The sequence below is a fragment of the Conger conger genome, chromosome 5 (assembly GCF_963514075.1).
Source record: "Conger conger chromosome 5, fConCon1.1, whole genome shotgun sequence".
NCBI classification, from domain to species: Eukaryota; Metazoa; Chordata; class Actinopteri; order Anguilliformes; family Congridae; genus Conger; species Conger conger.
In genome coordinates this window covers 43,371,931-43,660,288 of record NC_083764.1, presented here as the reverse complement: position 1 = coordinate 43,660,288, position 288,358 = coordinate 43,371,931, and the positions used below count along the sequence as shown (strand labels likewise).

At 42.8% G+C, this 288,358-nt stretch overlaps 9 protein-coding genes across 17 annotated transcripts; 3 read left to right on the top strand and 6 right to left on the bottom strand.

Moving 5' to 3' along the window:
• Positions 1-3,020: 3,020 nt before the first annotated feature.
• LOC133128658 (integral membrane protein 2C-like) lies at positions 3,021-10,751 on the bottom strand. The gene is made up of 6 exons (XM_061242365.1): positions 10,558-10,751; positions 7,773-7,910; positions 6,540-6,728; positions 5,994-6,104; positions 5,368-5,518; positions 3,021-4,302 (listed from the first exon to the last, which is right to left on the bottom strand). Exons 1-6 carry the CDS (start codon positions 10,648-10,650, stop codon positions 4,211-4,213), a joined length of 774 nt encoding a protein of 257 aa, XP_061098349.1. The 5' UTR covers positions 10,651-10,751; the 3' UTR covers positions 3,021-4,210.
• Positions 10,752-18,722: 7,971 nt separating this feature from the next.
• fam228a (family with sequence similarity 228 member A) lies at positions 18,723-22,157 on the top strand. 2 transcript variants are annotated; one of them, XM_061243970.1, is made up of 4 exons: positions 18,723-18,857; positions 20,689-20,847; positions 21,211-21,288; positions 21,454-22,157. In XM_061243970.1, exons 1-4 carry the CDS (start codon positions 18,846-18,848, stop codon positions 21,655-21,657), a joined length of 453 nt encoding a protein of 150 aa, XP_061099954.1. In that variant the 5' UTR covers positions 18,723-18,845; the 3' UTR covers positions 21,658-22,157. The 2 variants fall into 2 exon arrangements, with proteins under 2 accessions (XP_061099954.1, XP_061099955.1); XM_061243971.1 differs by having other exon boundaries at positions 21,408-22,157.
• A 5,329-nt stretch (positions 22,158-27,486) lies between these two features.
• Positions 27,487-29,643, top strand: LOC133129461 (transcription cofactor HES-6-like). Its single transcript, XM_061243576.1, has 4 exons — positions 27,487-27,855; positions 27,937-28,023; positions 28,162-28,243; positions 28,354-29,643. The coding sequence occupies exons 1-4, from the start codon at positions 27,775-27,777 to the stop codon at positions 28,818-28,820; spliced, it is 717 nt and encodes a 238-aa protein (XP_061099560.1). The 5' UTR covers positions 27,487-27,774; the 3' UTR covers positions 28,821-29,643.
• A 5,027-nt stretch (positions 29,644-34,670) lies between these two features.
• Positions 34,671-59,470, bottom strand: LOC133129292 (period circadian protein homolog 2-like). 4 transcript variants are annotated; one of them, XM_061243261.1, is made up of 24 exons: positions 59,302-59,470; positions 53,747-54,259; positions 51,264-51,362; positions 50,773-50,930; positions 50,099-50,220; positions 49,441-49,642; positions 48,225-48,276; positions 47,568-47,710; positions 47,125-47,203; positions 46,717-46,823; positions 46,469-46,622; positions 46,212-46,320; positions 45,896-46,030; positions 45,654-45,759; positions 44,962-45,115; positions 44,463-44,590; positions 43,791-43,988; positions 43,118-43,360; positions 42,065-42,921; positions 41,001-41,183; positions 39,646-39,823; positions 39,004-39,196; positions 37,211-37,361; positions 34,671-36,888 (listed from the first exon to the last, which is right to left on the bottom strand). In XM_061243261.1, exons 2-24 carry the CDS (start codon positions 54,154-54,156, stop codon positions 36,769-36,771), a joined length of 4,281 nt encoding a protein of 1,426 aa, XP_061099245.1. In that variant the 5' UTR covers positions 54,157-54,259; positions 59,302-59,470; the 3' UTR covers positions 34,671-36,768. The 4 variants fall into 4 exon arrangements, with proteins under 4 accessions (XP_061099245.1, XP_061099247.1, XP_061099246.1 ...); XM_061243263.1 differs by having other exon boundaries at positions 44,962-45,112; XM_061243262.1 differs by lacking the exon at positions 59,302-59,470 and adding an exon at positions 56,773-57,232.
• Positions 59,471-81,789: 22,319 nt separating this feature from the next.
• copb2 (COPI coat complex subunit beta 2) lies at positions 81,790-92,860 on the bottom strand. The gene is made up of 22 exons (XM_061243595.1): positions 92,705-92,860; positions 91,567-91,704; positions 91,270-91,356; positions 90,817-90,943; positions 90,442-90,590; positions 89,940-90,086; positions 89,443-89,542; positions 88,990-89,132; positions 88,523-88,722; positions 88,287-88,397; positions 88,092-88,180; positions 87,854-87,960; positions 87,595-87,738; positions 86,806-86,936; positions 86,206-86,413; positions 85,812-85,922; positions 85,056-85,270; positions 84,604-84,696; positions 84,039-84,222; positions 83,717-83,788; positions 83,159-83,356; positions 81,790-82,217 (listed from the first exon to the last, which is right to left on the bottom strand). The coding sequence occupies exons 1-22, from the start codon at positions 92,705-92,707 to the stop codon at positions 82,122-82,124; spliced, it is 2,853 nt and encodes a 950-aa protein (XP_061099579.1). The 5' UTR covers positions 92,708-92,860; the 3' UTR covers positions 81,790-82,121.
• Positions 92,861-94,612: 1,752 nt separating this feature from the next.
• LOC133128304 (retinol-binding protein 2-like) lies at positions 94,613-97,194 on the bottom strand. Of its 2 annotated transcripts, none has more exons than XM_061241692.1 (4): positions 97,064-97,194; positions 96,045-96,217; positions 95,514-95,615; positions 94,613-94,803 (listed from the first exon to the last, which is right to left on the bottom strand). In XM_061241692.1, the coding sequence occupies exons 1-4, from the start codon at positions 97,134-97,136 to the stop codon at positions 94,750-94,752; spliced, it is 402 nt and encodes a 133-aa protein (XP_061097676.1). In that variant the 5' UTR covers positions 97,137-97,194; the 3' UTR covers positions 94,613-94,749. The 2 variants fall into 2 exon arrangements, with proteins under 2 accessions (XP_061097676.1, XP_061097677.1); XM_061241693.1 differs by lacking the exon at positions 94,613-94,803 and adding an exon at positions 94,835-94,999.
• Positions 97,195-101,629: 4,435 nt separating this feature from the next.
• LOC133128303 (retinol-binding protein 1-like) lies at positions 101,630-105,247 on the bottom strand. Its single transcript, XM_061241690.1, has 4 exons — positions 104,947-105,247; positions 104,475-104,653; positions 103,154-103,255; positions 101,630-102,426 (listed from the first exon to the last, which is right to left on the bottom strand). The coding sequence occupies exons 1-4, from the start codon at positions 105,017-105,019 to the stop codon at positions 102,373-102,375; spliced, it is 408 nt and encodes a 135-aa protein (XP_061097674.1). The 5' UTR covers positions 105,020-105,247; the 3' UTR covers positions 101,630-102,372.
• On the bottom strand, positions 104,524-124,375 carry nmnat3 (nicotinamide nucleotide adenylyltransferase 3). 4 transcript variants are annotated; one of them, XR_009708743.1, is made up of 6 exons: positions 124,309-124,375; positions 118,284-118,434; positions 115,066-115,249; positions 112,354-112,397; positions 108,913-109,382; positions 104,524-104,653 (listed from the first exon to the last, which is right to left on the bottom strand). XR_009708743.1 is itself a non-coding variant. In XM_061241687.1 (5 exons), the coding sequence occupies exons 2-5, from the start codon at positions 118,390-118,392 to the stop codon at positions 108,973-108,975; spliced, it is 747 nt and encodes a 248-aa protein (XP_061097671.1). In that variant the 5' UTR covers positions 118,393-118,434; positions 124,309-124,375; the 3' UTR covers positions 105,388-108,972. The 4 variants fall into 4 exon arrangements, 3 of the variants coding, with proteins under 3 accessions (XP_061097671.1, XP_061097672.1, XP_061097673.1); XM_061241687.1 differs by lacking the exon at positions 104,524-104,653 and having other exon boundaries at positions 105,388-109,382; XM_061241688.1 differs by lacking the exon at positions 104,524-104,653 and having other exon boundaries at positions 105,388-109,382; positions 118,284-118,414.
• Positions 124,376-129,680: 5,305 nt separating this feature from the next.
• clstn2a (calsyntenin 2a) lies at positions 129,681-283,387 on the top strand. Its single transcript, XM_061242190.1, has 17 exons — positions 129,681-130,007; positions 196,789-196,914; positions 230,712-230,907; positions 233,165-233,373; positions 236,378-236,527; positions 240,863-241,048; positions 244,293-244,550; positions 246,215-246,336; positions 265,357-265,519; positions 268,119-268,285; positions 270,223-270,371; positions 274,078-274,289; positions 275,717-275,884; positions 276,365-276,510; positions 278,823-278,946; positions 279,814-280,001; positions 280,768-283,387. The coding sequence occupies exons 1-17, from the start codon at positions 129,941-129,943 to the stop codon at positions 280,975-280,977; spliced, it is 2,841 nt and encodes a 946-aa protein (XP_061098174.1). The 5' UTR covers positions 129,681-129,940; the 3' UTR covers positions 280,978-283,387.
• Positions 283,388-288,358: the final 4,971 nt, after the last annotated feature.

The window sequence follows — 288,358 nt, the reverse complement described above, 5'->3', positions numbered from 1 at the left end:
CTCGTTCCCTTGGCCCTGTTATCACTGCACATGGTCTATCCTACCACTACTATGCGGACGATACGCAACTCTTCATCTCATTCCCACCATCTGATATGGTTTCAGCTTGTATCTCTGCTTGCCTGAGTGACATCCAGAGGTGGATGGACAACCACTATCTAAAGCTCAACCCAGATAAGACTGAAATGATATTCATCCCTGCCATTACCTCTACCCATCTGGATCTTTCCATTTCCCTAGGGGATACCACACTTACGCCATCACCCAGTGCAGGGAACCTCGGCGTGGTGATGGACAGCAGACTGTTCCTCTCCGAGAACATTGCGGCGGTGACCCAGTCATGCAGGTTCTTCCTATACAACATACGGAGAATCCGCCCCTTTCTCACCCCCTACTCGACCCAGCTCCTGGCCCAAGCGATGGTTCTGCCTCGTCTTGACTACTGCAGTAGTTCAAAACATTGGTGCTAGCCTTCCAAGCAGTTAAGGGGTCTTCCCCAGCTTACCTACAAATAATCATCAGACCCTACACCCCTGCCAGACCTCTTCGTTCAGTCTCCACAGGCCACTTGGCACCTCCCCCTCCCCAAACTTCCACCTCACGCTCACGACTACTGTCTGTTCTGGCTCCACGGTGATGGAACAAACTCCCCGTTGAGGTCAGAACTGTAGAATCTCTTCCCACCTTCAAGCGCAAACTGAAGACGCACCTCTCTCCATCCCTCTCTACCTCCCTGTCTTTCTGTGATTTACTTTTTGTGTATCAGTATTTTTAGTTTGGCTAGGTAAGCAGTGTTTGGCTAGTTAAGGGGTTTGGTCATACTTTTGTGTTGTTTGTTTATTTGTTTAAAAAATAATTTAAAAAATAAATAAATAAAAAAATGAAATAAATAGGCCCTGGTCCTTATCTTTGTTGTGCAGGTAGCAGTTGAAATTGCACTTCCCTCTAGGGTTTTTCAGCGCACTTATCCCTGGTTATGGGTATGCACTTTGTTGTATGTTGCTCGGGATAAGAGAGTCTGCCAAATGCCATTAATGTAATGTAATGTAATGTAAAAAAACAAGATGAGGGTCATGTCAAAAGAGTGATCAACAAAACGTGGACCATCAGGAGGAATATTGAGTTCAGCTGGATTCTGTATGTATCTAAAACAGGGGTGGGCTGTTTCTTGATTTCAGACCAACTTCTGCTCTTAATTGTTTAATTAGCCCAATCACATACATGATCAGTCATTTATAGCCACATTCCGTGATATATATAAACTACACCTGAAAATTTTCTTATCTTACAGCATTTTATTATGTTCTAATTTATGAGTGAATTGGTTATGATGCATATGGCTAAGTAGCTGATTGAGCCAGGGTTTAGTTGCCCATCCCTGATCTAAAATAATCCTTGATCACACAAAAAACTGTCTGGGCCAATGGACGACTTACACTAGAACTATCATATTCCCTTAAAGTGAACTTTCCCTTCAAACAGCCCTACATATTAAAATTGAATCATTGTTCTAACTGCAAATCAGTAGCACATAATCTGTGTGTCATCAGTCAACTCCTGGCTTCAGCCAAGAGACATGGTCTAGGCCCCATGTTATAAACCTGGAGGTCAGACCTGGAGGTCATGAGTTCAAATGGCGGCCTTGTCACCTTGTTCTACTGGGTCCTCAAGTAAAATAAAAGAATGTGATTATACATAACTATACTGTGAACTGATTTTTGTGAACTGGGACAAAACAGGCTATAGTATCGAGAAAGAAATGATTCAGTACTGTGCAAAAGTCTTAGGCACCTGTATAACATTCTGTACAGATAAGATTCTTTCAAAAATAATTAAATGAAAGGTCCTAAATAAACATACAATACATTTTACGCTACATTTTAGTAATTTGTCAGAATAGTTCATAACTGAATCAAATCAATATTTTTTGTGACCACCCTTCAGCGTTAAAACTGCATCACTTCTCTGAGATACCCAACGCTGTCCTGCAGTTCTATAAGACAATCAGCAAGGAGGTTGTTCCGAGCATGTTGGAGACCTTGCCACAGTTCTTCTGCAGACTTTGGTTGGCTCCTTCCTTCTGATCTCAGACAGCCTTGATCCAGTTTTTATGTAAAAACAGTAATATGTTACTTTTTTAAATTAAATACACAAATGTCTCTGTAAAATCTTTTGGAAAATTCATTAATTCATTATCCTAACCCACTTATCCTGAACAGGGTCGCAGGGGGGCTGGAGCCTATCCCAGCATACATTGGGTGAAAGGCAGGAATACACCTTGGACAGGTCGGCAGTCCATCGCAGGGCACACACACCAATCACTCATACCTATGGGCATTTTAGACTCTCCAATCAGCCTAACCTGCATGTCTTTGGACTGTGGGAGGAAACCGGAGGAAACCCACGCAGACATGGGGAGAACATGCAAACTCCACACAGAGAAGCCAACGGGGTATATTTGGTCTCCAAATGTAAAGTGCACTATAAATAAAATGCATTATTATTATTATTATTATATATATATATATATATATATATATATATATATATATATATATATATAATAAAGTCTAGGGTGCCTAAGACTTCTGCACAGTACTGTATATCAAGAAAATCAAATAGATGAATCTATTAAACATGTTCATAGATATTCTCCTACGTTTTGATGGAACCAAAAACCTGGTTTTAATTTTTTTTTCACAAAATACATGTTTTTTTTGAGAGTTTGCTGCCATGAATCCTTGGTGGGATTGCCACCATACCATTGAATGGAGTCTTTAACCAATAATTATCTGACTGTATAAGTAAATTGTAATGAAAACCATGTGGGTCTCTCTGGATGAGACAGTCTCCTAAATTGATTTTAATGCAAGACTATTAGTTCAGACTAGAGATTTCATACTGAGGATATTACCCTCCAACATATGCAAATTCCTTCACAAATACATTTTTAAATAGCACCACACAAACAAGTATTCAGGAGGCAAGTGATGAAATGATTCCAACGAATAGAGGTTCCATATTTTGGATTATCTAGTTTATTCACAGGTAGGTAGGCTTTACAATGAGACAGAATATACAGTAGTGTCAGTCAAATCAGATATTATAGACTGAACATTAAATATTCTAAAATTCTCTTGCAACAACGATATCTTCAGTTCAGTTTCTGAACCAAGGCATTGTCTGTATTTGTGGTTTTATAAAATATTCTAACAGTACAGGTGTTTCAAAGAAACATGCAGAGAAAAAAAAGAAGGTGGGAACAAATTGGCCATGGCAGAATGGGGGTGGAACTTTGGCATGTCGGTGAGCTCAAAGGGGGGAAAGGGGAGTTTTGGGGAAACAATTCAAGCAGCACCTGGGGGACACCCCTCTAGCTCCACCTCAAGGAAGAGAATTGTTCTGGAAAAGCATGATCACTGACATCATTCTTTTGCTAACCAAATATGAATAGGTCTTTCACAAAAGAAGCATAATGTACTTTCAGAACCAAAACTGGATCACCGAGTTGGACCAGAACAACCCTCTTAATTTGAAATGGAATAATCCAGTTTCCAACTTGAAAGTCCCAGGGCCTGCCTGTTTCCACCCAGACAAAACATGAGGTGATTTCATCATACCACAGGAAAGAAAGAGGTATGAGCAGTAGAAGGGGAGAAAGGAGAGGGGGAGGGTAGAAAAATGGCTGGATCATGTCACAAACAGCAAATAGAGAAGTGTACGTAGCGAAAGCACTGTTTGTACGTGAGATATCCTGTCAGTGGATTAACAGTGCACTGTGGTTACCCAGACGGCGTCGAAAAAAGAGCAAACAAGTGAAAACAAAACAAGAATCTACCTTCTTTTCTCTCAGCTGACACAATAAACATTCTTCATTTCACTTTGGAAAACCATTAAGAACAGTATGATAAAAAAACAAAGAACAAAACTTTCTTACTTTCAAAGAACTAAAAAAATTATCTAATATATTCAAATATACAGATTATTGGAATAAAAAACAAAACATTTCATAACTGAATGACAGAAAAGTCAGGACAAACAAATCAGGACAAAAAGCCCCAAGACAAATAAATTAAAATGAACTTCTTAAATAAAATATAATACATCATGCTTATAAAGTGCAGTCAAACTAAATATGCTTAAGAGAGCTACAGTATTGGAGGTGGACTCGCATAAAGGTTGAACGTGGCGAGAAAGCAGCATCCGTGGGTTAGGCCTCTTCACAGATGACCGTTTCCACCACAAACGTGTTCTCAAAGTGGCGGATCTTATGACAGTTGCGTGCTTCGCGCTTGTCAATACCTGCCAAGAAAGGGGGGGGGGGGGGAATACCAACAAATTCAGGTTTCAGAGTCAATGGCCAGGTAAGGCACTACCAGAATGTACCTAGCTGTATGAATATTAATATCTTTTTTTAAATTGTGAGTTATGCAAGTTTGGCATATTTCAATGGGGTTTTTTTCAATTACAATGTAATGATTGTCAATTTTTTTGCATTGTGTGGTAAAAATCAGCCATTGCCATATACAACCTATCATACTGCAACTTCATAAACAACCCAGAAAACGATATCTAGGAGTTCTCTAAATGCTGATATCAGTATCTTGGCTCTGTTTTCTCAGTTGCCCATGGTGACACAATCTTTTGAACTTTCTGTAAGATTCTCTTCAGAAAATACACCATCATTTCCTCTCTGAGGGGCTAGTAACAGATGCATAGAAATATGATTCATCCAAGAAAAGGCAACACCAGCGTATTAGTAACAGGGAAGCCGGCGGTGGGATGACTCCTCTGGGGCCTTACTGTCTGGAAAACCCCTGCCTTTCATTGGATCATGCCACTCAAAAACTTAAATGTAATCCTGTTTTTCTACCCGTAAAATAGTCTGGAGACATCACCAATGTAGTGTATTCAGATGTCTAGAATTGTAGAGTGCTGTCTGATATTTTTACTGAAAACTAAAATTATTACCATGGGAATGCTTTGTGCTTTCCTTTCTCCTATATCACAGACTAAACACTTATGAACACAGAGGCAATACATAACAAGCTATTTGGGATTTTGAAATGATGCTGAATATCTCAAAGGTATGCTAATGTATACTAATTCCAAGCTTTCATATTCCCAAAAGAAAGTCTGAGGCTCACACTCACATATTGTCCTCATGTAATTGACATTGACACGTACACTATCATAAGACCTCTGTGAAGGCACACTCTGTGTAGGTACTCTGACTGATACACAACATGTGAAAGTGAAGAGTTTTGACGAGGCTCGCCTTAACTTTAAGTGTTAAGCTCATTCGGTCTGTGGGGCTGACAAGGAGTAAGAGCTATGTGATGTGCCCCGGGCAGAAGAAACACTCACGTCTGCGAGATCCCCGCCTCTTCAGCCGATAGGTGTCCTTTCCTCTGCAGAGCCTGTAGATGAAGGCGCCCAGCTGCCGGAGGTTTCGCACCCGGCCTGTCACCACCATCTCCTCATGGACGAGGTAGGTCTGGGGCAGGTAGGTCCCCCTCTGTCGAGACAGACAGGCACATCCCCGTAAATCATTCATCCAGCCAACTGCCGGCTTAACAGTATGCAACAGTAAAGCATTTCAAATGGCCCCATTTTGTTATTTCTTTCTGTTAACCCTTTCAGTCCCAAGACAAATATGAAGTGGCTCTAACCAAAGGGCTTTGTTTGAGAAAATTGAGAAAGTTGAGAAACTTTAGTCAGGTTTTAATAGGGCCTCAAAACAATAGTATAGCAATCATTTTGATTGGTTGATAAGGTCTGAGGTATAAAATGGGATTTTACGGTGGTTACACCATATGACACTCTTGGGACTGAAAGATAACCAGATCTTATTTGTTTCGTCTCCCCTGGCGTTACCCATTACTACACTCTCTCACCATCACTACAGCAGCACCCAGCTAACACTGAAAAGTTTCTTCCATTTTGTGCAATTCGATGGAGCTTTGCCACAATGTTGCGAAATGTTGCTGTACCTTGACGTTAATCAGCAGCTCCCAGAGGTTTCTTGGAGGCATGACGATGGAGGTGTTCAGCTCAATGACGTAGCACTTGTCAAGTGCAATATCGTAGTAGGCTGTCAGGCCCTGGCAGGAGATAATAAATAGTGTTAACAATTGAGATGAGAGCAGCCATTTTGTAAGAGTAAAATAGTGGAGCAAAGGACTCTCAAGGACACACAGTCAAGCTGTATTTAACATTGAATCTGACAACTGTCATTCTTCATGAATAAAATCAGCCACTCCACTAAATAGTGTGAATTCAACAATTCAAGGAGGCCATTCCCAACCATTTGGCTATTCCATGGCTGCAAAACGACGTGACCATTACCACCAACTATATAGTATATGAACATATTAGTCATAATAATAATAATAATGAAAATAATAATCATGTCTTTGCTGAGCAGGCATTTATTTGTAAATGGAGACGTAAACTAATATGCTCAGAAACTGCTTATATAGCCAGGTCTATTTTTTATTTTGACAACGAAGGTCGTAACGCAGCGAGCGTTTCCTCACCCTGTGGAAGTCATGGATGATGTCGGCGGGATCGCTCCCGCCAAAGTGGGGCACGGGCACGCTGATCTGCTCGTAGTTGTCCTCCAGGTAGATGCCCACGTTCTCCTCCAGCTCCTGCCGCCCCCGCAGCGGGGCGTAGATGGGGTCCTCGTACAAAACGCGGCAGTGAAACATGTTATCCTCAGGCTCCTGCGAAACAGCACCAGGAAAACAGGGAGTCACATCGTCAGCGTCATTGGAATGGCCATTACTACATCCATTATCCATGCGTCCATCACCATTACAATAATGACCATTCTCTTCACCACCACTATCTTGCTCATTACAACCATTACCATTGCAATCGTCATCAACATCGGCGTTATTGCAAGCATTACCACCGTTATCACCGTATACATCCATTACTTCCATTACCATCACCGTCATGTGAAGCGTTGCTGTTACCGTTACTGTGAGCGCCACTTTCGTCCTCATTACAACTATTATCATTATACACATGACCGTCATCCTCATTATAGACATGACCTTCATCCTCGTCATCATCATACACTTTCCTGGGAGATGTGACATGAGATAGCCAACCTCAAACCCACCACAACGATAGAAAATGTGTCAGGACATGAACAGACAAATGGCAGCTGAAACATCTGAAGGTCAATCAGCCGGCAGCAGTATACACTGGAAATAATGGTGAGATGACATTTCGACTACTGATCCTATCAGTGTCTGATAACACTGTGCAGAATTTCTCAAAGATTTTCTTCTCACACTGAGTATTGTTCCCACTTTAAAATGGAAACTTTCAATCAGATAAAATGACCAGCAGAACAGGAAGAGGAGTCATACTGAAACCAGGTAAACCTAATCACAACTTAACAAGCACAACTTGAACAAAACAGGTTATAAAACAGATAATCCAATGATTCATTGTCATAAGTACTGCAATATATTGATTGGTTAAAAAAAAAGACTGAACATGCCACATACAGAGACTTGCGCACTGGCACCATCAAGCTTTTCAGTTTGTCCTAAACTGAATATGTTTTCTGCTTTTTGCCGATTACAGCAATTGGGTGCCTATAGTGACACCTAAAGGATAAGGACTGAAATGCAGTTTCCAGGTTATATGTGCAGCAAAAATGCTGAAGGCACGACCTATAAGATGAAAGCATTCAACAGTACATACATATATATATATATATATGATACATATATATAATGAAGCAGTCTTACCTGTGGTATTGAGTAGTATCTATAGACACATATCGATGCCAGCACAAGCACACATGTGAAGACCACCAGGCCAAAGACCAGGCAACATAGGCCACTGAGAGGAGACTTTTTGGGCCGAAGAGGAAGAACCAGCTCCTCCTGTTGAGAGAACAAGAAAAACATAGGGTCGCATGTTGCTTATAGCATTGACAGACACACAGACAATGGTGTGCCGATGTTGACATTTACATTTTTACATTTTAGTCATTTGGCAGACGCTTTTAATCCAAAGCGACTTACAAGTGCATAGGTTCTACCATAAGTCAAAGCATCACATCCAGAAACTAGCAAAAGACACTTTTTTTTTTTGGGGGGGGGGGGGGGTTAGACAAGGATAGGGATATCAGAAAGGAGGGGTAGGGGAAATCAGGAGGGAGGACTAAGGTAGAGTTTGAAAAGGTGGGTTTTGAGTCTGCGTCGAAATAGGGGGAGGGATTCTGCTGTTCTGACAGTGGTAGGCAAGTCATTCCACCACTGAGGAACCAGAACGGAAAACAGGCGTGAACGTGCAGCTCGACCGCCAGGTGCACGTAGAGAGGGAGGTGCACATACATTTCACTCTTTTTGCAGGGGAGACATTTGTCCAAGGGCATGTCTCTCCATAGTTTCTAACTAAAACCCCTGTGGTTTATATTCTGTGGCTGGAACTACTCCACAGCTGTGCACAAATTCTGGTGAAAAGGCTCTCCAAATACACACAGTAGACCATTTCCCAGATGTAAAAGAGACACTGTCCTGCAGGTATAAGTGTAATCTTTGCAGCCACAGTTTGTTAAACAATAGTAGTGATATCCCAGGAAATATCTGAACAGGAGTCCCTGTGAGTGGGCTCAGACAGAGTAAGGATCTGGGACAAAGGAATCCCGTAAACTCGTAATCACACAGGAAATTCCATATTTGTTTGTGTAAAAATAACGTGTGCTGCTAGAATTGCATGACGAGGGGTTTCACAAAGATCCTGGAGTAAAAGCGTGGGGGTACTTCGTAAAGGAGGTGCCAAGTTATTCATAACGCAGGATATGTGAGCAAGTAGGCTTCAGGCGATGAGCAATACCGATCCACCCCCAGTCTCTCAGTACATCTGCTACCAACACGCGTTCGTCCTACACGGAATCGCGCAAGGAATATTGGAAACACTCCAAAACGAAGCTGAGAGTAGGCTACAGCTGACATGGCGACAGATATGCCTATAAATAGACTATCCACACTAACACATTCCTCCAGTCCTTATTTGTACCGCGTACGTAACCGAGGATGAAACGTAACACGAAAAGTGTGGGAGATCTAAAGCCAAAGAAAGGAGGCACTATATGCGCTCCCCAAGAGACGTTATTAATAGCCTCAATTGCGTATGATTGTTCTGACGCTATAGAGGCAAGCGTCATTTTGCGCAGTAGTCTATTTGTCTATGTGATTACAAGTAAAAACATAACCAACGGTCGTAGAATGAAGCGTTTTAGGATGCTGTATGGTTTTCGTTTGAAGATGCTAGTCTATATCCTGTCGTTTTAAGCATATATTACGATACATGTGCTCATTTATTTAATCTACACTTTAAATAATTCAAGTGATTAAATGTAAAATCTTTTAAACACTGACTTAAACAAATTAGTTAGTAAATTAATATCTCGTTATAAAGTAAACGAAATGAAACGACGAGAGTGCCCTGTTCTCAGTCTGAAGACTGTCACCTGTGTAGCCAGGGGGAGAGGCGCGCAGAGCCCCATGAAAGTCCTGGTGTTGTGGCAACCGTGTATCAAAAATAACCGCACTTGAAGCTCTGTGGCTGGATGCTGTAGTTACAAAGACAATATGACGCAAGGTAGGCTACAAGGACACAGTGACATAGGCGATGAGCCTACACGATCTAAGACGTATTGTAAGTCTTTGGAAAAAGATCCTGTAGCACAACGACATTTTCTAGTACATTTTAAATTCGCCGATTGTAATTGAATTGCTCTCGCTGTAAAAAAACATTTTAGCAGCAGTCCAGTACGCGAACAGAGAACGGTATGTTTCATTCTCTTTGGGTCAAAGGCCCTTTAATTCCTGGTGGTTGTTGGACTCGTATTACACCGGTTTCTGTGCACCTAAAACGTTTATCATGGTTATAGCCTAATCTCTCAATTATTTGGACAGCGCCCTTATACATGCTAGCATAATCAACCGCTTCAGTCTCTCATCCTGCTGGCTCACACACCGGCGCTTGCTGTTTGAATATAATTCACAGCTAACAAGAGCATACCAACCAAATGCACCATCAGCGTCGAAGGTAACCGGATGCATGTAAATGCTGGCACAAAAACCGTTATTTTATTTCATTCTTATTTTATAGGCTACATCCTTAAAAATGCTAGCTACACGGCCAACTACCTCCAGCTTTATAGCTTACTAATTACATTTACTAAAATTGTATGTAGTTTATGGCACCAAGTCATAATACCGATGTGAGATTATTAAATGCAATCCTATACGCCTATGAAGTTGGTCCTTCCCTTTGTACTTTCTATGACTGAGCACATCTCCCAGATTCATGGTCATCAGCTGTCCTGCAAAATTGTTTTCTAAGTAGGGTAATGGGCTAAATGGCAATATACTATTATTGGTGGACATAGGGCTCGGACTCGAAGTTAGTAGCCATTCCACCGTTGACAGCGCAACGACCATCAATAACAGGACACCTTTAATGTCAGCGACAAAGAACAAAGCTACATTGCACCAACACAGATTAATGCAATGAACTTACGTGTGGACAAGGTATGAGAATCTCCGCTTTGTCTCCTTCGTTCTCCTTCTCGGGTTTCGGTCCTGCGACCTGCTGAAACGTGATCTTCACCATTTCTGTCTGGAGGGATTGACGCTCGTGGAATTCCTTCTGGAGTGAGCGTGGATTCTGATCTTTATTTCAATGCTCTGCCTTCCCTGGTGCTGATGACATGGGCTTTTTTTTTTCATTTGGCTTGGATCTACCGGAAGTTTCGTGTTTCATTCATATATTTATTTATTTAAGTCATCTTAAAGCGACAGGTTCTGGTTCAGAGCATTGGTGAGCACGAACTGTGTAATAGAGTCGTTCGAGCAGCATAAATGTTAACGGGCTGTGTCCAAATAGATTTTTATAAACCGGACACAAATTTTGGGATCCACAGGGTTATTATACAGTATATTATACAGTTATCAATCATGCATGGCACAGTCTTCTTTTGAACAATTTGTTTTTATTCCAAGGCAAGTCACTGACCCAGATACCACACACTCAGTTGCAAGTGCAGCAGCAAGAGCACCCCAAAACTCCAGAATGAAGGACAAAAGGACAGCAGACACCACTGTCCATTAGTAGCCTAATGTAAAAAGGAAAATGTAGCTGATTTCTGAAAAGCTGTGATACATACCATCAGCACAGTTACAGTTATTTAGTTGACACTCCAAAGCGATTCACAGTTGATGCCTGCCATAAAACAATTTTAAAAAAATGTATTTTGTCAAGCCCAGTTCGGGGCATTTAACCCTGGCTATCACAAGGAACAATTTACCATTCAGCTCTTAAAATATGAGCTATGGGTTTAGAGAAAGAGATAGGTAACCAGGTAACTGACAACCCATAAGAGTATCTGCGACTCAGATACTGATCCATGATTCTCATTCATTCTATCACACATAAGTTGGACTTGTTTCACAAATGTAGATATCTGTCCTGAAATACTTGTCTTGGACAATTTCTGTTCTTTTGGCTCTGTATTCTGGCCACACTGGATTTGCAATGAAACAATGGATGGAATGAGGCTAATGTATGGATTTAATTACCCTCTGATTAAAAGAAATGGTCTGCACTTTAACATCATATGCATTGTTTCATTACATTACATTAATGGCATTTGGTAGACACTCTTATCCCGAGTGACAGTATAAAACAACATTAGACTAAGCAGGAGACAATCCTCCCCTGGAGCAATGCAGGGTTAAGGGCCTTGCGGATTTTATTGGATCGAACCACTGACCTTGCTGGTCCCAGTCACGTACCTTAACCACTATGCTACAGGCCACCCCGTTTCATTTCACATCCAATGTCCTGGAGTACAGATCCAAAAGAACTAAAATTGTACCACTGTCCAAATACTTACTGACTGCACTGTATATCAGAAAACTGTTAGGATGCTGATTACACAGAAATAGTTTTCTGACTGCTCTTACTGAGCAAACCTGCCCTGTGTTATGCAGAATCATGAGAATATGCCGTAGGTGTGTAACCAACTGGAGACAGGAAGGGAATGGTATTTTGTCACAGTGCGATTATATTCAATTTGAAAGTGGCAAATTCATTGAAGATAATGTTAAAAATGGACAGATTGCGAGATGCAACAGATACCGGTCCAATGTGACCCGTACCTACATCAACAACAAAGTGAAAAAACCTGGTACCAAGCGATACAGACTACAGCAAACAAGATGAAACATCAACAATGTGTAATGTAAACTGGGAAAAGGTAGCAATCACTGCTCACACATATATTCTATTATATTGTCTTTGGCACAGATACACCTATGGTATGGTTGGGGTCTTCTTGACACCAATTTGCCAACAGAGAATGGTGTTAAAACTCAGAGACACATTATCTTTACACTTTCTAGAGGAAGGGGAAATTAGTTTTGTGATGTGCCATGATTTATATTTCTCTGTTAAGTCACTCTTGATAAGGACATCTGCTATAATAAATAGTAAATAAGAACTAATAACTAAGTAACTAAATCATAAAATAATGTTTGCTTGCAGCATGTGGTTCTTAGTACGTCCTAATAAGAGGAACTTGTCATTACATTACATTACATTAATGGCATTTGGCAGACGCTCTTATCCAGAGCGACATACAGTTGATTAGACTAAGCAGGAGACAATCCTCCCCTGTATTAATGCAGGGTTAAGGGCCTTGCTCAAGGGCCCAATGGCTGTGCGGATCTTATTGTGGCTACACCGGGGATCGAACCACCAACCTTGCATGTCCCAGTCATGTACCTTAACCACTAGGCTACAGGCCACCCCCTTGTCAGGATTGACTAGTCAAAACAGGGAAAAAAATAATCACGTCGACTTAACTATGTTGTCCTCTCATGACACAATAGTTTTTAAACACTGGCATTGTTGGCTGAGTGAATGATATGAAAACCTGCTATTTCTGCAAACATGATATTATAAAGATTGCAATATCAAACTGCGCTTGCCTACACACACACCGCCCCCCCCCCCCCCCCCAGAATAAACACACACCTCCATATGCCTACGCACAACATCGCACTCTCGCAAGTGACTCCAATTACAAACAGCCTCTTACATCTACGATAACCCACGCGAACGCAGACGTACAAAATCGCATGCAAACGAGCTCATGAACTCGCTTCCATAAATGCACTTAGAGCGCCCACATCCGTAAAAGGCATCCTCTTCCTTACCTTCCTCACAAATGATGCACATGCAAGCACATTTCACATTCTGAGGACACGCTCTCACAGTCAAGCTCACATGCACACGCATGCTCACACACACACACATATACAGAAATGCGTGGACACAGACTGAGCGTGAAAGAACAGGAAGCCCGCTGATCTCAGGCCTCCCCCTCACTCTCCTTCACTCCCTCTCCCACCTGGACATCAACCAACAGCAGATCTGAGATCAGTGTGCTGGGGAGGCTGCTGCTGTGAAACTCCTGTGCTAACTGGGATGCCGCCTCCATCATCTCTTCTCTCCTGCTGCCATACAGGATCTCCTTAATGGGAAGTAGGTTTTTGGACAGCTCTTCCATGGCTTGTACATACACAAGGGATTATAGTGGGTTGACTACAACCTCATTTGTTCAGGCTGACAGGCTGTGATTCTTCAACACGTACACAGATGGTGTTCCAGAGGCAGGGAGGTAGTATGTCCGAAAATTCCTGAGCACCACAGAAGCACAGTCTGGTTTTAGGGATGCAGAGAAGACTGCTAGCAAAAGAGTGTTTGGTGTGTAGACTATGGCATCAAAATTGGAGAAATGTATCCAAAACATGAAGCCTCTTTTGTGAAACCTTACGGTCCACAATTTAATACGGAATCCATTTATGCAACCGGATATTTATGAAATATCTTGGAATAGGTTAAGGTGCAGTGGCAGCACACAGGATGCTACACATAATGCTATTTTCAACTGCACCCCCTCCCCCCTCCCTCCTCCAGTGACGAAGAGCATGTTCTGTCTCAGAGTACTCCACATGCATCATCCATGGCCAGTTCCCCTCCCACAGCTGATGTCACATCCTCCGCTCCATAATCTACACCCACCTGGCATTCCCCCCTCCCAGACTCCGCAGCTCAGCAGAAGGCATGTGCTAAGTATTCCACTATTAATACAGACGTAGAAAATGTTCAGAAATACTGGAGCCTCAGGAACATATTGGCTCAACTCTGTACTTTATTTAGCCTATCTATTGTGATGTAATGCATGTAGACTTCATACGTAACGCAGGTCTATATTGGAGGAAATGGTATGTGAAGGAGAAATAAATAAAAATGTAAAAAAAAAGGTATACTATTCTAAACATGGGATTTACATTGGATCACATGGATTAATGGTACTGGTGATTCACATAATATGTGAAGGGAGAGAAATCTCGGCAGGGACTGGAAAAAAGGCACAACAGGTGTTTCAATCTTCTGCACACCTTTGGAAAAATAAAAAAATAGCATTCACACATAAGTGATGCTTTTGTAGGCTGTTAGTGTTCTAATATGAAATTGCAGTTGTCACATAGGCCTATGGCTTGAGCGAACTCACATGGGTGAATTCAGATGTATAGGCATACATTTTATTTCAACTTTGACAAAGACAGACTGGTAGTTAAATATGAAATCTCAGGAGCATACAAGTCCTGTGGAGTGATTCATATGAAAGTATTGGGGGTGACATGTCTCCTTGTTGATCCATGTATTTCACTAATTAAAACACAACAGTTCCTTTGATAGTCTTCTCAGGTGCCCTTCTTCCTCTATTCGCCTCACAGTATCAAAATCCAAACCTGGCCTGAGTCCCTTCTCACAACAAGAAGTCTCCCCAGAGATGTGTTCAGCCCTCTTTTCTTGGACAACACCCATCACGTTTAAAGACTATTCAAAAGTGACAATAAGACCGATGCGGCCGCAAGCTCAGCCTGGTCTGGTGATTACGGTACGTCCATTTAGCTGAGTAGCCCTGAGCTCTATGCCACACAGTCGCATGGAAGGCAGACTGAAAGGGGTTCCTGTGACTTCGTCATTCCCACGCTGATTTTGATTCAGAGACGCATGGCCAGATGGCGGTAGTATGGGCTTACGTCCTAAATCCATCACGCGTCGTCATCGTGATCCCCTTCCTCCCCAAAGGGAAAACACAAATACAAATACAACGTTTGGGTAGAAAACCACATATCTCTCAGCTGTTCCGGTTTCGTGTCGAAGTTGTTTCTCATTATTTTTCAGCACTTTCAAATGGTTTTTCTACGAACATTTGAAAAAATATGGAAAAAGAAGCAATGGATTTGCCTACCAACCAGGAGTGTGGTGTCAAATAGATATAAACTTGCATTTATACTCAGTGAGCAATTTATTAGGTAGACCTGTACGTCAGCTTGATGATGCAAACATTTAATCAGCCAATCACGTGGCAGCAACTGAATGCATAAAAGCATGTGAATGGACATGGTCAAGAGGTTCAGCTGTTGTTCAGACCAAGTCCATGGAGTTTGCAGAGATGGTGCATAAAACAACAAACATCCAGTGACCGGCAGTTCTGTGGCAAAAACATGTTGTAAATGAGAGAGGTCAGAGGAGAAGCTGACAGGAAGGTGACAGTAACATGCATTACAACAGTGGTATGCAGAAGAGCATCTCTCAACACACAAGGCGTCAAGGGTGGCCTGTAGTGTAGTGGTTAAGGTAAATGACTGGGACATGTAAGGTCGGAGGTTCTAATCCCTGTGTAGCCACAATAAGACCCGCACAGCTGTTGGGCCCTTGGGCAAGGCCCTTTTTAGGCGCCAAAGGTTTTTTCCTAAAATGCTTGATTTTGACATCTAAATTTAAAAAGGCTTGAGCTTAAAAGTTATAAAAGATAGAGACTTACTGTAAATGAGAGAAATATTAAGGATGACCCAAAGTTTATGTTATTTACATCTAATTTGCATATGATGATGTCATATGATGGCGGCCATTTTGGATTATAGAATTTTCATGAAATTTCATGTTTTAATGATTAAATGCAGTACTTTTGACCTTTTTTTTCTAAATAAAATTGCCCCTCATCATCTATGTGGTATATTGTACAATAATAAATGGTCAGGGAAACAGTAAATAGTAAAACAACAGTGTCAATCATTACTAATAAATGGCAGAAAAACGAATGCATGTAAGTAGTAGGCTGGTCTTTCATGGTGTGGTACCTCTCATTACAAGGTACAGCGCAAAGACCCACCCCACACTGCCTACACCTGTAATTTGTCTGACGGCGGCCTTTAGGGCGGGTCCGATCAGAACAAACTACACAATCTGGGAAATTATCAACCTTGTAGAGAAAGTGACGTTCAGTGAGTCTCTGTGGCATTTCTCCCAATGAGCGCTTTCTCCCTTTATTTCTCTCTTTCCTGGAGTACCCTTCCAGTAAAGCAGTGATGACATCCTGCACAAAGACCTTCAAGGGCTTGCGAGGAGCAGCAGTGCAGCTGCAGTAAATTATATGAGCATTCACCATGCTTATACTTAGAACGGCATTGAAAATTCTATTATACCATTTCCTTGACCGGTGGGGAAAGAGGAAGGTCTTCATTCTCTGATTTGCTGTGTCAACACCCCCCATGAATTAATTGTAGTCATCAACACACACAGGCCTATTTATCTCTCTATACCCACCATCAGTGTGTTTGGTCCAGATACGTTTCTGGACACATGTGTTTCCATGGAGTGTAGAGAGCATTGTGACACGCTTTGTATCATGCCACGCACAAGCCAACTTTTTTCAATTCCTCATGAACACTGGATCATCTCCCTTGCTCAAAGGTAACTCATCTCGGGTAAGGCCCTTTGGCATCCCTTTCCTTTTACTGCTGACAGTCCCACACAAACCAGTATCATTGTTTGCCAGCTCATCTGCTATGGCTGGTGAGGTGTAATAACTGTCCATGTACACCTCGTGCCCTTTCCCTGCGTACTGGGCCATCAGCTCACGGACAATACGGTGTGTGGCACCAAATTCAGTATTCTCACTACTTTGTCCGGTGTACATGGACCACTGTAGCACATATCCTGACTTGGCTTCACTCAGAACAAATACTTTGTAGCCATATTTGTCTGGTTTGTTGGGATTGTACTGTTTTAGGGTTGACCTTCCTTTGAATGCAATGGTCATTTCATCCAGTGACAGCTGCTTACATGGACCATACACTGCTGAAAACTGTGGGACGATCAAATCAATAATTGGGCGTATTTTGAACAGCCTATCATAGCCTGGCTGGCCCCTCCCAACATACGTCTCATTATTGGCGAAATTAAGGAAAGACAATATCATTTCAAATCTATTCCTGGACATCACCCTGCCAAATCCAGGTGTTGCTGTTGGCCAATATTCTGCCCAATAGTCTTCCAACTCTGATTTTTCAACCAAACCCATGCTCAAATGCAGAGATAGGAAGGCTTTCATTTCACTAACTGTTACATCATACCACTGGTGAAATCTGGAGTGTGGCGTGAGTTGATTGGAGGCTAAAAACTGATGGGCATAACGATTTGTTTCAGTTGCTAACAAATTCCAGAAATCATCAGAGAGAAAGAGTGACAGAAACTCTAGGGGCGAATTGGCATTGGAGAGTTCTCTGTCCCCTCGATATCCCATTGGGTCATCAAAGTGCTTTATCCAATTTTGATAGTCCTCCTCATTGGTCAAGAACGTAAAGCCTGCATTTGCATCGCTATTTAGAAAACGCATGTTAGCTCTGCCACGTCCCACACCCCGTCTGCCGCCCCTACGTCCAAAACCACGTTTACCGGTACCACCCACTCGTTTCGAGGAGTGAGAATTAGCATGGCTCTGGCACGTCTCCCCCTCGCCTCCCCCCAGCTCTCCTATGAACACTTCGACCTCGTCTGACATGCCCAGCGGTGTTAGACAAAGGGTCCAAGTTACTGGCTGCGCGTTCGCGGACACTTTGGGAAGGCCCACGGTCAGAATGCAGACACTACCTGGCTAGCGCGGTAAAAAGACCGGACCCCCACACTATTCTCAGCTTCGTTTCTCACACCAATACCACGTCTGCTAACTCCCCGATGAGCAGTACGACCCCGTGAATCATTGTCCCCACCACCTACGTTGTGCTTGGTGTACACTTTCGCTTTGTCCAGCTGCGTCATTGCAAGGCAGGGACGCAGAAAAACTAAACGACCGACCGTCATTTTCTAAAGGCAGATCTTCCCCTTCAGAATCAGGATCAGCGAATAAAAGACCCAACACATCGTAAACTTTTTCGATGTCATTATGCAACTATCTAATGAAAATACTCGCTAACGCTGCTTGATCGCTCTGCTAAAATAGCTCACTAGCACGAATTACAGTTATATGTTGTATACTTTATACAGTTGAATTACACAAGTACCTAACTCTGTTGTACGACACTGCAACAAAAAACGTATTGTTATTCATTTTCCTGATAGCATCGAAAAAGCAAAAAGAAAAACCCGCCAAAACGTAGCCTAGGCTATAGTGTATTTCAGGTAAATGTCCCTTCTTTCGAATTTCCGAGACCATGCTGTTCAAATGCATTAATTCTGTGAGCACCTGTTGTCTATAAACTACGAATACGACCTCTCGCTCCGCCTCTTCCTCGCTGTCCAAAACTATACTGCGCAGCGACTGTTATGTATCATAACCATAGCAACAAAATCCACCCTTTACAAAATAATGAAGTCCTGGCAGGTTTCTGTAACAAACAAAATAGCGAGCTGGAGCTGGAGGTTAACGTTCTGTTTCCAAATCGGTGCTCATGGGAACGAAAGTGAGTAAAACGCAGTGGTCTGAAACCGTGTTTAAACCTTTTTTTTTAGGTAATGTTACCGTTGTTCAGGGTAGCTAACGTTAACTTGCTCTTTCATCTTGCTCTAATAACATGCCAGGGACCTATTTTGTGTCACAATGCTGTCACTGAGCGCAGGCTGTTTGCCTAGTTGTGTCAAACTTAGAAAACATATATATTTATATTACCATCAATATTGTTTGACTTTGTTCTAGCTAACAGTGCGTTTTAAACTGAAATGTGGATATAGATATAATCTATAGCCTACTATTCAGAGCCAACATGCACTCTCTATAGTTAAATGTCAACATTGTAAGTCAAATACTAATAGTAAGTAAGCCTGATTGCCAAATTAAATATTTACATTTACATTGTGCAGTGTAACCTCACAGTTACAGAAATCTGTAGTTAAAAATCCCTGTAGTTTCCGTCCAGGCTGGTCGATTTTTTTTTTAATGCATCGGTTAAAATTAATTATTAATTATAATTCTTCATGTTTTCATCCCTCGACCTTGGCTTCTGCCTGATAGACTTGATTGGCATGTAATCTGCAAATATGCTGCTGGTAACAACTTTGTTACAGACGGGGTATTGCACTCGGAATTCCGTGGTTACGCAATATTTGGCTGGTATAATATAACACCGGGTCTATTTTACCATAGGCGACTGGTCTAATGATTTTACTTTCCTGCCACTACAGGTCTCTGTATATATATTTATGTAACGCTAAACTTGCATTTTATATGCCAATGCATTGTATATGGTACGGGACAGTCGTGGCGGTGAGATTAACATGTTCATTTTTCGCTGAAAGCAGGGGCTTTTCGCTTTCAATATCCGATGGATAAATAGCCTAATGATAATGTATTAATTTTTTTTTTTATGTAGATACTGCATAGTGGAAAGCGAAGTTCAGTCTGCCGGTAGTTTGAATTTGCGTGTCAAAGAATAAACACGGATGAAGAAACGCCATAGAATAAGCCATAAGTGAAGTAACAGCTACGGATTTAAAACACAGAAATTATTTGACAACTATAGTTGGCTACTGCAGCATTCAATTCCATGTGGTGATTGCATTCTTAACCCGCTGAAATGGCCGCCGATTGCTTGCTTGTATGACTGTAGCTTGTGTATTGAATGTAAACAGCGTATTGAAATATTTCGTGCAACGTTTGTCCAATGATGTATTGCTTTATTTTTATGTAGATACATCATAGTGGAACGCTACGTTCAGTTTGCAGTTGGTTGAATTTGTGTCAACGAATAAACACGGATCTTCTGTGAACCTGTGTTTGCATTTTAAACCCCCTGAAATGGCCAGATTGCTTGCTCGAACTACTGAAGCTTGTCGATTGCTAGTTTAGAATATTTTAGAACCGCAATAATACGCCTGGTGATGGACATGAACTGTTCTTCACCTTCAGAAAAAACGGTTATCAATTTTTTGTAACCGTTTACAATTCAGTTTTGGTTAACCGGTTAAACGTTTAACCGTTCACACCCCTAGTTGTCACGGTACACCAGTAGCTTGCAAGCAGTAATACCGTTGTTTTCTTTGCAGTCGGCAAGGATCATGTCAAGGTATGCTGTGTTGAAAGCTAATGGGATTAGGATCCAATGGCATGGTTACATGGCAATTACAAAAATTCTTACAAGTAGCAAATGTTGTTGGCATAATTTAGCATTACCTCCTTTTATGATTTTCACAACTTGGAATGAGCATAGGTACATGAGATCAAGAACTCACCGCCTGGGATCTACAGTGTTGTCTTGTAGCACATGTTACCAAGTCATTGTGATGTGTGTTTTGCAGGCAGGGACAGAGAAAGGTGGCTGTGAAGACACACCAATATCTGTGTCAGACAGCAAGAGATCCTGCCTTGGAAACAGGATACCCTATCCCACTAAATGTGTGGGGAAATTGAGCGCACCAGTGGGTTGGCTGTCACATAGCTCCATGAGACGACTGCAGGCATGGACCTCACATGGGCACATACATGTGTCCTCATGTGTACAAACACACACACATGCACAAACCTGGCTAGTGTTAATTTAACTTTGGAAAAATTTATTGTCCACCAGGGATAAACTCTATGCTGTATTTTTGCTGTGCAGGGTCACTCCCTGAACTGTCATTTCCTGTATATGGCAAGCAACATGGCATGCTCCATTCTCATATTTCTTGGGCTAATTCCTCAGAGCTCCCTTGGGTGTCTCACAATGATATTAACATTCAGAACTCAAATTCATTTTTCCTCTGTGAAATATTAGAGGAAAATATAATGCTAGACACAAGGTGTTGTTCCTTTACATGTTTTTTTTCATACTGTTCCAGGCAATTTTAGAAAATGAAAACCAAGAGGCCAGATTGATTACCCAGCGAATGCTGGACACAGAGAAGGGTTTTGTCAAGGTAAGGATGTCCTAAAATAACAAAAGATTCAGTATCGATATGCTCCCTGAAGAAAAGAGATAAGTGGTGATTGGGATTCTAGCATGACGTTGCAGCAAGTGATGTTCCTGCTCCTGCAGAAATGTTACCCACTGCTACAAAACATGCCATGGGATCTTGTCACAGGATCTGGACAGCTATCTGAGCCACAGGGGGACTTTGGAGCTGAGGAAGAAAGAACTCCTGCATGTGCGTTGGACAGAACATGTCTGGATGCCCATCCAGAAGAACATCAGGGACCATCTATTACTCCGTCAGGGCAATAAAGCAGAGAAGATGAGGAGCACAATACTGCACTACCTTGAGCACTGCAACACTAAGGTGTGCTGAGGGCTGATGGTAATGCCACACCCTTGACAATAACACTATATCTCAAACTGTCACAGTGTTGTACTTTGTGTTGCTAGCCACTAGGTGTCACTAAATTGATTTTGTCTCACTGCTTAATTGTCTTGTTGTACGCACCTGTTGTTAGTCTTGTGATTAGTGTTGCCCATTGTCTCCTGTATATAGCCGGGTCCTTTTCAGTTGGTCTTTGTTGAAGACTTTGTCTTCACTTTAACCCTCCGTGAGTAACCCTGGCTGATTCCCTGTCTACCTGTACCTTGTTTGGATATTCTGTTTTTGACCCTGGATTGTTTATACGCTATGAGACTGGATTGCCCTTTGTGTTTTGGCTACCTTTTGGAGTATTTTTAGTTTACCCTTTTTGGAAGTTCTTCGTTGTTTTTTGGCTTTATGGACTTTTGGAAAATCCTCTGTTTTTGTTTCGTAAATCTTCTGTGCTTTTGGAACTTTGCATTTTTGTTCAAATAAATAATTGGACTACACCTGCAGTAATCCGCAATTGAGTCACCCTCAGTGCTAGGTGGTCTAGGGGATTGGCATCTGACTAGCACGCCAGAGACCGGGGTTCTAGACCCGACCGTGACACAAACAACTACTGTATGTGCTTGTGAAGTTTAAGTTTAAATATGGTCAATTTCTGATTCCCTTGTTTAACATTCAGCACTCTAAACACTGAACACAAGCGCATCAACTGTTAAAACCCTTATCCAACATGTGAAATACATGTATTCAATTTAATTTGTTAATTATTACCAAAATATATCAATTATCAAATAATGACAGAATTTGTTGATAGGCAGAGCAACTGTTGGATCAATGTGTATCAAAATGCACAACTCGCAAGGAAATTAGGATTAAGATTATTATTAAATTACAACAGTAAAATCTACTTCTAATTCTAAAGATGAGGGTCAACTACCCTAAACAGTAACAGACATAAACAAGTACCAGTCACAAAAGAAATGAATGAAAGAAAGTGCCAAACCTTCCAAAACAGTCCCACAAAACTGAAATGAAAGTCCAAAAGACCAGAAGGCAGCTATATCTTCCTGAAATCACTGATGGAAAAATGTGAATGTTGCCAGAGCAGCTATGAGACAAAATCCTCTGTGCACACCAACAGCAGCAGTTCAACCCCCAAATGTCCACTATCTTCACTTCCTGGAAGTATTAAATATTCCGTTCTTTAGTTTTGGAGAAGTAAGCATTTTTAATTTATCATCCTATTTTCAACCTGTTGAAAATGTTCTCCCTGTAGTGTGTCACATGAGGATAACCACTTCCCTTATCCCTCCCCTATAACTCATGACCCACAAGTTGTTCCTGGGGGGGGGGGGGGTTAGGGTTAGGGTTAGGGTTGGGGGGGCTGGAGAGGGTGGGAGGGACAGACAGTGTGCCCTCAGAGGGGCACAGCTGGACTCATGATTTTAGACTCTCTAAGGAGACCAAACATGAATATTCCAAGAGGTACTCAAGCTCAGTTATTGTATACCTCAAAAGAAAGAGTTTCATTCTCCTTGGTTATGGGTTTGCACTTTGTTGTACATCGTTCTGGATAAGAGTGTCTGCCAAATGCCATTAATGTAATGTAATACTTCTTGACAAACGTCACCTCTATTGTTAGAAGTAATTGTTAAATACAGTCAGTTGCAACCTGCACCTTCAAGAAACATTTATTCCATATAACAAAGCCAAATTGCACTGCGTTGGTTTCCGCTCAAAGCTGGAATTGCTTCTAAAAATGCTGATTTCAATGGATACACAACCATTATCTGTGTATCAACTTTGAGATATTCAATGATTTTAGTTAGATGTCTGGATGAATTGAAAGGTCCGTTCAGCATGTGGAATGTTTGGTGGCGGGGTTGGGGGAAGGGGGAGATGATGGTGTGTTTTTCTTCCCAAGCCATGAAGTAATAAACTCAACATATCTTTTGGGGAGGGGGGTAGTGATAGAGGCAGAACAGACAGCATTCCACATGATTAACGGCTACTTCAGTCATGAGGTCAATGCAAAGTTTGCTAAAATAATTTTTAACGGTTTTGCCTGGGTCTCAATGCCAATAATCACAACTAGTTACCCGACATGCTATATTTAAACAAGAGCTAGGAAACTTAGATGTACAAGGAAATTGTCTCCGTAAAATGCACTGGTTGTTTTCAAACAGGGTTGTGTGTCTTTGGAAAGCTATTATCCAAATGAATATGGCCCCTTGTTCACCAAACAAATGCGAACTGTGCTTATGGACATTTCCATTAATTATTTTTTTGCCATTTCTTTTTTATCTGAATCTATGTGTTTGGGAACATGCATCAAGGCATACGCAGAACAAGTTTCTATTAAGAATGCTTTATTATTCATGCGAAGTCATTTTAAGTGATTACAGACTAGAGGGCTGCTTTTTTTAATGCCGTTATGCCACAGCAGAAACATTTCTCTGACCATTCCCGCCCGCTCCCGCAGAGATTGTGACTTGCCTGCCTGCTCCACTGTTTTCTTTTTTTATTTTGCCTGTTCAAAAGTATTTCAAGCCTTTGTGGCTGACACAACCTTTAAATTATGATGCAGTGATCAAGGAGATGTAACATTTTGAATATTTTTGATGAATTGGAAGATTTAAACATTGATGAAATGTTCATATAAATACTCTTTCAAATCCATTGGTAGCTGTACCACTGCTTCTAATTCCCTGTCCTCGACTATGTTAATTAACTGCCTGATTAATGCACATATTACATGTTGAATGTTCCCTAATTAAATAGGCTTAACTTCCCACCTAGCAACTAACTGAATTAGATATCTAGCCGGGATATCTAACTACATTGGTAGCAAAAATAAAATAAAGAGCTACCAGCTTGCAGATGAGTTCCTACCTCCTTTTCATTGGCTCTGGCTGTACAGAGAGCCTTGGCAAGATTTTAGAGACTTTGGACACACCCTTAAATGTGTGATTGATGTTTTGCCCAAACAGAGCTATTTAAAATGCTAATTCAGAGGACATAACCAGAACCTGAGGTGCTGAATTTCTCCCACAAAGCAAACTGGGCTAAAATATACCAAATGTGCAGTTTTTCCAGTCAAACCCTCTGGATTAATACAGTGCTCACATACAGTGTCTCAATAAAAACTACATTTCTTGCATTATCTGAATATGGTGGCCAGAATTAAGAGGGTAGTACCTGTGATATGTGTTTTAGAGGAAAACATGATTGATTGGTCAGACCATGCTTTAAATAGGCTCCCTGCCCTTTTGTGCTCAAACACCCACATGTCTTTACAAATAGTTATTTTTAAATTAACCAAACTCACTCCGTTTTGAGTGATCCATAAAAAGAACCAGCTGCAAATGAACTCAAATGGAAGGAAAGGAAAACAAATGACAAGTGCTGAGACCATCTCCTGAGATTATCTCAGTTTGGCTTCTTTCAGAGGGGTCTGATTTTGTTTCTGCCTGTTCACATATGCACAGAAAATGCTGATTCATCCATCTCAGTCCACTTGAATTTCCGAAACATACCGAGTGTGAAAACTCCTGTGAAGCCCACAGTTTGTCCAGATCAATGGACAATGCGTAGAGCAACTCCATCTCAAAATGCCTTCTTCACTGCCTCGACTTGTGAAATGTGCCAAACCTCAGACCACCAATGCACATTCCTTCTCTCCTTGAGCATCTCTACATACAACAGAGCACCCTGGAGCTGTTTTATAATGGATAAGCCGTGGACTCGGTTGAAAACTCGATTTTAATCTGCAGGCAGTACCGAGTGGCTTACTGCCAGGTGAATCATTTGTTAGCAACATAGCAGGTCACTATTCATAACCTCCACATTTTTAACTCATAACCTCCACCATTTTCACAGATGTCCCTGTTACTGTTTTGAAATGTGTTGACTTATTTCATGTGTGATTTCAAGTGGACAAACTGACATGACCAACTTTTTAAGATACATACTTGATTGCACTATACAAAGAAATGGACCTCAAAAATGCTGAATGTGAATACATACATTTGTTTCCATTCTTTAATGCCATGGGACCCAAAGGGTTTTTTTGTATATCAAAAATCTCTTTTTAAAGTTGTGTGTAAAAAAATATTAAATAAATAAATAAATTGTTGTTAAACTGAACTTTCTGAAAACCGGGGTGTGCGAAAATGGGATAGACCTACCACTTGTTTATCAAATGGGTATAACGCACAGCTCGAGAGAAGCTATTTGCACAACAGCATTATTATGCCTAACATACCATTTGCTTTGCAAATCTTGCCATCTAGAGTCCATCCATAAAATATCACTTCTTGGACCAACGCCATTTAACTAATTTGAATCCAGTTAGTCACTTACCTATTTAAACACACACAGGGGGTTATCTAAATGAATGCTCAAAAACAGCCATTGAAATTATTTTGAACATCCTTTCAAAATACACGGAAACCGGTAACGACACTCTGCCATTAATTCCACACGTGTTTTATTTACCATTGACAACAGAAAAAAGCCTACGGATGCCGCCAACAGGAAAATAGGACTGAGGCGTCAAACCTCAAGACTTCAAAGTCAGGGAACACCGTCACGTCCACAGTTTATTACCTCCTTATTACCATCCTGTTGCTCTAAGATTTTCGTGTATTGGACCATACAATTGGGAGTCTTTGCCGTTTATTTCCTAAGAAAAATAACACCTCTTTTCCTTTTTAAGTTGAAAATCTCAATTCAGTGTTTTGAGAGACAAATGCGAGTCATATGCACAATCTAATACACATATGACACAATTATAGTATTTAGTAGACCTATTGATGCACGAAAACTGTTGATAATTTAAAGTTTAGCATCTTATTGTACGGTATTTAAGGGGCTTATACACCATCTTCCATTCATATCATGTGGATTACTATTCGACAAGGCTAGTTATCAGCTAATTGACAATTAGGCGACAAACAACTATCAGCAGCAGTTAGTCCAGCTAATGGCTGAACACTAGCATGACCAGAATACTCTATTTTTGAAATTGTACGCAATTTTTTTCAAGTTCACAAAGGTTGGAACTATTCATTTCGTACTATATTCTGGAACCCGTATTGCCAAGGATATTATCTTACTTAAAAATATACCACGAATAGAATAACTGAATATAGCCTGCAGCCAGACAATAAATTGCGGAGAACACCAAACAACGGGGAACAAATCAAGCGCAAGTCAACACCTGTCGTTTTCTATGGCCTTCAGTACTCGGACTTGATTCATTTTGTCCGAGGGGTTTCAGCCAGCAGCTGCCAACTGGCGGCATCGTTACATTCGGAAGGTCTCACAGAAATAATTTTGTGGTTATCTGGCCCGTTAGTAATTTCGGATAAGGGAAGTGGAAGGGAGGGAAATTAAATGAATGAATTAATGCATGAATGAAAGACTGACTGAATGGACGAATGATTAGGCCCAAATAAATAAATAATAGGAATGGCTACAGGATTATAATCTATCTAACAATTTGATTTTTTGTTTATTACATTACATTGATGAATAAGAAACATTTTAACCACACGGAACAAAACAAAACAAGGGTTTAATATGTTTAATATTAGGCCTAGTTGGGATGGTTTCGACGAGCCTTAGTATTCGTAGCATCTTGCCTTTCAATTTTACCTTCCAAATTCAATTCTAACTTCATAATTTCACGTCGTATTAACTGGAAAGGATGTAGTGGGTTGTGGAGAAAATCCGTTTAATCGGGAACAGAAACCATAAAAATGTTTCCTTACAGCTCCCGTGCGGCGCAAACCCTGGAAAGTGGGGAGGGAGGTAAGGGGAGAGAAACAAAGGCTTACAAACTGATTGGCTGGTGCTTGGTGGTCTCCGGTGTCGCCTGGCTCTTACAGCCAAGCCTCTATTCATATGTAAATTAGCCCCTATAAATACGTACTACAATCGTCTAACTCAATCGTGCACGACTCGTAAAGAGTACACAATAAACGCCTGGCCTGTTTGCCTTAAGTGTGTGGATTTTTTGAAACTGGCACCGCCTGCCATCTGCCCTCTTCAAGAATCGTGACGTGACAGTGCAACAAAGCCACAGCTTTCCGAACTGTGTGGGTTGAAACCAATATGGCACCCTCATCCCGACTCAGCAAAAACGAATGTAGCAGGGATGAAGATGAACACTACGGTATTAAAGGAGACAGAAAGGTAAGGGACCAGAACTATTCGTTTTGAAAGCAAGTCCCAAATATAATAGTTATGTCATTAATGTAAACATCTTCCTTGCAGACGAGAAAACCCTTGGTGGAGAAAAAGAGGCGAGCTCGTATCAATGAAAGTTTGCAGGAGCTCAGGGCTTTGCTGACGGACACAGACGTAAGTTTTATCAGCTTGACTGCGCCGCCCGCAACTGATGTGCGATCGTATGTTATTTGCAATATACGTGGTCCACATTATTGCATCCGACTGTTTATTATATGTATCCCACATCTAATCTCAACCTTTCCCTGGCAGGTCCAGTCAAAGATGGAGAATGCAGAAGTTCTTGAAATGACTGTGAAACGAGTTGAACAAATTCTACAGAATCGATCTCAAGGTATTTCATTATTTATTTCCCAGCTATTCACATCGAGAAACCTGATCTGAATGTCCTACTTGCATCGTATGCTTCTTAATGCATGTCTCTCATTGTACCTCTATCTGTAGAAGTGGACACTATGAATCGGGAAGCGAGCGAGAGGTTTGCGGCTGGCTACATTCAATGTATGCACGAGGTACACACATTCGTGTCCAGCTGTCCTGGGATTGATGCGACAGTGGCTGCCGAACTCCTCAACCACCTCCTGGAATGTATGCCATTGAACGAGGACCACTACCAGGACATGCTTGTGGATTTAATGTCTGAGACTTCCAGTAATGGCAGCACTTGGTCAGCGAGTGAAGGGAGTTACACAGCGCTGTTATCACCAGGGGGTCGGAGTGTGTCCAGCTCCACCTCATCGGCCCTTTCACCGGCACCCTCCACCACGACCAGCGAGGATCTCTGTTCTGATCTGAACGATACTGACAGTGATCACAGCCACATTTCTCCCGAGGCTGCCGAGAACCCAGAGGTCCACAACATGGCCACAACGACCTATTCCGTAGGCCTATCTATGTGGAGACCGTGGTAAATCGAGAATCGGGGTCTTGTCCTCGAGAATGATTTCGGAATAGTTATGCATTTCAGTTGGATTGCAGTTAAAAAAAAAAGTGTGATGGCAAGACTATGAGAAGCGAACAGCACTGTTATCCTCTGCGTATCCCATTTAGGCCAGTCCCATAGACGGGACTCGCCCGTCTGTCTGTTTTGTGAATAACTTGTCTATTCACAAGGGACACCGCAAAAAAAGCTCTTTTTTAAAAAACAGAACCGAGGTTTTCTGCCACGCAATTCACTGAAGACTTTAAACATTACAGAGATTATAAAAAGGCTTATAACTCCGCATGTACATTTAGGTGTATATATTTCCATATTATAGTGAGATTTTCACAAGTTAATTGGGCGTTGCTACCTTCAATGAAGGGAGGGTAAATTAAATTAGAAATGTAATAGGATAGTTGTTGCCCACATGTTTAAATTGCTCTTGATAATGCAGTGCCTATGTTGTATATTTTGTGACTTAACCGACCGATGTGTTAGCTTTTTTAATAAACAATATATTAATAAAAGAACATTTGCAGTTTAATGCATAAATAATGTGAATTTAATGTCAATGTTTGTGTGTGTGTCCTAGACTAGCCCTATACTAGAATGTTTCTACAAGTGAACTTGTCTCCATTGTCGCCTGTATCGTCTGTTAACCGATGCGATGTGACCTCAGATTGTATCAAGTTCTTGTTTTCAACCCATTAAATGCATAACGATTTCGCCCAACACTGGGTTCTGCCTAATCAGAATTTGTTTTGCACATGAACTAACTGAAGACGTTTGAATAAAAAGTACTTTAAGCGCTATCAATCCTTTGTTTGCTGGGTATTCGTGTTAATTACAAGATGCTTAGGTAATTGTATCAAAATAAACGCCCATTGTTTGTTGGATAATAAAAATCACCAATTAAAATGGGAGAAAAGTATTTGCAGTAGTATTTCTGATTATAAAGATAACACACCTCCATTGCTGAGGGTAGTTAAGATTATAACTGGGCTACTAAAATAGGTGACTGAAATTCGTTCACACCTTAATGCTCAAGTGTGACAAACGTCAACGTATTAAAATCACATGAATGAGCATGAATAAAAGTATATGCAGTGGCCAAATCTCTCATGAACTATTCTGTGTTTATCAGGTGTGAATGTCCACCCTGAAACTTCCTTCTCTGCAAGGACGTGTCAAAAGTCACACAATATCCTCATTCATATGCTGATCCCCCCTTGAAATGTCTCGACTGGGCATCAGTGCTGATATTTGCAGACTCCCAATTAGAACTTACTGGCTGAATGTTATGGAAAACTCATATCAAACCCTAGCTGAGGAACTTTCTAGAATGCACTACGCATGTGGAATTAAACTTTCCTTTCCTGAAGTATATCAAGAACAAGTAATCCATATTTCTGTTCACTTTTTAATTGTATTTATTTGCCCTGCCTGCAGAGTGAAGAAAAGGAAGATGGCAATTGGGAACAAGGAAGAAAATAAGAAAAGGAGGGGAGAGTTACAGCAAAAAACAGGGAGAGAGTAAAGAGTAATATATGACAGTATATAAAAAGGAAGAACATACAGAGAAAAGATAAAATAATATATGTACCTATATTATTTGAACTGATAAAGCAACAGCTTTGCATGGTTGCATGATTGATTTGGCAAGAGATGTGCGTATTCTAACATATATTTGAAAGTATGTATGGGTAATGGGAGGGAGTTCCTTGATGATTGTGACTTCTTATCAGACGCGTAAGTTGACAGAAGCGCAGATTGAATTGGATCACAGCCTCATGAACTGCAGAATACCATATAGGCTTGTTACTGTACTGAACTTTTGTTTTATTTTTTCATTTTAACCTGGACCTTGTTTTTAGATTTTTAAATAAAGTATCCATTGGCTAATTGAAGTTGAACAGAGGCTTGATGCAGAAAACCACAGGCCAACCAGCTAAAGCTGAAATATCACAATACTACAATATGTCTATAAATACCCTGCATCACATCCTCCAAAGAGCTGGGAGCCACAGCAGCTGGGGAACATTGGAAGAGAGCCCCCCCCCCCCTGCAGTTCCCAGGGCTCACATGAAAGAACCCCATCTGAGGTGGAAACCGTTGTTCAGGCCATGTACTAACACCTAGGCTGGGCCTCGCACAACAAAGTGTCGCTAACGACTCTCAAAGTATGCAGACACAATGGCTTCAGCCAGCAGGAAAATGTTAGATCCTGTCTCTGAGCAAATGTAAGGCAGATGTAACAACCAAACTGTTGGGTCAAAAATGAACACAAACACACACATTATGGATGCACGGGTTTGCATGTACACATCTGAAAAAGGGGTATACGGTAGGTGTCCATTTCTGTTCTCTATGGTATAATGTTCCCTCACTGGGTCATATTTGTACCTTAGAATACTTATTTAAAAGGGTAAAGGGTACAATGGGGGTACCTTGGAGGGGACTGCACCAGTGACAAGCCACTGTACCCGTTTAAGTATAATCTTTACACATTTTGTTCTGACAGTGTAAGCCTGTGCCCATACTTTATTATATTTCTTCATAATCAACCTGCCCCCCACAATACATAGATAAAACACACACACACAATACATAAATAAGTACAAAATATAAAAAAACATAAATGGGTGTTAAGTGCTTAAAGTTAGTTGGGCAATCTGTCAGGTAAAACAAATATCAGAGTACGCTATAGATTAATTCTTGCAAATCCACATATCAAGATTCGCAGACTGTTTTCGGCTAGTGATCGAACATTGGCTAACAAGACCGGATTAGAAGCGCCCAGGCGTGACGCCCCCTGTTGACCTGGCTTTGTGGCGGTTCACACCTCCGCCTAAAATTGGGAGAAGTGCGAACGACAGGACATGTAAATGGGGAGCGAATCAGTGATCAAAGCTGGTGTTATTAGTCAGGACTCCTTCGACAGTCTGTGTGCCTGTCTACCAGCGTGTTAAAATGCTGATACCATCTAAACCAAGCCATTGGGTGTTTGTCTATAGGATAGTGAGATATGGGCTACAGGGAAAAGGAATGTGTAGCCTACGTGTATGATTTGAATCAATAAAGGAACAGATAACAGATACTAGTTGCTTGGGAAAGTGATGTGAATATTCTAACAGATATTTGAAACAATGGATGTGGATGTTCCGAGCGGTAATGGGAAGGACTTCCAGATCGGCGTGTTTGTAGGGAAAAATTCACAGAGCAGGAGATCCCCCCCCCCCCCCTAAAAGTACAAATCCAAATCAGACTCTGCACTAATGAACAAGCTGGTCACTAAATTGAATGAATCTAGAACCTTTTTATAACTGAGCTTATGAAAACGCAAGAAACCACAGTGTACACTGTCGAAAAGAGAGCAAAGACTGCAAGTTAAAGAATTACATTTATTCACTTAGAAGAAAGTAGTGATCAGATGTGTAGTATTATATATTCAATGATTTCTCTGATGATTATTATATATTTTCTATGATTTCACTGCTGTTCATATGTTTATACTTTCTATGACTTATTTTTATATTTCACTGATGTCTATCATATAATTTCTATGATTTTGATTTCACTGCTGTTTAGTACATCTGTATACTCTTTATAACTTATTACTGATAAATATTGTTGTTAGAAATGCATAAGTGACCTGTAATGTAAAATGATTAATATGAGGTGGAAAGCACCAAAAATGATCTATAGGTCATAGAAAGTTCTGGAAAACACGATATAGTGAATAGCACTGTGTTTCATATGTTTTTCATGTTAATAAATTAAGTTTATTAGAAGACACAGCCTATAGCGCAAGGTATATGTAAAAAGATCCTTCTTTGTTTTGGAAATCAATGGGGAAATTCGCCACAATGGTTTCAGGACTGAAAAGTAAATACCTGCAACATAGCCAAGTCATATGATGGTTTTCAAGAAAGCTATTGGTTGTGCTGAGATAAGGACTGTGCATAAAATGAGAGCTTAGTCTGATATTCAAGGTTGGAAATCTGAGAATTTGAACTGGCTGTCGTGCACGTGTGCCACAATAAAGTCAAATTTTCTGCAGACTTAGCTGTCGTGGGATCTTTCACTTCTTGGACTTGTTTTACAACTCATTGGAGATTGGACCTTGAGAGTTCCTTGAGAGTTACTGTTTCCTAGCAACGACATGTTCTGATTGAATAATTATTTTTTTCCATAATTGTTTTTAAAACTTGGGACTTGGTTATTTTGTTGCGTTATGGATCTGGTAAATTGTGATTCCTATCAAAATGCGTGACTGGGTATAAGAGTGCAAACTGAACTGGAGCACAGCCTCATGAACTGCAGAATACCATATGGCTTGCCGCTGCATGGGCTAGGCTATTGTAGCCTACTGACTTTCATTGTAATTTTATTTGTTGCGGTTCACACCTCAGCCTAAAATTGGGATGGGTGCGAAAGACATGACATGTAAATGGGGAGCGAATCAATGATCAAAGATGGTGTTATTTAGGCAGGATTCCTTCGACAGTCGGTGGACCTGTCTACCAGCGTGTTAAAATACGGATACAATCTAAACCAAGCCTTTGGGTGTAGGCCTATAGGATGGTAATATATGGGCAACATGAAACTAGCTACTTAGAGACCAGGAGATTAAATATAGTCTTATAATATTTCAGAGCGTAAATATAGTCTAGCTGTGTCGAATGAACCCACTTTTTACGGCACTAATGAAATAGCAACGTTTTAGAGGCACTGCCTATAGTTTAACTTCTGTGGTACTTTAAGTATCACAATGCAATTTTCAATGTACATTGTTTTGGGTCTGCTGTCGGCAGATGGTCCACAAAGTGTATACTCAGGGGATTCGTTCTCAAGCGGCAGCTTGACAAGGGAGAGCCTCCGGGCTGTCGCTTATAATGCAGGGAAAATCTAGTTTGCAATCCATTATTTAACATAGGCCATACTATAAAATACAAAATAACCTCTTGCGGCCTATTATATAAGATAAGTGATATTATAATATTATTGTCAACGTTCTTAAAAGTGAATGCGTGTAGAAGTCTCAAGCATAATCACTTCAAACTAGCCTGCAGCCTATTTTGATTACAACCACAGATAATAAAGACTTTGATTATTTCTCCGCAGATTGTCTATTTTAAAGTCTCCTGCTTCATTTGATTGTATACATTAATTGAACCTATCAGCCAACCACAAACAATGTAGCCTACGGTCACGCATTGACATTCTACAACCTACGTGGACCTCCCAAAGCATTTTTATCAATGCAACGTACTAATCGTTTCATCACTTGCACAAATATTATTATTAAGGTTGGAGGACATGGCGAACAGTGTAGACAGCTTTAGGTAAAATCGTACTGAGCAATAAAGGTATGACGCTTCCATTACCTTTAAACAGCTCAAAATGTAGCTAGCAACGTCGTCGTATGTCAACTCGTATTGCGTATAGTAAGTAAACAAAAACATCTGTGAAACCTATAAAAGGACAGTAAAACGTATCTACAAATACTATCACCTGTTCCCTTTACAACAGCCTAGTGGAAGTGACGTTACACCGCAAGGAACTGAATGACTGTTCATGTGAACAACTGACTTCCCGTAATATAACTTCCTTCCGTATGACATCCGGATGACATTATAGCAATTCCCATGATTTAACTATTTTAAAGAGTGAAAACAGTCGCCTCAAAATCGCACATTTCTGTTTCCAAACGACGAATAGCTATTCGTTAAGTAACCTCAAACCCACATTCAGTATTCAGTGAACAATCCCAAAAGCTCACTTGGATTTATGCAGCCAGGGAACAGCGTATTATTAAATGAGTAAAGACACAGATTAATTAAAATGTCATTACAATATAATTTATGAATACATTCACAGCACAGGAAGGCATTCATTTCCCCAAAAATGGAAAATAATTTTTCACCCACTCCCATGTCTGACCATACAATAACACAAAGACAAAAACATATATGCAACAGTTTGGAACTTTACATTCAGTCACTAGTATGTTTTCCTTTTAGGAGATAAAGTTTTGCAATTTGCTTCAATCAAGACCTTTATACAAATAACATTGTCACACCCGCCTTACAGCGTGCACACAGAAAGGGACTCATAGCTGTAAAAATTTGTCAACAGGAAACACAATTACGCTACTCCTCTGAGGAAAAATATGTTCCATCGCGGAATGTGAGAACAGTACTCTAAACTGTGAGTATACAGCACACAGGTATGGTTCACAAACACAGCCTTATTGTTCAGTGTACTGTATTACAAATACATATATTCTTTAATTGACTCAGTGCCAGTTATTGCCCCACTGTCACAAGAGCTGATTGTCAGTTGACAGGTTAACAGGTCCCACAAAACACTGGCTATATTTGCAGTGTAGTCCATAAGTATTTAGAAAGTGATACCATTTTTGTTTTGGAAGTGAAATGAAGCAATGAATACAGACTCTTAGCTATAAGTCGTAGGTATTTACATCCAAATCAGGTGAACCATGTAGGACTTGCAACCATTTTCATACATAGTCCCCACATTTTCTGGGAGCAAAGGTAATTGGAGAACTGGAGCCTCAGCTGTTCCATGTGTTTTTGCAGCATTAGTTCATGCACAAGAAAATGAACAAAAGTTGATTCTAGGTGTGTGATTTGCATTTGGAGAATGTTGCTGCTGCATTTAAGTACTAGACATGGCAACTATATTTAAGATTATGTTAATGTGGGGGGGGGGGTCTGTATAATAAAGGGCTGTGATTCATGTATGGATCAATGCACATGGATGCAAGTAGCCTTATTAAAGCTGACAGCTTGCACTTTAACCTCATATTCATCGTTTCATTTCAAATCCAATGTGCTGGAGTAGAACCAAAACAACAAATATTGTGTTGTCACTGTCCAAAAACCTTAAAATATATTACACACAGTATCAGACAATTCAGCAGTGTAAATTATCTTGGTCTATTTAGTTTACAACACATCTTTCCCTGCACCCCTCAGTTTGAGCACAATGCTTTTATACAGTTATGTAGTTACGTATACAAAAATATGTTTTTGAAGCCATTGAGAATTAAACCTTACTCTCAAATAATTGGCGACAAAGTGCTTTCAGTTCATAAATAAGTAAAATCTACACAATATATATATATATATATGTATATATCCCAAGGTTAATGAAGTTAGAGGAAACTGATCATCTCCCCCACTAATTCACGTGAGTTTTACGGTCATTTCTTTTCCTTCTCGTTTTTCTTTAATTATAAAAAATATTTTGTAGTATTTTTCCACAAAACATATAAAATACATAAAAAAGAGAATAATCCGAGGGGGGACAAACGACACAGTAACGTACGTTTAAAGACCTGCTTTGACCAAATTCAAACCTGACAGGATATTGAAAAAAAAAACTAAAAAACCTGACATCCAACAAACGGATGCGAGTGTGCGTAAAAGGATGCGAGTGGAGACAAAAATCGATTGTCACGTCACACGCCTCCACGATAGTCTGGGCGCAGTAACGACGGCTGCTTCTGGCTGCAGCGAAAGCAGGGGTCAGCACCATCGTCCTTCCATGACGGACAATTCAAACTTTGCTCTGTGACAGACAAACCGTTTTCATATTTTTTGAAGTGACCATTTTAGTTTTTTTATAAAAAATAAATAATCATCAACATCAAAAGTTTGACCACGGACACTGGTGTTGTCCCAAGCGACAGTCTTCCGCACAGGTAGCTGTAGTTGGGGGCCACGGCGTAGCAGTTCTCGCGCTGTGTCCATAGCGCCCACGGGCAGACCCGGTTGCCTGTGTGCTGGCGCTGAGAGTCCGTGAGTACACCCCTCTCTTGGTGTGCACAGGGAGCTGAAGCGCTCTGGCCTGTGCTTGAGTCTCTCGTCCTGCAGGGGGCAGTGTTAATCAGCGGCTGGGTCGTGGCAGGGTTAGGTCTGCTGGGTTTCCTCGCTGGCTTTTTCGGCCTCTTCAGCAGTCTCCCCCATTTCCAAATCCAGCGGCTCCTCCTCTATCAGAGCTGAGGAGACGTCCTCACAGCACGCACATGCCTGGAGACACACACACACACACACACACACACACACGGGTCATTAAGGGCCACATAACACTTCTCATTTTCACCTGTGCCAAAAAATCATTCCCAAGTCTGAACACCGCCACTGGCTTTGAGTTCTGTTAGCCTCAAAACGATTTTAACAACACAATGGGAAAAACCAGGTGCCAGCAGGCTACAGGCAGGACTATGTGCAAAACCATACCGCAAGCTATCATAAGAGCAATGTACACTTTGGCCGTACTTCCATGATAGCAAAGTTGGCCCAGGGCCAGAAAACCCAGGGATATTTTGTGGCCCTCGGAGAGAGAACTCACCTTGACATTGATGGCTTGAGGCAGACCTCCTTTCTTCATCCAGGGGTGCACCTCGGCCAGCTCCTTCTTCTGCTGCTCGTTGAAGCAGGGCTGGCTCTTCTGCATCCTGTGCAGCCTCTCCCGGTCCTCCTTCAGCACCTTCTGCACCTCCCTGCGGGGCCAATCGCAAACACAGATTTACACGAAGAACCTCTCAAATAGCTCTTCTCTCTAAACCACTCTCTGGCACAACACTTGGAGCATGAGAGCCCCCTGCTGGATGTAGACTGCCACTGCAGAAACCAACTAATGCGTCTCTTAAATCCAATATCCACTGAGATCATTGTGCTTTCATGATTCTATCTGTATAACCCACTTTTTTGCCTGCATAAGGAAATACACCCACTGAGACTTTTTACGCTTCAGCAAAAATTGTTCTTGACATTTTTTGGCCAAAAAGGTTGAAGTTTTACAACAAATTTGCGATGCCTACATCTAAATAGAGGACTTCCAAGGAAACTCTTGTCTCTCTAGCCTCTTGAGTATTCTCGAGTAAATATTTCTGAGGAAGACAGTGAAAACACCGTTGGCTCCACAATAGAGGGCATGATCATCTAAATACATTCTCAACATATTGTATTATTATTCAGTATACTTAAAAATAAGGAGAAAGCCTGCTTTTGAATAATAAATAGCATGTGAAATTGCGGAATGTGTTTGATTTGTTGATGGGGGGTGGGCATTTGACAAAGACGTCAATCAATGGACCTCAATGAATATATTAGTATACAAGATGTTATTATTGTGATTATTGTACTTATTTATACAATCCTGTTGCTATCTGAAGAGACCACAAAGAGAGTGAGAGGTAGGGGGAGGGTGACAGGCGGGGAAGTGGAAACACCTTTTTTCCAGGATAGAAAGTGTTATATACTTTAGTAAGCTAAATACAGTATGTTACACATCACACGTCCATTTTGGAAAACTGCCTAGACATAGCTCATGTGATGTGATCAAATTTGAAAGGGAATTGGTCCAGTGTTTAGGCTGTGGCTCCATTGTGTTTCTAAGTGCGCCAGGCACCGCTACAATAATCTGCATACACTCAAAAACTAAATCTTTTCAGTGAGAAAAGAATCTTCCACTTCCATTGTGTTTGAGCTTCTCTAACTTTGATTCAGTAATACTTTTTTTTTTTTAGGCCTTTTTCAGCTTTATTGGACAGTATATAGTATAGAGAGACAGGAAGAATGGGAGCGAGAGAGAGGGGAAGACATGCGACAAATGTCGGACAGTTGGATTCGAACCGCCAACTTCGCGGCTCGCAATGAGCATGCAGTCAGTGCTCTACAGGCTGCGCCACCGAGACACCCCGATTCAGTAATACTTAAGAGTAATTAAGACCCTTGGAAAACAAAACCCAAAGGGTTACATTTCAGAAGACTAGGATTATGCCTATTGAGAATGTTTCAAGAATAGCAGCCATTTTATTTTGGGTATGTCATTTTCAAGCTTTTGTAAAGAAAAGGGGTGATCAGAATTGCTTCATTCTAGGGAACTAATTCTAAGATGGACTCTTACTTCGTCGTCCTAAACCCATCTCTGCCTTGTGTCAATATAATTAGTTTAATACCAAGAAAGCAAAAGGTTAAGTAAAAACAAAGAAGACAAGTTTTTGGTTGTTGTCTAGACTTCTTAAAAAAAGAAAGGAAAAAGTGCATATATTAGAGTCATGTTCAGGCGGCTAGATGGGGGGTCGATGGGTATACATCTCAGGCAGACACGAGGGGCACCGCTGGTCTCCTGCCACTCACCGTGAGGGCAGCTGGTAGGTCATCATGACGGACTCGTCCGCGTCGGCCATGAGGAGCCAGAGCGGGTCCTGCAGGACGCACTTGACGAAAGGCTGCTGCCCCTCCTGCTCTGGGACCTGGGCCTTGTGGCTGTTCTGGGACGAGTCGATGCTGCCAAAGTACTTGCTGCTGTTGTTGCTGACATGGCTACTCCCTGAGGACATAGGTCAGAAAAGGGGCATGTTTTTTAAACAAGAATCCTCGGTTTACATTGGGAACAAATAAACAAGCCACCGGTAACTATGTTTTTGTTAGAAAATTCATTAAGTTTGCTCAGTGTTGGATTTTGGGGGACCTCCTCCTTTATAGTGGAAAGTTCTCTTTGGATTCTTATGTAAACCACTTGATGTTATTCTTTTGCTTCCCTTTCTCTGCATATACTCTTTAGTATTAGTTAGCAAGAATTAGCAAGAGTTAGAAAGAATTTACGAGCAATTGGACACGGTCATTAGACAAGTCAATTTTGGAAAGGGTGGATATAGGAGCCCATTTTGGGCAGTGTGGATATGGGACAATGGGAGACCGTTTTGGACAGTGCGGATATGGGACAACGTGAGCCCATTTTGGACAGTATTTGTATCTCATAGTGCCCTTCAAACACACCTGTGCCACTGCCTGAGGTGCCGCTGGCGAAGGTGCCACAGCCGTTGGACCCGGAGCCTAGAGATCCGGAGGTGGCCGACCCCGTTCCGGATCGAGAGTCCTCCTGGAGCAGGATGTCCATCAGATCGCTCAGGGTGGAGTTTGCGTCGCTGTGATGGCCGTCGCTGTGGGAACCCGCCTGAAAAATAGAGGTCACCGAGAGGTCACACCACTGACAACTTCACTTGCACTTTCTACTTTTCACCTTATTGCTTCCTTTTTTTGAGCTGCCAATCACTTCTTTCAAATCTCCTCACCCTCCCCGGATGTACTCTTCGTCTCCTTTCCCTTCCTCCACGTCTCTTTGATTGAGACGAGGCTCAAATTAACATGGTATGTAGTTACACTAAGCACAGCACCATGCTGCCATTTTATTCTCAAAATGGCCGCTCATCAGCCCGGCGTATAGCATTAGAGCCCCTGTGTATCAGCCTACTACCTGTATATCAGGTGCAGCACAAATGGGTCTGAATAGACGCCATTAGTGCCGCCATGTGCACAGGTGTGAGCTTTCTATTAAAAGAAGAAGAGTACGTTGCTCCCATTTGTATGTTGCTCTCATTACATACAAACATTTCTTTCACACTTGAAAGACGGACAGATTCACAAATTGCTTAGACGTGCAGTTTGAAAAGGAGCCAGTAAGATTTCATTCAAAAAAAAAGGCTGTATACTGCCAAAACTCATCCCGAGTCAATGACGGCCGTGACATTGGCTAATGATAGCCACCAACAGTTTGAATCTGCCTTGTATTAAAAAGCACTTGAAACCCATATATGCTATAGCATTGCCATAAATAACACAGAAGGACAGACATAAAAGTGTGCAGGGATGAAAGGCTGATGTATTCTCGATCAATCATCAGAGAAACTCCCCGTACAAAGATAATCATATCAACACCATCCTTCCATGATATGAACGCAACTCTTAGCTCGACCATATTACACAGTTTGAAGTTTTATTTGTAAGCAGGATAAACCAAACTAATGAAGCTGGCAACAGGGGAGGATCCTTAACAGCTGGAGGAGGCTCAAAGCAAAAGGTCAGCCAAATCCTGTGCAGGAATTCACACTCATACACAGGCAGACACACACACACACACACACACACGCACACACACGCACACATACAGTAACAGAATGTGTGTCTCATTGGTCAACATGCAGATACACTACAAAAACAGCAAAATAAAAACAGAAATTCAGTGCAAAGAAATATTTGCAATACTAATTTCAAACTGAAGAAAAAAAAAGGAATGCAATCTTATGCCTCTATTTACTTTGGGAGAGGTGGGTTTTGTCGCAGTGTTGGCCTACCTCGTTACTGCCACAAACGTGTCTACAGCACACTTTATTCCAAGCAAGACCCTCTTGTGACTGTAACCATGGTAAAAGCACATCGAAACTGCAAGTGGGCTTTGGAAAAGCGGGTCCTGTTGGACCAGGGACATAGCCAGTCCCTCCAGACGTCTGTGCTAGCCCAGACAGATGGAGTGAACGCTAAAAGGTGTAAGATACACATTGATTAAAATCAGCCTTTTTTTTTTTTTTTTTTTTTCTTTCTACCGCACAATCTTTGGCAACATAAATCAACCAGGTCTTCCTCTTTGCCTGGTTTTGCTCGCATCGTTCATGTGAGCATAAAGTCTTCTCTGGCCGGAGTTATGGGGATTCTCCTCTGGCTAAGAAAAACACAATAGCTGCCAGCTAGTGAAACCATTGGACATATTTGTCCAGGCTTACATGTTAAACCTGGTTAAAGCTTGATAATTGAGGGATGATGAACACTAACAGTCAACAATGTACACAATGTATGCCCTGTTTTAGGGTCCACTGATCTCCTGTTTCCTGCCAGGTGGGAGTGACACAACTCCAGCTGACACATCGGGACGGGAGAATTACAGGGTTCCAGGTTACATTTTTGTCGAAGCCGTTTCTTGTCATTTTATGCACATAAAAGCTCATTCTCGGCGAAATGTCTTGTTCTTTACACGTGTGTGCGCTGTCACAGGAGTGTGGTCTCAATAAAAGTAGAATCTGGGTGTAATTCCATTTTTTACGAAGCTCGAAGCGATAAAACCAGTAAGCTGATGTTAAAACTCGATATCTCAAAACTGTAGAAATGCCAGATATACTTGTAGCGAACCGCGTGGGTTATTTTGTCCTCTGCATTCGACCTGATCGTAGGAGCAGATAGAACCCTGTAATTCTTTCAAACACTGCTGCCACCTTGTAGCAGCGCTAACACTTTACTGCTGTGTCACGGCACCATGGGAAAGGTGCATATTAGCTGGACAGGCTGTTGGCTGGTGCACGGAGACAGGCTCACAGGGTAAAGATCAAGCATAGGGGGAGATGTGAGGGTCTGAGCTAGCTCTCACCTGCTGCATCTCCTTGCTGGATTTCCGAGGGCAGGCTGCCACGCTCGTCTCCATCATGACGTTCCCCTGGGGGCCTCCGGGGGGCGACGAGCCGTCCTGCTTCTCGGCGGAGCGGGGCGTCTCTTCCAGCTGGAGCAGGTTGAGGGGCGAGCTGCAGCGGGACTGGAAGAGGGGGGGCGAGGCCTGGTCGCGGGCGCCTAGCGACTGGGGCGTGGACGAGCGGGAGGCCCCCTCCCGGGGCTCCGGGGCGAAGCTCTTGGGCGTTTGGGCGGGCATGCCGTAGGGGAAGGGCTGGGCGGGAAAGGGATTCTGAGAGGCGAACTGTGGCTGGACGGGGAACACGGGCGTGGCTGAGAAGGAGGCGGGCCCGTTGAAGGCGGTTTGGGGCGGGAAGGAGTTCTGCTCCGGGTAGAAGGGCTGGTGTGGGCCGCTCCCCATCTGGGGGAACATATAATTGGGCAGCACCAAAGCCACCATGGGCGTGACCAGCGGTGCCGAATAAGGCGTCGGCTGCATGGGCAGGCAGGGACCTTGGGCGTTCCCGTAGCCCGGCACGGAGGGGTGGACTCGGGAGGTCTCCGGACCCGCCCCGGGGTACATCTGCATGGGGTAGGCCGCGGGGTAGGCCATGGGGAGTGTCTGGGGCTGGGAGGTTTCCGAGAGCGACCAGGAGGTCTGGTTGAGGCCCTGCCGGGGAGGGCGCCGGGGCTGCTGCCCGTGGGAGGCGGTGCTGTCTGAAGACTCGTGCTTCCTGACGCGCTTGGACTTGGTCTTCTTGCCGCGCCCGCCCCTCCTGTGGGCAGACTCTGGCCGGCCAGCCCCCTTGCCTTGTTTCTGCCCTTCAGCGGGGGCTTGTGCTGTGGGGGGGAGGAAACAAGAGTGTCACACTCAGAGAAAGAGAGCGGCTAACCTGTCCCTGGCTACTTGTGCTCATGCTTCTGCTTGCAAGTGTGCTTTGTGTGTGTGCTAGATTCAGGGACCACCCCCACACATTATATCTTGTAATATCTTCCCAAACCTATCTACAGTTTGAAGTTGGAGGGCGGTACATACCGTCTGCGGGAGGCTGAGCTCTGTGCCGGTCGGCCTGAAGGGAGAGTATGCCCCGCAGCTCCCGGAAGCGGGAGAGGAAGACCTGCTCCTCCTTCTGCGTGTGCGTGGCCAGCACGTGCTTGGTCAGGCCCAGCTTCTTATAGGCCTCCCTCTCCTGGGTGGGCAGAGACATGGTGCTGCTGGGCGGGGCCAGCGCCGGCCCCTCCCCCACCTCTCCTGCTCCACTCACATCTTCGATTATCTCTGCAGGTAAACAAGGACCACGCGGTGTTAACAAAACATGCACTCATAAACACGCGTGCACACGGTCACGCACACTGAAATACATGCACATGTATAGACGCACACAGACACACTGAAATACATGCACATGTACAGACGCACACAGACACACTGAAATACATGCACATGTACAGACGCACACAGACACACTGAAATACATGCACATGTACAGACGCACACAGACACACTGAAATACATGCACATGTACATACGCACACATGCACACACTCATATGCATACGCACACTCAGTCAGATTCACATGCACTGAACTGCACTGACACACACATGCACATGCACATGCACACACACACTCTCTCACACACACAGAAATCCTCTCAAAAGACCCCAGAAAGAAGCAAGGACAAAGAAAATGGTGGCTTGTGTGTATACCAGATTCGGGCTGAGGTTTCTTGTCTCCCACGTGGACAATGGTACTGCTGTAGCTGCACTGACTAGTGATGGACATCACACTCTCTGCTTTGCTGGGCAGGGCCAGGGGCGCGAGGGAGGAGCCCACTGCTGCCCCCGCAGGCTCTTTGTGAACCTTCATGGGAGGGAGCCCAGGCTGAGCCTCTAAAAGTGCCGGTTCTAAAGGATGCAGAGAGGCAGACGACGTGCCGTCAGTTCGAGAGTCCCAAGTGTAACTGTGCTAGGCGGAACCTTTCTTTCTTTCTTTCTTTCTTGTTTTAAATCTTCTGGAAAAGTCACTTCATAGAAATGTACTCATTTCAAAATAATAATAAAAAAACAATTTAGCATAAAGAACTACCGTATCTGGCATATAAAATAAAATAAATAATAATAATAATAATAATCATAATAATAATAATAAAGAAAAAAACATTGCAAAATATGTGGTTGAATTTGTTATTGATAAATCTGTGTTAGAGAATGCTGGTCATAAAGGTCAAATGTGGTTTTGCAGGACGTGTGCTAGGAGTGCACAGGAATCTGGGATTAAGTTGATTTAGAGGTCATAAATAGTAGGGGACCATTAGGATTTTAGGACCAGCTAGAGTTAGGGGATACCAGCATGGGGACGAGCGGGGGGGGAAGGCGTACCTTCGGACACCTGCATGGCGTTATCGGCGGCGCTCTGCTTGTCTTCGTCGGAGTTGGTGGACGCCGTGTTGGAGGAAGACTGACACTTCCTCTTCACGGTGATGGGGACACTGCAGCTCTCCAGGTACCTAGAGAAGGCAGAGTCAAAGACACTTGAGCTGGGCCCTTGAGCAAGGCCCTTAACCCTGCATTGCTCCAGGGGAGGATTGTCTCCTGCTTAGTCTGATCAACTGTACATCGCTCTGGATAAAAGCATCTGGCAAATGCCATTAATGTAATGTTTGAGCCACATTGGGATTGTGCATATGCCGACTTTGCGTTCGCCCACCAGGGGGCGCTGACGTGCGATCACATTCAACTACCATCTAATCTGCTCTCCCAAAGGCAAACATCAATGTAACTGACTGAGGAACACAGTGCGGCAGTGTTTGAGGGCTGGCCTTGTATTATTAGGCATGCCCATGTGTTAGCGGCCCTGGTTTCCATGGCAGCCACTGACCTGATGACACTGTCCAGGCAGCTGATCTGCTGGTAGGAGTAAACAGTCTGGTCTTTGTAGGTCAGCTCCTCCATGCTGGCCACGTTCTCCTTCCCGCTCAGATGCACGGCCGAGTCCTTGGGCCTCACGGCAGGGCTCTTCTGCTGAGACTCTGCTGGAGGAAGGACATGGTCAGACCTAAAACCACACTACGCAGTACAAATATATCAGCCTCAATACATCACACACACATACACTATGCAGTACAAATATATCAGCCTCAACACATCACACACATACACTATGCAATACAAATATATCAGCCTCAATACACATCACACACATACACTATGCAATACAAATATATCAGCCTCAATACACATCACACACATACACTATGCAATACAAATATATCAGCCTCAATACATCACACACATACACAATATGGAAGACAAACATATAACATCATCAGCCCTTGTTTTAATCTTTAACTTTAACTGTCCCTCATGATATTGACTCCCAAATTCATAACCTGTTCTGCTAGCTCAGATCCTACACACCAGAGAAGACCATCCTTGATGGCTCTGTATCTAGTCTTTGTTGCTGAAACAAAACAAATGTCCACCCATAACCTACCCTAACCCCAAAAACTCAAGCAGCAGTAAATCCAAGCTTGCTTTGTGAACGAGACAGAGGAGAGGTATTGCACTTACTGCCAGACACCCTCTTGGGTTCGGTTTTGGGGGCGAAGGCTGCTGCCCCCTGCTGGTCCTGGTTCTTCTGCATGTGGACACCTTTGCAGATCTCCTGAAACGTGCGCTGGATGGACAGACAGACAGACAGATAATGAGACCTGGATGAGCTTCACAACACCACTAAAAGAATCCCGCAGGTATACGCTCCAATAGAAGACAGGTATGTTGTGTTTAAGGACATAGAGGGGCCTGTCACTCACTGGCTTGGCTTTGCGAGACTCCTCCTCCTCCAGCCGGGGCCGGCCTCCGTTGCTGTCGCTGGACGAGGCCACACTCATCAGGTGCTCGTTACTGCCCATGCTGCCGTAGCAACTGGACCCGTTGTTGTGCACGGGCTTTAGTGTGAGGATGAGAGGGCGCGGTTAGTCAGAGGTCAGAGGTGGAATGTGTGGGTTTGTCTGTACAGGTGTGTGTGTGTGTGTGTGTGTGTGTGTGTGTGTGTGCGTGTGTGTTTGTGTGTGTGGGAGTGTGTGTGTGTGTGTGTGTTTATTTGTGTGTGTGTGTGAGTGTACTGACCTGCAGCAGCAGTCGGTGTATCTGCTCGGTTATCTCCTGGATGTCCGAGTCCATGGCCTTTCCTTCTATTGAGGGAGGAGCCGCGAACACGTCTTCATTAACAGGGCCCCTGTGGAGACACGACCACAGGAAGAACACGCGATGAGAGGAGAGAGAGGGAGCGAGAGGAGATGAGAGAGGGGGAGAGAGGAGGAGAGAGAGGAGGAGAGAGGAGGAGAGAGGAGGCCCAAGGACAGGGAGCAGGAGGCTTGGCTCACATGCGGACTTTGTGTCTCCCGATGATGAAGGACACCTTGCGGCTCCAGGGGTTGACGAAGCTGGACCAGCTGGTGTCGATGGTGACGTACTCCCCGTTGCGGGCGCAGAAGCGGATGGATGAGTGGTCGAAAGGCTGGCCGGCGTACTGCAGGACTGTCATTGGAGGAGAAAACACAGCGGGGTCAATGATTGGGCGAGCTGAAACTGAAACACCATGCGGAATTATGCGACGTGAGGGTGAACTCACTCTTCCGGTGGATGGCCAACATGATTGGTCGATCGCTGGGGTGCAGATGCAGCAAGACTGCGGTGCCGATTAGGTCCTGTGGCAGGAAACCCAGCAAAGGGATAGCCCTGAGAGAGAGAGACAGGGAGATAAGAGAGGGAGAGAGAGAGGGGTAGAGAGAGAGGGAGAGCGAGAGAGTATGACAAAGAGAGACAGACAGAGAGATTAATATTACTTTATCGAGTGACGCAAAACAGCTTATGACGAAATTAAAATGAACCATTACATTTGGGTAAGAGAGTTAGGATCAAGTCAGAGCATGATTAATTTAATCCTTTTCAACATTTGGACATACTGAGACAACCTTAAAAACGCTACGGAAACATGAAAATGGAGCAGTGAGTAAGCAGGGATTAGCAGGAGGCTCACCTCTCATCTACATCCTGGAAGATGCAGCCGGGGGTGTGCGTGGTGGTGAATATCCGCTTGTCCGTGGGGATTCTGGGAGCTGCACAGGAAGCAGACAAAAAAACTGTAATTGCATTTGTGTAATTGTACAAAACATGTACACTGCGTTCATTGCTAATTTCCTGTGCACCCTTGTCTAAAAGAACCTTGCAAGCACATTACGTCATTTGGCTGACACTTTTATCCAAAGCGACTTACAGTTGATTAGACTAAGCAGGACACAATCCTCCCCTAGAGCAATGCAGGGTTAATCCTTGCTCAAGGGCCCAACGGCTGCGCGGATCTTATTGTGGCCACACCTGGGATTGAAGCACCGACCTTGCATGTCCCAGTCATGTGCCTTAACCACTACGCTACAGGCCGCCCAAGTAAGTAAGTACTAAGTAAACGTGCCACATATTTACCTTCGTAGCCAGAGTGCACTCTTTCTGCCAGCAGCAGGCAGCAGAACTGGTCCTCAGCGTGCTCCGTGTCCTGCACCTTCATGCGGTACGGCGTCATGCGGAAGGGGTAGTACTGCAGGTTTCCCCCCCTCTCCTTGCCCCCGCTGCAGAGAGACAGCAGCATGGTTACCCTACTGTTCCTGACAAGGCTCGGTCCGAGGCAGGGTGATAGAGTCTGTCTGTTCGTCTTTACTTTGTGCGAGTGGCTAGGTGTGCTTTTTGGTGGTCACATGACTGCCCCACCGGCACACAGTACGCAAGTTTAAACACCTGGACACTTTCAAAAACAAGATGCTGCAACACTGAGAGCTAAATAGCTATGCTAATTGCGCTAAACATCTTGACGAGAGCCTTTTATTCAGTATTTTTTACAAATTTTTCTGGTTCAGGTAACTTCTTTCTCTTCCACATACTAGAACTGCAGTGACAGGACTGTACACTAGATGGCGAGCCTGCCCAGCAGTCCTGTCTCCAAGGCAACAGCAGTGTCTCCGAGGAAAACGCAACTAAACGAATCTTTCCACAGTGATGCAAAACGGAAACCGGAAAATAAATGAAAACATCTGGAGCAGATGGCACCCCGGACGGGGGGGGGACGGATTTAGACTGCGTACGCACCTGATGCGACAGAAGAAGGACTTCTCTTGCATGCAGTCAGACGGAGAGGACTCTGTAAAAGGAACGGGCAGGTCAGGACGTACATATTCAGTGACAGCCGTATGGCAACATTCAATAAATAGACAACGCCACGGCTGGGTCAGCGGAAAGGTTGATTAAATTTCCCGACACACGTCACAATCGTGCAAAGTTTCCCAAAATTATGCAAAAAGCCCAGCGTCATTTATAAGCTTTTGCCCTTTCTCCTGATTTTCCTGTTCCAATGGGATGCTGTTGCTGAAAATCGCTCTCTGATAATGTATTACATTACATTACAATAATTTGGCAGACACTCTTATCTGGAGAGACAAACAACACTGTGCGTCAGAGTCATTCTCAGTAATAGAAAAATGGCACGGTGGTCCAATTAATGTCATTACGCGTAATATAAACCCAACAAACAACAATTTGTATTGTTAAAAGAAGGTACAATGAGACAGATAACCTATCTTGCCGTTTCATCCACATCAGAGTTGTTATCCCTTGTTCAGTTTGGCTCCAATTTTCTCTTTTACAACTCCAATTAAAACACTTTTGAGATATGTACTCGAAAAACAGGGACTAAACCAGTGTAATATTTGTTTCTAGTTTTCAGTTTCTATTTGTTGTTCATCATCATGATTTGCTTTATGTATTTTGCCTGTATGGCTTCTTTGCATATAATAAGATAAAGATAATTGAGAAAGTCAGTTCAAAACAATAAATATCCACATTACGCATAAACAGAATTTGTATGCCATTACATAAAGCAATGCCCTCAGTATATTTGACCCAAGCTAACAATTTCACAGGTGCTAATAAGCAAACAGAACACAAGGGTTCTGTTTCTAGCATGGCAAGTGGGTGTGTGCATGTGGATGGCTTTGGTTTCAAAGAGGTGCCCCTGTTCGACTGGTCCAGTCAGTAGTTGGGAACTGGCATGGGGCACGTGTGCAATGTTAAACTGCAATGAATTATTTAACCAAGAAATGGTAAACAGAGTAAACAAAAGGCCTAATGAAAATTTAAGCACAAAGACTGGACCAAAAAAAAAGTAGTGGACAAATGGGCCTTGGGGAGCTGGGTTGCTTGACTGGCTACACTGACTGACCCGCGCGTAGCTGGCGGCCGTTAGTGGACGTTAGCGCGCGGGCGTTAGCGGACGTTAGCACGTGGGCGTTAGCGGACGTTAGCGTACCCGCTCCAGTGCACATGCTCCAGGAGGGAAGGCGGTACGGCGTGGTGAAGCTGTAGAACACGCTGACGTCCTGCGGGGTCAGGAACTCCACAAACTTGGCGTTCTTGAAGACGCTCTGCTTGCAGTTGAGGATGTAAGAGGCCTGGTCCGAGATGTACACGATCTTACCCGTGATCAGGGAGACCGCCACCGCGAAGATATCCTAGGGATCACGCACGGAAAAAGGAAGAGTACACACACACGCAAACACGCACACATACACACACAATTCAGTAATGATTCAATATTCCTTCCCATGACTGTAACAGTACACCACAGGAAAAAAAATAATTCAAGTAGTACGGCAAAAACAGTATTGCTGCATTGCATTGTGTTTTGAGCCGTTATGTAGCATAGTGATCTCTTTCAATGTGGGTGTCAATCTCTCTTCCTTTTTCACTTCAATTTTTTCAGGTACAATTATTGTTTCTGGGGGTGTAAATTTCCACCGCTGACTCACCCACACTTACACTTCAGGAGCATCACTTAGGGGGTGCATGTACAAGCTTCTGAATGGAACAAGCCATTTCAAGTGCAATCACTTATTGATCTCTAGTGTTTGCCCTACGGACGAGCAAACTCTCGTAATGTTTTTGAGAGCGTGGTGTCTCTCACTCACCGTGTTTTTAAGGGTGTACTCAGAAGTGATGCTATCGATCTCCTCGATGGTATAAGAGGACACGTCAAGGCCTGATGGCTGACTGTCATTTATCATAAGCAGCTGGTAGTACTCCTCATTGGCTGCAACAAAGAGGCAAAACACACTGTAATAACATCACACAATTACATTACTACTCTACATTTTAAACAGTTTATACAGCCATTACTGATAATATAGGGTCGGGTGCATTACCTTATGACAATTTAAATCATTCATTAACAATTACTGTAATCCTTAATGAATGATGTGAATTGTCATAACCAAATTACAGTGAAATTACAATGTTCCTTTATAGCACCTGATGTTATTACAGGGCTCACAGTCATCACCACTTAATGGAAGTAAACAGAATAAAGTGTATTCTTATTGCTTCCATCCAGAAAGAAATGGTTTCACCAAACCCCCTTAACAACTTCATCCTGACAAGCAGTCACCCACATAGCACAGATCGATTTGAGATCTAATGAGCGCCTGCTCTTTGCCCCTGGTCTAATTTAAACCAGGAGCCCCCGTTAGCGCTCAGTTAAGATTAATGTTGTTTCATTAGGTCCGGAATTGGTTGTTCGGGGACACTGTGTTCCCTGAGTTTGTTTGCGACCTCGCTTTACCCAGAATCCCAGGCGGAGGCTCACCTTCCACCTGCTTGACGCAGCGCAGGGCGTACTTCAGGGCATTGAGTGTACCCGACTTGTTCCCCTTGGCCCTCTTCTCCGACGGGAGGTGGAGCTTCAGCTCCTTCAGCGTCTTCAGCAGCTCCTTCTGAGTCTTCGCCTTGGCAGACTCCTCACTGCTGCAGATCGGCACGGGAACACACGGGGCGTGTTACGGGCGTGCAACCTCACACACACACTAACACACACACACGGGACCGAAGGACACGCGCATACGCACGTGCTAGTGATGGCAGACTGGGATTTCAAAATAGGCGGGGCTGCTACTTGGTACCAGACACTCGCTGACTTTAGCCAGCTATTCATTTTCTCTAGGAAGCAATGCCTTTTCAATTCAGCAATGGACATTGCGGGTCTGAGCGACACAATTTGTGAAACCCAACTCTCCTATCACTAACACACTCTCACTAACACACCCAAACACACAGACGGAACAGTAAACTCTTATTTACCTGCAGCCGCTGGTGGAGGGGTTGTCCAGTTCAGAGCTGGCACTCAGGAGACTGAACGCATTGGAACTGCTGGGTGGGGAGGGGCTGTTGGAATTTGAGCTGAGGTAACGGACAGACATAGAGACAGAGGGAGACAGACGGACACACAGGTCACAGGATGCGCATTACTGTCAGCACAAGCCCTGCACCCCTCTCAGGCCATTGAGGCCATTCTTTGATTCATAAGTGCATGAATGACAGCCAAAGTTATTGTATCCCTAAACAAAACGTTTTACTGTGATCCAATCAATAAGTGAACAGCTAATTTGCCAATACAGCTAATGGGTAAGCCTGGGAACGAAAACCTGTGCATTCAATTGGCCATCCAGTTTCCCAACCCTAATTAAACAGCCACCTGGACAGCAGGACTATAACAGGTGAGCTCATGGGACTTTCTCTAAGCCCTGCAAAGCTCAATGTAGAGCAGCATGTCTGGGAAGGAGCTTTAGCCTCCCAGATTAGGTCCTTAATACACAAGGAGGCTAAAAACAACTGCAGCTGATACCTTGTTTGGTACATTCAAGGACATAGATAGCACTAAGATGGGTTTATTATAGAAAGCACTTTCACAATAGCTCTGCAAGCAGAAATAGCAGTCTAATTATATAAAGCTAAGTTCGTTATAACCTAAATCTCGGGCACTGGTATTAGGCTGCCACAAGTGGGTTAATTTCACTTACTGAAACCGATATTACATATACACATCTCTTTTGTACTGACGCCCTCCCCGATCAGATGACATTTGCTTATTTCGTAGTATGTTCGTCAGAGTGCGGTGTTTAGAGATGGCAGCACGCTCGCTTCTCCCTTCCAAGAGCATCTGCTAAACAAATGTAATGCAGTATAACACGATCTAAAACCACCCGTGACCCAAACTAAAACCAGCCAGAGCGGTTCTAGCACTACCGAGAAAAGGCTACTGTCCTTGGAGCTGAGAATCAGGAACAAGCTAACGAGAGGCCGAGACGTCGCAGACGGAGACACAAAATAGCTAGCAGTGGATTCGTTTGAAGCACGTTGTTTTTCCGCATTACCCGACAGCCGTCATTATTTCATTTGGAGGGGAAAATTACCGACAATCTTTTCCATTCTCTCAATTTAGAAATCCCTGCACTTTGAAGGTCCACCAGCTGAGCTGTGCAGTCTCTGTGCTAGAAGAGGGCATTTTGTGTGGAAGTGGTGGGGGGCAAACTGCAGCTGTCTGATCGACCGCCCCTCGATGCGAAGAGAGTAGCTAGACAACCGCAAATCTTCTCTCCATGGGTGACACCACAGGCAATTATGCACCAAAAATCGAGATTCAACGCAGGGAGGACGCTCGTGTATTCGGTATGTAGCGTGGTGATAAATGACTGGGACCCGCAAGGTCGGTGGTTCGATCCACGGTGTAGCCACAATAAGGTCCGCACAGCCGTTGGCCCCTTAAGCCAGGGCAGGATTGTCTCCTGTACGCTCTTATCCAGAGCGTCTGCAAAATGTCATGAATGTAATGTGGGACCCTGAGATTTTTTTATGACTGGCGTGCGCTTGGCCTCTCCAGCACCTGCTTTTTCCCCAAAAGCTGAACAAACGCAGTGTTTATTTATGCAGGCACACCGGAGCATTACAGAACCGCTGTGTATCAGACTCGCATACAGGCTTCAGGTTAACTGAGGACAGCGCTCGATGAAAATAAAAGAAAAGGCGGGAGTGACTTCACAACACTGTGATTCCTGCTGCCAGGCTCCGCCCATAAAACTAGGGAACATTCTGCGGTTTGGCAGGCAGCCAAAAGCAAAACTTAGACGCACACATAGTCTCAAAGCTATGTTGTTAGAGAAACCGTCCCCGCCCTCTACCATTGAAAATGAACGGGGTAGCTACGCAAACATCTGTCTTCGCACACTCCCCCTGCCAAGCCCGCAGGGGAAGTTACTTGGCAGAACATTTTGTCCTCAGCTTGAAGCCAAAAGTACAAGTGAAAAAAAACAAGTCGGGTCAGCAACTTGCACCGTACACTGATATCTGCATTTAACTGGGTCAAAGCAGTATTGTGAGCAGTTATTTTCAGATTGTATTAGACCTTTATCAGATTGTTCTCCTAGAATGTTTTTCTCCATTATATTCATCAAAAGACGAATGGTTAAAGCACAATTTACAATGTGCTCGGTCGTCTTCTTTTTTTCCCTCAGCGAGTGTGGAACAAACTCACAGAGGATGAGTTCTATAACATACAGTATATATACATTTTTGTGGCTCTCGATAATAGTAAAGCTATGTTACATGCGCCCAGCTTCCCACTGACGTAATCAGAGTGGGGACTTAAGGGGAGAGAGGGAGTGTGATTCCAGGACTGTGTTGTTATGGGTTATTATGGCATAGCCATCGCATATCCTCATAAAACTAGTATTTTCAAAACAACTGATGACACGACGAGCCGCGCCCCATGATGCAATCAAACTGACCTCTTGTTGCTCCCGGATGACTCCAGGAGGGCAGAATCCTTGCTGGTGCTGTTGGAGCTGCCCAGCGAAGAGTTGCCGTGGGACTGGTTGCCGCGGGACTGGTTGCCGTGGGACTCGTTGCCGTGGGACTCGGTCCCGCTGCCGCTGGACCCGCTGCTCTTCATCTCCACGTCTTCCTCGTGCAGCGAGCGGGCGCGCTTGCGGTCTGCGTGGGTGGAGGGGCCGGGGTCCTGGCTGCTGCTGTCGCTGCCCTCCGAGGCCAGGCCCAGCTCTGCCCCGCCCCGCCCGCGGCCCTCCCCGTACCCGCTCAACCTGTGCAGCTGGGCCATGGGGCCGCAGGCCACCGCCCCTTCCTCCCGACCCTCCAGGGCCGAGAACAGGTAGGGCTTGGAGTCGGAGTCGTCAGACATGGATGCCGTGGAACGATAAGTTGGTTTGTGTGGAATCGGGAGAGGATCACCCCATCTTCCTACGGGGAGCGTGCCGTTGGGTAATCGCCCTTCCGGAACGTTCCTGCAGAAAGGAAGTGTAGAGAGAGCCATGAGCGTGGTGCGGTGCTGCTGACTCACATTCCTCCCTTGCAAATGGAGGCGGGAGTTCTAGCATCACCCCCTTAATCATCACGTAGCAATTGTAGTCATTTTGGGTAGAGAAAAGGGGGCCAAACTGAGCTTCAGTGATTTGGCATTTCAAAAACCATCCGCTGCCAACAACGTTCGCCGTTTTTTCCGACACACAAAGGTCATTTTAGACAGACGGCTGAAATCGAGCCCCTGGTGTAAAGGGGGAATCAGAGGAGATGGGGGGGATCGTGAGTCCTGCTGACCCTCTGAAGTCCACGGTCAATACTAGCAGTGACAGGGGAGCAGACAGCCTTCAACGGGGGGCCTCAGACGAGCCCCCGTCTGCTGTCTGGTCTCTTGTCTCGTCCGTGGTTCTCCCCCCTCCTCTACACCTGCCCCGGACACATGGGACGATCTGATTCCCACTCTTTTCGCCCTCCTTTCTCATGGTCGACACACAAACCGCATAAGTGGCAAATCTCACAATCACCGGGGAAACCATCTCAAGTGAAACTCAGCATCAAAGACAACATACAGGCCTAAATTGCCATCATTTCCAAAATGTCCAGTATACACTGCATATTCAGTAATATTGATGTAAGTTGATGCCAACTTCTGGCCTTAATGATGTAATTAGCCGCAACATTTACGTCCACTGACATTTAAGCTACATTTCATGACTAACACAGAAGAGGCTGTTCTTGTGTCCCTATATGAACCGTTTGCATACACACTGGCCGTCCAGGAGCGCAATTGCCCAGCCCCGCTCTACATGAAAGCGAGGGCTTTTCTGTTGCGATTTAACGTCATCAAAACGCCATGTGTCCGTCCACGCGGGAAGCAGGCTATACGATGTCCATGCGACGCGCCACGCGGCCTCAACGAGTGCTTAACGAGCACTGACAGGCTCAAATGACTCGGTGATGCGCCGCCCTCTTAACGAGGTTTTAACGAGCGTGTAAAAAGGCTGAAAAGACCAGGTGATGTGCCACTCTGTCCGAACGATGGCTTTAACGAGCACAGAGAGACAGAAAGGAGAGGAGCCCCTGCAGTGGGCAAAGCAGCTAATTGGCTCTGGCAGCGGGAGGATGTCGCACGAGGGGAGAGAGGCTGCTGAGCACGTATTTAACAGTAATGGACCTAGGACATCAAATATCCAGCTCCTAATGTAGTCCACATTTGATTCATTCTCGTCTATCCCATGTCTTCAGCATTATGTACCTGGGTAATCTTGTAATCTATAGAACATTGGGATAGATTTTTTTGTAAAAGGATTATGATGCTTAACTTGCCTTTTGCGGTTTGAATGTCGTCTGGATGAGTTTGTTCCAGACCCACACCAGTTACTACAACAGCATGGTACTGGGTACGCTTAACCTTCATCCATGTGATCGGACCATGAAGAACAATTCAAGTCAATGTCTAGCGTATACAATTTTAAATCAGAATTGTTCTGCTTTTTGTGTTAGAATAGTCCTATCCAGGCTTACCTGGATGCTGCTAACGACACTTAAGCCAAAACTCTGAACTTTATGGATATTCCTTGTATTATCTTCATAGTTCACCGATTAGGCTACATCAGCTTGTCAGCTCGCTGGCTGATGACGTCATTGGCATTGCAAAGTCAATAAATGGAATGAAAGTGCTTACTGATCCCATCAAATCCTGTGCAATAATGTTACATTAAAATACCTGCAACTCACAAAACCATTTTTCTCCAGTCTTTAGTACTGCACTTGACCAATAGTAGCCTATTTATTTAGTGCTTTTAGTGCTATGTTTTGCCATAAATGCATTTATCGATGGTCAACTGTCATTGACAGATTCAGTAAACATAATAAGGCTGAAATGAAGCATGCCAACTTCACCCTCAGCTGGTTTGTAAATAGGCTTGAGCTGGTATAAGCCTCAATTACAAGAAAGATGTCGGAAAGTCAGCGGGAACCTGAACGTGAGCCAGCCAAGTCCCCGCTCTTTTCTGAGTGGATAAGCGGCATCCGTTTAACCTCGACACTGAATGACTGAGTCAGCCCATGAATCCATGCTCCCGGCCATGCTACCACAAAACAACACATGGGCTGCAAAGTAGGAAAACAAGACACAAGTACTTTCTTTGCATTGTATAGCCTAATGATTGAAGTAACAGAGCTTGATTAGGACATGACAAACGACAACAAATACAACAAAGTTCTTGCATAACTTTGACTGGCTGCCAGGGGTCTCTCATGGAAACCTATTCAAACAAATGTCATGTTTCCAGTCTTGGGAAAACAAGACAATGACCATTAATGACTGTGCCAATATGACAGAAGCCCCTGGCATGTTCAACTCAATTCAACCTCCATCAACGGTATTGGACAGTTAGGAATTGAGAACTACAGTCTTAGCACTTCTCCAAGAATAACCTGCCGGCACCTCTACTGAGATGTTGCACATCAATCTATCAACCAACACAGAACTTACTCAGTGATATGTTTGTCTGCCTTTCCACAAACAGGCAGGCTGGCAGATGGGAGGCAGACAGGACTGGTGTAACCGGGGTCAGAGTTGGGTTGTGGTGCTCAGTGCAGTCAACAAAACAGGACAAAGAGGTAAACAAATTGAAAGACCTAGATAAATGGTGCTCCCCCGGAAAGCCCAGTCGCAATCGACACTCCATTTGCTAACCTCTAAAGCAAAACCAGGGCATGGAAACGGCAAGCTGCAAGGACTTAAAAACGCTCTTCCGTTCCCCTTCTGTGAAGCAGTGGGCGATGTGCCTGGCATCTCTATTTCCTACTGTCTCTCTCTCTCTCACTGCACCAGAATACAAAATTAATCCCGCGTCTGTGGCAGCAGGCCATTTGCGTCATACTTCACCACTCTCCAATGAGGTATGCTGAATTCTCATACCAGAGAAAGCAGCCCCAGGCAGCCAGCAGACAGAACAGCTTTTTCCAGTCACACAAAACATTCTACCCATTAGGGAGAGGACCAAAAAAATATATATCATATTGCATTTTATTGCATGCGGACAGATTGTCTGATAGGTCAGCTTAATTTTTGTTGTTGTTGTTATTATATTTTTATTCAAATGTTCATATTTCCATATGAGTCATCTACTTGAGGGATAGGAAAGCTTCATGAAAATACGATATTTCACATTAAGGTTCTTCTTCAACCTTCTGTTGCAAATCTTCTATCTAATGCACTTTCAATCATTCAGCCATATATACATTCATATGCAAATAATTTTTTATGTTGCATGTGCAATTTCTTCAAAAAACATTTAAGAAACCTACGGCAAGTTACCCCTAACCTCGCAGACCTGAAACGTGGTTTAAACTTCAACTCCATTTAAACTCCAGCTAAGGCTGTTGCAACTGTCTCAAGAACACTTGGGTTAAGCACTAATCCAAAACACAAGTTGGTAGAAATGGGTAGGCGATGCTATGACTCACACAACTGTTAGTCTTCAGTCAGACTCTAGATCACCATCATAGTGACGTCAAGGTCAGATTCCTTACCTACCAAAACAGCCACAACATAAACGGATATGCATAGTTTTCTGTGAGAAATGGCTTAATTGCCATCACCCGATCATTTACTGCACTGTACTGTATTGACAATTACTAAGATGACATCGGTCTCTTGCCAGTTCCAAGTCGGCTGATGTCGTGCCCAGGGTGGCACTGTCATGCCATAGTTTCACTAACGACGTCCAAAACATAAACATTGGGACCTTATATAACGCTTCCAAACTTCCAAAGGCATTAGCGGGAAAAAGAAACTGCTGATGGTCAGGTTTCTTCTGTCTAGGACTAGGACTTCTGAAGCCACACAATGCATACATTAATGATTTACAGTATAGCATCCCCCAAAATATATGGCAAACTGTTGCCTATAATTTGATAACCATTATAATTGAGATTTTTCTGCAGAGCAACTGACCAAATTAAGGTTTTTAAATTCAAATTCTCAATATATTTGCCGTGTCCAGGCGAATAACTTTCCAAGCCTAAAAAGGAAAACGTCATAGGTTATTCGATTTTCTTTGACAAGAATAAAACATGAACTGCCAGTCAAGCAATCAGTCTGTTCGCCTTGCACGACTGAGAGCACAAAAAGGCAAGCTGGTTTGAACCAGTGGCTCTCGACCTACTTCAAACAGGCTAAAGCTGGTTACGTACGCAAACTGCTTACATGAGCGCAAGCAACGCAAGCGCATATGGAAATGAGACCGCCGGAGTTTCGGCGCACAGCTACATACAGCGTACAGAAACAAAGTACATAATAAGTACAGAAACAATAGATCAATTAACTCTATAATAATACAGTAATAATGCAAACACAAATTGGTCGATGTACCTAGCTGCTAGTAAAATGTGGTGCTTCATAGCTAGAGTATCAAAATACTTACTGGTAATCTTAAACATTTAACAAGATGTGGCTTTGGTCAATGTTTCGTGCAACATGTTTAGCAAAATAGTCGGGTACATTTTCTGAACTTTTCCGAGAGCCCCAAATTAGCTCTATTGCAGCTTTTAGTGCTATCGCCATGAATCGCCTGCTCATTAATAATGACTTGCTAGCAATCTATCGACTGAATATATGTTGCATGCTTTCATTATATAAAACACGGGGGGTCACTAATTGCCTTTTCCGTCCACAGTCCAGTAATCGCAAACTCGCACCGCAAAAATGTCATAATGTGAATATGGATAGGGCTACTGTACTCCACTGACCGACCGGCAGTGTGACCCGAACACATAGTTATGCAACCCATTCTTTAAAACTCTTTCTTATGTGTGTACGCGTCGTGTTCATTCAAAAACAGAAAATGGTAGTTATATCATTTAAGAAGCACAACAACTTTGAAAATACAGGTACTCGTTATTTTATCGGAAGACCAACAGGCATAACAAACTATTTTTTTTTCAATTAGTGAACCCATCACTGCTTTACAAATCCATCATGTTATCAAGCAAATAATAATAAAGAAATAAACCAAACCTGAACAATTAGATCCCTTCTTGGTTGTTCTCTGTGTGTCAGAAAGAGTCCGTAATTTTCCCGGTCCGGAATGTCAGCTAAATGTATTCCTCTATTCGTTACAGAAAACTATTCGGTGTAGGGATTGACACACTGCACCACACTCAAGAAGACAACCTCTCTCACTGCTGCTGCCCTCGATCCAAGCGCCGAGCATGACCTCAATACTGACTCCTCCCCTACTCCCTCCCCTGTTCTAATGTCATTGGCCATGCGCGTTGAGTTTCCATGGGAAAAATACGAAAACAACATCAGGCAGCTCCCATTGGCCTACAAGGCCGCCAGTCTCTTTATATAAGGATGTCATACATCTCACGTGGAAACCCATGAAGCTGAAGCTACACAAGAGGTGTGGACAAATCAGTAGTAGGGAAAACCGTGTATAATGAAAACGAAGGCAAGGGAGGAAAGCGGTTGGTTCTGCGAGTTTGAATGATACCCAAGTGTTATCTAAACAGTTATACAATGGTGTGGAACGTCAGTGTGGACAGATTATCCTGTTCATAGCTACAGTGCAATTTGACACACACGAATGATATAATATATAAGACTGTGAGAAAGTCACTCGGAACCTAGGCTACACTTCAGTCAGTCAGAAGTGTGGATTCACGCATAGGTAGGCTACAATAAGGATGTTGAATAGACTGCCATATCTACGGTGTATGTACATGTTGTGTTGGTATCTGATTTGTATGTATATAGCATGCAGCAACCTATTGACGATTATGGGCTATAGCTGTTATGCATCTTGTTTTGCTTTGATTCGTAAACTGTATAGCCTACTTCAGCTACATTACCAAGTTAATTTAACTTGACTTAACTAACGCAAAAGTATTTTAATTCAAACCCTCCTGATTGGCTAATAGTAGCTTTACATTAAATAGCTTGTGTCCCGTTACATTCTGATGCAAGGTGACATGTTGGCTATGTAACAATCACAAGACCAATGTGTAGCACCAGTCTAGCAGAAGTGCACACCCGACTGTTGTGTAACAGCAGACTGTCTGAATAGCCCACAGTCCAATGAATGCAACGTCAGTTTTCTGTATGAATGGCAGGTGCTCGTGTCACCGGTCACCGTACAAATATGCGATTATCCAAGGGTACAAAGGTATGAGTCAATTCCAGTTTTTTTGGTTGTTCGGAGGGTTATCTAAAGTGCAACATCTTATGAAAAAAATAGGTATCAAAAACTGCCCAGAGAAATTTTTTATTGAAATTGTGGCGCTGGCAGGCGGGCTAACATGCAGTGCAGCAATCCAAAACCAGGAAGACAGCGCAGCGCATGCAGTATCGCTGTATCCAGAAACGAGTGTAGCACTCAGTTATGAAACAGCCATTGTCGTCACATACTCAGCGACGTGGTCCACCTGAAGCAGTTTGATGCGGATACCGTCTAAACTGACTGTGCTGTTACACAATGTTATCACTCTCATATTTTCATTGCATAACGCAATACTGCAACACGCCTCCTATAAGTAAAGTATCGGGGTGCATTATGGGGATAGCCATTAAAAAGTTTAAGTAATCCCATTCGCGACTACGTAGGCTACTACACAGGCCAATAAATGGTATGCGATGACTGGGGTCTGGATTAAAACGCGATTTTTTAAAACGAATTTATGTTCAAAACATTTCCTGAGATATTACAGATACATTATGGCTGTGTGCATTTTACATGTGTGTGTCTGTTGGTAAAACAGTGGGAGTGGTTACTACATCAGGCATTCAGATGAGGTAATCGGGTGGAAAACAGTCCCTATGAATAACCATATAAAGAGTTATAGGAAAGAAGGTTATCTAGCGTATGCCTCATTTGTCTGCATTCAAGGTCTTATCAAGAGTATCAATATCATAAGGCCACTTTTGTAAAGACGGGCTTGCTTTATCTTGCCACATATGAGTTCATGTTTTATGTATTAAATCTGTTCGGTACAGCTAGCACTTAGTTCGATATCATTTTGAACACTGCGTTTCGTCCAAGCGATCAAGGCTTACCATAAACAGTTACAGCTTCAAAACCAGTCAAAACCCAATTTTTCAAAAACGTGGTAATTTGGTAAATGTATGCCCTCCCACTATGCCCCAGACCCCCTCCCAGCCAGTCTACAGACAGACAAACTATGGAATGTTATACTGACATCCATCTTTGGCATCAATTAATCTCTGTTATCACACGGACAATTTAGCGCTTTGCAGAAGCAATGGATCAATTCGACAGGCTAAAAATATAAATGAAAAACGTTTTGGCCCACAGTTAGACTAGGGGCAGGATTGGAGACCGGAAGTGGTTTGAGTTGGTCATTCAGAAAGACTGGCAAAGTTGGATCACTGGCGACTGACATCAACTCAGGCACGAGATGTGCACTGCAGGGCATGTGTGACGCACAAGCTCTGACCCAGGGTAAGCGTGCCCACACATTGATGATGATGGAGTTCCAGTTATAAGTTTTATGTCGTGTGACATGCATTTGGTGTTTTGTTCAATATGAAAAGCCATTGGAGACAAATAACCTGAAGCCATACATTTCAGCTTTAGAACCAGCACAATTTATTTATTTATCTATGCCCCCCATTTGAAGATGTTGTAAGGGTGATAGATGGCACGGCACTTATCAAATTAAAATGTTATATCTCTCCCAGCTGTAGTCATTCGACACTCAAAAAATGTATACATAATTAACCATAAAACACCATATATTATATTTTAAATAGTATATGTAAACATATACATCATGTAGTTAGAAATAGCCTACATCACTTTATGTACTATTATGAAAACAGTGTAAAGTACTGTACATTTGTGTAACAATATACACGTCAAATTTAATGTATTTATTTTCATAGACGAGTGTTAATATGTGAAACAAGGTGACATGTTTCAGTGCTCTTTCAGTACTTTCAAGGTCTCTGCATGGACAGATGGTTTAGTAAAGCCAGAGGTAAAATTTCAATTTGCATTTTTATTTTAAAAGTATTGCAGAAGCACTCGCTTGTAACGTCATTTTTCTCCCACTCTCCTCCTGTTCTACCAGCCAGAAATAAAGCCTTTCTTATCAGCCCACTCATGACGCCTTAGGTTTGGAGCCGGCACCAGACTGGGGTTGCATGGTGGCAGAGTTGCTCACTCGTGACGATTAGGCATCTCGTTTCCTCCTGGCTGCTTCGAAACAGACGAAAATGGGCAGCTTCTTCCTGACAGACAGTGACAGAGAATAGCAATACAGGAATTTTAATTGTGGACTCCATTCCTCAGCAAGGCAAAAGATGCTTGTTGAATTCCAAACATATTAATTTGTCATGTGTTATGTAGGGTTTCTGATTTTGTGAAGCTAGTCCCGGATAAGGCTGCATGTAGAACAATATTATCAGGTAATAATAATAAAAAATATATAATCATTGCTGACTATGAATGGGGAAATATTGCTTTTTGGTGGCCATCTTGAGAAAACATTTCAGATGGTTTTCTCAATGTAAAAACTGATATTCAGAACCATTTTAGATAACATTTGATTGGGAAGTAGATTGTCAAACAATGTGCATTTCAGACTTGTCACATACATAACACAATGGCATCATTTTAATAATGCTGGCATCTCCTCATAGAAATCAAGATGAAGATATAAATATTTAAAAAATGTCTGACAAGCCTCCTACATTACATAGATATCAAACATTCTGTATTGGACTTTAAAAAAAGTATATATTATCTCCAAAATACCTGTCTTTTTGCGTCACATCCATTTTTTTATTTTATTATTTGTCACATTTTTCCTGACTTAACAATATAAAAACATTTAAAACATTGGCCCTTCCCCTAAGCCAAGTGGATGCTATAATAATATGCAATAACATTTTTTTAGAGTTTTTTTTTCTGAGGGATTTTGTTTGAAATTGTTGAAGTTTGATCAAAATGCTTTTATTAAAACTGTGTGTCTGTTCAAACATATTGAGCTGTACAAGAGCTCTTTGTGCACAGGAGTACACAAAGTACAAGAAGCTCATTCAATCAGGCATTTAAAAGGCCATGACGCTGGTTTCAGATTGCAGGCTTTGTAGCGTTTCTTGTTTGTGCAAAAACATTTCCCAGGTGGCCTGCAATCGCAAGAGTTAAAGCTTTTTGAGGTTTATTTGTATGTTCCCATTGTGAAAAGCTGTCCAACATTAGTGGGAGAATATTGCCTAGGTCTACTCATTTTATTATTTGGGTCCACAAGTTTGCACGTTTCGGTCACCCTCAAGCTCTCACACTTCTGCATACTTACGGACACAAATCTCTCTTGCAAATCAAGCCCGCATCAGCTAGTTTCTGAATCACAAGAGTATGTTGCTCTGCATCCCTGCTTGCTTGAAAATTCTGGGCAACATTGTTGCAAGATGATTGACGCGCATCGACTAGTGAAAAAAATCCAAAGCAATCACACATACAATCACATCTTAACAGAAATTAGTTTATGAAAAAAGTCACAGCTTTTCCTCATTTTTACATTTAGGGATTTAACATCTTGAGCGAGTTACATAAGCCCTAGAAATTCTTAGAGAGTGGAATCCATATAGAGAGCAGATGGGACCGAGTCTGGCATGTCACATATATGAAGACATGAACACACCACTTGTCAATCACACTAGACCTACTGTTATCTGTCAGCTGGACCAACCTGACCTCATAACCCCACTGGGCCTACCAGCCTGTAGGCCAAGCTGCAATGACCATGGTCCTAAGCGAGAAAAAATAAAAACGCCGGCCCTCTCTCCCCAGACAGAACACACAGTCAAGCACACCGAGCAGGCACCATGCTGGTAAATTGGCAACCACAAACGCTGCAGGAGACCTGAGTCTGGGAACCCTGCACCTGTCCATCAGTTAGTGTCATAAATATGTTGTTCATTGAGCGAAATACAATACACAAAAAAAATGCAACATTTTAAAGATGTATCTGCTTGGAGCCCATTCACTTTGGAACCTTTGGAAGCTCAATGGAGTTTTCATGTACCCCCCGTGTTTGTGTGCTCAGTGTTCCAGGTGCTCTGGTTTCCTCCCACAGCCCGAGAAAATGAGTCGACCTCTGGGGTATTTGCAATGCTAACATGCATTTACCCTGTCAAATAAACAACCGATTGGTGCCCTGCGGTGCCACTTGTAGCCACCACTCGGAACACAAAGAGATGAGTTTGAATGCGTTCGTCGGTTGGAAACCGACGAGCTCTGGTTGCCCACATGGGCGCGCAGGCTCACGCTGTGAGTGCAGGGACAGCAGGGGGGTCTCGTGTTCGTCGTGCCCTCCCCCCTGCTGGCTCGCTTCGCCTGTCCAGACCGGCCTTCCTTGCCCACCCACACAATTCTGTCCCATTCAAGGCAGTTGGCGCTCATGCCCGGAGCGCAGACAGTAGGCAGGTCTTCCCTGCAGCGCCCGGTGGAAGCGTGAGTCACCATGCTGTGACAGGAGCAGGTGGGCGGGCGAGGGGCGGCCGGGGAAGAGGGGACGGCAGAAACAATTCCATCAGGACCTAATTCAGTTGTGCAGAAATCCGTGTGAGTCACCGCTTCATCTCCCGTGGATACAGCTGGCGGACCGCAAACAGCATCCTCTCAATATTTAGGGCAGAGTACGGGTTCCAGCTTGCACTCGTGTGTGTACATGTGCGTGTGTGTGGAAGTAGGTCTGGGCGATATTCCCACCACCTTTTCTTTTCTGACAACCATGCAGTACTCCTTGATTGGGCTTTTGATGAAATTGAAGGCCAAGGCAAATGGACAGCTGCCCCCGGAATCTATCTTTTTGGAACAGAGGTTATAACCTGTCTCACTACTCCAGATTTGTGATTCTGTTTAGCGTAGTGGTTAAGGTACGGGACTGGGACACACAAGGTTGGTGGTTTGATCCCCGCTGTAGCCGCAATAACATCCGCACAGCCATTGGGCCCTTGAGCAAGGCCCTTAACCCTGCATTGGTCTAGCAGAGGATTGTCTCCTGCTTAGTCTAATCAACTGTAAGTCGCTCTGGATAAGAGCATCTGCGAAATTCCATTAATGTAATGTAATGTTTTCCCTCTTCATCCCTTAAGGCTGAAAATAAAACCATTCAACTTTTTACTTTAAGATATTTTATTCTTTTATTATTGTCACCTTTACTCATTGAGAGGCACTACATCTTTCGTAGTTATCCTGGCTTAGAAAGGGAAGGGAGGTATCACTTCTAAAATAGTCTGTGAAAAGGTAATAACACAAGGCGGAGTAGGAAATTAGGGAGCGGGGTCAAGTCTGATGACATCATAATGGTCTCATCAATGAGTGACAGAAAGGGCCAGTTTGGAGGGGGAGTTGAAAGGTCAATCCTCAGCTGGTCCTCAGGCACTTCCTCTTTACTGTGGCAGCACACAGTGGTCTGTTGAGTTCTGCTGAGCGTAGAGGGCAGAGTCAGACATTATGTACCATAGTATACAGAATTCCTCCTCACTCAGCAAGGGTGTAACTTTAGTCTGAATAATGAAAGGGCAGTTGAAATGCATAGACCCTGAGATAGACCCCCTCATTAGCATGAACACATTTAAGATTCGGTCTCCCAGAAACCCTTGGCATCCTTCAACAGTGCATCTTGATTCCTGCCCCCCCCCCCAACTGAGAAAACATCAAATGCCCCCATTCCCCATGTTGCCATGTTTTATTGAGTGGTACTGTTAGTGTCCCACCAAAAGAAATTGTAAAGCAAATGCTCCGTTTGTTGTCCCCTCCCTGAGTTGAAATGAAATTGACGTCCTTGTTCCTGGTGCGTTGTTCATCACCAGCATGAGTGCTCTCAGCTGGAATGAAAGGCCTGTTCATGTGCGTAGTGAATGGCATACAGAGAAACAGAATGGGTGTACAGTGGGCTCCGATATTGTCATCCATAATTAAAATAGAGAAAAAAGGCTGCATGTAATTAACAACGTGTAATGGTCCGTATTTTATGTTCAAACATACGGGAAAACTATATTATTTTATTTTAGCTTACTCTCGTGTTTCAGTGTTTTTTAATTTAGTAATCTCATTTTTTGGCAAACCACAGGTGCCAAAATTATTGGCACCCCTAACAATCATTGTAGATAAAATCAAACAAAGTGAAATTGGCAATACAATTTTATTGATTTGATCTAAGTTTAAAGGCATTATATTGTGTCATTACATCACTTTCTGTTTCACTGGAGTTTAAAAATGAGGTAACAAGCATGCTGAATCCCTTTGTCAACCATCAGCATGGGAAAAGCCAAAGAGCTGTCAGTTCAGAAGACACAGATGGTAATTGACTATCACAAGTTGGGGAATGGGTACAAAACTTACAGCCCTTAATGAGCACAATAAAGCTTATGTCACATGTTCCGTTTTAGTTTAGTTTAGTTATCATGTTTGGTGCATATTTATCAAGGGTCCCAATAATTCTGGAGCCCACTGTACGTGTTAGTGAGCTGGGGTGGACTTGGAAACACTGAAAGCTCCATTCCACCATGACCATGGAACAGGCAGGGCCGTTTTCTCCTACTAGACACATCTGCAGACCATGGGAGAAGCCAACTCGCTCTAGGAAGGAATGTGCTGTTTTTAGAAACTCCTTTCATAGAATCTTTATTAGAGCTGCCCCCCCCCCCCCTCCATTGAGATTTTCCATGGTAGGATCACTCACGGATTCCCTGGCTTACCCTGGGAGTGATCCTGATCTTTAACATAACCGTAACCACATAATGAGCTCGGAGGCAATACAATTAGCAGACTATTGCTCATTACAACCCTTCCGGTGAAACTTTAAAAAGCCTGCAAAAAAGGCTAGTGTTCCAAGGACACCAGCCTTTTAAAGATTTTAAAGATTGGAGCTTGGAGGCTGGTGGCCTTGGAAAACTCATAATGCTGTACATCTAGAAATATTTTGGTTTTATATTTCAGTATATACATTTTATATAAACTCATCTAGCCTCCTTAAAGGCCACCAGGCTTCATGGTAATTTAAGTTGTTTGTGCATATGTGTGATGCATTATATTTGTTTAGAAGCTATAGTGTTGTGCAGGAAGATAAATGTATTTATATTTTTATAGACAATACACTTTAGGCATCAAAGGCATCAATTCAGTAAGCACGCAGCATACAAAATACAAAGATGTTTTAAAATTACATCACCTTCAAGTTGTATTATGTTGTTCACTGTTTAGTGTGAAAGTACAAAAACATCTCAGACATTCAGCATTATCAAAAGAAGCAAGGCTGATAATAAATATTATCAATCTAATAGTAAATATGACAATTTTTTTGTTTTTTGTTTTTACAAAACAAACATTCATAAAGCATTTTATTACATTATATATGATTATTTTATTTTTGTCATGATGTATGGGTAATCTGTACAAAGGGTGGATTGATGTATGTAAGGCTCATTAGACTTGTAAACTGTGTGGGCAGTTGTTCATGTATGTACAAACTAAACCCCAAATGCCATGCTTCTTTTTAAATAACTACACTAACTGTACTGCTCCCGGAGATCTACAGTCCCATAGGCTCACTCCAAACTCTTAACAAAGCACAACTCATTCAGCTGCAAGCAATCTAATTTGTAGAATCAGGCATGCAAAATTAGGGTTGAAATGACACAAAGACACAAATCTCTTGGAACGTGTTTGGACAGCCATGAATGAAATCAAAATTAAATGAGGTAGACAACCTGAAGGTTGTGTCACCACCTATTGGATTTATAGGAAATTGCAAGCGAAGAAGAGTCAGGGCCTGTCTAAACAGTTACTGAAGTTGATAGAGAAAATTGGGCAGGTGTAAACAGACATGACAAACACAGAGACAAGATAGGGAGGAAATTACAGCCACAAAGAGGGACCTGGCACACTCACAGTGACCTGAAAGCAGTCCTCACCCTGATGCAAAATCCAGCTACGACCAGCTTGAAATGGCTATAGCTACCAGCTGTTTCAAAACCTAGCTTGAGCTGGTCAAACCATGTTGAGTATGGAGCTGCTCTGTATGAGTCAACCAGCTGCCAGCTGTTTCAAAACCTAGCTTGAGTAGTTTTTTTCAGCAGGGCAGTAATTCTGTGTTGACCGTGGTTAGCGAAGAAATGGCTTGTGGAATGAGTTCGATTCAATCAAGGAAGGAACCTGGGAAGGAAACAGAGTTTTGCCCGCTGGGTTATGTATCCTCCTCTGGCCAGCTCCAGCTGTGGGTTCACAAATACAAGATGAGTGCATTAGGACAGGCTGTGTGAAGCTTCTGAAGGTGCTGGTCTAGGGGTGGGGGGGCAGGCTGGAGTTGTGGACATACGAGAGACAGACCACAGGCTTCGAGGTGGCATTGCTTTGAGGGGACACTATAGACATACTCTATAGGTGGCATTGCCTCCAGGTGACATTATAGACATACTCTATAGGTGACATTGCTTCGAGGTGACACTATAGACATACTCTATAGGTGGCATTGCCTCCAGGTGACACTATAGACATACTCTATGGGTAACCTTAGTTAGGATGTTCACTGATCTGGCAATGTCAATTCAAACCAAACATGTTCTCATTTCCATTCGCTGCAGGTACAGTCGATGACGAGCTGGAATTGCTGTTGACATGTGTCTCAGTTTCTGGGATTTGTTGCCATTTTATTTCACATATAACATCCAGGCATGAAAAGTCATACCGTTATGTATTTTAAATGCTTATGTATTCAAATCTCAACTTATGCACACAGGGGTTATCAGCAGATGCCTGCAAATCAAACAGATCAAGTGTCTCCATTGTGTAACTCAGTTACCTACAGTAACCAAGGCTTTGGCAGTATCCAAGGGTTAGGTTATCTAACTTGTTGTTTTACATGATAGCAAAATACATAATAGGAATATGCGAAAATACAAGCCGCAGAGAAAGTGAAATGAATACAACTAGAAAATATCTGGTGATGCAACGGTTAACCTGTAAAAAAAAGCGCTTATCAAAATCTCAGTTTGATTCATAAACAAGACGGCCTCAGTTTCAGACAGTGAGAAAGTGAGAAAACAACTGGAACAAAAGGAATCTAAATGGTTTGCAGTCAATTAGTCACAAAAAAAAGTGAAGAATGCAGGTAGGCGAGGGGACTGACTGGGGCTGAAGTCACCTTGCCATGGCAACCAGGGACACATTATTCAAGCTGTTTTTCTCAACAGTGAAAAATAAAAACTTGTAGAAGGTTACTAGTGTCAGAGAAAGCTCTCCTCTGTTGCATGGCAACAGGGCAGCAGGACTGGTTCATACCTGTTAGTGTTTTTCCCTCATACGCCTCTGAATCCTTCATTCAGCAAGCACGAAGCTTTCAAACCTGCCTTGCTGACGTGCTTCGGCCATGGCAAGCCTTGCTTGTCATTTGCTCCTATATGTCCTGCCAAAGAAGCATATACTCTCTTGATGATATTGAAGGTGATGGTACTGACGATGATAATGATGATAATAATGGTTAGGATACCTGATTAAAATTATATCATTGTAAAGTTTAATGATATAAAGGGTAAAAGGGAAATGAAGCACTCTGCACACAATATACAAAAACAAAACACAATAGTTGTAGGAAATAACATCCCATAACAAACATGATATGTCTGAGTGGGTAAATAAGAATAAATTAGCACTGAATATTGCTTGTGCAAGTCTGGACCCAGATACAGTGGGCTCCATAATTATTGCCACCCTTAATTAAAATGGAGAAAAAAGGCTGCATTTAATAAACGTGGATAATGATCTATATTTTATATTCAAACCTATGGGAAAACTATATACTTTTATTTAAATTATTATTGTATTTACTCTCATGTTTCAATGTTTTTTATTTAATAATTTAAAAAAAATAATAATTTAATTTTTCTGAAAACCCCCTAAAAACTATTGAAAATAAAGTCAAAGAAAGTGAAATTGGCAATACAATTTAATTTAATTTAGTTAACCTCAGTCTAAAGGAACTATATTGTTATATTGTTTCACTAGAGTATAGAAATGAACAAGTATGCAAAATCCCTTTGTCAACCATCTGCATGGGGAAAGCAAAAGAACTGTCAATTCAGAAGACACAGATGGTAACTGACCATCACAAGTCGGGTAATGGGTATAAAAAAAAACATAAATGGTGAAACATACTACTTAATAATACAAAGGCATAACAAATATGGAATGGTTGTAAACTTGCCAGGAAGAGGACACAAGTGCATATTATCCCCACAGATGGTAAGGAAGAAGGTGAGGGAGGCCATAAGTACTGGAAGAGGGTTCTATAGTTATTTGGCCATACATACACACCATTCACATGTTTGGCGACACAATGGCATGCATACAAGGAGAAGCACCTCATACCTACTGTCAGATATGGCAGTGGTTCATTGATGTTTTGGAGATGTTTTGCTGCCAGTAGTCCAGGGGCACTATTTAAAATAAATGGAACGCACAATGGCACTCTGCAAGGAAGCAGAGTCTTGGTTGTAGGTTGATTATCCAGTTGATTATTGATGACGGCGTACATATTTCAACATCCACACTGAAATGGTATTGTAAAAACAACAACCATGTTCTGCAATGGCATCTTGGTTCCAGACTTAAATTTCCTTTTTGCAGAAATGTTTAGCCAAAGCATCAAAATCTTTGTAAAACACAAATGTTTAGCTCAGTCTTTTGATTTTCTTCAGGAGTGTCTAAATATCCAAGAAACCACAGTATTTTTCTGACTAATTAGTGTACACCAATAGCAAACATAACTATCAGACTTGACAGGCCAGCTCAGGATATATTTTACTACCCAGAGCTAGAACACATCTCACAAAATCTACTGTCACCTACAGAGGCATCACAGAATGGATGTCTTTACCCAATTATATTCGGAAATATTGAAGCCACTGTTTCAAGACAACAACAAAAGAGCATCTAATTAAATTAAATGTAACTGGACAGAAGAGGTTTCATCCTATCCATCAAGTATCTTTTCAGTGTCTACTGGTTCTGTAGGGTGGCCTGTAGCGTAGTGGTTAAGGTAATTGACTGGGACACGCAAGGTCGGTGCTTCTAATCCCGGTGTAGCCACAATAAAAAAGAATCCGCACAGCCGTTGGGCCCTTGAGCAAGGCCCTTAACCCTGCATTGCTCCAGGGGAGGATTGTCTCCTGCTTAATCTAATCAACTGTACGTCGCTCTGGATAAGAGTGTCTGCCAAATGCCAATAATGTAATGTAATGGTTAATTGTTGGTCATGTTTTAATGCAGTTTAAATGTGATGATCTGTTATGTCTGTTGGTAAGTAACGCAATGTGTCAATGTAGAGCACTTTATTAGGTATTTATTAGACTTTTTTTTTTACTTCTACAGCTGTAGCCTATCCACTTAGAGTTCTGATGCGTTTGTGTTCAGAGATGCTCTTCTGCATACCACTGTTGTAATGCGTGGTTATTTGCATTACTTTCACCTTCCTGTCAGCTTTCACCAGTCTGGCCTTTTCCTCTGACCTCTCTCATTAACAAGTTTCTGTCTGCAGAACTGCTGCTCGTTTTTTGCCCCAGTCTTTCCAAACTCTAGGGACTAGTGTGCGTGGAAATCCCAGGAGTTCAGCAGCTTCTGAGATGTCTACTACTAACAATGATTCCACTGTAAAAGTCATTTAGATCACATTTTTTCCCCATTCGGTTGGTTGATGTGAACATTACCTGACCTGTATGTGCATGATTGTATGCATTGCACTGCTGCAACACAATTGCCTGATTAGATAATCGCATGAATAAGTAGGTGTATTAAAGTAAAACATTTTCCTAATAAAGTGCTCGGTGAGTGTATATTTTGTCAATCGCAAAGTATTGCAATCATAATTCCAGCTGCAGTGATTCATAAATCTGTGACAGTCTTTTTTTCCAGTGAGCAACACAGGTTCCCGTCGAGCCGAGGAGTCACGTGAATGAGTTTATCCGCAAACCCAATTTCTTGTCCCAATTTCAATGGAAACGCAAGTCAGTACCATTCAAAAGTTCAAGTGGCTTGAAAAGAAATTGCAATTCCACCCCGCCCCCACTCCTATTTGCCCGTCGTTCTCACCTCCTTCAACGCTGCCTCACAATGCCTAGCAACCCACACACCGCCTTCCCACAAAGTACTGTGGCGTGTGCGTCACAGACACTGCTGTTGGATGGGGCTCGGCATGATTCAAATAATAGTTTGTTGTATTGTTATAGCCTCCTGCCGCTCAGTTACACGGCTAGCATTGTGTCCCTGTAGGTGCAAAGTAGTATTACATGGACTTGTGTCAGTGCACGTGCTCAGGATTTCTCTGCAGAACAATAACCCAAAAAACCATTGCCTTTGAAGCAATAGTCCCATGGCTCAGTTACCTGAGCATTACCTCAAAAACGCAAAGGTCCTGGGTCTATTCCTCAGGCACTGCATATGCCGAAAGATTGCATACATTCATATCTTGTATGTCGATTTGGATGAAAGTGTCTTACCATTAGTCTTTCTATAATGTGACCATTCCAGATTTTACCATAAGGTTTGGTGGGAATATGAGAAATGGTTCTTACAAAATTGTGTTTGCAACTGACCTTGAGACAAACCTTTAACACAACAAAAGTATATATTTTTTTACATATAAGGAGATCCAATATATTGGCATTCTTGATTTGGCATTTCTTATGATAATGGAATCAGATTTACAGCTTAGGGCTATACATACCAGTGAGAGTAAGACAGCAGTGGCTTACAAGTGAAATAACCGATTATTGTGTGAAATGTACAACATATTTTAAAAATAAATGTTAATTATATTTTCATTGAGTAAGGGAAGAATGAGTTTCTGGATGTAACTTGTATCTGGAATCAAATATGGCAACATCCGGGTGTAATCGAAAAGTAAATTTAGTCTTCCTACACATTTAGTGTCGGCGGTATTACATGTGCGAGAATGAGGGCTCCTTTCAGTCCATGGAGAGCTGAACTACTTCATCTCTTTCACTTTCCACTTAATATGAAAGTTAAAGTAAAGATTGGCTGTACTGACCTTGACGTCCTGTTTTAGATATTGCAGAGAAAAAAAAAGTTTTTCCGCTCATGAGTGCCTCCCTGATTGGCGATTAAAATAAAGCCTTCCTGTATTGACAGCAATATCCCTTCAGGCAAAGACAGTTGCATTGCGTGGGCTACATAGCACTTGGGTGTCAAAATTTCTCTCCTTTGTGATGAATGTGCGAAATGACGCAGCTAATGGCAAAACAAGGACTTCCATCCGCCCACGGCTGGCAAAACAAGGACAACCACCCACCCACCACAAGCGAATTTGCACTCTCAAGCACTCAAACACTCATTCTGCTATATAGGCCTACAGCACAATGGCTTTAAATACAAAACAACTTGAGAGAGCAGGTGCTACACAGCTCAGATTTCTGCTTCCATTTCTACTTATGAACAGCCTGCACAGACAGCCCAACTTTCCGCGACTGATTTCAGTGAGATTCAATATTTAGTTACAGTGTTTATTTGGCAAAAGTGTGGTTTAATTTCTGGCTTAAACTAATGGAAAGACGGGGATTTGTGTATGGTTATTCATATTCATTTAAAATGAAAATATGGTCCATGAAATGTGGGTTATCAATTGTTTTCACAGAACCCATGTATGAAACAATGTTTTCTCTTCAGAGGAGTTGCTCGAGCCAGAGGAAGTTCTATGGCTCATAGTTTGAGAGCTGTGGTCAGGGGCCTGTCTAAACTTTCTGCAGGCTGATAACAAATATATTAGAATATACACTTGGTGATCACATTCTTAATTAGGCTTATTGGTCTTCTGCTGCTGTGGCCCACTCACTTGAAGGTTTCGACGTGTTGTGTGTTCGGCGGTGGTGTAGGAGCAGCCTGTAGCATAGTGGTTAAGGTAAATGACTGGGACACAGAAGGTCGGTGGTTCTAATCCCGGTGTAGCCACAATAAGATCCGCACAGCCGTTGGGCCCTTGAGCAAGGCCCTTAACCCTGAATAGCTCCAGGGGAGGATTGTCTCCTGCTTAGTCTAATCAACTGTACGTTGCTCTGGATATGAGCATCTGCCGAATGCCAATAATGTAATGTAATGTGTTCAGAGATGCTTCCCACTGTTGTAACATGTGGTTATTTGAGTTACTATTGTTTTGAGCCCCTATTAAAACCCTACCCAATTTTCCCAACTTTCTCAATTTACTCAAGCAAAGCGTTGGGATTTGAGTGGTGCCTCTTGATATTGGGCTTGAGACTGAAAGGGTCAACATGGTTATATGCCAAACCCCATATAGTTATATACACTGATTAAAAAAATTAGGGGAACACTTAATCATCACAGAGCAACACCAAGTCAGTTAAACTTCAGGAATAGCAATCTGTCCATTTAGGAAGCACAGGTGATTGTGAATCAATTTCACCTGCTTTTATACAATTCGCTTACCGACCCAACGGATCTACAGGCGACGCCATCGCCCTGGCAGTGCACACAACCCTCTCCCACCTGGATAAGGGTAACACATATGTGAGGATGCTATTTATAGATTATAGCTCAGCATTCAACACAATTGTGCCTACTAATCTCGTTCCCAAGCCCAGGATCCTGGGTCTTAACACCTCCCTTTGCAACTGGATCCTGGACTTCCTGAAGGGCAGACCCCAGGTGGTGAACCCCCTCCTCCTCTGCACTGACCCTGAGGAAGGGAGCCCCTCAGGGCTGCGTACTCACTCCCCTCTTGTACGCCCTGTTCACACATGACTGTGTGTCCCCTCCTGTACGCCCTGTTCACGCATGACTGTGTGGCCATGCATGGTTCCAACACCATCCGTTTGCAGACGACACCACCATCCTGGGTATCATCAACAACGATGTGACCGCCTACAGAGAGGAGGTCAGCGCCTTGGCCAGGACAATAACCTCTCTCTCAACGTCTGCAAGACTAAGGAGATGCCTCCATTCACATCAACTGAGCTGAAGTGGAGAGAGTCCCCTGCTTCAAGTTCCTTGGTGTGTTCATCAATGATGACCTCTCCTGGTCCAGGCAATCGGATGCGGCAGTAAAAACTGCCCAAAAGCGCCTATACTTGAGGAGACTCAAGAAGTTTGGCATGTCTGTCAAAACTCTCACTAATTTCTACAGGTGCACCATTGAGAGCACTCTCACTGGTTGCATTACTGCCTGGTATGGCAGCTGCTCGGCTGCTGATCGCAAGGCCCTCTAAAGCAGGGGTCGGCAACCCTGGTCCTGGAGAGCCGCAGGGCGTACTGGCTTTCGTCTCCACCTTAAAATAAGCAACCAATTCAGACCCAAGAAACCAGGTGAGGTGAGTTAACTGTGTAATCAACGGCTTTCATTGATCAATTAATGCCAAGTAACAACGAAAGCCAGCACACCCTGCGGCTCTCCAGGACCAGGGTTGCCGACCCCTGCTCTAAAGGGAGGCGAAGACAGCAGAGCACATCATTGGCTGCCACCTCCCCTCCATGCAAGGCATCTACCGCACACAATGCCTTAGGAGAGCACGGGAAATCATAAAAGACTGCAGCCACTGTTCTCACTGCTGCCGTCTGGTAGACATTACCGGAGCATCCGGGCACGGACTACCAGACTCACTAACAGTTTTTTCCCCCAGGCCATAAGGCTTCTCAACCAGCACATGTAGGCGTCCTATGGAGATTTAAATGTACATCACTACAATTCAATGTACATATCCATCGGCACTCCTCCACTTTATATTTATAATATTTAATACTCTTATTCTTACTGTCCATATTCCCAAACTGTTATGTATAGTTTGCCTATTATTGCCCTTGTTATGTAAATTTTTGGCAATTTTTAGCTATTCTTGCCTTTATTTGTGATCTTTTTTAACAACCTTTTTTATTTTTATTTTTTTAAATAATTTTTTTATGTCTACTACGTAGCTGTTGCCTGCCAAGTCCCAAGAATTTTGTTGTTCAGAACGACCTTGTGTTATGCTATGCACTTGATAAATAAAACACTTTTGACTTTGGGAGGGCAACTCTGAGAGGTGACGTTTCTACCTGCCAGGAACTTCATGGACACTTCCAGTGAATTGGAGAGAAGCAGAGCGGGACAAAACAAGTCCTGACTTTGTGGCTCCAAACCTGGCAACATTTTAGAACTCATTAGTCAGGACTAGGGTATGTGTGTGGGTGTTTGTGTCTTTCTGTGTATGTTTGTCCGTGTATGTGTGTATGTGTGTGTGTGCATGTGCATGTGTATGTATGGGTGTGTGTGTGTGCATGTGCATGATATACACACAAGCTTATATAAGGCTGTGGCAGTACAAAGTGGCTATGACGATGCATATTCAAGCTAAATCTGTATCATCCTGTACAATCAATGTCATTGGATCAGGCACAGAGCACCAGATGATGTATTATGATGCAAAAGCACACTTACTGAGCACAGAGAGAAAAAGAACACTCATCTGCAAAAGCACACTTTCTCACAGAGTGAGCATACACTTCTGCAAAAGCACACTTTCTAACAAAATGGAGGTCCTCTAGTTTGTTATCGATATGTTCCTTACACACATTTTTAAGATGTACCCATGTGTTCAGAGAAAGAGTTTGTGTTGGAAAAAATGATACCAAATCTTTACATCAATGCCGCCATCTGGTGGTAAAATCTGACTACTGTACATTACTGTACTGGCAACCATCTGACGATTTTGTCCCTTTGGAGGAGGTTCTCAAATAACTGCCAGCAAGTCCAGTAAAAATGTTTTTGTGTTGTGTTTGTTCCTGTCACGATCAGATATGGAGTAGGTGGCAAGTACAGTTCATTCTGGAAATATAAAAAATACGCCTCTTTGCAAAAGAATAAAATAGAAGCAGGGCCATAAGACTTTTCAAGAATTGGGGTGGTGATTCTATTTCTCAACTGCCGTGATACCTCCTGAGCAGCAAAAAGTTTTCAGACCTTTTTATATTACTATATAAAATTTGCATAATTGCACCCACACTTGCACAAGCAGAAACCTTTGTAGCCGCATGAAGTGTACGTAGGCTACTAATGATGTAAAAATCAGGTTCAGAAAGTAAAATAATGAGTTCTATAGTTTTTTATTTTTAGGGAAGTTGGCTTGTATTCTCACAGTTTCCAGTTTTACTGCCATCACTGCTGTTGGCAAGGAATTGTTCTAAACATGCTTAGCGTTATAGCCAGCCATGCCACATACATGAATGGCATTTGGCAGATGCTCTTATCCAGAGCAACGTACAGTTGATTAGACTAAGCAGACAACCCTCCCCTGGAGCAATGCAGGGTTAAGGGCCATGCTCAAGGGCCCAACGGCTGTGCAGATGTTATTGTGGCTACACCGGGGTTCGAACAACCGACCTTGCGGGTTCTAGTCATGTACCTTAACCATTACACTACAGGCCGCCCTACAAATAATGCCAGATAATAATGTGTAGACTGTGGTGCATGGGTGAACCCCACAGAGTCAGCACCAGGTGACATCTGCTCTGGAAGTGTCCATGGAGGTCCTGGCAGGTAGAAATTTCACCTTTTAGAGTTTTCCTCTCACATCTGGTTGAACCATAGGGGAGGGTTTTCTCAGCCAGGTTCTCCTGTAATGGGAGGGCTGTTCAGGTGAATTATTATTTGCAAAAACAGCATCCAACATTGCGCAGAATATATATTTGGCAAGTGGCAGTAAATCTACATTCAGGTGCAAATAGAAAAATGCACTAAAATGATTTTGACAGTTTGTTTAAAAGATGTGTTGGGGAATTCAGAATAATATGTAATATTTGGGACTCTTAGGCGGCACAGATGGTGTAGTGGGTAGCACTGCCGCCTCACAGCAAGGAGGTCCTGGGTTCAAATCCCGTTCGGCCAGGGCCTCTCTGTGTGGAGTTTGCATGTTCTCCCCGTGTCTGTGTGGGTTTCCTCCAGGTACTCTAGTTTCCTCCCACAGTCCAAAGACATGCAGGTTAGGCTGATTGGAGAGTCTAAATTGCCCTTGGGTATGAGTGTGTGAGTGAATGGTGTGTGTGCCCGGCGACCTGTCCAGGGTGTATTCCTGCCTTTCGCCCAATGTATGCTGGGATAGGCTCCAGTCCCCCTGCAACCCTGTTCAGGATAAGCGGGTTCAGATAATGGATGGCTGGATGGATGGGACTCTTATGAATCAAACATAAAAATAAAAGTGTAAAAATGTTGTGAGGCCACTGTACACAGATAAATAAATAAAAACCCATTAAGTATAAGAGCAAATCCAAAGTTAATTATCTGCAAGCATATGACTCAGCTTTTGCTCATTCATGCACCCAGTTTCTAAATGGCGACATTATATTAATTCTCAAGATTGGTTATTAATAACTTGCTTAGAAGTGGGCCTGCATTTTAGGCAATTCCACAGGTCTCCACATGACACCGTTTATTTCTGTTCCCTGGAAACAAAAAAAAGCCCAGAGCAGAATCCGTGACAACCACCGACATTGCTTTAATGTTAGTATGTAAAAGCAGGCAAGCTGCTGTTCTTCTGAACCCAGTGCACACAGCGCATACGCTCGGCTGGCTGGTGGGTGCAGGCTAATTGCCTGCTTATTGCAACTGGGTGCCGCTAGTTTAAATTGAACCACAAGATAACAAGATAACTTACTTCCCTGGCACATTGTTGTATGTCACTCTCGATAACAGCGTCTGCCTGATGCCGATAATGTAATGTAATGTAACTTACTGCCTAATTGTCATCCTATAGTCACAGAAAATGTATTATTTTCCGAACATCTCATTATTCTGGGGCCAGGGACCCTGTCTAGGGACCATCCTGTTGGCCAGAGTAATGAGTAATGAATGATTATGTGTTGCGTGGGCGTGTGGTTTTGTTGTATAAGAGGATAATTCACCTGAATATACTGTATTGTTAGCATTAAGAGGACGTTATGGGCTCGAACGACTGTGTCCCTGTCCTCATAATTCAGGCAATGTGGATGTCATTCCACAACAAACAATGGCTCTCACTTTAGTATACATTCTAGTGGAATAAAAGCCCCCTGTGTGTGTGCGTGTATGTGTGTGTGTGTGTGTGTGTGTGTGCGTGGAGAAATGAGACAGGCCTGTGGCAGAAGGCTTCAGATTTATTTTATCTGAGACAGGGGCGCACCATGCAGTCGGACAACAGGCCCAAATCCAGCCCCCCGCCCCACCTCTCCTCATCCCTCCAGACAGACAATATTTTTTATCAGCGCATACAGCCCTTTGTTTGCTTCTCTATACAGATTGTTTCTCACTGGAAAAGAAGGTCCCTTGGCCTCCTTCAGTAGCCCTGCAGGCAGAGATGGCATGAGTCTTCTATGTCATCTTCACTGTCATTGCTTGAAAAATGTCAGGTTGCTTCGACAGCGTGGAATTTCTCAGGCTTTCTTATGTCTGGTGTCTACAATGATGCTGTTGTGTGTGGCTGTGAATTTCCATCAGATAATCCATTAGGTAGTTTGATGGCAGATATGCTGACCTGAGGTTCTTTAAACCACCATATAACAGTGTACTTCTTAATGCTTTGCTTCACGTCATAAAATGTGCAAACACAAAGACCACAATCGTGTGATACTACAGTAAGAACCAACAAGCAGCTCTGCTAACCTGCCCTCAAGGATTCACATCCCTCCCTTCCTCTTTTAGTCCAAACACGCCCAGGATGTTAATGATCACTGTCATTAATACCAATGACCACATCCAACTTTGGAACAACTGGGATCTGAGCGTGAGAATAAAATAAAACAATTTAAAAAACTTAAATCCAAGCAGCCGGAACATTCCATCAGTGGACCAGTTTGGAAGGTGACAGAGAGGAGTGGACCGGTGCGGAGGCATCGCTATCTTTTTTTTGGTAGGTTTCCTGGCAGAATTATGGCTTTAGAAGTATCACCTCAGGTCCTTGCAACCATTCCTCTTTTTCTTCACTTCTTACTCGAGAATAATGGAATAATTCTGAAGTATTTATTGTTCATTCTGGTTACAGACTACACATTTGTCTTTTGTTTAAAGACTCCACTTAGACAAAGTAAAATATTACACAATAAGCAATAAGAAACAGACATTAAAAGCTTATTAAAATCCTAGTGGCAGTGAGGTGATTTATTTCAACGGTAGTGTTTCTCCCTGGTTGGGAGTAAGATCAATCTAGTGGCACTCTCCATAAAAATGTCATTTGCCTCCTTGAGCAGTTATTTGTAGGAGAGCTGAAGAAGACCAAAGCTTGCATAGCATTACTTTATTGAAAAATAACCGCCAATTCGGTCTTGTGGCCTTCATTAGTTTAAGTGTCAACATAAAACAATGGGGGAAACAGAGAGGTTGGGCTGAAAGCATTCTACAAGAAGTGGTGAAGAACATTTTGGCTCATTAAAGTGCATTCAAAATGGCCCAGATTCCAAATGTCAACTAGTTCCTGGTCCTCACTGCTTTGTGAAGAACACAAAGCAGAGATGAAAAGTGGTCTATGTGATTGCTTTCACAGTTCTGCCCTAGCATCATCATTAGCCTCCTTAAGAGGTACAGAAGAACAGGCGAATAGAGGAAAATACAATCTCTTTACATTGCAAGTACATTGACATTTTGAATGTGGACACAAGAAATATTTTTTGTACTAGGATTCTTATTTATTTTTTAGGAACATAGGCAAATTATCTAACGTTGACTGTGCCGTTTACATGTGAGGGCCTTGCTCAAGAGCCCAACGGCTGTGTGGATCTTATTGTGGCTATACCAGGGACTGAACCACTGACCTTGCGGGTCCCAGTCATGTACCTTAACCACTACGCTACAGGTCGAGCAATTCCATGACCGTGTCTTCGAACCATATTCACACCCCCCTATGTTCTGGCACTTTCCTAAATTGTCCACTTCACGCCACCCGACTATATGCCTTGACCACTGCAATGCATACTACCTCAAAATTCAACCATCCAGTACTGAATACTGTGTTCCCTACAGAATGGCAATTTCTGTGGTAACCTCTGCACACATTCAAAGCTTGAAATCTAAACAATACAACAGCACAGAACTAGGAGAAAAGTAGACATCAACTACAGCTAAACTGCTTGCAAAAAACACAGAGCCATCTTGCATTGTTTTTATTTCATATTTTTACTATACTGGAAGCTAATAAAGCCATCTAGTGGATAGTGGCGTACAACATTTTTCTACAACATTCAGATACACCAATATATTGATATATTGTCTTTTAAGACTATTAATCTAAAGTTATGTTATTAGATGCTATAATCCAGTTTTGTGCTTTTCATTTAATGCATGGAAATAAACCTGGTAAACAGCTCCCAGGTTATGAATAGGACCATTAAGGATAGGACAGCTGGGCCTGTTAAAAATATGTCCCATTAGATAAAATCAGTTTTACCCATCTGGTTTTATAAAATGACAGGAAAAAAGAGGCACACAATCACTAATTCCAGGAAACAGGCACTCACAATTAATATTGGCATTTATTGGGAGTTAGCGATGTATGAATTGCTATATTCAGCGTGCATTTTTTGGACGTAAATACACTTGGAGGAACAGTAGCTTGAGAATGCTAGGGATCCTGTATAAAGTACAAAATTCAGAAACAACAAACACAATGTTTATTCTTCTCCTGTGATACAGGCAGTGCAATCATCGACTACTTAACTCATCCTTTCCACAGGTTTCAAAACCCGACCCCCCCCCACCCCGCTAACCCATACCCTCCGTGGAAGTAACATAAATACAAATGGAAAGCGTTTGGTCTCTTAAATAATGGAGATGTCACGATGCGCGTTAGTCGTCCAGGAAGTCATCATCCAGGTTCACGTCTGTTGTGTCGATGTCCTCCAGGTCCATGTTATCCAGGTCATCTTCCAGGTCATCCAGGACCTGGGAACAGACAACCGTGAAAAACCTTCTCCTGAAAAACAACCCCAGCCAGACAGAGCTACACACTGGGGAAGCCATGAGCATATGTTTCATCTGATAATAACCCTGAAGGATTGTCATCGTTTTCCTGGACTAACAATTCTGATGACATAAAACAAGGACCACCAATTAGCAGCAGGTTTCATTAGCATCCATGAGTTATGTTTCTTCACCTCTGTTAATATAAAAAATGTTTCATGGTCTTAAAAAAAAAAAAACTTGGAGACTTGGTTTTTACTTTAAGTGCATGAAAGTACTGTAATAACAAAACACGCGGCTCATTAGATAAAGGTGCTACTGATGAGGGATTTTCACAAGCTAGTCAATTATTTGACTTACAGAGGTGGCAAATCATTAAAATAGATTCAGGCCAATTACTGAAGAACACAGGGTGTTACTGATACTGCGAGGCAGAGGAGTTTCAAATATTCACTAAACTGAGACCCTGAAATTAATTTAGACTTGCTTGCATGTGAGCAAGGGTCGACTATCTTTAGCCCCTTGTTGTATTTTGCACTTTAATCTAGGACTTTTGAATTTGAATTTGTCTCAGTACTGCAGTTCTTGAAGTTGCAGTTGTCTCGGTACGGTAGTTACAGACTTGGCCTATCTACCTTGTATACAGGGCCAATGTTTATGGCTTTACAACCGAGCATGTCAATTTTACCTTGTCCGACCTGTCCTGTTGTTTGTTCAATGACCTTGATATGCACTATTTTTGTAAAAGTGTCTTCTCGATAAAATGTCATGTAATGAGAGAATATGACATCACATTACGCAGCCTGAGAGGTCAGAACTCATGAAAGTGGTTCTGTATTGGATGCTGTATCCCTGCTGAGCTTTGAGCCCTGGTGTGTGTTTACTGCTCATGTGTTGAAGCAGTGCTGTAAAGGACACGGTACCTTCTGATCCTCCAGCGCGGACGCGGACTCTGCAGCCGCAGCTGCGGGCGAAGGGCCAGGGAGCTCCTCCTCCTCCTCCTCCTCCTCCTCTGCGGACAGAGGCGAGACCGCAGCGACTGCCGCGGCCACCGGGGCGGCGACTGCTGCCAATACGGCCGCCAACACGCCCGAATCTTCGGCTTCTTCACCCGCCTCGGTCTGCGCCACGGACGGACAGACAAACATTGGTTTCCTGGTTTTGTTTTCACTACCCTGAATTCTGCACATTTCTTTATAATATGAGATCATTATTTGGAGCAGAAATGTTTTGATGTTAATAGTTAGGTAGCATCTCTGAGTGTGAGCACAGTCTTAGTGATGTCATTACATGACAGTTCAAATGTAAAACTTGTTGTAGCCGTTTAAATACAGAAAACATAATAAAAGAACCAGAAATAATCTCACCTATCTGAATACACACTTGACTGTGTGACTGGGAGAGTATACACAATACGACATATGCAATATGACAGGTAGCAACCTATAAACATGTATGTATCTATGGAAAAGCAGGCCTACCTGTGCGGGAGCGATCACTGTTTTAGGCTCATAGCCTCTGGCCTCCTCCAGCACATTCCTCTCTTCATTGGGCTGTAGAGCAAATGAACACCATTAGAATGCAGCAGTGTGTGTATGAGTGTGTGTGTGTGTGTGTGTGTGTGTGTGAGTGTGAGAGAGAGAGAGAGAGATGAAGAGAAGACTGGAAACTCCCAAAAAAAAACAATAATGACAAAAATAAAATAGTCATGACTGCAACAACCTAACACAAACTAAAGGAAAGGTGGACATGCAGTGAGGTCACACGACTCAAATCCCAAACCCCACCCTTCCACCATCTCACCGTGACTAATGGGTAGTCAGTGGCTGGCCTGGCCTTCCCAACGCAAGTCTCCTTCAGGAACTGTTCGGCCACGAAGGCCTCCCGGAGCCCTGGGAACAGGTTCTCGTACTCTGTGGGGTCGGCCAGAGACTCGGCCGCCTTCTGGTTCACCTTGGCTAGGCTCTCTCGCCACAGCTTCACCACTCTGTGAACGTTGGAGGGAGTTGGAGGGAGTTGGAGGGAGTTGGAGGGAGTTGGAGGGAGTTGGAGGGAGTTGGAGCACAGCAGTAGTGCTGTGAGAATGCTAAGTGTATGCACCATGGTACCCTTATGGGTCCCATTCAACTTGGGACTTTCAGGTAGAGAAATTTTAGCAGGCATTAATTTGAATAAGTAAGAAGCAAAAAGCTCAAACTATTTCCACACTTTTAGCACACCACATCAATGACAAGGTCGAGACTGATTCTAAACAGCCTGTAACTCACAGGACTATATCTCTGGGTAAAACGTGAAGAACTTATCTACTATGTGGCGTGAAGAACTTATCTACTCCATAAACACTTCTTATTGGGCCACAGGCAGATACCTGGACACCTGGCTGGGCAGGTATGTGCGGGCCAGGAAGGCAGCCTCTGGCAGGCGGTTGGTTCGGATCAGGAGCTCCAAACAGTGGTCCAGCCTGTGAACAGGAGGTAGATCAGCAACAGCTGAGAACAGACACCCAGGGCTGTCCCCTGGACAGACAGAATTACATTTGGCCATCTATCTGGTCACTGGCTATGTCAAAAGGAAAGCCTTTAGTTGTATCTGGACATTCCCAGTGACTATACATGATTAGAGCAGCCAAATTTAGCTTTTTCCCTTAGTTGTCTCACCGTGTTATATCCTGTGCCGTTACCCATAAAGATATACTAAAACTCAAAGACCTTGTGAAGGTACCTCAGAAGCTTATACAGCTACAGTGATTAGGGTTTGCGGTTCTTTTTCTCACCAGAACCTACCCACAATGCCCTTCACCCGCATCCTCCCAGCACTCACTTTCCCTGCAGGAAGTAGGTCATGAAGGCCACGTTGTTCTTCCCGTCGCGCTCGGCGCCCTCGGCCAGCCGGGCCACCATGTTGGCGTTGCCGGAGGCGGTGGCCAGCAGCAGCAGCCCGCCGTAGTCCTGGGCGTGGTGGAGACACTCCTGTGCCAGCCCGAACTGGCACTTACTGATGGCCAGCTCCGCCAGCTGCTTCCACTTCTGTTCCGACTGGGGACGAGGAGAGGAGCGCAATCCAGGTTCAGTTCAAATTCCGTTCATTACATTACATTATTGGCATTTGGCAGACGTACAGTTGATTAGACTAAGCAGGAGACAGTCCTCCCCTGGAGCAATGCAGGGTTAAGGGCCTTGCTCAAGGGCCCAACGGCTGTGCAGATCTTATAGTGGCTACACCAGGATTAGAACCAACAACCTTGCGTGTCCCAGTCATTTACCTTAACTACTACGCTACAGCCCGCCCTACATTCACATTCACACTCACACTCAATACAGTCCAATGATAATTTATTACATTCAGATTTGTTTTCAATGTCTGACAAGATCCTTCAAGTCATGCCAATGACATTCAATATTCTCCCTTTCACTGGTTCGTGCAGGATAAAGTCAGTACAAATCCAGACTGATTACAGTCGCTGAATAACACAGCAAAACGGTAGTGCAGAATCATTTTAGGACTTTTGGGAAATAAATGAATGACGTCTTTGTCCTTCTTTCTGTTTGTAAGGCCCCTGTAAGCCTAAAATCTCACCTCCGCTTCGACAGCCAGCTGGTAGGCAATCTTCAGCTCTCCCAGCTGCAGGGCCAGCTCAAATCTGTGCTCAGGGTCAGACGACACAGCCAGGGCCTGCTGCTTGAAACCCTGCAGGACACACACACACACACACACACACACATAGAGTAAGAGCACAGTTCCAGGCCCTTCCCCATTACTGCTCACTAGTAACAAGTCAGAGAAAACTCATGGGCCCACTATGGGTGGAGCATTCAACCACTAAAGGACCAATCAAAATAGCAAAAGTGCTACCATTGCTTGGTTATGACCAATGAGTCATTCTGCTGAAGCTCCTCCCTGAAACACTGGCCACCGCACACAATCAGTCCCAATCATGTTAGCCGAGCAAGAAGCCACCAGGAAGTTGTACCTGCTTCTCCAGGAAGTGTGCCACGCGTGTGCGCTGCTCCTTGGGGATGGTGGGCAGCACCTTGTCGGCCATGCCAAAGTCCCTGCGCATGACGGCCGTCTGGTACTCCAGCACAGACACCAGCAGTGAGTAGCTGACGATGTTCAGCTCCTTGTCCCCCAGGTACAGACGGTCGTCTTTGGGGATGTAGCCCAACAGGTACATGGTCCTGTAGACACAGGGATTAGTTCATTATGCCAAGTTCATTACACATACTATTGTTAATCCACTACCTGACAGTACTGTATGTCTTATCAGAGAATTGCAATTAAATGACAAAATTCAATTAAATTTCCATTCTGTGGAGCCCTTTTCAGTTACCAATGAACGTGCACAAATGAAATGTGCACACTCCAGGGACCTCATCGGAGTGGCAATCACACTTATAAATGGATCCAGTGCAAATCAGGGATGGAATTGAGCTCTTTGAATCAAGAGACAGACAACTTTTTCAAGTGGGGAAAAATTATTATAGTTTTTCAAGTCTGTCTCAAAGAAACTGGATGAAAAATATGGGAAATATGGGGTATCAAATTAACATCAGAGCAGGTTGTACGGTACCTGTCCAAGTGGGCAATGGTGACTATTTCCCCTCCCACAAAGTAGTTCAGTCTGTTGACAGAACTGGTGTAGATGAAGCAGTCTCCAACCCACAGACCTGTCTTTACGATCTCCTGAATTTCACCCAGGACCTGGAAATAGAACAAACAGGATGCTGGTCAGATAGGGGAGGGGAGGAGAAGAACTTGGGCCAGCGCTTGTTCACAGAGTAACAATTTTGCCTGCACCTGTTTTACTTGTGTAAATGTGTTTTACCTGTTCCCTTGGCCAGGGCTCCCTTGTAAAAGAGATAACCATCTCACTGGTTACGTAAAGGAGCAATAAAATAAAAATAAATAAAAATATTATCTTTATAAAACAACTTCCAGGCTGGGTGGAGGCTGTGTTGGATGCTGGTGCCAATATTCCACTAAAGAGACAGAGGGTGCTTTTCTGCCATGACCAGTATGTGACCAGTGGTTATTTACTACCACTGTCTGTCTGTCAAGAGCTTTCTGGAAGACTTATGAGGATTCACAGGCCTCAACTGTGACCCGCCAGATTGTGGACACCAAACCACAGAGTTATGTGAGCGCAATGTACAGAAAAGCACATTTTCTGAATCAGGCTCACTAGGGGAGAGCAGTCAATCATTTTTAGCATTTACAGTGACTTGTTTATGGCATATCCATGGTAGCATGACATCACTAAAGTTCATGAGCAGAAGGAATCATGACTAGAATATGACTAATACCAATGCCAAGACCGCCCCCCACTCAGACCGGCTTAGCATACCAGAGAACCTCTCACCTCGAAAGCGTCCTCGATTCCGTCCTCTGTCACACCCTCGTTGGACTCCTGCGAGGCTGCCACCTTCTCAGACAGGTACTTGAGGATGAAGAACGACTCTTCTGTGGCGATGCACACCAGCTCCCCCGAGTCTGACCAGAAGATCTGTAAGGAGGACATACGCATCAGGGGTTGAAGATCCCAAACCCACAAGGTTGAAATAAACTACAGAAGGTTCAAGTGGGGCTCGGAGGGGAAGGCTTGAGGCCGACTCACTCACGTGTTTTGGCTGGATCTCAATACGCCGGATCAGCTCTGTGTTTTCCCAGTCATAAAAGGCCAAGCCGTTCACAGACCGGACTCCCAGCAGGAAGCCACCATAGATACCTGCGGCAAAACACACACATTACATGCAAATAGATCTGTATGCTGAGACACATACAGCCACAGGGCAGTCAGGACAAAACGGGGGGTTGAACTGGGCCGAATAGCTGCAGGCAATCACAGTCTCTACCTACCTTCAGCCCCAAAATCTGGCTTGAATGACTTCTTCTCCTTGAAGTTCTTGAAGATCTTGACCACACTGTTACTTTCCCGGATTGCATACCTTTAGTGAGACAATGGCAGGGCGTTGGGGGCTATATCCTAAGTAAGCAATGCACCTTAACGCAACATGTTCAGGAATGTTTTGCCGTTTGGAATTAAGTTCTTACTCAGAGGAGTCGTGGGCCCAGACAAACTCCTGTGCTGAACCAAAGCTCTTGTTCCTCAGGGCCATGGCTGTGTAGATGATGTACTCTCCATCCCCACACACCACAACAAACCTGCAGGAGGGGAACCAGAGAAAACCAACCTTACATTCACCCCTCTGAACACTAAAAAGGGGATAATGAAACCAGTTCATGATAAAGGGAGACTAAAATGTGCGTTTTTAAACAGCCTGCCTCACCTGCCATTAGGGTTGTGCTGGATGGTCTGGGGGTAGATCTCACAGCTTCCCATGTCCTTGACCGCCAGAGGCAGCCGCTCTCCGTCCTTGATCTCAGCATCGCCCATGGCCTTCAGGTTGGCCTGCTGCACCTCGGAGTGCTTGGCCCAGATGATCTTGCCGTTGGTATCCATGGACATGGCCGGCTCCTCACGTCCAAGCTGGAGAGGGCAGAGGGAGAAAGGGGACAACTCTGTGATGTCTCACTAACAGTCACATTTGTAGATCTCACAAACACTAAATAAGAATTGCAGGTAAATACCACTTATAATTAAAAGTTTAAACTAAAACTCATCTTGACTACTCTTGAAGGCGCTCAGAATGGAGGCCAGCAACACTGACAATAGTGCAGAAAGCAATAAAATGAGTGGAGTGAGAAATAAACTGTTTGACAAAGAGATGGGAGATGTGGTCCTGGAGAGTGGTACCTTGATGATGATGCTGCCCTCGTCATAGCCCAACGCCACATTGTTGGAACCCCGCAGCCCACACACACACCACACCCGCTCCATGCCGTAGTTGAGCGTGCTCTCTAGCCGGTAAGTGCTGGAGTGCCAGATCCGCACTGTGCCTAAAGACCAAGAGAGATGAGTGGTCAGAGTGGGCAAAACTATCCAAATGCGGGTGGCATTAATCTGAGAAAGCAGTTAAAACCTGTCATATAGGAGGAGAAATAGTGAAGAAAGCGGACAAAACCAGGCCAACATAATTCAAAGGAGTTAAAAAGTTGTGCTCATGTACTGTACTACGGTAGTACAATTAACAATAATGTGTCTTAAACTCTACACCTGCTAAAATGATTGATTTGTGCACATAAGCGCCAGTAAAGACATATGAACAAGACTGAAATGTTTCAGATCCAGAGCGGTCCTCCTGCTCACCGTCCTCGGAGCCTGTGATGATGATGGGCAGCTCGGGGTGGAAGCTGACACACGACACGTTCTGGGCGTGTCCCTCTAGGGTCTGCACACATGTCTTATTCTGCAGGAAGGGAAGAGGAGGGGTCCTTCAGTCACATGACTTATGATAAGCCTATGAACATTCTCCTACCTCTGAACAACAGACTCACTCAAGCTAGCGTCCCAAACCCACATCCCTCCTGACTGCAGTCCAGTATAGACACTGGGAGAGTACGCAAGCCAATTCCATCAAGGTCGAATTAATGCAAAGCACAGGGGATTGTAGAAAAGTTAAAGGAGCGGGATAACGTATTTCTTCCTGGTGCCAGATGGAAACGAAAATAATTCCAGACAAAACAGAAGCAATTCTAACCATGAAGTCCATTCCCCTCTATCATTATTACCAACTCAACATTTAGAGGATCCATAATTAGAGGAGTTATTAAATACTGTACTAAAGTCTGAGCCCTCCCCTGTACCTGGTAGTCCCAGATCTTGACCAGCCGATCATCGGCTCCGGAGATGAGGTAGGGTTTGTCACCTCCGCTGTAGTAGTCAATGCAGTTCACTCCTTTTTCGTGACCCTCCAAGGTGAAGTTGGGTGAGGAGGAGCCCAGCTGCCATACCTGACATGAAAACAAAGCCACAATCAGCAACACAAGCACACACAGACACACAGACACACACACACACACGTGTGCACACACAGGCGCGTGCACACACAAGCGCGTGCACACACAGGCGCGTGCGTGTGCGCGCGCGCACACACACACACACACACACACACACACACACACACACACACACACACACACACACACGCATCCTTGGTACCGTATATCAATTAGATGTACGATATTAAAAGCAAAGAGCAGGAACACAATACAACATCAATCAATACAACAAGGTCTGTCATTGATGAACATTAAATGTACCATAGGTTCAGTAAAGGACCTCAGTAAAGGAAGCCTTTGGCTATACCTTGATAGTTCTGTCCAGAGAAGCGCTGGCAAACTGGTTGTTGTCTTTGGGGTTGATGACGATCTGCATGACGTAGTGGGTGTGGCCTTCAAACACCTGACTGCAAGACCACTTCTTCTCCCAGTCCCACAGCTTGATCAACATGTCATCTGAACACACAGGAAGAGACAAGACCCTGTCAGTGTGTGAGTGTGTGTGTGTGTGTGTGTGTGTGTTTCTCCTGGACTTTTCATTAGGCAGAATACTCAGCCTGTGCTACTGTGACTGATGGACGACAATAGAGATGACAGCGTATGATGCACGGTGTCCTTGCTGCAGATAACCATAACAGCGGTTGCAGAGAACGTGCTGGAAGTCATGGTAATGGTAACCCACCGCTGCTCGTGAGGATGTAGGGCTGGGTTGGATGGACGGCAATGCAGCGGATGTAATCAGAATGTGCCTCAAACATGTGCACACGCTCCAGGGTGTTGTAGTTGAAGACGCGGATCTGCATGTCATCCTGCAAAGCAGCAGAGGGGAACACTTTAAATGCACTGACAGTTGAGGTCATTGAACACTCCATTTCCCAGGAGGATGTGGGGCACCAGAGCTTTTCTTAAACAACCATTAAGGTCTGTTACGATTTAGGGTTCCCAATTTAACATTTATAATCAACGTCAAATCACCAGGATTCAAGTTCACAATTCAAAGACAAGCTTCACAAGAAAAAGCATAAACATTAAGAGGTACAAGTAAAGCTGTGTTGTGTAACATAAATGAATCAACTTTGAACTGTGGGGAACTGACTACAGTATGAATGTGAGTGAGGAGCCTGAAAATACTCACCGCTCCAGTAATGACCCAGTTTTTCCGGGCAACAAATTTGGATGCTCTCACTGGGAGATCACACACCTCAAAAGTCTTCACCAGGGTCTGTAAAGCAAAGCACAGTCAGAACCACACATACAATACAACAAATGTGAAATAAATGCATCTACTGAAACATTTAGGTGCATTATGGTGCTCAAAGCCAAGTAGCAATGCACAGAAAATGTCAACCATAATATAAAAGTGCGATGTACAGAAATGACGTGAAGCGCAGAGAATCCATATCCTTCACGACAGATGCGGCGCTGTTCTCACCTGGGTCTCGTGGTTCCAGACGCAGACGCTTCCATTGTACAGGCTGGCTAACATCCATGGTTCGGTCGGGTGCAGGTCTACGCTCTTAACGCGGTCAGACCGTGCAGTCAACTTCCGCTTGATGTCCAGTCTCAGGGGCTGAGGGAGCGGAGCGCATTCAGACACACAACAGCGCAGGCCTTGCAAATTTACTTCACCCAAAAAGTTAGCAAACCTAGTAACATTTTTACAGTTTTAACTTTGCAATTTAATCTGAAGGTCTAGTAATGCTATTAGGTTAGCTAGATATTTAATAATTCGTAATATGACAATTGCACAACTTCATCTTTTGCTTTTCTCTGTTTTTAAATCAAGCATTTACTTTGCTAGGCCACATGAATGGGTTAATTTTTGCAGTAACCATAGTATAGTTTTAAATGAATAACCTCCCAATTCGCAAATGTAGATTTTTAGACGGTTACATAATGGGAAACACTGCTCACAAATGTCAACTGAGGTAAGTTAGCTACTACGCCGTAGGTTGCCAGCTGTGCGATTCCGGTTCCACGTTGTACTTCTGAACACTAGCTAATCCACAAACGTGATTAGAACGAATGACAGTAACTCGAAACTTATGTTAGAAAAATTGCTACTATTGGAGAGTACATCAACACTGATAAAAAGTACTGTTTGCACACCACTTTAAAACTAAAAGTTGGAGAATTCTGGCATGTTGGCAGTAGAGGGTCAAGTGAGGACTCGGTTGTTGCTCCCTTCCGAACACTGAACACCCGGGCCATATTGCCTGGACACTATAGCGCACTGTACGCTAACGTTATTTTACCTATATCAGACAAACAATTTTCACAGTGGGACTGTAATCTAGACTACAGTTAGCCAAGCACATTAGTTAGCCAAGCACATTATCTAGATGCTGTCGCGTTGATCATATCTATAAATTAGCTAGCCGATTTCGAACAGTACCAGTGCCAAATGGCCTACAATCATAGTCGCAACAGAATAACACGATTTCCTCCATCGACAGACTTGACACACCACATCTGAGACGTCCAATAACTGGCACACTGGACATAGCGAATCAATCATAAAGTCTCAAAACCATAAATACTGTTAAATATCAGTGTATAGACTGCCTTACCATGTTTTCACTGTGCCTGGAGCTATCAAACTTAAAGAACCGGGTACTCTGCTCCCGTTCGGGTAACCAGAGTATCTTGTTTCGGTAGATCTACTGACGTGGAGCTTCCTGCTATGTTGGTCCTCACGCGAGAGCTGGGGACTGGTGACGACTCACGAGAAGAACGCACCGTAATGTTGGGATTAGATGTGACTATACGTGTGCTCATACTATTTGTGCCTTTCTAATACATACAAATAACCATTTTCATACAACTTTGCAATAAACAAATATTGAAATGAGATACTCATTATTGGCACCCTTGCTAAATATGCACATAAAATGCTGTAAGCAAAAAAATAAATAATTCATTGACTAACTAATTGACATAAGCTTTATTTTCCAACATGTGTTAAGTAGTGTGCTTTATTAATGATTCAATGAACAAATAACAAATTACAAAAAATGATTTGTGCAAACACCCCTGGCAAAGATGACAGCCATAATTTGTGATAAGGTTAGAGAACACATTTTTGACCATTCCTCCATGCAGAACTTTTCAGCATCATTGATATCCTTGGGATACCCCCCTCTTCAGTTCAGACCACAGGTTTTTCATGGGATTTAAGTCTGGAGACTGAGCTGGCCATTGCTGAACATGGTTGTTGTTTTTACTTAACCAATTCTGTGTGGATTTTAACCATTTGTATGTTTTCTTGTACCCATTACCCGACTTGTGATGGTCAGTTACCATCTATGTCTTCGGAATGGACAGTTCTTTGGCTTTTTCCATACTGATGGTTGACATTTAGCAGGGTTTTTGCATTTTTATACTCAAGTGAAACAGGAAGTAATGGAGTGACACAATAAAGTTTCTTTATACTGAGATAAAGAGAATGAAAGTAAAATTGTATTGCCAAGTTCACTTAGTTTGATTTTATTTACAATAATTGTTAGGGGTGACAATCATTTTGGCACCTGTGGTTTTCAGAAAAAAAATTAGATTACTAAATGTAAAAAAAACATTGAAACAGGAGAGTAGATGCATTGAAATAATAGTATATAGTTTTCTTTTTGGGTGGCACGGATGGTGCAGTGGGTAGCACTGCCGCTTCACAGCAAGGAGGTCCTGGGTTCGAATCCTGGTCGGCCAGGGCCTCTCTGTGTGGAGTTTGCAGGTTCTCCCTGTGTTCATGTGGGTTTCCTCCGGGTATTCCGGTTTCCTCCCACAGTCCTAAGACATGCAGGTTAGGCTGATTGGAGAGTCTAAATTGCCCGTAGGTATGGGTGTGTGTGTGAGTGAGTGAATGGTGTGTGTGCCCTGTGATGGACTGGCAACCTCCGGGTGTATTCCTGCTTTTCGGTGTTTTCCTGCCTTTTGCCCTATGTATGCTGGGATAGGCTCCAGCTCTGTTCAGGATCTGTATCTATGTTTTTCATACTAATAAAAGCAAACTAAAATTAAAACAGAATTTTATGTTTTGAGTGTGAGTGTGAGTGTGTGTGAGAGAGAGAGAGAGAGAGAGAGAGAGAGAGAGAGAGAGAGAGACTACATGTATGCATGACTGAATATATGCATAAAAAGATAGCATGCTATTAAGACTGGCAATAAACTGAAGGTCAGTTTAGCTGTCTTATACATTTGATAATCTGTTTGACCTATGCCACTTCAAACTGTATTCTTTTAATAGCATCAAATGTGCATATATAATTTTAAAGCTGAATATCATTCCATTTAACATATTTACATACATATGCACATGCACACATGACACTGGATGGCAGTTGCTTGTAATTCAAAGGCTGTGGGTTTGGTTCCAAGCTGGGAATTGTACCCTTTAGCAGGGTGCTATCCTGAATTGCTTCAGTAAAATGTCCACCTGTATAAATTAATATTATGTTTAAAAATTGCTCTGGAAATGCTAAAGGTACACACACAAAACTGTTTATCAGTTTATTAAAGTAGCATGATTACATTATTTTTATATTATGTAAAACACTGAGTTTTGAAACAATGAAATAAAAATAACAAGCAGAAACAGAAGAAAAAAACACTGTGTCATCCTTCATTTATTTTTCCTGAAGACCTGGTGGCACGTCTGGCCCTCACAGGTCATTTCCTAAAAAATAAAAGAAGAGCAATGAATTCTCAATAACCCCCCAATAACAGTCAACAGAGCTGCTGCTGTGGAGATGTGCATGGTGTAATGCACTCTTCCTCCACAAGGTGGGGCTGACATCCCTGACATACATCCGTTTTTTCCTTGTGCCCTAAGCAGCACATTCACGCAAACGCAGATGTGACCTTTTCAGTTTCTGGGCAAACAAACAGATAGACAACTTGTATAGTAAGAAAACAAGCGAAAAAATAGGATGATGATCACACAACCTCCGCTCCACCCCACCTAGCTACAGTTGAGGCATACATCAAAGATGAGATTTAATGATAGCCTTTCATTCAAGGCTGCACTTCCATTGTTCTCCAAAAGATGGCACTACACTCTGAGTATAATTTTCTCCCGTCGAACATGCATTTTTACGTGTTACATTTTACAGGCACGAGAAAGGTTTCCAAATGGTTACACAGGATCTTTAATAGTCAGCTGAAGCTCTAATGATGACAGTTCAAGGTATACATTTAGAATTAACATGCAGACAAAAATTGATTTATTTTTGAAATAGAAATAGAAGGAAAAGAGGAGGTCACTAGTAGGTGACTATATTCACCAGACCAGTAAAACCCGACCAGAATCAAATGGCGATTGACTATTTCAACTTGGTATTCTACGCAATATAAATATGTTGACTGAAAAGAAATATAACACCTCACCAGATGTAGTTTATTGTCCTCGACCCAGTATTTCCACCCTCGGTTGGCTTTTTCTCCCTTTTGGACACACGCCAATTTATCCCCTTCCCAGGTCACCAGAGCCTAATGACCAAATGGAGACACAGAGATTCTGTACGGCACAATCCAGGCCTCACCTTGGCTGGTATTTTGAAGAGTTTGTTTTCTTCATAGTGAGTTTTAATTACACACATTGTTGTGCAGATACAGTGATGTCTTGTACTTTTAGAAACATGCAAATGCTTGTCTCTGGGGCGGCAAAATGTCCATAGCCAGCAATACATAATTAATTTATACATTTCATTGCAGGTAAAAGTGTTGTAACCTCCACTATACCTTTATTTTTGCGCCCATTTGTTATGTTTAAATAACAGTAGCGTAACTTTAAATTATAGATCTAGAGGAGAAAGGATATTAAATAAGGCTCTACAGAGAGAAGGGTGTGTAAGGAAGGAATCTGCCCTTGGGTGGGCATGTTCTAGCGGTTACTTCAGTGACAGTGACGGGCAGTACCTGGACAACCCTGTTATCCACTCCCTTGTACTCAAAGTCCTTCCCCACCGTAAATTTCACCTCATGAGTCCGGAGGTGGCTCAGTGTCTTGATCTCAATCACATCATGGTTCTGAATAAAAACTTTGGATGGAGACAGGTGGACAGCAATTTTGCGTGTGGCAAAATCAATATCTGAGGGAAGCAACAGCAAGCACCAAGTAAGCGAAAAATATCACCTCCATTTTGTTTGAATGCATAGAATAGATATTCTGATATCATTTTCTCTGACTATCCATTACCGTATTGTCATCACATCTTAATGGCCATTGACAATTCTTTATTGCATATTTGACAGATACATTATTTCATTTTTCAAGAAGTAGAAATTCAATTTAAACCCTGCATTTACATGTATATCACCTAAAGATGTGTTTCCTTGCCACATTGGTGTAATTTACCATGACTTAATGAAAACTAATGGGCTGACATGACAACTTTAAATGTCACAGGGGAATAGGACAGAATAAATCTCATATAAACTGCTGAGTAATGAAAGATGGGGTTATAATCAATGCCGAGCGGAGCAGCAAATTAGTTTGGCTGAACCTGAGCATGACATGTGAAACAGATCTAATTTATCTCCAAGGCAGGGAAATATCGAGGGGAGTAAATCAATATCTTTTCCCACGTTAATGAACAGAAGCCAGTCAAATACACAAGGCTGACAGCTTCTCAATACTTACTTGAAGAAAATCTGAGCAAGCTTTACTTTTTTATTCACACAAGACTGACTTCGGCAGTCATGAAAAAATGAAAACAAAATAGGACTTAAATCTGCAGCTCAGAATTATGTACACAGCATATTGTCGATAATTTGAATCGAGATATTTGTTTCACTGTTAGCCTCCGTTTAGTTTGAAAGTATTTGTAAAATATGCTGCGGATTGAACTGGGGCCTTGATCTTGAGTATATACACTCCATCATTTACCTGTTGATCACAGTTATTTGCATGCAGTAGAAGTATTTGACTTGCTTACTCAGTGCTTTCAGGTAATCCTCTAAGTTGTCATTGCTCTCCATCTCCCAGGTCCCATTGAAGTCTGCAGGCATGATGGAGAAGTGAGAGTGGATTTTGGGGACGCACTCAGCCAAAGAGTCATTCCGGTACGTGTCCTTGTCTTTTTATACTGGTCAGACTTGTAGGGAGTGGGGGCAGAGTACGGCTGATTAAACTTTACAGGATGTGGGGTGTGTGTGTCTGTGTATGTGTGTGTGTGTGTGTGTGTGTGTGTAGCTTTGCTTTCAGCCTTTTATAACTGCTGTGGTAAGGCTGAGAATTGAGACTGGGCCAATTTCTAAAAATCTAAGAAGCTGTCCACTCACACAAATATCCCCTAGCCCATCCAGGGAAAAAGTCAATTTATCTGTATATCCGAATACATGGAAGGAGATATTTGTCGAAATTGTAATATAAACATACTTTAAACAAATAGACACTGTGCATTATTTTATCTCTCTTTAGAGGTCCCTCTATTTATTCTGTGCAAAGGTCACATTGAAATGTACAAACAGCAATGTCAATATTCAAAACTAAAAAGGTTTTATATAATTCAGCAGAACATTTCGTGATGGCCAGAACATTGACTGTCAGTTAAACCAATGCACCAATGTACTTTTCTTTTTCACTTATTTTGCTCTTATTAAAGACAGAAATGTATTTTGACAGTCATGGCATATACGGCCACCTGCATACACATACACACAGGCACACTCTGATGAAAACACTCACACAGACACACTTGCGCACACAGATGTGTTAAAGTCCATCTATCTTTTCATTAGGAAAGAGAGAATTAATCTTTCTGGACAGGAATGAAGGTTAAAACAACACAGGGTCCAATCCGTATGTAAAAAAGGCTGGACATCAAACTACTTGATTTCCCCCTTCTATTTCACACTTTCCCCTATTACTAAACTGGGAAACTGATAAATGATTTATGTATCCGCAGTTCTGTAGATTAAGAAGAGCACACAGAGGGAAAACTTGTGGCTTTAGCTATTTGGCGCTGATTTCGTAATGACTTTTTGTGTGCGAAAGTGCTGTCTATTTGATCAACACAACCCATGTGATCAGTGGGAGACTCTATTGACCCAAATTGTACAGACAGAGATAAGACCACAAGGTCACAATCAGACAAAGAAGGTGGAGGAGAAACAGGATGTGGGCTGACCTTAATACCCAGGCGCAGATACGCAGAGCTGTCCAGTCACCGCGGACAGCCGCAAAGCACGCATTTTATCTCCTTTAATATTTCTCACCTATGCTGCAGAATATATTTTGCAATGCACGTAATTCGATGTAAAATTATACAGCTTACGTTAAAAATGAGTCCATTTTCAGTATTTGTCATTGTCAACTTGTAACGGTTTAAATTTTGTTTCAGGGAGGAAAACAAGTTTATCTGACTCCATTCATTTTGAAAAGTCGTGACCTGAATGTTTATGTGCTGGCATGTACGTGCATTGACTGTGGTGTGCTCGAGTGAAATAACGAGCAGCAAGACCCTGTAGCCTGGAGAGTGAGACTATCAACTGCTGCCAAGCAGTCATCCAAGTGTTCTTTCTCTCCTCAGAGGTAAACATCCTGCTCATCCCAGAATTCACATATAGTACCATAAAGAAGCAACTTAACCAGAAAAATCTGCAGATCTGGTTATCAAAACTAACAGCTAACTACCAGACTAACAGAGAGCAACATAAAGCTTACCAAATATGATTAAATGTCTCATAGGTTGACCTTTTCATTTATGAAATAACACTGTGATACATCTGGACATGTGCTGCAATGGCTATTCCCAGAACAGCAGCACAAGAACTCAGTGAGAACCCAGTTAAGGGTGTTGCCATCCCAAAGCTGTATTTTTGACTGGTTCTTTCATGGATATATACCCAGGTCAGTGTATAAATTGAGCCATATATTTTGGATTAACTGTATGAGAAAGAACATTATCGCATGACATAGTAAGACAGCAATAGGCAATATAAATATCTTAATTGGTATTAATTTTATTTACAAGATATGGTAGACATAGGACACCATGGCATACGAAGAGAAAGGAAATACTAACACAGCCTAAGAAAAACAACATCCCACAAATGCCCAAATGAGATCACTGTGGTGCCAGTAGACTGTTAAGCAGATTCTTCTCAAATGTCCCTTTTGGCTCCCCTTAATTACCATCCCAGCCATTATTCCCACATTCCACCCTTGACCTGACCAGATTCTAGTACTCACCAGTCACCACCACCAGACCCCAGGGACATGATCATTTTCACCTCACCAGGGTTACCAGACTGTCAGGCAGAGGAAGCACTCAGGCGTGCTGAGAGAGCAGGTCGACAGTTGCCTTGTTCTTTCATCCTCTATTGTTGTGTTATTGATTGAACTACCAGCCATGTTTCATAGGCTCTGGTGATCCTGTCTCCTGTGGTCCGAGGAGCAGTGGAATTCAGACGCAGAGTCTCCATTTTGTGGTCTGGTGTAGAAAAGGAAAGACCCCTACACATGCAGCTACAGCAGATAATTATGCTCGCTTAGAACATTTAGGGCGTTACCTTCAAAGTAATGTGTATATAATGGACACTCATATTCTGTCGAATTAAAATGAGACCAGTAGCACACAAACCAATAAGCTACACGTCTTTCACATTTGCTATAATGGGCATGTATCTTTGTGTCATAATATTTCCTGTGTATTCATGGTTTTATATTATATACATTTTCTTTCATTTTTTCCATAAAATAGGAATTGCCCTGCAGGAGGATTATTTGTAAATGAAACAATATTTCCTTTTGGCTGTGGCAAAAGCCCTGCGGCATGAAGGATACTGCAATCGACATGATTCCACTAAGGCTGAAACTCAATGCTGACACTCTCAGCAATATTATCAGGAACACTGTTGTTTTACAGACATAATGAAATAGACGGGGGTTGCTGAGTTGTTGAGTCTAGCGTTTTCGTTTATTGGTCCAGCTGGGCTCTGCATTCTCCCTACAGCATCTTGAGATTAAGAGTTCACAAAGCAAGAATTCACTCGGGGCAAGTAGAGGGGAGGCGGAGGCGAAACTGATAAATGATGATTACCCCGGTGTAAAATCCAGGTATGACCAGCTTGAAATACCAGCTACTAGCTGTTTCAAAACATAGCGTGAGCTGGTCAAACCATGTTGAGTGTGGAGTTGGTTGAACTGGTCAACCAGCTACCAGCCGTTTCAAAACCTAGCTTCAGTTGTTTTTTTCCAGCAGGGTAAGCATGGAGTCTGAGCTTTTAATGTGCAGATACATGCTAGCATTGCACATACATATCCGTTTCCACAATTGACTCAATATACCTGAGAATGATGAGAACTGTGAAGGAAAGGACTCAGGGGTAGGTTCTGATGACTGAAAGTCATGAGGAGGGGGGGTCATATGCATTGAATAGCGTGGTGGTTAAGATACATGCCTGGAACCCGCAAGGTCGGTGGTTCGATCCCCGGTGTAGCCACAATAAGATCCACACAGCCGTTGGGCCCTTGAGCAAGGTCCTTAACCCTGCATTGCTCCAGGGGAGGATTGTCTCCTGCTTAGTCTAAATCAACTGTAAGTCGCTCTGGATAAGAGTGTCTGCCAAATGACATGTAATGGATTAGTGAAAGGATGAAGCAGAACAAGGTGGTGATACAGATGTGGGGGGAAAAGGCTAAATGCTCTTTTTTGCTGTGCAGAAGTCCTGAACATGCAGGATAATGGTCTAAAAATAGATGGGAGTTGAGAGAAAAATGGCTGGATTGGAAGTAATTTGTGCTGGTGGAGTGTATGCACTCAGCGAGCACTTTATTAGACATTTTTTAAGCAGCTGCTGTAGCCTAACTACATTGATGTGCTGTGTGTTCAGAGCTGCTCTTCTACATACCACTGTTGTAATGTGTAGTTATTTGCCTTCCTGTCAGCTTTGACCAATCTGGCCCTTCTCCTCTGAACTCTGTCATTATCAACAGGTTTCTGCCTGTAGAACTGCTGCTCACTGGATTTGTTTTGTTTTTCGCACCATTCTCTGCAAACTCTAGAGAATGTTGTGCGTGAAAATACCAGGAGATCAGCAGTTTCTGAGATACTCAAACCACCCTATCTGGCACCAACAATGATTCCACGGTCAGCCACTTAGATCACACTTCTTCCTCAGAAAAACAGCTGAAACTCTTGACCACATCTGCATGCTTTCATGCATTTAGTTACTGCCACAAGATTGGCTGATTAAATATTTGCATTAAAAAGCTGGTGTACATGCCTGCCTAATAAAGCGCTCACTGAGTGTATAAGTTTCAATCCCAGGAATATGGTAAAACTATGTAGGGTGAATTCTCCGTGTTCCCTCATCGACCCTTTGCGGTGGCAGTACATCTGAATGTAAGCAGAAAGATAATCTATATACACATAAATATCAGCTCACATGTTTAATTACAAAGGGCTTACAAGAGATGAAGCATAAACTTGCGATTCGGACACAGATAAGAATTGCGTGTAATGAAGTGATAAAACAAACTGTGATCCAAACAACAGTTTCGATTTCCTCTTTATTTCAGATTTATTTGCTCAGTTGAGGGCGGAGACAAAGCAATAATGAAGGACGTTTTGCCCAGGAGATGTTACTTCCTGTCAGACTCTACCCAGAGAGTTACAACCGCCCAGCCACGCTCACACACATCTCCCATCTTGTGCTGTTTGTCACTGCCACGCCGCACAGGACAAATACACAAATACAGATCCTTCTCCTTTGCTCTCAGACACAAATCCCGCATTCACACCGGCAACAACTTGACCCAGACATCAGTCTGGCTCTAGCATCTCTCTATCAGAGACTGAGGTGCTAATGACAAAATCCTATGTCTACGCATCGTTAATTCATCCACACCTAGGCGCAAATTAATCAAAGTGACCCTCTCTTTGAGAGTGTGAATATTTTTTTCTAATAGGAAAAAAGACAAATCAGAATGCTTGGCATGCACTCGTGGTTAGTTGGTCTCTGGGAGACCCAGGCATCATGGTATTCATGGGGGGTGGGGGGTAAGGGGGAGGGGGGTGTTGCTTGGTGAACACTATAGTCATGATACAACAGTGGGCCATCCATGGTGGTCATTGGGACATGCGCAGGGGGTGGAGAGTGGGGAGGGGTTAGGAGGATTAATTGAAGAGATGGAGGGAGGGATGGAGGGGTCACCAGAGAGGAGGGGAGGTTCTGCCACAGGGTTGGCTCTCGTCCGTGCCCCTGTGCTTCTGTGCTGCTCTCAGTCTCTGGGGCAAATTTAGGACTGTTTCTTGAAGACTTGTTTGGAAACCACTCCACATGCTCTCAGTTCCTGTAGGGAAAAAAAAAAAGGAAAAGAACATCAGCAAGGATCCATCACATGTGGCTGGGAAGCAGTAGATTCTTGAGAATAAAGTGTAGCAGGCCAAATATGCACAGAGGGTGCACTGTGATGTTTGACTTAAAGGGGGCGCCATTGTCCACTATGTTTGCATCTGCAACTGCAATCACATTCTTTTAAAATAAATGTTGCACCAACCAGCCCATCTCTCATGTCATATACTCCATTACAATATACATAAAATATCAAATTGAATACACAAAATATACTTTATTTAGCTTTTATTAGCTGGTTACAGCATTAAAGTTTTTTATTTTTGTTTTCCGGGGTCCAATTCCTGAGAACGCACTGCCATACTACCAGCATGTGATATCAAATGTAAAAACGTGGCAACATTATGCAACTCATCCTTATGCAAATCACATAAATGCTACAGATGTTTCAAAAGCGATGCATCAAAGCCTGTCTTTGATCCCTAATATTATCGCACTCGTCAGCAAAGAAGACATTTCCTGATTACAGTGGGGGGGAGAGAAGAAACTCAGCCTACGTCTGCATACGATAAGCAGGATACTGAAGACCTTTACACAGCATGAGTGACAGTGTGAGGGACGGTAAGACCAGAAGTTCGGATATCTGCCCGTAGCGCTCCGCTAACCGCAGGACAACACACAAGCAAGCGTCTAATGAAAAGACGACGGGGTCCAAGCAGACTTACCAAATGTAGCTCATCGCCCTCTACCCAATGTGTCCATCCCCTGCCCGCTTTCTCTCCCTTCTGCACGCACACCAGCCTGTCCCCCTCCCAGGTAATCGTCGTCTGCAGGACAGGGAGCGGAGCAAAGCCATTACACGCAGGACGCAGGCCATTACGGCTCGACATTACCATCACACTGCCATCGCACCATTACGCACAGCGAGGATAGATCATTACGTTATCGGCACACCATTACACTCGCTGAACAAACGCACAATTACCCACACAATGAATGCGCCATTACGCATAAAGCACGGGTATAATATGAATGACGTCCGTATAGCTCATTACAACACACCACAGACACAGCACTGCATTAAGACATTCTTCTTCCATAGACTGCACCTATTTTATTTCCCCAAGTGAACCTTGTAGAACACATTTGTGGAATGTGTTCAAAAATGTAGAATTATTTTGATGGTGGTAATATTTTGCACCTCAACTCCAAAGGAACATCTGTGCAGGCAAAAACTTCTTAAGTATTCTTCAGTTGCACTTACTATCCTTGAAGTATGAATGTTCTTCACTATGAGGAAGGTTAGTTTTAAGCTGTTTGTTACATTGGCTCTAGCAGTGTCTATGTAACTCTCGAAGCTGTAAACTAGAGGAAGCTTAAACACAAATGGATTGTTCCGGAAGACAAGACCTTCAAAATGGTCCCCGTCTCCAGAATCCCAATTGATAATTTCTGGTTTGAAGAGGGTAGTCCACAAACAGGGGGATCTGAAGGGATTTTAAAGATTTTGTGTGGAGGAAAGCCCAACACTATGGAAGACCATTTATGCTCATCTTATCCTTGAGAAGGGTGTACAAAATACTGAAAACTGGAGTTGGCAATCATTTTGACACCAACCTTTTGTATTAAAAAATAAAAAGGAAAAAACAAACAGCCAGCTAATGCAACAGCACTTGCAGGCTATGAGACTTGCTAAGGAGGTAAAACTGAAAACCTTTGGATATACCTCACTTTTTGCGCTGCTGGGAAATAGAAACACCAGATGCCTTCACGAAAACTTCACTGAATAGTTTGTTCACATATGCCAGTGTCCATCACGTCAAACAGCTCATCGGTGCAAGTCTAGTGAATTTTTAATTCCATTCCTGAAAACCCGGAGTCGCTGAGTTCACCAACAAAATTCAGTTCAGTAAATGCCAGCTCGAGTACAGATGTGAATGGACTTGTCTCCTTATACTGAAGAGTTCACTAGCTCTAGCTAATCCAGGCAAAAAAAACACTCATCACTACTTATCACCAGCAGCCGACTCACTAAGGCGTACTTACCATGCACTTTCGGTCATCCACACCAGACAAATCCTCTTCAAATTCTTTCCCCACCTCGAAATCCATGTTGTAATTCTTGAACGTGCTCAGCGTCTTAATGATAATGTGATTGCCGTTATGAGTGATGTCTTTGTCGGGCTTCAGCAAAGTGGCGATTTTCCTGATTGCGACATTCACGTCTTCAAGGCCAGTGAAGAAGAGAATAACAATAAGTGAATAGCTAACTACAAATAATTATAAGAGCCAAAAATAAATATCGAGAATATAAGGACACTTTTAGCTGTGTTCTGGGAACTTGAATACATACTTGCGCCCCGTCACTGAAAATATCCAACTTGAATTATACATTTAGTTCTATAGTTATAGAATTGGACAGGCAAACAATAAGAACTGGGCAAACACTATTATAAGGCTACATTAAAACAAATAAATGAACATTAAAATGCCCGCGTAAACCGCAGAAGCTGCTCACCTAGAGCTTTCAAGTACTCCTCGAAGTTTTCATTGGAGATCATTTTCCAGTAGCCGTTCAAATCAACTGGCATGATTGCTTGTTTTATACCTTTTCACGTAACCTAGATACGGTAAAGGAGATTCGATATCGCAGCTTGCTTGCGACCGAATGCCGGACCTTTGTTAATGACCTCAAATTTAACTGAAAATATTATAATCCGATTATTCCAACACTTAAACGACTTATCCCACGACACGAAATAAAGAAAAACACGCACTCTGCCCCACCCACCTGATCAACGCTAGTTTGAAAACCTGAACACATTTGTGTGTGTGTGTGTGTGTGTGTGTGTGTGTGTGTGTGTGTGATGGTTGCGGGTTTGCAGTTGAACCCTGTTCCCCACAGGCAGTTGAGCCTAATTCTCCACTACAATACCATAGGCCTAGGTCTTCCCAAAAGTTTAAGTAATTAACATTTTATTTGCTTGGCTAAACAAAGTGAAGACCCTTTGCCACGGAGGATGCAAGAAACAGTTATTTAGAAAACACAAATGACACATTTAACTTTATATACATTATCTGCAAACATACAAGTAATTTTACCAATTGTATCATCAAGATCTGAGGCTGAAATAAAACTAAAGTTATTTCATGCTTTCCTTACAATTTCCTCATGACATATCCACTTTATATCAGGTGACAAAAACAGTAATATGTTAATAAATTTTTTTACCGTTGAACGTTGTCATGACATATTATATATATTGGTGTAATGACACATAGACGTATACCTATATTGAGATACAATGCAGTCTGTAAGTATTAGGCATTTGATTGCCTTTGAAGTCTGTTAACAGCCTTGGTCAACATGAGGACCAGGGATGTGCCAATGACGGTCAAGGAAGCCATTATGAGGCTGAGAAATAAGAAATAAAAACAGCCAGACACAGGGAAAACATTAGGCTTACTGAAACAAACTGTTCATTACATCATTACAAGAAAGAGAGCAATGGTGTATATTTGGGATCATTGCCTTGCTGTGGGATGAAGCACCGCCAAATGAGTTGGGAGGCATTTGATTGAACTTGAGCAGATAAGATGCTTCAGTTCACTTCAGAATTCATTCTGCTGCTGCCATCAGCAGTTACATTATCAATGAGGGCAAGTGAGCTGACACCTGCGGCAGCCATACATGCCCAAAATAGGGGGGGTGCTTAGGTTCTTGGGCAGGTTCTTTTAGCCGCCACACTTTGCTCACCATCACTCTGACACAAGACAATCTGGGTCTCATCTGTCCAAGAGCTTTTTCCAGAACGCTGCAGGCTCTTTTAGGTAGCCTAATTTAGGTAGTAACTATAAGCTGGCCAACTTGTTTTTGCAGCTAACTAGCCGTTTGCATCTTGCTGTGTAGCCTCTGTAGTTGTGTGTGTGAAGTCTTCTGCAGAGTAGTCACTGACACATCCACCGCTGTCCCCTGAAGAGTGTTTCTGATCTGTCGTTGTGTTTGGGGGTTTCACTTCATTATGGCGAAAAGTCTTCTGTCAACAACTGTAGAGGTTTTCCTTGGCCTACCAGCCCCTTTGAAAGTACTGAGCACATGAGGGCTCTCTTTCGGCTTAATGATGTTCCAAACTATTTTGGTAAGCCTCTTGTTTGGCCTATGTATCTGACTGCTTTTCCCCCTTATTTTTCAGCCTGAAAATGGCTTCCTTGGCTGTCATTTGCACAGCTCATGTTGACACCAACGGCAATCAAGAGTACATATGGAAAGTTGTCTTATACCTGCACTGCGGGAGCAAATTAATACACCCGACTAATCAGACACAGCTGAAAAAGCAAACTGTCCAATAATTTTTGGTCCCCTAAAACATGGAGGGACTATGTACAAAAAGGGATGCAATTCCTACACAGATCACCCAAAATGAATGTAAATTCCCTCAAATTCAAGACGACAGTATGCATCGTTTAATTTCAAGTCCAATGTGCTGGAGTATAGAGACTAAAGGAACAGAAATTGTACCACTGTTCAAATATTTACAGACTGCACTGTATCCTGTGACAAATATCACAAACCCCCATATGATGCCTGAGATTCACATTTTAGCGTTTATCTCAAAACACCCATTACGATCAGACGCAATCATTTTGTTAGATATACCGCCTGCTGCCCAACGCTTAACATACTGTTACCGTTATTTTTACAGTTCTGGCAACCCGGCGGTCAGTGGGCCTACTTTACCGCAAAATGTACCGTTTTTACAGTGTATTCCTTATGACCATTTACGACTGCTTTTGACAGCTTGTGACATGTCATTAAGCATTATGACTTGCAGCTGACAGGGCGCTGAAGGTATTATATGAGAGGAGATAAAGAGAAAGAGAAATCTGACCTTGAGCCAGGCACAGTGAGCGTTCAGCTTAAAGGCGGGTGATAATGAATGTCCCTGCACAACGCCGGAGCAGAGTGGGGTCCTATATCCGTAGGTTAACGCATAATGTTCCCTGTGCCCGCAGACACACCTGCTGGTACTGCGCGCATTGAAATGCATTGCCGGCAAGTTTCAGCGCAGAGCCTTTTGAACTCGTCACTAGGAAGCTTCTTTTTTTGTTTTCAGTGCGAACAAAAAATAGATTTTTTCCACTAGTCAGTTTTCCAGCTGTCACAGCGGCAGAAATATCCACATTGCCACGCTGGATACACCAACACATGCAACAAACCCACAAAGCGTAATTTGCAGTCACTTGGGAACAGTCTTGAATACAGGGAAATTTCAGACGGGGTGCAGGGCCCAGGGCAGTGGTCCTCACTCCTGGTCCTGGAGAGTGTGCCGGTTTTTGTTTACACCTTAATATCAGCAACCAATTCAGACACAATAAACCAGGTGAGGGGCGTTAACTGTGTAATTAACTGCTTTAATTGATCAATTAAGTGCCGAGTAACAACGAAAGCCAGCACACCCTGCGGCTCTCCAGCACAAGGTCCGCTGTCCACTTAATGGAATACATTACCGGGTCACGGCCATCATGAGGTCAGACCAGTTCATTCACTGTTCCGCATACCTCCACTGCTGATAGCTGCAGATCTTTAAGCAAAGTCTGTCACCTTGCCATTTAGTATTCAAATCACCCAGTTCAGTCTACAGCAGAACCACATAATTTCTGGACAGATTCCTTTGCTTGGGCACCTATTAGTGCTGGGAGAGGTTGAGAACCACAGTAATGTCTATGAGAATATGGCACTGAGAGAGAAATCCTCACTCGCATCAAAAAATGTTATCTAATGTACCTGACAAATGGAAAATATACACTTTACCATGTTGTAAATGCGACAGTAAAGTATGTCCACCTTGACTTTGTGCACCGAGGCTGAAAATGGAAGCTGGTGCTCTGTACTGCGTGCGCATGGCGTAAGCAGAGTGGCGAGATGCCATACGTCACCCGCTGGCAGAATGTCACAGCCGATTGGACCCAGTCCCGTAAAACTGCACCCGTACGCAGAAGGTGCAGCTGGAGACCAGGCGCTGTGCTTACATTGGCCTCACGCCAGTCCCTGCTTTATAAATCTCTTCTGGCCTGCACCTCCAATGCAAACCAGAGACAGCCACCAGCCCCCAAGCCACCAGCCCCCACTCCATCTCTGCTGAGGCTTATTTACCGTGTGAGACCACTCACAGGAGTTCATGACATTTCACAATGCTGCTGTGTTAGGACAGAGAACCCCCCGCAGTCCAAAAGGGATTGCTTTGATTCCCACTGGAAAAGAGGTCACAGTCTTCATCCCATAGCACTGCTGTAAAGGTGCAGAAATAAAGGAGAAAAGCATGTGGGCCGAACACAACTGTTATGGGGAACAAATCAACTGAGCTGCCCACTTCACTGATGACACCACTCCCATCTTGCACAGGGGTAACTAGGAACTAGGAAGTAGGAAGTAATTAACTTAATTAATTTATATTGCTGACAGTGATCCAGACCGTCTTCACACCTGACGCCCAGGTAAAGGGAGGGCCAGCGGTTTTCGGCCGTGATTTGACGGCCCCCGCCCTCAGTCGGCCAGCGTCTCCGGTGGCGCCCCCTGCTGGGCGAGCGGCCGCAGCACGACGCCCTTGTTCCTCTGCTCGCTCTCCCAGGTGTAGAGGCCGTGCTGGCGGATGTAGTCGATGACGGCGTCAGGCAGCAGGTACTTGACGCTGAGGCCCCTCCGTAAGGCCCGGCGCACCTCGGTGGCGCTGATCTCGTTCCTGACCCACTCACGCACCAGGAAGACGTTGCTCCTGTGCCGGGACAGCGTGTCGCACTCGTGCACGGCCCGGTCCGGCTGCTGGCTCCCCCGGCTCACGCACACCAGGCCGAACTGGCCCGCCACCTCCTCCACGTGGTCCGCCCGCCACAGGCCCGGCACCTTAAACGTGTCCAGGAAGTCAGCCCCGCAGAGCAGCTTCAGCTGGGGAGCCCCTGAGGGGGGTCAGAGGTCAGAGATCAAAGGTCAGGGGCCAGAGCGTCTAGATTAGATTAACTTTATTGTCCACCTCAGTGAAAATTTGTCTTTGACTTCTCCACAAGGTATAACAAAAGTAAAACAATACAGTATGCATAGCACAGCATTTTAACGTACAGAATATACTATATACAGTAGTGCAAACGGGCAGGTAGCAGCAAAGAAGTTACATAAATAATGAGAGCAATACAGCGGGGAGCAATACAGAAGAATGGATCTAAAAAGAATCCTCCCCCAGGAAACTATGAAGGTTTTTTGGAATATTCTTTTTCAAGAATCTGTCAAGGGTTCGAGAACTCCATTGCTTTAAATTATGCGTAGTGATCCTTACATCAGCATAACAATGTTCATTTAAGAACATCCCACTCACGTACAGTGGGGTCCAAAAGCCTGAGTGAAAGTGCTTCCATTTTGCATTCTTTTCTAATTTAATTTAAAGAAATTCCATTACTAATTATATTATCAGTATAACAATTTGAGTGAACAGTTGAATCTTTGAAAAAATTACATTAATTTCAGAAGTTCTTATTATTTGGTATGTCCACCTTTTGATTTAATGGCAACGTGCACTCAAGCTGGCATGGACTGGCATGTTTCAAAGAGCATTTTGTGATGTTACTGAATGCTTGGCTTTTGTTAGTCTTGAAATGTCCCCATAAATGTTCAATGGGGTTAAGGTCAGGTGGTTGTGAATTGTGCAGCACTTTTTGGTTTTCGAGAAGTCCTTGCAAAGCTTTGAAGTGACTTTCATTTGCTAGATTTTTTTCAAACTCCTAAAGCTTTCAGTTTATTTCCAGGATTACATCGGAAAAAAAAACATCGCAGGTTTTCAATGCGGCCTCAGACTTTTGGACCCCACTGCATTTTGTTCGTATCCATGTTCATTTGGGTTAGCCTTTTTGGAAGTTACCTGGATAAGCAAGGATTCTTTTTATATTCAATTGCCCAGGCTGTTAGGCGCCGATCTATTCCTCATTACAATATCTGGGCCGAAGGGCATCTAGCACTGTGTTTCAGCACTTCCAAAAGAACAGATCGATTGGAGATTGCTGTGTCACCTTGGAGAGTCTGAAATGGCACACGCGCACACACACACACTCAGCCTGTCTGGTGGGGTATGTCAACAGAGATGGTCAAACAAGAGTCGCGAATGTCAGAATCACAATGTCTGCAAGACGGCGGTGCATTAAATGAGCTTAACTTACATCCAAATGAAGACGACAGCGACGGCGTTCGCTATTAATCAACGTGAATTAATTGGATCATTAGCATTAATAGCAGTTATAAATGGCAGCAATAAAAGGGCTTACTATAATGGTGTAAAAATAGCTTTTACGTTTTTCGTGGTACTCAATGAGACATTTTCAGCATACTTTGAAACAGTTACTGCGTCATGCTGCAGATGTGAGTGACCGCATGGCTCCCTTACGCGGACTGTAGGAATTACATGACATGAATCATGAATTATGTAAAACCAGTAATAACTGAGCAGAATTACCAAATTCGCTGTTTTGTTGGTCTAGTGAAACCAACAAAGCGTGTGTTGATAATATATCGACAATCCCCAAATTTATTTAAGCAAATGTCAGCATCGGGATTTGCGTAAATAACTGTAGTTATTCATGTGCCCATGGGGCTGCAGCTACCGAGCGTTATGTAAACCCAGTAGCCGCCAGCCCACAGGTGCCCAGTTCTGAACACAAATTCATGCAAAGTATAAAAGGCCTCCTTGTGTTGGAGGCTGAGTGTTTTCTGGGAATTAGCGATAGCCTTAAGAAAGCCCTTGACCTACACTCCAATTCCTCTTGCTTTAGCATTGTGCTGGAGTCATTAAATAATACACTCGTTAAGCACTGGCACACTATATAGGATTGCAGAAAGGTGTAATCCTATATAACATACTGCAGTATGTTAAAAAGGTGGAGAAAGTACCAGAAAAACAAGTTACTTCCGCTTCTCTTGTTACGAACAAATAAAATCTGAATGCGACTTAATCTGTTGCCTTTGCACGTAATGGTAACAGTAACCAGATAATTACAAGCACACATACATAAGTTTCAGATGGAACTGTAAAGAACTGTTTAAATAAATACGTTTTTTTAAAAGACCACTATCATCATCAAAACCCATTCTGAACAGTTAAAATGAACAGAGGCTGATATTATGCAAAGTGCAATTTGGTTGGTCCTTAGCTTGGAAAAAAAAACAAGCTAATCAGATTGTGCAGCATGATTAGCTTGATTTTCAAGATGGGTCCTTAGCTCAGAAAAAAAGGTCCTCAGATCTGAAAATGAATTTCAAGAGATTGCAAAAAGATCAAAGGACCGCATGCCTAACTCCTGCTCATAATTACTAGGAAGGTTTGCAAAATTAAACCCGCAACAAAGCGTCAGGTGCCTTTAGGCTCTCACTGCGGTAGGAAGGTAAACTAATTAGCACTCACCTGAGCTAACGGCCTGCCCATTTATCCAACAGACAGCCCCGACTGCAATTACCGCGGATGTCAGATACGAATCACCAGAAATAGACCCGCTCTCGCTGCGATTGTAAATTCTCATAAGGAGGTATTTTACAGATATTTGACTCATCTGAGATTTAAACCAAGGAAATTTCAGCTTGGACAAATGGTGGGGCTCTCTGCACCGACCTTGGGATTTATTATAGCGGGTCGTGGGTCTTGATTGGGGAGTTGATTTATTTTTACATAACAGCTGCTCTAATGCAGAGAGACATACAGACCCGGTTAATGGATGGGTATCATTTAAGCTGTGACAAATAAGGGCATTTGTACCATAGAGGAAGTACTACAATGGGCAACAATAAGCTAATTCGATACATCGGCAACAGGGACACGGTTACATGAGTGTACACTTGTGACTGAAGCGGTCTTATTTTAACGGGTCATGAGGGCGTCCATGTTGCTCTTACCGGCTGCGTTCTGGGGCTGTTTCAGAATCTGGTCGTAATGGTGCCTGCTCCGATGGCGGCGAGGGGGAAGACAGAAACAAACAATGAAAAAAGGTACAAAATAAAAGCGGCCACTGTGCGAATAATCCTCTTACGGGATGTTCAAGACGATTTGAGCTGGCCGCGCAATTATGTGACTCCAAAGCCCCCAGCCCTCCCATCCGCCCAGCGCACGCATGCTCCTGCTGCCCCAACCCCCCCCCCCCCCCCCCCCCCCCCCCCCCCCCCCCCCCCACGCCATGCCATGCCAGGGACAAGAGGCCACTTCATGCTCTAATCAGTCGGGTTCTTGCGCAAATACAGCTTAAACAGCGAAGCCCTCACAAGGGGATTAGACCTGAGAGGGCCGGAGGTGAGATTGTGAAACCCGTCATAAGTGTGCTCGCCATCAGCCGTCTGATGCAGCATGTCACTTCTGTGATTGAGTGTATGTGTATGAGTGTGAGCGCGTGTGTGTGTGTGTGTGTGTGTGTGTGTGCGTGTATGAGTGATAGAGAGAGAGAGTGTGTGTGTGTGTGTGTATGTATGGGTGATAGTGTGTGTGAGTGAAAGAGAGAGAGAGTGTGTGAGAGTGTGAGTGAGAGTGTATATGTGTGTATGAGTGATAGTGTGAGTGTGAGAGAGTGATGGAGAGTGTGTGGGTATGTGTGTGTATATGAGTGATAGTGTATGTGTGTGTGTGTGTGTGTGTGTGTGTGTGTGTGTATGAGTGATAGTGTGTGTGTGTGTTTGTGTGAGAGAGTGTTTGTGTGTGATGTATATGTATGTGTGTGTGTGTGTGTGTGTGTGTGTGTGTGCGCGCGTATGTGCACAATGCTCACGGCAGTCAGGCAAGACGTGGAAGGTACTCAGCCATCATACCCTTAAGCCAACTGCTTTTGTACTCCCTCCAAATCGAGTGCAGCTGCTGGAAGTCCGATTTGAGGTTTTGAAATTCTGCCTGCTTAAGTGAAATTTCTGCGAGGCTACATAATAGGAAATGTGATGCAACGGCACGCAATTGGATGTAATGTGTCATGCAGGTTGCTAGTAGTCAGGAGTTCTGCTGACATAAGCCTAAGCCTCAACTCACCCCCTGACGGGCACTCGGCCAATCGGGAAGGGGGGGGGGGTCAAGTCCTGACCAATCACGTGTTTGCGCAGGGTAGCAGCACGGCCCTCTCTGTGAACCACCGTGCTGAGCGTGAATGGGGACAAGGCGCAGGGTAACCCAGGGGCTCAGTAATCCAGCCTGGGTTAGCGCCAGCCCTGGATCTTACAGCAGTGGGCAGAGAGTGGGTGCTGCAGAGCTGACACATCACAGCAGAGCCCCGCAGGTTAGGGGTAATGGCCTGTGTTGTTTGCTGCTGTGTGAGTTTAAGTGAAGGGATTGGGGAAGGGCACCGGGCAGCCATCCCCCCGGTGCCGGAGAAAGCCTTGGGCTGCGTTCAGAAATGCTGGCGTGTTCGGATTTCTCTCGTGCGCGCACGCACGCGCCCACACACCCGTGCGGTTACACTGCGCACATATGTCTATACATAGGCAGGTTTACATTTCACACGCACATGCACAAAAAAATGTTTAAGCATACCTGTGCTCAAACAAGCACACAGAGAAGTGGCTTAAAAGCACACGTGCACACACACACACACACACACACACACACACACACACACACACACAGACTGACGCGCACACACACACACACATACATACATACATATACACACACACACACACATAGACCAACGCACACACACATGGACCAACGCGCGCGCGCGCACACATAAACACACACAGACACAGACCGATGCACGCACGCACGCACGCACGCACGCACGCACGCACGCACGCACGCACGCACAGACACACAAATTATTAAGGTGCACAGAGACTGCCTTGACGAGAAACCTGACAATACAGACAGACGGACAGACAGACACAAATGATAAGATGTAGCAGAACTGTATCCTCTTCATGTATTATGGGGAAAAAAACAGTCACGGAACAGCTCTTCCACCTCTGGCTTCAAACCGACCGCATGTTTTCGAGTCTCTCAACCCTGCCCTCATCCCCACTCTCTGGCTTTCACTCTCCGCTCTCTCCCTGTGCGCCCATCCCCCCGATTACACCCTTAACTTCACTCCCTTATTCAGGTCAGCGGACCCGAGAGCCACCGGCTGGTTTCACAGGTAGTTTTCCAGGCAGCATGACTCGCTGTGGTAAACCCCCTGCTGGATATGTGCGAAACAGGGCAGCTGTAAGCCAGCCTGGAGCAGGAGGCCTGCTAAATAAGTCATGCTAAGTGGGCCTTCGCTCTGTGAAAGCCGCGATGCGCACGATGCCGGCTGGAGCTCGCAGGAACTAAGCCAGGTGCACTGAACACCATAAAGGCCTCTGTAAAATATTTGGACTCTTAAGAACACGTTGGAGACAATGAAATTCCTGTCTTCCTGACTCCATCTTGTGTGTTAAAAGGGCTATTAAGTTGTTCCAGCTCAACACTTAATGTGTTAATGCGTTTCTTTGCTCTTCAGGTTAACCTAGCTAACCTAGGTACAGATGCCGCTTGCCTCACACGTTAGTCTTATCCTCAGGAAAACATAGGTTATAAAAGCTGAGAATCTCAACTTTTCTCCCTACTTTCTGTAGTCGCTCCGTGCTTTTTGTCCGTGGCGGGCAGCCGTAGCGTACCTCATGGTGACGACGGTCTCGGTCCAGTCCGCCTGCTTGCTCTCCCAGTCGTCCACGCGGACCCAGTCCGAGCTCTTCAGAGCCAGCCTCGCCATGGCAACGCGGTGCCGTGCAGGGGCCAGGCCCTGCTTCCCGTACACGTCACTCACAGGGGACAAGATCCCGCCCACCACCTGGAACTGACCTGAGAGAAGACGCGCTAACTGGCCCCCGGCGCTTAGCACCTGGAGGAGGTGGGTTCTAATCCCACGAGGGATGCAGCTGTTGTTTTCTCAGAGACGTTCGCTCGACTTCCTTCGGTACATTTTCTGGAGTATAAAGAGGTCATTTGCCTTGTTAATTAAGTTCCAGAGGTTGGCTCTTGGGCAAACCAATAATTTATAGAAACAATGCTGGGCCCACAAGGCTGATACTGATGTTAATTAAAGCAAGCATGTAAGAGCGCCTGAATTATGTTCATTTCAGAGCTGGCTACATATACAAGAAGCACAAATTGGAAAGCTTGAAATAACGTGTTCGCAAATATCAATCATTCAAGGTCAAGGTCTGATGTTTATATTCTCAAATAAAATGGCACTCTTCCCCTCCTACTGTAGGGCTTATAGATATAATCTTCATGTATTCAGAATTTATATTCTGAGAAAAATCTATAAAAACTCCATGGAAGGGGAGATCTACAGTACTGTGCAGAAGTCTTAGGCACCCTTGACTTTATTATATATATGTATGTTTGTGTGTGTGTGTGTGTGTGTGTGTGTGTGTGTGTGTGTTAGTATAAAAGAATACATTTGAGATTTCCAAATATTCATTTTCCAAAAGATAGACATTTTTGTATTTAATTTTAAAAAGTAACATATTACTGTAAGCAATTGACTACTTTTTACATAAAAACTTGATCAAGGCTGTCTGAGATCAGAAGCAAGGATCCAACCAAAGTCTGCAGAAGAACTGTGGCAAGTTCTCCAACATGCTTGGAACAACCTCCCTGCTGATTGTCTCATAGAACTGCAGGACAGCGTTGGCTAGCTCAGAGAAGTAATGCAGTTTTAACGCCGAAGGGTGGTCACAAAAACTATTGATTTGATTCAGTTCTTAACTGTTCTGCCAAATTACTAATATGTAATGTAAAATGTATAGTACGTTCATTTTAGGACCTTCCATTGAATTATTTTTGAAAGAATCTTATCAGTACAGAATGTTATACAGGTGCCTAAGACTTTTGCACAGTGCTGTACCTCACAAAACCGCCGTTGTGTAGTCATGTAGTATTCACCGGGTCCAGTAGGCTATGCCATACGGATAGCAGATCACCACTTCACACCACCACGGCCGTTCCCCCTCCACTACTTTCCTGGGGGAAATACTGGCTCACATTCATCAGGTAAATACGCTTGTATGTTCTCCTAAACTATGCTGTAAATCATCCTGCATTACAGCAAAGGTATTGTAGTAAATGTACGCAATGCAACTGTGTAAATAATGTCATGTAACATGTAGCCCACAACACTGACAAATTACATTAAAAGGAACATGAGAACCACACAGAAGCACCTCCATGTAAATTCCTCCCTGTGTTTGCACCTCATAGCAGGATTGAGAGCCCTAATCTGCACCCCAAACTAGGCCAAACTGGAGATACTCTGCCTGGACCTGTGTTAACAATAAGAGCTTATGAAAGCAGGCTGCAGAGAGAAAAAAAAACAGAAATCTGACTCGCAGGACCTCCAGGAACCTGTCCAGTTGGCCCAACATGTAGCTAACTGGTACACCTTTCAGGAAGCAGACTGGTAGGCCCAATATGTATCTCGCTGATAGACCACTCAGGAAACAGACTGGTAGGCCCAGCATGTAGCTAACTGGTCGACCTTTCAGAAAACAGACTGGTAGGCCCAACATGTTGCTAACCTTTCATGGAACTTAGCAGTAGGCTCAACTGGCTGCTGTTGTAGATCTGTCCTTTTAAAAATGAAATTTTATAAAATATGTTTTTGAATGTCAATACTGGCAACAGTAATAAACGCCACAGTAAAAATCACATGTAGCCTACAATACACATAACCGCAGGACGCGCACAAGCAGGTATATAAACACAAAACATTGATGGCTGTCTACAAAGATAATGGCAATGATTTATCACCTTAAACTGTTCAAGAGGAAATAGCCATTTATTTATTCACATGCAGCCTATCTGCGACATGTCTTTACTGAGCTGTAAAGGTTACCACTGTAAGACAGCGAATGGAAGCCTTACAAACTCCTACAGCAGTTTGGTACGCCTACAGAAACCTCACGAGTCTTATGTGGAGTTGCCAGTTGATCCCATTTTATTCTACCTGAATCTCCTCTGTCATTCACAGATCTCGGCTAACTTTTAGCCTCTGATCTTCTCCGTCATCTTTACAAGACATCGCCAGGACCACCAACGGGCTTCTCCTTCAAGAGCAGCAGTTCGCTCTACCAGGACAGGCCGTGCATCTGTGATTTGCCGGAACACTCCATTTACGAGTTTACTGACATCACTCAAGACAGTTAAGGGGAGTTAATGTTGACATACGTGCAAAGGAAATTTACGGTGGCAGGGGTAACTGCCACGGTCTCCAAACTCTCTGCCGCACGCAGTGTAGGAAAACACACAAAGACAGCCGAGTGCCTGGCTTTGTCACGAGCCGTGGGCTTTAGGTCAGCCCCATCAAGAGAAGAAGCCATCACACTTTCATAACCCGCTGAGCTGAGCCCACACGCTGTGCCAATGAAAAGACTACACAGCAGCAGACAAACACACAGGCTTCAGCCAACTCAACAGGCTGTGAATTGTGAGGCTCTTGAAAATGGATATTTTGCTCTCTGTCCCTCTGCTCTCTCTCTACTCTACGGCCCCTTTGAGCTCTGAGACTGTCTACGGCCAGGGATGGGCAAGGAGGGTTGCATCTGTTACTGGATTTCAGACCAACTCCTGCTCTTAATGCATTTAATTAGCCCAATCATTTACATATTCTGTCATTTTTAGGCACATTCTGTGATGTAAACAGCAGCTGATATTCTTGTCTTGCAGCATTTTTTTGAGATCTTCACAAGTGAATCGGTCATGGTGCATATGGCTAATTCACTGATTGAGCCAGGGTAGCTGGTGGCAGCAAAATCCTGCATAGACACCGGCCCTCCAGGACTGGGTTCACCCATCCCTGCTCTAGGCCTTTGCTTTGACAGTGGAGGCCAACCTGTCTGGTGCATGTGGTCCCGGGCCAGCTCAAACAGCCTCATGTGCTGGAGGGTGATGGGGTTGAAAGAGCCGCAGGCCAGCAGGACCAGGGGGATACGGCAGGCCATTCTGTCCCTTACAGCATGGTCCCTGCAAATACAAATAAAAGCCTGGAAGACAGACACAATCATCATAGTTACTGCAATGCCCAAATGATAAAGTAGAAAACCACAACACTAAACTCTGACAGCTCTTATAAAGAAAGGAACCCCGACTAGCCAGAAGCTAGCATAAGAGTAGCGAAATTACCCTTGCATTTTTTTTTAAGCGTTGCCATTTTACGCACCCATGCACAAACCCCTTATGTTCTTGTGCGATAACTGCAGCAGGGCCAGTGACCTCTGAGAGCTTAAACGAGTGAGCGGTGAGCTAAAACACAGCTACACTCTGTGGTCACGAGCACGGAAGACTGCGCCAGTGTATCGCCGTACCCAAGCACTTCGGTTATCTAACCTATTAAACCGTGTCTAATTCTTCCCCCACAAACTCTTATTAGCCCAGATTTAGGACTAATTCTCGGAGCTCCCCTGGACAATTCCCTGCTTCGGCATGCGCAACGGAATAAATAAAGAAACAAACAGACCAAACTTAGGCATATCTCGAGCAACACAATCAAGCTTTGCCGGCAGAACTCAAGAGAAATAGAACTGGCGCTGATTATGTTGCTTGCATTTCCAATTTGCAGCTGGCACAGCGGGTCAAAGATGCTGAGCATTCTCCACGGCCAGAACCGCTTCCTGCGCAAATTACTCACAACACTTCATAAAGCTGTCAAAACCAATAAGGTGCTTTAATAATGAACAAAGCACACCATTATAAAGCCAGACAAGCATAAAACCATAAGCAACGGTGTGGCGAAATGAATTAAAACATAAACCCAACCTGTTTGTTTTAATTTCCTTCCCAGGGTGGTCATTCAGGAGCGCGTCAGTTAAAACATAAGGATATTTGTCACCCTCATTAAGTTCAAGGCAAATGTGGCTTCACGTATTGTGCCCCCGCACTTTAATAAATGCTTGGCTCAAACGCAAACTGCTACTGTAATTAATGTGATACTTAATTACATCCGTGTGTTTAAATAGCCGGTGGAACAGGCGCACCTAATGGGGTTGACTAAAACTCACACCGCCATTTTCTATGTAAACAGCTGGCGTTCGGGTAAGCCACACAGTAAATTGCTATGCGCTGGGGTCACTGGAACTTTCCGGAGGAAGCAAGAAAAAGGTTAAAATACCATGTGCAGTGTACACACAGGATCCATCTTTCTATTTAATGTGCATTAGCCCTTGAAATGTCAAATGGCGCTCATTTTTAATGCCTCTGCTGGTAAAAACGAAATAAGTTAGGCCAAGGTCCTTAGGACATCACACCATCATGCTCACGAGTTTGTGATCACTCGGCGACCAATTCAATCAAATGTCACTTACAAAAATATATACTAGACTACTTGATTTAAATATTGTGTACATATTAATATAATTTCACTTTTGATATAGGATAGGCCTAATTCTGGTCAAATCTGGCCTATATCAAAACTTTTCCAAGTGGGTAATTGAACCATTAAATGGTAAACTTGTAAAATGATTAAATGGTAAACTAAAAATGATAATCATTTCTGTATCATTTCTCTAAAGAAGAATGTATCCCCTCCCTTTACCAGGCTTTCATGGCTCATGTAAAAATCCTACACCAATGTGATGCAATCTGAAGCCAAATAAGCCCAAACTAAGACGCTACATGCTGAAAACGAGAACTAGCGTCATCAACTCAACACCCAGTCTAGAGGCAGAGGTCTGTGACCTCTGGATTTGCTAGCAATCCCATTCCCAACGCTGCATGACCTGGATTCTTGTAATTCGCTCATCTCTTGCCCCTCCTCATCTTGGTCCCCCAGCTCCTAACTACGGCTCATTAAATTCAAGACCTTGATTCTTACCTATCAGCCCCTCTACTTATCTACAATTCATTACCAGAGGCTGATTATTATTATGTCTTGACCTGAGTGGAAAGTGTGAAAAAAGACATTGAGATTGTTACTATAACAATTCAATTTTTAACTCCATTTTAAAGGTACAATAGGTAATTTCAGACTTCTAACGGTCAAGAGAGGAAATGCAGCAACAAACACGCTCAAACCACAACACTGTTTATCCCTCCCATTCACTGTGAACGCGCTGCCACTGAAACGCATTGGCTGTGGCAATTAGAAGAAATTTTCAACCAATGAGCTTGAATTATTGTACAGCTATACTATGCTTTGGTACGGATTGATGGCCTGTCAAGTGAGTCAACATGTCAGCGAGCCTTTTTCAATGATAGGAAGGGATTTACAATGATCTTGTATCAATGTTTTAACACAACAATCTTATCTATTGTACCTTTAACTTGAGTATATAGCTAATACTTCGCTTCTTCACCACCATAATGTATCAAATTAACCAGAATCAAATTTGGCTATTACCCAATGTTCTGTGGAACAAACAAAGGCAAGAGTAAACAAATATAGGCAGGCAGCATCAGACATATCAACCCTTGCCTTACTTGTGGATTATAGCAAAAGCTAAACAGGGGTGTGAGTGTGACACCTATTGAGAAACTAATTGGCAGCCAAAAGTGGTGTCAATGGGCCTCTAGGGGGCAGTCTTCACTCTGGATTCAGCAGGAAAATCAAAGACATGGGCCATGTCAAAAACAGTTCACTGGCCTACAAGTTGCAGAAACAGTACACTTAACAGTAGGCAAGTGGTTTTTGACATGGCACCAGTTAATGGCAGGGATAACATATGAAACTGAGGTCCTCCTGACTCACTGGGGGGCGACATGGCTCAGGCAGTAAGGGCAGTCGTCTGGCAGTCAAAGAGGGTTACCGGAGCAAGACACCTAACCCCCAAATGCTCCTGACGAGCTGGTCGGTGCCTTGCATGGCAGCCAATCGCCGTCGGTGTGTGAGTGTGTGTATGAATGGGTGAATGAGAAGCATCAATTGTACAGCGCTTTGGATAAAGGCGCTATATAAATGCCAACAATTTGCCATTAAAGATCCCATTCCATAAATCACAAAGAGAAGGGCAGGGGTGCCCAGTTGGAGGTTTACTAGTGCTCTGATCTTCCAAAACCTGGCTCGCTTATTCTGGACATCTAATCACCTCTTCACTTAACCGTTTTATAGCCTCCCTATGCACCCAAGTTTGGTATATATGTATATATATACAGTGGTGTGAAAAAGTGTTTGCCCCCTTCCTGATTTCTTATTTTTTTCTTATGTTTGTCACACTTAAATGTTTCAGATCAAACAAATTTAAATATTAGTCAAAGACAACACAAGTAAACACAAAATGCAGTTTTTAAATCCAAGCCCTGTGTGAAAAAGTGATTGCCCCCTAAACCTAATAACTGGTTGGGCCACCCTTAGCAGCAACAACTGCAATCAAGCGTTTGCGATAACTTGCAATGAGTCTCTTACAGCGCTGTGGAGGAATTTTGGCCCACTCATCTTTTCAGAATTGTTGTAATTCAGCCACATTGGAGGGTTTTCGAGCATGAACCGCCTTTTTAAGGTCATGCCACAGCATCTCAATAGGATTCAGGTCAGGACTTTGACTAGGCCACTCCTAGTCTTCATTTTGTTTTTCTTCAGCCATTCAGAGGTGGATTTGCTGGTGTGTTTTGGATCATTGTCCTGCTGCAGAACCCAAGTTCGTTTCAGCTTGAGGTCACGAACAGATGGCCGGACATTCTCCTTCAGGATTTTTTGGTAGACAGCAGAATTCATGGTTCCATTTATCACAGCAAGTCTTCCAGGTCCTGAAGCAGCAAAACAGCCCCAGACCATCACACTACCACCACCATATTTGACTGTTGGTATGATGTTCTTTTTCTGATATGCGGTGTTACTTTTACGCCAGATGTAATGGGACACACACCTTCCAAAAAGTTCAACTTTTGTCTCGTCGGACCACAGAGTATTTTCCCAAAAGTCTTCGGGAACATCAAGACGTTTTCAGGCAAAATTGAGACGAGCCTTAATGTTTTTTGCTCAGCAGTGGTTTTTGTCTTGGAACTCTGCCATGCAGGCCATTTTTGCCCAGTCTCTTTCTTATGGTGGAGTCATGAACACTGACCTTAACTGAGGCAAGTGAGGCCTGCAGTTCTTTGGATGTTGTTGTGGGGTCTTTTGTGACCTCTTGAATGAGTCGTCGCTGCGCTCTTGGGGTAATTTTGGTCGGCCGGCCACTCCTGGGAAGGTTCACCACTGTTCCATGTTTTCGCCATTTGTGGATAATGGCTCTCACTGTGGTTCGCTGGAGTCCCAAAGCTTTAGAAATGGCTTTATAACCTTTTCCAGACTGATAGAAAGTAATTGAGATCTTTCTCATTTGTTCCTGAATTTCTTTAGATCTCGGCATGATGTCTAGCTTTTGAGGATCATTTGGTCTACTTCACTTTGTCAGGCAGGTCCTATTTATGTGATTTCTTGATTGAGAACAGGCGTGGCAATAATCAGGTCTGGGTGTGGCTAGAGAAATTGAACTCAGGTTTGATAAACCACAGTTATGTTTTAACAGGGGGGGGCAATCACTTTTTCACACAGGGCCATGTAGGTTTGGATTTTTTTTCTCCCTTAATAATAAAAACCTTCATTTAAAAACTGCATTTTGTGTTTACTTGTGTTGTCTTTGACTAATATTTAAATTTGTTTGATGATCGGAAACATTTAAGTGTGACAAACATGCAAAAAAATAAGAAATCAGGGCAAACACTTTTTCACACCACTGTATATATATAAACACAATATATGCATATCTGTAGCTAGCAAGCTAATTACCAAGCTACATGCCCCCAACATTTGCCAGATAAGTGAAAAGTCAGTTCATGAATCACCTTTCGGATTCCAGGAAATGCTTTCTTTGTCTAGGAAACCAAGACATTTGTGAAAAGCCCATTTGAGAAAATGTTTGTGAACCAAGTAATTAGTCTCATGATCCACCTGTTCATTCAAATTCTGTGGCTATGGATAAAGCCTGGTGGGTAGTTGAAAAGAAACCTTACTCGATGAAAGGCCTTACACAATATATACATACAACTTCTGACTGAAAAAGACCTGCTGAACTTTCATGTTTATTTCCAGACCCAGGTTGTATCCTATGCCTGGATGCTGCCACCCCATAACATTAGACTGTGATTTAGTGTCATGATAAAAGAAAAGAATAGCATTGAAACTGTTATTTAAATTGTAGCTTATATTTATTTGGAATGTATTAGCCTTTGTATACTGTAACTGGTTGCATTTTTAAAAGCCACTTAGCTAGATGCTTTATTACACGCGTTACCATTCCATTCTGGAATTATGCCCTGCTCTCGCAACTCTTATAAAATTAACAATAACTATGCTAGCTACTTTATTACCCTTTAAGTCTCTCTGAATAAGTGTCTTCCACTTTAGATAATAATGATGCATCATGCAAACGTGCAGTTAGTCTTTTTCTCTGAAGGTATTCGGTAATGCAGTGCCAGGCAGTACTGTATGCAATACCATGGAATACAAAAATTACAAATAAAAGCAAGCGGTTAGATAACGTGAACCCCACGCCAAGTCTCTATTCTTTGAGAGGGGATTATATAATACCAAGCAGGTTAGCTAAAATAACCTGAACTATGATATTATGTGAACTAGAACTAGCGTTACTGACAGCTGGATAAATAAAATAAAAGTGTTTGTTAGCCAAGTTGCTTAACATTACGTTATAGTACACAGTCTAAAAGTCAACGTGGTCATATGCTGGCTGGCCAGTCAACTCGCGTTCGGACATGTCGTCCTTGTCTGGCTATCTGACTAGCAAGTAATCTATCGATAGTTGCAGATTATCAATTAATTGAACTAGCTAAACCAACTAGCTAGACACAAAACTTTGTATAATAAGACATTTTTCAACGTATGGTCCATGGCCACAAGCTGTTGCAATGTTTTCTGAATATTTGTTTACCTCTTTCCTTCGCTGTTTGGGTTGTGTTACAGCGTTTCTTGTCCCCCGGACACTGACGCTCCCGAATTCAATGACTTTGAAGAAGACAGTGCACCCTGGCGTCAGCTGCGTTTATTGCGTTATGGCATTTAACATTTATTCAAGAATTTTAAAAAGGTGGAACACGTTTTCTTTCTCTTCAGTGAAACTATTTTTGAAAAGGTTTTTGAGATAAATTACATTCTAACTAGAATGCTAAAAGTTAAAAATCTTTGTAAGTTGCCCTGCATGTGGACATATGTTTATCAAATAAAATATGTAACAGCATAAAGCAAATAAAAAAACGTAATATTACACACAGGGCCTGTTCAGACCATACATCTTTCTAACTTGAATGGCCAAATGATGAGTCACGGGGTTACTTCTGAAGTAGTGATAATGGGACAAAAGTGGGACAGTAAATAAAGATGCCTGGATGCTTTCCAATGGTGCTTGAACAAATGGTTGATCTTGACCTTGTCTACTTCTTCACACAGTATCAAATGATTCTGACAAAATGCTGTTCTGCTGTACAGCATCACATTCTTTTCCAGATATATGAGGTGGTTTCATCGTGGCTCTCAAGGTGAGTGCTTTATTTAACTTATTGACGGGTCAGAGGCAGAGGCATTGAAACCAATTAATAGCCTGCCTGCCAAAGGCAAGGTTATGACTGCCCATACATAAGGTTCATCTCAGACCGCAAAGACACCCAGACATTAACATATTCTGTCCTTACTGAACCGCTGAACCGTGACTAGCTTCACCGCAGGGTAGACTTCTCACTCGTATTGATCCATATTTTCTCTCCCAGAGCAATCTTGCTCGGGTCGAAATTACAAGGCATACTGTAGCCTATGCATCTGACTTATTTTGGAGTTTGTAAGAGGCCCCATTAAACTTTTCTCTCAATTTGGAATGGCAAATGTATTTGCAAGGCTGTCTCATTGCTGCAACATCCTCTGTGAATTTAGGTGAGAACAGACAAGCACACTTCCAAGATGCAAGCTGTTCACTGGATACTCCATCTGCTGAACTGCGCAGTTGTTCTGTCAGAGCACTTGATTGGCCAGTGGAATTGGGTAAACACAATCCGATGGGATGAAACCTCATTTTGGAAATACTACAGCCAAATAAATAAGCATCTTGGGGTGCATCATTACACAGAGCTTAAGCATAGGCGACACTGGTGATATTGGAGCCTAGGCCCCTTCTGCCTGGACCCAGCCCCCCCAACCCTGCTCCAGCCCACAACCTTGTTTGCTGCCTATACAAATTATTTTGATGCACTAATTTCAACAGTAAATACCTTTAAATGGTTCAGCAGTTACCATATGTTTGCTGTTGCTCTTGACTTATTCTGTCCTCTCTCCAATTCCTTCTCACACACACACACACACACAGTACATCTTTCTTTTCAACTGCCATGCTTCTTTTTACTTGTGTGAATGCCAGTGAAAATATAAAGTAGTATTATTTTTTCATGGTTCTCATGACCCCATCCAGCCCGCATGACTGACAGTTAGGGAATCGCTGCTGTAAGAATAGTGTCTGAGCATGTACACAAAAATACAAAGCAGAGAATAATCTCTGCGAGAGTCTGACTCCTGCTAGAACAGCAGTCTGCAACCGTGGTACAGGAGAGCCGCTGGCCTGCCTGGTTTTTGTTGTTACCCTACACTTGATTAATCAATTACACCCATTGACTGCGCAGTTAAAGGTACAATAGGTAAGATTTTAATACATTGTCACAAGACCATCCCTTCCTATCATTGAAAAAGGCTCAATGACATGTTGACTCACCCTCTACCTGTGTTTATAATCCTTAAATTCAGGTTTCAAAATACACAGTTGACGCCCTGACACTCTGTACCAAAACATTATATAATTGTACAATAACTGTTCAAGCTCATTGGTTGAAATGATCTATTGTACCTTTACCTCACTTTACCTGGGCTCTGTCTCATGAAGCAGGATTACTGAGTTAGCTGGATGACTGTGCTGAGTAAAACCAGGAACAGCTCTTTTTACTTCAGTCCATGTTCCAGATTTGGGTGGGCTCCGGGCTTTACTCAGTGCAGTTATGCAGCTAACTCTAATCCTGCTTTGTGAAATACCCCCCTGGTTACATGGGTGTTGATCTTAAGGTGAAAGCGTAATCCAGCAGAGCTTCCAGCTGATTAAGACCTGGGAAAGCAGTGTCGCGTTTTAGGTGATGTGATAGGTCAGTGTAACTGCAGTAGAGCGCTCTCCAAGGTTCTGAAGCTGTGGAACAGAAAAGAAACTGCACGGATCATTAGTTCAGTTCTGTGTTTGACTCTGACTCATGAACAGGGCAGAGAGAAAGCAGAAAATGAAAAGTCAACTGTGAAGAAAATCATTGGCTGTGTAAAAAGAGGGCGTAGGGGAGATGTAACGAGTCAACATCCGTGAATCGAAAAGATCAACGAGAGGCGAAACCTTGCCATTTGCGAGATCTTAAATAGAATCTGGATCAATTATTTCTAGAGCTCATAATGGGCATTACAGATTAGTGTAGGCGCATTACTGCCCAGTGTGACAGGGATTTATTGGATTTAACTGCTGCAGGTGCTGCAGAGATAAAAGAAAAGGAAGCTCTTTTTACAATAATTAAAACAGAAAATATTTAAAAAATAGTAATGGATTTTATTACTGCTTTCCATTTGATCTTATTGCATTTTACTCAAGTTTCCTTCATGCATTACCAACACTGCAACATAACTTTCAATGAACAGCAAGTCTAGTAATGCACAATGTACCATGTGGGATTAAAACTTGAAACCTGCTGATCAAAGAGTTTGTTTCCTGACAGATGCCCTGGAGCAAAGCGAGCAGTCTTAGTTTCTAGTCATTTTCTATTTGATATTCCCCCTCAATCCAACAGAGATTAAACTGGATAGACGAAACAAGTAGGCTGAAAAGGTTTAATACAGAATGACAGCCAGATTGACATATTAAAATGAATTGGAAAAGTGCACTCAACTTTTCCAATCCATTGGTGCTACAGGTATTTTACCATTCAGGATTTAGGATTAGGACCAGAAAATAATATACAATTTTAAACCACACATCCACTTCCTGGCTGTCATCACTGTGTATTCTTCTGTAGTAAATACCAGAATAATTCAATGGCTCCAAGTGAAATGAGTGGTGGTGAAAAAATATCTGAACCCAAAAACATAATAGGTCTATTGCAGTGTGTTTCCCTGAAGTTTAAACCTCTAGACCACAGAACTGCATTACACCTGGAACAGCTACAGTAATTGTGATTTAACCTATTCAGATACAGTAGCTGTTCAAGTGAAAATACTATTCTATGGCTGAGAGATTTAAACCTGAGGTTTAAACTATGGCTAAGCGCACTGCAACTGACCTGATAGCAATGAGTTTTTTGGCCACAATTCCCATATTTATAATTGGTCACAAGTAAGGGATAGATGAAGACCTGACCTCTAATTGTAACTCGGCGCTATAGCCGGACAACAGCTGCTTATCACGACAGTCAATATGTTGAGAATGAACAGATGTATAGAGAGAATAAAAATGGAGAAATGCTTTTTAGCACATTGCTGTTACTTCTCACCTCCATCTCATCCCACCAATGTAAAGTACATGACACGTGTCATCAAAAATTTGAAATGATTATTTATTCATGTCGATTGAGACATCACTCAGAAAGAAAGCAAAAGAAATGAAAAGGAATAAACATTGCGCTGCAGGTTGTATTTTAACAGTTTCGTTTTATGGGAGAGGCGTCCATTTGCTATTCCAAACATGTGGAGATAACCATGTAGGCCATAAAATATTCAGTGGCAATCCCTCTCCTTTCCTTTTTACCTTAAACGATCTGGGGAGTGAAGCACAAAGGATTCCCGACTGCTGCTACTGTGCTGTTCACTGGTCAAACACACCGCTCCCCACTAGACACCGCACTCTCACAACCTTCTGCCGATGTTCCAGCAATGCTAACATATTTTTACACATATTTTTACTAGCAGTATGTCAATGTGTTAGCATTAGCAGTATGTGCTGGCTGGAGATAGACATATGATCAGAACCATGCTAGACGTATGCTAATAATGCATGCATGTATAGTAAGTACCATGCATAGATACAGGGTATTATACAATATAACAAATTACATACACAAATGGCTCTAAGATGGATTGTTTTTGTTTTGTTTTGAATGCAAAAGTTAATATTCTAGTGAGGTGCTTCCCTTACGGAAATTAAATACAAAGAAATTTTGAAATTGAACCTGTGTGAGCCAAGCAATGGTAGTTTGTCGCTGTGGGTCTAAGAGCCCAGTGCATGCTGGTAGAGCCAGATAAAGGAATCAGGTATGTAGAACAAATTAATGTCAAGAAAAACTGGTGAGTTTGAAATCATCAATGGCAATTAATGCGAATGCAAATTAAACAGGACCCTTGGTCTTTCACCCCTACCGGCGTAAACATGCAGAAAGGTCGACCCTGTGTCATAAGCAAGCACTTCATTATCATTACAATTAGTACACTCAGTGCAATTAGTGTCGCACGCTGCCCCAAGGTCTCAGGGGGAAGGCCTTTCCTTATTTACTTACCTGCATGATGCAAAAGCCCCAGAGGTAAAGGAGGGGAACATTATCTGGGTGCAATTTTCCACAATAAGAAATGTGCCTGCAGCAATAACAGAGGCAGTTATTCCACAAACTGCAGAAAATGGGCAACATCAAACAGGAAGGAACCCTCCCCAGTGGAGGATATCTTTAAGGGAGTGTAATTAGAAATGGCAAACTGAATAAGATTTACCATGTTATTTTCCATAAAGCAGTTTTGCATTAGGATCAGAGGCTCTGGGGTTCATTTGGACTAGCTGTAATGTGTGAGAGTATGTCAGAAAAGGGGTGGTAAAAGGAACAATTATTTTTGCCCTTACATGCGAGTTTAGTATTGCCACAAGAGATACATGTGAACTGTGGTTGGATGTTTGCATGCTACAGATATACAGATTCACTGGATATAAGAAATGATTGTTGTTATTATTATTATTAATAATAATAATAATACAAAAATAAGAATAATAATTTAAAAGCTGCAAAACATTTTCAGAAAGCAGGGAACCAAGGCAAACCACTTACCAGACTAGAGAAAAGTGTCCCGTCTCTCTACACGTGTTAAAACAGTTCATATCAGAACAATAATGTCGTGTAACCTGAGAAACAGACAGAAAGAGGGTGCATAAAACAAAAAAAGAGGAAACGCGCTTCAGATTAATATTAATGACTCCACTTCCAGTGACGTAACAGCCTGGTCCCGGGGTGCGCTATTCTGCGCTCTCGTCCTACCAGATCCCGAGTACCTAGCAGTTGCGATCTTCGCCGCTTACCACTGCCCTGCCCCGCATTCGTGCGTCCCCGTACTTCCACATTTCACGTCAGATTTCCTCTCTCCGTGTTCAACTTTAAGACATTGCAAAGCTTCGACGGAGAGACAGACAGACAGACTGGTTGAGAGAGAGAGAGAGAGAGAGAGAGAGAGAGAGAGAGAGAGAGAGAGAGAGAGAGAGAGAGGTCATCGTGCACTGATTGAATTGTCTCTTACAATTCGAGAAGATGCTAAGAATATCATTGGCGCTTATTTTCGTGGCGTTGGGACGGTGCGGCAACATCGTTGGAAAAGGTGAGTAAAGGAGAACTAACTACCCGTAGCAACAGTAATATCGAGGGGACATAGACGTCAAATCAGTGGCTTACCTGGAAAAGGTGGTAAAGGCGAGAGCGCTCATCGTAGACTGTCTCCACTGAGCTGAGAATTGACCTCAATTGCACATGTCGACAAAGATTAAGTCGGATCTTGTCCGATTTTTAGAGTGACTATGTAAGTGTTGTTGTAGCTACTATTGAGATGTACAGAGGCGACTAACTGTCGGGTTTCTCTGGCACTGTTCTCTCACCGGCAACATTCATGGAAGTTTTGGGCGTTTGTGTAGTGTGTATTGGACCGATGGCTCTTTGAGGTCGTTTGCTATTCTTAGCCTTAGTCAACGATAGCCTATAGCCCTTCTTTATGTTCACGTAGGGAACCAATACACTGGACTGGTGGAGAAACTGGTTTAGCTCAGATACCTTGATCTCACGGAATAGGCTAAATTACTATCTGGAGGAAAATGAATGTCGTGCGCCGCAGCTGTGGGGTTTTTACGTTAATTTGTCCAGTGTTCCAAGGATGAGACTTTTTGCTGCTTTCATTTTCTGTTAAGGTTTGATGCGAACTGTCTGTATCAATCTATTAACATCACCTGCTCCTGCAAACTTCAACGATAGCGACGGCAGGTTTTGTCATTCTGCGCACTTTCACTTTGTTAGGAAGAAATCGATATAGGCTCATCGGTAAATCTCAAACAGCCTCTCAAACTGTGAGTGTAAATGATCCACGAAAGCAATTACCTGCACGCTGTGGGAGATGCAAAAATGTTTTCTGAGGGAGAAAAGAGCACATTATACAACCGTTACCTGACTGTTAACCTTGTAGATCATGCCAAGATACGTCCAAGTTGAAACTGGAGTAGGCTACACAGAAACTGAATCGTTTTTGTTTTTTTTGTCAAGCTCTAGTCTCACTTCAAAGAAAACAAAATCACCCAGAAGGCGATGATGCTGGGGAACCACAGCTCAAAGTTCTAATTAAGTCCCACAAGACTCGGGAGAGCATTAAGCACACTGTTGTCAATATCTGTCTATTCTGATTTAAATTCCTATTTAAGTTAATTTAGGTTTGTTCTGGGGGAATTGAAGTAAATTCCCTCATAAAATAGGTCATATTTAGCTGCTTCGAATATGAACAACACAGACATTATCGCCGCTCCTTTAAGGTTTCCTTCAACTCCGAATTTCTCTCTGGTAACATCAATTCTCTAAGCATGTTTATATAGATGAAGGTGAAGGCAACGTTTGAAGTAGCCTACGCGTCTGTGGGTGAAGTGCTCATGAGAGCAATTTGTCACCATGAGCAGATATGGTCTGGGACCCTATATCGCACTGTATATTATTAAATCATGAACCATTTTATGAACCATAAAACTATGATAGTTCAATATGATTAACTACGAAATGGAAATATGCTGCCATACATTTAGGCATACATTCAAAATATAAGCATCTTTGAGTGAATGCCAAAATATTGCTCATGCGCAAGAAGAGATATAGTTCTGCTGCTTAGCATATTTTGTCGAATTAGATATAGGCTGTGTTATAAAATATAGATACTATGAATGCATGTTTTCATTAATACATTGCATTAGCTATTTACAAGATGATTTCCATATACTGTGCAGGGGTGACATTCATTTACACATATAATTTATATCCTACATTTTATATATATTAAGCATTATGTTATATACATACATGTCACACAAATTCAAAAATATTCCTTGATGTTAGAATGGAATATTTTAACATGTTTTCATACATTAATAAGGGGTTGCTACTTCCCCAAAGTGTTTAATGTGTTTAATTCATATGAAGCAGTATCAACATAGAAGCACATAAATAAATTTGAATAAATGAATAAGTCAACAAAATTTGTATATTTAATGCAATGGCTGACTGAACGCAACAAATTGCTTCCCGAAAATGACTTCTATTTCTTTTTGTATTTGGTGCATGGGTTACAGATGCTATCAGTGAAAACTGGTGATTACATGCTTTTGTATTTAAAAAAAGGGGATGTGGTGCCAATGTCCCTGGCATCTGGCATGGGTGTAGCGTAGCGTAGTGGCTGAATGTGGGCAGTGTGTGACAGCCGTGCTTATCAGCTCCACTGCCATAGCTGGAACCTTGTAGCAATGAGATAACATTGCCACTGTATCATAGCAACTTTGTTTGGTTGCTATTGTGCGTTAGCCGGGGCAGTAGCTGCTAGATAATGAACACAGAAGAAGGGGGCCGTGTTCCCCTACAGCGCTGGAGACTCCCTGGAGACCCCTTCCTCGCTTTTGATACCGTACTGTATGTCCTGCTGTTGTTCAAACCCTCAAACAGTTTTAAGGAAGGGGAGAGAGGGAGGGGCGAGAGAGGGGAAGAAAGAAAAAGACAGTTTCTGCAAATAAAAGAGGAGGGAAAAGGCTGTGACAGATTTATGTCAGCGGTTTCAGAAAAAGAGTTGGAGTATCAAAGTGGAGCATAAATCTTCAGTGTGGGAACAGACCAGCTACATAACTCAGGACCTTCGTGCCACGACTGGGTAAAACCAGTGCCTGGGAAATGTGGGTCTTTCATTTTGCTGATGTCGTGTTGGGAGCAGATGGCGGAGGGAGGAAAAATCCAGCCATTGAAGACCAATGTAACCCCCTCCTTCTGGCATCTTCCGGCTTTGTCTCCAGCGTTTTTTCCTGGAGTCTTGCCATTCGACGTTAATTAACCAGCGTGCATCTCGAACACCAGTGTGAGCTGTGGCGAAGGGTAGAGTAGCTTATACACGACAGGGAAATTACAGTGTTGCCCACAACTGTGACCCCTTCCGTCGCCGAAGGTGGCCAGGCAAAGGTAGCTCCTGTCCCCTTCTATAACACCTGCGTGTTTCAACTGCAGCTCTCTCCAAGCCCCAAGTGGCCTCTCACTGTTGCTATGCCTCATAGGGAAGTTAACACACCCCGGCAAGTCCCATATGCTTTCAACTTTCTTTTCTCCCTCACTGAAATGGATAATGCTGCAATATATCATAAATATGTGAACTTTTGGAACATGTAATGATAAATTCATTTCCCAGCAGTGCCTTTAAAAGAAAATATGTACAGTGCCATATTTTTCAGTCTAAATTATTTGTGTATATCCCATTATATTACGAAGCGCTGTAATATATTTTCTGACCTTGATCTATTTTATGTCAGTAATATTGCTGTTTATTCGATTTCCACATCCAGCTATGGTGGGGGGTAGCACTCCACAGATTTGTGCAATGTTTGCTGCCCCAGTAGGCTCCAATCCCTGGATAGGACTAGGAGGCTTGTGCAAATGTCACCCTGCCACCAGCTGTGCAGCACATTCAAGTCTGTGGGCCCGGAATCCAAGCTAGCCTGCACCAGTACCTGTTTTAATGGTGTACCCGGCAGGCTTATGTCACACTTAGCAGAAGCTTCTGCCCCTAGAGAAGAGGTGTTAGGAAGGTTCCATGCAGTGTTGCAACACCTGGTGACAGCTTCCATGGCTAGGAACACAGGAAGCCCTGGGTCTCGGTAGAGTAGCCGTCTCATTGGAGCCGGATGTCTTTTTCTGCAGAGGACACTCCGGAGTTCGTGGTGGTCTGTGGGTGGAAAGGTGTTTCGGCCCCCAGCCGGCTCCTGCCGGCTGTTCACTGGCACCTTCTTCTAATTACCGTCTCCTGGTAGAGAGAGAGAGTGGGCAGAGTAGGCCCACTCATTCTTCTTCTCCTTTTTAACCCCCTCCGCAGTGGAATAGCTAATTGCGCTGCGCGCTAGCGTCACTGCTGTGCCGCCCGCATCTGGTTTCGCGAGCCCAGCAGCTGAAGCGTGTGAACTCCTTAATACTCCCGCCCACCAGCCTGGGACTGTTTCCTACCCCACAGGAATCAGAGTGCTTTGAGGGAGCTCGGGCCAAAGTCGAGTGCTAGTTCGTAGGCAGCCGATGAGTGGCTCGGGGCAGTGGTGCGGTGGTAATCTAAGGGAGGCTGGCTGAGGTAAGTCCACCTCAGAATAGAGACACTTCCCACTGTAGCAGAGGCTCAGTCATTCACATTTGGCTAAAATCATAGCGCAGGCTCAAACTAGTTGATATCTGGCCTGCATGATACAACCTGTTCTCATGCTCATGGTAACCGTCTTTTCTAACCGTGCCACTCCGGAGCTCTTGGATAGATCTACCTTTCTTAGATTTTCACTGCAACCCTAACAAAGCACACCTCATGCAACAGCTAGAGATCTCATTAAGCTGATAATTAGGAGAATGCAGCTTGCCAAATTGGGCTTTAAATGAAAACCTAGAGGACAGGCCTTGATCTCCAGGATCAGGGTTGGGCAGTCCTGGTCTAGGCTAATCTGTTTTTCACCTGTTCTGTTTGCTGGGGTTAATGCTAACTCAAATCGGCTCTTTGAGAGATGGTCTACTTTACATGAGTGGATGGGCGGAGCTTTTACGATTGGTGGAGCACGGTTTATGTGAACGAATGCATAATCGTAAATGATGGACAGATGTAGTGGCAATCCAGTAATGATTTTACTGTCTCGAGACTAGCCAAAAAATGTGAGAGAAACTGATTACCAATCAAGCAAATAATTGGCTCCATAATGCATTCCAATTGGCAGCAAATTCCCTTTCCCTCAATGGTGTCTAGTCATCAAATTATTTTCCTAATAACATGAAATTGTGTTACAGTTGACAACATATACAGACTAGATGAACATATTTGTACATTTAGCACTCTTTAACTATGACCGTGATGATTTCATTTGTAGTTCCAAATGCAAACAATTTGCTGGCCATTATTGAACTTTGCATTCAGAGCATGTGCAACATGGATTATTTACCTCCTTAGCTTACTCTAAGTGTTGCCTGTATAATGATTATTGAAAAATAAAATGAAACTCATATCATTTTTGTTTTGTAACACCACGTGCACATAAAAAAACTACCACACAAGACATAGCAATTAATAAAGAGGGAATTACTTAGTAATGGATATGGACTGATCAGATAACAGGTCACGCTAGTTAATCAAGCAGAACAAGCAGAGAGCAGTGATTGGTTTATAGGTCTCGGTTATAGGATCTCATTTTTGAAAGCTTTTAATCCTGTGCTGGTGTACGGTAATGATCATGCCCATCATATGCAGCTGCATTTGCAGTGGAGCTGTCCTGGCACAAATAAACCTGGGGCAATTGTCTGCTCCACTCTGTCATAATGGTCAATGTGTGGTAAGTACAGCCCATGCAGTCATAATGACCTTGCTAGTAAGTACAGCCCGCAGTCTAACAATGGCCAGTGTAGGGTAAGCACAGCTCATAATGGCCAATCTGGGCCAAGTATAGCGCACAGTGCCATTTTGGCCACTCTGTGGTAAGTACAGCGCACAGTGGCAAAATGGCCATTTCAGGGTGATTATAGCCCATCTGCGGTATGTGCTGCTTCCAGTGCCATAATGGCCTGTCTACGGTAAGTACACCCCACAGAGGTGTTATGGCTAATCCGGGGGTATGTACTGCCCACACTGTCATATTATCCGGTCTGTTGTAGGTCCAGCCCGCAGGTTCATAGTAGCCAGCCTTTGTTAAGTACAGCCAATGGCTTCATAATAGGCGGTTGGTGGTGAGCACCGCCCGCAGTGTCATAATGACCAACCTGGGGTTAAGTGTACAGCCCACAATGGCTAATGCGGCTAAAGGCTGAGTTTGATCCACAGCCTGTGCTCTATCCTGCCTGCCGAGCTGGCTTTGTAGTAACTCTCTGCCTCGGACTCAATTAAAGCACCCCGGCTGCCCGTGAGGCCAGGAAAAGGGTCTCTGGCATGCTGTCCTTGAATGTTTTGTGCTAATTAGCAGCGCAAGGCCTTTTTTTTTTGCTGACATCTGGTTCGCCAGTGGTTAAAGGCAGATAGAGGTTCAGATTTGCATGTGTGTTTGTGTGTGTGTGCGCGTGCCTGCGTGCTGTGGATATATGTATGTGTTCCAATGGGCATGCATGCATTAATGTGTTCCGCGTGTGTCTGTAGACGTGTGTGCCTAATCTGTGTATGTAGGAGGATAAGTCGACGTGTGTCCTGCAGTAGAAAGACGCAGTGCTTCATGCTTATTTCATTTGTTGTTTTCTCAAGCTTAACTTAAAGGCTCTCATTTTGGAATCAGTTCAAACAGTTATACCAGTTTTGGATAAAAATGGAACAAAAGGAAAAACTTCTCATATTTTGTGTTTTTGTTAAATATTAGAAACACAGTCTTTCACTAGACACAATGATATAAATTCCACAGCAATACAGGCCTATGCTGTGGAAAACAGTCACTGTTCTCCCCGTAGCATATGAACCACAGAAAATACCCTATAATACAGCCACATTAACTGCATTATGTAGGAGGAGAGATCTGAGAGAAGCTCTGCAGTCCTTTATTTCTCTGTGAACCCTTCCCACACCGCAGAAGCCGTGGCTTCTGGTCACCGTGCCCCGCCACCCAAACACTGACAGAGGTCAGCTCTATCATGTCAGCTCATCAGCTTGTGTATTCAGAATCTAATTGCATCGGAAACAAACAATTAACATCGCGGGCGATTATGCAGAAACTGTAAACAATGCTGTGCAGGCTGGCGTAAAATTAGATTTAGAGGTCTCGCGTCCTGGCGGCGTCCGAGAGAAGCCCGGCGGATGCCTGGCGGGTGTGTCCGAGGGCCCGCTCGGCGTGAGCGCTTCTGTCCAAGCTGCTCCGGCTGAAGCCAACGTGTCCTGATCCTCTGTTACCGACCGTGAATATTCATAAGGGGGAGAAGGGGCGGGCAAATACACAACATCCGTTCGGTAGCATGCTAACGTGGACAGCGCTAGACGCTGTCGGGGGAAAGCAGTCCGGTCAGAAGTAGGACAGTGTAAATGTAAAATGTAAATAGGAGTAGGAAAGAGCACAGAGCTGCCGGTCCTCTGCTTACCCAGGCTCTGCCGAAGGCAGCTGAGGGCACGGGGCAGGGGGCAGATGGTGGAGGGCAGGGGGCAGGGGGCAGGTGGTGGAGGGCAGGGGGTGGGGTACCGTATGGCCTGCATTATGGCAAAGCCAGAATTATGAATCAGGAGGAGAGAGGTTAGTGAGAATAGCAGCAAAGGCTAAGTGATGAGTGTTAACTATTCAATTTCTGCGTTCCTATTGGCTGGAGACGTTTGTAGGTTCTCAATTTTTGGTGTGCTTTTTTTTTTCCACCCGTGGACCAGAAACACTCAAAGTTTGGGCTGCTGAGTTCTCCTGCCTTGTGCACTTCGCCGCAGTTGTTCCAAAAAAAGTCTGTGTAAATGGGTTACAGAATTTGCAAATCTGCAAGTCTCTATAGACAAAGGGCCCTGAACAATGGCCAGGTGATTTTCTGCCCCCTCTGCTGAAAAGCAAAAACAACACATTTCAGCATTTCACTATGGAAATTGGCTCTAGCTGTTTCTGAGATGCCAACCGCAGCCTCCCAGACTCATTAAGTCTGCACAGTCTTTCTACGTCTAAAAGCTCGCCTCTAACAGGCGGAATGAGGTTCGCTTCAGGATAATACGGACCCAGTCGCCAGTGTAGAAACGCTGAAAGACCACAATCGCAATTTTGCACCCAGGACTTCCTGCTCACTGCTGCCATTATTGTGTTGGATGCATTCAGAGTGGATGTTTGTGCTTTTTATGAGTCGATGTTTGCGCTTTTCGTGAATGTAAATGTCATGTGAATTCCTTTCACACCTGCGTATTGGACTATGAAGGTAGCACGGGCTGCAGGTGCACTTTGGAGACCCAACACAGCTGCACCGTTCTGCTCCCGCTCTTTCTCTCAGGAGAAAACCTCCTGAGGGGACTCCTCTGATTCTCTCTCCTCTCTTTCTCTCTGTTTCTCTCTCTCTCTGATTCTCTCTCCTCTGTTTCTCTCTCTGTTTCTCTCTCTCTCTCTCTCTCTCTCTCTGATTCTCTCTCCTCTCTTTCTCTCTTTGTTTCTCGCTCTCTGATTCTCTCTTTCTCTCTGTCTCTCTATTTCTCTCTTTCTCCCTCTCTCTGTTTCTCTCCCTCTCTCTTTTATCATGCTTACTTTCAGAAAGTTGATATAAGTTTTACCTATAACCTCTAATCATATCTCAAACCAACACCCATGTTTGCTAAAGCTTGTGTCCGAGCATATGTATGAAGTAAAATGGTGCGTGTGTGCAAATGTATTTTCGCCTCTGAAAAATACACGCCAAACGCAAAAAAATTCCATTTTCGTCCCTCGGTCCTCTCGATTGCACACGCAGAAGAATGTAAAATGGCGCCTTCTACCCTGTGAATATAAACTGCTCAACATTACCTGATGCAAAATTAATAGCCTGTGATACTGCCAACAGTTGCCACAGGGACAGTGAGAACCTGAGTTACAGCAGAAATGCGGCAGGATGAAAGACACGCACACACACACACACACACACACACACGCACGCACACAGAGAGAGAGGGCCAGAGGAGCTGGCATTGCGGGGGCGTTGACTTTCTTGCGCGCTCGATATGTGAAAGACTGCACGCCGTGAGCGATATTGCCTGACTCGCCGGAGCGGGCTCCCCGCTCGGGGTGAGACGCCAGGGGAGAGCAGAATAAAAGCGTGTCCCTCTGAATGGACTATTCATTTTCTCCACCATGTCCTCACCCGCCATCATTTTCCCTCGTGCCCCCCGCAGTGACACGCTGCCGGCTTTTAAAAACGCCCACCCCCCCCCCCCCCTCCCCTTTTATCAGACCGTTTCCGTATTTGTGGCACGACTTCCGCGGCGGAATCGCCGCCAGCCGTTTGGGTGGCCGTCGGAGTTAAAAACATCATTTTTATGATCATTGTAATTTTTGCTATTTTTTTCAGTCGTGCTTTGGAATGACAATGAAAATATGTGGCTCTCTGGACGGGCGGCTGGGTGGCTCCTATTGATCCCAGTTTACTGGGAGCCTGAGGGGGGAGAGCCCCATCCAGAACCCAGCGAGGAAGTTTTAGGTGCGGCTCAGGGAGCGTTATGTGTTGAGCGATGAAACCCATGGTTTGGGCTGACGGTATTTTCTCTTCTGAAAGGTGGCAGTAAACTCTCACGGATCCTGCAGTCCCCCGCTGGGTCTGAGTTATGTTTGGCGGGGACCCTTACTCATGTGTATGTGTGATATACTGGAGGCCCCCGCGGTCATGTGATCCTTTGTCTCGCAGCGTACCGCGTGTCACAGCTTTCCTGTGAACATCCTGCTCAGAGCTTTCTGCCTGTTCCGGTTTGTGTCACCATAATTGGCATAATAACGCTATGTTGGTGACATTCTGTGAATGTCTTTGTTGCAGTGCTGTTGGGCGTGTCTTTATTTTAGTGTAGCTGTGTAGGTGTGTGTTCTTATTTTAGTGTAGATGTGTGGGTGTGTTCTTATTTTAGTGTAGATGTGTGGGTGTGTTCTTATTTTAGTGTAGCTGTGTGGGTGTGTCTTTATTTTAGTGTAACTGTGTGGGTGTGTTCTTATTTTAGTGTAGCTGTGTGGGTGTGTTCTTATTTTAGTGTAACTGTGTGGGTGTGTTCTTATTTTAGTGTAGCTGTGTGGGTGTGTTCTTATTTTAGTGTAACTGTGTGGGTTTGTTCTTATTTTAGTGTAGATGTGTGGGTGTGTTCTTATTTTAGTGTAACTGTGTGGGTGTGTTCTTATTTTAGTGTAGATGTGTGGGTGTGTTCTTATTTTAGTGTAGCTGTGTGGGTGTGTGTTCTTATTTTAGTGTAACTGTGTGGGTGTGTTCTTATTTTAGTGTAGCTGTGTGGGTGTGTTCTTATTTTAGTGTAGCTGTGTGGGTGTGTGTTCTTATTTTAGTGTACCTGTGGGTGTGTGTTCTTATTTTAGTGTACCTGTGGGTGTGTGTCCTTATTTTAGTGTTGCTGTGGATCCTGGAAGGTTGGTGGTTCAAGCCCCAGTGTAGTCATGTTAAGATCTGCACAGCTGCTTGACTGCAAGTCGCTTTAGATAAAAGCGTCTGTAATGTAATGTAATGTAGTGTGGGTGTGTCCTTATTTCAATGTTGACGTGTGGGTGTGAAAAAAATCATACCATATGCAATTAGAAGAATAGAATAGTAATAGAATCAAATCGACATAGATACTGAACAGGCTTTTTTTCAAACTGTGAGTCAGCTTGTTTTACTTACAATGAGATCCACTCTAGTCCAGACCCCACTCAGGTCAACAATGTACAGTCATGGTTTTAATGCTACAAGTGTTTAGTGAAACCCACTCAAGCCCAGGAACATTGCTACAGAGTGATTAATTGGTTCTTCTATTCTCTCATTATTTGCACAGGAATAGCTTGCTCAGGGATAAACCTATTTAATTGCATTCGGGACCTGTCTGCCTACCTGCCTGTCTGTCTTTCTGTCTGTCTGACCGTCTGTGTGTACATATATAGAGCATGTATCTATGCCTGCCTGCCTGCCTGCCTGCATGTCTGTCTGTCTGACTGTCTGTATGTACATGTATACAGTATGTATCTATGCCTGTCTGTGTCTCTATCTGTCTTGCTTCAGCACTGTCTGTCTTATTTTCGGACAGCTTGACAGCTTGTGTGCCAGAGAAACTGGTCTCGCCGTGTGTCTGTGTGCTTATGTGTGTGTAATTTCCTATCACAGGAAATGCAACACCTCTGGGCTAGTGCATACCTCAGTGATTCTGTCACTCCTGCTTTAGAGCCCTTCTAAACAAGAGTCACTGCACTGCCCTTTCCCACTGTACAGGAATCAATGCAGGTGTGTGTGGGAGAGAGAGACAGTGAGTGAGAAAGAGGGAGAGAGGGAGAGAAAGAGAGTGTGTGTGTAAATGGTAAATGGTAAATGGTTGGCATTTATATAGCGCCTTCATCCAAAGCGCTGTACAATTGATACTTCTCATTCACCCATTCATACACACACTCACACACCAACGGCGATTGGCTGCCATGCAAGGCACCGACCAGCTTGTCAGGAGCAAATGGGGGTTAGGTGTCTTGCTCAGGGACACTTCGACACAGCCCAGGCGGGGGATCGAACCGGCAACCCTCCGACTGCCAGACGACTGCTCTTACTGCCTGAGCCATGTCGCCCTGTGTGTGGGACAGAGAGAAAGAGCCCCCGTATCTGTCTCCGTGTGTTCTGGGTGACCTGCCAAAGGCAGGGGGCCAGCCCTAAGCCCACACCTGCCCCTAAACACGGTAAACAGGTGCAAGGCGCTCTGGAGCCTGTCTGATACTGCTTGGTTATTTGTCTTTGGAGAACCGTGTCACTGCTAGAATAGGTGGAGATTTGGGCAGAGGTGGCATTTGAAATTACCGTCACTGCCCCCTAGCTGTTTGTGCGGGAATTACACATGTACCAGTTTCATCCCTTTTAAATGCCATGGGAACAATGTGGCCTATTTACAGAGCATTTGTTTATGCGTTCTCCCTAGTGTACAAGAATATAATTTGTTTGTGTTTGTTTGTGTGTGTGTTTTAGAGACAGAAAGAGACTGAGAGAGTGTGTGTGTGTCCATGTGTTTTATAGAGAGAGTGTGTGTGAATGCATGTGTGTGCGTGCCTGTGTTTTATAGAGAGTGTGTGTATGCATGTGTATGTGTGTGTGCTTGTGTTTTAGAGAGTTTTTATGTGTATGCATGTGCATGTGTTTTAGGGAGAGTGTGTGCGTATGCATGAGTATGTGTATGTGTGTGCCTGTGTGTTTCAGAGAGCGGGTGTGTGTGTATGCATGTCTGTGTGTGTATGTGCGTGTGTTTTAGAGAGAGTGTGTATGTATGCGTATGTGTGTGTGTGTGTGTGTGTGTGCATTGTATCCATCTGCATTTGAAGGCCTCACACTCGGACTCCGTCCCTCCTGCTGTGAGACCCATTAGAGCAGCACCGGCAGCAGTCCGCGCTGGAGCAGAACCCGGTCACCGAGCCCCGTCTGCGGGAGAGGCCGCTTCCTGTGGATAGCGGTCCCGAGCCGTCAGTGGCCACGTTTCGTTCAGCTCCCCATCCCTCCTGTCTGCATTAAGGGGCTCGTGCAGCTCCAGTCAGAGTTTACTGTGCAAATGAGCTCCTTCCTTCAGCTGTGAGAACTGCCTTCCTGTCTTGGTGTGATTTCCTCTAATAGAAGATCTCCAGGGGTATGTTTTACATTCAAGTAATAATTATGTGTCTGCCTCAGCTCGCTGTTCCTTGATACAAATAGATGCATTAGTGAAACCAGGGGGAGGTTTTTGATTGCTCTAATGGTATGTGCCTATTTGTGTGTTTTTTTTGGCTGTATTTCCTCGTGAATGTTGTTGTCTGTCCTTTGGCAAAAGAAACCGTAGAGAGCTAAGCTGTGCTTCATAGTTTGTGTAGGTCTTGGGGCCTCTCAGTGCAGTAACATGTTGTTCATGTTTCCTGCCGACTAACCAGGACCAGGCCGAGGACCGGGGTTGTGTGGTCATAGGACTGAACAGAGGATCAGCGCCCTGGTGTACAATCCAGCTACAACCACATTGAAATACCATCTGCCTGCTGTTTCAAAACATAGCTTGAACTGGTCAAACCATGTTGAGTATGGAGCTGGTCTAGCTTGTCAACCAGCTACCCGCTGTTTCAAAACCTAGCTTCAGCTGTTTTTTTTTTCCAGCAGGGCAGTCTGTGATTTTAGGGCTCACAAGGGCAGAATCAGTTCTGGTTTACGGAGGCCTGGAGCTATGTTAAAAAAGCGGCCCTTCCCTCCCCAAGGCAGAACGAGGTTTGAGTGTCAGTCGGCGAGGCAGAAAGTTCCGGCACGGCCCATCTGGGGATATTACTCACAGCGGCTCAGGCTGTGGAAGAGTAGTGAGCATGCGGTGGGTGACCTGCGACGGCTCATAGCTTATCCTGATCTCCCTCTGGTGTGAAGGAGTCGGTGCCAGGGCACTTACCCCCAATCCATCTTTAATACAAAGTGTCCAGTCGAAAAAGCAGTGGGCATCCAGGGTCGGGGTGGCCATTTTAGATCTAAGCCCTTCGGAAGCAGCAGGATTGTGGAGAGCAGAAGTGTAATGCCACTGGTCGGTTACACTGTACAGACTGATGCATGGTAATGGTAAAGGATTAACGTAAACATCATTTTCCAGAGAAATGTGGAGTATAAGTAGTAATATTAAATAGTCTAAATTGTTTCCATTGTATTATGCCCTGCTGAAAAAAACAGTTCTAGCAAGCTTTTGAAACAGCCAGTAGCTGGTTGACCAGCTACCAACTCACATAAGCTACCAGCACTAGCTGGGTGACTAGCTCATATCCAGCAAGACCTGCTTTGGGAGTGTTGTTGTGGTATGGCAACAAACCAAAAAGTGCCTTCTAAAAAACAGAATAATGAATGAAGCACTTTTTCTGATAGGTCTTTCAAAATGCGTGTGGTAGAGGTTTAACATGCTATCACACTATTCAAGCAAGGGCGTGCTGTACGGTAATGATTTCATATGTGAGAATTATGTGTTTTTTGATGCAGCCGAGGTGGCGAGGACGTTATGTGAAAATGGCTCCTGTTACAATTTGTTTTAACAGTCTGGCGAGAGTCTTATTCTGCACATGCTTTTCTGGAAACCTTCTACTGAGCAGAAGTGCGATGGCTACAGTAACTGTTTACAGTAACTAACTTTCATTTCTTTGCTCATAACTCTTGTTTCCATAAAGCACATCACATAACATTTGGAATGGGTGTTCTGAAGTCGTATAGGTTCACGTTAATGTAACTATTGTGATTGATAACTTCTGACATGTCGCTGTGTGAATCTCTCTTGTGAATTCAGGCTTTACTGCTGAGAAATTGAGTTACTGCAGGGCACTATGGGTCATGAAAAGTAATATTTTTCTTTCAGTATGTCATGAACAATGTTGTGTCAACTCTGACATCTCTCCAAATGCTACGCTGAAGAGGGACTCAGAAATCTGGCATTGAGGGAAAAAAGGCATTGACCTCTCACATTTAACATTGCTACTTCCTTTTCCTCCTGTCAGTTGGCAGGTCGTGATGGCTTGAAGAATTAATTTTCCTTTAAATATCACTTCACTTTCAATTGTAACATTTTAGTAGCCAAGATTATGGCACTGTCCTTCTGGATTTCAGTAATAAAGTTATCCATTTAAAAATGGTTCTAGTGCTAAAATAATAAACCATTAGTCGTCCCGTAGTATTCCGCTGATTCAGCAATAATACAGTAATCTTATTTCCTCTCACATTTTTAAATACTACAGATTTCAAGAGGTCGCAGATACTTAGAACAAGGCTGAGAATTGGATGAGTAACAACCCAATTTGCAGTGACTGCGAGCAGTGCCACCCTGCTGACAGGGGAAAGGTACTGCAATCTAAACTAGAATACCGACAGCCTGTAACGTATTCCCCTGGTCTCTCACCCACGCTGAGAAGAAAAGGATTCTTTAATTTTGGCTTCTTCTCAACTCTTTGAAATGTTGGAAGCCTTTCTCTTGTAGAGAACAAGAGAGAAGATTGCTCTGTTTTAATTGAGGCTTCGGTGAGGCACATTTAGCGTGTTGTTATTGTTGCCAAATGACTCCTATTACAGCTATCATCTGTTTGCTCTGTACATCTTTGCATTGTAAGCTTTCCCTCCAGCATGCTTTTTTAAACCTTGCTGTCATTTAAAGTAATGGGCCTTATAATGGTCCTCTATAGTTGTGTCTCTCTTGGAATCTATTACAGGCTAATTTGGCCTCGTGAGCAGGAGAGGACTGCTTTAATAGCTGCGAGGGCATGTTTAGCTCAGGGTGTTAAGGAGACACAGGGTACAGCAGCTCTTACATCTCCCTCTCAGCGTCTCTGCCAGGCTCGGTTCCGTCGACGCGGGTCGTAAATCGAACTAACAAGGCCGCCGTCCTGCCTGACAATGTTCCGCAGCTGCGCCGCAGAAGAAGGTTGTCATCTTGACACTGACTTTGTGCGGAGTGAGTAAATAAATGAATACACAACAATGTGCTAGTTCTTCTGCTCCTCTCTTTTACTCAGGGGTACGTTTTTTGTATGTAGGGGGGTTTTCCGTGATTAATGTCAGCATTTGTGGACTGTAGGAATCATTCTGAAGCCTGGGGCAAGCCTCTCCTATGGAGTGAAGTATTTCATACATGGTCCATCCGTGGTCTGAACATTGTCCATGCTTGATCCGTACAATGTCCCGTTAGGGCCCAACCTCTCCCATGGAGCATGGGGGGCTCAGTTGGACCGCAACCTAAAACTAATTCCTACAAAATCAGTAATAAAAAAAAACACTTCACAAACTAATCAAAAACAGAGAAAGTGCAAACAAAACAAGGCCCAAAACCACTCGCTGAAACTATAAAAACACACCAGTCTAAAAGAAACCACAGGACTTAAAAAGGCACCTTCAAAACCAAGTATCTTCCAAAAAGTCTCTCTTAACTGCAGCAACTTCCACCTTTTATCCTTTGTGTGCAGCTGAACATAATTGAGTAACTGATTGGCAATTAACTAGCTGCACCTGAAGGAGCCAGCCACATGCATGCTGACGGCTGTACAGTCCTTAAGTTTTCAATACTTTGAATTCATTGTCATAAGCAAAAGGGTGATATAGAAACTCAGGCCCAATCCAGACTTGATAAACTGTCCAGGATGACAGGCCAATGGCCTCAATTTCCTCATTGCTGGAGGACCACGGCCTCTTTCTGCTGGACCCTTGGGAACCGATAGGCCTGTCAAACTGCAATGTGAGTCCATGTCAGCCAAAATGTTTCTCAGCCTTTTTCTCGTCCTGTCAGAAGGCCCTTTGTAATAGAACAAATAAATGAAGAGGAAGTGGGCTGGTTTGACATGAATCCAGTCTGATGCCTTGTCTGAAGTCATTGGGCCCTGCTTGCTTTGCTGATAAAACCTGTATATTGAATGTAGTTTTCCAGTTTCTGTCCGCAGGTGGAGCATATTGATATGTGTAGGTGTGTGTGTGTGTGTGTGTGTGTGTGTTTGTGTGCATGACCATATGTGTATGTATGTATATACTATGTGTTTATAGGGTTCATACCTGTATGTGTGTGTACATTTGAGAGTATGTTTGTGCGTGCTAAGGTCTGTGTTTGCACGAGTGTAAGTTTGTGTGCACACGTGTGCATGCAAGCGTGTTCCTGCGACTGTGTGTGTTCTCCCGATGCCCATCTTCATTCATCACACAGTCACCTAAACCCAGTCACCCAGATTTAGAAAAGGAGCGGATTATCGTGCCTGTCCTCAAAACCACACTGCTTAGTGTCAGTGACACAGGCCGGGTCCATCGCAGCTTAGCAGTTCTCCACTGAATTGGAGAAGCGTTCATTGTTAAGGCCTGACAGCGGCAGCTGACAGCTGGCCTTGTGATGTTTGTACTTAAAGGCGAGCCGTGCCGGAGCTCACCCTTTGTCCCCCGCGGTGAAAAGATGAGCGCGGGGCCCAGCCCGACAGCTGAAGCCCGGGCCGGAGCGTCAGCCTGACGGGTGCGCCGCTTCTTCACCTTCCTGAGACTTTTATTTGTTTTCTTTCACCAAAGACACGGAGGTTAAAACAAACGCCGGCTGCGGCGCTTCCTGCTTTCCGACTGGGGAGGACATGTAGTTTCCTGTAAAAACCGGATCTGAACGCGTCTTTAAAACAAGCGAGGGGGAACAGCGAGGTGTTAAGGGAAAGGTAGAAAAAAAAATAGAATGAAAGATGTTTGCGAAACAAAAGCGTCGCTTTATCGGGTTTTCCCAGGAGACTTTGCGGGAGCCTCCCCGCTCCTCGGAAGGTATGCTAATGCGAGCGCTTCTCATTGTCTTTAATCCGGCTCGTTAAAAGCCATTTTACCCGATAGCGCTCTCACTTCACCGTGACCTTGTGTCCATCCCACAGTAAATCACGCTGCCTTACAGCGAGGCGGCCCAGCTAAATCTGAGCTCACACGAAGGGTGTTGCGTGTGGCGCTCCTCTGGAAAATAACAAGCACACAATCTGAACAATTGATTGAGGAACGTAGATGGAGCGATGTTCACATTTGAAGGGCGTAGCATGTGTCGCTCGTGGCACAAGGAGCGTGAGACATGAAACATGAGACACGAGACACGTGAGGGAATTGAACAGCTCAATCAAAACTTCAGTCAATGAGAGGTCTTCCCTTCCTCCTGAGACACTTGTTGTTTAGCCTTGCCTTTTAGTAGCTGCCCTGCTGAAAAGAAACTGCTCAAACTAGATTTTGAAACAGCTGGTAAATGGTTGAGCAGCTACCAGCTCAGACAAGCTACCAGCACTTGATGGTTGACCAGCTCATACCCAGCAAGACCAGCTCCATGACCAGCTTGGCTGTGCTGGTTGACCAGCTCATACCCAGCAAGACCAGCTTTATGACCAGCTTGGCCATGCTGGTTGACCAGCTCATACCCAGCAAGACCAGCTTTATGACCAGTTTGGCCATGCTGGTTGACCAGCTCATAACCAGCAAGACCAGCTTTATGACCAGTTTGGCCATACTGGTTGACCAGCTCATACCCAGCAAGACCAGCTTCATGACCAGTTTGGCCATACTGGTTGATCAGCTCATATCCAGCAAGACCAGCTTGGCCGTGCTGGTTGACCAGCTCATACCCAGCAAGACCAGCTTTATGACCAGCTTGGCCGTGCTGGTTGACCAGCTCATACCCAGCAAGACCAGCTTTATGACCAGTTTGGCCATGCTGGTTGACCAGCTCATACCCAGCAAGACCAGCTTCATGACCAGTTTGGCCATACTGGTTGATCAGCTCATATCCAGTTGGTCCACCTTATGACCAGCTTCATCAGCAATATTTATTTTTAAATATTTTACAGCAGGGTCCACATCTACATCAACTAGGTATAGCAGGAACAGAATTCATCAGTGTAAGAACAGGTAGCTGTGGCACCAAGACTGTAGAGACTGGCCAGGGGAACAGAGAGTGAATCAAGGTCAAGCTAAAAAGCCCACTGGCTCTGTTCGGTTTGGTTCTGGTGCTCTTCCTCTCCTCTACTTCTTTCTCTTGTCCCTATCCCTCTTCCCCCCAGTTCCAAATTTTAGACTGTAAAATAAGCCTGGCATTGGTAATCAAGCCATCAAATTTAGTCATCACAAACAAAACTTTGCATTTGGGAAGTCCAAGTGAGACTATGCATATTCTTATATATGCAGTAAGTATGCCCATCGCCTATCTCCCCACCAACCCGAGTCACCTGTCAGAGCTAATCAGTCAATTTGTCAGAAAAGACCCAGCCACAGCCTGCCTTGTTTGAAGACCCTCTGAAAGCTAGTGAAATGGTTCAATTTCAGTGTGATTACTGTCATTGTTCCCATCATTGGTACCACCAGCACACTTCCACTGCAATCATACAGAGGAGCTGTTAATGGCATCCTGTTTATTTTAAGTGGAGAGAGGGAGACAGATTTTGGATAAATAGCTTGTTATTTCTCACTCCTGCACCGCATTACACACGTTTGTGTGGACACGACTCTTTCAGCAGAAGATGCAGTCTGGGCGGGTTGTCTCAGCAGGCGTCTGAGGAGAATTCATTTGAAACGGGGTGCCATTTGTGAAGGCTCCCTGTGTGATCTGCACTTCTGCCTCTTTTTTTCTCTGGCAAGAAAAACACATTTAGCCCCACAGTCCCTAAATCTCAATCCATCTCTGTCAGGCAATTGATTGTATTATTTTGAAGTGTACAGTGGGAGCCAGCTGAGGGTTTAGGCCTCTGAATGAATTGGCAGGGCAGAGACTTATGGCAGTGCTACAGTCCAGAACAGTCCGGAAGCATCTAATGCTAGGTCCAGACTTTCAGACTGCCGGTTGGAGGAATGATATAATGGCGAAACTCACTTTAGAGGAAGTTTCCGGAAAGGAAATATCTGTTTCCTGATGTCCCGAGTGGTGTGGGTGACTTCAAAGCTCTTACCTACAAGCACTGGTAAACTGCGTCTGTAGCTTCCGTGGCTGGGGCATGTTCCGGTCCACATTAACTCCGCACCCATGCCCAGGGGTACTGTGCGGAATCTCACTCTCTTTTTAGTTTTTTAAAGGAGGGAAATGAGCAAACAGTCCTGGGGCAAGACTCGATGTTTGAGGTGGAATTACAGGAAAGGCTTGAGTAAATTCACCTTAGTATCAGAAGAGGACAGATTCTGGTTGTGTTAATGTCATGTCAAATATATCGTACATGGCTCCTTCTTGGGGACCCACTGTGCATGTACTTATGTTTCAGCCATTTTATGTCCTTATATTTCTCTATTAAGTTTGTTGAAAGTTTTACCATTATTTTTTCCCACAGTACAGGTTTGGCTTATGGTCTTTTGCTCTTTCAATGCACCATTTTTCAGGTTTTGATTCAGTTTCCTTTCACATTTTCTTCAATTAGGACCCCTGCTGATTTCACCTGCAAGCCTACTGTATATTGAATTCATTATAAAATATAACTGCTTCATGAAGAAGTAATTTGCCAAATAGCCAAAATGAAAGCATTAATTGATATAACTGAGATGTGAACATGAATTATGTCATGGCACGCACAACCATAGCCTATTTCCAACATAATGTGGCCTTCAGGGAGCAATTTATCCTCAATATACATTAAAATGGTCTAATTAAGAACAATTAACAGCTTGTTACAACTCAGGGGTTTCAATTATATTGGAAAGAAAACCTGCATGTTCACAGGGGTCCAGAACTTGGGAACCACTGATGGATATGCAGTAGTTTAACTGTTAACTAGTTTTGTGTAGCCAGTCTGCCCTGTGATTAGTGTCACTTAATCTAACAGCATCTTTGAACAATGTGTGTGCCTACATGTGTGTGTGTGTGTGTGTGTGTGTGTATGTCAGTGGCTAGAGCAGAGGTGGCCAAATTGACTATAGTTAATTGATAATAGTTAATAGTTAATTGACTATTAATTAATCAAAGCCGTTGAGTTCATAACTGACCTGGATTCGTAGGTCTAAAATGGCTGTTGTTTTAAGGTGAACACAAAAAAACATTGACCCTGCTGCTCCCCATGACTGGGATTAGCCTCCATTGGGCTAGAGGGAATGCACACAGTTGGTCTGTCTTTTCACTGGACTCACTTTCATCAGTCACCAGATCTAGGGCCAGTTTCATAGACACAGATTAAGCTTAGTCCTAGATTAAATTGATCTTTGTATGGAGAATCTTCATTCAAAATGGAATTTAGTCTGCAGTTTGTGTCTTTAGGCTTCATTTGTGTCTGTGCAGCTGGCCCGTGGATTCCTGTCTGCCTAATTTCTTGATTCATTCAGAACACTGGGATCCATTAGAGGGCAGGGAAATGCAAGTGATAAAACCTCTTTTTACAATCACAATAGGAAAACTAAGCAGATTTGTTTGACTCAATCATTGTTGTTTTGCTGTAAATGCAACACCCTGCTGAAAATATATTTTTCTAGCTAGGTTTTGAAACAGCTGATAGCTGGTTGACAAGCTACCAGCACTCGCTAGTTGACCAGCTCATATCCAGCTAGGCCAGCTTTATGACCAGATTGTCCATGCTGGTTGACCAGCTCATGACCAGCTTGACCTGCTCAATTTTCAAGCTGATCATGCTGGCATAGCTGGATTTTACAGCTGGGCATCTAACTACCTAGCAATTGATGGCTCATTGTACCCCCATTCTTTACAGGGTTGATGAAACCCCTATTTGCCATTCCGACTTTCCTCCGTCTGTTCTTCTCAGCATTAAAGGAAGTGAATATGTTTACTCTATCTTTTTCAATTTTAATTCCTACCAGCCTAATTGCTTTCAAGCATTTAGCAGGTTTTCATCTTTTCATGTCAGTCAGTGAATTAGTCTTAAGCGTAATGCATTTTCTTTTTATTAAGGAGAGCAGACAGGCCTACCCTCCTTTATATTTTTCCCTTCGCTCAGGGAGAAAGCGGAGAGGGTAACAGCTGCAGCAGAGATCGAACCCCCCCCTCACCACCCCCGCGGGGAGATTCACATATGGCTGGAGTGCCAGTGTCACGAGTCACATCACCATTTTTCACAGTCGATACTGGAGGGATTGCAGAAGTCATTTGCTTATGTGTCTCACATTAGCGGGAAAACCGTACCCCAGCCGGTACCTGCGAAGCGACTGTGCGAGCTCAGGATCCATTTCAATGTTGTTCCCCAGCGCTGTGCGACATTTTATGCATCGCCCTCCATCGCGCAGTCCGCGGGACTTCCGCTCGCAGCTGCCTGCCCCCTGCTGGCCGCCCTGAGTCTCAAACGACCCAAAACCTGACGCCCGCCACCTCCGCCGGGGAGGTCCACCTCGGCGAGGCGACGTGCCTTCTGGGTTTCCATAGAGATGACAGGCGCTGCGAGAGCTTCTGGAACTTTCTCTCCTTACATAATTATATTTTATCTCTGTCAACTGAAAAACAAATAGCTATTAATCCATGTTTTGAAGGCTGAGCGAGCTAATCTTTTTCTCGCTCAGAAAGCAGGTGATGTAGCCACGGAGCCGTAGCGTAGCGCTGTCGGGGTGACATGACATTTCCCCGTATCTCTTATCTTGTTTTTAATAGCGTGATGTGCTCCCATGCGCTCGGAGGAAACTCAGTTGCTATTTTACCTGTTGGGGAGATCAGGTTTGATTTCCTCCTGTTAAATATAAAACATGCATCCATGTTTCTTTGGTCCTGCCATTTTGTCTGTCAGCACAGTCTGATGCACGTGGACCAGCCAAGAACGTGGTCTCCTGGCTCCACGTTCTCCATCACAAGATATGGTAAACCGTTCTGTCTGTAACCAAACTTCTCAGACTGAATCTTTAGTGTCAGTCCCAAACAAGCAAAGGCTGGAGAACGTTGTGGGGAATCATAGAGGGCTTCCTTTATCTGTGAAAGAATTCCCAGCATCTACCAGAGCACTAACCTCTGTGAGAGAGAGAACAAAATAGTGAGAGAATGAGAGAGATTGGATTGGATGGAAATGGCAGAGAGTGCAATAAGTACTTTGCTCTATGTGTGTCCATATGTCACAGTTATCTTATTGTACCTATAGTATTTTTTACAAATGTTGTAATACTATTTTTGTCACGTTTCATGTTTGTCACGTCATGTTTCATGTTTAGTCATTGTCTTAGTTATGTTATTGTTATGTCACGTATGTTGTTAGTCTAGTCTCGCCACGTTTTTATGTTTTATTTCTTGTTACATTTAATTTTCACGTTATATAATTTATTCATGTCACAGTTCGCAAACTTATGTCACGATTTATGTTATTTCATGTTATTTTGTTCTGTTCATTAATTTTTTGTGTCTTTCTGCAAACCTTGCATTCATGCTTTTTCTCTCTCTCCCTTTCTGTCACTCACGCTTCCCTAATTGTTTCAATTTCCCTTGTCTACTTACTAATCTACTAATGCTAGATCAGGATTGGGTAATACTAACATTCTAACCATGTGTTCATGTTACCTTACATTTCTTGTGCATGTCATTTACTAATTTACTAACGCTAGGGCAGGATAGGTTTATTACTAACGATTACTAATTATCTTGTTAACTTGTCAATCCTCCACACCTGATTTCCATTCTCATGCTGCTCTCAAGCTAATTGTCTACACCTGTCTACACCTGCATATAAAGCTCAGTTTCATGTCATGTCTTTGCAAAATTGTTGGCTCCTGTTCGTCAGTGCACTGCTTTAGCAGTTTTGTCAAGCCAGTGGCTACCCATTACGAGCCAAGCCTGTTTATTGACCAACGATTATTGACTTCTGTTTTGTTGCCCATTGCCTGCCTGTACCATGACTTTGCCTGCTGTCTTTGTGCTTTTGCCCCGCGGAGCAGACTTCGGTCTTGACTCTTGCGCCGTCATCGACCCTGGGCCTGCCTACCGTCCGCCTGTACTTCTGGCCTGCTGACAGCTTTCCTGGCTACTGGACCTTTTGCATGGTGTACCGATTACGAGACTGCCTTCTCCCTTGGTACTGCACTTTGGTTTTGGCTGGATTTTACGTGTATGAACATTGCTTGTTTTTTGACTACGCTCACTGGACATTCCCTGAATAAAGCCCTGAAGGGGCTTTATTACACCCCTGTTTCTGAGTCGTGGATTTTGGGTCCAACCCCCCACGCACCCGTCTCAATTTTATTTTTGTCATACTAATAAAACGTATTGAATTTGAATATGGAAGTGAAACAAGGAAAAAGAAATGGAGAAAGACCAGGAGCTGGAGGCAAAGAGTTGGACCGAAAATCAACAAGGGAAGAAAGACGGAGAGAGCGAGAGTAAGAAAAAAAGAGATAAAGAGAAGGTATGAGGAGACCGCAGGAAGCTGTTCACTCAGAAGACCACTTTCAGCTTGATATCACACTTTGGTCAAGATATGAGGAAATTGAATTCATATGCCTGTCTCTTGGCCAGCCCAATCCTAGAGAAGATCTTTCCATGTCAGCTCCTCCAGTCGAAACACTGAATCTGCAGTGCGGTAAAATTCTCACTTTCCCGTTTGGAATGTACTGCTCATAAGAGGACGCTGCTGTGAATTTTCCGACATTAAAATATGACATTGTTTCCTGGAACGCTCAACACTCAAACCAAACTTAACGGGCTTGATGGTCAGAAAACTGACTTTTATGACAAAACCCATTTAATAATGACCGAACCAGACCAGGATGATGATACAGTAGTCGTGATTAAATGTCAAAACCCCCAGTCTGGCGAGGATGAGTAGCACATCTGATTTGTGGCAGCCACCTTCTGCATTTGACGCCTCTGGAGATGATATATACTGCACGCGAGAAAGACAGGGTCCAGCTCTCGCTGTTTAGGTTATCAAAAACACCTGTGTCATGAATTCCATAGGGCTTAGCTTTGATTTCCTGCACTGCTGAGAAAAACGTCTAACATGAAACACCAATGGTATAAATTATATATATTATCAAATATAGATGTACAGCTAAAAATAAATTCAACAGCATTTATTCAATTGAGATGTATTTCTTGGGAAAGGATAGCAGACTTGTGCACAACATTTCTGGCTATTTAACTATCCCAGATTCTCTAGCTCATTGTGTGATCTTTCAATGATTTCATCAGTCAGTTGAAGAGTCTTGTTAACATATTGAGATCCTCCTATATTTTATTTTTATCCCAATATGAAATGCCAAGGCCACGTAATTATGATATCCTCCAAAGACACTGCAATTAATTTTTGTGTTATGCAGTGGAGTGTCTGGTCTGAATCTGAAGAACCATATTCTCATTTGCTGAAGCCTACACTACAAATATTCAATGAAAATAAAATAAATCACATTTAAAAATAAAATAGTATCTCTGCAACATGTTTTTGCCATCCAATATACTCATATTATGTCAAGAAAATATGAAATACTTATTTTTGCTGGGTCTCAGAAGGTTATAATGATTATTATTATTATGAAGAATAAACAACAGAAAACATGCCCAGACTGTTCTTCGAATACTTTCTGTGAATATTTAAAACTAATGTCCTTGTAAATGAATAAATGAAGCCCCCTGTCAAATGAAAAATGCATCATTTTCAAAGATAATGTAATTTCTGGTGATGGTTTGTGCCTCTCTGGGGAATTAGCGAGAGCAAGTCAGGCCAGTCACATCCTGTTTGACAGAAAAAATTATATTTCTTTGTCAAGAAGCCCAATGCAATGAAATTGACCTGTGATGATTTTTGTAAACCAGACAGTTTCTAACTCCCCTGAGGTACACATTGCACATCAAGGTCCAGATCACATACAGTGTAATGTATCAAAATACATGGTTTTTGATTGCAAAAAGATTGTACAAAATGACCTTAGCATCATTTGCATATGGCAAAGTAGTGCAAAGCGAAACAGTCAAGTGTCCCAAACGGTCATCCTGTTGGGCTGAAGTTTCTTTTTCATGTACACTTTGCTTTCTGAATATCTCAAAGAGCACTTAAGTGTTGAAGTAGTAACGCATAGATTTCAGAGAGCATCTCTCGCCACTCTTGAAGAAAATGTTCTGAAATGCAGAATCCACAATCCTTTTGAGAGGATCAGGTGTGATTTACAGCTCATTTCCGCTTTACATGGCAGCTGTAAAACATTTACACAGTGGATTCTACTGGAACTTTGATGGCTTTCGCCTCACCAGTCGTACAGCTGTACAACCTCACAAACCCAGCTTACCTAACCACACAACTTCAGCGTTGTGAGACCCAACAAATCGAGAACTGTGCTTCACAATAAAAAAGATAATAATTCAGCACATGAATATATGAATCATTGCCATTGTTAGAGGCACAATACTTGGCCTTTTTCTGACACGCTGTGAGTATGTGCCATGCAAGCACGTAAGCTCACTTCAGAGCAGCTCGGAGCTCTTTCAAGTCTTTCATTCTTATTAATTTAATCATTTTAGTTTATTCATCGAGTGCTTTCTTTCGGGTTTCAGATTTTCATATTTTAAAACATCTGCATGCTGTCCCACACACCAGCGTCTCCTCGCTATTCTGACATCCATTGTGATTCCACTGCGGCTGTGACCTTTGGGCACTGTCTGGTGGCCTTGCCTAGTCACTCACTGAGTTGGACAGCCGTGTCAGAGTAGCGGGAGATGCTTTCACTCTGGCTACTGCAGTCAGGTCTATCTGGGTTTGGTGCTGGGCTCTGCGAGCTTGAATGGAATGCTTGTAGAGCCAATGGTGTAGATTCGTTGAAATGTACGTAGCCAGGTTAAGGGAATACACATTTCAATCAAATCAGATTTGCCTGCCGTAGTCAGAATCAAGCACCATGTCCCCATGAATTTGCAGTTTTCCATTACGTTGGAAGAAGAAATCGGGTCCAGCCAATGATTTGTTTTCACCGACTGATTGACTGAGTGGGTTCCGTCTGATTGGTAATTTCTTTGCAAATGTGCCTTCATTTTTAATGCTTCATGTTGTTTGCTCGGCTTGCAGATTTCTAGCGGGCTAAGTTGTTTCAAATTCATTCATTCGAATTTTGGGTGTCTTATGGAAGTTTTTTTAATGAACATTGTACAATCCCACAGCAACACCTACCTCTAAAGTATACAGGGGTTTTAAAGCAGGAACCTTTAACTAGCAGAACGTAGCAAAGTTCTGTACAGGGCTTGGCTGCGTACTGCTGTTGGGTGGAAAGTACTTGTCGATAAAAGCACCCAGTCCATTTACACTGGAGTGGATATAAAGGGCCCAATATGCTCCGGTGTATTCTCAAGCCTTTTCTCAGCAGAGTGAGAGATTATTCATCGCTTAGCAACAGCCAGAGTGCCACTCCAAAGTTTGGCAAGTGTACCAAGTTTGCGGTCGACAGCAATAAACAGGATAGACCTTTTTTTACTCTCTCTTTTTTTTGAGTTGTGTTCCTTGAATAAATGTTGTCCATTTAATGACTGCATTCTACAAATGTAAGGAATCTGCTTATGCACAGTCTGTCTTTAATATAGAACATTAAAAACAGACATGGAGTCAATTAACAGATCTGGAGGCAATTAGTATTTGTCTTTTTATGTAAAACGTGAAAATTATGTGTTAAAAGTTCTGTATGCTTTTACTTACAGTAGTCCTGAAGGAAAAACCAGAGTAAAAAAAACAATAATCCATGGGTTTGAAATCCGTGTTTGCTGCATCTTTAGCCCAGAGTTTAATATGTCTTGCTCAAGGCGTGACCTCACAAAGCACCCAACCCCTTTGAGCCAATGATTCCATCCTTGATGAGCTGATGTGGACCAATCAGTTGGAAGAAAGCATCTCATTATCACAGCAGGTGTATATTGTATAAGACTACCACGGGTGAAAAGGACCGTACCAAAGATATGTGCAAGAAAAGATGCATGTCTAAAGCCCACCCATTCTCACATGGTCCTTGTGATGCAGAAACACAGACCAAGGCGCACTGTGAACAGTCGGCTCAGATGTACCATAGAAGGCAGGTCATTCACAGGTTCACTAACTGTCCTTGCAGACTGGTTTTAATCAAAGGGAGGCACTGTCACGTGATGGTGCGTCTTAGCGTCATACATCCTGATGCGCATACTTATCTATGACCTCATCGTCTGTTAAATATTGTCCTGCCGAAAGGCTTGGATAGCCTTGACAGCCCTGCATGCGCCAAGGAACTATTTATCCTACAGATAAAGAACACTGTTTCACAGGGCTGCCAGTTGTCCTTATCTCTTGAATTGCTCTCATATTGCACTTGTGTGGAATAGCTGAACAGGCTACATCGAGGCTTCCTGAGTGGTCTTGTCGTTAAATGTGTTGACATGTAGCGTGAATTGATTGCCTAATTGATCTTTGGCTACGGCATCACCTGACTAGAACTATGATTCCTCAGCAATGAGGCAGTGTTTTCCTCATGCAACCAGGAGCTGACTGGGCTCATGGTGGCCACCATTCCATGGATTTCTGCTACCTTGTTTCAATCTAAGGTGGCCACGGGCAACACGTTGACCTAAGGGAAGAGTAGAAACTCTGGTCAACACTAGCTCTCTCCTGTAGTACATTGTAGTCTGTTGATGAGACTACAGTAAGAATCATTGTTTCAGTGGTTAGGACTTGGCATTGTTGCGGTAATTTATGCATTTTTGTGTTTCTAGAATATCCTGCTGGTCACTTAGAAGACAACGTGCTGTTTATAACATGATTCCAAAAAAAGGCAGCAGCCAATTTAGCGTAGGGTGTTAAATCATAATTGGCTTTCAAGTGAATGCATCAGTGGAATGCGTAAGCTTCAGCCTCAGTGCTCCCTATGTCAGTGTGGGTGGTACAGTGGAAACATGAGAGCCTCCAATGCTGCTTCGAAATTGGATATGAGTCAGTGCTGTTGAAAATCTACAGGCATCTGTGTACACATTCAACACATTTTTAGATGGCTGAACGATAAATGGATGTGCGTTTGCTGAGCTTTAAAAGTGTATGTGTGTGTGTGTGTGTGTGTGTGGTGTGTCCGTGCTTGCGCACGCGTGTGTCTGCATGCAGGAATATGTGTGTGCGTGCATTCATTTTTGTGCATAGATACTTATATTATTACTTTTTTAAAGTATTTTTTGTCCATTGCCAGTCAGGGGTGCCGGTAATTCTGGAGCCTACTGTACATGGTTAAAAAAAACAACTCCTGCATCTGAACAGCTGTGGGAGCTGATACATTTGACCATGAAACAAACTTTAAGGCTGAAGCTTAAAGAGCTGACGCTTCCTTCTAGAATTTTCCGGCATTTTTAACAGAAGTATTCTGACTCTCCTGGCAGGGAATCTTTGTAGCTATTGACTGTCTCTGCAAGGAAAAAATAGATTGACAGCCTATAAAAATCTTAAAAACTCAGACAGGAAAAATTTTACTGGCTGAGAGGCTGACTTAATTGACAATGTTTTATCATCACAAGAGAACCGTTTAGCTGTAGTAATTGACAGTGCTGTGATTAACACAATAACAATAGCATGGAACAGAACAACTGGTTACCATGGGAATACAACAAATCAAGTATGAAGGCAACGCCACTGTCCTTTCAATCGAGTATAATTCTACCCACGCATTCAAATGAATGGGAACATCTCTGACATCACCGTGTGGGTGGAGTCAGAAACTAATCAGGGAGACTGCATTCTCTTGATTTAGCAAAGGAGTCCCTGTTGCAATTTGAGTTGATAAAGTGATATTGAGGCGATAAGAAATTATGATGAATTACGATGTTAAGTGGCTGGGACAGCGTGTTTAGCGTCCTGTCACTACAACAAATATCTGTGTCAATTACATGTACCTGACGATAGAAAAATCTAACACGCATGATGCATTGCAATATAGCAGAACAATTCAAACACACTGAATGTATTGCAGTGCAATACAAGCATCTGAATCACATGTTTTTGTGTACACCCCCAACCAATTTTCCTAAAGTTGGCGGAGCATAATTTATATGTTCAGCACTTGCAAATAATAAGATCAATCAAACTGACTGGAGAGAGGGTGTGCAGTGTTCAGGCTTAATCTCATTAGCCATGAACAGTGAAGTGTGCAGATTGAGGTTTCAGCTTTTCAAACAGCTGGCAAAGTGCTTAGAGCATGGCGTCGCCCTCAGTAAAATCATGAATAACTTACACCGAAGGTTTTTTTTTTCTACACAGTAATTCCTTGTGTTCATTGTGCCTTGAGGGGGAAACTCGTATCAACCGCCACCAATGTCTAACACCCACCTGAGTGATGCACAGCAGCCATTTTGTGCCAGAACACTCACCACACGTCAATTGAGGTAGCGAGAACAATGTTTTAGCCAATTAAATCAGAGGATAATTAGGTGGCAGGTTGAAAGAGTCAAGTTGGGAATTTTGCCAGGAATACCCGGGGAACCCCTTCTGCTTTGTAATGAGTGTCATGGGATCGTTCATGACCACAGTGAGTCAGGAACTGGATTTAATGTCTCATCAGAAAGACAGCATCTCCTACAGCACCCTGGTGAGACCCCAACACCGCACTGGGGCATTGGAGTTTATTCAACCAGTGGGAAGATTGCCCCCTACAGGTGCTACCAACTCCATCATTTAACTGTACTTACTGTAGTTGCATATCTTAAAGTACCAGAATTGTACCGCTCATAATGACATTTGAATTGCTATATTTGAATATCCACAGCTTGCTAAATAGCCCCAGTGCTGGTGACAGCTGGGAAAAAGGAAAATGAGAGCTTATCTGTACATTTAAGGTAATGTGTTTTTCTGAGGGTTAGGAATAGATGTGTGTTTGCGCATGTGTGTGTGTGTTTGTATGTGTGCATGTTTGTGTGTGTGCATGCATGCGTGTGTGCTTGTGTGTGTGTGTGTGTCTCTGCGTGTGTGTTTATGTGTTTCTTTACGAGGAGTGGACTGTTTGAACTGGCAGAAAGCCACAACCTTTTCCCAGTACATAACGGATGGTTTGCGCTCTGTGGCCACTGAAATAATCAACTATTGCGCAATTAACAAAGGGTTTGAGAGCGCTGCACAGTGCTGCTTTGAATTCCAGTGAACACTACGGGGTTTCTTCGTGAACAAAGTGTCTCTTTCTTTAGTGCGTGGAGAAAGCTCTCAGGCTGGCTTGTCCTTTGCCATTGTGTGTGTGGCATAGCTGTCGGCCGTGTGTGAGGGAGTACAGTCCTTAAAGAAAAGCACATTGGTAAGACTGTATCCATGGTTCTGCTTTTTCCTCTGAAGAATCTCGCCTTTGCCGCTTTGCAGCACTAACTGAGGGACAATGAAATCGAAGGCAGTGCCCCGTCTCTCGAGCGGGAAAAAACACACCTCTGGAAAAACATACCTTCACATTCGCATTCAGAACCGGAGCCGGAGCCATTCCAGAGGTCACGAGGAAGAAAACCCAACAATAACTGCCTTTCGTGTGCTTCGTTTTTCCAGCCGGTGTGGCTGGCACACACTGAAGTATTTCAAACTGTCAATATACAGGAGCTTTACGGTGTAAACGAACATCTGGGAAGGGAGTTACGGTCCTGATGCAATTACCTCAAACCGGTTTAGCGTTATTTCCTCGGCCAAAAGGGTAAAATACCAACTAGCCGTGCACCTTTATGGCAGCTGTTTCCGTTTCCCCGTCTGCTCCTTAGCTGACTGTACTGTACTGCTGTGATGTCGGTGGTGATGCGCATTAACATCTATCTCTTGGCAGCTCGCTTGTAAGCATTCTGGTGCCTGTAGCAGTTTTATTGTCGTAGACAGTTGGAATACAGAAACAAAAAAATTATTGCTTTGGAATTGTGGCCATCTGGTTACACGTCTTTGTTTTATCACAAAAAATGTCCAAATGTTTTGAAAAATGATTTTGTTATAGTTTGGAAACAGATTTATAGTCCCTGCTTGTGGAGTGTTTGCTAAATGTGTAAAACCTTAGGCTGTGTTCATGAAGCTTTTGCACAATAACTGTGATTTGCAGTTGGTTTTTATTTAATTTCGCCTTCTCTGGGATGACTTCAGACTCCTCACACCCCCCCCCCCCCCCCTCCAAAAAAAACAAAAAAAACATGAAATAAGAAAAGTATAGCGAGTTAATTTTCTTAGAAGATCTACTTAATCTCAAAGGCCCTGTGCTCTGGATCCCTCACTGCCGAACTGCTGAGAAATAGCCTGTCCTTCACCATCTGCGCAGCTAAAAAATGAAGCGCACCTTTTTTTCAAACTTCTAATGAAATCTCCCAGCTAAAACCGTCCTCCTCTTCATTACATTACTGACTCCTGAAATCCTTCATGCCTTTGTTCCCAGGCTGAGCTAGCATTTTGATAAGCTTTAATATGCGCAATTATTTCTGCATTAGGGAAACATTACTTTGCGTCGGTTCCCCGAGCCATCTCCTACTCTTAGCCTAGCTTTCAGTATGTCCCTCCAAACTCCTTTAGTGGGGTCTGCGACGCTGCCCTCCCAGAATTTAAAGCAGAGTGTCGGGTTGGAGATGGCGGTCGCCTTGGTAATTTCAGATATCCACAAATCCTGGGGGAATCAAATGTGCTGGAAAGAGTCTTTCTGCTATGGAGCAGATACTGTGTGTCACTACTCCTGTCTACTGAAGCTGAATCAGATATTTCTTTCTTCTTTATTTCTTGGCACCAGAGAACTGGAGTTCGAATGACCCTGCAAATGGCTGATCCTACATGAGTGGGAGGGGCTCTCTACACCAAGAGGGCCTCCTGCTGTGAGTTTCTCATTGGTCTGTGTGTTTCCCGGGGAACACCAAGGAACTCCCTTTGGCAACTCTGAGGGGGAACGCCAACCCACGAACCACTGTGAGGGGTGGGGTTCAGAACCAAAAAAGTTACATTTGGCTGTAAGAAATTTGTTTTTATAATTTGTAATACAGTGGCACTTCTGAGGACAAAACGGGCTACATTTGTGTTACATTTGCTTATCTTTGCTGCTTGCCTGACTATATTCCATTTCCTTTGTTTTCCCTGATTGGCTTCATTTGGAGGATTTCATTTGCAAGAGATTACACGTCGCAAAAAACTGCTGTCTGCATTGCTCCTGGCATTAAAGTGGTGAGTTGTGGGTAACGCCCCCATACGAGGCTGCGGCCCTGCCCAGGGGCTGTTCTTATACCTCAGGTCTCTTCATTTTACAGTCATCCAGGTACGCTCTGACCCCACAAAGACGTCATTCCTAACGGAGGACGGATAATGACTTATTCCGGGGCGCTCTCTGCCCCTGCCCTTTTTAGGGTCGCCCCTCCGCTAATGCCCGTGTAATGAAATCTCAGACAATGCGACACAACAGGTTTTGTTGCGTCTCCCGAGAGCGGAGGGGGTGAGGGCACAGCTGTCACCCGGGCCCGAGAGCTTCTCCAGCCGCTGACAGCCGTACATCAGTCTGGGAAAGAGCACATTTCAGAGGCAGCCAAATCAGGACGCACGGCAGTGTTGAGAGTGTAATCTCGGGGCTTGTCAGACTGCCGTGCTTTGATGGTAATGGAGAGCAGAATTCATAAGAAGCTCTTGTCAGGTGAAAACTCCCTTGAGTGCTCCGTCTAATCTCACCGTGTGTTGGCGTGGAGTATGAGCTTCTGCCCGGAGTGATGTGAATGCAGGTTTCCAACGTGTCAATATATTTTGACGCAAAATGTTTCCATTTCAATTTGGGGTACAATTTCATCGGCGTAAGTGATTTTCATATTTTCAGGTTTATCTTCATGTTCCTGTCCAGCCCATGGATACGCACACACACTCGCACACACACATACATAGACACAACACACAGGCATGCTCTGCACACAAACATACACACATGCACATGCACACACACACTCACGCACAGCATACATACACACACAACACAAACATACCCACACATAGACACAACCCACTGGCATGCTCTGCCCACAAACAAATCAGTTCTTAGTTAAAGCTGTTTCAGAACCAGATACTCCACACACTCACATAATCTGGCCTCATTGTTCTCATTGTCCACGGGTGCTGCCACAAACAGATTTTTCTGGAATGCAAAGATCCACTTAGCCCTGTGAGTATACTTAGCGGTTGTGTTCAAACAGCAATTTTGAACAATTAACACAGCTTCGGCCTTATAGTTTTTTTACAATTGATTATACCCATGTTTCAATACTGAGTACACTTTTTCTAAACTCTTAACACAGTTCTCTGTACCAAAACGCAGCTTGGCTCAACAGTTCTTGCACACAGGACTACCAAAACACAATTCATTCTACCATAACACTGGCTAAAAGTGTCACCCGACAAAATCACTTTGTCACTCATGACAGAATGACCTAAAGACACTAACAAGGGCTGACATTATAAGATGCATAATTCTTTTTTGAAGCATATATTGTACGCATTGATAAATATTGTGTATACATCACTGCCAGTCATCCTGGTCCTCTGAATTGAGCCAGAAGTTCTCATCTATATTACACCTTACTATGGGAAAAAAACCTATTTGAATGCCCGAGCCATCCCTGGCAATCTTCTTCACATACGTCCTGGCATTCAGAATTCATTGCATTCAGGAGGGACATCTGATCATGTGGACGGTGGTCATATATGCACCTTCCACCTCCATGAGCAAAATAATTCATATATGGGGCTAAAGAATGGTGGAAGGTAGGAGGAAAAGTGACATCATCCTTGGATGGGCTTCAAACCACCGGGCACGGGCGTGGTGAAAGGCCACATTGTCCCTGATGATTATGAATGTTTGCACATTTCGCCTCATGTGCCCCTTTCCTGGGACAAGCCTTCGATAGAGGTCACCCAGAAATGAAATGAGGTGCTCCATATTGTATGGGCCAATTACTGTCCACGCGGGATATTGCTGCACACACTGTTACAGTATGCCGGCTCCCCTCTGACCAGGAACATCCACTGTTGCTCTTTGTCCAATGATAAGGTCAGATGTATAGACATCTTACCTGGACATATTGGTACCTCAGTTCCTTTACATGCTCCGAGTTCATCGTGACTTTATGTTTTCTCAGGTATGGCTATCGAACATTTTGAAAGATTGTCATTGAATGCATTTTCTGTGAAAGCAATGAAAAATGATCCACAGTTTAGCCCACATAGACTGCTGTTGTGCTACCTGTGCAAAGAGTTTTAGTCTCGTGTTAGTTTTTCACATTGACCACATGCATTTTTATGACTTCCTCCTATATTATTAACACGGCAGATTCAATCCTGCATACAAATAGCCATTAAGTGCACTACAGCCCACAGGATACCGCTGTCATAAAGGCATCTCGGAGCAATCGTGTCCAATTAAAACTAAGAACAAGACCAATATTAGCTCAGAAGAATAACCAATAATGAGCACTGCTTCTGTTTTTAGCATACCGTGATCTGGAATCTGGAAGGTTGTGTTTATTTACCATCCGCAGAAAAAATATAAGGAAGCCGTTAGTAAATCTGCACCTTTATTTCCCTGCTGTAAAATCCAGCTATACCAGCTTCACCAGCTTGTGAATTGAGCAGGTCAAGCTGGTCATAAGATGGTCTAGCTGGCTACGAGCTGATCAACCAGCTAATGCTGGTACCTTTTCTGTGCATTGTCTGAGCTGGTCAGCCAGCTCCCAGCTTTTTCAGTACATAGCTTGAGCTGGTCAAACCTTCTCAAGCTAGTAGCTGGTCTGAACTGGTCAACCAGCTACCAGCTGTTTCAAAACCTACCTTCATTACTGTTTTTTCCAGCATGGTTGGAACCTGCACTTTATATACTTAAATATGTGTCAGTTGCTCATCTAAAAGTCAATAAATTTACATCCAGTCAATCGGGCCAGCAGACCCATTGACCCCTGGATTTGCACACAGATCCATGATCCTAACCTTCACACTGGCAATGCATCCTTGAGCAACGAACACTGCTGAAATCTTTGCAGAGCCCAAGGTTTTTGTTTTATAACCTCCACAGGAAACAATACGATATGCTCATTTCCCTTTTCCTCTCTGAAATTGGCCCCACGGTTTTTTAAAATGAAGTGGAAATGCCCCTGACGGCGGAGCAAAGCGCTTAAGGAGGCTACGCGGGTGCAGAACGAGTAACAGCAGGAAGCTGATGAGAAGCGAACAAAACGTGCTCCTCGCTCCTATCTCTTTAGATTGTATTTTATTCAGCTTTTAGCGCCCGTGACTCCGGTCCGGGTGAAGGAAGAAAGGTACACTTTGAGAAATACATATGAGAAATGCAAGCGCTCTCATATCACAATCTGTTACAATGAAGCGCAGTGAAGCTCCAGAGTCGGGCCTGGTTTCATCTCAATCCCATATAAAGTGCAATAATGTATACTAAGCACACTAAGCACACAAAACCACGAGTATGAATAATTTTCACCCTTAGTAGTGAAGGAATTAAAAAGTTCCTTATATATTTTTTGCACTTTACTGCTGAACTCACTTCTGGGCTTGCCAGCCCGCCTTAATTAACATTTCAGAAGTTTTCCCATTGTAACATTTGAAAACCTGGCTTGTTTATGCCGTTGCTCAGACTGAAATGTAGTGGGGATCATAATACTTGATTAGGTTTGTTCATATTTATGCAATTAAGTGAAGGCAACTCTCCCCAAAGAATAAAATTCTAATTAGGACAGACCTCTCTGAAACTGAGTCTGCTGCTTCATTAACTAAGCAATTAATGCAGAGTAAGGCATAAAATGGAGCTCAACCTTTCTTTTACAGAGAAAAATATGTTGGGAAGAATTCTCTAGAAGACGTGGACACACCCAGTCTCTCTCTCTCTCTCTCTCTCTCTCTCTCTCTCTCTCTCTCTTTCTCTCTCTCACGCAGACACACACACTCTGTTGCTCATTAGAAAACAGGGAACATTCATAAAGACCAGCATTTCTGCAGCTCCTCCTGTTGTGTTTGAAAACGGGGAAGATAAAACATATCTGAGAAACGGAGCCCGCTCCCTGCAAAGCCAGGGGGAAGCCGATAACAGGCAGAATGGGAGCTGCAGCTCTGTAGATTGTAGGCATTACTCATGGTGATGACCTCCCTATTGATCCGTTATCAAAAGCCTCGGCTAGATCTGTGTCTCATCTTTTGTCTCCTTGTGTCACAAGTTTACGGAGGCCGCTTAAATGTCCGCAGACTCGAACAGAAGTGAACCAGAAAAGAGTTAGCGGCTGTGTTCTGCCCGGATGGTCGTACACCGTGAACCATCTTAGCTTGTGCTAACAGACTTCTGCCTTCTTATTTTCCATGTTCTTGAAAGGATGAGTCCCACTTATTTCTCTGGGTCTTTGCCGTAATGAACCTCATACAGTGCACAGCCTGCGGGGCCTGTTTCTAATCATGCTTTAATTCCAATCTTTATATCTGATTTGCTTTGATGAACTGCTGAGTTCATTAAGGTTCCTCAAGATATGCAGGGCAGAGATAGAGAGATAATCTCTCGGAGAACAATCAAAGGATGGCACAACACAAGGTTGTTAATGAGGTGGTTTATGTTTTATTATACGCAATATGCTTTGCAAATGATAGCTTTAGATGTAAAGTGGCCATGTAAACAAATAAGGGACTACTTAGTTCTAGTCTGCCACAAAAGGTGAACCTGTCTGTCTGTCTGAGATGTTTTTAAACCCTGTTTGCCTCACCAGTTAAGACCCTTTACATTTATTGCACTTCAGAGATATCAACTACAACCTGAAAATGGGAACTTCTTGGTAAAAAAGGTTAAACAGGGGTATTCTGTTAAAGGTAGGGACAGGTTGGTTGAAATTTGAGAAAAAATAAAATAACATATGAAAATATGTATTAAACATTTGTATTAACGGGTGTTTCATTTACATGTTGGTTTAGCGCTGGGTTTTCATTAGCCTAGGTAAACGAGGGCACAGGTTCAAAGTCAAGCGAAGTGAATGAATTTCCACTTTGTTAAGAACTCTTCCCCCTCCCTTTGGAACGTCTGCCCCGCTCTAGGGTTCAGCTACTCTCCCTCTCTCTCTCAAAAAAACATTTACATTTCATTTAAATGTAAATTTTTCATAGTCCGTTCAAGTGTACATAATTCAGAGCAGTAAGACTAAGGACTGCCTCACATCGCCCAGGAGTGATTGAGCTTTCTTTCCGTAGTCGAGCCTCTTTCTGAACATAAAACCTTATATTGGAGTCACGGTGATCCCTGATAAACTGATTGCCTTATGTTGATCACGTGATCTGCGGCATATTGCTTTATAAGTCCAGAAATATTTGTTGGCCCCAAAGCGTTTTGGAGCTATAATAATAAATGCACCTTGATGTTGTGCTCTGGCTAGCTTCAGTCCCTTTATTTTTTGCTTTGGATGATTTAGCAGTAACAGATAATTCAGATTCATACCATGAATGAACAGCACAGAATGTGTTTGAACTCAGAAGCTAATATTCCTGCTCTGTTACTGCAGGCAATCGCCAGCAATTTATGTGGAACATCCTTTCACCTGCATCTGCAGTACTCTGTGTAATGATATTCTTTTTATTTGAAAGTGTTCTTCTTTTCATATCGCTACTCAATAAGAATTGTGATATGAAGCATCTGTTTATGTACATGTGTATGTTCGTCTACTGAATGGGTAAAAATGGTAACACCAGTATGTTCGTCTATTGAATGGGTAAAAATGGTAACACCAGTATGTTCATCTCCTGAATTGGTGAAAATGGTAACACTAGTATGTTCATCTACTGAATTGGTGAAAATGGTAACACTGGTATATTCATCTATAGGATAATATCTTCAGAGCTGAATAGGTGAACTGTGTTTATCGTCATATAGGCGTGGCTGAAGCATTTTACATCAAGGCAATGCTAAGACTTTTTTTAAAGGTATCCAAGGTACAGTATATGTCAGATTTGTGCTGCTTTTACAATCCGGGACACTTGGAGATTATTAACTTTGGACATGAAGCTATGGGTACTTGGTTTTAGCATTGGCAAAATCCCTTCTCCAATTCCCTAGCTGTTAATTGCACAGCTCCATTCCGATGAACCAGGATTTACATAGAATCACAGCGCTCATCTGCACAAATGGAGTGACTGCTTAGGTTGGCCAACAGACAAAACAAGATGGATGGGAATGAGAGACTCAGGCAGGATATAACTGATCTGTACGGAATCTGGCACAGGCGGCATAGACTGATGAACTGAGTCAGGTTAACAAACAAATAACAAACAGTGAAAGATAGATTCAAGCAGAGAAAACCATAATCCTCTCCTTGCCTTTCCAGGGGCCTTGTTTGATTTCGAAATCCCTGCGAGTGGAATTAAACTCGCCTGCTGTGTAGGGGAACTTATTTTTTGGATGATGGTGTAAGAACTGCGGGGAGGGAATGTGTCTGTTTGAACAGTACATTTCCTTAAAAACGAAGACACAGGGTTCAGATCAATGGCAATCAACTCTTGTTTGTTATAAGGTCAGAGAGCTGCTTTGGATCAGCAGTGAAACTCAAAATACAATAGAACTGCTCGATGTCCTACTGGGTCTTCTAGCACACTGGACCAATCTTAGGGTGCCTGAACAATTTGACATATTTTACCCAACGTTATGCCAATATCCTTCAGGATTCTGTTCTTTTATATCTATATATTATAAAAGTAATCAGGGTTAGCTGTCTTTGTGGGATTATTGCTGAACATGTGGAAAATCCAGTGTTATTAATACTGAAATATTCCAGGAGATCAGCAGTTTCTGAGATATTCAAACCACCCTGTCTGGCACCAACAATCATTCTACAGTCAAGGTCACTTAGATCATATTTCTTCCACATTCTGACATTTGGTCTGAAAAACAGCTGAACCTCTTGACCAAGTCTGCATGCTTTTATGCATTTAGTTGCTGCCATATGACTGGCTGATTAAATATTTGCATTAACAAGCTGGTGTACAGGTCTATCTATCTAAAGTGGTTGCTGCATGTATATCAAACTGAAGTGTATTAAATAGCAGGCTAATTTATTGTATGTGGGAGTAATATTTCATATTTATATATATATTTATAATAAGACAGAATATTTACAATAAGGCAAATATTTCTATCACATTTTATTAATTTATTAATATACCCAATGTGCATTTGTACATGCTGGTCATTTGTTATATTGTGAAAATATAATTATAGAATATAGTTATTATAGTTTCTGGCATTATACAATCTGAAGAAACTGCATTACAGCACATGAAGGAATTGCAATACACAAAACAGGTGTCTCCATTGTTTCTCCAATTTGACTCATTGCCCTCAGTCAGTGAGTGTGTTCTCTGGTGCTGCCTCTCAGCCTATCATGTCGGACCACGTGACATGGCGATACCTCACATGTGACCCATCCACACATGGCCGTTTCTTATCGCACTGTAAAGGTGCAATTACTTTGCTATTGTTACTGAAACCTACAGGCTATTTGTTTCCGTTCAGCATGAGGCTTTGTCAGCTGTTATTAACAGTGCCTCTTCTGTAAGTCTGTGTACAATACATGTGAACACTCTGTGTGAGGACAATGCATTAATAATCACCGTGAGTGGTCTGTTGAAGGCCAGGTGCTGTGTTGAACTTGCATTGGGCTGCTGTTATTGAATGTGCCATATGCCCACAATTAACCTCACAACAAAAGAACGCAAAATAACTCGGATTAAGGGGCTTAGGTTCCATACTTCCAATATTTCCAACGTACTGTATTATTTACTGATTATTTACTGATTAACTTCCTTAACGTCTCTGTTTCACTATGCAATTAGTGAGCACTTTATTAGGTGTTCATTAGACTTATTTTTTAGCCTCATTGGTCTTCTGCTGCTGGAACCTATCCACTTAAAGGTTTGATGCGTTGTGTGTCCAGAGATGCTCTTCTGCATACCATTGCTGTAATGTGTGGTAATTTGCATTACTGTCACCATCCTATCAGCATTGACCAGTCTGGCCCTTCTCCACTTCTTGTTTTTGCCACTATTCTCTGCGAACTCCAGAGACTGTTGTGCGTGAAAATCCCAGGAGATCAGCAGTTTCTGTTCTTTAAACCATAATCATTCCGTGTCAAAGTCACTTAGATCACATTTCCTCCTCATTGTGACATTTGGTCTGAAAAACAGCTGAACCTCTTGACCACGTCTGCATGCTTTTATGCATGTGTTGCTGCTACATCATTGGCTGATTAAGTATTTGCATTAACAAGCTGATGTACAGGTCTACCTAATAAAGTCCTCATTGAGTGCATATGATGTCCAGTTCAGGCCATATTCGGCTGCCAAATAAAGGCCAGGAAGTATTTGCAAGAGTAAATTCAAATCAGGCTGGTAGCACACTTTCAAATTGACAGGATTATTGGATATTGCAGCGCTGAGACAGGCGTCTGAATACAACCAAACATTCCAGACCTCTCGAAAATTGAAAGAAAAATGGCAGTTATTGAATTACTATCTTATCAAAGTAGAAGGACCCTCGCTAGGCCAATCTATGGTATTTGATTTTAAATGGTTAGTTACAGAACAGCCTTTTAGTAGGTGCTCTTGAACAGATAATAGGTTGCTATGTGATCCTGTTTGGGGCTGGAGAGACTCTGTCGCAGCGGGGGCGGCCTCTTAATTACCCTGGCAATCCTTTGCCAGCATCATCAATGGGCTTCAGGAGCAGTCATGTAGCGCAAACGTTTTAATGGCCTAATTTACACTGGGAAAACATTAGGGACCCGGGTGATAGCGCAGAAGCGATTCAAAATGGAGGGCCCTACCCGCTAGATAACAGCGTGGGACCTGTTGCAAATGAACGGGGAGAGCCTGGCGTAAATGTCGCCGTGGGATGGCACGCTGCGTGCAGAAAGAGGGTGACAGGATAAAGGAGGAATAAGAAATAAATTATAGGGGTAGAATAAGGGGACCTTTGGATGTATGCGTAGGGAATACGGGCACTGGATGTTATGTAGCTCTTCGAATGAGACCTGAAAACCCTCGACTGCCATAGTTGGTGTCATATACATATTCGACTTTCCACTGGCAGACGGCATCAATCTCCTGGAGATGATTGCACTTCAGTTCAAGAAATTGGCGCGAGACGGCAGATCAAACCGAGGGTTCGCGGTGTTTGTCACGGCGTGGAAAGCGGGATAGCAATCTGAGACTTAGAGACCGCAGATCCTATTTGATGGCAATGTACAGACACCATGCAAGCAAGTCAAGTTTGATTCAGTTTGAGGGTGACAGACACCCCCCCCGGTAAACAGCACAAATGTGTGTTGAGTATTGAACAGACTCGCGTTAGCGACCCGGTGCCTGTTGTTGATGGCCCGTTCTGTGGGTGAATGCTGACAACTTTCCCGTGCTAGGTTTAGGGCATGTGAGGGGTCCTCCCTGCTGTAAGCTGTGTACTGTATGCGAATCACTGATTGACCATTACATCACATTACATTACATTACATTACATTTTATTTAGCTGATGCATTTATCCAAAGCGACATCCAAAAGAGTGTATATCAAGGTCATAGAACAAACAACCGAACATCAGATAAGGCCAGACCAGTGATAAGGACTGGACGACTACACAAGGACTAGCCCGTGCTCCAGCTTTCCTTATTTAGTTGTGAAGTTACCGTGAAGTTGTTCGGTATTACTAATTATTTAGAACAAAACAAAACATTTGTTCTGCTTCTTCTTGACTAATGTGTTGACTGATGTAATCCTTAATTATTCCCCGAATTGTTTTGGGACAGTTTTACCGAACCAAAATTTTTGATATGCGGTAGCGAGAGCAGCCAATGGAGACATAGCAGCCAGTGGCATACATTAAAGCGGAGAGGTTTTATTGCAGCCTTGCTGGTACATTAGCTTCCATCTGTACACTGTGGCGTGCGATGTGGGCAGGGCGCTACCGCACCCTCTCTCTCCTCCATTTTCCCCGAGACGAGAGAAGCGAAGCAGCAAAGTGTGGCCGAGATGTTTCATTGTGTGATGGATTATTATTATTATTTTAAATGATCGCCCCTGCTTTCCTATTTCTTATTTCCTGTCCAGTGGGCCGGCATGCTCGGATTCCCACAATCCCCCAGCGCTGCGCTGTACTTGGGCTTGTCATTACAATCGGCCCGGGGGTAGTTTCCGGCTTTTGGGCTCAGGGTTTGGACAGATCAACTGTCTGAAATGTGTCTCTTTACATTTAGCATGCTGATAAAGTGACAGTGAAGTCAGACATCCACGGTGTAAAATCCAGCTATGACCAGCGTGAAATACCGGCTACCGGCTGTTTCGAAACGTAGCTCGAGCCGGTCGACCAGGTCTAACTGGTCGACCGGCTACCAGCTGTTTCAAAACCTAACTTGAGCTGTTTTTTTCAGCAGGGATGGCACCCATACAGACGAGCACTAATGAACGCTCATCTCCAAGCACAGGCACGCACCCACAGACAGAGACAAATTACACTGTTTGAAATGTTTTGCATTAAATTGTGTACCTCAGTTTTTTATTCAGGTTTATTTTTTATTTTGAAGTGTGATTACCTGCTGCTTTTCATTACCACAAATAAACCCAAAATGCCCAGGGAAGAGTATATGCCTCCCCCCCAGTATGTGGTTTTGCACCTATGCTTTTTTTAATCAAAAGTTCCTCCTTATTGAACATCACAATTAAAATATTTGTTGGAGCTAATTGCGCTGAGCTCTCTCATTAACCGTCATTCACTATAATGGGCTGGGCTGCGACTGCTGAGAGCACAACCACAACCACAACAAGAACTCAAACGGTGATAACTCATTCTGTCAGACAACATCAGTTACGATAACGGGACCCTGACCGTAAATAACAGGGAAGCTTTCTGTTTGAGGCTGGAAGCTTGCCAGAATTTCTTAGTTGATAATAATAATACTAATGAAAAATAAATGCCCGTTCCTGCAGTCTAATTAAGTCGTGCTTGTTGTTGTCAATAAAAAATTGCACATCCGCTGTTTAATTAGGTTTCTGATACCCAGTGGAGTACCTTATCCGACTTAAGATGCTGGGAAGTAAGAATCTCGATGACCGCAGGCACAGGCACTTGCAGTATTGTTTCAAATGGCTGCAATTATACAGGGAAAAGCTGTTATGAGATTCAGAAAGACATCTTTTTCTGACAACACAGCGCACAACAAAACAGCCTCTTCCAATACAGCAACAAGATGCACAATCTTCCCTGGGTACTTTGTGTTTATTCAGGGTAATGAAAAGCAGCAGGTACTTGCACTCCCGAAATAAGAGTTAACTTCAAAAAGTGTGTGTGTGTGTTGTGTGTGGGAATCAACCGTGCCCTTGAACACCTGTTCATAATGAGCATCTCTTTTCAACATTGCTTTTTATTTATTTATTTTGGTAAAAAAAACAAAAAACGTTGATATGCCACCAGGGCAGCTGGGGCCTTTGAACGCTCCACCAGAGAGGGAAGCATGGAGCTTATCCACGGACTGAAGACGGCAGGGAGAGGGGGGGGGGGGAATGGAGATTCTCAGGCTGGTACATCCTCCCTGAAATGAAGCAGAGACGCTCCTGGAGAAGGTGAGGGGTGCTGAGTGCTTTGCCTCTCCCTTGAACCTGTGGCCAAACTGCCTTACGTATGTACTCTACTCTCCGCAGTGTGCTCCAGCACATTATACCTGACTTCTTATAACATGTTATTTCTCTGATGCTTCATCCAAAGTAACATACATTTGATTAGACCAAGCAGGGGACAATCCCCCCTGGAGCAATGCAGGGTTAAGTGCCATGCTCAAGGGCCCAACAGCTGTGCGGGTTATATTGTGGTTACAACGGGCCTTGTTGAGTCCCAGAAAAGTACCCTAACCGCTAGGCTAAAGGCCGCCCCTGTACAAAAGTGCAAAATCATACAGAGCTTCCTCGCCGCACAAGTTATTTTCTTTTTTAGAGCACTAACTCGTTTTTATGCCTTAATTCCCATAAACCACTTAATAAGCTATACGAACCACTTAACTTGTACAAATGAGATATTAATTCATACAAACCACTTACGAAAGCCTGCAAATGAGTTAGTGCTCCAATTTCTTTTTCATACGTGCTCTTAGGAAGCTCAGTAAAATTATCTACACACAGCTCTGCGAAAAATGAAATAAAAAGGCACGGTGCTCCAATCGGCATGCTGACGTGGACCAGGCCTTTATTTAACTCCATAGAGATTAGCGCGCGGGAATGTTAGAGCCTGAGTGTGATTAAGCCTAGGGGGAAAATAATGAGTTTTAAATCAGACTGCAAGTCTGCGAAGTGGAGATTTAGAAAATAAATAGCCTCTGAACGCACTGTATCAGTGGGAATTGGGAAAAGCCAGAAGAAAAGTGGACCGCTTTTCTCTGGTCAGGATAATATGCAATCTTGGCAGCTGTGGCTGTATCAGTTAGGTGGCTGATTTGCTTTGAAGGAGCTTGGATGTAAAGATGTTATTTTCAGCATGCAGACCTGCCACAATGCTCATAGCATCAATTATGGAGGATGACAATCACCCGAACGCCCACTCACTGGCTATTATCCGGAAAGTCGATACCTGCTCTGACAAATTTAATGTGCCATGCTGTAGGAAACATAATATCTATACTTTAAAGCCATTTACAGTACAACGTTTATAATTAGCAAAAAGTGGCATTTATTTATACATTTTTATTTTTAATTTATTATTTTTAAAAGTAATTTGGTGCCATTCTAATAATTTAGTTATTACGTTTCTATAAATCTCTGAAGGAATGTTGGTCAGTTCCTCAGTTTGGTTTAACGTTTCCATGATAATTTAATATTTGTCCTTGTCTTTTTGCTATTGCAGGGCCTTTGTGCATGTTTTTTTGTTTTTATTGGAGAGCTTTCACAGGGTGGTTTTCTCATTTCTGGTGCTCCATTAATTTATTTATTGTGCAGTTGCAGTGTTACAGTGTTACATTTCCAGTATTTCCAGTAAGTAATTACAATGTTTCCAGTAAGTAACTATATGTTTCCAGTAAGTAATTATATGTTTCCAGTAATTACAATGTTTCCAGCTGGTAATTACAATGTTTCCAGCTGGTAATTACAATGTTTCCAGTAAGTAATTACACTGTTTCCAGTAATTACACTGTTTCCAGTTAGCAATTACAATGTTTCCAGTAAGTAATTCCGATATATAGTGGCAGAATGTATTCCTTTCCAAGAAGTTGTTTTTTTTGTTGCTGTATGTGTGCTGTTTTGTGTTAAATGTAGACTGTATACAAATCAGCCTCAAGGGGATTCGTTTTTCTGTAGGGGTCATGGTGCATGCTTCTTAGTCTATGGAACAGTTTGCGAGGGCTCACTTATGGGATTTTCTGCTTGACAATAAATGCATTTATATTTTCAGGTCAATGTCAAGTATGGCATATCTTTCAGCCATGTTGCCTCTCTTGAGAGTTCCCCGGGTCCTTCCATTGATTATATACCGACCCAGGCGTAATGTCACGTCCGTGCTCTTCTTCTGTTGTTTTCGACTTTTTCTATATGTTCTCTGTACTGCGGTCCTTATTTTCCCTCTCCCCTCATTACGTGTCTCCACCCTCACACCCTATATGGATCTCCTTCCTGTCATTCATTCATGCCTCTCACCTCTTCCTTGTTATCTGTTCCCCAGCTCCCACACCTGTTGATCGTTTAGTTTCATTTGTTAGTGTAGTTAAGCCTCTCTGTGCCAGTTCACTGGGCTAGTTCGTCTTATTCTGTACCTGATGGTTCTCTGTCCCCAGTTCTAGCCTCAGCTTCCCTGGGCCTTAACGGTTTCTGGTCTGTTTGTTGGATTTTTGTCGACAACCTCGGACTAGATTATTTGTATTCTGATTATGGATTGTTGTTTTTGTACCGTCACTCTGTTTCTGGACTGCCTACCCGTTATTAGCCTGTCTATACGATTACGCACCGGATGTTCCTTGTCATATCTGTTGCTGGTATTCCTCCTCTGTCTGCCTTCATCTGCATGTCTCATTAAAAGCCTGCTGTTTTTTCACTTTATCCATTGGTCCTGGTTCTTCTGTCCGACCACCCGACACCTTCATAGAGATGCAATAGTTATTTCCTGCTTTTACCCATGACATTCAGAGGCTATGTTTCTCTGGTCATTCCCTGACTGAGCTGACTGTCTTTCTGTCACTTCTGAATTACATCAAGCAAATCCCTGCACTACACTTGACTCCTCCCTTCAATTCTTATCACCCCTCTCTCTCCACTGCTTATATGGTAAAGGCATAATAATATCTTCCTTTAACCAGATAACACAGGATGGACATGTTGTAATATTTATGGGCAGGGAGCCTCGTAAAATGATTGCAGTAGTTTATTCCACAATTTAGTAATTTCAGTCAATGTTGGCATGAAGAGAAAGAACTTAAACAAAAACAGTTTAAGAATCAGTCTTTGGCTTCATTTTTCTAAATTTATTTTGTGAACACCTGAAGTAAGGCTTTATGTACCAACCTAGTATTGTAGTCCATGCAACAGGCTTGGCTCACCCGCATAATTACCTTTGTAGGGCGCTCTGCAGGATTTAAGTTTTCGGCAGATTAGTGTGTTTGTTTACACACTCCATATTGAAATGCACTCAACTTGAAACCAGCTCATCCTGCAAAGCAGCAAGCCTTCATCCTTCAAAAAAAAGCCAAAGGCCCAATAAAGCGTTTATATTGTGTAATAAATCTGTAAATTCTCAAAAAACCTGTGCATATTTGTCATATTCTGAGGGTGTAACTACACGGGGAACAGATGGATAGATGTGCACTTGAGTTAACAACATAAATAATCAAAATAACGTCTATGTACCATCTGTAGCAACAGTGGTAATGTTCTTGATTGATTAACTGATTTGATGTTTGCTAGGGATTGCATAATTTTGTGGGGGAACACAATGTGATGTGCCACCTGCTTCAGGGTGTAGTGACGTTTGCATTGTGTTGTAAGACAATGACAAGCTTGCTTTGTTAGAAATATGTACTGTATATACGAGTAGACGAGTAGCACAGAGATAAAAAAATACAAAAAAGATAGCTTGGTCTCCAGTTCTTTAGCCAAGCTTTAACTTTCCTTGTGTTGAAACTGTAGTTTACTTAAGTTGCTAATGTAGGTTTTTAGATGATAGGTCAGACAATGCTCCATTTTGGAGCAGTGAAGTCACTTGCATTGTATTTTGCTGGGATATGCTAGTTCACTCCTAAAATAACGGATTGATCTGACTTCCAAGTCAGCTTGGCAGCAGAACCTGCTCTTGTCTGAGATCAGTTCAATTACATGAGCTTTATTGGCACTACAATATGTGCACTCATGTTGCCAGAGAATTCAACAATTACTGTACAAAGCAGAACATCTCTCTGTATCTTTGCCTCTCATTGACCAGTGCCAATTCATTGTTGTGGGCCTCTGTTGGAATACATGCTTTGGATGGAAACAACATCTATAATCCCAGTCAATTTGATTGTTATTATATAAACAGCAATTACACCTCCTCCCAGTTAAACGTATCTATTGGTTATCGAACCAGCCAATGTGACCAAGAGGTAGGTTTAGGTGTAGTTGGTGCAAGCACTCTTCAAACATACTACCTCTTTTACAACTAAACTCTTTCATGATGTTAATGATACAGACAGGATAAGAAATAATAAAATATTAATTGTTTTATTAATTGCAAAACAACAGCTGTGATTTACCATCTGGAGTATCCTTGTGGTGGCTTCTCCATTGGGAAAAAGGCAGGCTAAACGATAGTGTGTCAGAACGAAAATATGCAATTAAAACAGGACATGAGGATTATGTAATAGGCAGTCTCTGGGAATAACCCTGCTTCTCTCAAAGTGATCGAGAGGCAATCAGCAAATCAGAGGGGTGATGACTGATTGAGGACAATGCTGCAACAAGAACCATTTAGGATTTTTTCTTAACATTTTTTTATTTTTATTTTTTTCTCATCGTACACCTTGGTGAAGGCCTACAATGCATAGATGTGATTTTAAAACCTTTATGGTAGCTGTGGCCTAACAAATAACCTTTTCTTAACTTATTTCTGACATTTTTAAGCACAGTGGTTCCAAATAACATTCTTTTTCTTCCACCTGAAGCAGAGTAGCACTTCAATTCTTTGTTGTCCAGCATTTGGTATCATTTGAGTTTTTGAGTGTGGAAAGAGAAGCATAAGTTTTGTGGGTTCAAAACATGAAACGTGCCAATAAAACTGATTAGTGCCCACCACTTTTTACACTGTTGTGGTTGTTCCATGGAGCTGTAATGGGAAGAGCAGTGAAGCCTCTCTAAATATAGAGTTGTTTTCTACTGTGTTTATATTGATAATCTCTCGGAGAGTTCTGGAACCGGGATCCCCAGAAACCAGCACCGAACCATTGAAAATGAGGGATTTATACCTGTAAGTTGTAGAAACAGTGCCTGATCCTGAAGGTGGTTTATATATAGACATTGATACAGAAGATATGTAGGATGTGTATGTGGGATGTGTATTTCTTCGACCCAGAGCAGTGTTATTGAGCACCTTGGTGAAGGCCTTGACATGCTGCTTGTTGAGATGAATGAGGTTTTACCGTATGTGTGGTGGAGTTGGGTGTCGTGACAGGTCAGGAGCACATTGTCCATAAAATACAGCCTTGTGGCAGATTTGTGGTGACTCCCAGGATTATGAGGAAGAGGATATCTACTTCCCACAGCAGTGTAGACATGGCAATCCTTGCAGGGTGGATAATACACTCGGTGATCAATTTATTAGGTAGTCCTGTGCACCAGCTTGTTTTTACCAATATTTAATCAGCCAATTGTGTGGCAGCAACTAAATGCATAAAAGCATGCAGACGTGGTCAAGTGGTTCAGCTGTTTTTCAGACCAAATGTCAGAATGAGGAAGAAATGTATCTAAGAGACTTTGACTGACTTGTTGTTGGTGCCAGACAGGTTTGAGTTTCTCAGAAACTGCTGACCTCCTGGGATTTTTACGCACAACAGTCACTAGAGTTTTCAGAGAATGGTGTGAAAAACAAAAAACATCCAGTGAGCAGTTCTGGTCAGACTGGTTGAAGCTGACAGGAAGGTGACAGTAACGCAAATAACCATGCATTACAACAGTGGTATGCAGAAGAGCATCTCTGAACACACAACATGTCAAACCTATAAATGGATAGGCTACAGAAGCAGAAGAATTAATAAGTAAAGAAATTAAGTCTAAAATACCTAATAAAGTGCTCACTGAGTGTATGACAACCACTTTGAGCCTTTAAGCAGACTTTGATCATTTTAACATCAGATTGTTGGTACAACTGTTGATTGTGTGTGCCTAGAAAATGCTAAACTGAAAGCATGTTTGTTAGAGCAAATTCTCTGTGTACTTTTAGATTTGTACATTTGCTTCAAGGTCAGAGGCTAGATAAGAACCTACAAATGTAATTCCACAGCAAAGATTCCTTTGGATGTAACGGCTTTAGTTAAACTTTAATCATTAGTGTGAGTACAGCCATTTCTCAAAGTGTGTCACTCATTGTTATCTGACTCCGCACAGTATCTTTATTCATTTTTTTCATTCAAGTTATCAGTACTTCTTGGATTGACACACACATGTTACCAGGAAGACTTAAATACAGGGCAAAAAAAGCAAACACAAAAGAGGAAACAGCCTTAACTACAAGATTATTCCACAGTTGATGAAGATATCGCATAGTAAACACACCATTACCAATACCAGCAGCATCATCATTACTGGTAATAATGCTACTGCTACTACTGTATGACTTCTCCCCCTCTTTCTTATGCTACTGTATCTAATTCCCTTCCTCAGTCTCGTTCTAACTGGGTTTCTTTGCCTCTGTCTCTCTGTCTTTGTCTATTTCTTTCTCCACGAATGGGTGCTAACTGAAACTGCTTTTGATAATGAGAGGACTTTGAACTGGACGCCCAATCATTTTGAAGCTGCTGCGCTGTGAACACATTAAATATTCATAATCTTTTGTGCCTCTCAGAGAATCCCAATGAGGGTTTTAGCCACAATAAGATGCCTCTGCTCTGCAGGTTATGGTCCGACTCAGCAGGCTGGAGCTCTTTTAAAACACCAGAGAAAATGCAGATTTACTATTTATCTGATTTATGTTAAAACCACTTTTTCCTAACTCCTTTTTAAAAAGGAAAGCAGGGCCTGGGATTCTTATTAATTACCGGCCTTCTGCAGAGTTATGGATTAAAAGTTGGACCAGCTAATCTTGCAACATTTCAATAATTGCAGCACCTCCATTGAATTTGCCAAATAATGTTCTGTTATTGGACAAATGGTAAGGACAGTGCTTAACAGAACAAATAGCTATCATGGGAACTAATAAAGACAACACTCTTATTTAACTGAGTTTTAACTGATTTGTGGCCTTTCAATATATGGTTCTCAGATTAATTGAGAGGTTGAACTTTAATTCCCATCATGCCTCTTGTTGTTTTGGGACAGCTTTGAACAACAAGCGGCCAAGGAAAAAGAAAAATCTCTTCATTGGTAATACGCATAACTGCGTCCAATAAAAGAACCCGCCCAATGGAGTACAGTCATTCATCTTCGACTACGTCTATGGCATTATGAATAATGACGCTTTCATGGTTTTCAACCTTTATGATTACTGTTCTCTCCTTCCTTTTCTGATTTGGATGCCTTGTGACTTCTAATGTGATACACCCTTGAAGCAAAATCAACTGGCTTTGAACAGAAACAAAGACATTTTAAAAACAGTACAAGCATCAAGCATATCAACAATATACACAGTACAGATGCTGACAGGACGCTGATAGGACAGTAACAAGTCACATGGCATTCTTACTAGGTGATGTCTCTCTCTCTCTCTCTCTCTCTCTCTCTCTCTCTGATACACACACACACAAATATTTCATATATTGTATTCTATGATATTATATATATTTCCATGAAATATTTCTTTCCACTGTGAATAAAGCTTTTTTTACTTTCCTTTCTTATTTCACAGAGTAATTAATCTTCAGCTGTAAATGACCATAAAGCTGTGACTAAACCCACAGAGGAAGTGTAATATATCACAATTTGCCAGCCCCAAGCTCTCACAAAAGGCACATATGAAACCATAACAGTCTTACTGCAAGACAATTAAAACAATGCAAACTGCAGAATACATAACAATTATCGAATATGTCACACCACTGTCTGCTTCTGCAGATTCACAGCATGTCTTATGACCGCAGTAAGCCATACTGTATATATTTGGAAAACCATTAAAAGAAATTATACGCTCCTGTTTGACACGGTTTAAATTTGCATTGAACAAAATGGATATCACACTGAGCAAAAGTGACTGGAATAATGATTGACGACAGCTCTCTGGGCACATAAAACCATGCCTGCCTGCACACACACGTGTGTGTGTGTGTGTGTCCGTGTAGCGTTTGAGGAGCACGCTAAAGGGCGTTCTGGAACAGGGCCGTGTGGTTGACTTGGCCGGCGAACCTGGCACTGATCCGATGAGTAATGAGAGGCTCCCGGCTGAGATTAGAGCGCAAGACAGCCCATGCATCAGACTGGTCCAGAACATTCTCCACCCACTGCAGAGCACCTCTCATAGAGGGAGCGGGGGGTGGTTCTGCACCATTTACTGTCCTTTAAGGTCCCTCGTAGGCGGTGGGCAGCTGTCTTTTAACCTCTGTGATATAGCTTTTGTAGGAGAACTCCTGCTAACAGGCTACCAGTGCTTTCCCACTGACCATAGCCACTCAGGCACTCTACACCCAAACCTGCTCTAAAATCATCTATCCACCAACCGGCTGAGTGGAGTGAAGTGTGCTTCTTTTGCTTTTTGCAAGATTTGGAGTGTGGGAGCCCAGTGGTCCTGAAAACTGGTCAGCACAGGTGTAAAAAGGCACTTACTCAGTGTCCACTTCTGTTGACCACATTGCAAGAGGCTTTTCATTATGTTATTCAGGCAGACGAGCGATAAGATGCTAAGCTCTTTTCAGGAGTCAGTTGCATCAGATACCTGTAAAACTTATATTGTAGGTATGTATTTTGTATCTGCTTCTAAAGAGACTGCTCTATAAGGCGGGTCATCTGACTGTGAAAAATAGGCTTCAAACTATTCCTTAGCATAGCTAGCCGATAACACACTTTTTCTTAGATTTCACTCTAGGGTAACACTTCAACTCGTAGAGGGGAGTTGGGGGTCATGGGGTGCTCCCCTCCAAAATCAGTGACAGTAATTGTCCTCACCACTGAATCTGGCCATTCATGGATAACAACAGCAGTCATGAAAAGAGCATTTCAAAAACGCTGCAATCTTCTGCTGTTTATAGTTCAGGAGAACTAGAACAGTAGAAACAGCTTCACACACAGAATTTATAGCAAGAACCTGTTTTCTATTTTCTATCTCTGTCTTATCTCTCCTTCAAACTCTTCGACAAAGACTGGAATCAAGAGCACTTCAGAAAAGCAAACCTACAGTATGTTGTGAGAAGCTTTTGGAAAATGAATGAAATTACAAAGAAGTAGGCCTAATGAAGGTGATTGATTAGCACGGTAATTTAATGTGCGTTTCTCTATGATGTTGATGATAATGATTATTATTTTTGTAGTGGTAGTACTGGTAGAATTGCAATAGTAATGGTGGAATATGAATGTGTCTGATGACGTTTATTATTCTTGCAAAATATCTTTTGCAAGACTGTTGAGCCCTAGATTATTTTTACATTGAGTGCAATCATCTGTGGTTGTGTTTGTATTTTGACGCCCCAAAAGAAAAAGAGTGAATTCCCATCTCGTTCCGTTTCGCACATTTACCAAACAGAGATTTGATCAGAGTGCTGCCTGTTTGACCTTCATGTGGAAGGAAACACAAACAAATACAATTGTTATTGTTCAGTAATCTTATCAGTGAATCTTTTATTTACTGTATGTGCCATGATGAAGATTGCTTATTTCTTCCTATAAAATAACTTGTATTACATTATGGTAGATTGATTTGCATGGCACATGCTTAAGGTTTACATGGGTACTGACTGTGAAGTGTAGAACATAAGGCAGTGGTGTGCAGTATGATTATTTTGTCAATAATGGATCTTAAGGGCACATCCTTAAATAAGAAGCTAAATTCGAAAACTATCTTTATTAAATTATATGCTGTACACATGCTGCAGCACTGAAAGAGTTTGCTTCTGCCAGTAACCACACATACGGATTCTTTCAATTGGTACAGTACGCACAGCAATAGTAATGTCACTAGCTGCACCAGTGGTGCCATAATGCCTGGTGTGGTTATTTACATAACCATTTATGAATGTTTATGGTGTGTTTATGGAAAAGTTGTGTAACTCTTATGCATTTGCTACTTTTGCTAGTTTGGATGCAGTACATCAAAGTATAGTAAATAAATTGTCTTGCAAACTAGTGTTAGCAACATAGTGTTAGCTACCTGCCAATTGGATTTCTGATTACAAATTAAGAACCAAAATGAAACACACATCCAGGCCAAAACAGTAATAGATTATGTCATTGGAAGATATTTAGCTGATGAAATCCTTGGCAGCATGGCTCACTAGCTTTGTAGCATTGTAAGTCCAGTAGATTCTCCTGCCAATTATCCATAAATTTGCAGACTTCATAAAATCTACAAAAAAGATGAGCCTACTGGCATTTTAACCTTGGGTTATTGAGTAACTTAATGCTTAAAGGATATTTTACCTTCTGGAATGAGCGGAGGCCTTGCAAGGTAGATCTCCCCCCACTTAAGGGTGTGAAAAAATGAAATGTAAAAATAACGTTTCTGCCAACAGAGTGCACTCAATGTCACCAGCAACATTAGTCAATCAATGAGAGACTCAGATATTAAAATTGCGAGTCTAGAGAATTCCCTAGCAACACTGGCAATAAATGGCATATTGAAGCGCTCAGTAAGCACTATCCGTGGGGACTGAAAACACACAGAGCAGTGACAAGGGCTCGGATCCTTAATGTATCACAAATGAGCACCACTTGTAAATACAATAGAAGAAGAATGGTCAGAAGAAAATGGCTGGTCCTTGTTTACACAGTCCTGCTGCTTAGACTGAGAATGCTTCAGGGATAAAATGGTAAATTGTAAATGTCTGCATTTATATAGCGCCTTTATCCAAAGTGCTGTACATTTAATGCTTCTCATTCACTCATTCACACACATACTCACACATCAATGGCTATTGGCTGCCATGCAAGGCACCAACCAGTTTGTCAGGAGCAATTGGGGGTTAGGTGTCTTGCTCAGGGACACTTCGACACACCCAGGGCAGGATTGATCCAGCAACCCACCGACTGCCAGACGACTGCTCTTACCTCCTGAGCCATTGTTGCCTCGAAAAGCAAGTTTCAACCTCAATTTTTAAAAAATTGCAGTGGCTCTCATCCAGGGTCAAACAGATGCAGTCACTGAGTAAGGTTATTAATGGCTTTGAAGCATGAGCAAATGTAGCACAGTATATACTTACTGAGTAGTGTACTGGAACACTGGGCCTCTATGCACTTTATCATTGTGATAAGAAAAGCAATGTCTGGTTCCTTAATCTATATGAAAATGGAGGCAAACAAGTTAATTTGATATTAAAATGTGTTTTTTAAAATGTTTTTTTTCTGACTCCCTCCTTGTAGCTACCTCTCCATGAGTGCACTGGGGTCTGGGGCGGGTTAGCTCGCTGCACGTTTTTTAAAAGCGGAGCCGAATGATCTCCGTTAGCCTTCGTGTAGCTTGGAGAGCGAAACCTCTGCTTACGCGCCGCGTGCCGTAAGCGTTCCGACAGAATTTCCTAATCCCATCAAACAGCGGGGATAAAGTGCGAATGTCATCGGAAAGCTGGAGTCGGACATGCCTAAGCATCCCGGGAAGGGGATAACTGCGGACAGCTGTGCGCTGGATTAATACGCTGCAGTCGAGCTGCCTCATTCTTTCAGAGAATTAACAGCAGCTGCCGATCAGCGCCAGCGCGTTTATTAATCTGACCACTGCTGGGAAATTCGCCCCGCTCTTGCATAAGCGTGCAGTTTTCACGCTGTTTATTATTTTTTGCATTTATTTATTTATTTTATCTTCTTTTTAGCTCCACGATTGTTCTATTCTAATGCCGGACCATCCGCTCGAGCGAATGCAAATTTCCTGCTTTCTGGCTTGGGGAAGTCAGCGAAATACACTTCAGAGCATGCTTAAATGATTTTCTTTTTTAATCTCTGGGGTGACTGGGAAAGTTCAAAATGCTAATGTCGCAGCAGATGAGAGCAAGGAGAAAGATAACCTTGAGCTTCTCTTTCTGCTCACACACTGCTGGATAGACACCAGGCCCTGTAGAATATACACACTCACCAGTACCTCAGCTATGCAGTATGGCATCAGAACCAAAACACCGGCAACCATGCCAGCCATGGTTTAGGACGGCAGAACACAGTGAGATTTGGTGAGCTTTCGACCAATGCTGTGCTATACCTCAGTCTTTTTTTGCAATATGCAATTTGCAATACACTGATTGGCTGATGTGAGACCCAGAGAGTGAGTCATGTGACTCACTGATTAATCTGTTGACCACCAAATTTAACTCGCCTAGCTGCACAAAAGATGATCACTTGCAATTAATTTTGAGGCAAAGTGAAGGAAAAATGCTGATTGAATTGCAGCCAGTGTCTGCGTGACCTGCAGACAACTGGACAGATTAAAGACGTCTAAACATTTAAGGCATAGCAAATTGGGCTTTTCATACAGTTTTTCCCCATGCTGTGAATCGCAGGAGGAATGAGACTGAATATGTATCATCTGATATTCCATGACAAGGTCCCAAAGCAATTACCTGGATCGGTATTTCTTCAAATGCAGCTTAATTAACCTGCAGCTAAGAAAAATATTATCTGTTATTTAATGCTGAATTCATAGGCTCTTAATATTCATTAAATGCCTATGAATCCAGCATTAAATAACAGATAATTTGTTGATGGCATTACTATTCCTGGCTGAAAGGGTAATGTCTGTTATGAATGAATATGCACTCTGCAGTGCATTGTGCTATCCATAATCGGGCAGGTCTTGGGGATAGGAAATGGGGTTTAATTTCATTGGAATATTTTATTTTAAAAACATTTCGAACAGTCAAATATGAAAGGAATCAGAACAGGCGTCATTACATTTGCGTCAACAAGAATTCCTTTTAAAATCCTGAACCTAAACAGGAGCAGCGTATCAAAGAGGGGAGACAAAATGGTGTCTGAGTTGGCCCACATCTGAATAAACAGAACATAAGATGGCAAGACACATTCCTGGTTGCCAGGCTTTAAGTGTGAGCAAACTGTGGAAAGCTTAAGGCAGTGACCTGTTTTGCATGTGCAGTTAGGCAATTAGCACTATTGCTTTTTCAGAAGGCGAACCAACACCCTGCACAAGGTGATTGCAGCTTCTGGAAGTACTCAATGCTCAGACTTTGTTTACGTTAACTATGAATGAAGCTTTCCTTCGCTGAATGGCTTTCAGGCATGACTCACAGATTGGCTTGTGGTTGAGCGCAGAAGTAATGGCGAAGGAATATTGATGCTTGTGCATGCTTAGGGAACAATAATTCAATCAGGCGACAGAGAAGAGTGCGTCACGCCTATTATGCTTCCATCTACTCTCGCGTCAAAGCACATTTGTTCTCCAAAATGGCTTTTTGCTGGTGTAGACAACACACGGAGTCAGCAGGGAGGAAATAAGGCAGCCAGTGACCACAGGATAACTACTGAATACAGACTGTATACGGACAATCCATAAATCATCGCACGACTGGCGCTTAGCCAGAGAGACTATTCCACGCCAGCCCCGTGTTTGTTTCCGTTAGGTAATTTACCTTGGGGTGTCAACTGAACACAGAGAATGCAGGCTACAGCCCCAGGCTGCAACCTCACACAACCCCAGGGATACGACCAGGGGTGGTGTTAATGAGGTAGAAAAGAGCGCTTTCCATCAACTGACAGGTTTTTAAACATGTTACGGAGCATGTGCAGCACCCCTGACATTTTTACATGGGACATTACTCCTGATTCTAAGCAGAATTTATGGTTCCTCAGTGCACAGGGCACATTAACACCTCTTTGAATTTCAACTGTGAACTTGTGTGAGGAAAAAAAAAAATGTCACACATTTTCTCACTACCGGCAGAGAAATATTTCTGTGTCAAGTCAATCACACTAAATCCTGTATCCAATACAAATTCTAAGCTTAAAATAAACACTTTTTTCTTTATAAGCACATTTCAATTCCTTGATATATATAGCAATTATACCATAAAACAAACATAAATATAAATGAAGACAGCCACCTATCCCTACAACAAAATTATTTTAAAGTCCTGGAAATGATGTGCATACACAATGCACAAAGACCAATTCAATTCACACTCTATAATCATTGTTTTTATCACAACTGTAGCGATCACATCCTAACTACAAGCTAACTAACGATGAACGCTTTTACATAGAAGCTGTTTGCTTCGAATGAGCTAATTAAATTTACTCCGTTACAGTAAATGGAGCAGCTCTTGTGTTGGTGTGCATTGCCTGTTCCTCCCGTTTTAAGACTAGGCAATGCCTTATCTGAAAATGATGCTATTAGATTGAACCAATCTGATCCTATGAAATTTATCCTGAAAGCCCTACCGCTGGCAGAAAGTACACCACCAGGCATGTGTCGACTGAGTGACAGTTTGGCCCCAGGCAAGCTTGTCTCTGTCTCACCTGATGAATCATAACTGTTTCTGAAAGCCTTTGGATTGTCAGTGAAATGATCACAGCTTTTTTTCGGTTTTCATATTTTATTCTTCCACAGTATTTCATCAAGCTATTTATTGAAGATTTATCTGACATAGAAATGGGGAGAAAACTGACATTATCCAGCACCCAGAATTTAACAGTGATTGGGGGATTTCATGGATATCACGTGCAAAATGAAATAAAACAAGCAGGAGAAAAGAAGTATAACATGTAAATCACAAACAATTACAACTGATTGAGGTCACCCCCCTCAATTTATGATTATTACTGGTATTATTATTACACATATAAATCTATTTTTCACTGTTCTCCAATAAAGGAAAAATAAGTCTGGCATACAAAACCACAGACAGCTATTTGACCGCTCAATTAAGGCTACAGCTGACTAATAGAATAAGCTAAGAGAATGCCAATGAAGACAATTATACTTTGCTCAATTACTTTTGGGACTTAATATGTGAAAAGAGATGTGTCAAGAATCTGTTAGTAGTCTTTCATAAGTGAAAAAGATGGGGTATTATCAGATCCTAATTTTGTACCATGGGAGTATTTACATTTTTAGCCAAAGGGGAGAGCACAGTGTTGAAGTCACGGACATAGTTTATTACCTTGTTAAGATCTTTAAAGACCTCATTCCTTACCTCATGCAATAAAATGGTATGTTGTTTTACAAGTGCAATAAATCACAGATTTAATAAAAACATTCCTGTGCAAAAGTGTTATTGAACTAATGGAGTCACCCTCGAGTCGTGGGGTGGGGCTTTGGGTGGGAGGGGGGCGTTGACAGGAGCCAATCATAGTGCAGCTGCTGTACATGATTATGGAAGAATGTGAGTCCTCTCTAACAGTGTCTGTTGGTGCTCAGTCACTTGTGTTGAATGGCAGGTATAATTTATGGGTAAGTGTTGGTGTCCAGGGGATGGACAGAGAGTGAGAGAAAGAGAGACAGAGTGAGAGAGAGACAGAGAGAGAGAAAAAGAGACAGAGAGTGAGAGAAGGAGAGAGAGAGATTAGAAAGAAGCAATGAAGGAGTTAGCTACACATCCAGATAATGAAAATTACATTCACAGCTAGCTAATACCCAAATATAGTCAGTGAAGGATGAAAGCGTAGGTATAAGCATATCATGACAGTGGGGGCCAGCACCCATGTTCCCTCAAAGTGCAGATATAAATGAGAAATTAGCTTTGATAGCGAAGTGCATTTTTTGATCATTTTAATATCTGCTGGTGGCAAAATTAGATTTTGCCAGTGTGCTATCAAAGTAATTGGCCTTGATGCTCTCGCATATCTGAACAATCAACACTATGCTTATCAAATCCAGTTCATTAAGGCTAAAGGCCAGATTTTGACTCCTAAGGCAATATATAATTAATTGTGCACACATGACATTTGCAAATCCACAGGGTTGTCGCTTCTGCACTGAAATGGGTAAATGTCAAATAAGGGGAGAATCTTTGGCAGGGAGCCTCTCATGTACATTGCACTCCAATCGTTGACGGTTCAATACTGACGTTTTGAATATTTGACATCCGTGCTGGCCACTGTTAGGCAGTTGGGTGTCTAAGTTTGTGACTTTTCTCGAACTGTATAGGAGACCACTTTACTTTTGCGTTGTTGTGAAGCCCCATGTAGGGAGTGCTAATGGCTAACCAAAGCCACTATGTTGTTCTTTGATGCTTTTTAATGCTCGACGTAGGACGAGTACGACAGCAAACAGTGAGGAACGGAGCCAGGAATGTCTGTGTAAGAGATTTGCCTGTCTGGTAGTATCGGAAAAAACAGCTCTCAAATCAATTAAAAGTTCACTTTCCAGATAGTTTTCCCCCTAGTGGACGTGACTCCTTTTAAAATGTATACAATAGACGTGACATTTATAAAATGTACTCTAAAACCTTCCCAATAACGTCAACTGAATGAGAATGAATGAACAGGCTGTTAGACACTATAGACGGTTCAGAGACGGAAGCGAACACGTATAAATGTTAATGGAATTTAAGTGCTCACCTATCAGCAGGTATCAGTCTAAATTGTGCTTTTAGTATAAATATTGGCCCGCTCCATCTTCACATATTTTCTTAGCTGCAAAGTGCTTTAGGAAGAGATTATGAAAGTCAATCTGATGGTGTCTTTGTTTTTCTAACCCAGCGTGTGGATGCATTGCAGTGCCGTGCGCTGAATGAGGCGGCCTGATTTATTTGAAGTGAGGTGGAGCGGGGGATAGAAATTCGGAGCAAGAGAAATGTCACAGACATTTGTCCTCAACTCATAATGCAAATGCAACGTTTATCTCCACCAAACACAGTTTTGAATAACGGCAGCGGTTAAGAAGAAAAAAGCACCAATTACTTTTAATTACAGCCTAAAGAGAAGGACGGATTTTGATTCAATCCAAGCCGATCCGGAATCCAGTGATTTTCGTTCAATCTAGGCCAATCTGGCAGACTTGATTTAAAATGTGCAAGTGTAGTGAAAGCCAAAGTAGCAGCAGAGATAAGTGAATAAATAAAAATAGGAAAGAATATCTGGGTGGCAGGTCACCCTGAGTTCCTCTGAGCTCTTTGCAGGTATTGCTCACTAGGCTGGCTGAAAGAGGGACAGATTTGTTTCACTAATAATATTTGTTGAAACTTTAATGTCACCTTCCATGGCAAAATAGAAAAAAATGTATTTTCCTTCATTCACATTCATAACTAATTCAGAAGGCTTTAGCTCTTCCAGGCTACGGTTGCTCCCTTATTAATATTTAATGTCGCTCAGTGGCTGCCTGTCATTGGTTATGAAGGAACTTAAAGCACCATTAGAAGCTTTTATCTGCCCTGTGATTCTACATATTTCAGCCGTGAGAGTGGATGCATTGTAAGAGAGGGGAAGGGGGTATGTCTGAGAGGAATTCTGGACAGCCTTTTCTGTTTTTAAGCTGCTTCTTTGGGGGTTAGGAAATGGTATGATGCAGGGGGGGGGGGGGTGAATGAGTGAATATCGCAGGTCACCTTGCTGGGAGATACAATATACAGACACAGTGTTGTGGTGTGATCCTTTTTCTATTTACAGAAGTGTCTGATGTCTTGCCAGCTTTGTATTGGCTGGTATTGGGACATTTGTTGTTTCATGGCTTGAAGCTAAAAGCATGTTTAATAACTCTGAAGCTGCTTGTACTGCTAGTTATGTTTCATACATATGAATAGATTTGTTGTACAGCTTTTATTCACATTATAAACTTCGATGTCTGTTTTCATATCATGCCAGTACTTCTTTGTTTGAGTGCAGCAGGCTCAGGTTGCATATGCCGTAGGAAATAGTTCCAACTGAAAATTATGTTAAATCTACTTTCCTGAAAACATATCAGGTAATATACATACACTGAACCTCTGGTGGAATAGCATTGCTGTAAAAGCTGCTATGGAGTTATAGGAAGTATTTTTATTTAATTCCACAATGCCCCATTGTAAAGGTCGGCAGAAAGGTTCTGCAACCATCAACAGGAAGTGGACTATTCCTTTAGAGTAGAGAAAAGCACCAACGACAGTTCAATCCCACTCCCCGAGGTAAAGATAACATCCAGTAATATAAACGGATTGTGTCAAAAGAAGAAACAAAGACAGAAACCCTTGCAAGTCATTCTGGATAAGGTAGCCTTCTGAACAAATGTAGAACATGATACAATTGAAATGTCATGATCTGATTGTACAGTAGCTCCTCATTAGAACTGCTCATTTTTAACAGTAGCTCCTGCAGTCGTAATGGCAAGGCCAATGGTTTTAGCTTTAATGCTAATGCGTAGACTCATTTCATGTCTCTGCTGCTAATTTTGTAGGTTCAGTGAGCCTAATAAGGCCTTTCATCAGATATGACAAACCACAGCTGCTGAGATTTTTATCCTTGGATAGCTCTTGAAATTTTTACGGTGTTTTTTAAGGTATTCCTGAAAAGTAGCATTTTCAGATCCCACATTTTGCTGTAATCCCAACATCTCCACGGATTGGTATTTTACACAATTGCATAATTAGGCACATTTCCTTAGCTCACTTATGTCTCCTTAACATTACTACTGCTACTATGACTACCTCTCTCTGTTTCTCTTTCTTTCTCTCTCTGCCTCTTTTCTCCCCCTCGTATCTCTGTCTCCTCTCTCTCTCTATGTGAACGTGTTCCAACCATCTATGAGTCTATGAGTTATAACCCAAAGATACCCAGAGCAGGGTCATCTGGTAAGGGATTAATTGCTTGTTGCATCACCTCTGCGACACTCTGAAATCCCCACTAAGTCAAATGTGTGGCTTCCAGGTTTAATTACCACGTCATTAGAGGAGGGCAGAGAGAGGTCAGGGGCACATTTGCAACTGCTTAGCCGACTCCTAATTCTCAGTACAGCTTTGAAAAAAAGCCCCCTGTGATGTTGGAATAACCATACCACTTTCGGAACATGTAATTATCTCCTTATTTCCCTCCAAGACTATTCTATCAGTCATGTCACACATCTCTCATTCTTTCCTCTTTCTCTCACTTTCTTTCTGTCGCTTAGGTGTGTAATGTGAGAAATTGGTTTTTTATTCGAGATTTAATTATGTGGTGAAAAAACTGAACTGAGAAATGTTCTGCTGGGTGATGCAAAAAATATTATTTTATAACAGTCAGGAAAATAAGATCAATAGTTAGAGGATTGTCCATGGCTGGAGGTGGCGGTTAGATTATGACATTTGAATGATGCTGAAAGCAAAGATTTGTATAGAATCTACTGCAGATTAAATTGCTGCAAAGGTTGGCCATTTGAATTTGTGGAAGTGAAATACTAGGGTCACGTTCAGCCCTGACAAAACATAGCAAGACGTTTATTTAAACGGAAACAGTGGCGTGTTGACCATCCTGTGAACCTTAGGTGGACCCTCTAACGTAGGCATGGTTTGCTACTACAGCATCTGAGAAGGCCATTATGTACGTTATCTGGGCTTTAAGGCATAGGCCAACACCATTATTGATTCTGGCTACACCCCCGAAGCACACACCAAACAGGCTCAAACATATAGTACATCGAAGAATGTTGCAAAATGTTGTACACCGTTGGGAGGGAACACATCGTTCAACCCAACACGATTTGGATTTTAATATTAGATCAAACCAAATTACTTACTCAATCATACTTTATGAAATGTGCTTCATTTCACACATAAATCGTTGTTTTATACTCAGATAAAGTTTACGTAAAGCTCAGCAGCCTTGCTCTCTGAGTCAAGAACACAGCTTCACTCTAAAGCACCTGAACATATCTGCTGTTGTTGCTGAGCTGAAATCTTTACTTGATCCTCTAATTGGGGTCATCAGATGCCTTCAGTGTGTGGTTGCTATTTTCTGTTACGATCATGAAGTGCTGAATGGAGTTCCTTCTCCCCTGGAGTTCCTCTAAGTTTTTTAGTTCACTATTACAGTGCTGGCAGGAACCTATCTGGGAGGGTCTTCCCTCCTGGCCATAGCAACCATAGCCCTGCATGCTCATGAGTGTGTGTGTGTGTGTGTGTGTGTGGGCCAGCAGAGAACTGATAAAATCCCTGTTGGAACTGAATACAAACAATTAGCTGTGCCTCTTGAAATTTTTTACCATTATACCAACCCACTATCAAACAAGCTATGAATAATGCACCTTCATTTACTTAATTTTTATTTATTTGACAAGAAGAAGGCTTTGTAATTTGTTTAGATACCCACAGTGAACACCTGTGTTTTTTTTCATGGAAGTTATGATGCTGGCCCACATTGCACATAAGAAACTACACTATGGAAGTCATAAATAGTTGTTTTTTTTTGGGTTATTGTTGTATTTATATGCCTATGATTAATGTAATTATATATAATCTGTTGGTCCCATTTCTATAATATTTAATTGACTATAAAGAATTTTATTTTTCTGTTTTTAAGTTAGCATCTGATTATACTCTAGCTTTGACACAGTGGGCTTGACTTGCTAAAAGGACTAAACAAGGCCAAAATGAACTGCCAGACAAGTAGACCCAAGTTAATAAATGTTCATAAGGAGTAGGAGCGCTCAATAGAACCAGGTTCTCCTGACCATATCTTAGCTTTATCTATTATAATACAGGGCGAAACTGATCTTAGATCACACACACTGAGACTTTTCTGACACTTTTATGAATTCAGAGTCTGGAATGATAGCACCATTAAGTGAGGAATGAGCTGCTTTCCAAAGTGTGCTGTAATGCATCCTTTTACAGTCATAATGCAGTTAATCTCTCAATTTCTGTCCCTCCCCTCTAATGTAGAGTAATGGTACAGAATGTTCCCAGTGGTTACTGTCAGACCGAACATACTGCATTTATGTTGTGAATACCAGTCTGTAAAAAGCACAGTGTGTGTGTGTGTGTGTTTGTGAGAGAGAGAGGGAGTGTGCTAGTGTGGTAGAGAAAGAAAGAGAGTGTGTGTGCGTTAGTGTGTGTTAGTGTGTGTGTGTATGAGAGAGAGAGTGTGTGTGTTAGTGTGTGTGAGTGTGTGTTAGTGAGTGAGAGAGGGAGTGTTTGTGTGTGAGAAAGTGTGTGTGTGTGTTAGTGTGTGTGTGAGAGAGAAAGTGTGTGTGTTAGTGTGTGTGTTAAATTGTGTGTGTGAGAGAGTGTTTGTGTGTGAGAAAGAGAGTGTGTGTTATTGCGTGTGTGTGTGTGTTTGAGAGTGTGTTAGTGTGTGTGTGTAAGAGAGAGAAAGTGTGTGTGTGTTAGTGTGTGAGTGTGTGAGAGAGAGAGAGAGAAAGTGTGTGTGTTAGTGTGTGTGTGTGTGTTAGGTTGTGTGTGTGTGTGTGAGAGAGAGAGAGTGTTTGTGTGTGTGAGAGAGAGTGTGTGTTATGCATGTGAGTGTGTGTGTGTGTGTGTGTGTGTGTGAGCGAGAGAGTGCGTGTGTTTGTGTGGGTGAGAGAGAGAGTGCGTGTGTTAGTGTGTGTGTAAGAGAGAGAAAATGTGTGTGTGTTAGTGTGTGAGTGTGTGAGAGAGAGAGAGAGAAAGTGTGTGTGTTAGTGTGTGTGTGTTAGGTTGTGTGTGTGTGTGAGAGAGAGAGAGAGTGTTTTGTGTGTGAGAGAGAGAGTGTGTTATTGCATGTGAGTGTGTGTGTGTGTGTGTGTGTGTGTGTGAGAGAGAGAGAGAGTGCGTGTGTTTGTGTGGGTGAGAGAGAGAGTGCGTGTGTTAGTGTGTGTGTAAGAGAGAGAAAATGTGTGTGTGTTAGTGTGTGAGTGTGTGAGAGAGAGAGAGAGAAAGTGTGTGAGTTAGTGTGTGTGTGTGTGTGTTAGGTTGTGTGTGTGTGTGTGTGTGTGTGAGAGAGAGAGAGTGTTTGTGTGTGTGTGAGAGAGAGAGTGTGTGTTATTGCATGTGAGTGTGTGTGTGTGTGTGAGAGAGAGAGAGAGTGCATGTGTTTGTGTGGGTGAGAGAGAGAGTGTGTGTGTTAGTGTGTGTGAGTGTGTGTGTGTGTATGTGAGAGAGAGAGAGAGAGTGTGTGTATGTGTGTTAGTGTGTGTGTGTGTTAAGTTGTGTGTGTGGAGGGGGGGAGGTAGAATCAGCATTTCATCAGCCCCCTTCACAGCAATCAAAACCAAACAGGCTGGCTATTTGCCGCCTCATAAATGGTGGCTTTACCCTTCGGGCCTCTAATGACTGTCACTGCCCAAACGGCACCATGCTAGCATTGCAATTCAGATTGCATCAGCCAAAGTCTCCGTTTACCCTTTTCCATTTGTTCTTAAAGTGTGCCTGTCGGTGCTTTAGACAGATTGCTTAGGAACGAATAGCCATAGCAGTAGCTAGATAAATTAGCTCTACCACACAAGGTAAAATGAAATTCTATTTCTGTCCATCTTTTTGACCCAGAAGGGGTAAAATGCTAGGATATGCCGTATATTTAGCATACTTATTTTCAGTTGTGATATTTTTTGATAAAGTGTGCAATGAAGGCTAACCCAAACTGACGTTCCACATGCGATATGCTATCAGCGACTGATTACATTGCGTCAAGAACATTATGAGCGTAGGAAATGCTGAGATTTCTTGTTGTTCGCACTAAAAGGTGGCATGATGACAAAGCTCGTAAGCATAGGGGTTGAGTCAAATAATGTGTGGTGCGCACAAATGGCAAGAATTCGAAGCTTCAAAAAGGGACTACTTTTTCCCCCAGCCAACTGTGTCTGGCACATACAAGACATCAACATTCCATTCTCACAATAAATCAAAGGTGTTTTGAAAAGGCATCAACACTAGGGAAGGACACCTTTACCAATGAGGTGAAGGTAGTTCCCGTGCTGCCAGCGTGGTGTAACAAAAGCATCTTTTCATGCTGTGCGAAAGGGTTTTGTATACGGCTCTCCAATTTGCGCATAAAGGAAAGCGCCTGGAGTTGTGGTTCTTGTTATTAAGATCCTTTTGTAAAGGCAATGCTGCCCTAGATGTAGTGTGGCAGGGGTCATCAGGAATCACTAAGCTTTTCTGAACCAAAAATAACAACCGGAAGGGTAGATGTCATGTTCTGTCGGAATCTACTGGAATACAAAGCTCCTGATTTGTTATCCCACACGTGACTGGCCAGTGCTTTTTGCAACTGTGTTGCATTCACCTGAAAGAGACCAGCTGATAGGTCAAGGGTGGTACAGGGAGAAGTGCAGGGTTAGCGCAAGCAGATCCATGGACCACTTGCTGTTTTATTCCTTTCATGCACTGCAAAAATAAAAGGATAATTCTTTTGTAATGTAAGTATTTTAGTCCTATACTTAAACTGAAATCTTATTTCTATTACTTTTTTGCTAAATAATGCAAAAATGTTGCCAAAGAGATAAGGTATTTGAGGTAGACTCATTTCAAGATGGTAAAACAGCTTTACTTGTCAAGCACACAGTAACTTATAACAAGTAATCTTTTCTGCTTGAGAAAAAATAAATGAGACTCATTACAACTGAAACACTTTTGAAGACGGTTTTTTTTGCAGTGTGAAGAGCCGAATCTGAGAAAAATGTTTGCAAGAAATAATCAACTGACTCTCTCTCTCTCTCTCTCTCTCTCTCCCTTTCTCTCTCTCTCTCTCTCTCTCTCTCTCTGTCTCTCTCTCCTTCCACAGCAGTGAACAAACACAAGCCATGGATAGAAACATCCTATCATGGAGTAATAACTGAGAACACGGACACTGTCCTTTTGGATCCTCCATTGGTGGCACTTGATAAAGATGCACCAGTCCCCTTTGCAGGTAAGAGTCCTCATCAGTTGTTATTAGGAAGTTCCTTATTGCCTTGTGGCCGATTGGCTGGCAGTGACAGGCTCCGCCCCAGCATTAGATCTTCTCCTATGTGTAATTGGCAAGCCGTCTGCCACAGGATTCTGATTAAAGATAATTCAGAAGAGACGTACAGGTGGGTGACAGGCTCTGTGTAATTAGAGCAAGTGGATTTTTTAACCCTCTGAGGTTTTGTGGCAGTTACACCTCATTAACTGAAGGCAGCTGAAATTAATTGCTTCTCTGACAGCCAAGTAATACTGATTTCTGCTTTGGCATTGGGCTGTTCAGGCTTGCAAACATAATGTGTGGGTTACAACACACTATTTAAAATGACACCAAAGGCATAAACAAGCCTTTGCACAAATGAAGGGCAGAGGTAGTCTCGTGAAACCAAGTGCCCCAAACACAGTCAATACTGGAAGAACAGTTGAAGGTTAAAAAATAAAAATAAATACACTATGTACATGATGCTTATGGCATTGACCTACTATAAAGATGAATTTAAAAAAGATCTGCTGAAAAGGTGCATTTTCTCTCTCTCGCTCTGTCCCTCCCTTTTTCCTCTTTTACCCTCTTTCCCTCCCTCCCTCTCTCCCTCTTTCCCTCTCACTCTTTCTCTCTCACAAAGTCCCTGTATTATGCACAGTGCTTTGTCATCAATCCTGTTTTTGTCTCTGTGGAGAAAGGAATAGGCCGTCCCCTTGGCACTGCATTAATTGCTGCTGGAACATTGCCCAGGATTGTTAAATGCTTGCCTTTTTTCGTGGTGAAGTAACAATGATGAAACTCAAAAGGGGTGACATATGCAGAAGCCTGGAATCCGGAGGATGAATTGTTCTTCCTCCGAAAAGAAACACCCCTGTAAGGTATGGAGTGTGAGCCTTGTACCCTGTGTTGAGCATTCTCAATCACATCGCCGCAAATGACAACTCTGGCATAGAAAACAAACTACAACAAAAAAAAGCAGCCCCTTTGCTAATTTGTTATCTAGGCCAGAGTTACACTTGCGCTCCAGCCATTAATCTCCCTGCAGGAGCGGGGGGAGGGGGGAGAGAGAAGAGCTACATTGTGTCTGCTAAGCCTCAGCTCAAGGCTCAAGGCTGTAGTTACATAAAGGGGGCCAACTCCATTGTAGCAATCCAAGGCTCCGTTCGGAACGGATCTATCCGTACGCACAAATGAGCGAGAGAGAACGAGAATTTGACTTGACAGCAAGACGGAGAGATAAGGATCCGAAAAAAGACATGAAGGAAAGTAAAGAAATGAGAAGGAAGAAAGGCAGGATGAAGGCTGTCCTATTTTTATGCTCACCAGGAATGTGACCTCCTTCATAAGAGCGGCCTCCCGTGGTGCACTGCTGCGTTTATCCGTATAACACGCCATACTGTAACTATCGAGGTGGGCTGCAATCTGTTTTTAAATGGTGACCCTGCCTGGCAGCCTCATATGCTGGTACCTAACCTCCCATCCCATGGCTGTCTCTGGTTCTGGTGCAAGAGCGGCGAGTGGGCAAGGGGTGCTTGCAGTCTTGCATTTGATGTTACACTATTAATAGCTACACTGTGATTATCAATAATTTTTAGCTGTTATTAACCAATAGCCAGGAAATAAATATGTAAAATCAAGAGGTAATTACAAACTAAATATAGCTTCAATGGTTAGCTATGTCTATAGTCCATGCATTAGATGAGAGCGAAATCTAACTAGCTAGCCTGGAAACAACATAGTTTTCTATGACTTACATCACTTTATTTTGCAAGCATATTTTTGATTGCTTGCATTGTTGGCTGTCTTCATGGTTGTGAGAGCTTGGCTTCAGTGGCATTTTTTGAGGAGATGTTCCAGCCATGGAGTGTTGGCAACCTTTACTCATTTTGCTATTTTCTAACATTATCAATCAATGCTGGAGCTCGCTATAGTAAAATGTGACCTAACATTACCCATGGCATGCAGTGTGAAAAACTTAGAGGCACAAACTTTATTTAATATTACTGTCATATTTGTAAGAGTGAGGGGAGAAGTGAAATGCACAGGCATTCAAAATTTCCCGCTGGTGAAGACAGTTAACACTTGCAGTACTGCAGCTGGGGTCAGGGGTCAAACCTGGGTTGCATAAATGGGACAGGTCTGTGGTTGTGACTGGGAACTCCAAATTAGGACGACAAATTGTTAATGTCGACATAATATTTGTCGTCCACATAATAATAATAATAAGCCTACTTAAAAAAAAATAAAACAAATACACATTCACACACACACAGAGGATTTCTTAAAAGAGACACAATAAACAGACTCTTCACCCCTTGAGCATTTGAAAACATACGGAGGCTGACAGAACAGTAGACAAAACAAGCCGATTATCTACAAGCCCATCTCTGTGGGAGATTCTTCTCCCTCAGTACCTCAGCGTGAGGGTTGCCTGTTGTGTCCCTGCGTCACACTGATTAACCAGCACCCCCTTCCCCAATGGCATCTGATTTCCTCCGAGAGCAAGCAACACACCAGCGCACACGCCTCGTGATTTCTGATGGGCTTCGTTCGGGAAATTAAGGAGGCATTTTGTAAACTTGATTTTGCAGACATAAAATGCCTGATTGCCAATTGCAATAGTTAGATGGGTATTTATCCTCAATTTGAGCACAGCTTGAGTCCAAAGAAATCATCCAAAAACAGGAACTCCAAGAAGCTAAAAAAGTACTTGTGCTATCTAATATATCAGTACCATGCACTATATCACCTTGATTGCCGTTCTGCATCTCTGTCTGCCACTCTCTCATGTTTTATTTATCTAACCCAGATTGGCAGTGCTATTCTGAGCAGGTTGAGTAGCGGTATACACTCAGTGATCACTTTATTAGGTAGACCTGTACACCAGCCTGTTAATGCAAATATTTAATCAGCCAATCATGTGGCAGTGACTAAATGCATAAAAGCATGCAGACGTGGTCTATAGGTTCAGCTGTTTTTCAGACCAAATGTCAGAATGGGGAAGAAATGTGATCTAAGTGACTTTGACCGTGGAATGATTGTTGGTGCTAGACAGGGTGGTTTGAATATCTCAGAAACTGCTGGTCTCCTGGGATTTTCACACACAACAGTCTCTAGAGTTCGCAGAGAATAATGTGAAAAGCAAAAAGCATCAAATGAGCTGCAGTTCTGTGCGTTGTTAATGACGGAGGTCAGAGCTCCATAACCATATAACCATGGATTACAGCAGTGGTAAACAGAAGAGCATCTCTGGACACACAATGCATCAAACCTCTGGGTGGATAGGCTGCAGCAGCAGAAGACTTAATAAGTCTAAAAAGTCTAATAAATACCTAATAAAGTGCTCCCTGAGTGTATGTCAGCTATAGTGATATGGTATTTACAGTATGCCTTACTTTGGCTGGCTTTCAGTAACAGCACTAGTCAATGGATGATTGCCAACGAAGCCAACAGATAGCAATCTCTGTCTGCATGTCCCAATATGCTCTCCCTGTCTTCCTTCACAGTCCAATTACTCCTCCAAAGGCCACAGGAAATTTCTAGAAAAGTTGTGTTTCTGATTCTAGTCCGATAGTAAGCAGATTAGGTGAGATTGATTCATTTCATTGTTTTCCAATAAGAAAATTTCACTTGTCGTGCATGCAGTAATTTAAAACAAGCTGATACTTAAAAGATCAGACTAAAACACTTAGAGCCTTTTACTGTCAACAACAACCCAACTCTCCCTATTCATGAAATGTTAACAAACCTTTACTTCTCAATTTGGTTGGTATTTATAAAATAATGTATTTCTGCTTAATGTCATAATGATTTTTTTGGTGGCTGTAATTTATATTTCTCTTAATTGGATACTTTTCCAGCTGTATTAATAATAGCTGATTTGCTTGCAGGCATGGAACTTCATACTGTATGCATTTGGCAGATGGCAGGTTTTAAGTATTTATTCGTCTCTGCTAAATACTTGCTGCACTTACAGCTTGAAGCCTGTGAATTTAACATCAGAGAGGTAGACTGTGTGTAAGCATGTGATATTCCAGCGCTAATTTCTTTTCTAACAATGTCTTGACAGAATGTTTTGACATTGGACACAATCACATATTGCTTTACTAGCTGTTGATCCTCACCCTTCATATTGAGCTCTGAATGTGTTTGTGTGCCCATGCATTCACATGTGTGTGCGCGTATGTACGTGTGTGTGTGTGTGTGTGTGAATGCTTACAGGTGTGTGAGTGTGTGTACATAGGCAGGGGAATTCTCGCTAAAGTACTAAAGGCTGACTGCTCTCGCTCACCCTGGGCTGACAGCGGAGTGACACTCTCCGGCTGAGAGAAGTGATGGAACAAGTCAAAATGCTCTTCTCTCCTCCGTCCTCTGCTCCTTTCCTTTCTCATCATTTCATCTGACACTGCGCTCACCCGGGCAGCAGCGACACCGCGCTCACAGCCTCCTTCAAACCGTCCCCCTCTTCCGCTGATGGAAATTTCTGTCTCTTCACAGGAGCATACGGGCGAGAGTGGAACAGTGTGAGGCCGTTTGATTTCTAGTGGAAGCTTAATTCAATAACGGCACAAAACGCGCACGCGAGTATCAACAAGCGCTCCTCACACCGAGCCCGGCCCGGCCCACTCTGCGAATAATCAGACTTGATTAATTAGCTCCTCGTTGTCGCAGTGATTGAAAAACAGGCCTAATGCGTACTTAACAAATCCCGCTCCGTTATTATTCATCGCATTTGTCATTGTCAATAATGCGTGAGATTTTAATTGGAAAGAGGAGTCACATATTCTCAATCCAATTAATTCTCTTTTATGTCCCTTCCCCTATACCCCTAATTCATTTAATGTCGAGCCCTCCATCTTAGCTATCAGTTATATTGTCTATACGCAGCCCTATGTCATGTGGAAATACACCCGTGTAACTTTGCTCAGTATGTCATCCCAGATAAGGGAGCCTGCCAAATTAAGATAAAGTCAGGTTTAATGGCCACAAAACCATGAAGAATGCCTACACTTGGGCAAGTCTTGGCGCGATCGCGATTAGGTTACACTACAGGCCGAAATGCTCTATGCAATAGAAGATAATGACAGTGAAGAGTGTAACTGTCTCTTTCCGTTGAGCTGTTCCGCTTGACTGAACAGCCACGCCTCTGCCAAGCGCGTTCTGTGGCGTTGGATTGCCGCCATTTATCCGGATTGATTCGGCAAGGCACCGTATAAAAGGCAGCGATGCCGTTAGCCACATTCGGAGAAAGACAAATCGCCGTTCGCGTGACCCGTTCCTCTGATTCCGCTGTATCTCGTTCCCCTCCGGGCCTCGCGGTGCGTCTTATTTGACCGACACCGAAGGTCGCGAGCCGCGGCTTCCTCTCTGGAGACAGTGAGCAATGTCGTTCTCCTCGCCCCCTTTCCTCTCCTTCGCTGAACACAGCCCGTCACGCCCGCCGTTTATCAGGAATGAAATATGAGCAGACAAGTGATGAATGCACAAACTCACGCTGATCATGTATTTACTGTTGACAAAATAATAAGCAAATGCTAAGGCAGTAAACTGATGCCTTGCTGAAAAAAATGGCTCACGGTTTTGAAACAGCTAGTAGCTGGTTGACCAGTTTAGACAGCTCCATACTCAATATGGTTTGACCAGCTCAAGCTACTGTATGTTTTTGAAACTGGTTGCTGGCAGCTGGTCATTTCAAGCTGGTCATAGCTGGGTTTTACACCAGGGTGGTAATTTGGGTTGGTTTTAAATGTGAGGAAGTGAAATATACATACACTGTTAATTTCATCAATATTGTTTCATCAAACCCACGCTATGTGTGACAAAGTACTACATTGATTTTTAAACTATTTAAAAGCAATGTGAAATTGGTGTTAATCACAACTTGCAGTGCCTTTTTCAACCAGTAAACCGTGAAAGTGTATGTCTCCAAGCACCGATCGATTCCTGTGTTTTCTAATTAATGGCGAGGGTTAATTAATGGTAAAGCTGGCTTCAAGCTGAGTTATTGGAGAATAGAATGTACCGGAATCAGCCATCTCTGGCTGAAAGTTATTTCTGCACGGAGGCACAAAAAATCACGCGGCAAGCACGTTTCAGGAAGTGATGCAGATTTGGGCCACCGATTCACTCGCACTCCTCACCCTCCATCTGCTCTGCTCTAGAACCGAAATCTGGCAGAACAGTTCTGAAGATCAGCCTTGTGTTCAGGCCTAAAAAAAAAAAAAAAGATTTTTTCTGCCCCCTGGTGAGGATAATAATAATCTCCCACAGTGTGTCGCAGCCAACGGGGTTATTAATCATATCTCACGGGGTGACACAGGTGCTGAGCCCGGATAGTCGCTCCCCTCTCGCCGTCTGCTTGGGCTCGTCATAGCCAGGCAGTCAGGGGCAGAAGGCTGTATGGGTGGGGTCAGCTGGAGGGTGAGGAGACTAATGCTTTCATAAAGCATAAGAAAGGACCCTTCCAGGAAACGTGCTGACTCAGATACACGCTTCTGTGCATGGCCAGAGACGGGCACATTAACACATTGATTCCCCATCATCCTTTCTGAGTCTACAGCCAATAATGGGAAAGGAACCACTAATTGTGTAAGGAGAATACATTTAAACTGTGGGACAAAGAGCATTTGACTGGAATGTTAGATTTTAAGTAAACCAAGATGTTTCTTAAAGCGGTAAAGGTTAGGGCAAATATTAACTAACAATGCATTTTAACAGTTTATACTACAGTGTGTCTATAAATCCTTATTAAATTGTTAATAACTGATATGAGACAAGACAATTGCTTGACTCATTTCAACCTCTGTGTGGGATTGATCTACCAGTTGATAACCCTTGCCTTCTTAATATCATGTCTAATAATTTCTTGATGCTGAGCAAAAATAAACAATACTTGTGTTAAAGAAGAAATATATGCCTTTATTAATTATCAGTATCTATGCCACAGTGATACACAGAGCATGTTTATTATAGTAACACCTTATTACTGAAAGTTATATAAGTGATAAAAACAGTGTTGCAATTGTATTGTTATGTTAAATGCCAGCCGAAGAGAAAAGAAGCAAGGAAATAATTCCACCGCAATAACTCAGCTCTGCTGTTATCATAATGGACCAGTTCAAAGTCTCCTTCAAGGTTTATTTCATTCAGAATATGAATTCTGTTGTATTCTGCTCTTCCACAGTATTTGTTGTATATGTTCCCCATATTACCATGTGAAGCAGCTGTTGATTTAATTCTTCTTTTTTTAAACATTGCAAACAAAGCATTATGGCAGTTCACTAACCCAGAGTATTTATATCTACAGACAGCTTGAGGCGCCATTGTGTTTATTTATGAAAATTCGTGAAATGGCTTCTGGTGACATACGTCTTTGATAATTCCTTTGCCTTTATAGCCCTCCTGCTTTACCCATCCTGCTCTACAGAATCGTTTTTAACCCTTTATGGTGTGAGATTGCAAATACGTGTGTGATTACTATGGTCTTAATGGCACAGTCTAATGGGCATATAACAATCATTACTGGTAATTGAAAGCAATGGAGTACTAGAACACTGACTGAGGAAAAAAACAAAAAACACTTAAACCCTATTATTCAGTGGGTTAATCTGCATGTTGAGATTTGAAACTTGAGGTACCGTAATGACAGAATAACCACCAAACCTGTTTTAAGAAATATGTCTCTGGCATAAATTTCATTCAAGGATGTTGCCGTTGCAAAAATAGAGCACACCCTAAACACATTATAACAGGGCATTCCCAGAGACTGCGTACAAAGTTACCTAGCACCCCAGGAGAACAGCTATCACAAAGTTAATCACTTGGCCTCCTTTTAAAGTGTTGATAAGTCAAATAGACCCTTTGCGCAATTAAAAAAATGTATTAGAGTGAAATAAATCTATAAGATCACCAACATGTAATACATTACATACAAGCATTGCACAGAAATATTTGAAAGATAAAAACAATCAAAAATGTATTTTTCCAATGTTAACAATAAAAAGTGAATATAAAACATTACGGAGCTCACATTTCTTGACAGTTTAATTCTTTCAGAGCTCTTGATATCACAGTTGTCACAGATAAGATTAGTGTTGTCTCCAAGTGAGGAAATCTAATCTTAGACAAATCAATATTTCTCAATAAAAAAATCTCAGGATTTCCAACCAGAATGATCACAATTACACGTACTATCCAAACAGCGTCAGATGCCAATACAGACAAACGTCAAACAAGAAATGACAAATCGAAATCAATACTGCTTTCCAAAACGCCTATTTACGTTCATCCCCCCATGACTTGTCCATTTGGGTGCTCGATCCTGATATTTATGTTTACATAAATATAGACATATAGCCAAGCAGTTTATTAACCTCAGCTGCATAGGGAAACATGTAGCATCAAGTACGCCAGGAAAAGAGCACTTGCTATCGCGTGCTATTCACTTTTGCTGTGGTTGTGTCGATAATGAGCACCACAGAGTGTGCGCAGAGTGAGATATGCACACGCCTTGAACATAAGCCATTACATGAATGAGAACTCGAGGCATAGGTTCAATCAATAGTGCTGCAAATGAGGCCTGCTGGACACATTACAGTCTTTCATTTTCCGTACCTCTGGAAAAAGCCCTACAACTTTGAACACAGCCTGTCGTATCGGTGTGGAGAAAGACGCAGAATTATGGAAAAGGTCATGTTTGATACAAGCAACAGACAAAGCCAAGTCCAGACAGCCTTCCTGTATTAATATATGAACGAAAATCAATACTGCATATTATTATGTTTGATTTGCTGGCAGCCGTATATCTTACCTCTGTATCTAATACTATGTGTTTCTACACGGAGCATTTCACAAGTTATGTCTGTTAAGAACCTTTTCTGGTAAAGGTAAAGCAGTGGTTTCTTTTAGCAATTGCACCTGCAGATGCTTTATGACTGGCACGTTTTGCATGCTAAGCACAAGTAACCTGCTCTGGACATTGTAGTGCAAATAGTGCTGGTAGTCTGTACCAGACTGCTTATTATAGTAAGAACTCAGCTGCCATTAATGCTGAAGGACTGTTGGATGGAGGACACAGATTAATCACTGATTGTCACACCCATGGGAGCTATTGCAGCAGTAGGCCACACTGTTAACCATTAGTACTTCCTCTGGCCTTGACTTTGCAGTGACAATCTTCAGTCTTTGGAAGTCCAAGACAGGGCTAAAGGATGCAGGTATGCTAACGCTTTTTAGAGCCCAGAATTTCAGAAACACCAACCTGGTTGATTTAAAGTCAAAATGCATTTCTGTTATCACTAGAAAACATATTTCATCCCTCATCATCTTCATCTATTGCCAAGAGGCCACAGGCCTGGAATGGTAATGAAGTATGACTGTCATGATTTGTCATGACATGACCATCTTCTGTCTCACTGGATGGCGATCCCCAAATGAGTCGTATGTTAACAGTATATCACTCACACTGAATTGGTAGTTTTAAAGGTGTGTGTGTGAGTGTGTGTGTGTGTGTACGTGCTTGTATGCATGTTCGTGGTGGGGTGTAAGGGGAGGAGATGAAGGTGGATTCTTCTTCTAAGGGAGGGTGTTTCAGATGAAACCTGAGGCTTTAGAACTTGTGTCTGTCCTTGAATTCTCTGGTGCCAATTCCATACATTGCTTTTCTTTTCTTTTTGTCAAAACCCGGCCCTGTTAATAAGTCTCAGTGTGCGAGAGATGATAATTTTTCATTTTGCAGATAAATCAGGAGCATTGATTTATAGTGCCCCCCCCCACACACACACACACACTCACACCCATATTCGCTTCACACTGAAAGCAGCACAAGCAGAGAAGCTTCTAACAACGGGATGATCTCACTGCTGCCTCCGTCATTAAATTCCACTGGAACACCCTGTGCTGGACGTGTATCGTTCTTCTCCCAGCTAGTCCTACTGTCCCCTAATTCTTCACAGACCAATCTGATGATTCTGTCACTTGTATTTAACGAGGGTATTTCGGGAGCTGTGCTGAATCTAATTGTGCTTGCAGAGCTTTGAACTGGGATCAGCATGTTGTTCCCGCCCTCTTTGAAGCTCTGGTGTTTCATGAAGTTTCGTTCATGCTCGTCAGCTGCCCGGACCAAGAAGATGACATTCCCTCTCTCTTTATTTTTCTTGTTCCTTTAAAACTGGTTCTCCGTTTCATTTAAAATAATGACCAGCATCTGTCTTGAGACTGAGGATGTGTCAATAATTCACATATTCCTGCAGTTGTTAACAATAGCATGCTGTAATCATAAGTTTATTTTGGTTTTTTTCTTATTTCTCAGCTCATAATGCCTTGCTAGACTTTCATTGTCACACCTCTGGTCCTCATGTTGGCAAAGGCCAATAACAGATTCCAAAGGCAATCGAAAGCCTAATACCAAGACATTGATATTGAAAGCTCCCTTATACCTGCACTAATAACACCTGATTAATCAGAATTATGCACTTTATGTGAGGGAGCCCCCAAAGTTATCCAAGATAAGTTGGATAACCACTGATATAAACTAGAAACCCCTCACGAGTGTGTGGGGTCACGAGAGGAAAGGGAAAAAACGGAAAACGGGAAAGAAAAAACAGAACAAAACCGTAAAATTGGTCGAACAGACTAGCATGAAATTTCCTAAAGAAACGGGGAGTCCGGTTTTAACAAATAAATGAAAAAAAGGAACCAATACTCCCCGGCGTTTCTCCAACAGAAAATCGACTGGTAAGAACACGTCGGTCAGGGATAAACAAGATTCCTCTGAAGCAGCGGAAGAGTCTCGATAATGTTCTCTCAGGGTTCCTCCAGAGAAGTGGAAGGAAACCCCCAGAGGCGAACTCCGCCTCTCGCTCCTCTAAGTTTTAGGGCTTGAGAAGCCAAAAATAAGAAATCTACAAACAAAAAGCAGAACTACTAGTCCCGATGCTTATAGTTAATTCTAAGAGGATGCTGAATGCCTTTCGAGGCTAAAAGTACTTCAGTCCTCCAACTACCTCTGTACTAGCTCAGTGCACATATCAGAGTGAAACACCAAAGCCCAGAGCAGTGCCACGAAGAGACTACCAAGAATAGCTCACCACGCAGCTGGCTGCGATCGGCAATGATTACACCCGCGTTCCGCATGCAGGTAATTTATCATATGGACGTGGCCAGCACGCCCTCTCGAGGTCTAGAGAGGTAAAACTCGTAATTTCCATATGTAGGCTTGGGAAACCATGACACTTTAAGCAGAATTATGTGCACTGTATGATTGCGAATCAAGTACAGAGCTAAATCACAAAAAAATATGTATTTCTCCAAAGCATTATGGAACATACTGTACATATACTCACAGTATGAATAACCACACATTACAACAGTGGTATGGAGAAGAGCATCTCTGAACACACAACGCATCAAACCTCTAAGTTGATAGGCTGCAGCAGCAGAAGACCAATAAGTTACCAAATAAATATCTAAGAAAGTGCTCAGTGAGTGTATATAAGATAATTTCTTCCCAGCAGAAATGGAGAGATAGAAAATGACTGGCTTTGATTATCTCCAGCTCCCAAAACCATACTGTGTTGCCTTAAAACTTTCAGGATTGTGGCTCACAGATTGCAGTCCCAGTATACATGTCTTAATCCTCTGGATCTAGCACACTGTGGCCCACTTCCATCTACGTCACGTCGCCACATGCAGTCCAACTGTCACCGCCATGCGGAGATTGAGCGGTGCGATAAGCCTGCGGTTTCATTCCCTGAGTTTGTATTCACAACTCCGCTACACAACTCAGAAGTGGGTGGTTGTGTGCAACTCACATGGGGAGAAAAACAAATTTAACCGATCGTGTCTGCTGGTTTGTTTCTTCAGTCAATTAGCTGAGCTCAAGTGAGCTGAGTTTAGCTACTGAAAAAATAGAGAATGGGGGTGGGGGAGGGGTGGGAAGGAAACAAAAGAGACAGACAGAAAGAGTGTTGATTAGACAGAGAGAGAGAGAGAGAGCGAGAGATGTTCAGATATGAACAGGTTTAGTTGCCTCTGACGCTGGGATAAGCATCATTCAAGGTTGGTGCACTGACCCGAGGTGTGATATGTACTGAATGGTTTAATGAAATGTATAACGGTGGCAGCTGGGCCCAATCTGTCTGTTCTGTCTCCTCCAACGCCGTGGATTTTGACGGGAGTACGACGGTCCTGACAGTCCAATTAGAGGCGTATTTGCATATCTCCTGGTCTGTGTTCACCTTGTTCGCAGAGGCGTAAAATAGAGCCGCCGTACGGTGCATCCCCGAGCTCAGCGAGATTTCTCAATTTCCCCACTTCGCGACATCTCACGTATTCTCCGCCCGCCCACCTCTCGGCCCTTCTCTTCTGGCTTTGGCATGAGCCTACGCTCGCTGACGGAGGGACGGGGAGTATCCAAAGATTGTGTGTCTGTTGACATTTGGAAACCTGTTAGGTGCGATCGGCGGGTTTTACTTTTGGTGCGATGCAGAACCGCTATACCCCGGAGGAAGCCTCCTGAATTGCCTGAGTCATTTTGCCATTTTTATTTATTGCTTTTTCAAACTCATCTCAGCAATGTTTATAGACTATTTGATAGCTACCAGAGCATTTCTTATATGGCAGTGAAGCTAATAGGACCTGTATGGGCAGTGACATTGGACTGGAGAAGTGACATCATAAAGTGATGTCCAATTCCCGGAAAAGCACAAATCGGTACTCCTCTTCCTCTTGTTCTGTCATATACCTCCATAAGCTCCCAGTCGTAAAAATGGCTCCTAGAAAGGTTATGAGAAAATTAATTCCCGAGGTCAAGCATACTGTTTCACTTATTATTTATAAATCACTCAATTTTCTCAGTGCTTGGTACATCAAGGAAATCGGATAGCCAAACTTATTTTGAATTAATAGCAGACTGCACCCGGCTTATTTATTTATTAGGAAAGGTGAAACCTGCCAATTAAGCACATTACTGGGTAAATTTGATAGACTGTTCATTCCATCCCCTCTGAAAATAGCAGACACGGTCACCTTGACACAACCGCGCACGGAAAGCGGAAAAGCTCATCAGCCGGAGGACTTTCGCCGCGCTTCCTCAGAGCATGTACCCTCAGGAGCAGCTCCGCAAATCCGGACATTTCTATAAATTAACTTTCTTTCCAGTCTCCGGCCGGAGATACGTCTTCTAAGACAAATGTAATATAAACCGCCGAAGAGCCTTTCAGAGAAACGCTGGAGGTAACTGCTTTTTACTGGGTAAGGAGACCAGCGGAAGCTTCGGGGGTAATTGTGTCCGCAAAACTGAGAAGTGAACGTGAGTTCAGACATCAGCGCTGCGCCCTGTTCCTATCCCTGCCACGCCCAGGAGTTTCTTCACCCTACTTGTGGTGGATTACAGGGCACCGCGTTGGTTAATTTCTCGAACATTCGTCCCTTCTTCAGAGTGCGAGTGGAGCGAGGGGGGCAGGCGCTTTTGCCTCCATTTCGCCTCTGATGGAATTCTCTTATTCCCTCCGTGTTGACATTTGGAAAATGGCAGAACCAATCCAAAGGCTGTGGCCTAGATCGCAATCACCCCCCTCATCTGTTGAGGGGTTTCAGCATAGCATGCAATAATGAAAAGCAGAGATTTGTTCAGAGTCACTTGTGATGCCCTTGGCATTTATCAAGGGTTTGCCTGCAGGTTGTGGTTGTGTACTGTATTGACTTTGTATTTAACCAGTAGGTAACCAGCTAATGTAGATGTCATAACTTTACAACAGTGCTGTAGCCACACTGTGACATTGTGAGTTATTGTGGAAATGTGTTCTCCCCAGAATCCTGTATATTCCTGTATGGAAGTGGAGTCCTTAATGTCATTGGAAAATGGTTTGCATCTCGAGCCCGGAGGATGTCCCATGATACACTGTCTGACTGCTCGACGACAAAACAAGCCCTTGTGTTTATACTGTCGAGAAGTGACAGATTGACGTGTGTTAACCGGTGATGACAAATTCACTATGACATGGCAGTATCTCCCATATGTGCCTTTATCAGAGTCTTATCTGAGGCTCTATCTACCTACCGATGGCCAGACACCACGCAAATAACTTTTCCCAAACTCAAATAATTACAAGGTGTCAGTGAGTTTTAATCTGTCTATTTATCAAGGATAATCACAACTAATAATAAAAAAGCATTCATAATGTGATATTTGGCCTTTAGATCATTGATCGATTACTTCCAGGACTCAGAGGCTGGTTAATTAACAATGAACAAGAAAACTCCCAGATTCTGTGCTTTCTAATCAATATTCATGAAGGAGTGCTTAGAAACTCGGCATAAAATAACACATAATTCATTGATGTAATTAATTTTCCTGGCTGAATATATGAATGAATGCAGATCTTCGCAATGAACTATTATTCACTGCTGGAGTGCTCTGGGGCAAAAAAAAACTCCAGTGTTCAATCACACAGTAATGAAATTACAGGAATATAACAGAACCTCAGTATGATCGTTATACATACTAAACCAATGGGGGAAAAGTCCTTTCCCTTAAAATATTGTTTGTTACTGCGTTAGGATCGGTCTCCACTTTTAATTTCTCAGTGCCTTAAAACTAGTGTATAGAAGTGAATCTAACAATTAGGTGCTGACAAGTGGAGTAATTGAAAAAGGTATTGGAAAGGGCTTTAGTGTAATCCCTTGCAAGGATTTCCTGATTTCCTCTGCCTTGAAAACTAATGAAGGGAAAAACCGGCTCGGATGTTTGTCACGATACGTGCGATAAACCGGATTTGGGGGAGGGAGGGAGAGTTGTGTGTGTGTGTGTGGGGTGGGGGGGGGGGGTGGGGGGTGCTTGGAGTATGGGGCATCAAGAGCATTGACGCATTGTAAAAATGAAATACCCTGACTGGTCCTTCATCAGCTGTGTCAGATAAACGTACATGTCAGATGTAAAATCCTGATGTCAGCAGTTCTGCTGCTTTTTGATTAACTGTGATGTGCTCAATCATTGGGTGAGGACGGTGGTCACTGTTCAGGCTGCACTCTGTCTCCTTTGGAAGAGTTGTGGCATGCAGTATTCTCCACACTAAGAGCTGATTAATCACCCGCAATGAAAATAATAAATGTAAGGTGCTCAAAAGGGTAGCTACTGAATGAGATCACAGTGAAATATGTAAAGTTTGAAGGTACATTGTCCTTATCGTTGTAATTTTAATATATTCATTGATCCCGCGCTTTGCTACTTTAGCTCTACATCTGCATAAACTCATTTTGTGATTGCTTGGTGTTGACATTATTATAGAGGAAAACATTATGTTATTCAATAAAATCCTAAACTCAATCAGTGGCAGGATGGGCCTTCTTACTGCTTTGGTGGTGGAGTAATGGTAATGCACTGTCTTAAGCACAGTTATTACTTATCCCCTGCCTTTTAGCTCTGACAGATGTCAAGCTATTTCCTACCTCGGGGGACAAGGCAAAAGAGAGGTCACAAAGAAGCAAAGCCACATGCGCTGGTTTTTTCTCTTTGTCTTAATTATTGATGCCAGTCTAATTAAGGACATAGGGGATAATCCTCCCTCCCCCAGTCCTTTGTCTTGGGCAGATATGAATGGAAGGGTGCCGGGGTCAGTTTCTGTGGTGTAATTAATATAACTAAGTCATTTCAGCCCCATTACCCTTGTTAATGTCGAGCTGAAGATTTTGTGATCTTTTGTGAATTATCATCACATCACAATGATGAATGTGGCAGTAACCCTGTGTGAATGTCCAACCATTAATACCATGTACTGTTTGAAATGGGCTGTGTCAGACCAGATAATGCAGTGTCTTGTGTTGGTTCTTTTTTTTATGTTTGTGGTTCTTTATAATACTATTGGGGATCTACAGTATGGTACACACTCAGTGAGCACTTTATTAGGTATTTATTAGACTTATTTTTTTAAATGTATTGGTTCTGCTGCTGTAGCCTATCCACTTACAGGTTTGACGCATTGTGTGTTCAGAGATGCTCTTCTGCATACCACTGTTGTAATGCATGGTTATTTGCATTACTGTCACATTCCTGTCAGCTTTGACCAGTCCATCCATTCTCCTCAGACCTCTCTCATTGAAAAGGTGTTTCTGCCTGCAGAACTGCTGCTCATAGATTTTTGTTTGTTTTTCGCATTATTCTTTGCAAACTCCTGAAAATCCCAGGAGACAGTATCTGAGATACTCAAACCAACAATGTCTGGTACCAACAATCATGCCGATCACATTTTTTCCCCATTCTGATGGTTGACGTGAACATTAACTGAAGTTCTTGACCTGTATCTGCATGATTTTATACATTGCACTGCTGCCAAATGATTGGCTGATTAGATAATCGCATGAATAAGTATGTGTACAGGTTTCCTAATAAAGTGCTCAGTGCCTAATAAATTGTGTTAATTAATGCATGTAGTGAGAAAACATTACTTATTATTTGAAGGTCATTACATTCGCCAATCCCACATTTGGGATGTATTCAGGTTGAGATGAGAAGTGCTTATGAGAGTGAGAGAGACAAGCAGACACAAATGTATCGACAATTTTAGAGGGAAAATATGCATATGTACCTGTAATTATACAGTCCATAATAATACAGCATATACTGTAATTAAGCTATTACATATACATAAAAAATGAATGATGGAATCTTACAATTATAATCTATAAACAAGCAGGAGGAAAAAAGAACATGCAAAAAAGAAATAAAAACCATATGAAACCAGCAAAGATTAATTTACTTAACTTACAAGAAATATATAGTAAGCAAACTCATCCATCCCAAAGCACTAGCATGTTGTGCAATTACCCTATTGACCTTCTTCAACACAGCTATAAACCCTCCAGAAAATCCCCATCATTTTTTAATGAGCATAGTCTATTTAGACTTTTCATGGTCTGTGGGCACCCCTAAAATTAAGTCTGTCACTGTACTGTATTTACAGTGCATTTAAAAATAAATTAGTTGCATTATACACACATTTATACACATATGACAATACATTTTTAAACTTAGTGCAAATGTCTGATGCATTTAGTGGTATATTTCAGTTTGCAAAATAAAGAAAAGACATTATTTTTGTTTGGTTTTCATGCATAGATTAAAATTAAATATGTGCCTGCTGCTTTTTGGTATTTACATTTTAAGTGCATAAGTTCCTCAAAAAGCAAAAAGCATCAAGTCCATAATGGTCAAATCCATAATTACAGGCAATGTGCAATACTATATCAACCTGACATTCACCGCACTTGATCTGGCAACATCAGACATTGTATAGCCATTGATATACCATAAATGCTCATTTTAATTATATTAGTGCTATTTCAGCTGAAAGCAAGGGCATGTTTTTGCACCCGTACATCAGATTTTCTGCAAAGGCGCAGGCTGGCAGGTCGAGATAATTGCAGTACTTACCGTTCTTGGTTATTGTTTTAATGCTTCCTCTTCTACTGCCACCTGATGATTTGACAGGAATTAATGCCTGATTTTGTGTACCTTAATTACCTCTCTTTGGCCTTGTGATTTTGGAGGCTTTTAAATGGAATGTGGCCCTTTGTGTGCTTTCAAAGGGCATGTCGAAAGCTCAATAGTACACTTTGCCTTTCCATCAAGTGGAAGGACAAATTACTAACGACTCACCGCCTTCACCTCTCTATGATTTTCAAAAGCTTCAGCATTCATTACAGGAAATGGCCAAAAAGCTCTAAGCCAAATGCCTTCTGTGCTGCCCGCCCTGATCCATCCTCACCTCATGACCTTGCGGTGAGAAGGTTATTAGCAAAGACCATTTTGACATGCATTATAGTCAAGCCACTTCGCAGTGTGTGGTTGTTGCTACACCTCGGTCTGGGAATATGAAGTGCAGGAGCAGGACAGTGCACTCATCAAGAACTGCCTGTCACTGCCTATAGTTTGAAAGGATTGAATAAGGAGAGCCATGCATTTTTCACGGCTGGTTCCCCTGCTACATTTTCATTTTTGGTGTCAGTCAGGACACATTTTCAATCCAATGCCACTTCCATTTTCCACTTGCCATCACGTTAAGCAACTTTACAACAGCATGACAAGTGCCTGCTCCATGTAGGTAACTGACACAGCTCCTTAGCGAATGGTGGTCAAATGCAGTTTCATGAAATGCCACAGCTACAGTACCGTGAGAAGCCTGTTCTGAAAGTGACTGTAGCATAACAGAGAGGAGTCATTTAACGGTTCTATTTTCTGTGCAATGACAATATGTTTATATCTTTTTTAATTAGCATAATTCATTAACAATAGGTATGGTCACATCATTCACAAGTATTTTATTCATCATTCCATACTCTAAATCCCCTGCCCAGGACATGTGTTATTGTAAGCTGGTGCCTGGATAAAAAACAATATTAAATTCACAATTGAAAATCATTTGGAGGAAGCTTTTAGCCAGAGCGACTTACAAAATTGCATTCACATGGTAAGCAAGCACCACAAGAGCTAGAGATTACAAAGAACTAGAGCACAGCCGCAATCATATTAAGTTAAACTGTTAAGGTGCATGCCTCAAGACCTGCAAGACAAATGGAGAGAAGAGTTAGTTTCTTTTTAAATACAAACATTGGGGTGTAGTCTGAAAAGGCAAGTTTCTTATGGGAAAAGAGTCAGTGAATCTGCCCACCTGACTGGGAAGGGCCACTGGGAGTGATTTTAAGCTGAAACTGTTGGGCCCTTGAGCAAGGGCCTTAACGCCACATTGCCCCAGGGTGGATAGTTGCCTGAGTCGCTTTAGATAAAAGTGTAAGCTACATAGAAATCATTATTTTAACAGAAGCCAGTGAACTGGTGTTCAGAAGTAGAGTGACTTGTGTGAACTCTGGCCCACCAGGTGAGCAGAAGCATTCTGGACCAGTTGCAGTGGCCTGATGGCAGATGCCAGTAAGCCAACCAGCAAGGCCTTACAATAGTCCAGATAAGAGATTACAAGAGCCTAGCCTCTTGGATTTGCCTGAAGTTGTGATGGAAGAATCTACCGGGTTGGTGCCACCGAGGTTCTTAGAGGGAGGCACTGTGTAGATCCATCAACAGTCCATTTGGGATCCCTTGTTACTGTGAAATGGGAATTCTCCAGGTTGAACTAAAATTGTCAATATGGATAAAGTTTCTAATGATTTGAAATACTGCCAAATAAAGTTAATGCTGCTTTTCAAAGTAATATTTGTATAAATAATTGTTCAACACGTCTACGGGCATTTTGATTATTCATGCAATTTAATTAGAAAAGAATTGCAAATGAGTTTCTTTTTGCAGTAAATCCAAATGGAATGGAACTTTACATTTTAACCCCTTAAGTATCACCCCTTTTCTTAACACAAGCTTGAAAATAAAATGCCGACTATTCTTGAACCCTTTTTAACTACAGGCATAATCCTGGTGTCGTCTCAAAGGTAACCCTTTGGGGTTTGTTTTCCAGGAGTACAAATTACTCTATGTATAACTAAAACAAATATACAGAAGCTGAAACACAGTGAAAGATTTTTTTTCTTACTGTAAAGATTTTCTGTCTTTGAGTGGATACAGATTATTGTGGTGGTGCCTGGCACACTTAGAAACACAATAGAGCCACGGCCAAAACACTGGACAAATTCCCAATATCACAAAAAATGAGCATTCTGCATAGTTATTTCTAAGCTATGTCTAGGCAGTTTTCCAAAAGGACACATAGAAACTGAATGATATTATGGGTCTTGTGTGTAAAATACTGTGTTTTGCTTACTAAATTATATAATACTTTTTATTCTGAAAAAAGTGTTTGCACTTTCTCCCGCCTGTCACCCTCCCTCTACCTCTCCCTCTCCTTGTGTTCTCCTCAGATAGCTACAGGTCGACAAGATTGTAAAAATAATCACTCATATGTTCATTGAGGTCCATTGATTGACATTTTTGCCATCAACAACACATTGCACAATTTCACATGCTATTTATCATTCAAAAGCAGGCTTGCTCTTTATTTGTAAGCAAACTAATACAGTACAATATTTAATAATAATAAAATATCTTGAGAATGTATTTAGATGATCACTGATATAAAATGGAGTCAAGACGATAAAAATGCCCTCTATTGTGGAGCCAAAGGTGTTTTCTCTGTCTGCCTCGGAAATATTCATTTGAGAATACTTGAGAGGCTAGAGAGACAAGAGATTTCTTGGAAGTACCCCAAAGGAAGTCCTCTATTTAGACATAGGCAACAGAAATATGTTTGTGTCTTTTTGCCCATAAAATCTCAAGAACAGTTTTTGCTGAAGCATAACAGTCTCAGTGTGCGTATTGAAAGTGCTACTGTTAAGCAGGCGAAAGAATGCCGTATTGTTTTATGAAAGCCCAACAGACTATACACCATTGGAAACATAATGTCATTAGATAAAATGCTTCTCAGTCGTTACTTCATTACCATACCACTAGCTGGTTCTAGGTTCAGTTATACTGTATTCTTTGCTCACTGATGGGGATCACTGCAAATGGATTACGGATACTGGTCAGAGTAGTTCATACGTGGGCTCTTCTTGTTCTTCTTGTTGCATTGATATGTACACATATTTTTGTTGAACTATGCAGCGCTGAAATGATAAATGAATGATAATTCCTCCAGAGAAATTCTAAACAATGGACATTCTATTGACGTTTTTTTAGAATTGCATTATTATGCATTTGGGTCGCTGGACCCGAAAAGAAAGAAAAGAATACTGACATTACCTTATTCCATGTAGTATATGGATTTCCAAAATGCAGAGAAGACAAGGTCCTCCCACACTTGTTTTGTCACCCACAGGTTGCAAAATAAGGAACTGTTATCTTTGAGGAATGGCATCTTAAAATAGGTTATACAGATAGAACCGTGTGTTTTAATGCTCTCAGATGGTATATACTGTTACCATAGTGATTGAAAAACAGAATGAATGCAAAGAACCCACACCGGCTCAGCCCTGAGACTTAATTAGGGGTTAATTACAAAATTAACTGAACACAGATTTATACGTACTGAAAAACATATGCATAGATTTTACAAGAAAAATCCGTAGCTTTATTCAGAAAAGTTCCAACTCTTAAAAAAATGCACAGGAGATGTCCCCTGAGCATTTAGTTCCCTCCCGTTCAGCTGTTCTCAACAACAATGTCCTGTAAAATTCAGAGAAGGAACAGAGAAACAAGACAAGGAGGAAAAAAAATTACAATGGTTGTAATTTCCTGGCCTTCAACTCTCGGCGCACAGGAATGCAACATGGCGAGCCATTATTCAGGGAGAAAGTGTCTGGGGAGAGTGATAATTCAGTCTAATTCCCCTCTCTTCCAGTCTCGCTGTCGCTATCAACAACCACTTTCCTCGGAGAGAATCAATAGAACAAAGGCCAGCGCTGCCAGTTTCGACTGGAGCTTTCCTCGCCAGGATTCTTTTCCCTGCCATCCCAGCCAACGGCATCTCTCCGGGCCAACCGCCGACATGGGAGAGATGGTTTCACTGGTGAAGAAGACAGCTGGCTCTTCATCAGCATTCGTCTCAGCCTGGCAGGGAGAGGACACGTTTGAATAAATGAGGGAAGGGAAGACATTTTAGATGTTTGTACAGGAAGTGCTCTGCGCAGTCAGATGGGGTATTGTTTGGCCTAGACTGACCTCCTTAAAAACATGAGCAGTGTTCCACCTGGACCTTTAGGACCAAACCCCATGCCCATGAGGCATCAGAATCTGGTGAAGTATTGAGTGGAGTTAGAGAAAGTCAGACAGGGCTTCTTTAGGCCAACACTGACTCCTGTAAAAAGCATGATGAATGTTCCTCCAGGACCTTTAGACCAAACTCCTGTCCATGGGGCAGCAGAATCTGGTGAGATATTGACTGGAGTCAGGAAAAGTCAGACAGGGCTTTTTTAGGCGAGCACGGACCCTCGTAAAAACATGATCAGTGTTCCTCCAGGACCTTTAGGGCTAAACCCCTGCTCATGGGCCAGCAGTGCCTGGTGAGATATTGACTAGAGTCAGAGAAAGTAGCTTTGAAATAATAATGGTTCAGAACTTGATTTTCTTTTTTCATTTACAAGCTTCCCAAGTGCAGTATTACCCATGAGTAACTGACTTATTTTTAATTATTAATTTCTGCTTAGTGCGGTTGCTTTATATTTGCACACTTTGTGTTATTTCAGGCACATGTCAGTCAGGGTCTTGTGTATTATTACAAAGAGACTTGAAGTTCTTGAGTACATGCACTGCAATCAGAGCCGTGGTGGCGCAACAGGCTAAGACGCAGCAGACTTGCGGTTGCAGTTTGCTGCAGTTGCACACCGGGGACCGGGGTTCAATTCTCGGTCCTGCCAAAAGCCAAGTTTGGCCGGCTCACGTGGAGCAGCAATAATTGGAGGGAGGGACTTAGGGTTAGTAGATCGCCACACAAAAACAAGCACCTCGAGCGCTTCGGAATCACGGTCACGACTTTGGAGGAGAGGCAGCTTGAAGAAGGTGTCACTCTCCCATCGGCCGCCGAGGGACGGGGTGTGGGCGGTGTATCTAATACTCGCTCTAATTGAATCAGCTACCAAATTGGGAGAAAAAGGGAAAAAAATCTGATCGAGGACACAACTTAAATGTACATTTGGCAAGTGCCCTTATCTAGAGGAAGTTGCAAGGCTGCCGACTGCTTGGATGTCACATTACCCTGTAAAGTGTCAGGGAGGATTAATGGGAGACTAGGAAAAGGGTTAAGTCATACTAATTATTACCACTTCTAATACTATCACTTTAGTTGCTAAGAAACAGATCTCTCCTTTCTTGACCTCCCTCACTTTCAATACATCAAGAAATCACATTTATTTGTCATGTAGGTTTTTAATTGACAGCCTAGCGCTGAAAAATTGGAACATCCAGATGGTATATGTAATCACTTTAGTGCCTTATAAGTGTCATCTACAGTGGCTTCAGAAAGTATTCAGACCCCTTCAGTTTTTGCACACTTTATTCTGTTGTATATTTAATTTTTAATGGATAAAATTGCAATCTTTGCCCATCAATCTACTCAATAACCCGTAATTACAAAATTAAAAAATGTTTTTTAAATTTTAGCAAATGTATTAAAAATCAAAAACTGATATCTCTCATTTATATGCGTATTCAGACCCGTAATTTTGTACTTTGTAGAAGCCCCTTTGGCAGCAATTACAGCTTTGAGTCTTCTTGGGTAAGTCTCTACAGGCTTTGCACGCTGGATTTGGGCAGTTTATTCCATTCTTCCTGGCAGATCCTCTCAAGCTCCATCAGACTGGATGGGAAGCATCTGTGAACTGCCATCTTCAGGTCTCTCCACAGATGTTCTATGGGGTTTAAGTCTGGGCTTTGGCTGGGCCACTCAAGGACAGTCAGAGACTTGTCCCGAAGCCCCTCCCGCCTTGTCTTGGCTGTATGCTTTGGGTCATTGTCGCACTGAAATGTGAACCGTTGCCTGAGCCTGAGGTCATGTGCACTCTGGAGCAGGTTTTCTTTGAGGACCTCTCTATATTTGGCTGCATTCATCCGTCTCTCAGTTCTGACCAGTCTTTCTGTCCCTGCCACTGAGAAGCACTCCCATAGCCTGATTCTGCCACCACTATGCTTCACTGTAGGGATAGTATTAGCCAGGCGATGAGCAGTTCCTGGTGTTCTCCAGACATAGTGCTCAGAGTTCTGCACAAATAGTAAAATTTTTGTCTCATCAGACCAGATAATCTTTTTCCAAATGCTCTCAGAGTTCTTTAAATGCCATTTGGAAAACTCAGTGTGGCTTCCGTCAAGCTACTCTACCATAAAGTCCTGACAAGCAGTGTGAATTGTGGAACTTTGTGATTGATTTGCACTTTGTTGTACGTCGCTCTGGATAAGAGCGTCTGCTAAATGCCACGTAATGTAATGTAATGTAATAATATACACTGGTCTGTGCCTTTAAAAACTATGTCCAATCAACTAAATTTGCCACAGGCAGATTCCAGTCAAGTTCTAGCAAACAAAAATAAAGCAACAAGTTGTTGCCACAAGTGCCACAGCAAAGGGTCTGAATACTTATGTAAATGAGCGAGTGCAGTTTTATTTTTAATACATTTGCAAAAATCTCTAAAAACATGTTTTCATTTTGTAATTATGGGTTATTGAGTGTAGATTGATGTGTAAATATTAAAATGTTATCCATTTAAAATTACATCTACAACACAATAAAATGTGCCAAAATTGAAGGGGGCTGTCATCCCACATTGACACAGGGGAGGGTCTCTCTGATTTACAGATCACATACAATTCCAACCAATCCCTTTTCTGAGGCTGTTTCACACACAAACACACACGGACACACAAAGAAATAGCAGAAGAAGAAAACTGCTGGGGGGGGAAAAAACAATAAAACAACAATGTATTATTTGTGTTAGACTTACAGCAGCTTGAAGCATCGCTGTGACATTCTAAATATCAGTGCCATTGTCATCGTACAACCATTGTTATTGTAGAATCCATATAGACTCAGGAAGATTGGTGTAGTTCTGAGGCAGTGGTGAGTCAGTGGTGAGGCTTGGGGAACTTTCTCTAGGGACAGTTTGCTTTAACATAACAATCCTCCGTAGGCCTTTGTTTTGAAGTTTCCCCATCCCTGGGTCTTCTTGACCCAGGCCTGACCTGTAGTAAATTGCTAGCAGTTCCTAGAATTAAATTATCTATCTGGCCTCCAACAGGAGAGTTCATTTTTCCATACCGTTTTGTTGCTTTTATGACAGCTATCAATATCAGCCATGCATGGTCCTGGATGTCACTAAGGGTTAGAGTTTATCACCAGTCTCACAGCGGGATGCGGCCTGGTGGCAACACTCCCTGCGGACCCATTTCAAGGTCAGCCGACCACCTTCCTCAGCGACCCTGATATCTACTCTGGGAGAAATGCCCCTGGACCTGACCTGTTGTCTTAAAAATAAATTAAAGTTTTCTCTTATTCCAAACATAATATTTGTTGAAATTGTGGCATTGCTAGCAGCAAAGAATGTAATAAGAAATATAAAGAAAAATGGCTGTATTTGATCATGAGTGGAAGTTACTGACACATTTTCATTACTGTATGTGTTTGATTGTGCGTGTGATTGTGCTGATGCTTCTCCGTCAGAGCACTTATACGGTAACTCAAGCTGGAGAGTTCTTTATGAACAGTATCTTGAGAGCGATGTCATTCTGTTTTAAAGTGGACTGAGTGTGAAAATGTGGCAACCTAGTCCCTGCTGCACTGAATCCCTTCTTTCAGCTGTCATTTCAGAAAGGTATTCATTGCACTTTATATTGAAGCTGTGAAATATCCAGTCTTAAAATGCACTATAGTTCAAATGGGAGCAAATGCACTCCATCACGGTGAGATTTTACTCCATGGGAGTTGATTTAACACTGAACATTTTGCTGTGTGTGACCCCCTACATTGCAACCTCAGATAGCTGGTAGAATGCATTGGGAATATGAAGTAATATCTGTCACCATTCACGAGAACTGGTATGAATGAGAACATTGATCTGGAATGCCTTACCTTTCTGAAATAAAGCTCTGACTCTTGGGGTGCTACTGCCTGTTGCACAGCAACCCGTTGTGTGATAAATGAACACTGATAGTACATTAGTACTTTTTATACCAATTGCACTCACATCATGTTAGAGTGGATTTTTCCCACTGAACAATTTGCTGTGCAAGTGTCATATCCTATGTATATTGGTGTGGAACATGGTGTGGATTATATAGGCCTATTATCCTGCTCCACTGAATCCTGCAAGTTAAAGTCTCCCTTTGGGATCAATCAGGTATTCTGTTCTTTTTGTAAGTTTTCTTTTTGCCTCAGGGTTGCTCTGTGAGTCACCAAAATCTCAGATGGGTTTACGTGCCGAGTGCTGTGAGTGAGGAGCTTTATCTGAAAGGTGCGGTAAAGGACCACACTGCATAAAAGGGCAAGAGAAAATAAGAAAATTAATCCCTTTCATGAAACTTGTATTTTGAAATATATGGCATATAGTTTGACACATGATTGTTCAAATAAATTGGGTTGTATACCGTGGCTTACATTTTGGATTTTCTATTTAAAATTATTTAATTTTTTTGGTATTCAGTTTACTGAAGCATTTCATCAGCATAATTGTAAATGTTGGTAGCCAGGGTTGTGCCCCACATGACCAGAATTCCCTATTCCCTATCCCGTAACCCCACTGAAAAGTCACATCAGTGTCAGTGATGTTCCTCTTATTGCATCTGATTGGTTTGCCGTGTGAAGCACGTTACTTCAGCGGAAGATGGTCCTCGGTGGTCCTCATTTTGGATTTTCTTTTTTTAAATGTATTGTTTTTTATGAGAAATAGAAGATAGGGGATAACGTGTGGCTGTAGGCTCTAATGCTATGCAGTGAATCAATGTGGAGTTGCTATCGCTTCTCTCATAGAGTCCAGAGTGCAGACACCTCATATTGTCATACGCTTTTATCACTGAACCCTCGCTTCACATTAGCTCCACAGTTTAATTAGAGGGAATCACCACAAAGGCTCCGCTAAATCTCTTCAATCTTATACCACTATTCATGGTAGCAGGGTATCAAGGGAGGGCTGCTTTGTTTGTGTGTGTGTGTGTGCACGTTTGTGTGTGTGTGTGTGGTTACATTTGTGAGTGTGTTCTAGTAAGGCAGAGAATGGAAAGGGAGAGAACAGAATATGACGAAGAATGATGGTGATTTGCACACATTCTGTCATCTCAAACATTGGCATTTAGCGTTCAAGGTTGGTGCATGTATACAGTAAGTATGCACTGTGTGTGCATGCGTGCGTGTGTGTGTGTGTGTGCTCGCGTGGGTGTCTACCCATGATTGTGCAATATGTGTTCGTGTTTATGAATCCACTTCTCGAAACTGAATTGAAATTCCACCACATTTCACACTGATAGCTCTGAAAGACATCACGGCTCTCAAGGTCTGAGTTTTTCTGTCGGGAAGAAAAACACCCCGCCATCTCAGCTAATTTCTGTGGCACTTAAACACAAGTGGAGCTCTAATGAAATGTACACAGAGAAATAAAACCGAGAACACCGCTGAGAAAATGAGAAAAGGAAAATCAACAAAAACAACTAAAAGTCTTATCATGACTGAGTTTGTTTGCGAGGTACTTTTGCATTTATTGGCCTGCATCCAGTTCTAATCCGCAAACACGGTTTATTAGAGTGTGTTTATTAACTGTGGCCCAGTGTGTGACTCAGCAAGCAAGCACCTGGAGTACCACTGTCAGCACCAGCTGTCTGTCTACCATCAGTTTGCAAATGGCCGCTACAGCGAGATTCTAGCAGGGCGATCGTTCATCAAGTGTTTTGAGTTATTTTTACGGCCGATTCCCACCTCGATTCACCTCAGCCGTCTGCTAGCGGGCCGTAGCGGTGCTGATTTGTAAACGCCGGCAGACCGACAGCCGCGCCCATGGCGAGTGGCTGGTGGCCAGCAGGAGGAGCTTACATGTTTGCTGGTTGGGGGGTCTACCTACCTCCAGGTCTGGGTGGCACAAAGTTCACCAGCGCATATGCCCCCTGAAAGGCAAACAGCAAGGCCTTTTCACCTTTTGTCTCAGTCTCTGGATGGATCCACATGGTCCAAAGCAATCAAAGCAGGTAAACCAAGTGGGCCCTTTCAGTTCAAGTCTCTTCAATCCATCGATTGGTGCTGTAAACCAGATTATAAAAAAAAAGATCCTCATCTGTTGTCTGATGTGTCTTTCCAGGCTTGTTGGAAGCCCAGAGAGAGAACCCAAAAGTGGAGCCAACTTCTATTTTACAGCACTATTATCCAGCAAGGTTTGACTTTACAAGAGTAGTCATTCAGCAAGAGCTGTCACTTAAAGCTACAATGCAGAGGGGATTGGAGACCATTAACTTCATGTGCAAAACAATCTGTTTGAACAAAAATAATCTGATGCTGTTACTGTCTGTGGTCTGCCACACCTACAGCAGTAAACACTCTAAGCACTGGGTCACTAATTCTGTAGAAAATGTGCAGAAAATTAGGGTTTACACCTTAGCAGTGGCTCCTCAAGTGACTCGTCAAGCCTCTTCTGAAGCAGCCTTCCGAGGACTGTGGCTTTGTCTACACAAGGCAATTATGGGTAATGTAGTCTGTCATTTTAATATCCTAAGCACAGTGCTCGAGCCTTATTTTTTTACTTTGTCTAGACAATTTATGTCTAGACAAAGTTAACCTTTATTTTATTCGCTGTCAAAATTGATTTGTTGCGAGTCCGGTTAAAATTATTGTCTGAGGTCACGGCTCATTTTTTCGGAATGCAGCTTGGGACTGCTGCAAAAATGGAGATTAACGCAGCGCAAGTCATAAACTCACATAAAAACATCTTCCGAGATGGAAGAGGGAAAACATCCTATTGACATCCCTGTGACTTCATTTGCTTGGGAGATTCGCCTACCTGCATTAAACGTGTCAGTAAAAATGGGAACTTATAAATAATGAAACCTTTTCTTTGTCTATGCTACCCGTAGGTTAATGTGAATCCTGTAGAAATGCCTGCTTTTCGATTCACAGAATTAATGACTCTCTCTCTCCACTGTACACTGGATACAATATTGCATTGCTCTCCTGCTCCTCAAGGTTATTTCTCACCATGCTAAAAGCATCAACTCATTACTCACCCAGCATTAAATCATTAAAAGGAAGAAAGGGGTCCTGTTCGCAGAATTGGAAAAAATGACGTTAAAATAAGACCACAGCCTGTTCCAGTGGCTTCAGTTTACTGAAGCATTTCATCAGCATAATTGTGAATTTTGGTAGCCAGGGCAGTGCCACACATGACCAGCTCACCAGTTTTACAGAATTAATCGTATCCCACAACCTCACTGAAAAGGCGCACAGTGGCATTGATGCCTCCCTGACATCTTATTGGTACACCAACTGTGAAGCATGTTGCTTCAGTGGAAGATGAGAGAAATGATGGCTGCTGTCACATATTTCAGGTTCCGTTCCTGGAGATTAATACATTCAAATCCGTATGAAGCATTACACTATCAGCACTGTTTAATCAGCCTGCACAGCACTAATGATTACCGTTAGCATTAGATGACATGGAAATGCTATCAGTAGCAAATTTCTTTACTCAAAGTGTTAATTTAGTACAATAGTTGAATGAAGGCACATTAATGAAGCTTAATTGCTTACCATGTCAACATGTTATCGAATGGTTAATTGCTTTTTTCAAGCCGTTCATAATTTCCCTCTTCCTTGAAATTCATGACATGCTTAAGGAACATGATGATATGAAAATATGAAATTGCATTATATATATTAAAATGATTCGTCTTGCGAATGATTGGCTCTGTGTTTGAGCTCTACTGTCAGAAGTAGGCTATGAGGGTTGATATTCATGAGGAAAAGTATACTGTCTGTGTAGCCTATGTAAAGGCTATCGGCTAGGGTAGAAATGAGATTTTAATTATGCTTCAGAGTTGAATGTAGAAATGAAGTCATATGTGTCATGTCTCTCTACAGGACTCAGGGATAGAGAGTGATAGAATGAATCCCGATCCATTTATTATTATTCTCATAAATTCAAGCCCTAGAGGCCATTGCTTCACATTACGATGTCGAAATTGGAGGTAAAACCATTTGGCGCGGACGTCTAATCAGCGAGCGTCCACCTAACACACTCGTCTTTCCGGCCGACAGCGCCCCGTCACATTTGGCTCCGTGGCTGTCGCTTTTCACTCCGTTTCCTCCGTCAGGCTGGAGAGTCGCTAATGAAGATTCGCATCTGAGGAGCGGAGGTGGTTATCAGTGGTACATCCGAGAGCACCGGGCGTGCAACACAAACCTCATTCACTGAGAGAAAATCCACACTTCCTCAGGCACCTTGTCAGGCAGCTAAACCTGTGAGCTTCCCTCTGTGTGAGTTATTTAAGGAAAAGTAATAAAAAGATCTGTATTTGAAGAAGATACTTTTTTGAACCCCATGGGGCAATTAGTCCTCTGCATTAGGCCCATCCTAGTTGCTTAGGAGCAGTGCTACCATGGGTCCCCGGGGAGCAATGTGGGGATTAGGGCCTTGCTCAAGGGATCAACAGCTGTGCGGATCATATCGTGCCAACACCAGGGCTTGAACCACCAACCTTCCGGATTCTGGTAATGTACCATTAGCCACTACGCTACAGGCTGCCCATTTTTGGGTGGTTTGCGATTAACTAGGTTGTTTCAGTAAGCCCTTGCATATGTTGCATGAACATAACATTTACTGTGCAGAAGAAATTCACCATCACCTTTTTATCTTTTATCAGCAGAAGAGGGCCAGGGTGACAACCAATAACAGGACTATGCCCTGCTGAACAGCTGGTAGCTAGTTACAGCTGTTGACCAGTTAGACCAGTTCCATACTCAACATGGTTTGACCAGCTCACGCTGTTTTGAAACAGCTGGCAGCTGGTATTTTAAGCTAGTCATAGCTGGATTTTACACCACGGTACTCTCTTATTCAGATGAATCAGGTTTTGGTGGCATCCTTTAGATCAGTGGTTCCAAAACCTCTCCTTGGATAACCCCAGCCAGATCCAGATATTTTCCACCTGAAGCAGACCTGATACAACTAATGATTTAGTTGCATCAGGTGTGCCAGGGGTATTCAGGGAAAGGATCGGGAACCCCTGCTTTAGATCATGGAACCTGGTATGTAACCAGGAGACTGTTGGTTTGAATCCCAGGTGGAGCATTGTCATTGCATCCTTCAGTAATGCTTATCTAAATGGCTCCATAAATATCAAGGGATAAAACATACATTTACACTTTAGTCATTTGGCAGGCGCTTTTAATCCAAATGCATAGGTTCTTCCACAAGTTAAAAGCATGAAATCCATAACTAGTAAAATATGCATGAAAAGCTGTTCTTAACAAAAAGACAGTCATCGTAAGTGCAATTTCTTACACGTTTTTTAAGGGTTAGGGTTAGACAAGAGGGATATCGGAGGGGGGGGGGGGGGGGGGATCAGGAGGGAGGACTAAGGTATAGCCTGAAAAGGTGTGTTTTAATAATATAGCAAAAAATGGACGGAGCGAGGAACTGAACGCGGTAGTTTAGCAGATCCCCCTCTCCGCGCCTTGCGGATGATCCCGCGTCCCTGGGTAGCGTGGGATGTGACAGAACGTGATGCGCGGGAATATGCCGCCAAGTTCAGAGAGAGTTTACAAGGCCGGAGCTGAGTGGCTAGTGGGTGGCGGTCAGGCAAGCACCTGGATGCTGATGAATCCACCAGATAAATAATGAACGCTCTTTTAACAGGGGTCATCTGGAGGGGGAGAGGGATACCGGGGGGGGGGGGAGCTCCAGGGGCCTATGCTATTTTTAGGCACTGCTCCTCCCTCTCCCACACTGTAAATGAAGCACAGACAAGCCTGCAAAGCTGGGCCTCTTTCTTATACCTACTTTCCTCCGCCATCTCGGAATGGCCAGCTGTGTGTGTTGATGCATCCCATTGTAGCAACACCCCCCCATCAATTTGGGAAATAGCAAGACACTGTGTCATGCGGTCCACCAGCTGAGCAGAGCCATCTTAAATCAGCATACAGCTGCCTGGATGTGCTTGTATTCCCACCAGCAAAGATGTATGATGATTCTTTCTGTCTGAACTAATGTATACAGATTTAAAAATGTCTCATGTATAGCTGGTAGGCTCTGCTGTGTTGGTGAACTCCAATTAGATATACATTTCTTTAACTTGAGCGATTACTGCAGTGAGTTAAAAGTCAGGAGTTAATTATCTCTCAGAAGGTGTGGGAGTGAGAGGAAGACTGTGTAGTTGTGCCATTATGAGGCCAGAATTATCTTTGCTTTCATTTAAGTTAAGGGATGTGTTCTGATGTGATCCAAACCCATCTGCTACTATTTTCGTAGACCATTTAGGTATAATGTATGTCCTTGTGTTTCCTACACAGATTACTGTATACAGTATTATATACACAGTAAAATGTCCGATGTTAATTCAACACTAACTGAGTACTTATGAGTTAATTTTGGACCATATGTACCGTGTGAGACTCAATTTAACACTAAATATGTTGCTGTGTATGTGATGAATGTGCTGTGATTATTTGTTTTCCCTGTCTTTCTTTACTGATGAGGCCAGTCTTATTGTCACATTGTAGTTTCTGCTTTGTAGTTTTAAGGATTTCATTATCTGAGGGGAGAGAGTTTATTATGTGCAAGCTGTATTCAAAACACTCTGCGGGCTAGTTAACATTTTAGCTTTCAGACAAAAATCACTTTGAAAGTAGCCATATAATAATAATAACAATAATAATCATAATCATCATCATCATCAATCACTGTAAATATGGGACAGGAAAACATTTATATCCTGATCTGTTGCGCAGTGTGTCTAATGCAGCTCAACTTCGCTCTCTTGCCTTTCCTACAAGTTTAATCCAAAAGTGATTATGCTACGCAGTAGCTAACAGATGAAGTCTAAAATGGTTCACATAATAAAAAAGTTTTCAGCTTATTGCTGTGCAGTGCACATCCATTATAGCGTATTGCCATATAATGTATTATCATCCTCATATTGGATTTTCCCATTCCTCATGCCTGTAATAGTATTTTGAAGGTTTTGAATGGTGGCATGCTTATCCCTCCTGCACTCACATAAATGCAAAAACACACACAGATATGCACACAAACACACACACACACACACACACACACATATATGTAAACACAAACACACACACACACACACACGCACAAACACGCACACACACAAACAGACACACACACACAAACACACACACACACACACATACGTAGACACAAACACACACACACACACACACACACACACACACACACACACACACACAGCAGTCTGTATTATTTCTATTATTTTTCTCACCACTCTGCCATTGTGCTGTCCATATACTGAATGGTTGATAAGAGACTGTGGGGCTTATATAACTGGACTGCTGTAAAAAGGGGTGGGACTGCAGTCCACTTTCAACTGCGGAGGGTAAATTGTCATTTCATGTCTTTTGGGAACGACAGAGATTGTGATGCTTAAAACCGGTTTAAAATGGAAACAAAAGAAGAACTCTGCAAGGCAAAGAAGTTTGGGCTTATCGGGATTTTCCAGCAGCCTCCAGAGTGCAGGATGAGCACGGATTCCAGTCTCGCTAAGACCCTACAGCTTGAGGGACACGACTGGGGCATTTCACAGATCTGTGAAAAGAACACACTTCGACCGTGGAGGTGCAGGAAAGGAGGCTGAAATTGGAAGTGTTTCTGTGAAGAGGGAACTTACTCATTAACAATGAGCTGAACTGTTTGGGGTGGGGTTGATATAGTCTTTAAGTTTTGGAGCTGGTGACAGCCAACACAAAGGGTTAACCTCTCAATGGTCTGACCAAGAGAATATGAATAATGAAACCCAGATTTAGACCAACCTTAATATGGCCTTATTGAATTAGGGTCAGAGGCTTTTGATGAACGTACATGGTACGACGCTGCATATTAAAGAAAGATCAAACAGCCCCTTCAAGGTCTAGACTACGTTGAGTTACACTGTCATAATGGCCTTGAATGAAAACTACGGCCAGATTTCAGTCTCTGCTGATAGTCTTTGAATGGAAAGTAAAAATAGATACTTGTGTAACTCGACTATGCTGTAGTGTGAGATCAGAATAATTAGGAGTAGAGGTCTGTGCAGATTGTGTAGAAGATGTAATCTCTCTTTTCCTCCCTTTCGTCCTTCCTTGTAGGTGAGATCTGTGCATTTAAGATCCATGGACAGGAAGCTCCGTTTGAGGCGGTGGTCCTGAACAGGACGTCCGGGGAGGGACAGCTACGGGCCAAGAGCTCGATCGACTGCGAGCTGCAGAAGGAGTACACTTTTGTCGTTCAAGCCTACGACTGCGGTGCGCAGGCCAACGGAGCGGACTGGAAGAAGTCCCATAAGTAAGCGTCTGTGTGTGTGTGCGTGTGTGTGTATGGGTGTGCATGCATGCGTGTGTGTGTGTGTGCATCTGCGTGTGTGTGTGTGCGTGTGTGTGTGTGTGTGTATGGGTGTGCATGCATGCGTGTGTGTGTGTGTGCGTCTGCGTGTGTGTGTGTGCGTGTGTGTGTGTGGGTGTGCATGTATGTGTGCGTCTGCATGTGTGTGTGTGCATGTGTGTGTGTGTGTGTGTGTGTGCGTCTGCATGTGTGTGTGTGTGTGTGTGTGTGTGTGTGCGTCTGCGTGTGTGTGTGTGTGTGTGCGTGTGCGCCTGTGTGTGTGTGCGTGTGTGTGTGTGTGTGTGTGTGTGTGTGTGCCTGTGTGTTTGTCCCTGCGCTGGAGTGTGTATGTGACATTGCATGTGTGTGTGCGCATGCATATGTGTGCATACATGTGCCTGTGTATATGTCCATGTGTGTGTGTCTGTGTGTCATTGTGTATGTGCATGTGTGTGTGTGAGTTTGTATGTCCATTGAGGTGAGTAAGGGTGGATGCCTGTAGCTACTAAAGCTACACTCATATGATGCAAAGCTGGAAGCAATGCTTTGTTTTTGGGGTACTGTGTGTCTCACACTTGTCAATCAAATATTGAAATATTACTCGAAGACAGTAGATTTTTTTTTTTTCGATGCTAGCCCTTGCTTCAAAGCAAGTCAATGCCAGCAACACAATGGATTCTGGCACACACTTGACTGAAGCTCCATATGAATACACATTAATTGTCTGTGCACATATTGTAGTTCTTTGTATGTGAGAGACACACTGTACACACATCCACCTCTATCACACTCCACAAGTTATGAGAACAGCTGACTGACACATGCCCCCAGCACCCATATGCTTTGTGGACACTGAAATTTATGTGGTCATAATCTTGGCCCAGATAAGATCTTGGCTTTTCATTCTGTGGTCAAGATGAGGCTGGTGAAGGATTGATGCCTGTAGCGCTTGGCTTCATTGTATCTAAAACCCTGTCCCACTTACCCAGTGTCAGAGCGCACAAAGCTTTAGACCTTCCTTATCTTCAAACCCATTTTTCTTCCCAGGACTTCACTTTTAATTTGGTTCACACCTTGCTCAAGGGTACATCCAATAACAGGCGGGCGCTGGCTTTCCTGCTGCCTTCGCACCCGAAGTTACTATACCCTGCTTGCACAACACCATTAATAAACAGCCGGGTTTAGTTCGGAGCGTGTGCAATGTCACCGACCACAGAGGCGACGGAGGTGACTGAGCTGTGACCTGAGGTGACTACGGCATGCTCACCTCTTCCTGGGAAAAACAGACATTACTCTGCCTGGGAACACAAACAAAAACATTTAGTGCTGAGTCAGTCACTTAACTTTCCCATGTAGTACACAAATGCATTTAGCTTTGTACAACATTACCGGACACATAGGAGTCCAAGTTTCCAAGGTGGAAGAGTAGGAAACACTGCAATTGTGTGTGTGTGTGTGTGTGTGTGTGCATGCTGAAGCTTGGTGCCTGGAGGACACCTGCTTCTTCTCACCTGTCTCACATGGGCACAGTGTATTGGCACGAAGGGAAGCTGGCTGCCATTTCCTAACCTCCCATAGGGCTGCCTTCTGCTGTCCACCTCCCTCCATCTTTAATTACTGATTTCTCATACTTGCTCTTTAGCTGAGAGAGAGGGGGGGTGATAAGTGTGGGATGAGGAGAGGCAGAGGAAGAGAGAGAGGAGATAAGAGGTGGAGAAAGAGAGAGGGTGGATAAGAGGGCGAGAGAAGAGGCAGAAAGAGAGGGACAGAGAGAAAAGAGATAAGCGGGAGGGAGAGAGAGGGTGAGAGAAGGGGAGAGATAAGTGGGGGAGAGAGAGGAGAGAGAGAGAGAGAGAGAGAGAGAGGTTAAAGCTTAGTGTTAGATTCTCTGTTGGAACTAATAATGATTCACCAGTATTGATCGTTATTAATGATGCCTCTCTGTACAACTCGTTTGACTAATGCGAAGAGGCCATTGAATACATTCATCTTGTCTAAACCCAGAAGCTGGTCACACCAATCCCAGCTAAAAAAGGGAATGGACCTATCAGATAATATCATAATATAATGCTACCATCAGAGAAATGAGCATTACTATGGTTGACTTGCCATGTGAACGTGAACGTTTTTATTTTGAAGATTCACGCATCGCATTCACGCACCGGTAACCACACCTGATTCCACATCTCACCGTCGCCCCCTGCTGTCTGTCGTTGGCCAGGGCAGTGGTGCACATCCAGGTGGACGACGTGAACGAGTTCACCCCCGTGTTCCGGGAGCCGGTGTACCACGCCGCGGTGACGGAGGGGAGGATCTACGACAGCATCCTGCAGGTGGAGGCCTGGGACCAGGACTGCTCGCCACAGTACAGCCAGATCTGCAACTACGACATCATCACCTCCGACACGCCCTTCGCCATCGACCGAAACGGTCAGTTCCCTCACAGCCCCAACTGCGTTTTTCTCCTGCTTCTTCTCTCTGACTCTAGACCAGGGGTGTCAAACTCCAGTCCTGGTGGGCCGCAGTGTCTGCTGGTATTTGTAGTTTCCTTTCAATCAGCGGCCAATTAAGGCCTTGAGAACAAGGTGCGTGGACTCTTTAGCCAGTGAAAGACTTTGAAATATATCTCGGTGCTGAAACACACCGAAAACCTGCAGACACTGCGGCCCTCCAGGACTGGAGTTTGACACTCCTGTTCTAGGGACTCGTGTATGTCCTATCCATTTCTCAGGCATACATCAAAAGAGCTGTTTACACTAAAGTCTTAGTGTGACCTTTTCAGCCTCTTTTGATTCTCTCATCAGCAACATACATTTAAAAAAAATATATAAATAGCCTGTGTTGCTGGGTAGGAAGTTGGCAGAACTGTACTGTATGACTACTTTTATTACATTTAATAGACCCAATCCTTCCCAGGATGATATTTTACCTTTCACAAGGCTGTCTTCGCAGGTTTCTGTTCTTTTACAATTCTGTGACTGACCAAAAAATGCCTCCAGGGTCCTCTATTGATATGTGATTTGGCACTTTCAATCCAACCATCTACACCGCTGGCATCCACTTCTACCTCTGTTACTTGTCTTGATGTAATTTTCCAATACAGTGAGGGCTAGTTGTCTGTCACCCGGGAACACTTTGATCGCTAATCTCCAGCACTAGCTCCAGTTATAGCTCCTCCGCTGCCAGTCGCACTGCTGCCTAGGGCGATCCCAGTGTCTGCACGGTGACTGGTGCTCTCACTGATCCATTTGAGCCAAAATGACAGTGAGGGATGCGTGGGCCTCCAGACTGCACTTAGTTTGGGGGTATTTGGCTCCATGATTAAATGTGTATCACAGGCCTTGGTGGTTTATTAAAAACAACAGGCCCCTGGCTCTCTGACTGAGAGAGGAGAGAGAAAGAGTGAGAAGATGGCTGCAGATGTCAGCAGAACATAGACAGAGGAACTGTAGGAACTTTATACTTTCTGGATGTTTTTATTGAATGTAGATACACATACCCCGCAGTTAAAGAGATTGCATGTACTGCCTGGGTTTGAATATATACAGTATCCCATGCTATTTATATTCGGTGAAATAGAATAAGAACCGGCGGAGCATACGCATATAAATATCCGAGCTCTGTGGGTTTATACATCACCTTAATGGCAGGTGTCACCACATCCAACAGAAAAGGTCAGAATGATCCAGAATAAGCTTGTCTAGAATACATATCGCTTCAGATTTAGCATTACTTGTTTATACATGGGGCAAAAATAAATGCACCCCCCCCCCTCCCCTTGAAAGGCAGTTGAATATTTAACAGTAAAGAGGAGTTAGGGCCTTATCAGAGATGAGCAGTCCACAGGCCACCTCCCTAATAGCATTTGGAATATGTATTCTGCACTCTAAGCGGGTGGCTGGTGCAAATGGCATTGTCAGACAGCCCTTATTAAATCTGATGGGCATGTCTGGCAAGCACAAACTGAAAAGTTGGTCACTCACCTGGATCAAAGTGCTGCCAGACAAGAGAGAGCGAGGATGAGTAAGAGAACAAAGAGGCCAGGACCACACCGCTAACTGCCACGTAAACACCCCCTGGATACCGCCATTTCTTCTGAGATAAAGAGAAAGAAGGAGCCGAGTCAGACAGACAAAGAGAGGGAGAAAGAGAGAGAGAGATAGGGAGAGAGCTTTACTGCAGTGTATTTGACGACCGGATATTGACAGTGAGAATAATGCCTTGAGTGTGAATCAGATCGGTTTTCCTCCAAACTACTGCTCAATTGTCCAAATTTGCTGTCTTCATAACATAATTGTCGGAAATGTTCAGCAGAATAACAAAGGAAATTCTGGAGTTTGCTTTGCAGACTTTAAAAGACATTGTTCCACTGTTCAGGTCCACTTATTACATTTGTTCAAATTGGTATGGGTGGTATTGCATATAATATTGTGAATATAATATCGTATCTGTACTGTACTAAGTATAAAAATATATTTGGAAATAAAAAGGCACCATTCTTCTCGCAAGTGCCTTGTGTGAATCATTGCTCCAGCACTGTTCGACATCTACATACAGTAAACTAATGAACCATTGTGTTGCATCGGTCCTGCTGCCCTGGCACTTAATCTTTATAATGCAATCAGATTCCAGTCTTCTGCAGATGACCTGGTCCTGCTGTCACCCACATAGACCTCTGTGCTCAGCTCTATTAGAGTAGTCCTCTTTGATCTAGACTCCGGCAGCAAAATCATAAAGAAAACTATGTCTCAGCCAAATAAGTATCACTTTATACAGGGCACCACTACTTCATGTCATAGAGGGTTTGTGTTTCCTTGTGTTAGTGTTGGCGTTTTTCCTTTTGTGGTCAAAGTGAAACACACTAGTGAAACCCTCCATTTCAAATGTAGCAAACAAGTAAGCATGCTTAAGAATCCAAATCCACACAAGTCAGTGCTCCAAATGCAAACCTCAGTAAGGCCCTTCCATGTTGAGAAAATGCAGGAATGAGAACCCGTGACCAGCTGACTTTAAGCAGAGCTACACCACAATCAGTAAGCTTCTGGACAGCACTGTAGGAACTGTAGGACAGCACTTCCTCTGAGAGTAAACCAACATATCAAATGCACCTACTGTATCTAGAGCATTAGGACCCTGCTGAAATATACATCTCAAGCTAGGTTTTGAAACAGCAGGTAGCTGGTTGACCAGTTCAGACCAGCTCCCAGCTTGACATGGTTTGACCAGCTCAAGCTATGTTTTGAAACAGCTCAGACAAGCTACCAGCATTAGCTGGTTGGCCAGCTCATACCCCAGCTAGATCAATCTGGTCAAGCTGGATTTTACAGCAGAGGTACACTAAAAATGTAATGCAAGTTTATTCGTCTAACTGTGTTTCTGTAATTGTTCGTGTAATTATTTTTCTGTTTATTCATAAGCAAATGTCCTCTTCCAGGCAACATCAGGAATACAGAGAGACTGAGCTTCGACAAGGAGCCGCGGTACAAGATCATGGTGACTGCGTTCGACTGCGGCCAAAAGAGGGCGACGGAGAGCGTGATGGTGCGCATCGAGGTCAAGCCGGTCTGCAAGCCGGGCTGGCAGGGTAAGCAGCGTATCTTCTGGTGTCCCTTTCGGGCCTCACCCCGACACTGCGCCCGCCACAAACCCGCCTGATAACTCCTGACAGTGGAGGAGCACCCGGATGCAGGCGGCTTTTATAAAAACGGCCATAGACACAACCAGAAATCTGTCAGGGAACCGCAGCTCACGGCAAATTACAATTACACACGTTTTGTGTAGATAGCAGTCACCATGCATATTTAAGTTCTAACTAGAACTCAAGTGCTGCTATAAAACTGCATCAACGCTCACCTTGCTGGTAAAAAAAGCTTGTGTATAGCTCTGCTGTCATCCACATCGGTTGTACTTTTAAACCCTTGCCATCAGGGTTCATGTAACAGTTTTAATCTCTAAGGCCTGTTCACACTAGAAGGATCTATATATATATATATATATATATATATATATATATATATATATATATATATATATATATATGGATTGACAACTTCCAACATGATAATAATAATTGGCAGGTTTTATTCATACTATAAGTGAAATTTCAATGTGTTCTCATCTAACACTATGCAACAGGATATAGCTGAAAAGCTTGTGCGACCTTAATTTTCTTTTCACACATCTGCTTCAGCGGCTGGCTATTCCCAGCAGGCTAGTGACATCCTCCAGGCATGTCTGAAAGTGAAAATAATAATACAACCAGAGAGGGGCTGAGCACTGAACAGCTGAACATGGCACACACACACACACACACACACACACACAAATGCAGGCACTCTAATCCCTCTTTTGGATTTCTTGAGTTTACTCCTGTTCTGTTTTTTCCCTCTCAAAATAAGGATTTAGAAGTTTCATTAGCAGGAAAGCGCCCCCCCCCGGCTGATCCCACCTGCAAAGGGTAGCGTGCCGTGTGGATACCAAAGAGACCGGGCCCTAAATGTCACCCAGATTGAGAAGCGCTCGCGTCATCCCGTAACTCCCGGCAACAGCGGGACCGCGTCCCCCGTTCTTTCCGCACTAAAACGCGTCAGCCGTGCCTCCCATTGAGCGGAGAGAGCACACTGACTCCCAGAGCGCTGGCGCAAGGCGAGAACATCTGACATTCACGCCACTTGGTCGCGTAATTGTCTAAACATTTATTCAGTTAACAACCTTTACAACCCCAATAAAAGCCCTCTGTCCTCATCACCTTTGCCTTATAAGGTGGCATATTTCAGCTCTCCATTGGTCCCTGTTTGATTGCAATTACATCACTGACACGGTCCATAGAGGTGTAGACAGCTTTAATAAATCGATTTGCTCAGTGTGAAATACTCACAGTCAAAGCGGATACTAAAAGAAAGACATACACTGTAGCGTGTACATGTTAAGTAGGTTATATGGTTTATAATTCAGAGAATGCATGGAGAGTATAAAGAGGAGATTAAGCTAAACTGGAAATGGACATAGTCTATAATATGGGTGTGAAAGCAGATTACACATGACATACCTAAAGCCTCCCCTTTTCAGATTTTTGTGCTATAATCTCATTCTCAAACTGTCTCAGCCACTCTGAGCGTACGTGTCTCCTTTTCTGAGCATCTCTGTCTCCCAAGTCAACAAAAGCCAGAATCTAAACAACTAGAGCGGTGGAAATCTAGAATAAGAGACTTTTTGCCTTTACCCGGATATGGCCTGGCTACGTCCTTGTGCGCTAGACAACTTTCACTTTTCAACAAAATGTTGCCGGTTTTAACATGAACGCCAGCACGCCATTTTCACTGACGTTTCACTGACTTTCCACCGTAAAAATGTTCACTGGGTCATTGCCTTTGTCTCTCTCCCTCTCTGTTCTGTCTTTTTGTCGGTCTCGTCTCGCTCTTCGTCTCTCTGTCAGCACACATTACTCTCTAGAAATCACTGTTTGCGCAGGAAGCCTCCCTGTCACTTTTCCTATATCAAAAGAACCTTGCTCTGTGTCCTTACAGGACTGCTTGATTTGTTAGTAGGGGATGTGAAAACTGAAGGAAAAACTGTGACTTAAAAAATCACACCGAATCCTCTCTCGCGAACCTTTCGTTTGAGCAGTTCCACAGTGAATTTTCCTACGCTTTTTCTATCAGAACATCTCTTACCCTTGTCGGGAGGGGATGTGCCAGTGCCCGTTTCCTGCTTTAAATGCTCACGTATATGCTATTCTATATGAATGCACTTTGAGAAAAGCTGAAGATGTATGAATACAGCGACACATTTTGCGGCATAAAAACATACGCATTTAGACATCCAAACATTTTCCTTTATCTTCTGGCCACGTAATCTGGATTATCGGATGTTTGCCCTCAAATTGATTCTAATGTGTTGATGCTGTATTTTAAGGTCTGGGCGGGTGCAGTGTCCCGCACGGCTGTGTGATAATTCAGTATCCCCGTTACTCTGCATTACATCACTTTATTCCTCTGTTTAGCCTTATCCAGAGCAACTTATGTCGTTTACATTTCCACGTCCGTAAAGCTGGTTACGCACTGGGGCAAATCAGGATAAACCCATTGCTTCAGGGAACAGCTGTAGCATCCCAACTGTGAACTCAGCTTGTAACGATGGCACTATTTTAAATTGAGATTTGCTTGCATTGTCGTTGTTACACTGTAGTCTGGAGTCGGAAGGTATTTTTGAAATGTACCTAAATCCATCCTCTGAATATTGTATGCCGCACAATTGTACAGGCATCTAACTGTGTAAATACTATATTACTGCATCACTGAAACCCGTTATTTCACCAAATTTAATCGCGGACTGGAATCCGAGCCAGCAAGGAGCACACCCTGTACAGACTGCCAAGTGATTATCAGTGTTCCAGCAATTTGATGTTGTTGCCACAGCATTAGAGAGGCATTACATGTTAGTTTTGGAGCAGAGTCAGTGGCCATAAATTAGCCTTTAGCGTCAGACACCGATTTGGCGGAGCTCCAATCCACGAACGTCGCACTATGTGTATGTTTTCCATAAATTCAATGAAATGTGTCTTTTATAGCAGGGTATGGTAATGAGCCTGATTAGAAACATTAGCACACCGTATGTCTGAATATCACTTCATGACAGGGATTAACAAGTGTTAGAAAAGCATTCCAGCATTGCCAAACTCAACACAACCAGCCATTTCATCAGCTAGATTTCCCCCAGTGCAGAGCTCACCTAATTTGAATCGGCTAAAGTATTTACAGGTATTTTTGAATGAAAAGTGCTGAAATGCTCCGAGCTCTGTCTGCCTCGCCGCTGCCCGTTTTCTATCGACCAGAGCAGAAGTGAGGAAAATAACTTGATCTGTGTTCTTTAACAGAAGCTTACCCTGGGAATACCCTTCAAACAAAGTAAATAGGAGACATATGAAGTACTGAGTTTTATGTAGGGAGACAGCTTGAGTACGCTGCTAAGCATAGGCACACGCTGTACTCTCCACTCCACTTTGTGCTATTTCTGCCTCAGTTTACTGCGCTGCACAAACAAGAAGAGCCCAGTCCAATTAAATTTGGAAATGGAATGATATTAACTCCAGCGGTTTGGCATCAGTCATGTTCCAGCAAGATTTTCTGTCTGTGTGGAGTACTCTTGCCTTTCAAGGCAGCAATTTTTGCTCTGCACGATACAATTGCCTCTTTGATTACATTGGTTTAGATATTATTCTGATTGGCTTGGCTTTGGATCAGTAACAACATATTTACATTCCTATTGACTTTGACCTTGACACAAGACTAAATCTTTTTTTATTTTTGCTGACTAGCAGGTGTTATTGTCATATAATTGACTACTTTGGCCATGAGCTGATTTGTCAAAAACTATAACTTGCTGTGCTTTACATTGTTATAAATAGCAAGTCAGAAGGCCTTTTTCATGGGAATATGACCTTGACTTGCTATGATGAGAAATTTATACAGATATTGTGTAGTTTTAATTATGTTTATTTCCTCTCTTTACTGTTCTGCTTTTTTACTCATTCATTTCATGTTCTTTTATGGTGGTTTAATATTTTCACTGGCAGCATTCTCTGACTATCTTCTACCTTCAGCTGTACTTCTGAATGTCTGTGTGTTTGTGTAGTACTCAGTTTTCTGCATATTTTCTGCTGTACGTGTTGCTTTTGTTCTTTGTTAAATGGTTTTAGTGAATTATGGTGGTTTGGTGGCCTTGTAAGAATGTTTCAGATTTGAATCCTCAGGTATGGCTCTGCTGCCAAATGCTTGTGCCACTTAATCAGGAAATACACAGCTGTGCAAACGGGTGGCATGAAAGATATAAGAAATGTAAATCATCTCCTGATGAGGACAGCTGCTAAAAGTTGCGCAAGGCCATATATTTAGAGTCATTATTTCTGTCTCTATTTCAGGCTGGAACAAGCGAGTAGACTATGACCCGGGAACCGGCAGCAAGCAGCTGTTTCCCAAGATGCACCTGGAGACGTGTGACAGCCCTTTGTCCTCAGTGAGGGCCACTGTGGAGCTGCAGACCAGCCATATTGGGAAGGGATGTGACCGGGAGACCTACTCTGAGAAGTCACTGCAGAAGCTGTGCGGTATGCTGATCCCTGCCACTGCCTGTGCAATAAATTGTTTGCCACCCTGCTTAAAAAAACAGCTTAAGCTATCTCGAAACAGCTAGTAGCTGGTTGATCAGTCCCCAGCTCAGACAAGCTACTGGCACTTGCTCATACCCAGCTAGACCAGCTTTATGGTAAATGGTTGGTTAAACATTTATATGGGACCTCTATCCAAAGCTCTGTACAATTGATGCTTCTTATTCACCCATTCATACATACACTCACACACCAACGGCAATTGGCTGCCATGCAAGGCACCAACCAGCTCGTCAGGAGCATTTGAGGGTTAGGTGTCTTGGTCAGGGTACTTCGACACACCCAGAGTGGGATCGAACCGGCAGTCTTCCGACTGCCGGACATCTGTTCTTACCTCCTGAGCCAATGTCTCCCCGACAAGCAAGTTTCAGCCAGCTTGACCATGCTGGTTGACCAGCTCATACCCAGCTGGACCAGTTTATGACTCCATTTTTAAGATGGTCTAGCTGGCATAGCTGGATTTTACAGCAGGGCAGACAATCGGAAACTGTGTTTTCAGTACATAAAATGCAGGTGGTCCCATTGGAGTCTTTCAGACCTTCCTTACATATGGTGGCTCTGAAGTGCAAAAACAAAAACACACAAACAAAAACTTGCGGCTCTGAAGTGCATATAGAGGCGCTGAAGTGCAAAACATACAAACAAAAAGATAAAAATGTGCAAAACTTGCAGCTCTGAAGTGAAAATCACAAACATAGGTAAAAATGGAAACATCTCTGAAGTGCAGGCACATAGAAAAACACAAGCACCTAGTCTGAAGTGCATGCCTTCTGGAAAAACAGCTCAAGCTAGGTTTGGAAACAGTTGGTAGCTGGTTGACCAGTTGAGACCTGCTCCCAGGTTGACATGGTTTAACCAAACCCCCGTTTAACCATGGTTTCTCCTATCCAGCATGGCTTGTATTGCATGTCTGGGACTCTTAAGTTTTCATTGCCAGACACAAATGTGGGTAAAAAATAAAACGATGTACCAGGTAGACGATTCAGATAGATGAGACATTATGACCAGTCAACAAGAGGGGATTCAACACACTACGCTGCTCACAACTAATGAGATTACATTGTGAGTTTTATGAGAAAACAAGACAGGGTTAAAACTATACTTCCTTCTGTGGTGGAGCTGGTTAGCGTGAGATTTTATGACCGCTCGTGGGTATCAGGGAGTTCATTGCAAAATCGCTCAAAGCTGCCGGGAGACTTTGGATGTCTGCATTAATGGCCAACTAAGTTCACGTTTAAAATCCAATAAATATAATTCAACAATACAGTTTTTCTTATTGTTTTTGTGTTTTGCACTTCCCAGCCTGTTACATGAACACTGGTAAAAGTACAAACCTAATTCAACAGTCCAGAGTAGGCCGGTGTTATACACGTGAAGCCTGAGGGGCAAAAAGGCTGCTGTCAGGGTTTCCTGTTCTGTCGCACTGCTGGCGAATCGTTCAGGAGCTCTATTGTTGGGCTCTTTGTTTATTCTTTATTTGGTTTCGACACTCAGAATGGAGGGGATGAAATGGAAATTTGCTAATTTCGTTCTCTTTTATCTCCTTGTCACCGGCGTTGTCACTGTGTCGCACGCACTTCACACACACACCCTTTCTTTCACAGGTATGCGGCAGTAAATCTGGTGATATACATCTAAAAGGAGCATGTGCATAAATACATTTGGCCTGCTACAGAGCTTCAGATCTCAAAAGCCTGGCGGTATATTTTCCTGAATGTATACATTGCTCAGAAGTAAATTATAACAGTCTTTGTGTGTTTTTCTTTATGTCAATTGCACTTCATTATGTGGTGCCATGGATTCCCACTGCTTGAGTAATGGCCTCCGATATGTCTTGATAACCTCAGTGAAATGCTTCTTCTTACTTGTTCATTATGCTTGGTTTACAACTTGAGTGCTTTTCAGGGTTCCATAATCATTATCTAATGTACACCGTAAAATAAATTATAGTTGCAAAATCAATTTAAGATCGCACACAAAGAGTTCGGATAACAAGCTGCACAAAGCTCACTGGCGAGAACTTCCACATTCATTTTAATTACGTCAATAACTTTCCACTGCTATTATAAAAGCTACAAGGAATGCTAGCATAATGAACTGAGGAAGAACAGAGTGTGGGTTCCCCATACAAAAAGGCTTGCTTTCATTTTTCATGGGGGTAATGGGCAGAACCTTGTCGATATACTGCAGGATTCAGCCTTCATGACATGGAGACTGAGGTCAATTATGGGTCAGTAATCAGTTTCACGACAATAGCGCTTAACTCCTCTCCCCTCAAGGCTTTTTCTAAAGCATCCACCAATATTTAAAGAAATATTTAATGATAATTATTTCAGGAAATGCTTTATTGTTAGTGTAAGTGTTATAAAAACATTTTGCAGCTTCGCAGTGTTTTTTGGCATGTGTGTTGGCAGGCTTCTTCCCTGGAACACCTTATGTAAATTCATTATTCACTTATTCTTTTTATTCAATCAACCTAATCAAATTACTGTATTCTTTGCACAGATTTCAGTCAAAAAGTACCTTTTCGAAGAGGTCAGTGGTGTCCAGAATGAATTATCAAGATCAATACTAAACACTCAAGGCTGAGACTCCTTTGTCTGCAAATGTGTCTGTGCAGCCAGTCTGGAGCTGACATAAAGTCTCCGTATAAAGTCTTAGGATATCTCAAACACAGACAATAAATCACTTTGCGTCCACCCCACTTATGGTTGTCATGGCATCACTCAAATCCTGTAGCTGTAATAAAGCCTGGAAGGGACGTCATATAATTTACCCCAAGGATCTCAGAGATGAACACAGGATGTAGGCAGGGGCTTCTGTTTCCAGCCTTCATTGTTGCCTGAACAAACACTGTACAATGTTGAATGTTGTACCGTATTCACTCCCTTGAGCTTACCATTGCCCAATTCCTCCTTTCCAAAATTGATTCCCTCAAAAGACCATGTACAGACAAAATTGTAGTTGTTTAGATTTTTATGACATAAAAATAAACAATGTCATTTACAATGAGTGAGTAGATGTCTTGCATTTTTAATGCCGAAGCAATAAAAAATATCTTTTGAAAAATGGCTTTAGTACCATTAATCATCTTATTAGAGCAAACAAACAAGATTCAGTAGATCACATTTTATATTGGACATGCAGGGACTAACGGTGTCGTGCCCCTGTGGTGATTTGTCAGGTGCTGAGTCCGGCAGCACTGACCTCCTCCCCGCCCCAAGCACCTCCACCAATTGGACAGCCTCACTGCTGACAGACAGCGGCAGGGACAGTGACCTCATCTTCCGCTTTGACGGGCGACAGGCGGCCAACGTGCCGGACAGGGTGGTGCCCCAGAACCTGACGGACCAGTTCACCATCGCCACCTGGATGAAGCACGGCCCCAGCCTGGGCCCACGGGCCGAGAAGGAGACGCTGCTCTGCAACTCTGATAAAACCGGTGAGAGGGACACTGGGATGGGGGAGGGCGAGAGGCAGGGTACGAGTAGGGATTTCAAGACAGTTCAAGATGTACAGTACTGTGCAGAAGTCTTAGGCACCCTAGACTTTATTATATATATGTTTATTTATTTGTGTGTGTTAGTATAAAATAACACATTTGAGATTTCCAAATATTAATTTTCCAAAAGATTTAAATTTACAGAGATATTTTTGTATTTAATTTTAAAAAGTATCATATTACTGTAAGTAATTGACTACTTTTTACATAAAAACTTGATCAAGGCTGTCTGAGATCAAAAGCAAGTAGCCAACCAAAGTTTGCAGAAGAACTGTGGCAAGTTCTCCAACATGCTTGGAACAACCTCCCTGCTGATTGTCTTATAGAACTGCAGGACAGCATTGTCTCAGAGAAGTGATGCGGTTTTAACGCCGGAGGGTGGTCACAAAATATATTGATTTGATTCAGTTTTTAACTATTCTGCCAAATTACTCAAATGTAATGTAAAATGTATAGTACGTTTATTTAGGACCTTTCATTGAATCTTATCAGTACAGAATCTTATACAGGTTTCTAAGACTTTTGCACAGTGCTGTAGGTTTGGGGCAGGGCCATACAAAGGTATCGGGACATATAGAGGGTGAAGAGAATGGGCTATAGGCAGCAGTACAGGTAGAGCCACATGGATACAGGTTTAGAGCTTTGCATAGGGGTGTAGGCAGGGATAGGCAGGGATAGATGCAACCCAGGAATGCAGACGGGAATAGAGGCAGTGTGAACCAGTGAGGCGTACCATACTGACATACCTGAAAATAAGGGTTGGTGGAGAACATCAGACAGGAGAACGGAAAGAATCACACAACCATCGATTTCAAACTGACGTGGCCAAGAAGGTCCTGTCAATAATCTTATAACTGTTTTACCATTCTGTGACTCCCTCTGCTTCCCGCTGATTTAATTTCCAATGACAGTTTGACTCGGACAGTTAGCATCCAGCGGGAAGCTACGCTGTTGACGTATAGGTTTGTTGATTAGATCGTCTTCTCACGGTCATGCGCTTTCGCTGATAGGACACGGGACAACCCTGATCAGAGATGGCAGCCCTTTTAGCTTCTCATTGGGCAGGGCTATCATGTGCATCACAGCTAGTCAAAGAAAGATGTAATTGAAATCAATAGGAGCAGAAAGCTGACATGAGCAACGCTCAGGGCTGGGTCTTAAGGTTCGGGAGACTTGAGAAGTGCCGGTGGAAAAAATACTACATTAAGTCAGCCTGAGAATGGTCATCACCATACATTCCCCTGTTATTCATATTGAAATATCCACCCATCCATTATCTAACCCAACCTTGTCTCGTCAGGGTTCCGGATGGTGCTGGGGCCTATCCCAGCCGGCATTGGGCGAGAAGCAGGAATAAATCATGGACAGGTTGCCAATCCATCGCAGTATTTGTGAATATATGGGCACATTTATTCGCAGGATAATTTCCAGGCTGTTTTAATCGACTGATGGGCTCTTCATCAAAGGGTTCCTATCAGAACTGCACACCTTTTCACAGTGTCATTACATTGTATTACAATCGCTTAGCAGACCCTCTTATCCAGAGTGATGTACAGAAGTAATTGTAATGTCTATGACACTCTCGTCCCTGTTGTCTTGAACAGAAATGAACCGACATCATTATTCCCTATACGTCCACCACTGCCGCCTGGTCTTCCTGCTGAGGAGGGACTTCACGCAGGTTGACACCTTCCGCCCGGCTGAGTTCCACTGGAGGCTGGAGCAGGTGAGTGCTCTGGGGGAGATTATGGAAGATTTTCCAGGTCAAAAGGGGGTGCACATCCCCCTGAACAAAAAGCAACCAGCTATGCTCACTGAAGGCTATATCACCAGCTAGTTTTACTTCATAGATTACAATTAGTTGAATCAAGTGTTTGAGTGTTAATAAAAACCTGCATCCATGCTGGCCCTTTCTGGATAAACAAATAGTTATACATTATAGAATTTCTGATCATCCTACAGCTGTTATTGTCATCCTGGATCTTATTTTATCTAGCTTTTCCACCTCAACTAATATGTGCCAACTATATGCATAAATGCCTGCTATCCATTAAGCACCTGAAAACTATGCTCTTTGCGTGGGTTGGTGAATGAGCTTTTCCCCTCCCAGATTAAAGCTGCTGATTGGAAGGTGGCAGGCAGACGAAAGTCATTACTGTTAATAATCAGCAATAACAAGTTTGCCTGACTTGTAGCCGTGCTTTCATAAATCTAATTCTGATTTCATGTCAGCCTCTGTCTATTTTGAACTGCTGAAGTGCACTTAGAAACATCTGATTTCCATGAGCACTTATCTGTTATTCTGCACGGCGAGTGTTTCCTGCGGTGTTTCTGTTGAAAGCCTCTCTCCTTGTTTGTGAAATTGGCGGTGTGGGTGCCGTGGTGTCACCCCACTCTTATCGCCCGGCGAGGAGTGGAGAGCCCCGTGCTGAGACACGTATAATCTGGATGAAGTGCACTCCATGGCAATGACCTTTCTCAGTGAAAATAATGATACTCCATCATCTGTGATGAGAACCCACACAGCACTGACACCTGCGCTCTGCCAAAATACACAGGCATTCAATGACACTAACCCAATCACGCATACAATCCAACACACGCATGAGTACAGACGTGCACGTGCATACTCATACACACACACCTACACACACCCACATTTACTGTCGATGTTTACACAGGAATAAACTCACATATCATAACTCACACACATGCGGTACATGCTGTACACTTACACACTATCAACAGATGACCCAAGCTCACAAACGTACAGTAACTTGGTTTTAAACAAATTGCCTCACGCTGGAACAGTACCACAGTGCCAGTCAATAACTTGAAAACTGATGAAATTGCTGTGTTGCCATGGTTATTCCTTATATGTCATATATTTAAAACTTTGCACCCTGTGGAACGGAATGGTATGACTTATCTTTTACCTTATTTTAAATGAATATTATTTCTTAGTCATAAGAGACAGTTGCAGTTGTTATTTGTATTCATTCCTGTTCAGTTCATTTCAGTTCATGTATTTATTCATTTTAATTTTTTTGGGAGTGAGAGAGGAAGGAGGGAGTGGGAGAGAAAGTGATTCAAAGGCAGATCGTGGGGAAGGGTGACACAATGTCAAATGGTATGATTAATATATACACTCAGTGAACACTTTAGGTACACCAGCCTGTAAATGCAAACATTTAATCAGCCAATCATGTGGCAGCAATTCAATAAAAGCATGCAGACATGGTCAAGAGGTTCAGCTGTTTTTTGGATCAAGTGTCAGAATAGGGAAGAAATGCGATCTAAGTGACTTTGACCGTGGTATGATTGATGGGCGGTTTGAGTATCCCAGAAACTGCTGATCTCCTGGGATTTCCAGAGAATGGTGCAAAAAACAAAAAACATCCAGTGAGCAGCAGTTCTGCAGGCAATTAAGAGTTGTTCATCAGAGAGGTCAGTGGAGAAGACTAATCGAAGCTGACAGGAAGGTGTCAGTAACGTAAATAACCATACATTACAACAGTGGCATGCAGAAGAGCATCTCTGAACACACAACACATCAAACCTCTAAGTGGATGGGCTGCAGCATAAGAAGACTAAAAATAAGTCTAATAAATACTTAATAAAGTGCTAATTGAGTGTATGTGTGCTAGAGACAACACTCTGTATGTGCATTTGATCAACCAACAAAATGATTCATATGCAGCTCTGGGGAGTTTTTTATTTATTCAAAAATCACTCTTTCCACAAAAAATTTTTTTCCAATATCTTCTGAATATCATTGGTTAACTTCAGGAAGAAAATGTATGCAATACCTTATCTGCTCATTTGAAAATACAGTATTTGGGTTTGGATACATGCCTATTACACAGTGCCAACATTTTGTATGCTACATTTCCCTCAAAGGAATCTCTTGCTCAATACGCACTCAGGTTTGTAGAGTGCCTGTGTATCCATGGAGAGGTACTCGACACTGGCAGGAAGCAAAGCTCTACTGACAGAGGAGATCAGGAGACCCTCACTTCCTGCTTACATGCCACCATGGCTGAGTGCTTCAGATAGCTGTGGTTAATGGACTATAACAGGAGCACGGGGAAGCTAAGTATTAGTAAAGTAAAGTAAAAAAAAAAAAGAAAAAAAAAAAAACCACTTGCAGTGGGCACTTCACTCTTTATATAGCCAATGAGGGTTGTTATGGCTCTGCAGGAGGTCTATAGCAGCTCAGATCTATTTTGCTCATGTTATATCTGTGGTGAGGTAGGGACTAACTTGTGTCAGGTGAAGTGGGCGGTCGGCAGAGGTCTCTCAGTAAAGGGAGTCAGAAGATGACTATAAGCTCAAAGAAGGTGCGGTGCTGACCAGCTCATTTTTATGTTAGCATACATTTAAAGTGATTCATAAAGCTAAAATACAATGGCAAAAGGCCTCTTGCTCCGCTCCGGTGGGATGCTACCAATTATGTCACAAATCAATATGAAAATGCATACTTCTGTGTTGTTTGACTGAAATGTGGTTAGTAGATTGCAGTGGGATTTACAATGATAAATCACATTGCGAAAAAAGCTAAACAAAAGCTTGGATGTTTTTTTTCTTTCCTTTTTGGTCAAGTCAATATAACCTTAACATTCAAAAGTATAGTTTACTGTATTGCTAAAACAGAAGCTCTGTCAATGTATTTAACTTGAATAAGTTTCTTCTCACCATCTTCTGTAAAATATAAAGTTCTACTGTAGAAACAATCCCTCAATATCACCTTGTCTGCAGCTTTCTTCCTGTGCTGTTATCATGTACATGTATCAAATTTAAGCTTCACTGGCTGTTGTTACCTTGACATTTTGGTACCAGGAAGAATCAAGTAATGATCAGCGGGCACATTGCAGTAATCATTCAGATGCTACCTTTCAAAATCGATTTTGTGAGATACGGAAAAGCTACCAATACTTTTATGAATTACCAGATAGTGTGGAGTTAAATACCAGTGTACAATTAGCAAGAATAATTCTTAATACACAGGTTTTCTGTAACTGGGCAGCTGTGATATGCTAATGTACCTACGACTACAGTAAGTGCACTGATCAAAAAACCTGCTGGCTCTACTTTAAATAATTAAGGCAATTTTGTTCATGAAAATTTTATATAGTTCCAGCAAGACTAGTCTTTGTATAACCTACTTCAATTTTTGTACTTCAAAAATCAATGTATAAGTGCAGCCACCATGGCAGTTACATAGTCATTATTTTGAATGTGTGATCTATTTCACTATCAAAGTTTCAAAAGTCTGTTTATAAGTCAAAGCAACTTAATTTTGTAGTTTCCAAAACCACTACTTGAAGTAGGATCTGCTTTGTTTTTCTAACATAGAACTGTCATTTACATTTACATTCTCAGTTACATCTATTCACATTTTCTAATTAGAAACATATTCTTTTGCGAATCCAGATATAATTTTTTCAGTGTAATTTTGATGCTACTCTACTGTTGTAGAACCTGTTAACATAACATAACTGGGTTATGTACTGGAAGTGCAACATTTCTTTTCCTTTTTTGTGTGTGTGATTGTAATTTTGGTCCTGATCCTGAAAAAACAAAACTGCTCGACACACAGTATGTGGAATGAAGTGACCAGAATGCACTGCACAGAGACATATTGGAAAAGAGGAAATAAAACGGGTGGATGTGCCTAAGAAAATACCTTGGTATTATGTAGGAGCCTCTTGAGAAGAAATAATCCAAAACATCATGTGTTTTGCACATATACAAATTAAGTTTCAGAACTAGATGTATTCATATTCAAAGATACACACTTACATTTTTATTGTTAATATCAAAGATTTAATTTACATCCTCCCAGATTCACTGCTTTCAGTGTGATTGGTTTATGCGCGTTATTAAAGCTTGGAGAAGGCTTAGATAACTAAACAACCATAAAACCTGTATAAGGCAATGGTGCTTTACATCCATGTTTGAAATCCATCCCTCCACATATAGAACAGAAATACAGATTATAGATAAAGTAATATAATTTCCAACCCTGTCCCATGGAATGAATACTCTCTATAGACATGGGCAGGTCTAGAGGTTAGAACCCTTAGGCTCCATTGTCTGCAATTCAGTACAAATACAAAGACCACTCTTGCAAAGAGATGGTGATATGCTGTATGTGAACAGCAGATGATATGTGACTGACATCACCCTTGGAGTTCCTGGAAGAAGCATCAAATCCTGTAGACAAAATGAGAGTTGGGAGATGGGGAGAAATGGTGGACACAGCAGAGCTGAGCCTGGCACCTTTTGGTAATTGTGTACTGATTACCTTGATGCTGCTTTCCATAATTGTTGTTTAAATCTCTGGAAAATCTGTCCCAAACACATTCACAGTGTGCCATTGATATTCCTGACAAATTCCAATCTTCCTGGAATTTTAAAATCACAATCACTTCTCTTCTCTTTCCTGCAACCCCCCCCCCCCCCCCCCCCATCACTTTAATCATGACAGCTAAACCACTGCCCATTTTCTGACTGAAATGTGCATATTTAACTGCACCCTAACAGATTTGCTCCCTTGCAATACTGCATTCTCTATTTCACCTCTTGTAGCTACCATGGCAACAAACTTTATGTTGTAAGATTATATTTTGACTACTGTTGGTCATGACCCTGGTGACTTAACATCAGCTCTGTTTGTTGCCCAAACTTGTAAACACACAAGTCACTCTGGATAAAAGGGTCTGCTAATATCTCAATTTAAATGCAAAATGTCTTCTTCAACACAGTGTGCTTTTGAATGCAACCAACAGCATGGGTTAGAGCAAAGTTCCCAATAGGAGCCCCATGGGTCACATCAGGCAAAGTTATATGAATCAAACCCGAAAAAAAAGACTATCTCGTTTCTCCCAAGTCAACAATTAGTAGCTTTTATTTTAGTATTACTTTTATGATGAAATAAATAGCCTTACACAAAGGGGAATAAACCGATATCCAACAACTTCATGCACATGCAACAATCACCAGCTGCAGCAAGCTAGCTAGCAAACTTTAAAATTGAATCTTAAAAGAGGAAAGTCAACATTAATAAAAAGAAACAGAATTACAAACGGACACCCCCAGTGCCTCCGCCTCGGCACAACATTATATCAGCCGAACTTTCGCAAACTCGCATTTGAGCGGAGATGCCACTTTAGACTCTCTTTTCTATCCCATGGTTTTCAAAGGTGTTCATTCAAAGCGGTCCTGTGTAGCTTGTTTCCATTCAAGGCTTGTGCGTCTCTGTCAACTACGTTTTATTTGATGAAAGTTTAGGCCTGCGTTGATGTGTTTCCAGGAGTAGGCCATAATTGCGCAAATGTGATGCTCCTTCATACAAAAAAACTAGAATGGTTACTGAATGTTTGGTTACATAATTTGGCATTCGAAGGAATGCATTTCAGTGAAAAACATTGACAAAAGTGTTCAAAGTAAACTTATGTTATTCTCATGTAGCCTATGTGTGCATCTAGAATAAGGTAGGTGTGAGGGAGTGGATGTTGACCTGCCAAATCATCTGATGTAAAGAAACTGGACCGGGCAGAATATTCATTGGGAACCCCTGGGCTAAAGTGAGAGAATTTTTCTTTGCCTGCGTCCGAAATCGCATACTTAGCATACGACTCATACTACGTTTAAAAAATCAGCCTGAAATTTAGTTTGAGTAGTATGCGGTTTCGGTGTCTACATTTTTGTATGCAAAACACACACACTGATTTCTAATCTTCTAAATCCATTTTAACATGTCATGTTTTTTGAGAGATTTATTGTGCTTTTGTTTTTATATTATCTGTGTTCTGTTTGCTCGGTGACAATAAACAGAATTTTGCCTTTCCATAAATCAAATCCCAGCAGCACCAGTGTGATTCTGTGTGCGCATAAAAATTAGCCAGAGCCATTTTGCTCCTGTTTTCTTTTTCCAGCCCAAAGCCCACTGACAAGTGCTTAAGCCCTGTAATGTTCAGGTGGGAGGCAAAATGGCAGTCAGAGACCTAATATTGTTCTAAAATCTTCTCAAAACCAAGCAGTTTTGCTGAATTGCCAAAAATGACGGAAGACATAATAATGCAACCTGCAAATAGGGATACTACCTGTGCTGGGCCCACTATAACCAAGAATGACAAGAGATGTGAAAAAAGTTGGCATCCTGTGGAAAATCTCAGTTATGACTCTGCTGGTAATGTATTATAGTTAGACAGGACAGTGATGCCTAAAATGAGCACTGAAGGGAGGGGGGAAAAGTATAACAGTTCCTCTGTTCCGGATTTGACTTGTATAGAAAATCCATTTTGAAGAGTACACTTACTAAGCCCATTCCTTAAGTAGTAATTGCTAATGCAGTATAGGCAGAGGTGGCCTTTTCTGTGTCCTGTCATAATGCATGGACAAATGGACTGCCTTTTAGCATCTGGCCTGATACACAGTACAGCTACCCACGCAGTAAGCAATGGGTCCTCATACTGAGTCAGCAGGAGATTTAAAAGCAGAGGTTATCCATTCATTTGAGAGAAGTTGACAAACACATGTCAGTCAGGAAACCCTCAGAAATACTGGACAAATAAAAGTTTTCCCAAGTTTTACAAGTTCAGCTAACTTTTAACTTCTTTTTTTACATAATGCTGCATAGCATAGTTTTAGCCTTAATCAGATCTAATACTTAGATCCTCTCACTCTAGCATGATAACTGGAGAGAACTGGTTCCTGGAGAGGATTTTGAATCATAATTCATCTTCAGCTTGTCACGCATTCTCCTTAAAGTCCCTGTTCTCTCCAGTGATACCATTTCCCTCTCCGGGGAGAGAAATGAGACTCACTTCAACGTGTTTGAAAGGCTCCTGACTTGGAAACTTTGTCATCGCTTTCAAGAGGAACGACTGGACCTAAGGGACAGGAGAGAGATGACTCACTCGCTCTGCAGTACCTCTGTTGGCCAGGAGAGGCTCTCTTTGTTCTCGCTGTTATGCTGTTAGATGTCCTCAAAAGAGTCAAACTCCCATTTGAGTCATGTTTTGTTCCAGATTTACGAGGCATCTCTTTCTACTCTATACTGTAACTCACACACACAATACTTTTAATTTGTTGAAAGACAGTTACAGCTTTAAATACAGAAACACGCATTACATGAGGAACAATATCTTAGTCTTGGCAGTTCAATGTTATTTCACCCCCTCCCCCTCCCCCATGCCATTAGCAGTACATAACCAATGGCAGTGTTGAAGCTCTGAAAAGACTCCCTGTCTTTGACGGCAACTCCATTTAGCTATATTGATTTGCAATCTCCTGCACACTTAGCTTTTTGGGGAGGATGTTCTGTTTTGCTCCATTTCCCACAGAATGGCACGGAATGGAAGGAAAGCGTATGATACTTTCACAGTTGCTCATCCTTAATGGCTTTAAGAATGGATCGCTCTCAGCTGAGTGACTGTTACTCACCGTGCATTCGCAGAATGATGTGTCAGGGCGGAAAGAGGTGGCGTTCAGCCCTGTAAGCCCCGATGTGTCAGAGTGTCTCTGTCTTGTAAACACTACCGCAGAGCCAAAGCTATTTGGATTGTTAGCGTTTTGTCGTGCTGGATTTGAATGAAAGATAATTAAAACTTGATATGTGAGAAAAGCAAAGCGTGAAAACGTTGTTAGGGGAAAATACCCTTTTTAACATTTCACAGGTGAGCATCGTCTGATGAAACAGATCCCAGTAAAAACAATGATAGCTATACTTGAGTTTAACTTTCGGATTTATTTGCAAAGAAATGACAGAAAGTGAGAAAGCTTACCGGCTTTCTGATTTGCATCAGATACAGTAAGACTCTTATACACACTTTTCCAGAAGGGGGGGCTTTACCAAAACAAAAAGACATGAAGCTGGCCACGAACATTTATGAGTATTTTGTCTTCTGAATACCCCTTGTTGACCTTGCTGTAAGACCAGAATGTGCTAGCTGAGAAGCAGAGACATGAAGGTAAAGGGCTGTCTGTCTGCTGGAGAGAGACAGAGAAAGACTCATAGTAAGCACTTAATTCAGAAGGTGGTCTAATAGTAATAAGGATTATCACTAAAAGGTTATTTGTAATCATGTGATTGTCTTTATGTTAACACACATTGTCAATTAAGAATCAATTAAAAATTGATGTATTGAAAATTGATGTATTGAAAATACATTTCCCTCCTTTTATCATTTCATGATAACATAGCACTCCATTGACCAATTGATGATTCTTATAAGCAAAAGTTCTTACAACGTGCTTTAGTTTGACATTGATTCTCGCCCGTACAAATGCACTGTCTAGCGGATATTTTGGGGAAAACCGATGTATGCAAAAGCGAGATTGATAGTGACAGCATGGAAATGAGAGGTGATCCACCTGGCCTGTGATAAACTCAGTGACGGGCTCTACCTGGCCCGCCCGCCGTGGTGCAGGCCTTGCACCTTCAAGTGTGGCAGGGGAGAATGCACATTGCAGGCAAAAAAACAAAAACATTGTAGATGAATTTGGAAAATGATGTGAACTGGGGGGGGGGGGCTCCTTTCTCCTCGTCTAAACAATAATGGTTTATTGCTCTCATGGAGTATCACCCCCTAAGCTCCCTTCCCCAGCAGAATAATAATATGGCAGGAGTCCTGTTTGTGTTTTCTACTTCTTATCTGTGTCTGTCTAGGTATGAAGATGGGCAAAACCTTAACCGTTTCAGAGAACTACAAATGCTTGTACTTCTCTCCATGATCATGAAACAAAGCTGGACCGATATTGGAGTCTGCGTAGCCCTGAATTATTCTGAACAGAATTATTCCTCATCATAATTCAGGCTATAAAATATATATTTTTGCTAAATAAGACAAAAAGTTTGGCAATGAGCTGAGATTACTCATTTCAAGATTCTTTAATAGGAAGACAATTTCTCTTCACAGCTAATATTTTCTACTTGAGAGAGAGAAAAAAGATTGAAATTCTCATTACAAAGCTAAAACACTTGAAAAGACAGACTTTTCTGCAGTGCACTAGGCTGACCAAACATCCAGATTTGTGTGTCCCAATTTCTAAGATAACGTTGATTTGTCCAGTATTTCAGGGGCAGCATATTTCTGAGGGTTTCCTGACTGTAATTGGCATTATTGTAGTTTCCCATTGCATTATGTACACAGTCCTCCAGGGAATCTGGTCACCCTAATGAGAACACATTTCTCCATTCATCACTGCCTCCAAGCAGTCAGCACTCTGTAGAAACCAGCTGCAGTAAGTGAGCATCGAATTCAACGGTGTCCGTTTACCCGTTCTCATCCGGTTAGTCACTTGCTTTTATATTTATTAATATTTATTTATTCTTCTTCATCAGTTAGCGTGTCTCTCACCAGATGTGAATTGCACACTGCCTGCACCTGTGCTTGTCGCAGGCACTTTGAGACCTCTGGTGCTCGACTGACTCAGCCTTTTTCTGTTCCATTTTGGTTCCTTTTTTTATCACTGTGAGGATTTTATTCTTCACTCGACTGCTTTATTTTTATGTTCCAGTACTGCCTCTGGATATTTTTCCCATGTTTTTAATTATATATTACTTACTTCTGTATGCATAGATTACTGATGAAATAATATAATTTTTTATTATGATTATATCTTTTTTTCTTCATTATTATTTTTGTGCGTCCCCATGCGTATACCCAGCCTCATCCTTTTGCTGAGGTTTGTATTTCCATAAGGTGTATCTTATCTGAAGTAAGCCTGGAAAAAGCTTAACCATAGAATGAAGACTGAAAACAAAGTTCCCAGAATAACTGTCCCAACACCTTAGATGTTGAAATCCATATCCGATCCTGAAAGCCCATAGTAATTTGCACATTTCTCACAGTTTCCTGTTTTCATTTCAGATTCTGCTTTCTGATTTTCACCTCTGTGGGCTTTCAAATAAAACCCGGGGGGGGGGGGTCAGGTCTGCAACTTCTCATTTCCTGCGTCATGTTTCCCTTTCACCGGCACCACCAGACTGAGCATTAGATTGGCTGTCACAAGCAGCCTGATTTCCATAATCTGTTTCTCTTCCACACAAAGATTTCAAAAGAGGGATGAAAGCACGGTCAAAGGAACCCGAGCTCTCATTTCAGTCAAAGGCAGTCTTCTCTCTTTTCTACTGCTTCCTGTCTGGCTGTAATAAAACTCCATTTATAAGGTACCTAAAGTCTGCTTAGTAGCGTGAAATAATCGTGAATGCTAAATTATTCATCGGCATAGCTCTATTCCTGCATTAACAGGGCACATTCTACTCATCTGTCAAGCTCAGATGGGTATTCACCCTTTTGAAAGTTTCCATTAAGATGACTTTGAACGCTTTATTGAGTCGAGCAGTATATCCTACGGTATGGAAAGCTGCCATTGTCAGCCACGTCCCCGTCCCTGAGCTGTCCCTCGCCACGCCCAACACCCGCCATTTCGGAACGGGGAGAGGGGAGGGACGGGAAAAGAAAGACAGGATGATTAAAGTTTTTGGCTGCACTTCTGCAAGTTATTTTTTAATATGAACTCCTGGAGGGGACAATCTGTTTCAGCAGACACTCTGTGACCCCACGCCCGGTGCTATCACTCTCGAAGAAGTGCAAGGTGAACGACGTGATGGGATCCGCTGATTGGGCTCCCAGGTGGTCAGATACAGTCTGTCCCAATGACTGACTGGGACACATCGATCGATTGGGGGGATCCACCAGTGAATTATGATCACTGCAAAAAGTATTTTTGACAAGTGTTTCGCCTACCAGCTCAGGCAAGCTTCCAGCACTAGCTGGTTGACCAGCTCATACCCAGCGAGACCAGCTTATGACCATCTTGGCTATGCTGGTTGACCAGCTCATACCCAGCTAGACCAGCTTTATGACCAGCTTGGCCATGCTGGTTGACCATCACATACCCAGCTAGACCAGTTTATGACCAGCGCAATTTCCAAGCTGGTCAAGCTGGCATAGCTGGATTTTACAGCAGGGATGGCATACCATTGTGTAAAAGCAGTCCTCTGTTTAGCATTCATTACCTGAGCTGAGTGCAAAACTATTCTGCTCCACGTTGGAAGTGCCCTCTCCCTGCAGTGCTGTGCTTACCTGGAGAATATGTTGTGGAGGCTTCTGAAAGGCAGAGTTAATTTCACTGCTGCACAGTTACAAATCAGTTCCAGAGTACGAATGCTTAATGGGCCGGCATTAATAATGCAGGGAAACGGTGATGGGCTTTTTCTCCAGGAGGAGCTTGAGTGAGGAACATTAGCTGTTCTGTGTTCCTTGTCCGGGGTTTTGAATGAAGGCCCTGGGTGGGCTTGGGTTGGGCTTTGGTTGGGCTGAGTTGTGCTGACTTGGGCTGTTGGCCGTAATCACCTGGGCAAAACATCACTCTCCACTGAGTCCTTATGTTTCTCCACCTTCTGTATCACCTCAGGCACCAAAAACACACAGACACACAAACACAGAAACAAGAACATACTGCAAAACGTTAAACTTTATCATATAAATCTAACTTAGTATTTTAGTCTTATATTTACACTCAAAATCATATTTATATTACTCTCTTGCTGGATAAGGTAAAAAGATTGCCAATTGGGTAAGACAATTTCACTCGTAAAGCAAAAAGTGACTTCAAACGTGCTAATATTCTGTACTTGAGAGAGAGAAAAAAGATTTTAAGTCTCATTACAAGACTTAAACACTTTTTTTTGCAGTGTACTCACACACACATACATGAACAATAATGCCCGTACACATGCCCACAGGAACACCTCCACACAGTCAGCAGAGCTACGGTACGTAAAGCAGAGCTACGGTACGTAAAGCAGAGCTACGGTACGTAAAGCAGAGTTACGGTATATAAAGCAGAGCTACGGTATGTAAAGCAGAGTTACGGTATGTAAAGCAGAGCTACAGTATGTAAAGCAGAGCTACAGTATGTAAAGCAGAGCTACAGTATATAAAGCCATCGGTCTCTCACTGTGCAGGTAATGCCTGCAGGCCAGCCCATGATTGACATGTGAACCGCCTCAGGCATCATCATGGGCTCATCAGCACTAATTCTCACCTTCCCATCTCTAATTAAAAACACTGAGGTCTCTCCATTTTCTCAGTATATTGTTAAAATCTTAGCATTTTAATGGTGTGCCTTTACTTTATTGTTTGGCAATTGTCCACATTTATCCACTCATTTAAAAGACATTTTTCAAATTTGTGTGTATATAATCGTAATGTATTCCAAACAGGTTTGTGCTGAGAATCCCTGGGAAAGATTTTCAGACTCATTAAACTGATGTTCTGTGGTCTCGTCGCATCAATGAAGAGAAACAGAAGCACTCTCTGAGTCGCAGAGATGGAAATCATCCCCGGATTTGCAATTATTGACACACCAGTTACAGTGCAAATTCCCGCTGGCTCAGTGTTGATGAGCACAACTGTGCCGTGAATACCAAATCGATCCGTAGCTCATCTGGACGGGAAATGCTCACTCTCAGCTGATCCGCTTTAAGTACCGGTCCTCTGCGGAATGCTGAAAATGGTTGTACTTGTGCCCGGCAGCGAGGGAATGCGATGTCACCGCATTGTCACAATCCTCAGCTCTGCATGTATGTTCCAGGGGATTTGGTGGGATGTTGAGTCTCTTCACAATTTCTCTTATGTTTCTGGTGTTCGTAAATCCATCACACAGACTCCATGTCCTCTTGGGTCCCTCAAAACAGCAATTTTCCAGTTATTTTTTTCTCTTCGCTTTAAATATACAGAACCTGGTCTATTGGTTGTGATATAAATTTTCCTTCATGAAAACATTCGCCCTCAGCCTACGTGCAGATCAATATACTACATACACGATCTTCATCCTAGATTTCTGCGGTCCCAACTCTCGTAAATACGGGCTTAACTGCCGTCTAATGTACAGAACCTGTAGCAATCCAGGAATAAGTGAGGGGGCGAGGGAGGTGGACGTGGAAGGAGGAAAGTGCAAAAATAATGGTGTTTCTCCGCGTGCCGGGGGGCAGTGTAGCCGCCTTTGATGTATCAGAATTCAGCATCGCTTTGATTTCCCTCCCATGCTCACTCTGCTTTTATTGCATCCATTTTAATTCAGTTTGTGGGAGAGAAGGGGGGCCTTGGGCCTAAGTTAGGGGCTTAGTTTTGGACCTATTAGCATTTCTTATCAATGAGTAAAGGATTTTCTTTGAGAATTACCGCCCAAATGTATTTTAAATAACCCGTTTGCAAAAGAAACTGAAGACAAATGTGGAATGTGAAAGTCATGGCGAAGCAATGTTGTATGATGCAAACCCAAGAAGAACCACCCCCTGGTTCCACTCAGACTAGAGACAGGTACATCTCTGGGTGCATTGGCTACAGGTGCTCCCAATTGTGCCAAGGACCCTATGTTGTGCCCACTAGGCACCTGTGAAGAAACGTCAGAACCAGCAGCACAGAGACAGAGCAGGGGTCGTAACACCATATGCACTCTTCTCTGTCTGGAGTCACATGATCCCTTTGCACTAATCAAAATGCAGCAGGCACCATGACTTGTGAAGACAAAAACAGCATCTGCCAGTCTTCCACCATATTTGATAGTTGCCAAGCTGTTTCAAAGCTTCCTTTCAGCAGACAATCATAATATTCTCGTGACTTCTTTGGTCTCTCGGAAACCAGGCGTCTCTCCATTGGTCTACAGCACGCAGATACCACTCTACTCAACCACTGCTTCTCAGGTTCCATAATATGCAGACATCTTGGTGCCATCCTACTACCCCCGTTTCAGACTTAGAAAACCTAATTGTAGGGCAGCTGATGAAGAATTACATGTTGCTGTTACACTTAAAACTGGTTTCTGTGTTTGTGATTGACTGGCTGATAACAGAACTGGTTTATCAACACTTATAGACATGTGGAAATTTCACCTCAGAAGTGTTTTGTGTAATTGAAGGTGTTATTTTTCTGCCTGTTTCTATAATTGTGTATGCGTGTGTGTGTGCATGTGTGTGTGTGTTAAGGTAGCGTCTGACTGATCAAATCTATCACAGGCTTTTGGTGTTTTGCTCTGGCTGATTATCATTTCTGCAGGTTTTTACTCATATCCAGATCAAAGGGGGCGGCAAACGGTGGAATGAAGGGAGAAACAACACATGTGTGTGAGAGGCATGACGCGTGTGTGACAGATAATTTGGGAGGAGAACCATCTTCGGTTTTCACACACAGAATAGAACAGCAATGAATTTACGGGTGAGCGGGCAGGAATGCGAAGGGAGGTGAGAGGATGGAGTTTTTTTGTTGGAATTCAAAGAGACATCTTTGTCTCCAACCTTCTGTCACTTAACATCACCGCAAAGATGATGCGGCCTCACGTAGCGAGGACTAAGACGACGCACAGTTAATTCGAGCTTCGTTCATTTTTTTTTAAAACATAAACCGAATCTTTTCAGTTCCTCTCCCAACTCGGGGAGTCTGGCCGTGATTGTACGCCCCTCTCATCCCCACAGCTTCGGCTTTCTCCGTCATCCATCAATTTTGCGAGGGTGCACAGTCGCGCGCGTGTTCTCCTGCCGGTGCCACTTCTTCTTCACTCCGCAATCCATCAGCCGAGCCGCCGCGCCGGAGGACCGCGCGCCGTAGCCGATGCGGGCGCGTTGCCGCCGCCCCCGACCAACCGGAGGACTTTCTATTTCTGCCGCGCCCCACCAACCCTCCCTCCCCAGGCGATGCCCCAGCCAAAATATACATAACGCTGAGGGGGTCCCACCTGGGCCGGAGCTTCCTGTGAGCTTACCGCGAGCATCCTCAGCTGGACCGGCCATCTGGGACCCGCCAGCACGCCTCTACCCATGACCTCATTTCCTGCCTGAGAGACGTGAGCCCAGAACTGTGAGAGTCCCCGCATGCCTCTCTCCCTTCTGTCCCAGTCTAGTACTGCAGAAAAGACTCGCTTAACAAATGTCTTTTTTGACACATTTTTTTCTCAAGTAGAAAATATTAGCTTTATATTACTTTTAAGTTACTGTTCACTTGACTCGTAAAAGTTTCTTACGCCCTTTGGCAAATCTTGATATGAGTCAAACTGTCTCAGATCACTGGCAGTTTTTTGTCTTATTTAGCAACAAAAATTGAATGAAGTCTAAATATAAGACTAAAATACTTTTAGCCTTTGGACGGTAACCCAATTTTCTCCCTGATTGACTTGGGCCCAAAACTTCTCTAGCATCCCCACCTGTATTTGAGGTCCAGGTCATTCCAGTCTTCTGACATATTTCTTTACTCTGAAGGCCAGCATCACACTGACCACAGCATGGAAAACTGATAAAATGTCCGAAAAACATAAAACAGAAGGAAAAGACGGAGAGGCCACCGCTATTCGTTAGCAGGCACTGTACGAGCCCGCCAGTGTATGACCGGCTGGGTTCACCCCCCTGTCATGGCGAGATTGATATCGCAAGTGGATTTCTCATTAGTCTTGCAGCATATTTTTTTATGAATGCAGTCACAGTAACTTTAATTCTTTTTCAGTAACCAGCCCCTTCAGAGTATCAGGGGAGGCGGCTGGTGGTACGTATTCTTCATTTTGAACATGACTGAAAGCAACACAATACTTAGGCTTTGAGGGCCCATTCGGGGGACAAAGCAGGCCCGTGATGTACAGTGCAGAAAGGTGAGAGGGTGGATAGGGGAGATCACAGGGAGACATTTTGATGCACCATCTACATACATTAGAGTTATGGGGGAGCCGGGGACGTGTAGGAGAACAAAAGCTGCGATGGGCACGTTGCAAACTACTGTGATTAAATACTGTGATGTTCATTAGCTTGGCTCAGTTATCTGAGGGATCTCAGAGTGCTAACACATGTTAGCACTCCATGTTACATTATTATAATTGTACTACAGAAATAGATTTTTGGAGAAGACATATATCGCGGTGTTGTGCTGTGCGGTGCTGAGAATGGAATGAGCACTGAACCGCAGATGGAGCATTTTAGCATGAAGTTGGGACCAGCTGTGTGTGGAGAGATCCAGAGATTAAATTGGGATCTCCCTGGGGGTGAGAGAGAGGGAGGGAGGCAGAGAAAGAGAGACAGAGAGAGACTGAGGGTGCATCCAAAATTGCATACTACACACTATATACCTATGTACTGCATACTATAATGCAGCATACATGCATGATAGTATATGAGTATACAGCTTTAGTATATGTAAAATTACAGTAATATGTAAGATGGATTTTTGGAAATACGACCTCGTCATAGCAACTTACCACATCAAGCACAGTGCGCACTAATCATGGCCACTGGTTGATGTGATTTTATGTAAGAAAACTGAAAGATTTCAAACTTAAATATAACCATTGAGTTTAATGACATTCTGCTTGGCATGGTGAAAGGTAATACTTACATTTAAATTGTTCAAAGTCTTTGACACTTTTGGGTCATGAATGATCACAGTGCATTGTGGGATATATGTACCAGTGTAGTGTCCAGTGTTCACATGCTATGATATTTCACCGTATGTAGTCTGACATACATACTATTTTATGCAACTATGGTTTCGGACATCCTAATACTATTATTGACTTAATAAATGGTTAGCTAGTTTGCGATTTCGGAAGCAGCTGGAAACAGAGAGAGAAAGGGAGAGAGAAGTCATTAATGCACCTGTTAGAAATGAAAAAAAATCTTATTCCAATACAAATAAACCATTTCCAAGTCTGCTATTAAAACATTATGCACACTATATGCATATCTACCTCCTCATATATGTAATTATAACAGCTGACATAAGAGCTGTCATTATTAGCACAGAACAGCCGTGGCAAAGTGATAATTAAGCCATCCTGACTAGGCTTATGCTAGAGAAATGGAATTGAGAAATTACAGCAAAGATACTGTTTAAAAAGATTATGACAAGAATGACAAATAGCTCTCGGCAGGCCAATGTAACAGGTCTGTTAGACCCTCTGGTGAAATCTGCTTTTACAGAGTATTACAGTTACAGAGAAACATTTCCCTTGCAGCAAGTTGTTTTTTTCTTTTTGATAAATATTCTTCCCACAAAGACAACATACTCTATTCCAGGTGTCCTCATCCTTTTGTGCCGCAAGTCCCACTTTGGTTTTTATTTCATATATCAAGAAAGCCAGGGACTTCATAAGGAATAACCAGTGAAGTTGAGGGAAAATGAAAATAGCATTGTTTTTTTATATAGCCGTCTGCTGAAATGATTGAATAAAATACAGTTACTCACCTTAAGTGAGATTACATAGATGCTGCAGAATAATCTTATCAAATTGGAGTAGGGTGGGCCAGAGGTTGATGTTTGGGGTATGACTCAGATTTACTTCCCAAAAAAACGAATTGTTTTGTAATTGATATTATGAAGCTGTCTTATAACCCCCGTCAGGGATGGGTTATTTCTGACAAGACGCATACATAAACTTCATTCATTCGTTCCAGCACATTCCTCATCGTTGTTTTCGTGATGGACGCAATTGAAAATCGTGACTGACGCACGTGTGTTGTGGCGAAAGGCAACCGAAATCTGACTATCTGTTGTGCTACAGCAGAATATTCATCGGCTCCGAATTCCAAAACAAAGCAGCAGCTCATTTTGTGAGTTGAAGTTTCAGGCTGCTGTCAAATGGTAGTTCCATCAGCTGGGCTTCCAGCAAAATGGACCGAGCCAAGTCTTCCGCCACAGTATCTTCTGAAAATGGCCCCCAAATCCAAAGACTGCCGTCTCTGGGGGTCGCCTGGGGAGCAGCCTGAGAATTTATTTGACAGCTGAGTCAAATGCACAAACACGGCCATGGAGAGAATCTTCCAAAATTTCACTCCAGAGTGGGAATGCTTCCTTTTATCCCTTGTTTACTTGTTCCAAAGCATTAAATCCTTCCACGGTTAAATCCTTCAGTTTTGTCACAAAACACAGACATACTGCTCTTTCTTCATTGGATGGAAATATTCAGCTGGTTCAGCAGATCCAATATATCTGGTATGGAGGCCTGATTGGCACAAACCTCGCCATCAGGATAATGCAGTGCCAGGAGAGATTTCCTCTCATGAAGGAAGGCATGTGTTTATTTTTTCAGTTTAAACAGGTGATTGAGCACCTGCCCTAACTGTATTTATCATACTGTTGATGAAGACAGAGAGATGCGAAAGTTGGCCTTAGGTCTGTCTGCATGCTAAACAGCTTTGTGGAAACAGGTTGGGGAATTAATATTGTGGTGGCAATTTGCAACTGATGTCTTATTTTTCCCTTATGGGTTCACAGCATGGTTGGCTAGGGTTAGCAAAGATATTTGGCCCATCCATTTAATTTGTTTGCCAGCTAGGTAGCTAGCTACTCAGCCAATAAGCAAGTGTAGACTGCATTGCTTATGATGATTCTCCTGTAACCAAGCAAGGCTCTCAGTACCAGTAGCGTTTTCTTTCATGTTACTGCTCATTCAGTTGTTTCAAGAGCTCTCTTCACTTGTGCAACTGTTACATAATGCATGTGTTTTACAATCAAATGCTCTCTGTGATCCGTTTTGTTATACTGTAGCAAAGCCTGTAACTGTAAACATTTTCTGTTCTTCTGAAAGCAAAACAATTATTTTTGTTGATGCTCAAGTTAGAATCTAAGATAGTGTGTGAGCTTATTGCATGTGCTAGTGAATGTGTTTATGTACAGTGGTTGTGCTGATGTGTGTGCCTGTTTAATGTACTGTATGTCAACACACATTGATAATGAATATCTGTTCTGGACAGATCTGTGACCAGGAGTGGCATTACTATGTGATTAATGTGGAGTTTCCCTTGGTAACACTCTACGTGGATGGCGTGACCTATGAACCCTACCTGGTAACAGATGATTGGCCCATCCACCCCTCCAAGATTGACGTCCAGCTGACAGTGGGCGCCTGCTGGCAAGGTTAGTCTGGCTGTGTTTGAGACCATTGTTCCAAAAATAAGAAAATAAAATCAATTAAAGGAAATATTCTTAATGTTTGTAAAACAGGGGTATACCGTTTTATTTTGTTAAATGTTGGTTTCTAAGAGAACGACTGCTATTATTGATTTTCTTCATTTTGATTTGAAGAAGTCTCTCCTTTCCGCACAATGTTAAAAAGGAAAAAAGGAAGCTTAAAATTAATCTATTTCTGATAGTCAAAAACAGGGCTCATTTAAACAAATAAAAAACTGCTTAATGACACTTTTATGATCTGAATAATTATGGGAACTTGCTGGATAGAACAACAAGACGATGCACCTCAATAGCTTAGGGCCTCTGCGGAGGCTCTGAAGTTCATGTAGTTCGCTCATCATTTGGATTCCTTTATATTAGCCACATTTCTGTTCTTTCATTTCTGTCCTTGACACTGTGCCTGAGTAAGACTCCCTGAATAGAGGATTGAGGACTGGATAAAGAGAATAGAGGACTGAATAAAATGAAAGTTCACTGGCTGCAGAACTACGTCTCTCCGAAACTGGGCTAAGCTCCGCTGAGCTGACACAGATATCTTTCCAGCCTATTAACGAACCAGATTGTCTTTCGGGGCACAATTTTTCCAGCTCGTAATCAAGCGCATAACATCGAGTGACGGTGGGATTCGAACCGTGTGGACCCCCTTTCCTTTATTGCAGAGAAGAGATACTGTCCTGCTAATAATTTGTGCGGAGGTGTCATCTCAGCGAGTTGTTAATTAGCCTGACTCAGTGATTTTATTTTGTGTTTAGCGCGCAAGAATGCCAGTGAAACAGGAGTGGCAGGGTGATGGCAGGGTTTTACTGGCCCCTGAGGGGAGGGGGAAGATTCCGTATGAGCAGGTTTTCCTCTGTGTGAGCAGGAAACCAGCACAGTATATTGTTCAATTTGGTTCAAATAAAATTTCCCTGACAAGGAATGTCGACTTAAGAGAACTTCAATTTCACAAAACCGCCAACTCCCCTTCCTCCCGCCCGGGAATATGACAAACTCCACAATGAGGGAAATTATGAGGTAAAGTCACTTTGTGATCTGACTTGATGCAAAAAAATACATTTTTAAGACACATGTCCAATATTCCTACCAGAGAAACTTAGTTAGGCCTGGCAGGGTAATTGTTTTGATTCTGCTTTTCAGCTATAATTAACATCACTGTGTCCCAAAATTAAATTCACAACACCTGTCAGGAGATAAGAAACTCGCTGGAAATCAAGCTGGGTTGAAGCCAAGAGACAGAAAGTTTTCAGCGTGTTCTTGCTAACAGCTGCAGGAATCATTAAAAACTTTCAGATCGATCCAGGACACCATCTTGAATCACTGAGCACTGATGAAACCAATGAACAATGAAGTGGAATATGTTCCCGGGCTGTACTGTACATGCGTACAACTGCATTTTGCCATTCAGTTTCTGAGAAAAGCACCAAGCAGATGCGAAAGCAAGTTATGGTTCATGGGCTATTCATACCCTAAATCCTGACTCAGTCTATTAAAAATTTTTACACTTATAATGAAGCAACTAATTACCTAATATAATTACCTTATATATTGTAATTATACTGATAGGTAGCTACAGTAAGCAGGTCATTCTCTTAATTTGTTTGATGGTAGCATTGTTTTACTTTCAACTTTCAACAGTCACAGATTTTGTAGCACGTCTACACTAATTGGACTGTGGGTGCTTTTATTTTTCATTTTCTAAACAATGTTGAGGTGTTCCTATAACTTGTGAATATTTTCCTTAAAAAAAACTCCTATGCTGAATTACAAGATTTTCCCTCAATTCCTGTTTTTATTTTTTTTTAAGCTTCCTTCAGCAATTAACACCCAGAAATGTCTGTCTGTAAATTAGTTTAAAAATGATGTTTTAAATAAAGAAAATGTATTCTGATAATGAAATTAATTTTATGTTATGCAAATTGTGAGGGAAAGTGCCACTTCAGATGCAGTTATGAGAAATGTACAGCAAGTATCTGTCAGTGCAATTTAGTTAATTATTCAACAAACTGGCTCAGTTGTTAATTGAGGGTAACAGCCTGAAAGAAATGACTTGTTTGAATGTCAGAGTCTTCTCTTCATTGCATTCATAAGCAGCATCTAGCAGAACCTATTATTAGTAATCAAACCCCCAACATATGTGTTTAAGTGGACAGAACAGGCAGCTACTTGCAGTATAAAAATGACTATGAAACATCTAACTTACTGTGTTACATACAATACATTTAACGATTTAAGCACCACCGGGGTCTTGCCAGACTATGGCCGGCCCCTGAGGGTGCGGCAAAGTTGGGCCGCCGCTCCGAGGGTGGGGGGTGGATCTCGGTGAGGAGGATCTTTGGGCTCTGGAATCTGGAATTGCTCTCTTTATGATATCAAGTATCATAAAATAATATATCAATTATATAGTAATAAAATAATAAGACTAACTGCTATTCTATGAACACAAAGCAACATAAAATGCCTCACATACTTCTTTAACAGTATTCAAAATGTCACCCCCACCCCGACTCCAAACCACCAAACCTCAACCCTTGACACCTTCCCTCAGGAGGTGAAGTCAGCACTCCGCGGTTCACCCAATACTTCAGAGGGAGTCTCTCAGGACTGACCATCCGCCCGGGAAAGATCGAGACCCAGAAGGTCATCTCCTGTCTGCAGGCCTGCAAGGAGGGTCTTGACATAAACTCTCTGGAGAGTCTGGGCCGAGGCATCAAGGTGACAGCTCTCCCTGTCTATTTCACTCACTCACTCACTCGCACACAGCACACACACACACACACACACACACACACACAAACACACACACACACACACACACACGACAATACACATTCACATCCCAACAAACACATCTACATTCAGGCATATACAAGTGTAGACACACATACGGTATACAAATACATACATACATTCACTCTCATGCCTACACAAAGGCACAGTACACACGCACACACACATAATGCACACAAAATCAGATAATACACACAAAGACTGGAGTAATATTGTTTAATAACTAGTAGGAAAAAACACTGTACAGGCTTATTACAGAGGTACATAAATCAATTCTCCCACACTACAGTATAACTCTACTTTTTCTGTTTAAATATTCATTTATTACTGCTTTGCTTTCCTTTGATTTACTGATGGTTTAAACATTTTTGATGGTATTATACAATACTTTGATATCACAGAAACCATGTTGCAATTCTCAGGAGTTAACAAAGTGTCAAATCCGCTTCCTCAAACAGAATTCCTCTCCACCTGAGCCAAAGTCTGATTCGATTTTCATATTTGTCATTTCTTTGCAGAATTTTACAAGAGGGCAATATTGTAAAATCCAGTATTTGCTCCTAAGGGAGCTAATCTCGGCTATTTTGAGCTTGCCGTAGCGGCATAAGCACAGAGCGAAGCTCTGATATTCTGTTAGACGGAGTGAGGAGTGCGGAGGCAGCACACCGTAGTAGCACTCTTTAACACCCCGCCGCTTCATAGCGCAGGGGAAAGTGCAGTAATTACTGACAAACCCCCAAACCCCCAGGGATAGGAGGAATTGCATACCCAAATCCTATTCAGAGAGCTAGAAAGGCATACGAGTTACCTGGCCCGTGTTAAAGTAAAGGCCTCGTCTGCATGGCGGTGGAGTAGTTTGATGAAGAACAGAGGAGTGAAACTGAAAGATGGGAATACAGACAGGGGGTGGGGGGGCTGTGATATTATGGTTGGGGGGGTTGGGGCAGTGGTGGTGGTGGGGGTGGGGGTATTCCATTTCCGTCCGATCATAGCCCTGCAGCTGATAGAATAGCCAGGCCAATCTGGCTCTCTTCCTCAGCCAGTAAGTGCACTTTCTTTAGAAATTGACGGATTAAATCTTGTCAGTTTTCAAGGTAAAGGGAGAGAGAGAGTGAGGAAATCAGATGAGGGGAGAGAGGGGGGAAAACAAGGGTGAGGCACGGCTCGTTTCACCTTTCCACGGAAAAAAAAATATTCAATTTTCTTTGTCTGTTTTTCTCCGTGCCCCCTGGCCCACCGTGGTCTGGGGGGCTTAAGAGCCAGAGAGTAACGGACTTGTTGTGAATTAAAGTGTTTGATTACGGAGCAGCATAAAGTGTGCTGGCCTTGATTCCCGGTGACACAGCAATGGCTCACCTAGGCAGCTGTTTGCGCGCTCCGCGGGGAAAACAAGTAGCCGGGGTCGGCCAAGCTGAACCCTGCTGAGATCCAATAGAGAGTGCGATAGCAAGAGTACATATACAGTGGCTTCAGAAAGTGTTCAGACACCTTCACTTTTTGCACACTTTATTATGTTGTAGATTTCATTTTAAATGGAGGAAATTGCCATTTCTGCCCATCAAGCTACACCCAATAACCCATAACGACAAAGTGAAAACATTGTTTTTAGAAAATTTAGCAAAAACTGAAATCTCTTCGTTTACATACGTATTCAGACCCTTTGTTGTGGCACTCCAAATTCTGGTAAGGTGCATCCTGTTTGCTTTAATTATCATTGAGATACTGTATGTCTAGAACTTGATCGGAGTCCACCTTCAACACAATAAACTGTGCAAAAAGTGAAGGGGTCTTTCTGAAGCCACTGTAGAGCGCACATGTTGAGTTGAGTTAACACTTTGAAATGTTCTTTGCTCTTTGTCCAGTTCCACTTCAACCCAGCCCAGTCCATCCTGGTCATGGAGGGAGATGACCTGGACAGCATCAACACGGCCCTGTCCAAGGTGTCCTACATCAACTCACGACAGTTCCCCACGCCGGGGATCCGCCGGCTCCGCATCACCACCACCGTGCAGTGAGCCCCTCCCGCTTCTGACACCCACACCCTCACACACTCACACACCTGCTGCCTCCACCTTCCACACAGCAAAAAACAAAAAACAACTCAATCTAAACAAGGAAGGAGCTCGGAGTAGAGCCACTGCTCCTTCGCGTCGAAAGGAGCCAATTGAGGCGGTTCGGGCATCTGATCAGGATGCCTCCCGGGCGCCTCCCTTTGGAGGTTTTCCAGGCTCGTCCAACTGGGCGGAGACCCCGATGGAGACCCCGATGGAGACCCAGAGCCCGCTGGAGAGATTATATATCTCTCCTGGCCAGGGAACGCCTCGGGATCCCCCAGGAGGAGCTAGAATGCGTTGCTGGGGAGAGGGACGCCTGGAATACCCGGCTTTGCCTACTGCCACCGCGACCCGACTCCGGATAAGCGGGTGATGATGGATGGATGGAATCTAAACAAGTATTCCAGTCTTACATTTATACTTTTTTGCGTAAATAAGACAAACCTATTGCCAATGGGGTGAGACAATTTTCCTTGTCAAGCAGTGTATTACAGCAAGCTAATATTTTATGTTTATTACAGAATAAACCACTGAAGTTAAGACAGACGTTTTTGCAGGGCAAGGCGAGAGTGCCACCACCAACATATTTCACAAAAGATGATTCACTATAAGCATCTGCGACGCCTTACAGTGAAGCAGGGGAATTTGAGTCAGACACTACCAATGTGCTGGACTTACCTGAGTGATGCACAGCAGCCATTTTGACACCTGAATGCATCAGCTGAGGTGGGAATAGAAGGTGTTCATTAGCATGAAACAGGAAATGTGACAATCTTAACTTCAGTCGTAATTATAATTTTTTTTCTTTTGTTCTATTTTCAGTTTCAGTTTATATTTCCCAGTGGTCTATACAGTTTTTTGCAGGCATTGAAGGATATTCTATATATTTACAGATGGATTCTGATTATCTGCCTAGACACCCACATGCTCGCTATTGTGAAATTGGCAGGTCTAATTACAAATGTATAACTATCCAATTACCTATATTATTATTAAAATGATTCCATGTTTATGCAAAAAGATTATATATCTTAGCTGCAAGGTAAGCTGATCTTTATTTATAGTTGAGAGACATTAGTAGATTAAGATGGTTTGATGTTAGCTTTTTTTCTTATCGTGTTGTTGTTATAATAAATTATTTGTAGAGTATTGTTATGATAGTCTAATGTGTTGCTTGTTAGTGTTAGGTTGAAGTGAAGTTGTAAGTATTCATAGAAGATCATTTATTTCCTTGTAACCTTGCAAATCCCACATCAGCGACCTTTTTATAAAAGAACTGATTCAAAATGTGAAAATACTCTCTTAAACATCAAAACAGGCATAGTTGCTGAACAGCAAAAAACTTTTACAAGGGACTAACTAATATCTAATGCTTCATTTAAAAACTATGCAGATAGAACTTTATATTTGCACAATCTCGTTTCATTAAATAGTGTTCACACTCTCTAATCAAATAATCACAATGGCCCTGTAATGAATAATCACAAATAATTAAAATGGCAAATCACATTCATGAAATCATCAGGCATTTACTTTGCTTGTCTCTTGTGTTCCCAATGTGGGTACTTCCAGAAACCTCCATGTAGTCAGCCAGCATTCTGTGCACACTCGTGTTAATTTGGGCCTTGATAGAAGAGGGGTAAATGAGAAGAGTCTGCCAGATTGCTCATATAGCACAGAACAAACATGGCTAAGCGCAGTCCAACAGTTACCTTCAGGAAGAGTTTCTCCCACCTGTGGGGTGGGCACTCCAATTAAATCTTCCCTGTGAAAAGGGACGGAGAGTATGAGCCAAATCAGAGCAGACATCTCTCATTTACACTGAACCAGAGAGCTATTACACCTGTTTTAGGAAAGTCCAATCTTCACATGACTTCTAAATCGTATCTACGGAATGAAAATCAGACTCGCACGTCTTTCATGGGTGAGGTTGTGCAGGGTTGCTGGGTGGCTCACCCTGTGAAGGTAGTGAGACACACCCTACAGTCTGGGGCGGCATGTAGCATAGTGGTTAAGGTAAATGACACACAAGGTCAGTGGTTCAAATCCCGGTGCAGTCACAATGAGATCCGCACAGCCGTTGGGCCCTTGAGCAAAGCCCTTAACCCTGCATTGCTCCAGGGGGAATTGTCTCCTGCTTAGTCTAATCAACTGTACGTCGCTCTGGATAAGAGCGTCTGCCAAATGTCAATAATGTAATGTAATGGTGTAACATCTGGACCATGCCAAGACATGCCAAGGATTTCAGTTGGTGGGACTGTCCACATCACGCACTGGTGACTTCTTTTGGCTGCGCTGTGACAGCAGATTGCCTGCAAATGGAAATGGTCCATGAAAATTGGGTGAAAATGAAAATGTATATCAGTTTTGTTGCTCACCTTGGTACCTGAATAAAGTATTTACTTTTCTCCAGTGATACGGGGTTGAAGGAATGCTGCGGTACATGTATCAGGCTTACTTGTGATCGAGCTCAGCTAGGGTTCTTAGAATTAGTAGACACCTCCCTTGCATCTGCAAAACCTGATGAATTCCTTTAAGATTACAGCCAATGACTTGAGGTCCTTTACTCGACAGGGAACGCCTGCAGAAAACGTGAAGCAGCGTAGCCAGAAATTAATCTGTAAACATTAATGGAGAGAACAATCGAATCTGCGGTTATCTCTCTAACATTCCCTCATAATAGTTTTTCTTAAAGCAATCATACTTGTCCTTCAGCATGAATTGGTATCTAGCTCTGAATCAGAAAAGAGAAAATTCATTGTTTTGACAGGCCTCCTAAAAATGTAATTACAAATGACAGCAAGTGGAGGAACGCTGTTCTCCGATGAGCCATTTCTTCACTTAATTTTTCTCCTTAATCAAGCTGGAAGGAGTCCAAATGCAGAACTGGAGCTATGCTCCGCAAATGAGCTCTTATTCCTGCTTCGCTGCCTATAGCACTCCACTGCACCACCTGTTTTTCTTTTTTTTTTTCAAAGTGCTTTTCTTAATTGAGATATTTCTTAAAAATAAGAAAGTAAACACTCGAATGAAACCGGGATACAAATGAGAAAGCTTTTAGTAAGTTAGTATGACATTACTGAAGAAAAAGTAAATATCTGAAGGTGAGTAGTCTATTGAGGTTTATGCGGTGCCTCTCCGCTGCCGTGCATCTTCATCAGGCTGTTTAAAGCGGAGCAGTGAGAATTACAGTGCTCTGTTAATGGAGCTCCCGGGTCATTTGGAGGCACATGCATCTAATCGAAAGTAGTCGCACATAAAGAGTGCACGGGCCTCCCATTCAACAGACGGTACCGGTGTCGGTCGGCGATCTGCTCGCCTCGACAATCTGCCCGGGGTCCTTGCGTATCTCTGTTGCCTAGTGACATTTCGTGACTTGTGGCATTTTGATTGCTGGAGAACTTCTAAAGCACACATTCTGAAGTAGCTCAAAGAAAAGACATTTCGGTCGTCTCAGGTAAGGTCTCAGCAGTGTATGCACTGTGTGGAGGCAGTTATTTCATTGCAACATGAAATTAATACTTTCGGTGGTTGCGTTGTCACCCTGGTAGCACTTTCAGCATAAGCAACGCCTTTTAGCGTACACTCTATACAGCTGTACTTTCGATGCCCGATTACTAGTCTACAGCCTCTCTCTCTCCTCCCCCTCCCCTGCTCGCTCAGGTGTTTCGGGGAGGACACGTGCATCTCGATCCCGGACGTGGAGGCCGTGGTGATGGTCCTGCCGCCCAGCGAGCCGCGGATCACCATCGCCGGGGTGGAGAGCCTGACCCGGCCCGCCTCGGAGCTGCGCGAGGGGGCCGGCGTGACGCTCTTCCAGGACCTGCGCATCGTCAGCACGGTCAGCAAGAGCGACCCGGCCGCACGCAGCGCGGGTAAGCGGCCGGAGAAAGACTCCCCGCGCCAACCAGATGGTGCACTCCCGCGCTCCCTCTGTTCACGCTGCTTCAGCCCGTTCCAGATGGTGACAGGAGATCCTGGCGCTGATGAATATTCATGAAAAAAATATATCAGCGTTGTCCTTGATCACACCCACGGGAATAAAATAGCACGTTGAAGTATACCTGAAATGTACCATTTCATCTTTATAGTACTATACTATTGTATACTTCTCATATAAAGTTTATATTAACTATACTTATACTATTTTTGACATGGGCACCCCTTATGAATATTCATGAGATGCATCAAATCGGACTGTTTTCAATGGACAGAACATTCCCATTGGAGCTGAATATGGAGCTGAATATCTGGTGGATATACAGAGTCTGTAGTGACCAGACCTGGGTCAAATACATAATTGTTTTGGATTCAATACTCTAATGTGCTTTATTGAGCTTGTCTGGCTTATTGGAACCAATAAAATGATCTCAAAAAGTGCAAACCCTGCATTCTCCTGGTTGGCTCAATCAAGCACTGAGAAGTATTTGAATCCATAACGATTATGTATTTGGCCCAGATCTGATGGCAACACTCATCAGATGACTCTCACAATGCACAACGGACACCAGTCATTGCGAACAAAAAACCTGGACTGTTGCGAATGTAGGCTACCATCAATATTAATGAAAGGCCATTGTCTGAGTGCATGGTCCAACCAAACTCTTCCACTGGGTTTATCCTTCAAAAACGTTTGGACTTCTTCCCAGAAAACTTCAAAACTATTTCCAGCTTAAACTGGAATTAAGTAAGTTATAATTGTTCAAATAGAAACGCGGCTCGTTTTTCAGAGAGTAACTCTGGGTGCCTTTGAAAATCCTGTAATCAATCACGAGTTTGTCTCCGGTCATTTCTGAGGGGAGGATGGATAGTCTGCAGCTCGTTGAACAAAGCCTTGATTGATAAGGCCCGGACTCGTGTGCTGAGTAAGCCTTCTGTCGGCCAGACAAATGGCCTGGTGTGATCTCAATTAGGAGCGCAGAAACGTTCGCCACACTGCGTCTCAGTACGGTGGACACAGTGAATCTGACTGACGGATTTACTTCTTTTATCGTTGGCTGAACGTGTCAGTTTTTCCAGCCATGACCTTCAGGTCAGGAAGGTCTGTTGTGTGTGTTACTGGTATTAATGATTCATGCTTAGCGAGTAATGCATGTATCTTTTCTTTTGCCCATTTGGCATTGGGCAGGTAAGGATTGATCCCCAAGTCACGTTGTGTGAGAGATCATCAGAACATCAGTGTTGTGGTTGGACCATACTAAACTGAAAAGTCCCTGAAGATAAAAGCCTACTGGCTTGATTGACTCACCCTGTCTGTGATGGTAGCATCTTTATTCTCCGCTGTGTTTGTGTTTGTGCACAGCTCACAGACCAGGAGTCATCGAGATCCTCCATAACCTGGATTACTGTGATGTGCTGGTGATCGGAGAGGAGCTGGACCCAGAGCAGGAAAGTCTGCACATACCCCGTTCAGCCCTCCAGGGGAAGCACCTAGATGCCACCAACTCCACCTCTGGCATCTCCATCTACGGTGAGTATTACAAGCAATGTCAACATGAACATATTTGTTAAACTCAGTTCCAGATCTTTAGACAATATTAGACAAAGTCCACCTAAGTAAGCAGAAAACACATTTTAAGCTATTATTTCATGTATTAAATGAAAAACGTTATCCAACACCCATATCACTCATGGGGAAAAATAAATAAATAATTGCCCCCTGACAGTAGTTGTTCTATCAACCAATGAATCATATTTAATTGATAATTCAATTTAGCTGATTGAACACTGTCAGGCTCGATTACAGCCAGGCCTGTTGGATCTAAACTTCAGTCATATTGAACCCTACCATCACACTGAAGTAGTCACTACAAAGTTACAACAATCACACTATGCCACAATCAAAGGAAATTCCTGAAGAGATGAGAAAGAAAGTTGAAATACCTCAGCTTGGAAAGGGTACTGTAAGATGATGTCCACCACTTGCAACAGGCCACTTCATTTGTCACAGGTGTGGACTCCATGTCACATTACGAGCAGGCCATCCAGCAGGTGAGGTACCAGAACTGGCACCCCGCAGGCCTGAAGGAGCGGCGGTTCTGCGTCACCTGCTCGGAGCTCAACGGGCGCTACACCAGCAATGAGTTCAACATGGAGGTCAGAGCTCTCCCTGATGAAAATTCCAGTTTAAACCAGTCTAAACTGGGGGTATATCACAAAGCAGGATTACGATTACCGGATCCAGCCCATTTTCAAATTTATGTAAGGTTTCCAGGTTTTACTCTGCAATTTTATCTAGCTATCTGTGTAACCCTGCCTCGTGACATACCCCCCTGGTCAAGCTATTAAGCTGTGTTTTCAACACTTTTAGCTGGTCAACCAACTCCTCACCAGCTGACCTGCCTATATAGACAGCTGGTCCACCAGTTGACCGCTCTACCATCTTAACCAGGTTAGAATCTGGACTGGATTTGATTATGTTCTGCAGGCTTGAGCAATAAGGTTGTTCCCCCACTTGTCCAGTCAGGCAAGTTGGTCAGAAATCTCCTTGTCAAAAAAATACTTTTATATTTTAGATAGAAACACAACGCCTCCATTTTAACGTTTAACTTCTTTTTGTTTTACCAATCATCTTTAGATATTCAAAAATGTTTGAAAACATTAGAAAGCATTAGATAAAAACGAATTAAACTAATTAAATTATTAAACATGTATTTGTCCCTTAGTCATTCAATTTATGTAGAAAGCCTCAGATCATTTTAGAATAAGACAAAGCCAAGGACAAGAAAGAAGAGAAACTCTAGTGTTAGCTCTCCTCAGTTAATTGTTTAACACTTTACTAACTGAATTTGGGAGCAAGCTTGCCAACCACACCATATTGAGCGAGACTTGTTTAGGTGATGGGGAGCCATTATTGCACTAGTTTGTGGTACTCTGTATAGCCTATTTCCACTAGGGCCGACATGTAGGTCTAGTGCAAATGAAATGCGTATTTGTGGAGTTAAACACGTTTCAAGAAATAGCATTGGGAAAAAAATGGTGATCCCAGTTTCCCAGTGTACATGGGCCATTTATGACTTGGTAGCCTACAGGCAAGGGGCCTGTTCCACAAAGCAGGATTCATGAGTTAGCCGTATAAATTCACAAAGTAAAACCCAGAACAGCTCTTTTTACTTCAGTCCATGTTCCAGGGTCTGGGTTTTACTCAGTGCGGTTATGCTAGCTCAGTATTCCTGCTTTGTGGAACAGGCCCCAGGTGGCTACTTGTAAAACTTGCATTTGTCTAATGCCTGTCAGGTAATGACAAGTTTGAGGTTTCAAGTCCAGGTGAAGGCTGCCCCAAAGAATTACACATACACTGCCAAAAGCCTAAAATGTACACATTGACTTCCTACCAGCCACTCTCAGTAAGTGTTGACACGCTCAAAGAAAACTGTTAAAAAATACTGTTAATAAATAAAATATCTTTCATACACCATTTCCCTTTGCAGTAAATGGCAGCAAAATATTGCTAGGCTGGAGCTGACATCCATTCTGTTTTATGGAAAGAGTATAGCAGTAGTTAAATAGCCAGCCATTACCACATAGGTGCCATAGATTGTTTTCAGGCTACATTTTCCCAGGTGTTTTGCTTTTGTGGTCAACAATATGTACTGTATTAGTCAGCTTGCTAAGGCTTTACGTGGGGAAAAAATACATTTTTTGACGAAGATAAGTCTACATGCATAACACCCCCACACAGCTAGCCCACATAAGACAAATGTTTGTAGCTGATGCTTTGCTACAATATAATATATTGCAAAGGTGGTGTATACATATTTGTTGGTGTCATGCTTTGGACACTAGTCTGGGTTTCAAATAGCCTATTGCTCCTTTAATTTTCCCCAGTTAGAAGCCGCACGTGCTTGGAGCCCTATTATTAGTCCAGCACAACACTCAGATTTAAATTAGCCCTGAATCGTTACTTGCCCAATCGGGCGAGTGGCCTGGCAGTTTTATTTGTTCCAGAGGTGATTGCTCAGGGCAAGCCTTATTGTTGACCCCTTTGTGTCCCTGTACTCGTTGATCGCACTCCGAAATATAATGCAATCCGGATCAATTCCTGGAGCATGCTCTGCAAACATTAAAACCGGGAGGAAACTGTGCTTATGCATTCAGGACTAAGCCAGAGGCTTACCAGACAGCCTCATAGACTACAGTCAGCCTTGATGTAGGCCAGGGGTGCCAAACTCCAGTCCTGGAGGGCCGCAATGTCTGTTGGTTTTTGGTTCGCATCAGCACGAGAGATGAATTTCAAAGTCTCTCATTGGCTAAAGAGTCCACACACCTTGTTCTCAAGGCCTTAATTGGCTGCTGATTAAAAGGAAACTACAAATACCAGCAGACACTGCAGCCCTGCAGGACTGGAGTTTGACACCCCTGATGTAGGCCGTAGCGAATATGAGCTCAACGTGTCTTTCGCCTCCCAGGTCAGTGTGCTCCACCTGTCAGAGGCCGCGGAACACGTCAATCACATGGCCGCCCAATCGCAGTACATGCGGGCGGTGCATCACCCAGTCATGGTGCACAGTCTGAACTCCGCCCACGCCTCAGGTAAGGACCCCTTCTGCTCAGCGGCAGGTTGAGAACACCCCTTTAATAATCCATGATGTCATGACTGCTCGACTCCATTCATTATTCATCCCGCTCGCTCCGTTTTAATGGGCAGCTGTAATTGCATCCTGCAGGAGCAGGTTAGGAAGACTATTTGCATGTAAAGGGGACTGAAATGAAGGACAGTGGGGGGAAGAAATCGCAGGAGTGATGGAAATAAGAAAACATGCGCTGCATTAAAATGGCTCCCAGTGTCACTCTGCCCCCTACTGGAGGAAACGTACCCGCATTCCCACCCTCCCTCAAACCACGGGGCTGTTTCCAGTGGCTTATTTTTACGTCCTCGTTTCCTTTCCTCGCCTCCTCGCGAGGATGGAGGAATCGAGTAAATGTATATTAGGCAAATTGAATGTCCTTGCTCTTTCAAGCGCCAGTTAGAAGGCTCATAGAAAACATATGTTGGACATCGGGAGAGGTGGGTCCGCAGGTTGATCGTTTATACCTAATGCATTATGAAAAAATGTGCTTGTGTTTCCAAGCTCAAGAATCCTTTGGGAGCCTCCTAAGTCCTCCAAGGGGCATTTAACGGGTTGGAATGTTCTTCAAGATGGAGTACCTCGATCAATTTCTGGGTCCGTTGAGGAATGAGGATAGAATAAGGGGTTGGAATGACTCCATGGATAGTCCGATAGAAAGAGGAAAACAGGCCCAAGAGGCACGATTCCAGTGTTGGCAATTCTTTGACGCGCCCACTTTATAATGCACTGTCGCCATCTAGTGGTAATGTAAACATACTGTTTGAGATCAATTTCATTGAATGACCAGAATTCTGAGAAAGGCATCTCTGTTTTCAACCCCGTATAAAAGGCACACCCCCTGTAGCCACCATGGTGATTGTGATGTGCATCGCCGCCCTGGTGGTCATTGTGGTGGTGGGCATTTACCGCATGCATGCAGCCCACCAGCTGGGCTCCAGGAGCGAAGAGGATGGCCCCAAGGGCAGGGTTGCTGACTGGGACGAGTCTGCCCTCACCATCACCGTCAACCCCATGGAGGTGAGCCCTGGGACAGTTATGGAAGTAAAGGGGGCAGTCTGTAGCGCAGTGGTTAAGGTAGATGACTGGGACACGCAAGGTCGGTGGTTCGATCCCCGGTGTAGCCACAATAAGATCTGTATAGCCGTTGGGCCCTTATTCAACTGTATTAGAGCATCTGCCAAATGCCATTAATGTAATGTCATGTAAAAGAAGTCAAATACGTAATAATTGTTTTTTATTCCAATACTTTTCTGTGCTCGATTTTATTTTTCCTGGTGCATTTGAGTCAACCAAGAGGACCAGAAGTCAGGGTTTGCACTTCAATTTGTTTTTGATCTGACACTTTTATCCAAAGCAACTTACAGTTGATAAGACTAAGCAGGGATCAATCCCCCCTGGAGCAATGTGGGGTTAAGGGCCTTTTGAGAGTATTTCATAGGTTCCAATAAACCAGACAAACTCAGTAAAGCATGGAAAAGTATTTGAATCCTACAACAATGATGTAATTGTCCCAGGTCTGGTCTGCAGTGATCAGTGGGCGACAGTTATTAAGATAAGTCTCTGACCCCCTTATAGGTGTTTGCCATGAGCAGATTTCTCAGCCACTGAGAAGAACAGCTTGATTTTGAGAATAAAATGAATGAGAGGCATTGAGCAGGGGTTATATTACATAGTTCTCTCGGTGTATCAAGTCTCCGAGAAAGCAAGAAAGTAAAAGAGACGAGAGAGAGAGAGAGCGATGGACAGACGATGAACTGAGTAATGTCTCACTCTTTGTCCTCAGAATGTTGAAGAGCCAAAGGCCGCGGATGACGAAGCCAGTGAAGAAGAAGAGGAAGATGAAGAGGATGAGGAAGAAGAGGATGATGGACTGGAGGATGACGTCACTAGCATGGAGTCCGAAGATAGTGATGAAGAGGAGGCAGGTGTCCACAGGGGAACACAGGAAGGCAAGAGCAAGGGGAAACTGGAGTGGAACACTACCTTATCTTAGAGTAACACACACTCACACAAACACAGCATAAACACACAAACACGCACTCATGTACACATAACATCTATGACTTTCAGAAAACACAAAAAACATTTCAGATAAGTTAATTTGACCGATTCAAATTTTTTGCACGCAACCCGTTTGCAAAACAATGTCTCCCCCTGCTGATTGATATTATGTACTGCACCGTAAAGTCACACTGGCCGATTGTAGATTGACATTGCGTGATTTTTTAATTTAATTTAATTTGTTTCCCCTTTCTGGGTAAAAGGCGAGATTTCTTGAACGTATGAGCTGATTCTTATCCGAATGCTCTCAAAAGTTTCAGGCAAGGTACAAAAAGAAGCTGGTTTGCGTTCAACAATAAAACAATCCCTGCAAACCACTTTATACACTGGACATAGTACCTTCGGTTTCATACAATATATAAAAAAAATGTAAAAACGAATCTTTGACATGAACATTATTGCATTTATTTTCCATATTTTCATATCTTATAGCAGTTTTTTATGATGGTATATATTTTAACGATTATACTTATTTTAAATTTACAATAGGAATAGGGTTTAGAAGATATGACTCGTCACTAATCGGGATTTGTTCATTTCCTGTTATGGCTTATTAACGCGTCTCATATTTTTGTGCTTTTATTTGTCGAAGATTTCCCTCTTTCCTCCTCTGGTCTCGGATACATGTTGAGGTCAGAGAAGAGCTGTCTTTTTATACACCGTTCTGTACGTTATAAAAGTAGGTTAACTCAAGCACTTCATGCCAGCTTCTCTCATTCGTATGCATCCATACGGTAATTGCCTGTACGTTGTGATCGCCCGACCTTTTAATAGAATTTGTTGCCGACTTCCCAAGGGAGGGGCTAAGGCAGTTGTGTACACTCTTAAAACAGATCACCTTCAGGTTTAATTCGTCTTCGTACGGCTTGTACTCGCACTCGACACTGCCTCAGACCAACAGTTGACTTAATTGGTAGCAAAAGTTAGTTTCCTTTTGCTACCCTGCTGAAAAAAAAGCTTGTTAGCTTTTGAAACAGCTGGGTAGCTGGTAATTCCAAGCTGGATTTTACAATCGGGTACCCTATCAATCTTTAAAGTCAGTGGGAACATGTCAAAAGGTCCAACTTATACAAATGTTGCTTCACTTTTATTTCTGTCCCTGTTAACTGCACTTGTGTTTAGCATGTTGTAGAGCCTGGCCCTGATCCAGGTACACAGTCCCAAACAGCACAAACCTGCAATGTCAATAAAATAACACCCATCATGCACTGCAAATCCTGCAGTAAATATGCAAAGGAAGGAGCGATATTAGAGTACAGTTTGTAATTAAACCTCAGTAGAGGGTCACTCTTTGACATGGTGAGGGATTACAAATGCTATTAGTTAACACCATTCTGTTCACAAGATGGAGTCAACTGTATCATATTTCCCACCATCATTTTCTGCATCAAACACGGTACTACTGAACAACACCGATCTGTTATATTAGAAGGGCAATTGAGTGTATAACTTTATAGAGCCATGGTGAAAGCTGTAAGCACGTTCAGAGCTTTCAACCGACACTTTGAATTCTCCGCCAGGCAGCATGTGGATTTCTCTTTTACTAATGAAGAGTTTAATTGTTACTGCTTTGTCTCTTGCCAAGTAAATTGCTAATCTCCACTTCCACTAAGCTGACCAGTCTGCCACCAATTAAGTTAGTGCAAAGCTGTTAGCACCATATCAACCTATTTCATCGAGAGTGGCCTGTTGTAGTTTAACTACAGTATATACAGTAACTTACCAGCATCTGGTCCAGATGTGTTTAAAGAGCAGACTAGATGACCCCCCCACCTCCATCAGGGAGAAAGTGAGTGGTGTTGTAGATGGATCTTTTTTCTGTGTTTTATTCTTCCCCAAGGGTTTCCCTGAAGAGCTCCATTTTGAATTTGTGCATTGGTTACATGTAAAGTCCGTAGCAGTGATTAGGAGTTCTTCCTCCGCATCAACTTTACCTGTGCTTGTGATTGTGATGTCATCAATGTGCGACCACCTTCCACCAGTCTCCACCCTGGGTGCGTCCCAATACTCCTCCAAAAATGCGTCCTCCTTTCCTCCACTTGTCTCCTCCTATTCAGAAGTATGGGGGGAGGAGCCGAGTGGAGGAAAGGTGGACGCGTTTTTCGAGTATTGCGACGTGCCCCTTGTGTTACCGCCTGCTTCGTCAGACCATGTTTTGCTAGTCTCCATGACACCAACGAAGATTAAAGAGCCATTCGAAATATCTAGCCTGTAAAAATGTGTAAAACTATTTTATAAGTTTTTCTTTGAGTTTTTTCCCCTTTTTTCTGTTCTTTCCTTTCCTTGATGGTGACTGCAGCACTTTCTGTACGTCCGCCAATAAAGACTTGTTTTAGAATCCAGCCGTGTTCAGTCTTTACTGTGAATGAGGAGACACGGAAATTGAACGCGTTTCAGTCGAGAATAGAGGACAGAGTGAAGGAGCAGGTAATCACTGCTGTGTTTTGATCACAACATAGGAATAGAGGTAGCAGGTCATTGTATGGCATTAGAAAAATACAATACTTACATGATTTACTGCTATACAAGCTACATGCTAATGTGTATGTATACACACACATGCACACACACACACAGACGCACACTCCCAGACGCACACCAGATATAGATGTTATCACAGACACGGCAGTGAAAATGGCCAATTACATTAAGGGCCTGATTTAATAAGACCTTTAGCGCATGCAAAACCTTTTAGCACACACAAAACCAATAAAATGACCAATTATTGGTCATGATTCTTGTTTTGCACCAATAATTGGTTCTGCTAATAGTTGTGTGTGCTAAAAGGTTCTGTGCATGCTAAAGGTCTTAGTAAATCAGGCTCTTAATCTTCAGAGGTTTATGAAGTTAAGTCCATAACTAAAATGTACAATGCCATCCTAGCTATGCTCTTTATTCCATATGAACTGTGTTACACATATGACAGTACTTATGCGGTAGTACTATTAGTGCTAACAAATAGTCATCTAAAGCGCATTAATGACAATCTTTAAATTAGGCTCAGTAGGCAATAAAATGTATGAAATCAATGCTTGGTGGATTTCATGCAGCTAAAGAGGGAGGCCAATTCAAATGAAAGAACTGTCAAATTTATTATTCATAAAAAGCTGGTAAAAGGAAAAATGGAAGAAATCATAAAATGTTTAGTTTAGATTTATAAAGCAAGTCCATTGAATTTGAACTTCATCTATTTATGCAAGTCATACTGTACAGTGCATGCTGTTTGGCCTTTGGGATACAGCAGCACCAGCTGTAAAAACATGAGGAAAAATGTCAAAATGTTGAACACAAACCACTTCCTACTTAGCATTAGCATTGATCAGTCTTTTGATCCGTACACAAAACTCATTTGGCTGTGTTTACAAGACATAGTCAATAGATGGCAAGAGTGAGCCAAGTAGCTACTGTATGTTGCCAGAACTGCAGTAGGCTCATTTTCAACATGACATCGAATTCTGATGTGTGAACTGCAGCAAAATAACATACATCTTTATATCTCAGTTCACACATTCAAGCAGAAGAAATTACATCATTATGAGGACAAATGGCAAAGTGAGGTCAGAGCGTGTATCTGGGCATGTGAGGAGTGACTGTATATGTAATGGTCTATGAGTCAATGTGAGTGTGTGTGTGTCTGTGTTCATATACAAGTATGTGTGATTATGTATACAACAGTAAGTCCATGCGAGTGTGTGTGTAGGTGTGTGTGTTGGGTTGCGAGAACAGTTCCACAGCATTTTTAACTCCTGCTAGTTCCCCCTGCACACACACGCATGCTTACCTCCCCCCTGACAACCAGTCAGTCATTTGTCACATCACATTGACCGGCAGGACGGCCACTGTTTACGGCTGACGATTTATCAAGCCATTAACTTTTATTCCCGCTCCTGTCAGAGCGCTGACATCACAGGAAGACGGCGGGAATACGCGGTGACTAATCACCTCGCGTCCAGCGCCATTTACGAAGGAGCCCCCTCGGAGAAGACTCGCGCCATTTACCGTAACCATAAAAATCACACCTCGCATTACACATCACTGCGCAAAATCGCACCGCAGAGATGCTTCAAAACGTCCCCTTGCGCAGATTAACATAGGGCAATCATCGCTATGCTAATTAAAATATCTGCAGCATAAACAGCTCTTTAACCCTTTAAGATGTAAGATCACAAACGTAATTGAAATGTAAGTGAACATTCTAATGTTAATAAGTGAATACCCTGGTGTAAAATACAGCAATGACCAGTTTGAAATACAGCTGTTTCAAAACATAGCTTCAGCTGGTCAAACCATGTTGAGTATGGAGCTGGTCTATCCGGTCAACCAGCAACCAGCTGTTTTTTTCAGCAGGGTATTCTAATGTTCATAAGTAAACAATCTAATACTGTTGTGACAATTACAGGTAAAACTAGAATTACCCAAGTTTTATAATGCTCAGAACACTTAAAATATTGAAAAAAGCATTCCATAAAACCTGCTCTTCGAAGGGTTAACACAGGCCTGCCATTTGTCTGTTAGATATTTCCCCATCTTAAAAAAAAAAGCCTTTCTAATCTAAAACTATACAAGTACCAAAGTTTGCTTTTCCTCCTGCCAGCACTGCAGTCTTTCAGCTGAAGGTTGAAATAAAGTCTGCAGGCAAGAGAAGATAACCATATAATCTCCCTTTGAGTGATGACTCCAAGCTCTGCTGCTGGGAAAGTCTGGATGCACTTCCACACTGCAGAATATCTGCATCCATATAATCGATGGCAGCATGACAAGCCTGCGACAGAGCCGTGCCCGGGAGAGGGACCGGAGACGGAGCGCGACGCCGCGGACTAATCCGGCCTCTCAGCACAAACCGTCAGGAGGGGGCACAGCGGTGCTGAGAGGGACACGTTAGTGCTCATACAGAGCTTTCCTCCAGGGTCTTAAAACTAATTACCCTCATTTGAGATTCATAGCGGCGATAGAGCACACCCTTGCCTTTTTTTAAGGGTGGTGATTGGACTGGGGGGGAAGGGAAACTGCTACGGTAATGCATAGCGTTAGCTGCCACCCCCTTTACTGCACCCGGTAACCCATTTTCCCTCCTCTAGCCTGTACTAATAAAGCCGTGAATGAGAGAAAAGAGGGCTGTGTGTGTGTGTTTGTGTGGATGGGGGAGGGGGTATGCTTGAATATCCTACATATGCCCACAGCAGAACTCAGCAAATGGTCAAAGCCTGGAAAAGTACACAATGCCTGATAAAACTCTGCTGCAGTCAGTTGAGGGGGTCCAATGGGAGCTTGCGATTTCACGAGCAGGGATTGCTGGGTAATGTAGTTACAGCAGAATTTGGCAAATGGCCAAAGCCTGGAAAAGTACACAATGCCTGATCAAACTCCGCTTGCTATTTCATGAGCAGGGATTGCTGGGGAATGTAGTTTATGGAGGAAGACTTGTTATATAGCACACTAAAAAAGCGCTCCATGGACAATCGTTTGCGTGATGAGACTGCGGATATCCAACCAATAAAACCATTCATTCATCTCTGGGCAAAATTATGACCAATTAAAGGCCACCCAGCAGGTTGGTCAGCCAGTCAGCATTGTATATGATGTAGGGCACATCACACACTGAGGACCAATACCGTCGAACCCATGGGTAGGTTATGGAGGAAGACCGTTCAAACTGTTATTCATCACGCAACAAATGTGCCACATGGATAACCTTTTGTGTGATGAGACTGCAGTTATCCCGCCAAATAAAACCTTGTTTGTCTCTGGGAAAAACTAAAGCCAATTAAACCCCACCCAGTGGCTCGGTCAGCCAGTAAGCATTCGTATGGTCAGAATTCCATACCATGTAGGGCACATCACACACTGAGGACCAGTGCCTTAGAACAGTGGTCCTCACTCCTGGTCCTGAAGAGCCAAAGAGTATGCTGGCTTTTCTTGTTACTCAGCACTTAATTGATCAATTAAATCAGTTAATTACACGGTGAACTCGCCTGGTTTCTTGGGACTGAATTACTTGCTGATATTAAGGCAAAAAAACAAAAAAAACAGCACACCCTACGACTCCAGGACTACCGCTTCAGAACATTGTTCCTCAAGAGCAAATAACTGCTTTCTCCTTTTACCTGGAGGAAAAGAAATCAGGGCCAGATTTGGATTCGGGGGCCAGATTCACTTATTCCCACCTTAGACCGACCTGCTACTTGACAATCTATAACGGTGGCAGACAACAATGTTCCTGGAGACCTACAGTTTTTCCACCCCAACCCTAACAAAGCACACCTCAAGCAACAGTGAGAGATCTTGAGGTGCTAATTAGTATAGTCAGGTGTGCCAAATTAGCGTTGAAATGAAAACCTTCAGGATGGTAAATCTGCAAGAACAGGGTTGGTTACCACCACTTTAGAAGACGTGTTCCGAAGACACCAGTCGCCCCAGGGGATTTATACCACTTACAATGTGTGAAAGCGGCAGTCTGCAATTTCTGCAGTGATGAACAATTTACCCCCAAACCATCCAAACTGCCTCTTCACGATCCGTATCAAACCCTCACATTTTTCCGTGGAGGGAGAAGCCGTCCCCCCGGTCAGTGATTGACCGATAATGAGCGGCACATTTTAATGGTGGGGCTGTCACTTCGCATGGCTGCCCATTGTTTCGAGTCATCAAACCAATTCTCTCCCATTTCACAAAACACACCGTTTCCCTGGAAACGTGCCCGGTTTCGAGCGGAAGCCCTTTCCGTAATACTGAAAGGAGAATTCTGGTCAGAGTAGATAAGAGAATCCGTCTTTTTCAAAAAAATAAAATCGTGACAAAACCTAGCATTCACCCGGCTGGTATGAGCTCGAGGGTCTAGCCCCCTCTCCGTTGTTGGCGAGGTGTCTAACTTCATATGTTTTTTCATATTTCTGTAATAACTCACGCAAGTGTTTTTCGAGCACAGGAAACAGCCCGGCTTGCCGTTATTACTCCAGAGTACACATTCCCTTCATCCGGAGGAGTAATTTCACAATTAACAAACTAGAGAGAAAATTTATCAATGTCATGTTCGGCTGAAAAATATTAATTACATAGAAAATTTTGACTGAATAGCATTGCAAAGTGACAGACAGGGAAAGGGGGGAGAGAGAGGGAGAGGGAGAGGGAGCAGGAGGGAGAGGGAGAGGGAGCGTGAGGAGTAATGTCACACCTCTTTCTGCACTCCAGAGCACTGAAGAGTTTTGAGCCTACTTTGGACTGCATACATAAATCTCACTGGCCACTGCAATGTCCAGACACCGCTGGTGCCCTGAAGTCCTCAAGTCAACAGCACGACTCTCTGATGGACTAGT

Excerpts from the sequence above, each read along its gene's own strand:
- clstn2a (XM_061242190.1), top strand. The coding sequence starts at position 129,941 with ATGCTAAGAATATCATTGGCGCTTATTTTCGTGGCGTTGGGACGGTGC. Across the intron at positions 196,915-230,711 it reads TGCACCAGTCCCCTTTGCAG|GTGAGATCTGTGCATTTAAG; the intron begins GTAAGAGTCCTC and ends CCTTCCTTGTAG. Across the intron at positions 274,290-275,716 it reads CCCGGCCGCACGCAGCGCGG|CTCACAGACCAGGAGTCATC; the intron begins GTAAGCGGCCGG and ends GTTTGTGCACAG.
- fam228a (XM_061243970.1), top strand. Across the intron at positions 20,848-21,210 it reads GCTCCATGAGACGACTGCAG|GCAATTTTAGAAAATGAAAA; the intron begins GCATGGACCTCA and ends ATACTGTTCCAG. Across the intron at positions 21,289-21,453 it reads CAGAGAAGGGTTTTGTCAAG|GATCTGGACAGCTATCTGAG; the intron begins GTAAGGATGTCC and ends ATCTTGTCACAG.
- LOC133129461 (XM_061243576.1), top strand. The coding sequence starts at position 27,775 with ATGGCACCCTCATCCCGACTCAGCAAAAACGAATGTAGCAGGGATGAA. Across the intron at positions 27,856-27,936 it reads GTATTAAAGGAGACAGAAAG|ACGAGAAAACCCTTGGTGGA; the intron begins GTAAGGGACCAG and ends TCTTCCTTGCAG. Across the intron at positions 28,244-28,353 it reads TCTACAGAATCGATCTCAAG|AAGTGGACACTATGAATCGG; the intron begins GTATTTCATTAT and ends CTCTATCTGTAG.
- LOC133128658 (XM_061242365.1), bottom strand. The coding sequence starts at position 10,650 with ATGGTGAAGATCACGTTTCAGCAGGTCGCAGGACCGAAACCCGAGAAG. Across the intron at positions 6,105-6,539 it reads TCATCCATGACTTCCACAGG|GGCCTGACAGCCTACTACGA; the intron begins GTGAGGAAACGC and ends ATCTCCTGCCAG. Across the intron at positions 5,519-5,993 it reads AGCTGCTGATTAACGTCAAG|AGGGGGACCTACCTGCCCCA; the intron begins GTACAGCAACAT and ends CTGTCTCGACAG.
- copb2 (XM_061243595.1), bottom strand. Across the intron at positions 89,543-89,939 it reads TCAAGATCTGGGACTACCAG|AATAAGACATGTGTGCAGAC; the intron begins GTACAGGGGAGG and ends CCCTTCCTGCAG. Across the intron at positions 83,357-83,716 it reads CAGTGATCGCTCCCGCACAG|ACCGAGGCGGGTGAAGAAGC; the intron begins GTAGGCCTGCTT and ends TCCGTGGCGCAG.
- nmnat3 (XM_061241687.1), bottom strand. The coding sequence starts at position 118,392 with ATGGCCTGCCGTATCCCCCTGGTCCTGCTGGCCTGCGGCTCTTTCAAC. Across the intron at positions 115,250-118,283 it reads GGACCACATGCACCAGACAG|GTCAGTTCCAGGTGGTGGGC; the intron begins GTTGGCCTCCAC and ends GTCTTCTCTCAG. Across the intron at positions 109,383-112,353 it reads ACAGCCCCAGAACGCAGCCG|GGGCTCCCCAGCTGAAGCTG; the intron begins GTAAGAGCAACA and ends GACCCCCCTCAG.
- LOC133128303 (XM_061241690.1), bottom strand. The coding sequence starts at position 105,019 with ATGCCAGTTGATTTGAACGGCTACTGGAAAATGATCTCCAATGAAAAC. Across the intron at positions 103,256-104,474 it reads TGGATGACCGAAAGTGCATG|ACGACGATTACCTGGGAGGG; the intron begins GTAAGTACGCCT and ends CCTGTCCTGCAG. Across the intron at positions 102,427-103,153 it reads AGGGCGATGAGCTACATTTG|GAACTGAGAGCATGTGGAGT; the intron begins GTAAGTCTGCTT and ends TTTTCCCTACAG.
- LOC133129292 (XM_061243261.1), bottom strand. The coding sequence starts at position 54,156 with ATGTCTGACGACTCCGACTCCAAGCCCTACCTGTTCTCGGCCCTGGAG. Across the intron at positions 47,711-48,224 it reads TCCTTCTTCTGTCGCATCAG|CGGGGGCAAGGAGAGGGGGG; the intron begins GTGCGTACGCAG and ends GTCTCTCTGCAG. Across the intron at positions 45,760-45,895 it reads AGTCTCGCAAAGCCAAGCCA|CGCACGTTTCAGGAGATCTG; the intron begins GTGAGTGACAGG and ends CTGTCCATCCAG.
- LOC133128304 (XM_061241692.1), bottom strand. The coding sequence starts at position 97,136 with ATGCCTGCAGACTTCAATGGGACCTGGGAGATGGAGAGCAATGACAAC. Across the intron at positions 96,218-97,063 it reads GGATTACCTGAAAGCACTGA|ATATTGATTTTGCCACACGC; the intron begins GTAAGCAAGTCA and ends TGCTTCCCTCAG. Across the intron at positions 95,616-96,044 it reads TGGATAACAGGGTTGTCCAG|GCTCTGGTGACCTGGGAAGG; the intron begins GTACTGCCCGTC and ends TTTGGTCATTAG.